The 255,290-nt window shown below is 34.3% G+C and overlaps 1 protein-coding gene and 2 long non-coding RNA genes across 9 annotated transcripts; 2 read left to right on the top strand and 1 right to left on the bottom strand.

Annotated features, from left to right (window-relative positions):
- Positions 1-11,970: 11,970 nt before the first annotated feature.
- On the top strand, positions 11,971-133,210 carry LOC142221720 (uncharacterized). 7 transcript variants are annotated; one of them, XM_075291507.1, is made up of 9 exons: positions 11,971-12,295; positions 22,521-22,788; positions 100,715-100,741; positions 127,829-128,369; positions 128,426-128,505; positions 128,688-129,243; positions 129,330-129,976; positions 130,042-130,188; positions 132,446-133,210. In XM_075291507.1, exons 4-9 carry the CDS (start codon positions 127,882-127,884, stop codon positions 132,562-132,564), a joined length of 2,037 nt encoding a protein of 678 aa, XP_075147622.1. In that variant the 5' UTR covers positions 11,971-12,295; positions 22,521-22,788; positions 100,715-100,741; positions 127,829-127,881; the 3' UTR covers positions 132,565-133,210. The 7 variants fall into 7 exon arrangements, with proteins under 7 accessions (XP_075147622.1, XP_075147617.1, XP_075147616.1 ...); XM_075291502.1 differs by having other exon boundaries at positions 11,972-12,295; positions 22,541-22,788; positions 128,426-128,634; positions 128,706-129,243; XM_075291501.1 differs by having other exon boundaries at positions 11,972-12,295; positions 128,426-128,634; positions 128,706-129,243.
- LOC142221721 (uncharacterized) lies at positions 116,356-117,271 on the bottom strand. Its single transcript, XR_012718198.1, has 2 exons — positions 116,906-117,271; positions 116,356-116,661 (listed from the first exon to the last, which is right to left on the bottom strand). It is a non-coding gene; the product is annotated as an uncharacterized LOC142221721 (long non-coding RNA).
- A 53,385-nt stretch (positions 133,211-186,595) lies between the features above and the next one.
- LOC142241623 (uncharacterized) lies at positions 186,596-187,749 on the top strand. The gene is made up of 5 exons (XR_012723734.1): positions 186,596-186,671; positions 186,843-186,906; positions 187,303-187,368; positions 187,498-187,573; positions 187,668-187,749. It is a non-coding gene; the product is annotated as an uncharacterized LOC142241623 (long non-coding RNA).
- The last annotated feature ends 67,541 nt before the right edge of the window (positions 187,750-255,290 follow it).

The raw sequence follows: 255,290 nt of genomic DNA, 5'->3' as shown, positions 1-255,290 counted from the left end.
ATGAAGTGGATGGGCCAAGACGGCATGCAGTGTTTATATTGAACACTCAGTCTTTGCCACATCTAGCAAAGTCCCAGGGCCGTGTATGTTATGGCTTTCATTATATCCAAATGAAGGTGTATAAAAACGATCAGCTAAAGGATTCAGAAATGGACAAGCCTCTGTCTGAATCAGAAGTAAGCGGATCCTCTTGCGAAGTCGAGGGGGATACCAAGACATTTGAAGACATGGATAGATACCGTATGCGTGAGGAGGCTTCTACTGCCTCAGAACTCACCAAAGTTGAACCTATGGTTATTGCGAGAGTCACCGATATCTCTGAAGAGGACATTCTTGATGACTCGATTGAAGCGGCTGATGTGACGGTTGTTGAAAATCTCGATGGTCCTACGGATCCTCCAGATAAATCTTCATCATTGTAAGGCTGCATGTGCTGCCTTAAAAGTTCTCCTGATGAAAGGGGACATAGATATAGTTCTTATTCAAGAACCATATGTTTATAAAAACAAAATATGTGAATTAAGTACTCCGGGGTTCAAACTATTGCAGTATACTGGTAATGATATAAATCGAGCCTGTATAATTGCTAAAAACGAGCTCAACTTGTTTCTGCTTCCTTCAATGTGCAATACAGACACTGTCGTTGCAAGTTTAGAAATAGCCAAATGCAAATATTGGGTATCTTCGGTCTACATGGGACATGACAGGGAGATGCCTCCATATGCCGTTAAGACCTTAGTGGAGGAGTCACTGAAAACAAAGACGAAACTCATTATGGGATGCGATGCGAATGCACATCATAGTATATGGGGAAGTAGTGATACTAATGCAAGGGGAGAGTCGCTAATAGAGTTTATTTTGCGTACTAATCTGGTAGTTTGCAACAAGGGAGATGTCCCAACCTTTGTCACTAAAAACAGGCAAGAGGTTTTGGACATCACCTTGGCCTCGCAAGAACTGAATGAAATGATATCTGAGTGGCAGGTTTTAAGTGAACACAGCTTCTCAAATCATCGCTACATCAGTTTCAAATTTGATGTTCATATCACCAAGATCATATTTCCGCCAAATGTTAGGAAAGCTGACTGGAATAGGTATAGGGAATCGTTCAATATGATGATACCGGAAATAACAGAGACAAATATGAGAAATGTGCAAGATATCGAACACGCAGTGGAGCGGATTACTAAGGCCTTCAACATCTCACTGAAAGCTGCATGCCCTAGAGGAAAGCCAAGGGGGAAACATCGACCACCATGGTGGTCTACGGAATTAAGTAATATGAGGAAATCCTGCAGGAAGCTCTTTAACAAGGCAAAGTACACCAGAGCCCCTGAGGACTGGGACGCTTACAAGAAGAATCTGAGAGGATACAAGCGAGAACTGAGAAAGGCTCAGCATAACTCTTGGAATGCTTACTGCAGCAGTATTGAGAATACGTCCGAGGCTTCCAGACTACGGAAGGTTCTAGCATCCACCAACTCCGCTCCAGGTTTCATTAAAACATCGGAGGGCAATTGGACAACGTCCAGTGAGGAGACGCTGGAGGTACTATTGGACACACATTTTCCTGGAAATCAGACGGTTGAACCATGTACTGGCGGTGCCACAGTTGCTCAGCGGTCGTTTCCTGTCGAGGAAATTGTATCGGAAACTAGAATAAGATGGGCGCTAAATAGCTTTGGACCATTCAAATCCCCTGGACCTGATGGAATTACTCCGGCGGAGTTACAAGCTGTAACTGACAAAATTATCCCCTGGTTGTCGGTGATATATAAAGGATGTATCAACTTATCATATATCCCAGGAAAGTGGAGGGAAACAAAAGTCGTTTTCATACCTAAAGCGGGAAAAGCCTCTCACTCGAGGGCGAAGGTTTTCCGACCAATCAGCTTATCCTCATTCCTACTTAAGACTCTGGAGAGGATGATAGATATTTATCTTAGAACTAGCATCGATTCAAGTTTGTTCTCGAAACGACAGCATGTATACTCGAAGGGCAGGTCTACTGAGACCGCACTACATGAACTAGTCAGCTTTATTGAAAGCTCACTATCTGTCAAAGAATACACAATCGTGGCGTTTCTAGACATCGAAGGGGCGTTCAATAATGTCCATCCGAGCTCGATATTAAATGGACTGACAACTCTGAATGTTGATCCATGTATACTCAGGCTGTTAGACGAACTGCTAATGAAGAGACGTATTTCAGCCACACTAGGACAAGAAAACATACAAAAGTATGTGAACAGAGGCACTCCTCAAGGAGGAGTTCTATCACCTCTTCTTTGGAATGTTGCTATAAACGACCTTATGGTTTCCCTAGAAAAAGAAAGGATACAAGTGGTGGCATACGCAGATGTGTGTCAGGGGAAAATTCCCATCAACAATTAGAGATATTATACAGAGAGCCCTCCGGATGACTGAGAAATGGGCGAAAGATAATGGTCTTGGGGTAAATCGTGCAAAGACAGAAATAGTCATGTACTGCAAAGATCGCAAAACTCCCACGGTTAGGCCCATTTCCTTAGGGGTATTGAAATTCCCTTCAGGGAGTGTGCAAAATACCTTGGCGTTATTTTGGACAGGAAGCTGAACTTTAAGCTTAATATTGAAGAAAGGGCGAGGAAAGCAACGGTAGCTTTATACTCGTGCAAAAAGGCAATAGGGAAAAAGTGGGGACTAAAACCAAAAATTGTACATTGGCTATACACGGCAGTGGTTAGACCTATAATGCTATATGGTGTTGTAGTCTGGTGGCCGGCACTTCACCAGCCGACAAGTTTAGACAAAGTTCAGCGTATGGCGTGCTTGTGTATCTCATGTGCATTCAGCAAGACAGGAACAAACTCCCTTAATGTCATACTGCATCTATTGCCTTTAGACATTTTGGCCAAACAGTCAGCTGCAACAACGGCTGTGCGGTTGCGCGAGCTATCGCTGTGGTCGGAAAAAAGTTACGGTCACAGTTCGGTCCTCAAAATAATGCCAGATGTGCCTAACGTAGTGGATTACACTTTGGCGAGTCCACTTTTCGACAAAAAGTTTGAGACTCTAATTCCCAACAGTGAGGCGTGGTGTACACGGACCCCGGGGAATAAAAGATATATAGATTTCTACACTGATGGCTCCAAATTGGATGGCCAAGTGGGTTTCGGAGTATATTCTAAAGATCTGGAACTTCGAATAGCGAAAAGATTACCTGATCACTGTAGTGCTTTTCAGGCTGAAATATTAGCAATAAGAGAGGTGGCGAATTGGCTGAGAAGTAATGTTCCAAAAAATGTGGGCATTAATATATACTCAGACAGTCAACCTGCAATAAAATCCTTGGACTCTGTGTTCCTCAACTCGAAAACGGCCATCGATTGCCGCAAATCTCTCAATGAGATGGCTGAGCAGTACAATATTCACCTAATATGGGTGCCTGGCCATAGGAACATACCGGGGAACTGCGAAGCGGATGAGTTGGCAAGGCTAGGGACTACCTTACATATTCCAGGAGAACTAGAATTTGTTGGTATGCCCCTAGCTACCTGCAAGCTCATGCTGCGTGAGAAGGCTGTTATGATGGCAAATGTTCGATGGGAGAATTGCAAGGGTTGTAACGACACCAAGCAAATATGGCCCCATTTCAACTTAAACCGCACACTAGATATGCTAATGTTCTCGAGACGTCAGATATCGCTCCTGATATCTGCTATAACGGGTCGCTGCCTGATAGGAGATTTTGCAAAAACTATTGGCGCGAAGTATAATGACTATTGTATGAGCTGTCATGATGCGGAGGAAAAAGAATCAATTAAACACCTCTTGTGTGAGTGTCCTGCATTTTGTGTAAAGCGCAAGCAACTTTTAGGAGCATATAGCTTCAGATTACTGGCGGATCTGGAAAACGTTAAATTAAGCAGTCTGCTAATATTTTTGGAACAATCTGGTTGGTTCAACAAAGAAAAATAATCAAGAAGGTTCAGCGGTTAAAACTAGAAGTGCCCATATGTAATAGGTACTTTTAGTTAATGTGGTATCACAATGGACTGAATAGTCTAAGTGAGCCTGAATCTTAATCGGGCTGCCACTTTAACCTAACCTAACCTAACATGGGCTTGTCATAGGACGGAAGTCCTTCATTTCAACAGCATTGAATATGCATCAATTCTTTAGGCGTGATCCGAATTCAATGTTTTGGATGTAAATTGAAAAATTCTGTGATATTTTGTCAAAAAAAAAAATAATTTTTATATTTTTTTATAATTTTTAATGGATTCTAACGCCTGTCGGAAACGTTTGACCTCAAATATTTTCATAAATTCACAATTTTTCAGATTGGATTTAGCATTTTTTTCGACAAAATTTAAATAATTTGTATCATTTTATGAATTCTTACTCTATTTTTAACATATTTGAAACAAAAAAAAATTAAAATTACCCATTAAAAGTATGAAAAAACCAAGTTATAAAAAATTGAATTAAAAGAACTTCATGGGTAGTTAAAATAAAGAACATCATTGGGAGTGCATCTTCTGGAAGTGCTTTTAAAGTTGTGCCTTTGGAAGAACTCCAAAATTTTTCTGCTGGGATGTTCACATTCCAAAAATAGCATTTTGTTCTTGAATCATGTTTGGGGTGATAGAATTTTCTTTCCAAATCTAACAATCCTATCGGATGGATATCAGAGCTCACAATTTAAATTGAGCTCTCAATTTAAATTTGAAAATTATCGACTTTAGGTGTAATTGCAACTATGGTGTATGAAGGAAACGTGAGCTCGTTTTGAGTGGCACATGCTGTAAGTACTATGGTTCACACTTTATCAACAAGTGTGAAAGTAAATTGTTTGCATTTTATTATTGTTGACAAATGAGAGCACAGCGACCAGCGTTGCCACTACGAAATTTTATTTTGGACCAAAATTTCTCCAAAATTGGACCAAAATTCCCCTCAGCGGACCAAATTTCCAATTTCGAAGAGAAATGCTTTATATTTTATTGTTGTACATATTGCTTTTATTAAAAAAGTAAAATACTTTTCAACTTTTTTATTTAAATTTGAAAAAAATGACTTTTTGAAAAGGTCAAATTTTAAAGTAAATTTTAGTTGACATCAACGCGAAATTTTCATTCGATTTCCTTTGATTGAAATGGTATCTAATCCCACACTGAAAAAAATCATTTACGCTCATATAGACTTTGGACAAGGAAAACAAAATATTTCAGAGAAATACGTCATCTATGCTAAGCAAAATTCGCATTCGTATTTTAAGCACATGAAATCTTTGGCTCACGGCAATATTTTTATATATATTATGGAATATGTGATAGATTTTTTAAATATAAAAATTATAAATTTGACCAAATTTATGAAAATGGACCAAAATGGGCCAAATTCCGGTTGGTCCGACCATCGGACCAAATTTAAAAATTAGAAACCTTTTGGACCAATTTTGGTCCGATCGGACCATAACGGCAACGCTGACAGCGACGTTTGTTTGAATATTAAAGCTCTCCTCTCAAGATATTAGGGTGACCAGGTGAGATATTGAAAACTTTTCTACTTAAGCTTCTCAGCAAAAAAAAAGCGTCGCCAAAAAAGTAGTGAACATATCCTTTTTGGATCCGGAAGTGTTGCCAAATTGACGCAGAAGCGATGAATTTAACATGAGCTTGTCATAGGACGGATGTCCAACATTTCAACAGCCGCTGCACACTTTTGCATCACTTCTTAATGTGTGAAGTGAATTTAGTGTTTTGGATGTGAATTAAGAAGAATTTTTGTGATATTTTGACAAATAAATGACTTCAATTTTTTTATTGATTTTTAATGCATTATAACACTTGTCTGGAACGTTTGTCATCAAATATTTTCAAAAAATCTCAATTTTTCTAGAAAGGATTTAATATTTTTTTCGACTAAATTTAAATAATTTGTACCATTTTATTAATTCTTAATAAACTATTTGAAACAAATAAATATAAATTTCCCATTAAAAATATGAAAAAGCGGGTTATAAAAAAAATTGACTCAAATGATCTTCCTGTGTATTTAAAATAAAGAACATCTTTGGGAGAGCATTGTTGGAAGTTCTTTTAAACTTGTGCCTTGAGAAGAACTTCCAATTCTTTTTTTGCTGGGTTCATGAAAGGAACCTCTGTGGCTTTAGCAAAACATAGGCCGATATAAGGTATGTTCGCGTACTTTTCCAGCAAAATTGTTGTTCATATGTTTGGGTGTAAAAATTATATGTTTGGAACTCAAATTTTTTAACACAATATTTTTAAATGCAAGCATACAATGTTCATAAACAAACATAACATGTTTGGGACATATATGTTAATATGTTAGAACATATTATGTTTGGGACATAAACTGTTTGTAAATATAATATGCTTGGATGCAAACATATATTAATTTAGAAATTTTTCTTTGGAAAAAATTAAATCCACATTTTTTGTCATTTATGATATTGCCCTTGAGCAAGGTGACCTATTTATAGTATACAATTATTGATGTTTTCTGTATGAGAGGAAGTGTTATTTAACTAAATGCATAGACCTAATAATACATAGATGTGCCATGGGTGTCAAACTATGTTTGACAGTTCCGAAGATTAAGAATAAACGAGAAAAATAAGAGCACGCTTACAATCTCTTTCGTTTTCCTCTTTGTAGTTTGCCAATTTTACACAAAATTAGACCGTTTATGATGCACCAGAGGATTTATAAATAAATGAATATATTAAAAGTTCATATTTGAACAAAAAATTGTGACCAAAACCGCGAAAATACGAAATTTAATTTTGAGCAGCATTGCTCTTTACGAACAACACAAAAGCATGCACGAAAATTACCCAGCAAAAACTCTCATTACCCGGTAATATTGTAGGTAAGCCTATTTAAAAATTAATAACCACTTATTAATTGGCATCGCTTCGGATTACATTTACATACGTATGTCCTAGAAGGAAAGTACTTCTCCCCAGGCATACTTTCGGTCATAAAATAAGTAGTGCATTTAAAGCATATAATCACCTAATATGTAATGACTTAATCGTAGATACGCCAAAGCTTGCAAAATAGCCACTTATTGTCTCAGACATCCAAATCTCGAAAATATTGATTTATATCGCCGATTACAATGGATCAAAATATGGCGAGTGATGCTGTAATAGGAGAACTACTTGAATAGACACGAATATTGTATAAATAAACAAAAAATCTAATAAATAATCTCAATAAGTTTACACGCAATTTAATTTCACACTTAAAATAGAAATAAATGTAGGTTGTTTAAGTGAGTTGGATTCGTGAATTACGTTATAATATATCCAATAGCCAATTCACATAAGGTTCGAAATCTACTAAAAGTGGATTTTAAGTCTCTTTTTTTATAAGGCTAATGGCATTTGAAATTTAGTTTAAGCGCATTTTGGAAGTGTAATGTGAATGACGTATAAGAAAGCATTTATTTAAAACATAATATGATAATGTCACTAAACACAATTATAATGAAATATTTGTGATAAAAATTTCTTAACGGAAAAATATAAGTGCTCGATTATGTGAATAATTATACCTAATGGTACCATCATTTATTCTATTTTATTAATTCGTTAACTACAACTGCCTAAAAATTTGAGAATAACAATTCGAAAATTACCGAGAAGTATTTATTTTTGTCATTACAAGTTAGTCATTATAACTCGCCGCAATGTAATGCAACGTGTAATGACAGCTTTACTCCTGGTAATGTAAATTGTAATGAGATGTGGTTACCTAGGTTAGGTTAGGTTAGGTTAGGTTAGGTGGCAGCCCGATGTATCAGGCTCACTTAGACTATTCAGTCCATTGTGATACCACATTGGTGAACTTCTCTCTTATCACTGAGTGCTGCCCGATTCCATGTTAAGCTCAATGACAAGGGACCTCCTTTTTATAGCCGAGTCCGAACGGCGTTCCACATTGCAGTGAAACCACTTAGAGAAGTTTTGAAACCCTCAGAAATGTCACCAGCATTACCGAGGTGGGATAATCCACCGTTGAAAAGTTTTTGGTGTTCGGTCGAAGCAGGAATCGAACCCACGACCTTGTGTATGCAAGGCGGGCATGCTAACCATTGCACCACGGTGGCTCCCTACCTAGGTTTTGCTGGGTTAATGTTTGGGACTGACTTTGAAACCCTCAGAAATGTCACCAGCATTACCGAGGTGGGATAATCCACCGCTGAAAAACTTTTTGGTGTTCGGTCGAAGCAGGAATCGAACCCACGACCTTGTGTATGCAAGGCGGGCATGCTAACCATTGCACCACGGTCATAAGGACCCGGATAAAAAAAGTTTTCAAAACTAAGCTTTCGATTATTCAGGAAACAAGCAATTGTATCGATGGTTACATATCAGATCGTGTATTATAATCACGCTTAAAGACATGGGGATCAAGTAAATTCCGAATAACATAGCACAAAACATAAAATGTTTATTAAAATGAAAATTTGGGAAAGAGGGATATATTTTAGAAGTCAGGCTATGAAATCAGCCTATAAGCTCCTATAAGTATTTTGAAAAATACTTCCAAAAATATTGTTTTTGACAATGATACTTATTTTCCAAATATAATCTACATACTATTATTATCCAAAATATATATCATACCAAAATTCCTGCAAAAATTTTTTTTAACAGAATTTTGTTTATGTATATTTAGGTGAATTGACTCCTTTGACTACCAGTGTCCACCTAGGAGGACATCTTACTACATCCATGTTTACATAATTGTACTTCCAAAATTTGTTGTTTTGTACTCTATATCACTAGAATACACTAGTTCTGAAGAAAAAAATAGTTTTGCAATGGCTACTTTTAATTCGGTAGTTAAAGGGTTAAGTTCATCGATGCACTGTTGTTGAGTTAATCCACGTCGATAATTACAAAAAATAATCGCACAAAAATGTTCACGATTAAATTCAAGTTTTTTAGGCGAGATGAATCTTTTAAGATTCAAAAACGTACTGTGTACGTATAACCTCAGAAATGTCAAGCTTTTCGATAATTGACAGACTGCAAAACTAGGATTGTCAACACCCGAAATATAAAACGCAACCCTTGTAAACCACGTGGAATTGAAATGCATCTAGCCAGAAAACAAACAAAAAAATTGAGTTAGTCTTTACTAATTGTTAGTACATTCGGAACTGTTAAACATCGTTTGACACGGATGAACCATCTATATAATATAGGATATATGCACAGGGCTGCCAATTTTGACGATATTTTACTCAAAAAATGAACAACTCAGATTTTTTCCTATTTTGACAATACAGTGCACTCGCGGTAACGTGAACTAATTAATACCAAGAGAGTTCATGTTAGCGAAAATCAGTGTTGCCAACTCACGAAGGGCAAAAAGCACCAAAAAACACTTTTCTTCAATGCTCTACTAAAAAAAAAACTTCCAACTTTTGTGTATTAATTTCACGCAGTTTTATTTTTTTCTCAACCTCTATTTTCTGAACCATCATGGTACATAATAGGAAAATTGTATAAATAGTTTTTATTGATAAGAAATTTAATTGGTACAAATTTCATGACTAAACCTGGAATGGGTCAAAAGTTATTGGAAATCCAAAAGTTTGCGTTTTTCGAATGTCTTTAAAATTTCACAATATTTTTTCCAAACGAGAAAAACATTTTTTCCGACATTAAATTTGGAAATATTAATATTTGGAGGAAGTCTATTCCTTATTTCAGTTATGAGTGCTTTGTGAATTTAATACAAACGTTTCAATGACATCTTTATTATTTTCAGAAATTCGTCACTCGTCCGATAGTTGAGTTTCTTAAGTTTTTGAAGGTGTTGTCTGAATTTTTGTATGAGAAGATATCGTCAATTAAACTTAATACTATTAGGTTAGGTGGCAGCCCGATGTATCAGGCTCACTTAGACTATTCAGTCCATTGTGATACCACCTTGGTGAACTTCTCTCTTATCACTGAGTGCTGCCCGATTCCATGTTAAGCTCAATGACAAGTGAACTCCTTTTTATAGCCGAGTCCGAACGGCGTTCCACCTTGCAGTGAAACCACTTAGAGAAGCTTTGAAACCCTCAGAAATGTCACCAGCATTACTGAGGTGGGATAATCCACCGCTGGAAAACTTTTTTGGTGTTCGGTCGAAACAGGAATCGAACCCACGACCTTGTGTATGCAAGGCGGGCATGGTAACCATTGCACCACGGTGGCTCCCGTGGTGCCCGTGGTGTTCAACTTGGACAAAAAGCACCAAAAGCACTAAATGCAAATGCCAGAAAGCACCAAGCTGGTGATTTTTTTGAAAAGGAACTAAAAAGGCAATTTGGTGCTTTTTTGAAATCAAAAAGCACTAAATTTGGTGCTAAAAGCACCAAATTGGCATCACTGTCGAAAATGTTCACGTTAGCGAACTTCAGCGAATTTCAGAACAACGCTATATTCGGGAGTTTTACACGTTGTAGCGTGATAGTCTTTATTTTTGTTATGAGTAATATTAAAACTTAATTTAATTTCATGAAAAAAAAAAATAAAAAAAGGAGAGATCTAAAAAATATCTATGGAATGAAAATATGGGTATGGAATTATAAAGCAATTTAAACTAAATATTAAAATTCACAAAAAAAGCCGAACTAGATCACTAAAAAATTCCGTAGGTGTATTTAAAATTGTATTTGGCATTGTGAATCTGTCTGTAACGTCAAATTTTATGTTTTTCAGCGTTACGGAGCAGGTAGTGTCAGAAAAAAAGTGTTCACGTTATCACGAGTGGACTGTATTAGCTTCGTTCTTTAGACATATAGTTTAAGAAGTTAAACTTTTTACATTTTAAAGAAATTTTTGAAAATATTAAAATAAATTTTAAAAATTTTGACAAAAAAAAAAAACGGAAATAAAACATGGACTACTTTGGCTTTGCGAGTTATGTCAAAATTCGTACAAATAATCATGATTCCTCCACACTCCACATCAAACGTAGAAATTGTTAATCAGGTAAACTAAAATTAGATGATATCTGCACGCAGAGAAGGAATATGATCACCTCAAACATGTTTCAAGAGCAAAAGGTTATTTTTGTATGGTGACCATGTAACATGTTTGTCACTAAAATTTTATTTTCTCGTCAAATATAACCTGCTTGCCGAAATCAGATACATGATTTCCGAGAAAATAGCATGGTTGCGAAAACCATGTTACATGGTCACCACCCAAAAATAGCATTTTGCTCTTAAAACATGTTTGAGGTGATCATATTCCTTCTCTGGGTGTGGAAAATAATTTATTGGAAGTAATATTCTGTTCAAAACATGACCTAAAATTAAATAACTCAAGTTGTTTTAATACCAAAATTGATATGTTAGTGATTTACTCAGTATGTGTAATAGAAACTTTTACTAATTATGATGAAATTCTAGTACAGTACAAAAAAAATAAATAAATAAATAACCACATATAGACAACATGGGCCTTTTTCTTGAGTTTCACAATATTTTGTTTTTAAATAAAAAATGTTACTGAATTAATAACAATATTTTAGAAAAAAAGTGTTTTTTTATACAAAAATTACGAAATATTTTGATTTGTTTGTTTTAGAAAATGAATTTTATGTTAATCTTATTGTTATACAAAACTGACTTCGTTATTTTTTTTTTATGGAAGTGCATTGTTGTGTACATTAATTTTCTTGTTTGTTTTGTTTACCCAAAAAAATGTTTGTTTTAATGTTATTTACATTTCCGATTTTTTGACGAGTTTTAAAATGCAAGTGCCGATTATGACGATTTTTATCGAAAAAAATGAGGATTTTTCTTGAAATTTTATTATGCACCTGGTCACCTTATTCTCATGAGAAACTATTAAACTTGAGCACACACAAAGAGGAAATAAAACAGAACGAACCAAGTGCTGCCGCCTGTTGGCTTTTATCGGCTATTAGTCGTGTGAACTTTTTTAGTTGTGCGTGAGAAATCAAACAAGTCGGTTGGTTGTTGGGCCATACGCTTCGTATTGTTGTCGCTCGTGTGTTTTGTAGCGCGCGCGTGTGTTTGTGTGTGCGGTGGTTGTTGGTGCTCGCGCCAAAGTTGCTTCTATCTTTCCGTTTCTTTTGGACCCCCACCCGGCACAAGCCAAATTGAATTTACGAATTTTATAGTAAATTAATCTACGCATCATATCAATGGATGCTCGATCATAGATACTCATACAACTACAGCTGCTTTTACTACTACTACTCTAATATCACACCATCATAGAAACACAACGCATCGCCAGACGGTAATACGCACGTTTTCTTTCGTATTGTGATTATTATCATAAGCACCAAAAAACAAAATGCAAAAAAAATTATTTTTGAAAAAAAAAACAACAAATCATATTTTTAATTAAAACTAAAAAATAAAAAAATATGAACAAACAAAAATACAAAGATAATGGAAACCAATAACCAGTCGGTTAGTTGTGGAGCATTGTGGGTGATAACACATGTGGATGGATGAGTTGGGTTGCTGACTGGATTAAGATTCGATTAAAAGAAACAGAACTCGATTTTTGCTCTATTATTGCGTCGTAGTTGTTGCTTTTGCTCATGTTGTTCTATTTGTATTTGCATAAATACATGTGCATACATACAAATCTATGTAATTCTACTCGTTCACACCACAAACTAGCTAGTCAGCAAGCATCATAGATGTATGCCCTTACATATTTTTTTCATATAAATATATGTGAGAATATTACACTGGGGAATATTTAAATAAGAATAGTGTCACTTTTTATGTAGAAACTGAGAACTATATTGAAATTTATTCGTTTTTTTTTAAGTCCGTTCGAAAGGGAGCCACCGTGGTACAATGGCTAGCTTGCCTGCCTTGCATACAAAGAATCATTGGTTCAATCCCAGTTTAAACCAAACATCAAAAAATCTTATATCGGTGGATTAATCCTCTCAGTAATGCTAGTGACATTTCTGAGTATTTCAAGAGCCTCTAAGTGATTTCACCGCGATATAAAACGCCGATCGGACAGGAGGTCCCGTGTCTTTGAGTTAAACATGGATTCAGGCAGAACTCTGCGATAAGAGAGAAGTTCGCGACTTGTGGTATCACAATGGATAAGTGAGCCTGAAATAGTTTTTTTTTATTGTATTGTTCAAAAACAAACAAATTTGGAATTAACCTTCAATTTTAGAATCGCACAGAAAAAACGCTTTGCGGCCATTTTCATCTAGCTCAGTTAGGCTTTAACTGCCAGTTAAGGGAAAATAAATTGCAAATATCTCTGGTTAACTTTAACTGATAAATTTTCAGTAGTTAAGTTCCTAACTGGTATATGGAATATATCTAAAGAAAATTCCAAGGATAATTATAACCGGAAAATTCATAAGATGGACACTCTTGTAAAATTAAAAGAAAATTGTATCTTCCAATGCAAAATAATTATTAATTTATAAACAATAATATGATATTGCCCGAACGGACACACGTACAGTCGGGCGTCTATAGATTTGTATCTGGCGTTTTCTTTTCAATGACTCTGTTGATCAAGTTCCTTAATCTTCTTTGTCCATAGAGCCCGATTAATAATTGTAAATTAAAATCATGCATTTGGACGTTAACATAAAAAGTAATAATATGATAAATAATTGATATCATCCATTAAAAAATTAATTGAATTTTTCAACAAAATCAATTAAAATTTTAATTGAACCGATTAAAAAAGAATTCAATAAATTTTTTAAGTTTTATAAGCCTTTTTATTTTCAATTCCTCAGCGCAAATTAAATTTTTATTTTTCTCTATCTAATACATATTTCAAAAGGATTCCTCTTCTTTTCTTTGTTCAATTCAAATTTGAATTCCTTAACTCATGGTACTACATCACAGTCAGCTGTTCACAGCTGAGTACATCCCAACTGTCAAAAACATGTCTTGTTACTATTGGTTACATTTTACATTCCACAGATTACTATTGTCAAAAATATGTATGGTTACTATTGGTTACGTAAATTCTATTGGTTACATTTTACATGCCACAGGTTATTATTGTCAAAAACATATCTGGTTACTACTGGTTATATAGGTAACTATTGGTTACATAGGTTACTATTAACTAACATTAAAATGTAAAAAAAACAAATTGAAAATATTTAATATATTTTGTTAACTAACATTAAATTTGTAAACAAAACTGACATCTGGGTGTACTTGAATTTTGTTCAAATAGAATTATAATTATGTATTTATAAACAACAATATGATTTTTCAATAATTGAATTTTTCAACCACATCAATTAAATTTGTAATTAAATAATTAATTGAACGCACCGGAAAAATTCAATTAATTTTGATAATAATGATAAATTAATAAACAATAATATAATAAATTATTGATATCCTCAATTAAAATACTAATTAAATTTTTCGATCACATCAATTGAATTTTTAATTGAGCCAATGAGAAAATTAATTGAAAGTGACGGAAGAATTCAATGAATTTTTTAATCAAGCATATTTTTTATTGAGATTATCAATTTCGTGATTGAAGATATTTTAATTAAATCAGTGATTTGTTTGTTTGCAACTTTGGCCCGAATTCTGGTCTTCAAAAGGTCGAAAAAGCCTGCTGCACGAAAGTGTCTCTGGGATAGTTTGACCCATTCTTGGCGATGCGCCTTCTTGATATGATCGACACATCGGTAGTGCCAAACTTACTCTTCAAAATTTTCTAGGAGCAAAAGTCCAACGGATTGCGATCCGGAAATTATGGTGGCTATTGTATGGTAGAAATAAAGTTAGGAACCTCATTTTAAGGCATTCTTGGTTGAGGCATGCTAAGTGCGATAGTGCTGTTGGAATATCAATGGTCTGCGGCCGAAATAGTTTTTACTTTCTTTGGGACAGTTTCCCGATAATATTCGGCATTTGTCAATGAATACGAGCGGGTAGTGACCATCGGTCGTTACGGTGGCCCACAGCACTAATTTCGGCGGCGCTTGAGTTCTGGTGACCAATTGAAGGGATCAAATTTCGGTTGACCTTCTTGGGACGAAGCCCCATTTGGTTTGTTCACAAACTACACTCAGAGAAGAAATATGTTCACCCCAAACATGTTTCTAGATAAAAATTTCATTTTTAGATCAGGAACATGTAACATGTTAGTAACAACCATATTATTTTTTCGAAAATTATTTATCGGCAACCATGTATGTGTTTGCCGAGAAAACGACATTTTTGCGTCAATAATGTTCCATGCTCACTGTCCTCAAATAACATTTTGCTTTTGAAAGATATTTGGGTGATACTATTTTTTTCTCTGTGTGTGCTCAATTCGGAGAAATCAAATTCGGTAACTGGTTCTTTCGTGCAACTGAAGAAATTCTTTGGCTCTATCCAGTCTAACTTTTTTTTTGTGCATCGGTGAGCTCTATTACTTTTTGGAACTTCAATGGCTTTAGTCCTAGCTAATTTTTTCGGTAACGAGCAGATATATTGACATTCAAATTCGCACAAAGCATTTCCAAGCTAATGATCACCTGTTTTTGGGAAAATCTAGACTTGTCGCAATCGTACCGTATGTTAACTTCTGATTATTTCTCAATTGTCTTCCCAGATATCAGGAATACCAACCGACGAAGGCGTGTCACTCTTCACCACGACAATGCGAGCTCTCGCACTTCGGCACACACAATTGCAGTTTTGAGTACTCAAAACGACGATTTCAAGGGTCATCCGCCGTATAGTTCTGACTTGGTACCGAATGACTTCTTTTTATGAGAGGTCAACCGGAAAAAGCGTTTGATGCGTTCAGACTGTTTTCATGATACCGCATTATTTTCGAAACCAATAAAGCTATTTTCGATGATTATTATTTATATTTATTTTCTCTAATCCCTATATATAAAAAGCAACCCTCGTAGTTTCAATTTAGACGATGGCTTCGGCTGAATATACATAAATGACAGCATTAAATAGCCACTTTATTCTTTCTTTTATTCAACAAAAGTAAATAAATTAAATTTTGAATTGCCAGACGATTATGTGGAAAAAAATCGCAACCACTAACTTACATAAAATAGTTTGCTAAATTTCAAAACACTATATTTGAATATGCGAATATTCAACGCACTAATTAATGCAATGAAAGCAAACCAAACGATATGGAATAATATTGTTCTTTGTTGAAAAACCAATACAAAGTGTTTTCTTAATTAGAAAAAAATTGGAATTCATTCTTAGACCATTTTGACCTCAACAATGAGGATAATATGCCTTGGACTAAATGCAAAAAGAAATGGGAATGAATATATACAGGAAAAAATATCACCAAAATATTAATTATATATCCTACATTATACACCGAAAGAATTCTTTTCGTTCCTGTTTACAAAACATACTTCAATAACTACACAGAAAAAAATTTCACGAAAAATTTTTCAATTAAAATTTTAATTGAGTTTTAAAAAATATTCAATTAAAAAATAAATTGATTCAACAAATTTTTTAATTGAAAAAATTTCACGAAAATTTTTTCAATTGAAATTTAATGGAAAAAAAAAATAAAAAAAAATATTCAATTAAAAATTTAATTGATTCAACAAATTTTTTAATAGTATCAATTAATTTTTTAATAGTATCAATTAATTTTTTAATAGACCTTCAATTAATTTTTTAATTGATACTGTCATTTCTGTGAAGACATTTCAATTTCGTGATTGAATCAGAAAAAAATGTGTATTCTTTGAAAATTCTTCATTAAAAACCCCAATTTTGATTCATGTTCGTAAATTTGATGACGATTTTTTTACGAATATACGAAATGCACATAATGAAAAAATGCTTTCCTCCGGAACGAAATTCTAGACAAACGAAGTTTCCATTTCTGACAAAAAAAAATCTTTAAGAGCAAAATAACCCGAATTTATAACAAGCGATTTAACGATTGTCGTTAATCTGTTTTAGTAGTTCTTAAGGAAAATTTCTTACGGACAAAAGAAAACTTTGTTTGTCTGATATGATCACCTCATACAAGTGTCAAGGTCATAATATTATTTGTGGCATAATATATATTTGTAATATGTTTGTCGCAACCATATTATTTTCTCGAAAATAATATTTTTTATATCTGTGTGACAAAACTATTCCAATTGCCCAGTCCAAATATAACATTATGCTCTTGAAACGTGTTTGTTCATATTCTCTGTGTGAAGTTGTATATTTTCCAGAAGCAAAACATGTCGGAAACAACATCATGTTATAGAATCATTTTAGATTTGTTCCAATTGGCTAAACTGAAAGAAGAGATTTCTTTTCTCAGGAACGAAGATTTCCTTTTCTCCATAAAATATATTTTTTAAAAGTAAATAAAACAGATTAAAGATTTTTAGATTATTTACTCTTTAAGAAAATTCTTTACAAAAGAAAGTTAAATTTCGTTTGTGTAAAATTTCGTTCCGGAAGAAAGTATTTATTTTTTGTGTGTACCTTTGGTATGAATTATGGTCTTCATGTAGCCGGCAAAGTCATCGCACACTGTCCTGAAATGGCTCTGCGGTATTTTCCCAGCGTAGCGCGTTCTTGAGATGATCAACACTTTGGTCATCTCACTTTGGAGATTTTAGCAGCCCTTGTGGGCAGAAATGGAATGAGGAACCTCTTTTATTTTTCTTGATTGATGTGTGCTGAATACTATGACTCTGAGTACTGTTGAAATGTCAATAGTCTACGACCGAAATCTTTGTCTGACCAGGGCCTCAATACTGTCTTTTTAGATCAAACTGAAGATGCTTGACAGTGAAAATAAATACGAAAAAAAATATAAATTAAAATTATAGCTAAAAAAATCATCAAATCAATCAATCAATCAAATACGAGGGTCGCCTTTTATATTTCGTGATTGGGAAACACTACACAGAAAAAAATATCTCCAAAATGTTTCCAATTAAAAAGTTGATTGGAGGTTAAAACTTTTGCAATTAAATTCAATTAACTTTTTATTTAATATAGAAATATTAAGTCAATTAAGTCAATGATTGAAATTTTTAATTAAAAAATTAATTGACACAATTAACATTTTAATCAAACTCGGAAGACGAAGTCAGTTAAAAAAATTATGGATTTTTTTAATTTTAAATTAAAAGTTTATTGTAATCAACTTTTAAAAAAATTTAATTGATAATTTTTAATTGAATCAGTTTAAACATTAGTTGAAATTTGCTCATGAAATCAATTTATTTTGTAATCAAGTATTTTTTATGTCCAACTAAAACTGTGTTTCAATAAAAAAATTAATTGGATCAATTTATTTCGTGATTGAGTCAGAATTTTTTTTTGTGTTTAGTGTTGCAATCTGTCAACTGACAGCTCTGCCGTAAAGCTTGACATTTTTGAAGTTATACGTACTCAGAACGATTTGACATACGAGCGTTATTTGTGTTGTTTACACAGAAAAAAATTTCAGTAGTTAAACTAACGCTAAATTTAACTTATTTTAATTGGAAACAATTTATTTGCTTGTACTTAAATTTTATTATTTTTTTCGAAATTTTCCACAGCTTAATGAAATCTTACTTTTTTGAAGAATGTCTCAAAAATTGTATGTACTAAACGTGAGTATAAAGTTCAATGACCGTACACATAAGTTCAATATGACCTAAAGCAAAAGAAGATTTTCGTACGATTCTCAAAAATAGTAAGAATGAACTACTGTGTGGTTAAAATGGTGATGATTTGGCGCCAATGATTTTCTTCTTTACTTTAAGTTCATTTTTTCTTCTATGAGATGATGTAATTTCGTGAACTGTAGTTAAAAAGTATAACAGGGCATTAAAATTTCCTGGTTTTAACAACGCTTTGTGGAAATCTCAAAATGTGGAGTAAAATTTAGTTCTTCATTTATGTGAATGACCTCCCTAATCAGCTATTAAATTCCAAAATCCATTTGTATGCAGACGATGTACAAATATATTTAAGTTGTAAACATGACTCCTTGGCGGATGGGGTGTCTCGTATTAATGAAGACTTGGAAAGAGTTTGCATCTGGGCTGCCAGTAATTCATTGACTCTCAACCCGCATAAATCGAAATGTATGATAATTACAAACAAACGTCGCAACATTACAAATTATAACCCAGTATTACTAAGGGGACAAGCAATTGAAGTAGTCAACCGTTCCAAAAACCTGGGTATAATCTTCAACAATAACCTCTCTTGGAGTGATCATATATCATCTGCTGCTGGAAAAGTATTTGGAATGCTGCGTACACTATACCATTCTCAATCATTTACGCCTATACACATTCGGATTTTACTTGCCAAATCATACTTGTTACCTATCCTTCTGTACGGCTGTGAGTTGTTCAGCAAATGTGATGCTAAAAGTAAACAGCGCTTGGAATCCGTATACAAAGCTATAATTCGCTACGTATTTGGCTTAAAAAGATACGACAGCTCTTCTTCTTTCATTAACTCCTTATATGGCTTCCCGTTATTGGACTTGTTAAAGGTACGAACCCTTCTTTTCCTTCACAAGATAATATACTTGAAACAACCTGAATACTTATATGACAAGATACGTTTCGGGCGGTCTAACAGAGGTGTACTGCTTATACCAGATCGACATTGACTTCAAGTGAGCGAGAGACAATTTATGCTACATTCTGTCTTTCTTTGGAACTCGTTACCAACAAACCTTCAATCACTTGGCAACGCAAACAAATTTAAGAAATCACTTTTCAATCATTTTAAGAATTTGCAATAATTTTCTTTTCTTAACTTTGTTCTATTTCAATACTTTTAACTTTTTTATATTTTGTTATATTCTATATTTTATTTTAGTAAAGTAATTTTTGTTATATGAAATCTTATTTTTATATGTTCATTAACCTACTTAAAATATTTCAATGCTAATACCAATTTTATATGTATTTAGTTTAATTGCTTTCGTTTTCTTACATTTTTTCTATAATATTTTAATATGTAATTATGATAAGAATTAACTTCATACCTTGCAATGATAGACACATACTTTAATTGAAAAAATTGTTAAAATTTTGTTGTATGTGTAATTCCCTAAATAAAATAAATAAAAAATAAAATAAAATTTTCGTGCGAGATAGTTCATTCTTCCTATAAAACAATTCACTTTTCTTCGGTGTACCGTAAACATTTTAGTGCGATTATTTTCTATAACTTTCGACGTGGATTAATTCAATAACAGTGCATCGATGAACTAATTTATTAAATTTTTTAGCGATGAGGCTCTGTCAAGAACCATAGTATAGTATGTATGGTGAATTAAACCGAGGTTCTGTTCACTGCAAGGGTCAAAAGAAGCTAGTGTCGTCATAAATTTATAATGGTCTCCACTATTTTATTATTTCTTTTTTTGGTCGGAAAATGTCGGCTTTGTCATAGCCCTACTTGTTTGTTTGTAACTCAAATTAGTTTTAAGAAGAATCATATAATGTTCATAAACTAGTATAAACTGTTTGGGACATATATAGGTATATGTTAGAACATATTATGTTTGGGACATTACATTCTGTTAAATATAATTTCTCTGGATGCAAATATATATATTAATTTAGAAATATCGTATAAAAATATATATGTTTAGAAACGTCAGAGAGAGAGAGCGAGAGAGAATGGACGGATAATGAAATACTTCATGAATGAGATAATCAAATCAGAGCAAATGGTTCTCTACTTGAGAGACATTTTTTCTGAATAATTGTGCTTGAATGAACGAAGCACCCCAAAAATTTTAAATGTTTCAGTATAAACATTATTGAATTCAATTGTGTATTCTTGTGGCATCAAAACAAATCGAGTCGGACTATGGGTAATTCGACAGAACATTAAAAATATATAAATAGGTTTATAAAAGAAGGAACTAACTATTTGGGGTCTTAAAAAAGATATGCGTGGGATGAGAAACAATATGTTTGCACAGTGCAAATAATTTTTTGTTTGATCAGATATTGGAAATATTAATGTTCGAAGCAGAATATGTATAGGAGTATATGTTACAGAGTCAATTTTATTGGGGGAAAAATGATGTCGATGTAGATAAAAACACACCCTCATTCAAATGCGGCTCTCAAAACAAACACCAATTTTCATTTTCTTCTATATATCTAGGTTAGGTTAAAGTGGCAGCCCGATTAAGTTTCAGGCTCACTTAGACTCTTCAGTCCATTGTTATTCCATATATCTAATCTCATTGTCGCTCTCTGTTCTTTTCTCCGAATACACAATTTTATAAATTGTAAACTGAATAAGGTTTAGACTTAAATATTTAAATTTTTGGGGTGCCTATTGCATGTGCCAGACGAATACCAAAATGAATGCAAGCACAAAAAATATTTCTCTCAAGCAGAGCACAATTTGCTCTTAATTGATTCTCCCACTATGTCATATTGATGTCTTTCGTTATCTATCATCTCCGTCACCATCTTTCTATTTATTAATATATGTATGGATCCAGAGACATTATATTTAAGAAATTGTAATGGCCTAAAAATAATATGTTTATAGGTCATTTCTAAATTAATTTATGTTTTCATACACACATATTATATTTACAAAAATTGTATGTCCCAAACATAATATGTTATAACATATTAACATATATAACCCAAACATATTATACTAGTTTATGGCCATTATGCGCTTGCACTTAAAAATAATGTTCTAAATATTTTAGTTTCAAGCATATAATTTTTGTTCAATTTAAATTGAACAGAAACGATGGTTACAGAAATGTTAAATAAATTATATGTGTAGCATATAATTTTTGCACCGAAACTTTGACTGTCACTTTTTCTTCCGAGCATATAGTGTCGCTAATCTTTTGTTCATCACTGTGGATTGTAATGTCTTTGTACTTTTGTTTGCGATTATTTCATAGTGGTTCGTGACAATCGGGTTAGTGAAAACAAAATGAATAAATACTTGTAAATTAATGACAATATAAAAACATAAATAAAGAAAAAAAAAAAAAAAAAACAAAACAAAACAAAAAATAAATAAATAAACAAAGGCAAAATACCAAAGACAATAAACTTGAGGAAGATAGGAAATTGGCTTGCGTCATACCAAATGTTGCATTTACCATGTTAGTTCCATACATGTTTGTATTTTTTTATTTGTTTTTCGTTTTTATTTTTTAAATGAAAAACTTAATTATCTTAATGAAACAATGTTAAATTTTAGACTACAACAAAAAAATTACATTTTCCCGTTTAAGGAAATTTATTTCGTGCACTTAATTTCTTTTTATTTGCATTTTAATGCTATATCAATACTTGTCGTATACGCGTTTGGTTCGAGTATGAAACTAACACGGTAAATGGTTCGATCTCCTCAGTAGCCAATTTCCTATCTTCCTAGAGTTTATTGTCTTTGCAAAATACTATATATATTTTTTTATTTTTTACAAATTGTGTTTTTGTATTAATAGATGTGTTGCCATTGTTGTTGATTTTCTTTATATATGCTTACAGTTTTCTTCGTTGATCTCTAGTGTTTGTGGCGAATTCAAATTCAGAAAAATTCTTGGCAATTGTTACCATGCGTTGTTGTTTCGCCGTTGTCGCCACCAGTGCTGCTCTGCTGCTTTATTGTTAACAATATAATTTAATTGTGATAAACAAAAAGCACAAGAAAAAAATATATATTTGCAAAACTATCTACAATCGAAATAGTTGGGCGCTGAAGTAATCAACATCATTATCATCATTATCAGTAGCCGTTTGACACATATAATATTGGGTAAGTAATTGAAAGATTCACTAAATTGTAAATCTTTGAAAAGATATGGGTCAGTTGGGAAAAACTTTTTACTTGCAAAAGATTGTATACAGTTTACACAGAGAAAAATATTGAAATATTATAAAATTCATATGCAAACTAAGATTTGAGACACAACAATAACAAGTATATACGGCTGTAAGTTCGGCCAGGACGAAGCTTATGTACCCTCCACCATGGATTGCGTAGAAACGTCTACTGAAGCCGATGGCAAGGTATCATAAAACTTCCTACACGCTCACAAAAAATCGCTTCTGTAACATATACTCCCAAACATATTTTGCTTCAAGCATATACATTTTTGGGTATTGCCCAAACATTTATATGTTTGATCTCTACCAATATATAATATGTTTGAAAGCATATTGGTCTAAACAATATATGTTTGGGTAGTCTAAGTTCCAAACATTTTGTATTTTTGCATCTAAATTCAATAATGTTGTCTTCCAAAAAACAATATGTTATTATGTGACCATATAATATGTTTGGAAGCATTTGAATGCTCAAAATTTTGTTTCTGCCCAATTGTATATTCCCCCACATCTTTCTCACTTCCACAAGATTTTTTAGTTCTTAGCACCTTTTTCTGTAATACAAACATTGTAGAAGAAATTATTCAATTGTATGATTTTTTTTTATTTTAATTTTACCTTTTGCCGGACGGGGATTCGAACAACGGACCACACAGTTTGTAAGGATCAAAGAAGTAGCAGATCAATTGCCCAAGGAAAAATAAAATGTAAATTTTGTAATAACAAGCAACAACCACCAACTTAATTCAATATCGCTCCCTGTTAAATAGCGCTCCAAGCTACTAAACACATATATGTTTATAGGCTATTTCTAAATTAATATATGTTTGCATCCAAGCATATTATATTTACAAACATTTTATGTCCCAAACATAATATGTTCTAACATATTAACATATATGTCCCAAACATGTTATGCTAGTTTATGAACATTATATGCTTGCACTCAAAAATATTGTGTTTAAAAATTTGTGTTCCAAACATATAATGTTTATAGCCAAACATATGAAAAACAGTCTTTTCCATCCGTGTAACAACGTAATACATACCATATAGTCCATACGTGGTACATATTAAACTACAAAAGGGCCGGCTAAATACGTATATAATTAAATTTAAAGTTTCTATAGAAATACAATTTTTACAAAATAAAATTTTGACAACATTTTCTATAGAAGTAAAATTTTGACAAAATTTTCTACAGAAATAAAATTTTGTCAAAATTTTCTATAGAAATAAAATTTTGACGACATTTTCTATAGAAGTAAAATTTTGACAAAATTTTCTATTGAAATAAAATTTGGAAAAAATTTTCTATAGAAATAAAATTTTGACAAAATTTTCTACAGAAATAAAATTTTGTCAAAATTTTCTATAGAAATAAAATTTTGACAAAATTTTCTACAGAAATAAAATTTTGTCAAAATTTTCTATAGAAATAAAATTTTGACAAAATTTTCTATAGAAATAAAATTTTGACAAAATTTTCTATAGAAATAAAATTTTGACAAAATTTTCTACAGAAATAAAATTTTGTCAAAATTTTCTATAGAAATAAAATTTTTTCAAAATTTTCTATAAAAATAAAATGTTGACAAAATTTTCTATAGAAATAAAATTTTGACAAAATTTTCTATAGAAATAACATTTTGACAATGTTTTCTATAAAAATAAAATTTTGGTAGATTATTTTTGGCTCGAGTGGCAACCGATATGGACCAATTTTTGTGTGATTAGGGATCGGCTATATATAACTATAGACCGATATGGACCAATTTTGGCATGGTTATTAGCGGCCTTATACTAACACCACGATGCAAATTTCAACCGGATCGGATGAATTTTGCTCCTCCAAGAGGCTCCGGAGATCAAATCTGGGGAACGGTTTATATGGGGGCTATATATAATTATGGACCGATATGGACCAATTCTTGCGTGTTTGTTAGAGACCACATTCTAACACCATGTTCCAAAATTCAACCGGATCGGATGAATTTTACTCCTCCAAGAGGCTCCGGAGGACAAATCTGGGGATCGATTTATATGGGGGCTATATATAATTATGGACCGATATGGACCAATTCTTGCATGGTTGTTAGAGACCATATACTAACACCACGTACCAAATTTCAACCGGATCGGATGAATTTTGCTCCTCTAAGAGGCTCCGGAGGTCAAATCTGGGGATCGGCTTATATGGGGGCTATATATAATTATGGGTCGATGTGGACCAATTTTTCCATGGTCATTAGAGCCGGATCGGATGAAATTTGCTTCTTTTAGAGCAATCGCAAGCCAAATTTGGGGGTCCGTTTATATGGGGGCTATACGTAAAAGTGGACCCATTTGCAATACCACCCGACCTACATCAATAACAACTACTTGTGCCAAGTTTCAAGTCGATAGCTTGTTTCGTTCGGAAGTTAGCGTGATTTCAACAGACGGACGGACGGACATGATTAGATCGACTCAGAATTTCACCACGATCCAGAATATATATACTTTATGGGGTCTTAGAGCAATATTTCGATGTGTTACAAACGGAATGACAAAGTTAATATACCCCCATCCTATGGTGGAGGGTATAAAAAGTACTTTCGCTTTCTTCCTCAGAAAGGAACAAATAAGGAAAGTCTAAAGTCGAGCGGTACAGACAGTTTGCTATATACTATACCTTTATAGTATATAACAAACTGTGTTCCCATATACATATTTCGATCTGAACCTATTTGGACAAACTTTTTAGACTTCTACCAAATCTCTAGACATACGATTTAGATCGGCTAATGCCCTGGAGCGGAGTAAGAAAATATGGGAAATATTTAAATCTAAAGCTTTTTTACGTAATTTCGCAAAAGTGTCCCAGCAAACAAATTTGGAAGTTCTTCTAAAGGCACAACTTTAAAAGCACTTCCAAAAATGTCCTCCCAAAGATGTTTTTTATATTAACTACACAGGAAGTTCTTTTAATTCAATTTTTTATAACATGCTTTTTACATATTTTTAATGGGTAATTTTAACTTTTTTGTTTCAACTTAATAAAATGCTACAAATTATTAAAATTTTGTTGAAAAAATGCTAAATATTTTTTTGAAAATAGTTGATGTCAAACGTTTCGGTAAAGCGTTAGAATGCATTAAAAATAATAAAAATATATAAAAATTATTTATTTGGCAAAATATTACAACATTTTTTTTATTCACATCCAAACCACTGAATTCGAATCATTCCTTATGAAGTGATGCAAATTCAGTGCAACGGCTCTTAAAATGGTGGACATCCGTCTTATGACAAGCCCATGTTAAATTCATCGCTTCTGCGCCAATTTTGCACCACTTCCGGGTCCAAAACGAACATTTTGACTACTTTTTTAGCGACGCTTTTGTTTTTGTTGGGTTATTTATGATTTAACCACTGCTCCACGGTGCCCAACTAAATGTATGTTTCTGTTAAAAAAAGTTTGTTTAATCGGTTCGTGGGTGCCACAAGCTATGCTATATAAATATAACTTATATGGATAATTATCTATTGATGACAATAACAGCTACGTAGCTCAGTGGATAGTATGGTGGCTTACAAAAAATACATGGTCCGCGGTTCGATTCTCCGTCCAGGCGAAAGGTAAAATTAAAAAAAAAAAATTATAAAATCGAATAATTTCTTCTACATTGTTTGTATTACGAAAAAAGGCGCTAAGAATGAAAAAACCTCGTGGAAGTGAGAAAGATGTGAGGAAAATGCAATTAACCAGAAAAGATTATTGTTTTGAGTTAGTCTTTATGAAATGTCACAAAAAGTATATACTTGTCTTCCAAATGAACTTTCTTATAGCGAAAAGCAAATGAGAAACGAACTTTGTTTGTCTAAAATTTCGTTTAGGAGGAAATAATTATTTTTTGCGTGTATAATGGGACTACTATGACTTTGACAAAACACTATTTTGTTATAATAAAACAAAAATAGATAAACAAGGTTTTTGTTTTAAACAAGGTTGATACTCGCATTAAGCGAATAGATAAGTTTAATATTTGCCACAAACGTAACTCCCCTTGGCATTCACAGATTTGTGATTAAAAATCTATGTAAGAATTCAATTATATTAGAATCCAAGAAATTTCAGTTTATTAATTCTTTTGTAAAAATACGAAAAGTACAGGTGGAAGTAAAAATTTTAAAAAAGAATCGAACGATGGTTGATGGTGCTTTAAACCGGCAACGTTAAAACAAAATCGATTAGAATACGCGACAGAGCAGAGCAACTTTAAACGACTTACTTCTCTTACAACTTTTTACGACTCAATCATCTTTTCTCATGGACATCAGAGGTTGGCGTAGAGAGACTGGCATCAGGGTTGCCGCCTAATTTATGTCGTTTGAAGAGGAACCCTTCTAGATTTGAGACAGAGAAAATCATTAATTACTTCAAATTCTTCACTTAATCTCTCTTGAAGCATTGTACTTCTCAATTCATTTTTAATTCTTTTTAGTTTGGAAAAGGAACGTTCCCCACTGCAGTTAGTAACCATCAAAAATAAGGGTTAAAAAGATTCTCATTGCGATTTCTACATTTGTAAATGTGTCTTCAATGTTGTTTTCTTTCAAAAGTTGATATATTTTTAACACAGAATTCCACTGTCTACAATTTTCAAGTATTCTGTTAAATACAAACATTCCATTTCCAACTCTTTCTCAATTTTTATCTTATATCTAAAGAATCTATATATCAACTTTGTCTGCAGGCAGATCAAGTTCGAAGATAGTTCTGGTCCAGGTCCAGGTTTCAATATAGCCCCCATAAAAACCGATCTCCTAATTCGAGGTTTTGAGCATCTACACTGAAAAAAATATTGTCGTGAGCTCAAAGATTTCATGTCTTTAAAATACGATTGCAAATTTTGCTTAGCATAGAAGACGCATTTCTCTAATATAAAGTTCTTCTTCCTTGTCCAAAAGTATTGTACTTATAATTAAGTGATTTGACTTAAAAATAGGTATCATAATATGAAAGAAAACATTTTTGGGCTAAGGTCAAGTTGACTTTAATAATTCAGAAAAATTCTTTAAAATTAATGAAATTGTGTTTAAATTTGTTGTCTTTTTGCATCTTGACTATAAAGCAAAAAATCATTCAAATATAGGATACCTTTTTCAACACGTTATTTTAAAGACTTTTTTTACTTGAAACATAGCATAATTTCTACTGGAAGTCGAGTCTGAATTTGGAAAATAACGTTGTCGTTAACTCGTTTTTAAAGGGCAACTAAAGTGAACAAGCTGAAAAAACGAAAAATAAAAATTTGCTTCCTAGAAGCAAGTACACAAAACCTAAATTTAAAAGAAAATTGTGTCTTAAAAGTATCCTTATTTGTATTCTCCGCTTCTTTGGCTCGGAATCAATACCAACATTTTTAAAGTAAAGACAACATCTTTAAAACCGATCATGCTTTTTTCAGTGTAGACACCGCAATGTTTATTCGATTTGCATGAAATTTAAAATGTAGATAAACTTTAGGACCAGAAATAGGAGTGCCAATTATGTCCGAAGATGGTGGAGCCTATACCGGTCCATGTTTCTGTATAGCCTCCAAATAGCCCGATTTCCTCACTTGACGTCTTGGACTTCGGGACACCGTAATTTTATCGTGAAATTCAAAATCTATTGTGCGTTACGGTCTACGTTTTGATATACACCCATTTAGTCTGATCTTTCGATTTGACTTTTTGAGCGTTCTAGATATACGAATTTTTATCCGATTTGCTTGAAATTCAAAATCTATAGGTACTTTGGGTTCATAGACAAGTGTGCGGAAGATGGTGTGCAGTTTTAAATATATGTCAATATAAACCTTTATATGGATCCCAATAAATTTGATGGATTTGAGATGGTATCGAAAATTTTGGTCTACACAGTGGTGAAGGCTTCGGCCGGCTTTAGACTGTCCTTACTTTTGTGTGTATAATTGTTTTTTTGTTTGTTTGTTAATTATTTCAACTGGCGTACCTCAACAAATATTAACGTGAAGGAAACCCTTTGTTGTTGGGGAAATTTTAACTATAACACAATACACGCAAAGAACACAAAACGTGTACCGAAAACGTACGGACAGACGGACATGGCTATATCGACTCAGGAGCCCACCCTGAGCATTTCTGCCAAAGACACCATGTGTCTATCTCGTCTCCTTCTGGATGTTGCAAACATATGCACTAACTTATAACACCCTGTTCCACAGTGTAGCGAAAGGGGAAAATTTAACTAAAGGGTGGTTAAAATTTCAAGGGCCGATGTTGATTTTGAATAAAACAAACTATTTTTTTATTATGATATATTGGTATTACTCAATTATGTATGGAATAAAATATCGGCCAAATGGGCGCCGCGACCTCGGTGGCACACCTTTTTCGATGACGCTGAGGCATAATGGAGGTTCTATGCCGTTAATGTGCCGAATTATCTCATCCTTTAGCTCTTGAATTGTTGCTGGCTTATCGACGTACACCTTTTCTTTCAAATAACCCAAAAGCAAAAAAGTCCAACGGTGTCAAATCACATGATCTTGGAGGCCAATTGACATCGCCATTACGTGAGATAACACGGCCATTGAATTTGTTGCGCAAAAGAGTCATTGTTTCGTTAGCTGTGTGGCAAGTGGCACCGTCCTGCTGAAACCACATATCGTCCACATCCATATCTTCCAATTCGGGCCATAAAAAGTTCGTTATCATCTCACGATAGCGAACACCATTCACAGTAACTGCCTGACCGGCCTCATTTTGGAAAAAATACGGCCCGATGATGCCGCCAGCCCATAAACCGCACCAAACAGTCACTCTTTGTGTGTGTATTGGTTTTTCGACAATCACTCTTGGATTCTCATTCGCCCTAATGCGGCAATTCTCTTTATTGAGGAATCCACTGAGGTGAAAATGTGCCTCATCACTGAAGATGATTTTCTTCGAAAATTGATCATCCACTGTTGCCATTTCTTGGAATCATTTAACACGTTGTTGGATTGTGTATCTCTCCATGGTTCAAATTGAGTAAGTCTGAAATAGAGAAATGTCAAATAAAATTCGGAAAAAACTTGGCGGTTAGGTGTGGTTCACATTCAACATCGGCCCTTACAATTTAACCACCCTTTATAACACAATACACGCAAAGAACCCAAAACGTTTTTTTTGTTAGATTTTTATGACTTTCTTCGAAAGTTTCAAACTTTTATCACCAACAAATTTTTGTTGTTACAATTTTTTTATTTTTACTATAAAAAAAAATTTTTTGATCAAAAAACACAGTCCATTTCGTTTATATCAAGCACTGCCTGGCTCTAAGTCTTCTATAAGAAAAATTTTGAAGTTTCATAATAAAAATTTAATATAGTTGTATGTTATGTCGACTTTTTTATGTGCGGTCGAAGCAGGGATTGAACCCACGAACCCTTAAAATTTTAAAAATCGATTAATTTCTTTTACATTGTTTGTATTACAGAAAAAAGTGATAATAGCTAAAAAACTCGTGAACGTGAGAAAGAAGTGAGGGAAGATATAATTAGCCATATTTTTTTTTGAGTTAGTCTTTATGAAATTGTTCTTACATCCTGTATAAGAATCAACGTTTATCACAAAAACTAAATATTTTTTTCCCAAGCAAACTTCCTTACAGCGAAAAGCAAATATATACATTTCAGACATTTTCATTTATTGTGGGTTCACTTTTTTCTGGGTATAAGTAGCTGCAAATCTACATTTTAAACAATGATCTGAATACATTTTTCCTCAGTGTCATTAATTTTATTATAATTATTTCTGCAGTTAAGATTATGACACATAAGCTTATTTAATAAATGTGTATTCTGTTTAGGACATTCCGCATCATCACATTTATTTTATTACGAGTATGTACAACAAGAACTGAACGTTCGTTAAAAAAGTTTGAAAATTCAGCAGAGATTTTGATGAAAAGGAAAAATAGTGAGAATTTCGCTTTGTTGGTTGGTGTTTTGAAAACAATTCAATTGCAATGCAATCACATAAAGACTTGCATGCTCATTGTCTTTGGTAGAGAGATACTAATTGATGTTTGGTTTCTTAATCAATTTCTATAGATTTCAACGCTCTGCACTCTGCTCATTAGCATTCGTATTCTTTTATAATATTTTAACATTTACAATGAATGAACGACATCTAACATCTCTGTATATACGTCCGGAAAAATATATAGTAGAGATGATTGAAACACGTGTATGTTTTTATATACGCCAAAGATCTCAGACGGTTTTTATATTTATTTTGAATGAACAGGGTGTTACAAAGAAATGTATTTGTTAATTGTTTAATTTTGTTTATCAATTACAAAATAATTCGAATAAATAATTCGTTGGGGCTTTATTACAGGGGTTGATTTATTGCTTGACCAATTCCTTGGATTGAAGCCCCTTGCATAGGGGTTTCCCCTATGAAATTACACCGGTTCCAAAAATTTTGTCTTTAATCTAATGGTTTTGATATTGATTTCGAGCCAAGGAAGCGGAGAATTGAAGTATCCTTACCCAGTAAAAAAATTTTGGAAGTTCTTCCAAAGGCACAACTTTAAAAGCACTTCCAGAAGATGTACTCCCAATGGTGTTCTATATTTTAACTACACAGGATGTTCTTTTCATTCAATTTTTTATAACATGCTTTTTCATATTTTTAATGGGTAATTTTAAATTTGTTTCAAATTGGTTAAAAACAGTTTAAGTATTCATAAAATGGTACAAATTATTTAAATTTTGTCGAAAAAACTGCTAAATCCAATCTGAAAAATTCACAATTTGAATTTTTGAAAATATTTGAGGTCGAACGTTTCAGACAAGCGTTAGAATCCATTAAAAATTACAAAAAAAATATAAAAATTATTTATTTGACAAAATATCACAGAATTTTTTAATTTACATCCAAAATATTGAATTCGGATCACACCTAAAGAAGTGATGCAAATTCAGTGCACCGGCTGTTGAAATGGAGAACTTCCGTCCTATGACAAGCCCATGTTAACATATGTTAAATTCATCGCTTCTGCGACAATTTTGCACCACTTCCGGATCCAAAAAGAAAAACATTTCCTATTTTTGAACGCTTTTTTGTTTTGTAGTCAAGATGAATCAACTAATTTTAAGACGACTTCATTAAATTTTAAGAATTTTTCAGAATTATTAAAGCCAAGTTCAGAATTATTAAAGCCAAGTTGGGAGCCACCGTGGTGCAATGGTTAGCATGCCCGCCTTGCATACACAAGGTCGTGGGTTCGATTCCTGCTACGACCGAACACCAAAAAGTTTTTCAGCGGTGGATTATCCCACCTCAGTAATGCTGGTGACATTTCTGAGGGTTACAAAGCTTCTCTAAGTGGTTTCACTGCAATGTGTAACGCCGTTCGGACTCGGCTATAAAAAGGAGGTCCCTTGTCATTGAGCTTAACATGGAATCGGGCAGCACTCAGTGATAAGAGAGAAGTTCACCACTGTGGTATCTCAATGGACTGAATAGTCTAAGTGAGCCTGATACATCGGGATTTATCGACTTTTGGGCAAATAAAGAGTAGTATCCTGTTGTTGTATTATTGTTAGTATATTAATGTTAGAAATAAGAGAATTGTTTTGAGTAGTATTTAAAATGTTGATTTAAGTAACTGTATAAGGCCTTTGTAAGGCTTAGTTACATATGAAAATAAAATAAATTAAATTAAAAAAATAAAGAAAAAAGAGAGAGAGAAAGGTATCTTCTATGTTAAGCTAATTTTGCATTCCTGTTTTAAGGACGTGAAATCTTTGGCCTCCCGACAATATGCACTAAAAAAATAAACAATAATAATAATAAAACCATAGTCTTTGCTTTAACTAGTTTGTTATCGATTGCGAGTTAAAGAAGTTAGTAAATACACTAAACATACATTTAATACCAACACAAAAAATTTATTATATTGTAGCAAACGATACCTTTTAATTAATATGATGATTTTCATTAAGATAATGAACAATTTCCTTAACCCTTAAAAAATATTTATTTATTACAAGATTTACAATCATACTAAATTATGAAAATAAATATAAAAAAACAATTAGGTGCTAACAACAAAGGTTTTTGACCTCCGAAAAAAAATATAAAATGCAAAATGGTAAATAAAGAACAAAAAATGTGTTTTTTTTTTGTAAAGTTGTATTTTAAAAAATACGGTTGGAATTAAACTGAGTTTTTATTTACAAATAAACAATTTGATTTTCGTACAGAATAGAGAATTGAGATATGTTTACACTACACAGGTTTTTTACCAACATTACTTACATCTGTGGTAAATATTATTTAACTTCCAACAAATAACACACCACCTATGATGTATTAAAGACAACAGACTTAACTTTATAGAATTCGGTTAAAATTTTAAGACGTAAGAATTCTTTCTGGTTGTATCTTAAAAGATACAGTGCGCATATAAGGGTTCATAAACGTAAATTTTCGTTGATTTTCAGAAGCTTCGTTATAATAACCAATAGGACATGAAATCTTTGGCCTCACGACAATATTTTTTTTTCAAATGTTTCCAATTAAAGTCTTAATTGATTTTTAAAAATATTCAATTAAAAAATTAATTGATTCAACAAATTTTTTAACGGAAACAAAAATCAATCACAAAAATTAATAGTACCAATTAATTTTTTTATTTGGATCAATTAATTTTTTAGTTGATACTATCATTTCTGTGATAGAAGACATTTCAATTAAAAAATTAATTGGATCCATTAATTTCGTGATTGAATCAGAAAAAAAAATTTGTGTGTAAAAGGATGATATGGGTATTCCGTTTGTAACACATCGAAATATCCAGTTCCGACTATATAACGTATATAAATATATAACATATATGGTATAACCATTTCTGTCTGTCTGTTGTAATCGCCCTGTTCGCCGTCTGGAAGCAAGTCAAGTTCGAAGATGGGCTATATCGGTCCAGGCTTGACATAGCCCCCAAATAAATCGACCTCCTTATTTTGGATCGTGAGCATCCCAATTTTTATTCGATTTGGCTAAAATTGGAAATATAGACATATTTTAGATCCAAAAATAAGTGTGCCCAATATGTTGTTGACCGCTAAGTCCATATTTTGGTTGGTCCGATCTTCAGTTTTGACTTCTTTGGCGTTTAGACATACCAATTTTGATCCGAATTGTGGGCTTCTGAACATCCCAACTTTTATTTAATTTGCCTTTTATAAAATTTGAGGTATTTTGAGGTTCAAAAATAGGTGTTCCGAATTTGATGTGCATCGGTCCGATCTCCCGATTTGACTTCTTGGACTCCTATATCCGCAATGATTTACCTAAAATAGGAAATCTAGGCATAAATAAGAGTGTATATATACCCATCCCTCACTTTGAATTCTTCGAAATCTAAAGGTATCTTAGGTCCATAAACAGGTGTGTCAAATGTGAAGTGTATTAGTTCATGTTTTAGTATAGGCCCCATATAGACCGATCTCTCGATTTGACTTCTGGGGCTTCTGACATCACAATTTTTATCCAATTTACCTAAATGGCAAATATTAGAGATATTTTGTCGAATATTATGTGCATCGGTCCGATCTCTCGATTTGACTTATTGGGCTTCCATATCCGCAATTTTTATACGATTTCCCTAAAGTTGGAAATCTGCATGTATTTTAGGTGCATAAATGGGTACTATACCATATTTTGGTATAGACCCCATATAGACCGATCATTGGATTTGACTTTGTTGTTTTGGTTTTTATTGGTCCATGCTATCAAATAGATCGATATACTGATTCGACTTCTGGGGCTTCTGGGGCTTCTAGGTACCATAGCAATTGAAACGATATGCTTGGGATAGTATCTCCCAAGTAACTCGTTATAAAGAGGGGTGTTCAAAGGAAGCTAGTATACTTGATCCATTCGGACCGCCAGAATTATTTCAACCTCAATTGAATGAAATTTTCTTCTAAGTAAAGATACACATTTTTGTTGCTACGATATTATTTGATCGGTGTGGGTGAAATAAAACAAATAGTAGTGTTTTTTATATTTTTGATATGTTATTAAATTCTATTTAATGATTAATATTGTTGTGTAGTGTAACTAGTTCATTTGCTTATCTTACGAATGCATCTATTATTGATGCTTTGATTAGGTGATTGCGATTGTTGGCAACTATTTTCAGCTTCTCTGGCAGCAATCAGTAATTGTCTGCCGACATAAATAATAATATGAAGAGTGTATTTGCAATTATTTGTTGTTTGACAATAAAACACAAGCCTACGCCGAAAGTATTCATTTGCGATACATTCATCATTAACTATTCTTTGTAACATATATTCTTCATTAAAGCAATGATATTTTCATTGGATTTTGTAAAATTTATGAATAATTTTTAACATATATACACAGTAAAAACAAAATTTAGGTCGTAATTTATAACAAGTTTTGAAGTGCAGTATGGATCATCACAGTTACAACTACATAGTTCACTTTTACAGAAAATTTGAAAATTTCGTAATATGTTATTTGTTATTTTGAAATCTATTGCAGTTCATGTAACTAATTAAATTTAGTTAAAAATTTTACTAAAAATTGCAAAAATTTGGTTTGTTTTTCGTTCAAGTAAAGAAAGTTTTAACTCCATATATTACAAAATGTTTTTATACCATTCAGTTTATTTTTATATAAATTAATTAATTGGCCCTTAAAGGGTGATACGGTCAAAATTTGGTCAAGGGTAAACGCGTGTAAATCGGTGAAATCGTTTATTTAAAAAATCAAATTAAATTTCTTTTTCAAGTTCAATTAGTATAAAATTCAGGAAAAATAGTCAGTTAGGCTTTCGCTTTTCCAAATCCGAATTGCCGGGCCTGACGCTTGACACCTGCCATCAGATTTTGTACAGCCACCTTGTTCACCTTCTTCGCCGCAGAAAGCCGCAAAGTTTGCCTTGAACTGCTGCTCGTCCTTAGCAGTTTTTTGGTCTTCTTTAGGTTCCGCTTGACAATAGCTCAGTATTTCTCAATTGGGCGGAGCTCTGGCGTGTTGGGAGGGTTCTTGTCCTTGGGAACAACCTGCACGTTGTTGGCGGCGTACCACTCCATGGCCTTTTTACCGTAATGGCAAGATGCCAAATCCGGCCGAAACAGTACGGAACAACCGCGTTTCTTCAGGAAAGGCAGCAGACGTTTATTCAAACACTCTTTCACGTAAATTTCTTGGTTGACAGCAGCTTATTTGCGGCATCTCGGAGAGAGAGGTTAGGATTTCGCTTGAAACTACCGGCAACTCTCTTTGTCGTCTCAGCGGCTTCCGGTTTTCGATTTCCTCCCGATCCAGACTTCCTGGCTGTCGACAAACGTTCCCCAAACACTTTAATTACATTTGTAACGGTTGATTTGGCAACTTTTAGCGATTTTGCCAGCTTTGCGTGCGAGTAGCTCGGATTTTCGCGATGCGCGAGCAAAATTTTGATACGCTGCTCTTCTTGCTTGGACTCCATTTTGATAACTGCAGAGTGAATTCCAAAATCAAAATAGGAGCAACATTCTACACACACACCTTCAAAATGAGGGGTGTTCAGGTTTTTTAAATGCAAAATTGAAAAAAATACGTCAAGTTTATATTGACCAAATTTTGACCGTATCACCCTTTATAACAGTTTCAACCCTAATAGGTTAATTTTTTTTACTATGGTACACGAATTTTCTACCAATTTATGTCATGAATATAGTTTCAGCTTTGTCTAATGCCTATATCCCGAACTACGACACCTGATGACAATCCTGTAACTTCTATTTTGCGATCCAAATATTTTTTATTGTTGTCCTCAACTAACATTTGTATTGATATGCTTTAAAAGTTTTATATACGATTGTCTCGTTAAACCCTAATATGTATCGATAATATTCATGTGTAATCGATGAAATATACAAAACCAACAAAAAAAAAGCGAAAAATGTTTGGTAAGCTTATAACAGGGTTGCCTTGAATTCATTTCATATCGTGTGGAACCACTACCATTTTTGCCAAAAGTCTTTGGGGGGTAATAACATGAAATTAAGCATGTGCCTATCTATCTATGGTTGCATATATTACGCCAAATCAGTGGCGTATTTCGAATATTATATTCGTGAGGGGGAGAGAGTCTTATATTATATTTTTTTTATCGAAATCTGTTCTTATACCAATATTGAGAATACTGTAACGGAACGAAATACATTTTTGAATTATCAATAGTGTAAAACAAAATGTATTCGTCCTTACATACATTTATTTAATTGTGCCTCATATTGTTTAGTGTGTGTGTGTACTTTGTGTGGCCACTATACATATACCCACTGATCTACTCTCCACATGCCCACTGTCGTTCAATGCAGTCTGGGTGGGTATGGGAACAATGACTCATAAGGCATTCTGACATTCAACGACATTTATTTCTGCGTGCTATGAGTATAATTCTCATCTACGTCGTGGCTGTGGGAGAATATAAACTCGGGGTTTTTGGGCAACGAGATGAGTCTCGACAGCCGAAGGGTATTGAACACGACGAGTGGCACGACCGCAGTCAGTTCACACTACCACCGCACTAAGTGTTTCGGCATTTAGCTTGCTTCCTCACTAATAGCTTCGGCTATTAGCTTCCTTCCGCACTAATCGTTCTTCGGCGATTAGCTTGCTTCCGCTCTAATCGTTTCCCGATGATTTGCTTGCTTGCGCACTAATCGTTTCCCGACGATTAGCTTGCTTCCGCATTAATTGTTTCGGCAATTAGCTTGCTTCCGCACTAATAGCTTCGTCTATTAGCTTGCTTCCGCACTAATTGTTTCGGCAATTAGCTTGATTCCGCACTAATCGTTCTTCGGCGATTAGCTTGCTTCCGCACTAATCTTTCCCGACGATTAGCTTGCTTCCGGACTAATCGTTTCCCGACGATTAGCTTGCTTCCGCACTAATAGCTCCGGTTATTAGCTTGATTCCACTAATAGTTTCGGCACGTAGTTTGTAGATTTTGTTACTAACCTAACAACGAATCAACTATCAACACCGAATCTCCGCATCACCAGAATTATCAACATATAACAGTCACTACTGAATCGCCGCATCACCCGAATCATCAACATTGGTCAACCACCGACAGCCAAGACAACACAACCGATTCATCACACCGGACAGCCACCGACGGCTGACCAGCAAACCACCATTACCACCACCGAATCATCAACCGAATCATTAACCGAATCATCAATCGAATAGTCAACGACGCCGAATCGTCAAGGACAACCCCGGACCTTCATTGTCGAAGAACCCATCAACGGGGTCCGAACCGAACAATCGCCGAAACCGTACTAACGACTCGACTCAATAAAATCGAAGCCTTATTCTCCTGAATAGTTTCGCCTTAGCCAAATCAAATCGTCAACAACCGATTCAACGACATCTTTACTAAGAGGCTACATAATAAATCACCGACTCCCCAGCATACATTGCAAACATAAGCATTACACGTATATAAGGTCAAATAAATAAAGCTCGTATTACTATTATATAAATACCACCAAATCGTGTGTTCTTAATTTAAGGTTCGTGGGTCCTTAAAGTGGATCCTGGACGACCACTGGTCTACCTCTGCCGACGACAAAACCACGTTACAATACTCATTTTCATAGATTAAATTGAAATTTAAATAAATGTATAAATCTATATAATCGTATAATCATTGGAATGTATTGAATTCGTTTTTGAAGTGCCCCCCCAAACTACGTCACTGGAATCAATCAATGACCACAGTGTAAGTGTAGATATACATACATACGCGTATAGCTATAACTATCTATGGATACATATGTATATATTTCCATAGATATTCAGTGTCAGGGTTTGAATTTCAAATACATACCGAAGATATTGTGCACATTGGCGACAAGCAAAATTGTAGGCGTTAACTAGTAGCGGAAAAAGTCTTATACGGTTTTTTATGATACAACAGAGCTTAATAGATTTTAGTTTATAGCAAAGCGAAAAAATTAATTGGTAAAAAACATTATCTTTTTTATAGGTAATAGACAATTTCGATTGTGCCCACTTGACTACAGTCACTTTATAATTTCAATTGTTAAAAATATCATACTTCAAGAAACAATGAAAATTTATAGAGTTAACTTATCGCCAGATGTTTTATTTGAAATAATTACACGTGTACTGCATGTTATACCTTCGTAATTGACATTTGATAGTAAAGGATTTGTAGGGTTTACAGCTGATAATATTTGTTTTGTAACCATCCCTTTTTGTTCCTACTTAAGATGGTGGTTATAAAGGGTGATTCTTTTGAGGTTAGGATTTTCATGCATTAGTATTTGACAGATCACGTGGGATTTCAGACATGGTGTCAAAGAGAAAGATGCTCAGTATGCTTTGACATTTCATCATGAATAGCCGAACGATCTGCCACAACGTCGAATTTTCAGTGAATGGGCCCTAGAAAAGTTGGCAGAAAATCCGCTTTTTTATCGACAAATTTTGTTCAGCGATGAGGCTCATTTCTGGTTGAATGGCTACGTAAATAAGCAAAATTGCCGCATTTGGAGTGAAGAGCAACCAGAAGCCGTTCAAGAACTGCCCATGCATCCCGAAAAATGCACTGTTTGGTGTGGTTTGTACGCTGGTGGAATCATTGGACCGTATTTTTTCAAAGATGCTGTTGGACGCAACGTTACGGTGAATGGCGATCGCTATCGTTCGATGCTAACAAACTTTTTGTTGCCAAAAATGGAAGAACTGAACTTGGTTGACATGTGGTTTCAACAAGATGGCGCTACATGCCACACAGCTCGCGATTCTATGGCCATTTTGAGGGAAAACTTCGGAGAACAATTCATCTCAAGAAATGGACCGGTAAGTTGGCCACCAAGATCATGCGATTTGACGCCTTTAGACTATTTTTTGTGGGGCTACGCCAAGTCTAAAGTCCACAGAAATAAGCCAGCAACTATTCCAGCTTTGGAAGACAACATTTCCGAAGAAATTCGGGCTATTCCGGCCGAAATGCTCGAAAAAGTTGCCCAAAATTGGACTTTCCGAATGGACCACCTAAGACGCAGCCGCGGTCAACATTTAAATGAAATTATCTTCAAAAAGTAAATGTCATGGGCCAATCTAACGTTTCAAATAAAGAACCGATGAGATTTTGCAAATTTTATGCGTTTTTTTTTTTTTAAAAAGTTATCAAGCTCTTAACAAATCACCCTTTACAAAGTTTGAAATGCCGTTTGCAATATATCAAAATAACGATGTCTCATCAAACCTATGATTTTATTCTTGATCTGGATGACGTTCTAAAACGATCTAGAGGTAAGCATTGGGAGAATCAAAAAATTTAACTTGAAAATTGTTTATGAGAAAAATGTTAAGACTCTACGCATAGTGCTTAGATTCCATAGGAGTACGAAATTTGGTTGCGTTTTTTTAGAAAATTTTAACTAAACAGCATTGCAAACGCTGACGTCCCGCTGATATCACAAAAATAATTAAATATATTTCGACAAATTCAAGAAAATTTATTAGACATATTAACTCTTTTCACTTGTTAATGTTTTGTAAAAAATTTTGGGAATAATTGGAGTTAAAAATTGCAAGAATGTCTTTAGTGCCATACGGAGTTCAAGGGGGCATTTTTAGTAAAATTTACAAATTTAAAGAAATAATGAACTACTGTGAGAGAAGTACGAATTTAGTAAATCTTTAGCTTTATTTGTATATAACCTTTTTCCCGCTTTTTTAGTTAATTTATCTAACGTATGCAAAAAATTATTTGAGTAAAGAAAACTTTCTCCTAACATAATAATTCCATGAACTAAAATAAAGTTAAATTGGCTTTAGTGAAATAGAGGGTTCATTTTTTTTTTTTTTTGACTGTATTACAGTTAGAATACCAACATTTTCAAAACATAAAATTTAAATAAAAATTTGAATTTTATATAAAAATGTGAACAAAGATAAAATATTAAATCGGTTCACATTTAGCCCCCGTATAAACGTCCATTTGCAGAAATGCACGATTGTACCAGAGTTAGTGAGGTTTAGTGCAAATTACGGTATCGTTAATGATTTTTTATTGAGTTTGCAGGGAATGGGTATGGCTGCGTTGAATAAAAGTTTATCATCCTTCCAGATGACGTTGGTTTTGCATACCAATTTGTCATGAAAGAGTTTCCTTCCTTATTATCGTCATATCCAAAAATGGTAATTCGCCGTTGTTTTCCTTTTCGATAGTAAATTTTATTTTGTTGTGATATGCATTTAGTAATTTCATTATGGTGTCTTCATCTTCCCTCTTGATAACCGCAAACAAATCATCTACGAATTTTGTTATGAATTTTACTTTTACATTCATGTCTTTTAGTTCGTTTAATACGTCGTCCAGAAGTGTGTCAAGTACGATATCTGCGATCGTAGGTGATAATGGGTTGCCCATTGGCATTCCATAAGTTTGTTGGTATGCTTTTCCAGAGTACATAAAATAGTTATTGTCCTTTAAACAAAAATTGAGAATCTTCAGAAATGTTAGTTTCGGAATCGTTGTGTTTTTCTTCAGTATTTCCCATTTGTCCATAATATTCTTAATAGCTAGGTGTGTCGGTATATTTGTGTAATTTGCATATTTCTCAGTTGTTTAGCTAGAGGAAGCTATAGTTAGACTGGAAAGTTGTTTCTCTTGCACGACAGTGGACAGTTACAGAACTCAAGCGCCTCCTACAGTAATGGTGTGGACTAGAGGTGTGCCCGTGACACGAAATTGTCGTGACTCACGAAAATGTTCGCGATTCGAGCGTGAGTCGTGAGTCACGCTCTTGACAACAACGTGAGTGTGCGTGAGCGTGATTAACAAACCAAAATGTCGTGCGCGAGCGTGAGTCACGAAAGTAATATCTTCGTGAGAGTGCGTGAGTAACGAATTACACTCACGAAAATATTCCTGATCACCAACATAAAACGCTTAAGAGTTAAATTCAATTAACATACAATTTTAGTGACACCTGAGATGTTAAGAGTTTAATAACACTCTCGATTTTAATAATGCTCATGTGTTCAGACTAGAGGTGTGCACGTGACACGAAATTGTCGTGACTCACGAAAATTTTCGAGATTCGTGCGTGAGACGTGAGTCACGCTCATGACAACAACGTGAGTGTTATTAACAAACCAAAATGTCGTGCGTGAGCGTGAGTCAGGGAAATAATATCTTCGTGAGTGTGCGTGCGTGCGGAACGTATTACACTCACGAAAATATTCCTGATCACCAACATAAAACGCTGAAGAGTTAAATACAATTACAATTTGAGTGACACCTGGGATGTTAAGAGTTTAATAACACTCTCGATTTTAATAATGCTCATGTTTTCAGACACTTCGGTAAGGTAAATTAATCATAAAATTATTCGTGAGTCACAATATTTTTCGTGAGTCACGACGTTTCCGTGCGTGAGTGTGCGCGAGTACAAATTTTCTTTTCGTGAGTGTGCGTGAGTCCTACCAAAAAACATCGTGCGTGAGTGTGCGCGAGCATGATTTTTCAGTCGTGAGTGTGCGTGAGCGTGAGTAAACTATTACTCACGTGCACACCTCTAGTGTGGACCGCCGTAACGGCCTATTGTCGCTCCCCGCTCAATTGTGCACCCAGAAAAAGAATATGATCACTCAAGTCTGATTCAAGAACAAAATGTTTTTGTGGACGGAGAATATGTAACATTCTTGGCGCCAATATGTTATTTTCTCGGAAATTATGCATGTGATTTCGGTGAGAAATCGACATTTTTGCCGAGAAAATGTTCCGTAAAAAAAACAAAATTTTTCTCTTGAATCATGCTTGAGGGGATCATACACCTTCTGTGAGTGTGGGGTCAAAATAATTGGCAAATATTTTCGCGGAAATGTCCTAAAGACAGTACTGAAGCCCTGGACAGGCAAATATTTCGGCCGCAGACCAGAAACATTGCAACAGGAAACAGCACACGTCTCCAAAGAATGGATGCGGATCTCAATACGCTGGACTTTTGCGCCAGGGACATTTTGAAGAGTAAGGTTGGCACTATGAAATGTTGATAATCTCAAAAGGGGGCTTCGCCGAAAATGGACCAATATATCGCTGAGCCAATTTCGTGCAGCATGTGATGGCTTTGTCGACCTCACAGACGTAAAAGACATATGAAAATATGTTTCGGTTTAAAAATTGTATGTTTGGACTTCAAATTTTTAGCACATTATTTTTAAGTGCAATCATATAGTGTTCATAGACTAGAATAACATGTTTGGGACACATATGCTATTATGTTAGAACATATTATTTTTGGGACATTACATTATCTTAAATATAATATCTTTGGATGCAAATATGTATTATTTTGGAAATTTCGTATAAACATATATATGCTCAAAAACGTCATAGAGAGCGAGAGGGAATAGAGGGAAAAAAAGAAAGATGGCGATGGGTGCAGATATCGAAAGACATGTATAGATATTTATGTAAAACTGTAAGTTTAATTACAACAAATAAAAATGTATGTTTCTGAGTACACGTTCATGATTGCTTATCGGCTTATATATTTTGTATATCACTTAATAGTTGGGGTGTAAATTGAAATAAATTACAAACATATGTATTCCAACACAATTATTAAAAAAAAATTTGATGCAAGCAAACACCTGTTTAGTAAAATTAGATTTCTCTCTCTTTTAGCTGTGTTTCTCAAAATGACACATTTAAATCAATAATTGCTATAAAATCTTCCTCTAAGGGTATAGATGGTGTTGATCCTCGTGAGGATCATTTTGCCACTTATTCTACCATACATTACCCATATATTTAATCATATTCTGACTACTTCTACGTATCCCAAGAGCTGGAAAAGGGCCAAAATAATTCCTATTCCGAAAACTAAAGGTGAATATAGGCCAATATCCCTCTTACCATTCTTCTCGAAGGCATTGGAAAATATTGTGTTTCAACAAATGAATGAGTTCATTGCGAAACATGACCTTTTAACGGATAGGCAATCTGGATTTCGTAAAGGCCGCAGCTGTACGACAGTTCTGGTTGATATGGTAGAGACTATACGGAGGGACATTGACAGAAATATGTTCTGTTTTTTATTACTTTTAGATCATTCTAAAACGTTTGATACTGTGTGTCACCAAATACTAAATATTGTCAAAATTGAGACGATTCTTCAAATTTGACCCATCAGCCTGCTCACTTCTGTCGTCCTATCTGACTGGAAGATCACAAGTAGTTCTGGCCAGGGATAGATATTCGCAACCCATGAACCTCATTAGAGGAGTTCCACAGGGGTCTGTATTGGGCCCCTTGCTCTTCTCCATATACATTAATGATATAGTGAATGTTTGTGAGAGTTGCGATGTAAATATTTATGCAGACGATGTCCAATTGTGTTTTTCGAGTGATAACTCGAACATCCTGAGCTGTGTAGACAGCATAAATAATAGTTTGAGACGGGTCAATCAATGGGCGATAGACAATGGATTGAGGCTTAACCCTGGGAAGACAAAGTGTTTAGTTTTGTCGCGTAGGACTTTTGACCCGAGCGCATTACCAATGATCTCCATTGACGGTTGTCAAATTGAATATGCCACATACGCGAAGAATTTGGGTGTGACATTTGATACGGGACTATCTTGGAACCGACATATAGACATCACCATAGGAACTGTGTATGGTATGCTTCGAAATCTCCGGAACATACAATATTTTATTCCTACGCACATTCGTTTACTGATTGCCAAGTCATACTTACTTTCGAGACTCACATATTGCTGTGAAATTTTTGCAAATTGTGATTATATCCATAAGAGGAAACTGCAAATTTTGTTTAACGATATAACCCGATTTTTATATGGTTTTGGGCGTTATGAAAGTATTTCTAGATACAGTTCTCAAATCTGTCAAATGACTTTTATGAACCTGCTGAATTTCAGATGCCTAATATTTTTTCACAAAATAATTTATTCGGGTGAACCGAAATATCTGCTTCAAAGATTACATTTTTCACGATTGTCTAGGATAAAATCAATCATTCCAATTAGGTCTCGTTATATGGTATCGGATAGACAATTTCTCATATTTACTTCTCGGCTGTGGAACAATCTACCTTCACATTTGAAAAGCACAAGTAATCACCAACAATTTAAGAATAGACTGCAAAATCATTTTGCTTTGACGACATAAGTTAATATTTTAAGCATTTATGTACACTGAAAAAAAGCATACTCGGTTCCAAAGATTTTGTCTTTACTTTAAAAAATTTGGTATTGATTCCGAGCCAAAGAAGCGGAGAATACAAGTAAGGATACTTTTAAGACACAATTCTCTTTTAAATTTAGGGTTTTTGTACTTGCTTCTACGAAGCAAATTTTAATTTTTCGCTTCTTCAGCTTTTTTCTTCATATGCTATCAAAGTCCTTTAAAAATGAGTTAACGGCAACTTTATTTTCCAAATTAGGACTAGACATCCAGTAGAAATTATACTATGTTTGAAGTAAAAAACTTCTTTAAAATAAAGTTTTGAAAAACATGTCCTATATTTGAACGGTTTTTTGCTTTGTAGTCAAGATGCAAAAAGACAACAAATTTAAAGACAATTTCATTAAATTTAAAGAATTTTTCTGAATTATTAAAGTCAAGTTGACCTTAGCCATGTTAAGTCTTTCATGTTAAGATACCCATTTTTAAGTCAAATCACTTAATTATAAAGACAATACGACTTCATTGAAAAGTTTATCGACTTTTGGACAAGGAAAACAACTTTATTTTAGAGAAATGCGTCTTCTATGCTAAGCAAAATTTGTATTCGTATTTTAAAGACATGAAATCTTTGACCTCACGACAATATTTTTTTCAGTGTATGCATAATATTTATTTAATTTGGAATTAGATTAAATATAAATGTTATTTGTTTATTATTGTTATTCAATTAAAAAAAATATGTTTATTTTTTATTTTTATAATTATTATTTTTTTATTATTATTATTATTATTTCTATTATTTTAAATATTTACACTGTTGTGACACATTTATTATAATAGCTTTTGCATACAGTACTAATTATAAGTTCATACTTCTTGTACTGATATGGGTCAATAAAGAAAGATAGAAAGATTTTATTTCCAACATACTTTGCTTTTAAACAGTAAAACATGACGCGTCATCTAAGAATGAGTTAAAAATGAGGAACCTTGCTTCATTTCTGCCGCACAATGGTGAAGGCTGCGTCTTGGCATTTTGGAGAGTAAGGTTGGTACTAAGAAATGTCGATAATCTCAAGAGGGTGCTTCGCCGAGAATGTGCCAAAATTCGTGCTGCATGTGATGCCTTTTTCGTACGTTTAAAGGCCATAATTCGTACACCCCAGAAACAATCGCTTCTATTACATATATACTCCCAAACACAATGTGCTTCATGCATATATATTTCCAGGATATGGCCCAAGCAAAATATTGTTTGCATTGTTCAAACTTGCAGTATACTCTCTCGGTCTCTCTTTCTAAACACATATATGTTTAAAGGAAATTTCTAAATTAATATACATATGTTTGCATCCACACATATTATATTTAAAAGTATATTATGTCTCAATTATAATATATTGTAACATATATGACGCAAACATGTTATGTTTCAAACATATAACTTTCAGCAGTCTTTTTCGTCCGTGTGTCAATTCGAAAAAAAAATTTTGAACTACATCTAAAATTCGATGTAATTTTTGTCATTTGCTTTTGGACAATTAAATTTAAAAAAATGCTTCAATTTGTTGCATTACATATCAGCCACTTTGTATATTGCAATCTTTTTACATCCCAGAATTAAATGATTTTATTTATGTATTTCATATTTGTGTCACATGTTTGGTTGACCATATATGAATGGAAGTTTATATTCAATATTGCGTTTGCTTGGACGTGACTTTTAAAGCCGCTTTAAATTTTCTAGCTTGATTTCATCATACATGAGCAAAACAAATTTTTAAAGAGTACATACGGAAAACTGATAAAACAGTGATGATACTAGATCACCGTGCAATTGCGAATGGATTTAAAGGGTGATTTGTTAAGAGCTTGATAACTTTTTTTAAAAAAAAAACGCATAAAATTTGCAAAATCTCATCGGTTCTTTATTTGAAACGTTAGATTGGTCCATGACATTTACTTTTTGAAGATAATTTCATTTAAATGTTGACCGCGGCTGCGTCTTAGGTGGTCCATTCGGAAAGTCCAATTTTGGGCAACTTTTTCGAGCATTTCGGCCGGAATAGCCCGAATTTCTTCGGAAATGTTGTCTTCCAAAGCTGGAATAGTTGCTGGCTTATTTCTGTAGACTTTAGACTTGACGTAGCCCCACAAAAAATAGTCTAAAGGCGTCAAATCGCATGATCTTGGTGGCCAACTTACCGGTCCATTTCTTGAGATGAATTGTTCTCCGAAGTTTTCCCTCAAAATGGCCATAGAATCGCGAGCTGTGTGGCATGTAGCGCCATCTTGTTGAAACCACATGTCAACCAAGTTCAGTTCTTCCATTTTTGGCAACAAAAAGTTTGTTAGCATCGAACGATAGCGATCGCCATTCACCGTAACGTTGCGTCCAACAGCATCTTTGAAAAAATACGGTCCAATGATTCCACCAGCGTACAAACCACACCAAACAGTGCATTTTTCGGGATGCATGGGCAGTTCTTGAACGGCTTCTGGTTGCTCTTCACTCCAAATGCGGCAATTTTGCTTATTTACGTAGCCATTCAACCAGAAATGAGCCTCATCGCTGAACAAAATTTGTCGATAAAAAAGCGGATTTTCTGCCAACTTTTCTAGGGCCCATTCACTGAAAATTCGACGTTGTGGCTCGTTAGTAAGTCTATTCATGATGAAATGTCAAAGCATACTGAGCATCTTTCTCTTTGACACCATGTCTGAAATCCCACGTGATCTGTCAAATACTAATGCATGAAAATCCTAACCTCAAAAGAATCACCCTTTATAATATGGACAAAATATTGGAAGAACATTGAACCTTATCAGGGATAAATACGTCAACGTTGATGAAAGAACAAATGGGCTACCTAGACTTAGAGACACCTGGAAGCGCCTAATTGACAATGACCAGTTACCATTGAAGGAATTTTAAAATGCAATTGCGATGACGTTATAGATTTGTCGCTGAACATGAAAAGCCGCGATTATCACCACTGACTGATTAAACAGAAACATGGTGATCATATAGTTGCGATTATACTTAACACCCCTTACTTATCATTTGTTCGCCATATGCATGATTTGCAGAGATAAGCCGTTTATTAGACCAATTAATTTAATGGACACTAAGGTTTCCCATCTCTGATGTTTTGTCGTTTTTTTAAAAAGAGTTTTTTTTGGCAAGTTCTTCGGTGGTTATCACTTTTAATTGCAAACATAGTTGCTTATATTATTTAGTATGATATAGTTTCAATGTCAAACCTTAGGTGGCAGTATCAAGGATTTTATATGCCCCTCATTTGTTATCAGTACTTCATTGTTATTTCCCAAAAAATGCGTCTCTAAATTTTGCTTTTAAATCTATTTTTTAACAAACTATTCTACGGGAGTAGTTTTCAAAGTGGAAGTGATAAAAAATGTGGCTACACTCAAAAAAAGTGAACCCTCTATTGTACTAAAGCCTATTTAACTTTATTGCAGATCGTTGAATTATTATATTTAGAGAAAGTTTCATTAAGTTTTATATTTTTTTGCGTTTGTTAGTTAAATGGAATGGTATGTTACTGAATTCATACTTCTCACAAAATAGTTAATTTTTTCTTTAAATTTACACATTTTACTACAAATGCGTTCATCTTGAACTTCGTATGACACTAAAGATATTCTTGCAATTTAGAAATCCAATTTTTTCCTTCAAGCTACAAAATTTTCTTTAAGAAGTGAAAAAAATTAATTATGTTTAAATTTTTTTCTTGAATTTGTCGAAAATTATTTACTTATTTTTGTGATATCGGCGTGACGTCAACGTTTGTAATTTTAAATGATAATTTCGAAAGAAGAAGTTATCGATCGCGTGCTAAAATAATGCGAACCAGTACAGTCACGGTTGAAACTTGAGACAAAAATGATTTATCAACATTTGGAGAAAATCTTGCCAAAAACTATCAAAAAATATTATTCTGCAAAAATGTATTTCTTCAGAAAGTTTTGCCAAAATTATTTTATTTTTTTTTTTCAACATTTTATTTCTATAGAGAATTTTGTCAAAATTTTTTATCTATAGAACATTTTTTCAAAATTTTATTTCGGTAGAAAATTTTGTCAACATTTTATTTCGATGGAAAATTTTTTTCAAAATTTTATTTCTATAGAATAACAGGATGGCTGATAAGTCCCCGGTCTGACACATAGATGGCGTCGCTAGTATTAAATGCATATTACGTTTATATAGTACCAACCTTCAAATGATTCGTGTCAAAATTTGACGTCTGTAAGTCAATTAGTTTGTGAGATAGAGCGTCTTTTGTGAAGCAACTTTTGTTATTGTGAAAAAAATTGAAAAAAAAAAAGGAATTTCGTGTTTTGATAAAATACTGTTTTCTGAAGGGGAAAAATACGGTGGAAGCAAAAACTTGGCTTGATAATGAGTTTCCGGACTCTGGCCCAGTGAAATCAACAATAATTGATTGGTATGCAAAATTCAAGCGTGGTGAAATAAGCACGGAGGACGGTGAACGCAGTGGACGCCCGAAAGAGGTGGTTACCGACGAAAACATAAAAAAATCCACAAAATAATTTGGAATGACCGTAAAATTAAGTTGATCGAGATTACAGAGGCATTAAAGACATCAAAGGAGCGTGTTGGTCATACCATTCATTAACATTTGGATATGCGGAAGCTCTGTGCAAAATGGGTGCCGCGCGAGCTCACATTTGACCAAAAACAACAACGTGTTGATGATTCTGAGCGGTGTTTGCAGCTGTTAACTCGTAATACACCCGAGTTTTTCCGTCGATATGTGACAATGGATGAAACATGGCTCCATCAATACACTCCTGAGTCCAATCGACAGTCGGCTGAGTGGACAGCGACCGGTGAACCGTCTCGGAAGCGTGGAAAGACTCAAAAGTCCGCTGGCAAAGTAATGGCCTCTGTTTTTTGGGATGCGCATGGAATGATTTTTATCGATTATCTTGAGAAGGGAAAATCCATCAACAGTGACTATTATATGGCGTTTTTGGAGCGTTTGAAGGTCGAAAACGCGGCAAAACGGCCCCATATGAAGAAGAAAAAAGTGTTGTTCCACCAAGACAACGCACCGTGCCACAAGTCATTGAGAACGATGGCAAAAATTCATGAATTGGGCTTCGAATTGCTTCCCCACCCACCGTATTCTCCAGATCTGGCCCCAGCGACTTTTTCTTGTTCTCAGACCTCAAAAGGATGCTCGCAGGGAAAAAATTTGGCTGCAATGAAGAGGTGATCGCCGAAACTGAGGCCTATTTTGAGGCAAAACCGAAGGAGTACTACCAAAATGGTATCAAAAAATTGGAAGGTCGTTATAATCGTTGTATCGCTCTTGAAGGGAACTATGTTGAATAATAAAAACGAATTTTGACAAAAAATGTGTTTTTCTATGTTAGATCGGGGACTTATCAGCCAACCTGTTATTTTGTCAAACTTTTATTTCTAAAGAAAATTCTGTCAGAATTTTATTTCTATAGAAAATTTTGTCAAAATTTTTTTTCTATAGAACATTTTGTCAACTTTTTATTTCTATAGAAAATTTTGTCAAAATTGTATTTTTATAGAAAATGTTGTCAAAATGTTAGTTCTATAGAAAATTTTGTCAAACATTTATTTTTATTTTTCTACAGAAAATTTATGAAGTACCAAGAAGTACAACTGTGGCAACCGTGATTACAATACAACAGTAGTTTTTGTAAGCGGATATAAAACTAAAAACATATCTAAAATTAAGGAGTGAGATTCGGACTGGCCCAACTTTCGGCCGTATACACATGTTTTAATAAAATTTCGTAAAGAATATTTAATGTTAGCAAACTCAAAAAGTGCAGTACAATTTAGTTCAATTTGCACACGATATAGTTCAGTAGTCACATAACACTGTTTACTTTTTATATATTCTATATATTATACCCCCGTTACTTACAGTCGAGTGGATTTTAAAATCTTTTATTGAAAATCAAAAATATAAAAAAACAACTAAGGAAAGTCTAAAGTCGGGCGGGGCCGACTATATTATACCCTGCATCACTTTGTAGATCTAAATTTTCGATACCATATCACATCCGTCAAATGTGTTGGAGGCTATATATAAAGGTTTGTCCCAAATACATACATTTAAATATCACTCGATCTGGACCGAATTTGATAGACTTCTACAAAATCTATAGACTCAAAATTTAAGTCGGTTAATGCACTAGGGTGGAACACAATGTTAGTAAAAAAAATATGGGAAAAATCTGAAGCAATTTAAAGAAACTTCTCAAAAGTTTATTTATGATTTATCGCTCGATATATATATATTAGAAGTTTAGGAAAATTAGAGTCATTTTTACAACTTTTCGACTAAGCAGTGTCGATTTTACAAGGAAAATGTTGGTATTTTGACCATTTTTGTCGAAATCAGAAAAACATATATATGGAAGCTATATCTAAATCTGAACCTATTTGAACCAAATTTGGCACGCATAGCTACAATGTTAATTCCACTCCCTGTGCAAAATTTCAACTAAATCGAAGATAAAAATTGGCCTCTGTGGTCATATGAGTGTAAATCGGGCGAAAGCTATATATGGGAGATATATCTAAATCTGAACCGATTTCAACCAATTTTGGCACCCATAGCTACAATGCTAGTTCTACTACCTTTGTAAAATGTCATTTAAATCGGAGTAAAAGATTGGCCACTGTGGTCATATGAGTGTAAATCGGGCGAACGATATATATGGGAGCAATATTTAAATCTGAACCGATTTCAATAAAATTTGGTACACTTGACTATAGTACCAATTGTTCTTCTTGTGCAAAATTTTAAGCAAATTAAGGTAAAACTCTGGCTTCTGAGGCCATATAAGTCCATATCGGGCGAAATATATATGGGAGCTATATCTAAATCTGAACCGAATAGGGTTCTATTCTGAGCCAAAACACACACTTGTGCCAAATTTGAAGTCGATTGGACTAAAACTGCGACCTAGACTTTGATTACAAAAATGTGTTCACGGACAGACGGACATGGCTATATCGACTCAGGAGCCCACCTGAGCATTTTTGCCAAAGACACCATGTGTCTACCTCGTCTCATTCTGGGTGTTGCAAACATATGCACTAACTTATAATACCCTGTCCCACAGTGTGACGCAGGGTATAAAAACAATCCCAATATATTGGAAAGATGTTTGTTTCTTTGAACTCGTACCACCCGCTTGTGGTGGCCGGTATGCTCTAAGTACTTAAGTTGCTAGATAAGCAAGTTAGTTTGTCTGTTAGTTTGACAGTTAGTTAACCAGCTACTCAGTTAGTTGGTTAGTTTTGATTGCCGCAAAAAACAAAAACCGGTATCAGTACATCTAAATAAACAACTTCGAAATAAAAAAAGAAATATAATTTTTTTATTAACACATGTGGTTGGTTAATGGCCACGGTGTTTTCATTTTCATTTTCGTTTTTTTTTGTTTGGTTTCATTTTCGTTAATTCACTTGTTTTGGGTTGTTGTAGTATTTTTAACATCAAAATTGTCGTATGTTCATGATCGTCAGATGGTAGACCATTTATTAGCATTATGATGGATATCAAATTAACTAAAAATAAAAAGTGTATTTACAATACGCTTAAATACGCTAATTATTAGCCCGTTACATTGCTTTCCTTTGGTTTAATGGTGGTAATAAGGTGTCGAATGAACATTTGATTAGCGTATTCTCTAAGTAATCAGAGTTCTTTGGAATGTTTGTATTTTGTTTTCTTTTTCCCAAGAGTATAAATTAAATTGAAATTAGGGGTTGTTCTTTTGGAACTCTTAACTGTATTTTTATACCCTGTACCACATTCTGTGGAAAAGGGTATTATAAGTTAGTGCATATGTTTGCAGCACCCTCAAAGAGACGACATAGACACAAGGTGTCTTTAGTAATATTTCTTAGGGGCGGACCCTGCATTGAAAAAAAAATTGTCCCAAAGCCAAAGATTTCATTATCCTAAAATGCGAATTTTTCTTAGCATAGAAGAAGCATTTCTCTGACACAAAGATGTTTTCCTTGTCCAGAAGTCGATAAACTTTTCAATGAAGTCATTGTGTCCTTATAGTTATGTGATTCGACTTATAATTGGGTATCTTTTTATCAAAGAAAAATTTTCAGTTTTTTACCCAATCGACTTAAAATTTGGTACAGATATGTATTTTTGGTCAGAACAGAACCTCATTTAGATTTTGGAAAAAATTGTTTCAGATTTAGATGTAGCTCCCATATCTATCTTTCGCCCTATATACATTTATATGGCAGCCAGAGATTTACGATAAGTACCCAGCAAAAACTAGGTAAGCACTAGTGATTCTTTTTCGGTAATACCGGTAATCAAAAAGTTATTACTTGTAGTATTACCTGGGATTTAAAAATAATAACTTACCTGTGTAGGCAAAAAGTGATTCTTTCTATTAATACCGGCAATCAAAATCATATCTTGAGGTCCGGGTTCGGCTCTACAGTGGACACCATTAATAGTAGAGATAAGTAATGCCAAATTACATTTCAGAAAAAAATGCCAATAAAATATACCTTTGTTTTCTAAAGTTGTATAGTACATAATTTATATTACAATATAACATCATTGAATAGGTCCATGTCATGGAGCGTGGTATAGTGTGTTGGATTACAAACCAACAGGGGTGAGTTCGCCAAATTTGGTCTATAAAGTGGTGCAGGGAATAATATAGTCGGCCCAGCCCGACGATAGTTTTTCTTACTTATTTTCAGTTTTTTTTTCAATACCCAATGGATTTATTTATGTCTTTTGACATTGAAAATAAGGAGCATTTAATTGGTGGGAGTTTTACGCATGTATTTAAGAATTTACTATGACTATGTTCAAGTTAGTACGCTGATAGAAAAAAATTCTTTAGGTTACTGCAATTAGTCAAGCAGAGTTGGCCATGTCCAATGAGGAAAGTACGCACAAAGAAAAAAAAAAACGTTTGGAAAACGTGTACCGAAAACGTTGTTCGTTTTTATATTTTTTGGATTACTTCGAAATTTTTTTTATCATCAAAACCAAACCCGTTTTGCAATCTTCTTCTATATATAAAATTCAAAGTATATTTGTTTGTTTGTTCCGGGTATGCTCGGAAACTGCTGAACCGATATAATTAAAATTTTCGGAGAACGTAGAGAGTGATCATTGGATAAAATAGGGCACTTCATTTTTTTTATATTTGGTGGGTGAGGGGGACCTCCCACTTGGCCGACTTTTTCAAAATTGAACCAAATTTGCCCGATTTCCAAGGAAGGTTAGGGGTGATGCTTAGACAAAGACCCACTACTTAATTTTTCGTTATACAAAAATTCTCTGATTTACTTGAGATTTAAAGAAAACATGCCATGATGTTATGACATTAATATGGGGTACCTAAATTTTTAATATTTAGGCAGGGGGAGGGGGATCTCCTCCTTGTCCGACTTTTTGACCCGGGGTGAGGTAATGAAATTTATATAAAGGGGATTATGAAATTAATATTGGATACCTGATTTTGTGATATTTGTTCGGGAAGGGAGCCTCCCATTGTCCTGCTTTTTGAAAATTGGGCTTACAATTTGATTGTCATTTCCTGGGACGTCTACACAACATACACCCAGAAAAAAGTGACCCCTTCTTTAAGTTAAAATGAACTCATTGTGAAGAAAGTTGACTTCGTATAGCGCCAAAGACATTTTTATTTGTTTGAACGATGTGATTTTCGTAGAAATTAGGAATAATGCATTCCATATATTAGTTAACATTTTCCTATATTTATATACCACTATACTACAGAATGAAAAAATTTAACTAATTTGAATTCATATATGGAATGATTTTATTGAAATTTTCTTATTCATTTCGACAAATCTTACACATTTGTGGTAAAACTTTTACTTCATAATTAGAACTGCTTACCTTCGTTTTTAAATACAATTTTATTTATTTCTATAAGCAATTTTATCTTCAATAAAAGACATGTTTTATTAATAAAGGGTGATTTGTTAAGAGCTTGATAACTTTAAAAAAAAAAAAAAACGCATAAAATTTGCAAAATCTCATCGGTTCTTTATTTGAAACGTTAGATTGGTCCATGACATTTACTTTTTGAAGATAATTTCATTTAAATGTTGACCGCGGCTGCGTCTTAGGTGGTCCATTCGGAAAGTCCAATTTTGGGCAACTTTTTCGAGCATTTCGGCCGGAATAGCCCGAATTTCTTCGGAAATGTTGTCTTCCAAAGCTGGAATAGTTGCTGGCTTATTTCTGTAGACTTTAGACTTGACGTAGCCCCACAAAAAATAGTCTAAAGGCGTCAAATCGCATGATCTTGGTGGCCAACTTACCGGTCCATTTCTTGAGATGAATTGTTCTCCGAAGTTTTCCCTCAAAATGGCTATAGATTCGCGAGCTGTGTGGCATGTAGGGCCATCTTGTTGAAACCACATGTCAACCAAGTTCAGTTCTTCCATTTTCCACATTTTGAAACTTGAAGAAAATTTGTAGATTTTCTTGAAATTTTTAGGTAAGGTTAAGGATGCGCTCCACTTCTATATTTGTCGATATTTTATCGGGGAATTTAATGTGGCTTTAAACCAATAGAACAAAATTTAACCTTCTTTGATTTACTTAAAACTTAGAGGCAACGTGGGAGAAGGTGATTAAATTAATACAGGGTGAATTATTTTTCGATATCTGGTTGAAGGGGAAGGGGAATAGTGAAATAAACTTTCGATTTACTTGGAATTTTTAGGGACCATTGGGTAGTTTGTTATTTTTCGATATCTGGTCGGGGTGAAGCGAAGGAGGGTAGAGGTTTCCCTTTTGCTCGATTTTTTGAAAATTGAAAGTAGAGGGTTGTCCATAAATGGGAACTCGGTACATAATTTTATTTTTGCACAGGCTTCTGCCAGACTTTTTGAAGTAAAAAACTTAAATTTCAATGTCATGGACAGGCAACGTAGAGGGTGTTTCATTTTCCGGCATATGTTCGGGAAAGGCATGTTCTCCGTGTCCAACAAATGTTAATATGGTCATTTTTTTAAGTACTTTCACTTTTTCCGATTTATTGGACGGAAAACATAGATTCTTTGTATGTTGTTCAAATATGATGCTTAGTTTTCCGGTATGATGAGGAGTAGGATACCTCCCCTTGACAACCATACGAAGTTCACGATGGGGTTATTTGTGGTATAATTTACTAATTTCAAGGGAAATACAAATTTTATGAGAAATAGGAATCTGGGACATCTTCACGCAAAAAAATAATTGTTTTAGACAAACAAAGTTCGTTTCTGATTTGCTTTTCGCTATAAGGAAGTTTCTTTGGGAGAAAAGAAAATACTTTTTGTGATAAACGTTTATTCTTTTCCAGGATTTAAAAACAATTTCATAAAGACTAACTCAAAAAACAATCTTTTCTGGTTAATTGCATTTTCCTCACATCTTCCTCACTTCCACGAGGTTTTTTAGTTCTTAGCACCTTTTTCTGTAATAGAAACAATGTAGAAGAAATTATTCGATTTTATAATTTTTTTTTAAATTGTACATTTCGTCTGCACGGAGAATCGAACCTCGGAGCTTGCAATTTGTAAGCCAGCACACTTATTCACTGAGCTACGTAGCTGTTATTGTCATCAATAGATAAATATCCATATAAATTATATTAATATAGCATAGCTTGCGTCCATTCCGTCCGTTTATATCAAACACTGTTCTTTTCTGACTTTAGGTCTTTAATAAGACACATTTTACAGTTCAAAATTTAATATACTACAATGTAATGTTGAACATTTTTTCGGAATTTTCCGAACATATCTGGAATATATGTAAAAAAAAAAAACAAAAAAAAAAACTTTGGTCGAAGCAGGGATCGAACCCGCGACCCTTGGCATGCTTTCTGTTTGTTTCTGTTAAATAAACTTTGTTTATTTGGTTCGTGGGCGCCGCAAGCTATGCTATATAAATATAACTTATATGGATATTTATCTATTGATGACCATAACGGGTACATAGCTCACTGGTTAGTGTGTTGGCTTACAAAGTGCATGGTCCGCGGTTCGATTCTCCGTCCAGGCGAAAGGTAAAAAAATTTTAAAAATTTATAAAATCGTATAATTTCTTCTACATTGTTGGTATTACAGGAAAAGGTCTTAAGAACTAAAAAACCTCGTGGAGGTGAGAAAGATGTGAGGGAAAATGCAATTAACAAGAAAACAATGTTTGTTTTCGAGTTTGTCTTTATGAAATTGTTTTTACATCCTGGAAAAGAATAAACGTTTATCACAAAAAGTATATACTTTTCTTCCAAATACACTTCCTTACAGCGATGACAAATGAGAAACGAACTTTGTTTGTCCAAAATTTCGTTTGGGAGGAAAGAATTATTTTTTTGCGTGTAGATTTCGGTAAGACTTTACAGGAATATGTTGGTTTTTTGATTATTTAAGGAAAAGTAATCGCGAAGACCGAACATAGTAACCAACTTAAAGCATAATAATGACCATGAATTAAAATAAAATAAGACTGTCTTTAAGACAAATTTTTTTTAATATACTTTCGAATACTTTTTAACTTTATAGTCAACTTACAAAAAATCATAAGAATTCTGTTTCTTTTCTTTTATTTAAAGATAACCTTTCTAAAGAAAAAGGATTAAAGATTAATATTAAATGTCTTCAGGAAGAAGTTCGTCGACTTTCGATCAAGTAAAACAACTCTTTTCTGAGAAATTTGTTTTCTATGCTAAGCATTCCTATAGAGATATGAAATCTTTGTGGAAATCTTCTTTTGTACAATATCTAATAGTCTATTCTAACGACATCTATTGACAAGAGTCCTAGTTCCCATTAAACCTAATGCATACATTTTTTTCCGGAATGTATTTTTCACATTAATAGCAAATTGTAAGTACAATAACATACGTGATATAACAGGTTGGCTGATAAGTCCCCGGTCTAACAAAGAAAAACACATTTTTTTGTCAAAATTCGTTTTTATTATCCAACATAGTTCCCTTCAAGGGCGATACAACGATTATAAGGACCTTCCAATTGTTTGATACCATTTTGGTAGTACTCCTTCGGTTTTGCCTCAAAATAGGCCTCAGTTTCGGCGATCACCTCTTCATTGCAGCCAATTTTTTTCCCTGCGAGCATCCTTTTGAGGTCTGAGCACAAGAAAAAGTCGCTGGGGGCCAGATCTGGAGAATACGGTGGGTGGGAAAGCAATTCGAAGCCCAATTCATGAATTTTTGCCATTGTTATCAATGACTTATAAGCGGATATAAAACTAAAAAAATATCTAAAATTGAGGAGTGAGATTCGGACTGGCCCAACTTTCGGCCGTATATACATGCTTTAATTACTTTCAGTAATTTTTGCTTTTATGAGAAAAAAATATAATTTCGTAAAGAATATTTAATGTTAGCAAACTCAAAAAGTGCAGTACAATTTAGTTCAATTTGCACACGATATAGTTCAGTAGTCACATAACACTGTTTTCTTTTTATATATTTTATATATTATACCCCCGTTACTTACAGTCGAGTGGACTCAGGAGTGTAGTGATGGAGCCGTGTTTCATCCATTGTCACATATCGACGGAAAAAGTCGGGTCTATTACGAGTTAACAGCTGCAAACACCGCTCAGAATCATCAACACGTTGTTGTTTTTGGTCAAATGTGAGCTCGCGCGGCATCCATTTTGCACAGAGCTTCCGCATATCCAAATATTGATGACCAACACGTTCCTTTGATATCTTTAAGGCCTCTGCTATCTCGATCAACTTCATTTTACGGTCATTCAAAATCATTTTGTGGATTTTTTTGATGTTTTCGTCGGTAACCACCTCTTTCGGGCGTCCACTGCGTTCACCGTCCTCCGTGCTCATTTCACCACGCTTGAATTTTGCATATCAATCAATTATTGTTGATTTCCCTGGGGCAGAGTCCGGAAACTCATTATCAAGCCAAGTTTTTGCTTCCACCGTATTTTTCCCCTTCAGAAAACAGTATTTTATCAAAACATGAAATTCCTTTTTTCCATTTTTTTCACAATAACAAACGTTGCTTCACAAAAGACGCTCTATCTCGCAAACTAATTGACTTACAGACGTCAAATTTTGACACGAATCAGTTGAAGGTTGGTACTATATAAAAATAATATGCATTTAATAGTAGCGACGCCATCTATGTGTCAGACGACTTATCAGCCAACCTGTTAATTATCTTTTCCTTCTCACAAACTATTCCTCATGGTAATGTACTTTCTCACAAAATGTACATAAAGATTTACGATGATATGAATTCTCATGATATCTTCAATTGGAATCATAGTTTTATTACATTAAAACAATTACACTTTTGCATTTGAAGTGTGCCCCCAATTTATGGCAACCCAGTAAGATAAGAAGACTTGATTCATAGATGAAGTGCCGTTTGCTGTCTTCATTTAATAGTTTTACATGGTCTTTGTTGGCCTTTGTTTGTTGTTACGATACTATACCCATGCAATCTTTTCCATAATGACACAGAGAATAATGAACGCTAGAGAAAAAAACTACGTTCTTATCAATTTCTCCAAGCTCTTTGATTTTAATTTTTCGTTTTTCAATTTCAGCCCTGCTGTTTTTGTTTTAGAAAAGATAGGGCAATTGGTTGTGCTTATGATTTGATTTACGTTCGCTCTGTATGTTGAATGGAGTCGATTATTTTATCGGCCATAGCCCCGATTCAATTTCAATACTCCTCTATTGAGGAATAAACTCTAGCGAAGTGGGTTGCGATAAGATATTTGTTTAGGTTTTCGAAAGAAACTACGCTGAAAAAAATATTGTTGTGAGGCCAAAGATTTTGTGTCCTTAAAATACGAATGGGTTTTTGGATTAGCATAGAAGATGCGTTTCTGTGATATAAAATTGAGTTTCCATGTCCAAAAGAGATCGAGTTTTAAATAAAGTCGTTTTGTCCTTATAATTAAGTGATTCGACTTTAAAATAGGTCTCTAAAAATAAAAGAAAAATTAATTTGACTAAGGCCAACTTGTTAGTAAAGGATAATTGTGACAAATTCTTCACAATTAACCAAATCGTCTTGACTTTTCGACTTTTTTCATCTTGACAACAAAGGAAAAAACGTGTATAAATAGGAGATGGTTTTCAACGCTTTATTTTAAAGACGATTTTTATTTCAATCATAGCATAATTTCTACTTGAATTCGAGTCTGAATTTGGAAATTGAAGATTTCGTTCAACCGTTTTTAAAGGACTTACATAGCACCTGAAGAAAAAAAGCTAAAAAAGTATTATATTCAAATTTGGATCCTAGTATCAGGTACGCAAAACTCAAATTTAAAAGAGAATTGTGTCTTTATGCTTACTTCAAATCTCCCCTTCTTTGGCTCGGAATTAATACCAACAAGTACATACGGCCGTAAGTTCGGCCAAGCCGAATCTTATGTACCCTCCACCATGGATTGCGTAGAAACTTCTACGAAAGACTGTCATCCACAATCGAATTAATTGTGTCTTAAAACTTCTTAACATCGTTTTCTAAATTGTGAGTTGTCCATACGTGGTATATATTAGACAAAAAAGTTACGTATAGGTAGGTCTACAAATAATTACGAATCGATATGGAATTTTGCTCGGTACGTAGAGAGCCACAATTGAAATATGGGGGTCGCTTATATGTGAGCTATATACAATTATGAACTTGATATGCACCAATTTGTGTGTGATTAGGGATCTATTTATCTGAGGGCTATATATAACTATAGACCGATATGGACCTAGTTAGGCATGGTTGTTAACGGCCATATACTAAATAGAACAATGTACCAAATTTCAACTGACTCGGATGAAATTTGCTCCTCCAAGTGGCTCCAAAACCAAATCTCGGGACCGGTTTATATGGGGGCTATATATGATTATGGACTGATATGGACCACTTTTGGCATGGTTGTTAAATATCATATACTACCACCACGTACCAAATTTCAACCAGATCGGTTGAAATTTGGATCGGTTTATATGGGGGCTATATATAATTATGGACCGATGTGGACGAATTTTTGCATGGTTGTTAGAGGCCAAATACTAATACCGTGTACAAAATTTCAGCCGGATCGGATGAAATATGCTTCTCTTAGAGGATCGGCAACCCAAATTTGGGGGTCCGTTTATATGGGGGCTATATGTAAAAGTGGACCGATATGGCCCATTTGCAATGCTATTCGACCTACATCAATAACAACTACTTGTGCCAAGTTTCAAGTCGATAGCTTGTTTCGTTCGGAAGTTAGCGTGATTTCAACAGACGGACGGACATGCTCAGATCGATTCAGAATTTCACCACGACCCAGAATATATATACTTTATGGGCTCTTAGAGCAATATTTCGATGTGTTACAAACGGAATGACAAAGTTAATATACTCCCATCCTATGGTGGAGGGTATAAAATCATTTGTTTAGAGAAAAAATCATTGGAACCGGGCATGGTTGTTTTTCAGTGTACCTAAATCAACGTTGTCATTCCGTTTGTAACAGATCGAAATATTGGTCTCAGACCCTATAAAGTATATATATTTTGGGTCATGGTGAAATTCTGAGTAGATCTAGAGATGTCCGTCCGTCTGTGGAAATCACGCTAACAAAGCTGTCGACTTGAAATTGTCCGGTTGGTATTGCAAATGGATCATATTGGACCACTTGTAGATACACAGATCCTATTGGACCACTTGTAGGTTAGGTTAGGTTAGGTTATGTGGCAGCCCGATGTATCGGGCTCACTTAGACTATTCAGTCCATTGTGATACCACAGTGGTGAACTTCTCTCTTATCACTGAGAGCTGCCCGATTCCATGTTAAACTCAATGACAAGGGACCTCCTTTTTATAGCCGAGTCCGAACGGCGTTCCACATTCCAGTGAAACCACTTAGAGAAGCTTTGAAACCCTCAGAAATGTCACCAGCATTACTGAGGTGGGATAATCCACCGCTGAAAAAACTTTTTGGTGTTCGGTCGTAGCAGGAATCGAACCCACGACCTTGTGTATGCAAGGCGGGCATGCTAACCATTGCACCACGGTGGCTCCCAACTTGTAGGTACACAGAAAAAATATCACCAAAATATTTCCAATTAAAAATTGATTGACACATTAATAAATTAATTGAAACAATGAACTTTCTAATAAAGAAACATTAACCCAGCAAAAAAGAAATAGGGAGTTCTTCTAAAAGCACAACTTTTGCTAATTTTTGAAAATATTTGAGAACAAACGTTCCAGACAAGCGCTAAACTGCATTAAAAATCAAAAAAAAATTTTAAAATTATTTATTTGTCAAAATATCACAAAATTCACATCCAAAACGCTGAATTCGCCTCACACCTTAAGAAGTGATGCAAATTCAGTGCAACGGCTATTGAAATGGTGGACATCCGTCCCATGATAAGCCCATGTAAAATTCATCGCTTCTGCGCCAATTTTGCACCACTTCCGGATCCAAATATAACATTTTCAATACTTTTTTGGCAACGCTTTTTTGCTGGGAAGTTAATTAAGTCAATGATTGAAAATTTGAAAATTTATAATTAAAAAAATAATTGATACAATTAACATTTTTAATCAAACTCGGAAGACTAAGTCAATTAAAACAAGGTGACCGAATTTTTTATATTTAACTAAAAAATTATTACAATCAATTTTTTAATCAAACTAAAAACACTAACCCCCCAATTTCAAAATCTGGCATCCTTTATATAGGGACAGGTGTTCAAGACGCATCCGCAATTTTTTTACAATGAAAAAGCTTTCATTATCTCCTTTCATCAGGAGAACTTTTAAGACAGCACAAGCGGCCTTACAATGGTGAAGATCCAAATTTTCAACCACCGTCACATCAGCCGCTTCAATTGAGTCATCAAGAGCTTCCTCTTCACAGATCTCGGTGACTCTCGCAACAACCCGCGGTTCAGCTTTGGTGAGGTTTGAGCCTGTAGGGACTTCCCGCATACGATGCTCGTCAATGTCTGCAGTTTTTATGTCTCTTTCGGCTTCGCAAGATTTTTCTTCTTCTGACTCTACCGGAGGCTTGCTCGTTTCGGAATCCTTTGGCTGGTCACTTTTGTATACCTTCATATGGATATCATGAAAGCCAAGGCCGTAACCAGGATTTTAATTCGGGGGGGGGTTCAACTTAAAAAAAAAAATATTCATATAATCTCATGTGTAGAAAATTTTATTTATGCACAGGTATGTATACAATATTTTTATAATATTAAATTGAGCCGACGGGCTTTTTGGGCAGCAAATAAATCAATTACTTCTTCAGTCGGCACATTAGTGCCAATCCATTGAATATACTCTCGCTAGTCGAATTTCTAAGATACGTCTTTAATCTCTTCATTGTTGAAAATGAAAGTTCGGATGAGTACGTAGTAACTGCAGGGATGGAAAATGCATTACTATAGTACTTTTTTCAATACTTTTTCACCCCGGTCAGTACCGTAGTGCCCCCGCGAATGATTTAGTACCTTTTGTGTAGACATTTTTGAGTCGATATCAGATTTATGGTACAATAGCATTGACAAAATATTTTAATATTTTGAGAAAGTCTTTATCAACATTATTTGCTAATAGTCTTTTACAAATATGGCAAAACAGACATGTTCATGTGGGAAGAAAATATCGATTTTGTAAAAGACATAGTCAAAAACAGGATTTTATTGAACTTCAAGAATGTTTTAGTCGAAAAAAGAATGCGATTCTATATTATCGATTTTTTATTTCGGTAGAAAATGTTGTCAAAATTTTATTTCTATATAGAATTTTTGCAAAATTTTATTTTTATAGAAAATTTTGTCAAAATTTTATTTCAATTGAAAATTTTGTAAAAATTTTATTTCTATAGGAAATTTTTGCAAAATTTTATTTCTATAGAAAAAGTTTTGCAAATTTTTTTTCTGTAGAATTTTTTTGCAAATTTTCATTTCTATAGAAAATGTTTGCAAAATTTTATTTATATAGAAAATTTTGTCAAAATTTTATTTTATTTAAAATTCAGTCTCTTGACAATAATCTTCCAGTGAAATTTTTGTTGAAATTTAGTAAAAAGTACCTTTCCGCTCAAAAAATACCTTTTTTGTACTTTCTTAAAAATTGTATTTTCCATCCCTGAGTAACTGGCAAAGTGACCAAAATTTTTAAAAGAATATGCACGTTTGGAAATATCTCTTTATTGTACTCTCCAAGTGCTTCCATCGCTGAATTAGGCAGGTTCTTTTCACAGGTTTTGCGCCATTTCATTTACACATGTGTGTTTGGCTGTTTCGTTGTTGTTGCTATGGCCAAACAAAGCGAGTCATGTTCACAAAAATAACAACAAACACAAATAAAAAGCAGAAAGACATTTTGCAAAAATGAAATTTGTGGTGCGAGAACAAAAACAATTTATTTTTTCGACCGTCGTTTGACGGACTTTCAACTAGTATTCTATGATTTCTGCAAGTTTTATAGGTAAGCGTTTTTCAAAATAAAACCTCCAGCTTTTCTTCAACATCTTCGATAAGATTTTTCTATGCAGCTAAAAATATATATTTATTTATATAAAAATATTCATTCATTTCGGGGGGGGTTTGATCCCCCTCATCCCCCCCCTGAATACGGCCTTGATGAAAGCCATAAATTACACGTCCTTGGGTCTGGGCTAGATGTGGCGGTGACTCAATGTTCAATATAAACACCGCATGTCGTCTTGGTCCATCCACCTCATCCAAACGACCAACCTTCCAATCCAATTTGTATGTGCTCTAGGTTTAGCCGGTATGTCTTTTCTATCGACTAACTCCAAAGCGGCTCCTTCCCAAACTTCTCCAATTAACATCAACTAGCTTTAAAACAATCCATAGACCTCTGGTCCGCAAATGCTATTAACTTATATCGTCCTTGATACCATCCAGCATCTTGCCGTCGAGGACTTGGTCCAGGAAACTTTTTTTTCGCACTTCTGAGTAGACACCAGACATCGCGTTCTCAATTTCCCCCCATTTTTGCTTTGGAACCATACCGTCCAATGTTCCTTTATTAATGATAGCCATCACAAGACTGTCTTTAGCAACTGAGGCAAACGATCTTTGACCCCGTTTAGAGGATGGCAGTCCATCCGGTGATCGCCGTCGAACTGAAGGGACGTGTTTTATAATAGCAATAGATTGTTTCATCGTAATAGGTACCTATTACGAATTTCACGTGTGGTGGAAAATTAAACCACCATGCAGCGAAATTCAAAGTCATCCACTGGGTTGCTAACTTCAGGCCCAGTGGATGACTTTGAATTTCGCTGCATGGTGGTTTAATTTTCCACCACACGTGAAATTCGTAGAAGGTACCTATTACGATGAAATAATCCGCTATTATATATTAAGTTCGACGGTTGAAATAAGTATTTGTCTTGCGGAACCTCTTGGAGGAGCAAAATGTTAGTATATGCCCTCTAACAAAAAAAAAACAATTTTGAAATTAACCTGAAAAAATGTTGAGCTATAAAACGATTTGCTATGATTAATATTTGTGTCTATTTTCTAATCCCGAAATATAAAAGACAACCCTCGCATTTATTATATTGTTTTTACATCCTGTAAGAGACATCAACATATATTAAAAAAAATATCTTCTAAACTACCAAAAAAATTTTTACAGCGAAAAAAATTTACCAACTATGTTTGTTGGTATGAAATTTCGTTTTGTTTTTGCGTAGACAACATACTGGTAAAAAATTACAACACTTTTAATAAGATTTATGAGCGTATAATCTGTGGATAATTATGGTTTACGATTTTTTATACATTATGTGACATATACTGTTTTTCAACTTTATCACAGTTACGTCTAAAAGTGCTCACAAACAAATAATTCTTTCCTCCGGAACGAAATTTTAGACCAATGAAGTTTTCTTTTATTGGTAAATTTGTCTCTGCAAAGGTTTAACCTGGAAGAAGGAACTTTAATAACAAAAGAAAACTTCGTTGGTCTAAAATTTCGTTTCTCAGAAAAGAAATTAATTTTTTTGTAGCTATTTCTCACTTGTTACCAATTGAATTATCGTTAGCTCTGTTTAGTTTTGAAATATTCAAATTTAATAATTAATACAATTCATTATGAACTAATGTATAGCGAGTATACAATATTGTTTAATTCAAAAGCTATAATTTGGACGCATCACCGCTATCATGTTAGCAAAATATTTTTAAAATTAAATACCGGAAGCCGTTTTTATTAGCTCGTCTCTGCGGCATAACATGCGAAACTGTATGATAAACAAATAAACAAATTGTGTAAATGATATTGTAGTATTTAAATGGGAGTTTTTGCATATATAATAGTGGTTTGTTGAATTTTGTTTCAATAAAACTGAACAAATTCGAACCTCGAATTTAATGATTGGTTTTATAACGGAAAAAACAAGTCAAGCGTATGGAATAAATTATATATATTATAGGAGCAATTTTCTAACAAATATATACTAGGTAGCAATTATGTTTTATTAAAGTGTTGATATGAAATTGACATATTTCATTAAGAAATGTTTTTTAAGATTATATATTTTTTTAATAGTTTCACTAAATATTTTAATCAATAAACTAATTATTTTGTTTACAATAAATATTCTCATTCCAATATTTTCAAATTTCATTTTTTAAATTGAAATAATAAAATAAAATAATTATTGACGAATACTCGGTTAACTTTGATGTTTAATTTGTGTGCCCCAAAAGTAATTTATATATTTTAGTAGTATTTTAATTGATCACATTGGCAGCCTTTTGTAGTTTTTTAGTTGAAACATAGCATAATTTCCAATTGAAGTCGTGTCGGAATTTGGAAATCTACATCGGAAGAAAAATACTTTCCTCCGGAACGAAATTTTAGGCAACCGAAATTTTCTTTTATTATAAATTATTTTGTTTTATGATAAACGATTCAACGATTTATTCTAAACATTTGTATTTTTTGTTTCTATAAAATTTTTTAGGGTCAAAAGAAATCTTTGTTGGTCTAAAGTTTTGTTCCACAGAAAAAAAAAACTCTTCTTTCAGTGTATGATGTCGTTAAAAGGATCTGATAGCATATGAAGAAAAAACATTTAAAACTAAAAAAATCACATTTTTCTCCTACACTCAAAAAAAGTTTACTGTATGGTCGAAACTGGGTGTATGGTCGATAGCATATGAAGAAAAAATATTTAAAACTAAAAAAATCACATTTTTCTCCTACACTCAAAAAAGTTTACTTGGATCCAGGGATCCGGAGCCCTTTTTTAGCCGGAGCGGGAGCGGCATTTCTAAAATCCGGAGCGGAGCGGGAGCGGAGCGGTTTCCAAATGAAAAACCGCTCCGCTCCGAATAAAATATTACTTGAATGAAATGTGTAACTTTGAAATTACACTGTGTAGGTAATTTCAAATTTAGCTAGTACTTAGCGTAGTGTGAGCAAACGTTTAAAATGTACGATATGTATTTTTGTACGTACGTACATTGGGGAAAACACAACGTGGTTTTTAGTAATTGTTTTCAAAAACGGCAAATGTCAAAATATATCTCTAGTATGTGTTGTAAAAGTAACAACAGTACTTTCGATCAATTTCATCCCGTATTACTACAAAGATGGTTGTAATGAACGTCAAATAAATGCAATTAAACGATCTTATTTATATTTAATTTTTTAGTTTTCTACACTGAAACAAATATTGTTGTGAAGTCAAAGATTCCATGTCCTTAGAATAAGAATGTAAATTTTGCTTAACATGGAAGACGCATTTCTCTAAAATAAATTTTTTTCTTGTCCAAAAGGCAATAAACTTTTGAATGAAGTTGTACTGTCCTTATAATTAAGTGATTTTACTTCAAAATGTGTATCATAACATGAAAGATAAAATTTTTGAGGTAAGGTCAATTTTTGAGGTAAGGTCTCGAAAATTTAATTAAAATTATGGATAGTTTCAATTTTGGATGAAAAATGTGCGCATACATTTATTATACAATAAAGGGGAAAAAAGCGAAATTAGGTAACACTAGATCTGAGTAAGAATATTCGTAGGTATACCACGGACTGATGTCGATGGAGGTTGTTGCAAACATAAACATACACACACACATTACAAATAAAGGGTGATTCTTTTGAGGTTAGGATTTTCATGCATTAGTATTTGACAGATCACGTGGGATTTCAGACATGGTGTCAAAGAGAAAGATGCTCAGTATGCTTTGACATTTCATCATGAATAGCCGAACGATCTGCCACAACGTCGAATTTTCAGTGAATGGGCCCTAGAAAAGTTGGCAGAAAATCCGCTTTTTTATCGACAAATTTTGTTCAGCGATGAGGCTCATTTCTGGTTGAATGGCTACGTAAATAAGCAAAATTGCCGCATTTGGAGTGAAGAGCAACCAGAAGCCGTTCAAGAACTGCCCATGCATCCCGAAAAATGCACTGTTTGGTGTGGTTTGTACGCTGGTGGAATCATTGGACCGTATTTTTTCAAAGATGCTGTTGGACGCAACGTTACGGTGAATGGCGATCGCTATCGTTCGATGCTAACAAACTTTTTGTTGCCAAAAATGGAAGAACTGAACTTGGTTGACATGTGGTTTCAACAAGATGGCGCTACATGCCACACAGCTCGCGATTCTATGGCCATTTTGAGGGAAAACTTCGGAGAACAATTCATCTCAAGAAATGGACCGGTAAGTTGGCCACCAAGATCATGCGATTTGACGCCTTTAGACTATTTTTTGTGGGGCTACGTCAAGTCTAAAGTCTACAGAAATAAGCCAGCAACTATTCCAGCTTTGGAAGACAACATTTCCGAAGAAATTCGGGCTATTCCGGCCGAAATGCTCGAAAAAGTTGCCCAAAATTGGACTTTCCGAATGGACCACCTAAGACGCAGCCGCGGTCAACATTTAAATGAAATTATCTTCAAATAGTAAATGTCATGGACCAATCTAACGTTTCAAATAAAGAACCGATGAGATTTTGCAAATTTTATGCGTTTTTTTTTAAAAAAAAGTTATCAAGCTCTTAACAAATCACCCTTTATAACAAAACCTCTTCTCTACGTCTGTTGCAAAACAAAAAAAAAACTTTCGGAGAGTAGTTACTTATACTCTGTGTATAGACTTTCAATTCCAATCAGCGTTGCCGTTTTGGTCCGATCGGACCAAAATTGGTCCAAAAGATTTCTAATTTTTAAATTTAGTCCGATGGTCAGACCAAACAGAATTTGGTCCATTTTCATAAATTTGGTTTCTATCACATATTAAATAGTAGATGGTGCACCGCAAAGAATATTGTCGGGAGGCCAAATACTTCACATGCTTCAAATACGAATTTTGCTTAGAATAGAAGACGTATTTCTCTGAAAAAAAGTTTTTCCTTGTCTAAAAGTCTCTAAACTTTTCAATGAAGTCTGTTTATCCTTATAGCTAAATGATTCGACATAAAAATGTGTATCCTAACATGAATGCAAATTTCGTTTTAATGAAGTCAAAATGGATTTAATATTTCTGAAAAAATCTTCAAAATTAATAAAATGTTTCAACACATTGTTTTAAAGTCATTATACCCTAAACCACATAGTGGTTAGGGTATCATAAGTTTGATCTGCCAAAAAATGTGCCTACAAGAAATATTGATTTTAGACCCCATAAAATATATACCGATCGACTAAGAATCACCTCCTGAGTCGATCTAGCGCTTGGTGTCCGTTTGTCCATCCCTCCGTCTGTCCATGTATTTGTTGTTCACAGGATTTCGGTCGCAATTATTAACCGATTTTGATGAAATTTGGTACAGGGAGTTTTTTTGGGCACAAGGACGAATATTATTGAATTTGGAAGAAATCGGATCAAATTTAGATATAGCTCCCATATATATGTATTGTCCGATTTCGACAAATGGGGTCACGTTGCACTTTTTTACTAACCGATCGTCGTCAAATTTAGCACAAAATAATCTTCTGTATCACCCTTTAAATCTGAAAATTTCATCGAAATCGGTTAAGATTTAGATATAGGTCCCATATATATGTATCGCCCGATTTTGCCAAATTAGGTAATAAAACCCTTATTTATCAACCGATCTTACTCAAAGTTGGCGAAATGTAATCTTCTATAGCACTAACTATATGTGCAAAAAATCATCGAAATCGGTTCAGATTTAGCTATAGCTCCCATATATGTACCGCCCGATTTTTCTAAATAAAATAAAACTCAATTGAACAAATAATACAATGTTTGTACTATAATTTTCTCGAAGAGGAGCGGAGCGGAGCGTGGAGCGGAGCGGAGCGATTTTTTTTTCTCGGAGCGGAGCGTGGAGCGGAGCGGTTTTTTTTTCTCCGGAGCGGGAGCGGAGCGGAGCGAAAAAATGGACCGCTCCGGATCCCTGCTTGGATCCAACGATTTTGACTTTCTCTTAAGGATTTTGGTATTGATTCCGAGCCAAAGATGCGGCTTCTTTAAAATAAAGAAATTTTTTAGCGACCTATCTGGCTTTAAATCTAGGACCAATAAAATTAAAATTAGGATAGAGATCTCATTTATCAAATTTTCATTCTCTTTTCGCGGTTTATTAATAAAGGTACTCACGTACAAACAAATTACAGTTTAAAAATCCAAATTATAACGGATACTTCAGTAAAAAAACGTTTTCTTAATTCCAAAAAAACTTTAAACCAAAGGCGGTAAATCCTCAAAATAAGTTTTTGTCTATATTTGAAGCGTTTTTATCTTAAATCTAAAGATTCAATATTTTTTTAAATCAAAAATGTGTTTTTTTCTTTAAGGAAAATTAGCCTTTCTTCAAAGACATGTTACTTTAACGGAGGGACGCAAATTAACAGAATTTGTGTGCTAAATTTAATGAAAAAATATTTTGAAGCAAATATTATAAACTTTATTTTAATTAAAATTTCATTATTTTAAAGAATTTTTTTCTTAATATTTTGTAAATTTCGCGTAATCATTAATATCACGTAAATATTTTTCAGTGTACTATCAAGTATTCAAAACTGAAATTTAAAAGATAATTTATTTGTTATTTATTTATGTATTATTTGTCAAGACAAAATCTTTGGAACAAGGCAATCCTTTTTCAGGGCCTTCGTCAAATTACTAGTAGCTCCTTGCGACCTTAAAATACTTCTATAAATAAAAATTGAGGATTTCTTGCGATCTTCTTCTTGTGGTGTTATATCAAAACACGAACAGAATAACCCATCTTCGAGCTAAACGTGTCTGAAGACAAAAACGAATTGTACAAAATGTCAGCACGATAGCTTCATTATTGAAGGCTGTAGTGTGATTAAAAAAGATAGAGGGACGGACATCGTTAGATTGTCTTAGAATATCAACCTGACCAAGAATCTACATACAAAAAACTAATTTACAGGATGTGAAAAAAATTAAACAAGTAACTTTTTTGGAAAATTCTGGCTCATGTCTTTATCACTTCGACGAGATTTATTTAGTCCTTAGCACCTATTTCTGCAATACAAACAATGTAGAAGAGATTATTCGAGTTTGTACGCCAACACACTACCCACTGGGCCACGTAACTGTTCTTGTCGTCAACAGATAATTATCGCTATAGCCGTCAAAGCACAAGCAAACTGTCAAGCAGTTATATTTATACACTACATTATTGGGCACACAAAACTTAACTTTATTTAAAGAAAACAAACCACTTTAGTCTTTACCTTTCTTACAAATATTTTCGCAAGATTTCGAATGGATGTTCGGCATTACGTACTAAAGAAATTTTAAAGTCAGAAAAGTGCTTAGGTTAGTTATAGTGGCAGCCAGATATTTCTGGTTCACTTAGGCTATTCAGCCCAGTGGAGGAATTCTATCTCTTATCACTGAGAGCTTCCCGATTAAAAGTTTAGCTAAATGACAAGGGACGACCTCTTTTTTATAGACGAGTCCAAATGGCGTTCCACGTTTCGGTGAAACCTCTTCGAGAAGCTTTGAAACACTCAGAAATGTCACTGAGAGGTGATGGTCCACCGCTGAAAAACTTTTGGTGTATAGTCGAAATTGGGATTGAACCCGGGACCCTTTATATACAAAATGGGGTGTATCGGTCCATGTTTTGGTATAGACTCATATAGACCGATCTCCCGATTTACCTGAAATTTAGAAAATAGTTGTGTCGAAAATGGGGTGCATGGGTTCATGCCCCCACATAGCCAGATCTCACAATTTTACTTCTTGGGCTTCTAGAAAACTCATTTTCAATCCGATTCGCCTGATATTAGAAATCTAGAGGTATTTTGGGACCACAAATAGGTATGGCGAGAATGGTGAATGGTCAGTAAATTGTTATGAATATAGGCGTTAAAATTTAAGTCGGCTAATGCCTTGCGGTGGAACACAATTTTAGTAAAAAACAAGAAGGAAAGTCTAAAGTCGGGCTGGGCCGACTATATTATACCCTGCACCACTTTGTAGATCTAAATTTTCGATACCATATCACATCCGTCAAATGTGTTGGGTGCTATATATAAAGGTTTGTCCCAAATACATACATTTAAATATCACTCGATTTGGACAGAATTTAATAGACTTTTACAAAATCTATAGACTCAAAAAATTTAAGTTGCCCAATGCACTAGGGTGGAACACAATTTTAGTAAAAAAATATGGGAAACATTTAAATCTGAAGCAATTTTAAGGAAACTTCGCAAAAGTTTATTTATGATTTATCGCTCGATATATTTGTATTAGAAGTTTAGGAAAATTAGAGTCATTTTTACAATGAAAATGTTGGTATTTTGACCATTTTTGTCGAAATCAGAAACACATATATATGGGAGCTATATCTAAATCTGAACCGATTTCAATCAAATTTGGCACACATGACTATACTACTAATTGTACTCCTAGTGCAAAATTTCAACCAAATTGGGCCAAAACTCTGGCTTCTGGGGCCATATAAGTCCATATCGGGCGAAAAATATATATGGAAGCTATATCTAAATCTGAACCGATTTCAACCAAATTTAGCACGCATAGCAACAATGCTAATTCTACTCCCTGTGCAAAATTTCAACTAAATCGGAGTTAAAAATTGGCCTCTGTGGTCATATGAGTGTAAATCGGCCGAAAGCTATATATTGGAGCTATATCTAAATCTGAACCGATTTCAACCAAATTTGGCACGCATAGCAACAATGCTAATTCTACTCCCTGTGCAAAATTTCAACTAAATCGGAGCAAAAAATTGGCCTCTGTGGTCATATGAGTGTAAATCGGGCGAAAGCTATATATGGGAGCTATATCTAAATCTGAACCGATTTCTACCAAATTTGGCACGCTTAGCTACAATGATAATTCTACTCCCTGTGCAAAATTTCAACTAAATCGGAGCAAAAAATTGGCCTCTATGGTCATATGAGTGGAAATCGGCCGAAAGCTATATATTGGAGCTATATCTAAATCTGAACCGATTTCAACCAAATTTGGCACGCATAGCAACAATGCTAATTCTACTCCCTGTGCAAAATTTCAACTAAATCGGAGCAAAAAATTGGCCTCTGTGGTCATATGAGTGTAAATCGGGCGAAAGCTATATATGGGAGCTATATCTAAATCTGAACCGATTTCTACCAAATTTGGCACGCTTAGCTACAATGATAATTCTACTCCCTGTGCAAAATTTCAACGAAATTGGGGTAAAACTCTGGCTTCTGGGACCGTATTAGTCCATATCGGGCGAAAGATATATATGGGAGCTATATCTAAATCTGAACCGATTTCAATAAAATTTGGCACACTTGACTATAGTACTAATTGTTCTTCTTGTGCAAAATTTTAAGCAAATTAGGTTAAAACTCTGGCTTCTGGGGCCATATAAGTCCATATCGGGCGAAAAATATATATGGAAGCTATATCTAAATCTAAACCGATTTCTTCCAAAATCAATAGGGATCTATTCTGAGCCAAAACACATACTTGTGCCAAGTTTGAAGTCGATTGGACTAAAACTGCGACCTAGACTTTGATTACAAAAATGTGTTCACGGACAGACGGACAGACGGACATCGCTATATCGACTCAGGAACCCACCCTGAGCATTTTTGCCAAAGACACCATGTGTCTATCTCGTCTCCTTCTGGGTGTTGCAAACATATGCACTAACTTATAATACCCTGTTCCACAGTGTGGAGCAGGGTATAAAAATATGGGAAATCTAAAGCAATTTTTAGGCAACTTCGCAAAAGCGTATTTATGATTTCTCGGTCGATAGATATGTATTAGAAGAATATGAGTATTATCATTCAGTCATTCTTACAAGTTTTCGACTTGTATATATTTGGCGAAATCAGAAAGACATATATATGAGAGCTAAATCGTATTACAAATTTGACCTCTGTTGTCGTATGAGGGTAAATCGGTCGAAAGATATATATGAGAGCTATATCTAAATCTGAACAGATTCAACCAAATTTGGCATGTATATCAAGAACGTTAATTCTGCTCCCTCTACAAAATTTAAAGCAAATCAGGACAAAACACTGACTTCTGGAGCCATATAAGTGCATATCGGGCGAGAGATATATATGGGATCTATATCTAAATCTGAACCGATTTCAACAAAATTCGGCATACTTTACGATACTATCAATTGCACTCCTTGTGCAAAATTTAGAGTAAATAAGTTGAAAGTTCTGGCTTCTGGGGTCATATTAGTAGATATCGGGCAAAATATATATAACAGGTTGGCTGATAAGTCCCCGGTCTGACACATAGATGGCGTCGCTATCCTTCAAATGATTCGAGTCAAAATTTGACGTCTGTAAGTCAATTAGTTTGTGCGATAGAGTGTCTTTTGTGAAGCAACTTTTGTTATTGTGAAAAAAATGGAAAAAAGGAATTTCGTGTTTTGATAAAATGCTGTTTTCTGAAGGGAAAAAATACCGTGGAAACAAAAACTTGGCTTGATAATGAGTTCGCGGACTCTGTCCCAGGGAAATCAACAATAATTGATTGGTATGCAAAATTCAAGCGTGGTGAAATGAGCACGGAGGACGGTGAACGCAGTGGACGCCCGAAAGAGGTGGTTACCGACGAAAGCATCAAAAAAATGTACATAATGATTTTGAATGACCGTAAAATGAAGTTGATCGAGATAGTAGAGGCCTTAGAGATATCAAAGGAACGTGTTGGTCATATCATTCATCAATATTTGGATATGCGGAAGCTCTGTGCAAAATGGATGCCGCGCGAGCTCACATTTGACCAAAAACAACAACGTGTTGATGATTCTGAGCGGTGTTTGCAGCTGTTAACTCGTAATACATCCGAGATTTTCCGTCGATATGTGACAATGGACGAAACATGGCTCCATCACTACACTCCTGAGTCCAATCGACAGTCGGCTGAGTGGACAGCGACCGGTGAACCGTCTCCGAAGCTTGGAAAGATTCAAAAGTCCGCTGGCAAAGTAATGGCCTCTGTTTTTTGGGATGCGCATGGAATAATTTCTATCGATTATCTTGAGAAGGGAAAAACCATCAACAGTGACTATTATATGGCGTTATTGGAGTGTTTGAAGGTCGAAATCGCGGCAAAACGGCCCCATATGAAGATGAAAAAAGTGTTGTTCCACCAAGACAACGCACCATGCCACAAGTCATTGAGAACGATGGCAAAAATTCATGAATTGGGCTTCGAATTGCTTCCCCACCCACCGTATTCTCCAGATATGGCCCCCAGCGACTTTTTCTTGTTCTCAGACCTCAAAAGGATGCACGCAGAGAAAAAATTTGGTTGCAATGAAGAGGCCTATTTTGAGGCAAAATCGAAGGAGTACTACCAAAATGGTATCAAAAAAATTGGAAGGTCGTTATAATCGTTGTATCGCTTTTAAAGGGAACTATGTTGAATAATAAAAACGAATTTTGACAAAAAAATGTGTTTTTCTTTATTAGACCGGGGACTTATCAGCCAACCTGTTATGGGAGCTATATCTAAAACTGAACCGATTTTGTCCAACATCAATAGGGTTCTATTCTGACCCAAAACACATACTTGTGCCAAATTGGAAGTCGAGTGGTTTTTGTTTTCTCCGGAGCGGAGCGAAAAAATGGACCACATCTTGAGGGTATTGAAGGTGTACTAATCATGCAAATTGCTAGAAATTGAATGTAAAATTTCCAGATTATACTTCTCGCAATCAAATCAAGAAGTTCATTTTTCCTCTGATTCCTCTAAAACTCAAAAAACAAAAATGGTTTTTATAAATCCATAATCTGATCTAGTTTCCGTGACGCCCCTGGAATGTACTTTTGTTTTGAACGATTTTATAGAGAAACCAGTTTTTATGAAAAATATTTTCTGTTGGAGAAAATGATTCTGAAAGGTTTTCTTTAAAAAAGATTTTTTTTTGTTTTGAAATCAAAAATCTTCGATTGTTTACCATTTCGTTCCCGAGAAAAGAAAACTGTTATTTCATTTTTAAACCTCCGATCTGCTATCCATATCATCTTCCATGGTATCGATTTATGTATGGGAGGATTTTTTTATTTTAATTCTGGTTGTTTCGTTTACGCCGCCACAGAAAAGCCTCCAGGTATTACGATTAACCATTTTAGTAATTTTATTCGATCGTATTCCCCTTTTTTGTTATGATCTTAAAAATACAAACTTTGCGAGTTTATTTTTACAATGCAACCAGTTTTCGATTACATGCAATCTACGCTGCGGATAGTTCGCGTTTATCATGGTAAATTGCAAGCCTCAATTAAATATCTGTTCTATTATTAATTTTATTATGCTCCAGTCGCTTGGAAACACATGGTCTAATAGTGATTGGTTTTTCCTCTCAATAGCACACACACACACTGTGTGGTCACGTCAGTTTCCATCATGGTTCATTGGTGCGGTGGGGGCCACGTGTGGACGACACGCGATATTTCAATCAATGAAGGTAAATGCCAACATATGAATAGGATGGCATGGTGGCTGGATGGAATGCAAGTAACTTGAATATCTATCACTTTTATTTATAGTGACAGATACATCGTTTTAGAATATGAGGGTATTTCTTTGCATATATGGGAGAAGTACAAAGGGTTCTGTAGTTGGGACATTACAAGGATACTACCTTCACACTAGACATGAAACGTTTATTATCAAAATCTCTTTCTCTCAAATCTCGAGTGTTCGTTCATACTGGTAGAAAATGATATTTCGTTTATATTTGTTATATCCTTCGGATGGAAGGTATCTCTGAGTCGGTTTAGTGATGTTCGCCCGTCCGTCTGTCTGTTTAAATCACGCTAACTTCCGAACGAAACTAGATTTAAAACATGACACAAGTAGTTTTTATGATATTGATGTATGTCGGGTGATATTCCATATGGCCCATATCGGACCACCATTTAGGTATAGCTGCCATATAAATCGACCCGTAGATTTGACTTCCGGAGCCTCTTGAAGGAACACAATTAACCCGGTCCTTAATAATATGTAGCCTCTATATAAAGCGATTTCCAAATTTGACCTCCGGACCCTCTTGGAGAAGTAAATTTCATCCGATCCGGTTGGATCGCGAAATTGGTACGATATGCTCGCAAACGATCTCTAACCACCATGCAAAAATTGGTCGATATCGGTCCATAATTACAGCGGTTGCCTTTTATATTTCGGGATTGGCAACCAAAGCTTGACATGTTTGATGATATACGTACTCAGAATGTTCTGACGTACGAGCGCTGTTTGTGTTGTTTACAGCAGATTAAATGGAGTTAAATCGTCAACGTGGATTAACTCAACAACAGTACATCGATTAACTAATTCAATTTTTGGCGATGAAGCTCCGTCAAGAATCAGTGCTTGTGAATTCAACCAATATTGCAGTTCACTCCAAGACGAATTTCGTGAAGGTCGTTCAAAATTTGTTAACGTTGGATCCCTCACAATTTGTCACTTTTTGTGAGAAAAGTTTGAACTTTTCGGAGAGATGCTAAAACCTGTAACAAAAGAACAATGTTTGCTACACCCATGTATTTTTGTTTGCGTTTAGTCGTTTAAAAAAATCTTTATAACCTTATTGGAATACCCTTTTCATTTGATGCACTTGGAATATGAATATTTTATTTATGAAATCGGATATCTTAAAAACAGGTTAAGGGGAGCAGTCGTTTCGATTTTATGCAAATTATAAATTAGCGATTGTAAATCATTTATGCCAAGCAATGCAATTTTCATTCGTCTGTATTTTGTGTGGATATAGTAGTTACACAGATTTTCATATGTCCATAGAAAAAACATATAATTTCAATGTGTAGCACTGAAAAAAAAAAAATAATTAGCTAATTATAGAGGAGTGAGAAGGAGATTTCAACAGCGCCCCCATGTATTGTCGTCCAATAAGTACTTAACCTACAAAAATTTAATATAGGTTTTGTGAAAAATGGTATTCTTCATATAAACGTGCTTCTTCTTCACCTATTTGCTTGTAAAAGGGAGTCAAGAGTTGAATGATTGAATTGATTCAAAGGAACTAAATGGAACAAAGGAACGATATAAAGACTCTATTTCCTCTGATGGTAGTAGACGACAGTGATGGCAAATATTAAACCCGGTACGAATTATTAGAACGGTGTGGAACGAAGGAGCGATTTGAAGGAACTAGTTCCTTTCAAAAAAAAGGAACGATAAGTCCGAATCACTACGGTGAACGTAGATAGATATCTCATTTTGATCAAGAGTTAGCGTGATTTCAACAGTAGTTTGCAATAAGGGAGATGCCCCAACCTTCGTCACTAAAAACAGCCAAGAGGTTTTGGACATAACCTTGGTCTCGCAAGAACTGAATGAAATGATATCTGAGTGGCAGGGGGAAGGGGGAAGAATCGACCGCAATGGTGGTCTAAGGAGGGCAATGGGACAACGTCCAGTGAGGAGACGCTGGATGTACTATTGGACACACATTTTCCTGGAAATCAGACGGTTGAACCATGTTCTGGTGGTGCCACAGCGGCTCAGTGGTCATTTCCTATTGAGGAAATTGTATTGGAATCTAGAATAAAATGGGCGTTAAATAGTTTTGGACCATTCAAATCCCCCGGACCTGATGGAATTACTCCGGAGGAGTTGCAAGCAGTGACAGACAGGATGTACAAACTTAGCATATATTCCCGAAAAGTGGAGGGAAACAAAAGTCGTTTTCATACCTAAAGCGGGAAAAGCCTCTCACTCGAGTTCGAAGGATTTCCGACCAATCAGCTTATTCTCATTCCTACTTAAGACTCTGGAGAGGATGATAGATATTTATCTTAGAACTAGCGTCGATTCAAGTTTTCTCTCGAAACGACAGCATGCATACTCTAGTCAGCTTTATTTATTGAAAGCTCACTATCTGTCCGAGCTCGATATTAAATGGACTGACAACTTCGAATGTTGTTCCAGGTATACTTAGGCTGTTAGACGAACTTCTAATGAGGAGACGTATTTCAGCCACACTAGGACAAACAAACATACAAAGGTATGTGAACAGAGGCACTCCCCAAGGAGTAGTTCTATCACCTCTTCTTTGGAATGTTGCTATAAACAACCTTCTGGTTTCCCTAGAAAAAGAAAGGATAAAAGTGGTGGCGTACGCAGAATATGTAGCTCTAGCACACCCAGAGAAGGAATATGATCACCTCAACCATGTTTTAAGAGCAACATGTTATTTTTGGTACACGCTCACAAAAAATCGCTTCTGTAACATATACTCCCAAACATATTTTGCTTCAAGCATATACATTTTTGGCTATTGCCCAAACATTTATATGTTTGATCTCTTCCAATATATAATATGTTTGAAAGCATATTGGTCTAAACAATATATGTTTGGGTAGTCTAAGTTCCAAACATTTTGTATTTTTGCATCCAAATTCAATAATGTTGTCTTCCAAAAAACAATATGTTATTATGTGAACATATAATATGTTTGGAAGCATTTTGCACCCAAAAATATTATATGCTTAAAAAAAATTCTCCCAAACAATATTGTGCTCAAAATTTTATTTATTTATTTATATATTTACAATCATAATGAATTATGAAAATAAACAGGTAATATAGGTGCTAACAACATAGGTTTTCGACCTGAATGCTCAAACTTTTGTTTCTGCCCAATTGTATATTCCCCCACATCTTTCTCACTTCCACGAGATTTTTTAGTTCTTAACACCTTTTTCTGTAATACAAACATTGTAGAAGAAATTATTCAATTGTATGATTTTTTTTTATTTTAATTTTACCTTTTGCCGGACGGGGATTCGAACAGCGGACCACACAGTTTGTAAGGATCAAAGAAGTAGCTGATCAATTGCCCAAGGAAAAATAAAATGTTAATTTTGTAATAACAAGCAACAACCACCAACTTAATTCAATATCGCTCCCTGTTAAATAACGCTCCAAGCTACTAAACACATATATGTTTATAGGCTATTTCTAAATTAATATATGTTTGCATCCAAGCATATTATATTTACAAACATTTTATGTCCCAAACATAATATGTTCTAACATATTAACATATATGTCCCAAACATGTTATGCTAGTTTATGAACATTATATGCTTGCACTCAAAAATATTGTGTTTAAAAATTTGTGTTCCAAACATATAATGTTTATAGCCAAACATATGAAAAACAGTCTTTTTCATCCGTGTAGGTGACCATGTAACATGGTTTTCGCAACCATGCTATTTTCTCGGAAATCATGTATCTGATTTCGGCAACCAGGTTATATTTGACGAGAAAATAACATTTTAGTGACAAACATGTTACATGGTCACCAAACAAAAATAACATTTTGCTCTTAAAATATGTTTGAGGTGATCATATTCCTTCTCTGCGTGCAGCCAGGTTTAAATTCCCATCCACAATCAGAGATATTATAAAGATAGCCCTCCGGATAACTGAGAAATGGGCGAAAGAGAATGGTATTGGGGTAAATGCTGCAAAGACAGAATTAGTGCCATATCCTTAGGGGGTATTGAAATTCCCTTTGGTGAGTGTGCAAAATACTTTACTTTTGGACTGGAAGCTGAACTTTAAGCTTAATATTGAAGAAAGGGCAAGAAAAGCCATGGTACTCGTGCAAAAAGGCAATAGGAAAAAAGTGGGGACTAAAACCGAAAATTGTGCATTGGCTAAACACAGCAGTGGTTAGACCTATAATGCTATGTTATATGGTGTTGTAGTCTGGTGGCCGGCACTTCAGCAACCGACAGGTTTAGATAAAGTTCAGCGTATGGCGTGCTTGTGTATCTCAGGCGCATTCAGTAAGACAGGAGCAGATTCTTTTAATGTCATGCTGCATCTATTGCCTTTAAACATTTTGGCCAAACAGTCAGCTGCAACAACGGCTGTGCGGTTGCGCGAGCTATCGCTGTGGTCGGAAAAAAGGTATGGTCAGATGTGCGAAACCACTTTTCGACAAAAAATTTGAAATTGGCTGAGAAGTAATATTCCAAAAAATGTTGGCATTAATACTCTGTGTTCCTTAACTCGAAAGCGGCCAACGTCTGACGCAAATCTCTCAACGAGATAGCTGAGCAGTACAATAATCACCTAATATGGGTGCTCGGCCATTGGAACATACCAGGGAACTGTGAAGCAGATGAGTTAGCAAGGCTAGGAACTACCTTACATATTCCAGGGGAACTAGAATCTGTTGGTATGTCTTTGGCTACCAGCAAGCTCTTACTGCGTGAGAAGGCTGTCATGATGGCAAATGTTCGATGGGAGAATTGCAAGGGTTGTAACGACACCAAGCAAAAATTTTAACTTGAACCGCACACTAGATATGCTAGTGTTCTCAAGAAGTCAGATATCACTTCTGATATCTGCGATAACGGGTCGCTGCCTGATAGGCGAATTTGCAAAAACTATTGGCGCGAAGTATAATGACTACTGTATGAGCTGTCATGATGCGGAGGAAAAATGAACACCTCTTGTATGAGTGTCCTGCATTTTATGTAAGACGTAACCGAATTTTAGGGGAATATAGCTTTAGATTGCTGGCGGACCTAGAAAACGTTAACTTAAGCAGTCTGCTAATGTTTTTGGAACAATCTGCTTGGTTCAACAGAAGGTAATAATCGAGAAGGTTCGGCGGTTAAAACTAGAAGTGCCTATATTTAATAGGTACGTTTAGATCTGTGCCCAGCAAAAAAAAAAAACAAAAATTTAACAAATTGTCGCTCAGTTTTAAAAGATCAGGAAGACGCTGGGAAGCGGGCCTGTTTCGGCTAGTACTTTATATAGACGGAAATCGATATTTTGATATGTTATACAAGAAATGGTAAATATCTCATAACCGCCATCATCATTCGGTGGTGGTGGGTATAATGAAACATAATGTGACAAACCAGTTCTCATTTCATTTTATCTATTTCGCTCTTAATGGAATACAAATTATTTTTTGTTTAGTACATTTTAAACATTAAGTTAAAAGACATTGTTCATTATACAAGTTTAGCATATTCATTATCTAACAAATATTTTGGAATGCGCTCCAACCCATACGGCCCGTATTTAAACTACAACAATGGGTGTGCAAATTTAAAAATTCCTTTCCTATAGAAATTTATACAGTCTTTGAATTGGACATAAGCTTAGTGCCATTCTATGACGATAGCTATGAGGCGCTACAAACACTTGTGTACCATCAGTGGTTATAAGAGAAACATTTCTTTGTTATTTAATTGAAATACATTTAATTTATTTTCTTCAGAAAGTGGTACGGAGAATATTGGCAAGGTTGAATGAACGAAGACAGAATTTGTTAATTGGCTAACTGCCGTTTGGATAAACGCTTCTGATTATAGATTAATTGGAATTGTCCGATTTGGAATATGGTATCCAAAACCGGTTAACCGGATTCCGTTACAAAAACTAAACCTGGATAATGGTAAAATGGGCATTTTCGGTTAATTCGAAAAACCAGGTTTTGTGTATCGGTTAACCGGTTTAACTATATATCAATGAAAATTTTACTTTACTTTTTCATATCTTTCCATGGGAAATTGAGCTTGGTGTAGAGACGTTATGAAGAAGTAAAAAAAGGTGACTAATTACAACATGTTTTCACTAGTTTATGTTATCTTAAACTATTCAGTCCACCACAGTTTTGAACTTCCCCCGTATCACTGATTGCTGCTCGATTTCATGTTTTTGTTTTTTTTTTTACAACAAAATAAGTTTTTATAAAAATAAGTCGGGTTTTTCTTCCTGACGCAATAACTCCAGAACGCACGAAGCGATTTCCATGGTTTTGCATTCGTTGGAAAAAGGAAAGGTCTCGGGCTCCGTAAGGTTTGTAGCAAAGAAAACTCAAGAAAGGTTTCAACGGAAAACCGGGAAAATCATTTTTTACATACAGCGCACATTACAAAAATTTATTTATTTGAATTCATCGCAGTTGCTTTTGTTCTAAAATAATTTTATGTTTTCACACGAAAAATATTCGGAGTACGTAGAGGGTAATCATGTGGTGAAAATAAGATACCTCATTTTCTGATATCTGCTGGGGCAGGGGGAAATGCCAGACTTTTTCAAAATTGTGCCAAAGTTTTCCAATTTGGGTGAAATTTCCAAGGAAGGTTAGGGGTGATATCTAGGCAAAGACCCGCTACTTCATTTTTCGATATTTGGTCGCGGAGGTGGACCACCCCTTTATACGACTTTTGTTTAAAGTACTGTAAAAAGTAAAAATTCTCTGATTTACTTAAGATTTACAGAGAACACGCCGTGAGGTTATGAATTTATTATGGGGTACCTGATTTTTTAATATTTGGACGGGAAGGGGGGCCTCCCCCTTGCCCGACTTTTTGAAATTGGAACAAAATTATCCGATTTCCTTGACATTTTCAGGGAAGGTTGAAGGGTTTAGGCAAAGAACAGCTACTTTATTTTTCGATATTTGGTCGAGGAGGGGGCCTCCCCTTTGTCCAACTTTTTTTGTTTAAGTATAGTGAAAAAACTAAAATTTGTCGACTAAACCAAATTTTACAAAAAATCTTGGGGGGAGATTTTGAAATTTATATGAGGTATATGAGTTTTTAATATTTGGTCGAAATCGGTTCAGATTTAGATATAGCTTCCACATATATTTTTTTCGCCCGATATAGACTTATATGGCCCCAGAAGCCAGAGTTTTGGCCCAATTTGGTTGAAATTTTGCACTAGGAGTACAATTAGTAATATAGTCATGTGTGCCAAATTTGATTGAAATCGGTTCAGATTTAGATATAGCTCCCATATATATGTTTTTCTGATTTCGACAAAAATAGTCAAAATACCAACATTTTCCTTGTTAAATCGCCACTGCTTAGTCGAAAAGTTGTAAAAATGACTCTAATTTTCCCAAACTTCTAATACATATATATCGAACGATAAATCATAAATAAACTTTTGCGAAGTTTCCTTAAAATTGCTTCAGATTTAAATGTTTCCCATATTTTTTACTAAAATTGTGTTCCACCCTAGTGCATTAGCCAACTTAAATTTTGAGTCTATAGATTTTGTAAAATTCTATCAAATTCTGTCCAAATCGAGTGATATTTAAATGTATGTATTTGGGACAAACCTTTATATATAGCCCCAACACATTTGACGGATGTGATATGGTATCGAAAATTTAGATCTACAAAGTGGTGCAGGGTATAATATAGTCGGCCCCGCTCGACTTTAAACTTTCCTTACTTGTTTTTTATTATGATTGTGTTCCACCCCAGGGGATTAGCTGACTGAAATTTTAAGTCTACAGTTTTTTAGAAATCTAACAAATTTTGTCTAGATCGAGTCAGATTTAAAATTATGTATAGGGGAACAAAGATTTCATGGCCTTAAAATAAGAATGCGATTTACTCCCATATATAATGCTGTTTTCCTTGTTCAGAAGTCGATAAACTTTTCATTGAAGTTGTTTTGTCCTTATGGTTAAATGATTCGACTTTAAAATGGGTTTATTCAAAATTCCGTTTGACTAAAGTCAACTTGGCTTTAATAATTTTAAATTTGTTGACCTTTTGTAACTTCACTACAAAGCAAAATTGCGTACAAAATTAGGAGATGTTTTTCAACACTTTATTTTAAAGACATTTTTCACTTGAAACCTTTCTACTTAAAGTCGAGTCTGAATTTGGAAATTTAAGTTGTCCGTAACACTTTTTTAAAGAATTTTAATAGCACATGAAGAAAAAATTTAAATTTGTTTTCGAGAATCAAGTATGGAAAACTCAAACAGAATTGTTTCTTAAATGCAGCCTTACTTTAATACTCCGCTTCATGGGCACGGAATCAATACCAAAATCATTATCATTAGTGTGAAGACAAAATTTTTGGAACCAGACATGCTTTTTTTCAGTGTCTATTCAAATCTCTATTATCTAGTACAGTCCACTCAAAGCACAGGAGGAGATTTCAGAGGAACTCGAAAGTGTACAATATACCTCGCTCAACCCTTAAAATTCCGATTCTCCAAAAAATATATATAATATGCAAGATGGTAAAAAGAACATCTGCATAGCACATTTTTTTCTAAATTTTCTTTCTGTTTCGTTTTTTGCAAAAATTGTGGGTGTATCTTAAAAGATACAGTGCACATTAAACTAATTTTTTGTTTACAAATAAACAAATTGATTATAGTAGAGCATAGAAACTGAGATATGTTCACGCTATACAACTTTTTTTACCAACATTCCTTTTATTTCTGAAAAAAATTAATTATTCTCCAATTTGTAGGCTTTTCAATATTAAGGCAAAATTTAATTTCATTTTTCTTTCAATTTTGGTTTCAGTTTGCACAGAAGTTCTATAGCTTTTCTGGAGCAACATTATTTTGAAAACTGGGTTTTAAACGCAACAAGCTTAATTTCGTTGAATTCCGTCAAAATTCCAAGACGTAAGAATTTTTTCTGGTTGTATCTTAAAAGATACAGTGTGCATTTAAGGGTTAATCTATTACCGCAGCTCCACATCTCTTATTCTCTAATTTGCTCAAGACCAATGAAGTTTCCTTTTTTAACTTGTTTTTTCAGTTTCAATTCGTTGGGCACACACGCTCACAAAAAATCGCTTCTGTAACATATACTCCCAAACATATTTTGCTTCAAGCATATACATTTTTGGATATTGCCCAAACATTTATATGTTTGATCTCTTCCAATATATAATATGTTTGAAAGCATATTGGTCTAAACAATATATGTTTGGGTAGTCTAAGTTCCAAACATTTTGTATTTTTGCATCCAAATTCAATAATGTTGTCTTCCAAAAAACAATATGTTATTATGTGAACATATAATATGTTTGGAAGCATTTTGCACCCAAAAATATTATATGCTTAAAAAAATTCTCCCAAACAATATTGTGCTCAAAATTTTATTTATTTATTTATATATTTACAATCATAACGAATTATGAAAATAAACAGGTAATAAAGGTGCTAACAACATAGGTTTTCGACCTGAATGCTCAAAATTTTGTTTCTGCCCAATTGTATATTCCCCCACATCTTTCTCACTTCCACGAGATTTTTTAGTTCTTAGCACCTTTTTCTGTAATACAAACATTGTAGAAGAAATTATTCAATTGTATGATTTTTTTTATTTTAATTTTACCTTTTGCCGGACGGGGATTCGAACAGCGGACCACACAGTTTGTAAGGATCAAAGAAGTAGCTGATCAATTGCCCAAGGAAAAATAAAATGTTAATTTTGTAATAACAAGCAACAACCACCAACTTAATTCAATATCGCTCCCTGTTAAATAGCGCTCCAAGCTACTAAACACATATATGTTTATAGGCTATTTCTAAATTAATATATGTTTGCATCCAAGCATATTATATTTACAAACATTTTATGTCCCAAACATAATATGTTCTAACATATTAACATATATGTCCCAAACATGTTATGCTAGTTTATGAACATTATATGCTTGCACTCAAAAATATTGTGTTTAAAAATTTGTGTTCCAAACATATAATGTTTATAGCCAAACATATGAAAAACAGTCTTTTTCATCCGTGCAAGCGTGGCCTCGGAGCCTTTAAAGTGATAACGTTACCATAAAGGAAACTTCGATGCTCTAAAATTTCGTTTCGAAATAATGATTGTTAGTGTGAAAATTTCTTCCATGGTCACAAGTGTGTCTCAATTTATTTTCGTATATACAAAGATAGAAAAGTATGTTGTTCATATGTTCCGATGTAAACAAAATGTGTTTCGGGCTGAATTTTTTAAACACGATATTTTTAAGTGCAAAAATATAATGTTCCTGAATTAGCATAACATGTTTGAGAAACATATTTTAATATTTTAGAATATATTATGTTTGGAACAGTAACACTTCATAAAAATAATATGAGTGGATTTAAAAATAATATGCGTGGAGTTCACTAAAGATAGCAGTATAACCACGGCTGCTAATAAAATTTCAAGTAAAATCGTCACTTTTTTCTCGGAAAAAACGTCGTCATAATCGGCACTTGCATTTTAAGAATCGTCAAAAAATCGGGAATTTAGATAATATTAAAACACATATGTTTTGGTTAAAAAATAAAACAAAACTATTCATTTTATATATTAAAAAAAAAAACAGAAAATTAACCCGCCCAACTATACAATTCCTTTTTGTTATTAACCAATTTTGGTTCAACTCCTTTTCTTTTTTGGCACAAGGACGAACAAAAACAAGTAAGGAAAGTCTAAAGTCGGGCGGGGCCGACTATATTATACCCTGCACCACTTTGTAGATCTAAATTTTCGATACCATATCACATCCGTCAAAAAATTAGAGTCATTTTTACAACTTTTCGACTAAGCAGTGGCGATTTAATAAGGAAAATGTTGTATTTTGACCAATTTTTTTCGAAATCAGAAAAACATATACATGGGAGCACACATGACTATATTAATCATTGTACTCCTATTGCAAAATTTGAACCAAATTGGGCCAAAACTCTGGCTTCTGGGGCCACATAAGTCCATATCGGGCGAAAAATATATATGTAAGCTATATCTAAATCTGAACCGATTTCAATCAAATTTGGCACACATGACTATACTACCAATTGTACTCCTGTGCAAAATTTCAAGCTAATCGGGATAAAACTCTGGCTTCTGGGTCCATATAAGTGCATATCGGGTGAAAGATATATATGGGAGCTATATCTAAATCTGAATCGATTTCAACCAAATTTGGCACGCATAGCTACAATGCTAAATCTATTCCCTGTGCAAAATTTCTACCAAATTGGGCCAAAACTGTGGCTTTTAGGACCATATTAGTCCATATCGGGTGAAAGATATATATGGGAGCTATATCTAAATCTGAACCGATTTCAATCAAATTTTGCACACATGACTATACGACTAAGTGTTATGTTTGTACAAATTTCAAGTAAATCGGTATAAAACTCTGGCTGCTGGGTCCATATTAGTGCATATCGGGCGAAAGATATATATGGGAGCTATATCTAAATCTGAACCGATTTCTTCCAAAATCAATAGGGTTCTATTCTGACCCAAATTAGGAACATGTTCTAAATTTGTGGGCGATTGGACTTAAATTGCGACCTAGACTTTGATCACAAAAATGTGTTCACAGACAGACGGACGGACGGACATACGGACATGGTTATATCGACTCAGGGACCCACCCTGAGCATTATTGCCAAAGACACCATGTGTCTATCTCGTCTCCTTCTGGGTGTTACAAACATATGCACTAACTTATAATACCCTGTTCCACAGTGTGGCGCAGGGTATAATTAGATAAAATTTAGATATATAGTCCCTATATATTTGTATTGTCCGATTTCAAACTAACCTATCGTCTTCAAATTTAATACAAGGTAATTAAGCACTCTTGAAGTACGTAAAATTTCACCGAAATCAGTTCAGATCTTGGCCATAAAGACCTTATTTATTTAACGATCTTTCTCAAAGTTGGTACAATGTAAGCTTCTACTGTGCAAACTACAAAGGGCACTCTACTCTTTTTAGAGGTTTCTATAATAGTGAATAGTAATACATTCTAATGTTCATTCTTATTTTATGTGTACGCAAAAGACGAAATAGACACATGGTGTCTTTGGAAAAAATGCTCAGGGTGGGCTCCTGAGGCGATATAGCGATGTCCGTCTGTCCGTGAACACATTTTTGTAATCAAAGTCTAGGTCGCCGTTTCAGTCCAATCGACTTCAAATTTGGCACAAGTATGTGTTTTGGCTCGGAATAGAACCCTACTGATTTTGGAAGAATTCGGTTCAGATTTAGATATAGCTCCCATATATATATTTCGCCCGATATGGACTTATATGGCCCCAGAAGCCAGAGTTTTACCCTAATTTGCTTAAAATTTTGCACAAGAAGAACAATTAGTACTATAGTCAAGTGTGCCAAATTTTATTGAAATCGGTTCAGATTTAGATATAGCTCCCATATATATCGTTCGCTCCCATATATATCGACACAGGGAGTAGAATCAGCATTGTAGCAATGCGTGCCAAATTTGGTTGAAATCGGTTCAGATTTAGATATATCTCCCATATATAGCTTTCGCCCGATTTACACTCATATGACCACAGAGGCTAATTTTTTGCTCCAATTTGGTAGAAATTTTGCACAGGGAGTAGAATTAGCATTGTTGCTATGTGTGCCAAATTTGGCTGAAATCGGTTCAGATTTAGATATAGCTCCCATATATATGTTTTTCTGATTTGGACAAAAAGGGTCAAAATACCAACATTTTCCTTGTTAAATCGCCACTGCTTAGTCGAAAAGTTGTAAGAATGACTCTAATTTTCCTAAACTTCTAATACATATATATCGGGCAATAAATCATAAATAAACTTTTGCGAAGTTTCCTTAAAATTGCTTCAGAGTTAAATGTTTCCCATATTTTTATACCCTTCACCACTACTGTGGTACAGGGTATAATAAGTTTGTGCATTTGTATGTAATGCGCTTTACAGACTTTCAGTTATTCCGGACAACAGTGCTCGTGTCGAACATATCCCATATATTGTGCACATTATCAGTTAAGCCCGAAGGCATAATCGATACTGCTGCATGTTTATGGGATCGATAACACATTTACCGATTATTTAGTGATCGCCGACAAGTCGTATCAATCCGACACACTGTAAGATTCTTTACAAACACCGACATTCCGTCCGGAATAACTGATAGTCTGTAAAGCGCATAACGCCAAGAAGGAAAAGTCTGAGACCCATCGTTTAGTATACCGATCGTCTTAGAATTAAATTCTGAGTCGATTTAGCGATGTCCGTCTGTCTGTCTGGCTGTCTGTCTGTTCATGTATTTTTGTGCACAAAGTGCAGGTCGCAGTTTAAGTCCGATCGTCCTCAAATTTGGCATAGGATCGTTTTTTGGGACAAAGACAATCGCTATTGATTTTGGAAAAAATCGGTTCAGATTTAGATATAGCTGCCATATATATTTATCCCCGATCTGGTCATAATTTGCGTGTTTATCAAATGATGTTCTTCAAATTCAGTACATCCGAATATTTTATGAGTATCGAAAAACTTGCAAAATATCAGCTAAATCGGTTCAGATTTAGATATAGCTCCCATATATCTTTTGTCCGATTTAGACTCATATGGCAACAGAGGCAAAAGTTTACTACCGATTTTCGTGAAATTTTGCACAGAGAGTAGAATTGACATTCTACCAATGCTTGGTAAATTTGATTGAAATCGGTTCAGATTTAGATATAGCTCCCATATATATCTTTCGCCCGATTTACACTCAAATAACCACGGGGGTCAGAGTTATACTCCCATTTACGTGAAATTTAGCAGAGTTAGCATGTCATATTTAGTCAAAATCGGTTCAGATTATATATCTGTACACCAGAGTTTAGAAAATATGGTAGACTATATATTTTAGACCCATTTTCAATGGGATTTTCCTCCAATTGACTGGATAGTTCGCCCGACTTGACCAAATAATATATCACAGCCCACACTGGACCACATATCTTGGCAAGATCTAACCAATATCCTTGTAAAATCGTCATTGCTGAGTAGCAAAAATTGTAAATGTTACTCAAATTGTCCTATATCCCGAATACATAAGTATCGCCTGGTAAATCATAAATGCTCTTTTCTACAAATGCATTAAAATTTCTCTCGCTTCATATTTCGCATATCTTTTTATTTTATATTAACATTGTGTTTCATTCCAGGGCATTAGCCGATTTCAATTTTAATTCTAGAGATTTTGTAGAAATACAAAAAATTGTCTCTGTTATAAGTATTTGTATCTGGAAATGCAAACCTTTATATAGCCCCCAGCAAATTTGAAGTAGTTGAGATGGTAACACAAATGTTGGTCTACATAGTGGTGAAGGGTATAATATATTCGGCCCCGCCCGACTTTAGACTTTACGTACTTGTTTGTTACTAACATTGTGTTCCACTCTAGTGCATTTGCCGACTTAAATTTTGAGTCTATAGATTTTGTAGAAGTCTATCAAATTCTGTCCAGATCGAGTGATATTTAAATATATGTATTTGGAACAAACCTTTATATAGCCCCCCAACACATTTGACGGATGTGATATGGTATCGAAAATTTAGATCTACAAAGTGGTGCAGGGTATAATATAGTCGGCCCCGCCAGACTTTAGACTTTCCTTACTTGTTTTTTTCTTTGCGTGTGAGTGTTTCTAGTCGAGAGAGTAAAACGGCGAAAAATTAAACAGTGGTATGTATAAAAACAAATTTGAATTTCTCTTTATTAAAAGGACTACCAAGAGAAATGGATTGATGGAAAAATATTATGTTTTATGAAACAAACATAATCATGTTTCGGCAATATTTAAAAATATATGTTTTTCCAGCAAAATATGATTGTGACATATGTTAGAGAAGTGATTTGTTTGATGGTGTACTTGCAATGTGAACTCGGTTCAAGCTTGTTGCTCTTGGTCTTTTTAAATGGTGTTAAATAATCTATCGTTTTAGGAGCGTATCGTATAATTGTTTAATTGTATATTCTAATTGTTATTATTGTTTAATTGCATATAAATATAAATTATTTTCAAGAGCGCAACCTATATTTCCATATAATTACATGCGATATTACGTATATGTATAGGGTAGTCGAAAAAATGTTTTCGTATATTGGTATTGATTCCGAGCCAATAAATCTACACTGAAATATTGTCGTGAGGCCACACTAAAAGAAATATTTACGTAATATAAAAGATTACGCAACCTAAATTTTAGGATGCAATATTTACAAAATGTTAAGGACAAATTTCTTTAAAATAATGAAATTTTAACTAAAGTAAATTTTGTAATCATTGCTTCACAAATTTCTTTCATTGGATTTAAAAAAAAATTCTTTATTTTAAAGAAGCCGCATCTTTGGCTCGGAATCCATACCAAAATCCTTAAGGGAACGTCAAAATCTTTGGATCCAAGTATTTTTATACCCTCCACCATAGGATGGGGGGTATATTAACTTTGTCATTCCGTTTGGAACACATCGAAATATTGCTCTAAGACCCCATAAAGTATATATATTCTGGATCGTGATGAAATTCTGAGTCGATCTGAGCATGTCCGTCCGTCCGCCCGTCTGTTGAAATCACGCTAACTTCCGAACGAAACAAGCTATCGACTTGAAACTTGGCACAAGTAGTTGTTATTTATGTAGGTCGGATGGTATTGCAAATGGGCCATATCGGTCCACTTTTACGTATAGCCCCCATATAAACGGACCCCCAAATTTGGCTTGCGAAGCCTCTAAGAGAAGCAAATTTCATCCGATCCGGCTGAAATTTGGTACATGGTGTTAGTATATGGTCTCTAATAGAGCATTGCATGAGAACATTCATTCATAGCGCACACAACTGAACTCATGAAACGGTTCGAGAAGACTGAATAATCTTTATTGATCGAATGAATAGAATGAGAACACTGGCTTGACCGAATCGGTTCGAATGAATGTAAATATATGAATGAGACATGGTTTGAATCACACCCAATAATTCAGTATCGAGTGAATGTTGTTGTGACGTCACATCATTGAAGTTGTGCATTTGTTTCCATTCTCGGTCGCAAGCAAGCATTCGATTGCATTTGGTGAAACGGGATAATCGAGAATACTCGAACATTTAGCGGGAGTTTCGGGAATTTGCAAAGTTCTCGAGAATGTTATGACAAAAAATGGAATCATGCTTAATGAGAAAAGAAGTCATACAGTTTGTGTTTCTTTAGATATAAGTGTGTAATTAATAGTTAAGCTTATTAACGATAAAATGAGTAATTCTAACAAGGCAAATGTTTAAATTTGTTATGTTTTTATATGTAACTAGCAAAAGTAAATTTATTTTTGTATTTTTTGTCTGTTTTTTATACCATCCACCATAGGAAGGGGGTATATTAAGTTTGTCATTCCGTTTGTAATACAACGAAATATTGCTCTAAGACCCCATAAAGTATACATATTCTGGGTCGCGGTGAAATTCTGTGTCGATCTACGCATGTCCGTCCGACCGTCTGTTGAAATCACGCTAACTTCCGAACGAAACAAGCTATCGACTTGAAACTTGGCATAAGTAGTTGTCATTAATGTAGGTCGGATGGTATTGCAAACGGGCCATATTTTATCAAAATTTTATTTGTATAGAAAATTTTATCAACATTGTATTTCTATAGAAAATTTTATCAAAATTTTATTTCTTAGAAAACTTTGTGAAAATTTTATTTCTATAAAATTTTTTATCAACATTTTATTTCTATAGAAAATTTTATCAAAATTTTATTTCTATAAAAAATGTTGTCATAATTTTATTTCTATAGAAAATTTTGTCAAAATTTTATTTCAATAGAAAATGTTGTTAACATCTATAAAAAAATTATCTAAATTCTATTTCTATAGAAAATTCTATCAAAATTGTATTTCTATAGAAAATTTTGTCAAAATTTTATTTCTATAGAAAATTTTGTCAAAATTTTATTTTTATAGAAAATTTTATCAACATTGTATTTGTATAGTTCGGCTTGAGGTCATATGAATAAAAACAGATGTTGTTGTGTTTTTGAGTTGTATTTTTATTTAATATTATCCAATATTTCGAAACATCTCCGATGTTCGTCTTCAGGGAAATTTTTTTAGAAGTAAAGAACAATGAACTTATTCGCAAACGAGTAAATCTATAAAAAAAGTTTTATTTATATAGAAAATTATTAACATTTTATTTCTATAGAAAATTTTCTCAAAATTTTATTTCTATAGAAAATTTTGTCAACATCGTATTTCTATAAAAAATGTAATCAAAATTTTATTTCTATAGAAAATTTTATCAAAAATTTTATTTCTATAAAAAATTTGGTCAACATTTTATTTCTCTAGAAAATTTTATCATCATTTTATTTCTATAAAAAATTTTGTGAAAATTTTGTTTCAATAGAAAATTTTGTCGACATTTTATTTCTATGGAAAATTTTGTCAAAATGTTATTTCTATAGAAAAAGGAAAAATGTTTTATTTCCTTTAAATACGAATGCCCCTTATTTTTTATACGAACAAGTGAATTGCATTTTTAACGATTACTTACTATAATGCCCAAAAATATCATCCCAAATGTTTCTCCTAAAAACTAGAGCAATATTTTGTTTTGCTGTTAATACCTTTTTACATAGAAATGCAGAAGGTTTTGTCCACTTTATGTTATTTTTTTTTACTTCATACACAAGCGCCTTTCAATCAACTTACGACTAAACAAACGTACAATACATATAAAAGTTGTTGTTATTGTTACTACGTGAGGGCAAAAAAAGATTCGAAATCATCGATTCCTTCACTTTGTTTTCGAAAACATTTTGACTCGTTGTGTTTGATCCCGAAGACTGAAGTTGTTTGATTGACCGTTTCATACAACACAAACGAGAACGAGTTATGGTTGTATTCGAACTTACAAACATCGGTCAAAACGGGAACAACTACAAATCTCTACCTTACTTGTTGGGCTTCGAGATGTTCTCGAACACAAAAATATATGACCGATGCAATGCTCTAGTCTCTAACAACCATGCAAAAATTGGTCCACATCGGTCCATAATTATATATAGCCCCCATATAAACCGATCCCCCGATTTGGCTTGTGGAGCCTCTAAGAGAAGCAAATTTCATCCGATCCGGCTGAAATTTGGTACATGGTGTTGGCATATGGTCTCTAATAACCATGCAAAAATTGGTCCATATCGGTCCATGATTATATATAGCCCCCATATAAACCGTTCTCCAGATTTGACCTCCGGAGCCTCTTGGAGGAGCAAAATTCATCCAATCCGGTTCAAATGTGGAACGTGGTGTTAGTATATGGTCTCTAACATCCATGCAAAAATTGGTCCACATCGGTTCACAATTATATATAGCCCCCATATAAACCTATCCCCAGATTTGGCTTGCGGAGCCTCTAAGAGAAGCATATTTCATCCGATCCGGTTGAAATTTGGAACATGATGTTAGTATATTGTCTCTTACAACCGTGCCAGAATTGGTCCATATCGGTGCATAATTATATATAGCCCCCATATAAATCATTCCCCAGATTTGACCTCCGGAGCCTCTTGGATGAGCAAAATACATTCGATCCGGTTCAATTCGATTGTGGATGGCAGTGTTTAGAAGATGTTTCTACGCAACCCATGGTGGAGGGTACATAAGCTTCGGCCTGGCCGAACTTACGGCCGTATATACTTGTTTTGTATCAAAAGATACATTTTTGATTGAAATTTAGCAAACTTAAAGGCTTTATTTCACATTAAATGCATATTATTTTAATTGTATTCATTTTTTATACCCTTCACCACTACTGTGGTACAGGGTATAATAAGTTTGTGCATTTGTATGTAACGCCAAGAAGGAGTAATCATAGACCAACCTTTTAGTATACGGATCGGCTTAGAATTAAATTCTGAGTCGATTTAGCGATGTCCGTCTGTCTGTCTGTCTGTCTGTCTGTTGATGTATTTTTGTGTGCAAAGTACAGCTCGCAGTTTTAGTCCGATTGTCCTAAAATTTTTAGCCCGATTTACACTCATTTGCCCACAGAGGCCAATTTTTTGCTCCGATTTAGTTGAAATTTTGCATAGGGAGTAGAATTAGCGTTGTAACTATGCGTGCCAAATTTGCTTGAAATCGGTTCAGATTTGGTTATATCTCCCATATAAAGCTTTCGCCCGATTTACACTCATATGACCACAGAGGCCAATTTTTAACTCCGATTTAGTTGAAATTTTGCACAGGGTGTAGAATTAGCATTGTAGCTATGCGTGCCAAATTTGGTTGAAATCGGTTCAGATTTAGATATAGCTCCCATATATATGTTTTTCTGATTTCGACAAAAATGGTCAAAATACCAACATTTTCCTTGTAAAATCGCCACTGCTTAGTCGAAAAGTTGTAAAAATGACTCTAATTTTCCTAAACTTCTAATACATATATATCGAGCGATAAATCATAAATAAACTTTTTCGAAGCTTCCTTAAAATTGCTTCAGATTTAAACGTTTCCCATATTTTTTTAATAACATTGTGTTCCACCCTAGTGCATTAGCCGACTTAAATTTTGAGTCTATAGATTTTGTAGAAGTCCAGATCGAGTGATATTTAAATGTATGTATTTGGGAAAAACCTTTATATATAGCCCCCAACACATTTGACGGATGTGGTGCAGGGTATAATATAGTCGGCCCCGCCCGACTTTAGACTTTCCTTACTGGTTTTAATTTTACTTCTGTGAGATTATAACAATATTTAAATCATATTAGCTCTGTTTGCGTTCTCGATACATTTTGATTACTATCACAAATTTTTACTGGTAGTCCTTCGTTTACATTTCACAGTAAAAACATTTTTCCCAGTAAAAGCTTGCAATTATCAGCTGGTTAATCATCAACAAATCCAATTGCACTAGAATTAGAAAATATAAATATCTTTCGTTTTTATTGGTTTAAAACCGCTGAATTAATGATAAATTCGTGAACATGTACACTTCTACTACTTTTACCCAAGAGAATAAAACCCATTCTTACTATTACCTAAATAAACCTATTGTTGTCCAATTTTCGTAAAAGTAAATCCATTCCATTAACTCTCTAATGCCCCAAATTTTTCTGACATACACTGAAAAAAAGCATGTCCGGTTCCATAGATTTTGTACACTAATGATTACCAAAATCATTGATTCCGAATTGGAATTTAATCGTGAGCTATCAAAGAGCTTTAAAAACGCGCTAACGACAATTTAAATTTCTAAATTTCCAAATTTAGACTCGACTTCAAGTAGAAATTATTCTATGTATACGTTTTTAAAATAAAGTGTTGAAAAACATCTTCTATGTTTGACCGCTTTATTAGTTTGTCGTCAAGATACAAAAACTCCACATAAAGACTTTTTCTTTAATTTTAAGAATTTATTAGAATTGACCCTAGCCTCCTTTCATGTAAAGATACCCATTTTTAAGTTGAATCACTTAACTATAAGGACAAAACGACTTTATCGGCTTTTGGACAAGGTAAAAAGTTTATATAAGAGAAATTCACAAATGCTATTATAACCAAAATTCGCGTTCGTATTTTAAGGACATGAACTCTTTGGCCTCACGACAATATTTTTTCAGCGTACTAAGCAATTCACATCTACTATTTTAATTTAGTTATATCATAATAAATTTAGAATATTATAATAACATAAAAAGGATAAACGAGTCAAATGCTAATATTCTAAATGTAATGTTTCAATTGAGCTTTGAAATATGTGGAAAACTTTATCCTGGCAACAAGGCTTAGATAGAAAACGCCGTTTTGTCCATATTTCAATAGAAACATGTCGAAAATAAAGAAGCCAAAAATAGCCAAAACGGTCATGAAAAAAAGCCAGAAAGAAGCTAAAAGCTATATTCATTTTTTCCCGCTAAACGACTTCAAAAAACCCAAATCTACACCCTCACAAAAAATCGCTTCTGTAACATATACTCCCAAACATATTTTGCTTCAAGCATATACATTTTTGGGTATTGCCCAAACATTTATATGTTTGATCTCTACCAATATATAATATGTTTGAAAGCATATTGGTCTAAACAATATATGTTTGGGTAGTCTAAGTTCCAAACATTTGGTATTTTTGCATCCAAATTCAATAATGTTATCTTCCAAAAAACAATATGTTATTATGTGACCATTGGAAGCATTTTGCACCCAAAAATATTATATGCTTAAAAAAAATTCTCCCAAACAATATTGTGCTCAAAATTTTATTTATTTATTTATATATTTACAATCATAATGAATTATGAAAATAAACAGGTAATATAAATAATATATAATAGGTGCTAACAACATAGGTTTTCGACCTGAATGCTCAAAACTTTGTTTCTGCCCAATTGTATATTCCCCCACATCTTTCTAACTTCCACGAGATTTTTTAGTTCTTAGCACCTTTTTTTGTAATACAAACATTGTAGAAGAAATTATTCAATTGTATGATTTTTTTTATTTTAATTTTACCTTTTGCCGGACGGGGATTCGAACAGCGGACCACACAGTTTGTAAGGATCAAAGAAGTAGCTGATTAATTGCCCAAGGAAAAATAAAATGTTAATTTTGTAATAACAAGCAACAACCACCAACTTAATTCAATATCGCTCCCTGTTAAATAGCGCTCCAAGCTACTAAACACATATATGTTTATAGGCTATTTCTAAATTAATATATGTTTGCATCCAAGCATATTATATTTACAAACATTTTATGTCCCAAACATAATATGTTCTAACATATTAACATATATGTCCCAAACATGTTATGCTAGTTTATGAACATTATATGCTTGCACTCAAAAATATTGTGTTTAAAAATTTGTGTTCCAAACATATAATGTTTATAGCCAAACATATGAAAAACAGTATTTTTCAACCGTGTAGCGGGAAAATAGCTAAATTGGCAACGCTGTCCATATTTCAATAAATACGATTTAATTATATTTTAGTTCATTGAATTAGTACGTACGCAAATATAGAATAAAGATTAACTAAATTCGTGGTTCCCACAAAATTGTTCACAATTTCTTAAAATTTTTATGTTTTATCAACAATGCACCCATCTTGAAACTTCGTATGGCACTAAAACATTTTTGCAATTTTGAACTGCAATTTTTTCTTTCAAACTACGAAATTTTCTTTAATACCTATTTAATACCAATTAATACCTATTTTTGTGAAATCAGAGTGACATCTGCATTTCTAATACAGTTTAGTTAAAATTTTCTAAAATTAACAATTTTTTTTTCTAAAATTAACTAAAAATGTTTCTCCTAGTGGGTTCACTGTGTTTTCAGTGCATATTTAAATAATACCCTGTTTCTGTATGTCGAACAATAGTATTTCAAATGAAAAAAAAAAATATTTGGGTTTCTCTATGTCGACAGGCAAGTCACTTCATATTTTGTTGACGAGTAGCAAAGGAACATATACAATAAATGTCAAGAAAAAAAGTAAAACAGTTTCGGAATTTGAATCAATTCTCAGGCCAAAAATTTGAAAATACTCATTGTTGATAATCAATGTACTCTCATACAAACGATACGAACTTTCAAAACTACAGAAACCCAAATTGATTCGAATTCGAGTGACTGCTTTTCCATCGACAGGCTTCTCGTTCGACATACAGAAACAGGGTATAAATTATTAATTGGGGATATATATCAGTCGATATGAATCGACATAATCGGTGGTAGAATTGACTGGTCAAATATAGTTAACAAACGCTAAAACTTTTGGCTTCATTCTCTTATTGAAATTCGATTAGAAATATGGAAAAGCTTTTTCGACTACCCAATATTTTTTCTAAATTATGCATAATGTTTATAGTTTTTAATTGTAGACAATTAAGTTTTTATTTTTTTTATTGATTTTACTTCAGACACAATTTTTCGCTATGGACAGCAATTCATCTTCTCACATTTTCATATACAGAATACAATCCATTACGAATGAACTTTTATTCCATTGAATTGAATTGGATTGAATCAGATTGTTTCCTTCCGTCCTCCTTCCGTTATGCCCCAAACAGCTATTTTCATTGCAGTCTGTGCATTAGGAAAAAAAAAATCAAGTGTAAAAAATAAATAAAAGAAAACAAGTCAATGGTAGGTAATACTTAAGTGAATAAATTAGAATAATGCAAATAATGGGTGCGACTTGTCGCAAATTTAAACGAACAATAAACAAAATTTCTTTAGGAGAATTATTTTTAGTTTTCTCTCTCTTTGTAAATTTAAATCTAAATTTGTTTACTTGTATCTTCTTTTCAAAACGTGCATTCAAAGAATATTTATTATGAATATTTCTATTTAAATAGATTTATTGAAAATGTCATAAATTTTTCTTCATATTCTTACAGATGGTTTTCATAGTCAACAGAAATATGGTGAGTATTGCTGGATTTTTCTTTGAATAGATAATGAAACACAGTTGGAAGCTTTTAAGAATTAAAAATTGATATTACCTATTTTGTATTTGTTAGATTTGAGTTGAGTTTATATAAATAGATTTTAATTAATCTGAACTCACATTTGCCTTACTGATTTGAATTTAATATATTTAAATGAAAACAAGTAAGGAACATATAGTCGGCCAGGCCGGGCCGACTATATGTTATTATACCCTGCACCACTGTGTAGATCGACATTTTCGATAATGATTTTTGTTCCCATACACATACATTCAAATCTGAAACGGCTAGACAATATTTTTTAGACTTCTATAAAAATCTCTAGACTCAAAAATTTAAATCGGCTAATGACCGGGAAGGAGCACAATTTTATTAAAAAATATGGAAAATATTCAAATCTAAAGCCATAACATAAAATTTCACAAATCTGCATTTATGATTTATCGGTCGATGCATACAATTTAGAGTATAGGTAAATGTGAATTATTTGTACAAGTTTTAAATTTGTCATGGGCGATTTTTAAGGAAAATGTGGATATTTTGGTCATATTTAGCCAAATCGGAAGAATATATACACCCTCACAAAAAATCGCTTCTGTAACATATACTCCCAAACATATTTTGCTTCAAGCATATACATTTTTGGGTATTGCCCAAACATTTATATGTTCGATCTCTTCCAATATATAATATGTTTGAAAGCATATTGGTCTAAACAATATATGTTTGGGTAGTCTAAGTTCCAAACATTTTGTATTTTTGCATCCAAATTCAATAATGTTGTCTTCCAAAAAACAATATGTTATTATGTGAACATATAATATGTTTGGAAGCATTTTGCACCCAAAAATATTATATGCTTAAAAAAAATTCTCCCAAACAATATTGTGCTCAAAATTTTATTTATTTATTTATATATTTACAATCATAATGAATTATGAAAATAAACAGGTAATATAGGTGCTAACAACATAGGTTTTCGACCTGAATGCTCAAAATTTTGTTTCTGCCTAATTGTATATTCCCCCACATCTTTCTCACTTCCACGACATTTTTTAGTTCTTAGCACCTTTTTCTGTAATACAAACATTGTAGAAGAAATTATTCAATTTTTTTTATTTTAATTTTACCTTTTGCCGGACGGGGATTCGAACAGCGGACCACACAGTTTGTAAGGATCAAAGAAGTAGCTGATCAATTGCCCAAGGAAAAATAAAATGTTAATTTTGTAATAACAAGCAACAACCACCAACTTAATTCAATATCGCTCCCTGTTAAATAGCGCTCCAAGCTACTAAACACATATATGTTTATAAGCTATTTCTAAATTAATATATGTTTGCATCCAAGCATATTATATTTACAAACATTTTATGTCCCAAACATAATATGTTCTAACATATTAACATATATGTCCCAAACATGTTATGCTAGTTTATGAACATTATATGCTTGCACTCAAAAATATTGTGTTTAAAAATTTGTGTTCCAAACATATAATGTTTATAGCCAAACATATGAAAAACAGTCTTTTTCATCCGTCTATAGAGGCTTTTTGTAAATCTGAGCTGATTTTGACCAAATTGTTTAATTTTGTATAAAAACAATGGAAAATCGAAAATAGGTTTTCAAATTCGGAGGGGGGCGGTTTTGTGTGTGCTAAAATTTTTCTGAGGGGTCTAAGCCCCTCCCCAGAGGCCTTCCTACGCTGATGATGGTAGCTATATATAAATATGAACCGACTTCAACCAAAATTGACACGCATTGCTAAAATACTCATTCCATCCTCATTTCCATAATTATAAATAGCCCCCATATAAATCGATCCCCAGATTTGTCCTCCGGAGCCTCTTGGAGGAGTAAAATTCATCCGATTCGGTTGAATTTTGGAACATGGTGTTAGAATGTGGTCTCTAACAAACACGCAAGAATTGGTCCATATCGGTCCATAATTATATATAGCCCCCATATAAACCGTTCCCCAGATTTGATCTCCGGAGCCTCTTGGAGGAGCAAAATTCATCCGCTCCGGTTGAAATTTGCAACGTGGTGTTAGTATAAGGCCGCTAATAACCATGCCAAAATTGGTCCATATCGGTCTATAGTTATATATAGCCGATCCCTAATCACACACAAATTGGTCCATATCGGTTCATAATCATGGTTGCCACTCGAGCCAAAAATAATCTACCAAAATTTTATTTTTATAGGAAAAATTGTCAAAATGTTATTTCTATAGAAAATTTTGTCAAAATTTTATTTCAATAGTAAATTTTGTCAAAATTTTATTTCTATAGAAAATTTTGACAAAATTTTATTTCTATAGAAAATGTTGTCAAAATTTTATTTCTATAGAAAATTTTTTCCAAATATTATTTCTATAGAAAATTTTTCCAAATTTTATTTCTATAAAAAATTTTGTCAAAATTTTACTTCTATAGAAAATGTTGTCAAAATTTTATTTTGTTTTATTTTTGTTTTATTTATTTATTTTTACTCTAAGCACAATAAACGTATAATAATCAATAACGCGACAAATTTCATATGAAGGATATTTAATATTAGTGATCCAGAATTTCATTCTGAAAATGAATCAAAACACGATATTCCTTCTTTCCTATTTTTTTTTCACAATAACAAAAGTAGCTTCACAAAAGACGCTTTATCTCACAAACTGATTGACTTACAGACGTCAAATTTTGACACGAATCATCTGAAGGTTGGTACTATATAAAAATAATATGCATTTAATACTAGCGACGCCATCTATGTGTCAGACCGGGGACTTATCAGCCAACCTGTTATGATAGCTATTTAAAATTGAAGCGGTGAAACCACTTAGAGAAGTTTTGAAACACTCAGAAATATCACCATCATTACTAAGAGGGGACTTAAAAAATTGTTGGTGTTCGGTTTAAAGTGGGATTGAACCCATTACCCTGTGTGTGCAAGCCGCGCATGCTAACCATCGCACCACGGTAAAGGGTGATACGGTCAAAATTTGGTTAATATAAACTTGACGTATTTCTTTCAATTTTGCATTTAAAAAAAACTGAACACCCCTCATTTTGAAGGTGTGTGTGTTGCTCCTGTTTTGATTTTGGAATTCACTCTTCAGTTGTCAAAATGCCGTCCAAGCAAGAAGAGCAGCGTATCAAAATTTTGCTCGCGCATCGCGAAAATCCGAGCTACTCGCTCGCAAAGCTGGCAAAATCGCTAAAAGTTGCCAAATCAACCGTTACAAATGTAATTAAAGTATTTGGGGAACGTTTGTCGACAGCCAGGAAGTCTGGATCGGGTGGATATCGAAAACCGGAAGCCGCTGAGACGACAAAGAGAGTTGCCGGTAGTTTCAAGCGAAACACTAACCTCTCTCTCCGAGATGCCGCAAATAAGCTGGGTGTATCGTCTACAACCGTGCATCGTCTACAACCGTGCCAAAAAACGAGCCGGACTATCGACTTACAAGAAGGTAGTGACTCCAAATCCCGATGATAAACAAAATACGACGGCCAAAGCGCGATCCCGGAGGCTGTACACGACGATGCTGACGAAGTTTGACTGCGTGGTAATGGACGACGAAACCTACGTCAAAGCCGACTACAAGCAGCTTCCGGGACAGGAGTTTTATACGGCAAAAGGAAGGGGAAAGGTAGCAGATATTTTCAAGCACATAAAACTGTCAAAGTTCGTTTGTTTGGCAAGCCATCTGTACCTGTGGCTTGAAAAGCAGCATTTTCATAGCTTCCGGGACTGTCAACCAAGAAATTACGTGAAAGAGTATTTGAATAAACGTCTGCTGTCTTTCCTGAAGAAACACGGCTGTTCCGTACTGTTTTGGCCGGATTTGGCATCTTGCCATTACGGTAAAAAGGCCATGGAGTGGTACGCCGCCAACAACGTGCAGGTGGTTCCCAAGGACAAGAACCCTCCCAACATGCCAGAGCTCTGCCCAATTGAGAAATACTGGGCTATTGTCAAGCGGAACCTAAAGAAGACCAAAAAAAACTGCTAAGGACAAGCAGCAGTTCAAGGCAAACTGGCTTTCTGCGGCGAAGAAGGTGGACAAGGTGGCTGTACAAAATCTGATGGCAGGTGTCAAGCGTGAGGCCCGGCAATTCGGATTTGGAAAAGCGAAAGCCTAACTGAATATTTTTCCTGAATTTTATACTAATTAAACTTGAAAAAGAAATTTAATTTGATTTTTTAAATAAACGATTTCACCGATTTACACGCGTTTTCCCTTGACCAAATTTTGACCGTATCACCCTTTAGCTGCCATATAAAGGGTTGCTAAGGGTTATGACACAATTATCAATATTAAATATGAAGTTGAACCTTTTTCCGCATTCTAGATGGCAACTGGTAACCGAAATGTCTGTATGGCATTGTCTTTCGTCTCTACATTGTTCTGAAATATGCTCTTCCATATTGATATCATCATAGCAATGTCCTATCTTCTATAAAGTGTAGTGACTAGACAGACTACTTAAAATGATAAGGAATCTATATTTGAGCAATTTAACTCCTTGTCATTATCGTTATTGTCACTTAGTACCCAAATCATAGGCAAAACAATTGAAAGTATTTTTGTATGAAAACTAGTTGCTATAAGCCCTTCAACAAAAACTTAACTGCCACTGCAGGCTAATAAAGGGTGATTCTTTTGAGGTTAGGATTTTCATGCATTAGTATTTGACAGATCACGTGGGATTTCAGACATGGTGTCAAAGAGAAAGATGCTCAGTATGTTTTGACATTTCATCATGAATAGACTTACGATCTGCCACAACGTCGAATTTTCAGTGAATGGGCCCTAGAAAAGTTGGCAGAAAATCCGCTTTTTTATCGACAAATTTTGTTCAGCGATGAGGCTCATTTCTGGTTGAATGGCTACGTAAATAAGCAAAATTGCCGCATTTGGAGTGAAGAGCAACCAGAAGCCGTTCAAGAACTGCCCATGCATCCCGAAAAATGCACTGTTTGGTGTGGTTTGTACGCTGGTGGAATCATTGGACCGTATTTTTTCAAAGATGCTGTTGGACGCAACGTTACGGTGAATGGCGATCGCTATCGTTCGATGCTAACAAACTTTTTGTTGCCAAAAATGGAAGAACTGAACTTGGTTGACATGTGGTTTCAACAAGATGGCGCTACATGCCACACAGCTCGCGATTCTATGGCCATTTTGAGGGAAAACTTCGGAGAACAATTCATCTCAAGAAATGGACCGGTAAGTTGGCCACCAAGATCATGCGATTTGACGCCTTTAGACTATTTTTTGTGGGGCTACGTCAAGTCTAAAGTCTACAGAAATAAGCCAGCAACTATTCCAGCTTTGGAAGACAACATTTCCGAAGAAATTCGGGCTATTCCGGCCGAAATGCTCGAAAAAGTTGCCCAAAATTGGACTTTCCGAATGGACCACCTAAGACGCAGCCGCGGTCAACATTTAAATGAAATTATCTTCAAAAAGTAAATGTCATGGACCAATCTAACGTTTCAAATAAAGAACCGATGAGATTTTGCAAATTTTATGTTTTTTTTTAAAAAAAAGTTATCAAGCTCTTAACAAATCACCCTTTATCATAAAAGAACTTTTATAGATCGTTAAAAATCCCCACTTGTGATATTTTTGATTATGTATGGGACTATTGTCACGTTCACAAAATGGACAATAATATTAAATTGTTTGCTTATTATTTTAGACAAATGGCAAACGCCATTGTGTGGCTTACATAAAAGTCAAGAGATTAATATAGGAGATAACAGGCTTATTTAAGCAAATATCCACATTAAAAAAAATTATTTCAATTCAATATTGAATCCGAGCCAAAGACCCCGCTTCTTTAACATAAAGAAATATTTAAGGAAACCTACAAAAAAAAATATTTACGTGATATTAAAGATTTCGAAACCTAAATTTTAGGATGCGAAATTTACAAAATATTGAAGACAAATATCTTTAAAATAATGATATTTTAATTAAAATGAAATTTATAATCTTTGCCTTAAAAATGTTTTCATTAAATTTAGGACACAATTTTTTTTTTAAATTCGCGTCCCTCCGTTAAAGTCGCATGTCTTTGAACTAAGGCTAATTTTCCTTAAAGTAAAGAAACACATTTTTTATTTAAAGAAATTGTCCTTAAATTAACTGAAATATTGAAAAAATAAAAAAAAAAAATATTGAAAGATAAAAAAGCTTCAAATATAGGCTAAGACTTATTTTGAGGATTTAGCGTCTGTGGTTTAAATTGTTTGGAATTAAGAAAACGTTTTTGTTACTTTAAAGAATCCGTTATAATTTAGATTTTTAAACTGACATTTGTTTGTACGTGAGTACCTTTATTAATAAACCGCGAAAAAAGAATGTAAGTTTCATAAATGAGATATGTACCTAATTTTAATTTTATTGGTCCCAGATTTAAAACCAGATAGGTCGCTAAAAATGTCTTTATTTTAAAGAAGCCGCATCTTTGGCTCGGAATCAATACCAAAATTCTTAAAGGAAGGTCAGAATCTTTGGATCTAAGTAAACCTTTTTTTGAGTGTAGGCTCTATAACATTGGAATATCGACTATCCCATATTATTTTTGGGACATACACCCTCACTTTATATATATTGGGATATACACCCTCAAACAAAAAAAAAAATACCTTTGTAACATATACTCCCCAAACATATTCTGCTTCAAGCATATATATTTTCAGCATTTGTTGAAAAAAATTGTTTGTACTGTGCAAACATATTATGTTTCACACTAAGTATATTTTTGTTTATGGCCCAAATAGTTACTTCCAATTTCTAAACATTTGTTTCATTTCATTTATTGAATGGTATTTCCAGTACAACAAGATCGCATTTTATAAATTATAGTACTGGAGTTTGGTTAGGTTAGGTTAGGTAAGGTTAAAGTGGCGGCCCGATTAAGATTCAGGCTCACTTAGATTATTCAGTCCATTGTGATACCACATTAACTAAAAGTACCTATTACATATGGGCACTTCTAGTTTTAACCGCTGAACCATCTCGATTATTTTCTTCTGTTGAACCAACCAGATTGTTCCAAAAACATTAGCAGACTGATTAAGTTAACGTTCCGCCAGTAATCTAAAGCTATATGCCCCTAAAATTTGCTTACGCCTTACACAAAATGTAGGACACTCACACAAGAGGTGTTTAATTGATTCCTTTTCCTCCGCATCATGACAGCTCATACAATAGTCATTATACTTCGCGCCAATAGTTTTTTGCAAAATCGCCTATCAGGCAGCCACCCGTTATAGCAGATATCAGAAGTGATATCTGACGTCTTGATAACACTAGCATATCTAGTGTGCAGTTCAAGTTTAAATGGGGCCATATTTGCTTGGTGTCATTACAACCCTTGCAATTCTCCCATCGAACATTTGCCATCATGACGGCCTTCTCACGCAGTAAGAGCTTGCAGGTGGCCAGAGGCATACCAACAGATTCTAGTTCCCCTGGAATATGAAAGGTAGTTCCTAGCCTTGCCAACTCATCTGCTTCGCAGTTCCCCGGTATGTTCCTATGGCCAGGCACCCATATTAGGTGAATATTGTGCTGCTCAGCCGTCTCATTGAGAGATTTGCGGCAGTCGATGGCCGTTTTCGAGTTAAGGAACACAGAGTCCAAGGATTTTATTGCAGGTTGACTGTCTGAGTATATATTTATGCCAACATTTTTTGGAACATTACTTCTCAGCCAATTTGGCACCTCTCTTATTGCTAATATTTCAGCCTGAAAAACACTACAGTGATTAGGTAATCTTTTCGCTATTCGAAGTTCCAGAATATACTCCGAAACCCACTTGTCCATCCAATTTGGAGTCATCAGTGTAGAAATCTATATATCGTTTATTCCCCGGGGCCTGTGTTCACCACGCCTCACTGTTGGGAATTAGAGTTTCAAACTTTTTGTCGAAAAGTGGTGTCGCCAAAGTACAATCCACTACGTTAGGCACATCTGGCATTATTTTGAGGACCGAACTGTGACCGCAACTTTTTTCAAACCACAGCGATAGCTCGCGCAACCGCACAGCCGTTGTTGCAGCTGACTGTTTGGCCAAAATGTCTAAAGGCAATAGATGCAGCATGACATTAAGGGAATTTGTTCCTATCTTGCTGAATGCGCCTGAGATACACAAGCACGCCATACGCTGAACTTTGTCTAAATTTGTCGGCTGGTGAAGTGCCGGCCACCAGACTACAACACCATAAAGCATTATAGGTCTAACCTCTGCTGTGTATAGCCAATGCACAATTTTTGGTTTTAGGCCCCACTTTTTTCCTATTGCCTTTTTGCACGGGTACAAAGCTACCGTTGCTTTCCTCGCCCTTTCTTCAATATTAAGCTTAAATTTCAGCTTCCTGTCCAAAATAACTCCAAGGTATTTTGCACACTCGGCAAAGGGAATTTCAATACCCCCTAAGGAAATGGGCCTAACCGTGGGAGTTTTGCGATCTTTGCAGTACATGACTAGTTCTGTCTTTGCAGGATTTACCCCAAGACCATAACCTTTCGCCAATTTCTCAGTCATCCGGAGGGCTCTCTGTATAATATCTCTGATTGTGGATGGGAATTTTCCCCTTACTGCTAGCGCCACATCAATTCCCAAAAATCAGAATTTTTGAAAATAAAAATTGTTCCTTGCCCCAAAAATTTCAAATTTTCGTAATATTTTTTTTCAATTGCATAAGAATAAAGTTCACTCAAATATCTTTCCAACGATGTATTATATTTAGACCGGTGCTTAGCAAAATGCGCCAAAAACTTGCACTAAATCAACTAACTCGGGTAAAATATTGCATTTCTGCAATATGGTGCCTATACCTACATCTGAACCGATTTAAATCAAACTTGGCGCACTTGACGATACTATCAAATATACTCCTTGTGCAAAATTTTAAGCAAATCAGAGAAAATGTCTGACTTCTGGAACCCTATAAGAGTATATCGGCCGTAAGATATATATGGGGGCTATATCTAAATCTAACCGATTTCAAGATGCATGCTAGAATGTTAATTTTGCTACCTGTGCAAAATTTCAAGTCAATCCGAGAGAAACTGTTGGCTCGGAGTGAAAATTAAGTATCCGGTGGCCATGTAAGTGTAAATCGGACAATAGCTGTATATGCTATCTAAATCGGAACCGATTTCCACCAAATTTTGCACACTTGACTGTACTACAATTTAGACTCCTCGAGCAAAATTTCAAGAATTCTGGGACCATACTGTAGTAACAACGGATTTTGTCAGTATTTTATATTGCACTGAAAAAAAAGCATACTCGGTTCCAAAAATTTGGTCTTTTCTTTAAAAAATTTGGTATTGATTCCGAGCCAAAGAAGCGGAGAATACAAGTAAGGATAGTTTTAAGACACAATTCTCTTTTAAATTTTTAAATTTGGGTAGAAACAAATTTTATTTCTTCGTTTATTCAGCTTTGTTTTTTCTTCATATGCTATCAAAGTCCTTTAAAAACGAGTTAACGACAACTTTATTTTCCAAATTCAGACTCGACTTCCAGTAGAAATTATGCTATGTTTCAAGTAAAAAACTTCTTTCAAATAAAGTTTTGAAAAACATGTCCTATATTTGAACGATTTTTTGCTTTGTAGTCAAGATGCAAACAGACAAAATATTTAAAGACAATTTCATTCAATTTAAGGAATTTTCCTGAATTATTAAAGTCAAGTTGACCTTAGCCCAAACATTTTTTCTTTCATGTTATGATACCCATTTTTAAGTCAAATCACTTAATTATAAGGACAATACGACTTCATTGAAAAGTTTGTCGACTTTTGGACAAGGAAAAAAACTTTGTATTAGAGAAATGCGTCTTCTATGCTAAACAAAATTTGCATTCGTATTTTAAAGATATGAAATCTTTGACCTCACGACAATATTTTTTTTCAGTGTGTAGAGATTTACGATAACCAGCAAAGAAAAAATCATCGAAATCGAGGTGTCGAACTTCCAACGCCTACAGGTCAGCCCGTGGACCCAAAAATTTGCAAACTTAGAGAAAAACTATGCTGATATCTTTGTCCGTTTAAAAGTTGCAGAATTATTTAAAAACAAGTAAGGAAAGTCTAACGTCGGGCTGGGCCGACTATATTATACCCTGCACCACTTTGTAGATCTAAATTTTCGATACCATATCACATCCGTCAAATGTGTTGGGTGCTATATATAAAGGTTTGTCCCAAATACATACATTTATGTTAAATATCACTCGATCTGGACAGAATTTGATAGACTTCTACAAAATCTATAGACTCAAAATTTAAGTTGGCTAATGCACTAGGGTGGAACACAATTTTAGTAAAAAAATATGGGAAACATTTAAATCTGCAGCAATTTTAATGAAACTTCGCAAAAGTTTATTTATGATTTATCGCTCGATATATATGTATTAGAAGTTTAGGAAAATTAGAGTTATTTTTACTACTTTTCGACTAAGCAGTGGCGATTTAACAAGGAAAATGTTGGTATTTTGACCATTTTTGTCGAAATCAGAAAAACATATATATGGGAGCTATATCTAAATCTGAACCGATGGGAGATATATCCAAATCTGAACCGATTTCAACCAAATTTGGCGCGCTTAGTTACAATGCTAATTCTACTCCCTGTGCAAAATTTCAACTAAATCGGAGCAAAAAATTGGCCTCTGTGGTCATATGAGTGTAAATCGGGCGAAAGCTATATATGGGAGCTATATCTAAATCTGAACCGATTTCAACCAAATTTGGCACACATAGCTACAATGTTAATTCTACTCCCTGTGCAAAATTTCAACTAAATCGGATCAAAAAATTGGCCTCTGTGGTCATTTGAGTGTAAATCGGGCGAAAGCTATATATGGGAGCTATATCTAAATCTGAACCGATTTCAACCAAATTTGACATGCATAGCTATAATGCTAATTCTACTCCCTGTGCAAAATTTCAACTAAATCAGAGCAAAAAATTGGCCTCTGTGGTCATTTGAGTGTAAATCGTGCGAAAGATATATATGGGAGCTATATCTAAATCTGAACCGATTTCACATAGCTACAATGCTAATTCTACTCCCTGTGCAAAATTTCAACTAAATCGGAGTAAAAAATTGGTCTCTGTGGGCAAATGAGTGTAAATCGGGCGAAAGCTAAAGGGTGATTCTTTTGAGGTTAGGATTTTCATGCATTAGTATTTGACAGATCACGTGGGATTTCAGACATGGTGTCAAAGAGAAAGATGCTCAGTATGCTTTGACATTTCATCATGAATAGCCGAACGATCTGCCACAACGTCGAATTTTCAGTGAATGGGCCCTAGAAAAGTTGGCAGAAAATCCGCTTTTTTATCGACAAATTTTGTTCAGCGATGAGGCTCATTTCTGGTTGAATGGCTACTTAAATAAGCAAAATTGCCGCATTTGGAGTGAAGAGCAACCAGAAGCCGTTCAAGAACTGCCCATGCATCCCGAAAAATGCACTGTTTGGTGTGGTTTGTACGCTGGTGGAATCATTGGACCGTATTTTTTCAAAGATGCTGTTGGACGCAACGTTACGGTGAATGGCGATCGCTATCGTTCGATGCTAACAAACTTTTTGTTGCCAAAAATGGAAGAACTGAACTTGGTTGATATGTGGTTTCAACAAGATGGCGCTACATGCCACACAGCTCGCGATTCTATGGCCATTTTGAGGGAAAACTTCGGAGAACAATTCATCTCAAGAAATGGACCGGTAAGTTGGCCACCAAGATCATGCGATTTGACGCCTTTAGACTATTTTTTGTGGGGCTACGTCAAGTCTAAAGTCTACAGAAATAAGCCAGCAACTATTCCAGCTTTGGAAGACAACATTTCCGAAGAAATTCGGGCTATTCCGGCCGAAATGCTCGAAAAAGTTGCCCAAAATTGGACTTTCCGAATGGACCACCTAAGACGCAGCCGCGGTCAACATTTAAATGAAATTATCTTCAAAAAGTAAATGTCATGGACCAATCTAACGTTTCAAATAAAGAACCGATGAGATTTTGCAAATTTTATGCGTTTTTTTTTTAAAAAAAGTTATCAAGCTCTTAACAAATCACCCTTATATATGGGAGCTATATCTGAATCTGAACCGATTTGGCTGATATTCTGCAGACAGACAGACGGACATCGCTAAATCGACTCAGAATTTAATTCTAAGACGATCGGTATACTAAACGATGGGTCTCAGACACTTCCTTCTTGGCGTTACATACAAATGCACAAACTTATTATACCCTATACCACAGTAGTGGTGAAGGGTATAAAAAAAAAAATTGCAACCACTGTGTGATACGGTAAATCTTTGGCATCTGTGCTTGCACGAGTATAAGTCGGACCATATATACATATATGGGATCTATATCTACATCTGAACCGATTTCCAATTTTGGCATGCATAGTTCTAATTGTACTCTCTGTGCAAAATTTTACGTAAACCGGAGTAAAAGTTTGGCGTCAGTGGTCATTGTGAGTAAATCGGGCGAAATATAGTTACGGGAGCAACCAATTGAATTAATTTTTTTCAAAATAAGCTCATACACGCAGAGAAGGAATATGATGACCTCAAACATGTTTCAAGAGCAAAATGTTATTTTTGTAGGGTGACCATGTAACATGTTTGTCACTAAAATGTTATTTTATTTTATATAAACTGCTTGCCGAAATCAGATACATGATTTCCGAGAAAATAACATGGTTGCCAACCCATGTTACATGGTCACCACCCAAAAATAACATTTTGCTCTTAAAATATGTTTGAGGTGATCATATTCCTTCTCAGGGTGTAAAATTCATAAAAATCATGAAGATTGAAGATAATTCATCCTCTAAGTCCAAGATTGGCATACTCTTCCTAAAATTTCAGCTGTAATGCTCAATATACACAGTTACGTTACGAATCGTATAATATTTGAAGAAGTACGGTCCAATGATGCCACCTGCCCATTACCTTTTCTGGATGAATTGATAGCTTTTGCAATATTTCTGGCTGATCTTCACTCCAAATTGGACAATTAAACACAAACACAAATGTTCGATAACAGAGCTCGCATTTCGATAATAAAATTCAATAATTTGCAATTGGTGTTCGTTTGTAATACGATTCAGGGTTAAATTATAGATTACACTGACTTTTAAACCAAACACGAAACGTGCGTCGGTTGTTAAAGCCAGCGTTGCCAAAAAATACAGCTAAAAAATCACCCTTTATATGGGAGCTATATCCAAATCTGAATAGATTTCTTCCTTTTGTTCCTTATTTTTACGTCCTTATTATTTTCTCAACATTATATCATTTCAAAAGAAATAACATTATCTTATATCTTCCATGTTAAGAAATTATTGTTACGTTAGGTTCGCCATTTATTGATTCACCAGATAATTCGTTATTAAGTCATAGCCAAGGAAATAGTAGTATGGGAAATTACGTAAGAGAAATTCATTTATATTTCTTCTAGGCATTGCAATTCATTTCCATTATTCGTAAAATTTTCTCTTATATTTATTTAATATTCATTGGATCTACTACAGTCTACAGTCAGTTGTACTTTAGTTCTGAATTCTTTGTGACTAATTTTAATTTCTTTTCATTTAGTTTTTGTTTTGTAATTTGTAAGATGTACTAGAGAACGAATTGGTTACGAGACAAATAAAACCAATCAATATCTTAGCCTAAGCACTATAACTATTTATTAGGGTTCGCCTCTTATACAAACTGCGCCGAGTGTAAAAAATGCATGCCAGAAAGTGAACGAACTGTGTGTTTTTCATTTTTAAACAACCACATCCTAAATGGATTAAAGGCATGTGTATACGTTAAGTCTCCGAATGTACACATTTCGTTATAGTAATTGACGCTATACATAAAATATTCAAAATGCATATGTTGCACATTTTCCCAGTGTAGTGTAGGGGAATTGAATTGAAAATGTGGCCCATGTCATGAAAATAATAGTATGGTATTCATTATTTCCAATATATGCTTAAGAAAGCATTTAGGCGAGCATATACAATCATTTGTTAAAATCTCTATGGGTCAATCATAAGTCAATCGTTCGAGATATATCACTCTCACTTAATAATACCTCGAAAATCTCGAGGTGGTACTTCGCAGTGAATGGACCGTTTGAAGGACATAATTCGAGCCAATGGTAGCCAATTGGACCAAATCTAAAAGTAACCTGATGCTCATGGAACATGATTGGGGTGATCATATTCGTTCTCTGGGTGTATTCACGATCAGAAGAAGGTAATAACGCACAGAAATATCATGACTCTCGGAGACCCACATACATTCTAATGACTCACGAACATCGTGACTCATCTTTATCTTCTTTTCTCTCGCTCACTATTAGAAAAAAATACGTTTCAAAATCGTGAATGAACGGAAACGTTTACGAAAATTCAAAACTGAATGTTTACGGATTCGTCCACGGGCGTTCACGATTTCATTGCTTTCGTTGGCTTTCTTTGGCCTTAAAATCTTCAAATATTAGTTAGACGTTCTTACAACGCATGGTGTCATTTAATCGTTGTCAGATTGACACCGTCTGTTCTCCGTTTAACATCACATGTGTGTTGATTCACTTTCATGAACGGATCGTTCTGAAACGTGCACGCTGTTCATGATTTTTTCTATGGGTGCTTACTCTGATGATTCTAAACGAATATATGTTTATGCCATATTTCCAAATTAATATATGTTTGCATCCAGAGATATAATATATGTTAAATATAATATCTCTGGATGCAAACATAATATGTTCTAACATATTAACATGTATGTCCCAAACATGTTATACTAGTTTATGAACATTATATGCTTGCTCTTAAAATAATGTTCTTCAAATTTGCGTTCCATTATAGTATATATAATTTTTACGCCGAAACAGTATTTTTCGTTGGTGTATAGGTTCCATTCTTCTTTCCATCGTAGACTTACTTTATTCCAGAAACTCTGTGTCCTTATCTAATTTGTTTTCAGTCCGTCTTTCAAAGCTGGACCTGGTCCCGAATCGCCTCTTCACCGACATGGTTATCTTTTTGCCTACACACCAAACATTTTCAATCACGAAATTAATTAATCCAATTATTTTTTTTATTGAAATGTCTTCAATCACGAAAATGCTAGTGTTAATCACAGTTTTAATTGGTTATGCCAAAAAAGAACTTGATTAAAAAATTAAATGAACTCATCAGCAAATTTCAAATAATTTTTTAATTGATTCAATTAAAAATTTGATTGATATTGATTGCAAAATTCAATTAATTTTTAATTAAAAAATGTAACTATTTTTAATTACTTCTTGAATTGACAGTATTTTAGTGCAACGTTAGCTAACGAACTTTTAAGCCGTACTGTGGAGATATCAGTCATTTTGCCTATTTATTCCATACGTCAGTTAGGATCTTAACTGTTGAAAGTTAACCGGAGAGAAGATATTTGCAGATTATTTTCTGTTAACTGACAGTTAAAGCCTAACGGAACTACATGAAAATGGCCGTTAGTCTTCCGAGTTTGATTAAAAAGTTAATTTATAAATTGTTTTTTAATTAAAAATTTTAAAATGTTCAATAATTGACAAAATTCACTTAATGTTTCTATCTTGATTAAAAGTTATTTGCATAAAAAATGTTCAGCTTCAATCAACTTTTTAATTGGAAATATTTTGGTGATATTTTTTTTCTGTGTAGTAGAGGCAGGACAAATGTAGTATTCCTAGGTCTCATCATCCTCAAAATGCACCATCATCTGCTGCTCCTATTCGGCATAGACGTTTTGTCAGTTATAGGTGCCCGGTCATATATTAAAATTTTGTTTAAAAAGTTTATCTAATTAGAACTGTAACTAAAAAAGTAAAAATGTTAATTTCATTTTCTTAATTGAAATTTAATTAAAAATTTAAAATACTAAAAACTTGTTTAAAAAGTTGATTCTATTTGTTAATTGATTGCGTTTTTTAATGGAAAAAATTTTGGTGATGTTTTTAGTTTGCGCAGATTCCTCTCATTTGTGAAGGTGGTGCGAATGCAGCTAAATGTGACATATGCTTTAAGAAGGCCTTACAATTCTAATCCTTAGAAATATGCACCTTTCGTTCATGTGTATTCATGTTCGGGAATCGATTGTTTGCCTATGGGTCTATATAAATAGGCCACCAATGGTTATGGGATTAAGACGTAAACTTGTTTACACGCGAATGCAAGCACTTTCGATTTGCTTTTGCCGCCTCTGACTGCCATTGTTGTTGTCACTCTTCGTCATTTTGTTTATGTTGCTCTTATTTTCTTCGATGACTACTTAACGGTTTGGCTTTCATTGATGGCTGCTCAAGTTCAAGAACTTTTGGGTTCTCGTTTGGCCCTCTATCGTGTCATGGCACAAAACAGATGTCTGTCGAACTTGTCTACGGTTGGTCAGTGAGAATACCACTGCAATAATGGCTTTTCTCGTCTCATTTCAGAGACAATCGGAAGTCTAGTGACGAGAAACTGTGGTGAGAAAAGTGCATTGTGTGTGGGTTGTTTTTTTTTTTGTTTTAATCGCATTAATATAGAAAATTATTTTTATTCATTTGTTGTTGGGTTCCCTTATCATCCCCCCCCACACCTCTTCACCCATACCACTTTAGCTCTCTTAATGGGAAAGAGTATATGGGATATTTAGATTAACAGCCATAGCTAAATAGTCCAGTTACTTAACGGGGGAAGACGAGAATACATATGGCAAGGTGGCTATAGAAGAGAATCGTATCTTTTGTTTTACAAAATTATGGAATTGACAATAAAATTTACGTCCATAATGGAAACAAGAACTTGCCTATCTATTTTTGTATGCCATCGAGAATAGAGACAGGAAAATATCAAGGGTTGGAAATCAGTTTGAAACATACGGTCTTTTGAAATAGTCGGTTGAATTGCGGATCGCGGACGGACAAATGTTGAATGTATGCAATAGCATCGCCAACTGGGATTTCTTCATATCTGTTGAGTTTTCTAGTGGCAATAAAACTGAAATGCAAACTAAAAACATGATTCTGTAGTGAACTTTGATCGAGATTGTATCACAAATATACGCAATGCCGCTGCGTTTAATTTCATAAGTGGACTGTTTAGTTTGATAAAGAAGTCTTTGATTGCACAGTGATTTAACAACAATCGAAAGTGAATCAGTGTAATACGAATTACATTTGATAGTAATTGAACATAAGAGTGGAGAATATAGTTTTCAAGAAATTAAATTTTCAAAGGATTTTCCAATGCCGCTGAATACCTATGTGGAATTCATTTTTATTATGAACGTTTTAGGAAGCGAAAATTCATCGCAATATAAATGATTGCCATTAATTTATACTGTGGTAGGTGAGAGACAATTTTCATTTCATTTCACTTTATTTATAATCATAATCAGAAGCTTTTGTGCTATAAACAATTTTTAAGTAGCATTGAAGCAATATTTACCACGAAAAAAAATTGAAAGTTGTTCCACAAACATTTCTTTTTAAGCGCATCCAGGAATTAGAGATGATCTGTATCAAAATTTTTTAGATTTTCGACTGTCGCAAAGTTATAAATGCCGTAAACGTCGCATAAGCGTCGTAAATACACCCTCAAAAAAAATCGCTTCTTTAACATATGTTCCAAACATATTTTGCAGGAAGCACATATATTATTGCATACTGCCGAAACATTAATATGTTTGTTTTATGTGAACATATTATATTTTTGGAAGCATTTTGAGCCAAAAATATTATATGCTTGGAAGAATTTTTCCCAAACACGATTGTGCTCATTCCCTAACATACTCGTAATTTTCACTTCCACGAAATTTTTTAGTTATTGGCACCTTTTTCTGTAATACAAATAATGTTGAAGAAATTATTCACTTTTATAAATTTTTTAAATTTTACCTTTCGCCTGCACGGAGAATCGAACCGAGGACCATACAGTTTGTAAGCCAACACACTATCCACTGGGCTACGTAGCTGTTATAGTCACCAGTAGATAATTATCGTTTTAAGTTACATTTATATAGCATAGTTTGCAGCGCCCACGAGCCCATGCAAACATAACATTATTTAACAGAAACATACATTTGTTTGCCACGTGGAGCAGTGGTTAGCATGTCTGCCTTGCATACAAAGGGTCGTGGGTTCAATCCCTGCTCCGACCGAAAATTTTTTTTGTTTTTTTTTTTTTTTTTAATTTACACATTTATATTTATACTATATTAAATTTTTTTAAACGAAACTTCGAAATGTGTATTATTAAATATTTATAGTCAGTAACAGTGCTTGATATATACGAAATTGACTGATTTTTGGATAAAATATTATTTTTTATTGCAAAAATAAAATTTTTTTAATAAAAAACTGTTTTTGTACAAAACTTTAAAATTTGGAAGGAATTCAAAAACTAACAAAAGAAGAACGTGGAGTCGAGTATAAACATACATACATAATTTTATAACATAAACATAAATTTATTTAGGAGTGAACAGTTTTTTACTAGCATTTAACACTATCGCTCTAAAATTCCTTTTATTTTTCTTTAATAATTCATTTTAAAGAAAATAAACTTTTTAAATTGTTTTAGCTGTAAAACTCGAACTTAATGCCCGCTTTTATATTTGATGGTGTTCGTCAACTCCTCGTGGACTACTTTTTAATAAAGAGGAACTAAAGTTTGTTTTTTTTACATTTTACTGTGTAATTTTTCACTATTTCCTCCTTATTTCATTTTACTGTCCCAACTCTAAAAAGAGTATAGTGCCCTTTCGTTATTTTTATGAAGACCCCTGATTTATTTTAACGAAAAATTGTGCCCATAATGCCAAAATGATAAACAAAACACATGTTCACACATGCATAAAATGCTGCTCTCAAGGCGAAAACATATGCAGTTTGTTTTTCAAATGTCTATTCTCTTGGTTCCGAATGTCTATTCTCTTTATTCAAATTAAATAATATTTAGAGTTAAGCATATCAAATTTTTAGCCTTATCATAAAACAGTTTTCCGAAACAACATACAAGCGGTTTCACAGAAATTGTTCTCTTTTCATTCTCTCGCTTTGTTATGTTGATATCTTTCGTCAACCCTCCCGGTTTCCATCTCTATTTATTTCTCTATACTCTCTTTTTGCCGCTCTCTGAATAAAATATCACAACATATATATGTTTACTCGAAATTTGTTAATTTATATATGTTTACATTCACACATATTATTTTTATGAAACATTCATGCCCCAAACATAATATATTCTAACATATTAACATAGATGTCCCAAACATTTAGTGTTAGTTTAGGAACATTACATGTTCGCACTTAAATATATTGTGGTTTAAAATCGTGCCCGAAACACATTTTGTTTATATCGGAACATATGAAAAACATATTTTTCTAACAGTGTATAGAAAGAGTAAACAACGTCACTCAAAATATTTATTATTATGCAGCGAACGGAAAGTATAATTTTTCAGGAATGTTAATAAATTAATAAAAGTAAATCTGGAAAATACGCGTATTTCAATGGAACGCTCCAAATTACCACCTGCTACTCGATGGTGAAGTGACAAACTTAAATTTGACTTATTAGAGTCAGCTGCCATATTAAATGAAAATTGTCAAAACTTCAGCTATTCCATCGATTATTCAACGAAAGTTTGGAGGAATATTTTCGACCAAGAAACCCCAGAAAAGCAATTTCAATCAATACAAAGCAAATACGAAGTCAAACTAAACTAATCAGCATGCGTACACTAAAAAAAATATTGACCTAATATGGAAGATTATGCAACTTAAATTTTAGGACTCGAAATTTACGCAATGCTAAGGACAAAATTCTTTAAAATAATGACATTTTAATTAAAATAAAGTTTTTAATCCTTGCTTCAAAAATTTTTTTCATTAAATTTTGGACACAAATCTTGAAATTTTGCGTCCCTCTGTTGAAGTTGTAGTTCTTTCAAGTAAGGCAAATGTTCCTTAAAATAAAGAAAAACATTTTTAATTTAAAGAAATCGTCTTTAACTCAACTGACATATTGAATTTTTAAATTTAAGATAAAAATGCTTCAAATATAGGCTAAGACTTATTTTAAGGATTTGCATCTTTGGTTTAAAGTTTTTTTAGCTTTAAGAAAACAGTTTTTACTTTGAAGTACTTGGCATAATTTGGATTTCGAAACTGGAATTTGTTTGTACATTAATACCTTTATTAATATATCGCAAACAGAGAATAAAAGTTCGATTAATGAGAACTGTATCCAATTTTAATTTTATCAATCCTAGATTTAAAGCCAGGGAGGTCACTAAAAAATGTCTTTATTTTAAAGAAGCCGCATCTTTGGCTCGGAATCAATACCAAAATCCTTAAAGGAAGGTCAAAATCTTTGGATCCAAGTACACTTTTTTTTGAGTGTAGGATTTTGTTTTGCAAAAAGTCGATGAAGCGGATTTAACATCTTTTTTCGGATTAAAAATAAATGTATATATGTTGTTTAAAAGACAACAATTCCCTATGTTTTAGTTGCTGAAGGTCGTCATAAGTCTTTATCTGTGTTTATACAAACGTTATTGATGATTCCAGCTTCAACGGCGTAATTAAAAGAGATTATCTAGAATTGGTCGCATGTACTTAGCGATATACAGAACACATTAGGTCCTGGCAGTTATTTTAAAACAAAAATGGAGATTTTTGTTAATAAAATGACAAAAATTCCTAGGACGAGGATGAAATTATATTCATTATAAAAGTATTATTTTGAAGTTTATAAATCCTGCCAACCTTAACAAAAACCATCAAATTCTTATAAGAAGAAAATGAGACCAGAAAATTAAAAAAAAATCATAATTTATTCAAATGTAGGTTTTCTATATTAGATTTTCGACTTTTGCGACATATGTATTATACCGTCGTAAATGTATGTCGTAAACGATACAGTTTGCGACAACCAACCCAGCCCGGGATTCAATACCAATTTTTTCCATATCCGATGAAGATCTTGTCTTGAAAGTCTTATAAAATACGCTATGTGGCCGTTTAAAGTGAACATTTTGGAATATTAATGGCCATTTTATCACAATGGAATAAATATTTTAGGTGAGCCTTAAAAGTGGTTTAACTTAACCTAACCTAACGGCCATTTTCATGTAACTTCGTTAGATTATAACAGTCAGTTAACAGAAAGTAAAATGCTTTGGTGTCACATTACTATCATATCACAATCAGTTTAATTGTCGTTTCGATGCTTTATATTCAATGGTTGGTCGGAGCGAAAAAAGTTTCAAATTGAAAAATTTAGATAATAAGAAAATAGAAGTGTAATACAAAATATTGATAAAAATAAAAAAGTGAAACTCTTGAAAGACACTTTGTCGTTGCTTCTTAAATTGCTTTATTCAAATGAACTTCCAAAGCTCAACTTCTAAAGCCATGCAAAGGATTCATAAACGGAGTAATTCCGATCTATGACAAGCTCGTGTAAAATTCATTGGAGATGAAACAAACTTGCACTACTTCCGGATCACAAGTTGGGGATCCAATATACTTTTTTAGAAGATTTTTTTTTTGCTGAGATATATCAATTTTTTATATCATTGGTATATCTGCGACAAACGAAATGGGGCCTTCACCGATTTGTTTGAATATAATATATGTTATGTAGTTTGTGCTGATTCCAAGAAGGTAAAACTTTTGTCCCGGAAATATCCGCGTCTTGAGATATAGTCCTCCAAAAGGCCAAAAAACAACTTGTTATATCTCCTTTATTTAGTGTCGAATCTGGACAATCTTGGTGTCGTGTTAAAGCTTGTTTAATGTGATTTTAATAGTTTTTAAAAAATTCTTTAAATTTTACCTTATTTTTTTATATTCTTGTTGTATCTCGAAAAGTCGATCTTTTCTAATTTGAAAGCCTACCTTGGCTTTGGTTGGGGAAGGAAGTGAGTAGGAAAATTATCTTATTACTGAAATCTGTACTGTCGATTAACGTTAGCTCACTTTGTAGTCTGTCCCTAGGAGAAAGTCTCTAAGCCCGGTCGAAGGCCGGTCACATTTTCCCCTTTGTGCTTGCGTTAGCCCACCTTGGACTCTGTCCATAGAAGAAAGTCTTAAACCAAGAACGAAGGCTGCCCACCTTTTTCCCTTTGCGGCTCACTCATAGGAGAAAGTTTTAAACGCCGCCTTTCCCCTTTGTGTTAGCCCATTTTTGATTCTGTTCATAGGAGGAAATCTGTGTCAGTCCTCATTCATTCAAAGCATCAAGTTGAACAAGTTATGCCTGTTTTTTTTTGATACACAATATTTATTCATGTTTTTTTATTAATTACAGTACTAAATACAAAATAACAATTACTAAAATACCGAAAATGAAATAGCGCAAATTTAAAATAAAGTTATAAAGAAGTGTCAGATATAAAAAAGTAAATTAAACTATAATTATATACATTGTAATTTTTTTATACGACACAGACGTTTCGTCACTATCACTTTCGTCTTCACTTTCGTCTGAAATAGTGATAGCTTATTTTTCATTTTCTATCCTGAATTAGGCTATGTCAGTTTCTAAATATTCTTTTCTGGGGTCGTACATGACCAGTTAATTTTAGAAATTCAATATATACGGCTATATACTGACAATGAACATTTGAATTGTCTTCATAATCTTTCAATGGTATTAAAGGGTGATTCTTTTGAGGTTAGGATTTTCATGCATTAGTATTTGACAGATCACGTGGGATTTCAGACATGGTGTCAAAGAGAAAGATGCTCAGTATGCTTTGACATTTCATCATGAATAGACTTACGATCTGCCACAACGTCGAATTTTCAGTGAATGGGCCCTAGAAAAGTTGGCAGAAAATCCGCTTTTTTATCGACAAATTTTGTTCAGCGATGAGGCTCATTTCTGGTTGAATGGCTACGTAAATAAGCAAAATTGCCGCATTTGGAGTGAAGAGCAACCAGAAGCCGTTCAAGAACTGCCCATGCATCCCGAAAAATGCACTGTTTGGTGTGGTTTGTACGCTGGTGGAATCATTGGACCGTATTTTTTCAAAGATGCTGTTGGACGCAACGTTACGGTGAATGGCGATCGCTATCGTTCGATGCTAACAAACTTTTTGTTGCCAAAAATGGAAGAACTGAACTTGGTTGACATGTGGTTTCAACAAGATGGCGCTACATGCCACACAGCTCGCGATTCTATGGCCATTTTGAGGGAAAACTTCGGAGAACAATTCATCTCAAGAAATGGACCGGTAAGTTGGCCACCAAGATCATGCGATTTGACGCCTTTAGACTATTTTTTGTGGGGCTACGTCAAGTCTAAAGTCTACAAAAATAAGCCAGCAACTATTCCAGCTTTGGAAGACAACATTTCCGAAGAAATTCGGGCTATTCCGGCCGAAATGCTCGAAAAAGTTGCCCAAAATTGGACTTTCCGAATGGACCACCTAAGACGCAGCCGCGGTCAACATTTAAATGAAATTATCTTCAAAAAGTAAATGTCATGGACCAATCTAACGTTTCAAATAAAGAACCGATGAGATTTTGCAAATTTTATGCGTTTTTTTTTAAAAAAAGTTATCAAGCTCTTAACAAATCACCCTTTACTATGCTGGTCAGTGTCTGGATTCTTGAAATTCTTGGAATGGTTAATACTATAATGTATATAACCCTCCTCATGCACTGTGGCGTAGGTCTGTAATGGAATTAGTTATAAATTTTTATTTAATTAAAATAATTAAATTTATCTTCCAATAGTCACAGGTCGAAAACCTATGTTGTTAGCACCTATATTACCTGTTTATTTTCATAATTCATTATGATTGTAAATATATAAATAAATAAAATAAATAAATTCCAATAATCAGACATTATTGTAGCGCTAGGTTTTATATATTTTTTTAATTATTGGCAAGAGTTTGGTTTTTGATCGGTTTGGAACGGGAACAATAAAACATTTATTGTATCCCCATTCCACTCCTCCAAAAACCCATGACCTTTAGGTACTTCCTTTTACCAATTTTCGACTCGTCGATTTCTGCGATTTTGCCTTCCCCACCTATTTTATTTGCGGTTTGGAAGGCACTGAAGATAACAACTTTCCGACAGAAGTTGTTCCAATCCACTCCAGTATGGTCTACACTTATATTAGCTTCTGCCATTATGTACAGTGAAACCTCTGCAAGATGGACGGAAAGATGGTCGCCTAAATTTGGGAGGTGTACACTTATGAGAAGTTAATTTAAAGGTGTTAATATTAGAAACGTCCTCAGACAACTGTCCACAGGTGTCCGATATTCAGAGTGTCCAAGTTTGAGAGGTTTCACTGTACTCCATTGGAATATTGTGGCACTACATAAAAGCAAAAGCTAATATTTGATACACCAACAAGTGCGAGTTTTTGAAAAAGGTTCCTATTCTAATGAAACATTTGGCTTGGGAATGGGGTTTTCCTATTTTGCGACCTGCATCTAACATTAATAATGTTAATTAATGTTATCGAAATTAAGTTTTGTACTCACCTAAACATCCACCCATATATATTGTTATACGGACATGATAGAATATTATGTCCATTGGGACGGACATTTATATATCCCTTCTTTTAGGATTATGCGCCAATTAATTAATTGACGAATTGAATTAATTGCTTGTTGAGGCACTTTGCCAGTTATTTGGTTTTCAAATAAGTTATATTCATCCAACCTATTTTTAATATCCATGTTCAAAATTTTAGGTATATTTGATGTCAAACCCACAATTGCGAATGAAAACGATTTGGATATAAATATTATTAAATAATATGTAGTTGATTTAAAACAATAATATGTAATGTAGTTCATATAAAATAAGAAGTTTATAAGTTGAATGCATACAGAAACGTAATTTATAAATGTGATAATATAAAATATAATAATAATAACTTTGCTAAAACTGGAACTCTAGAAAGATTTCTTGCGATTGAGCATTTTTTCGTCTTCCTCGGGAAGAGGAGTCTACAAGTATTTATGAAAAAATATGAACCAATTTTCACATGGTAATTAGAGAGCCAAATTTCAACCTTATCGGGGAAAAATATTCCTCCGAAGTCGAATCTTGGGGGTCAGCTATATATAATTATGGATCGATAAGGACCAATTTTCGTAAGGTTGTTAGAGGGCATATAATGACATCACGTACAGAGAATGAAGCCGTCGAGTCGCGCCGCCGATTTTAGCCGCCGTCGACCAGTTTTTAGCAGTCGACGCCGTTGCCGAATATGTGAAATTTAGCCGCCAATTAAGCAAAAATATTGCATTATACCAGATTTTTTTTTGCCAAAATGTTGCTCCTTCCACCCAAATTAAATAAGTATCAAGTTGCTATAATAGTTTTACAAAAATTTAGCTTAGAAAATTTGAATGAAATGTAAATTTGATTGTAAGATTGGTTGTGCAACTAATCTCATTACAATTCGGAAAACTTCAAATTGATTTTATAATGGACAATTGTGCACCGTCGAATAGACAATTTTATAGCGGCTTAGCCGTGAAGCCGCCGCCGACATCGGAGGCAACTAAGCAAAAATATTGCATTATACCAGAATTTTTTTTGCCAAAATGTTGCTCGTTCCACCCAAATTAAATAAGTATCAAGTTGCTATCATAGTTTTACAAAAATTTAGCTCAGAAAATTTGAATGAAATGTAAATTTGATTGTATGATTGGTTGTACAACTAATCTCATTACAATTCAGAAAACTTCAAATTGGTTTTATAATGGACAATTGTGCGCCGTCGAATAGGCAATTTTATAGCAGCTTAGCCGTGAAGCCGCCACCGCCGGAGCAAAAATTTATTGTCAGCCGCCGCCGACAAAAATGGGTTGGCTTCATTCTCTGATCACGTACCAAATTTCATCCGATCTGGTTGATTGCTCTTTCAAGAGGCTCCGGTAGACAAATCTGAGCTGCATATATTTATGAACTGCGAGATACCATCTTTAGCGTGATTATTCGACAGCATATATTGCCGAAATTCCAACGGGATCGAATGAAATTTGCTGTTTTCTGTGAAAATGTTAACGTTTTGTGGTTTCGTGTTAGTTCCGAGCCATTTCACATATTCCATTATGACATGCACTTTTGCCTACCGAATTGTACGTTGGTATGCGGGATAGGATCTATGGTTCTTCACATATAATCCCAGTCCCGTCCTCTCTCCCATAGATATTTCCCTCTCGTGTCTGTTCTAGGGTCCCAAACTCCCTGAATCATGCTACTGGAGCTAAAAAACTGAACAGCCTTTTTTTAATGTACTGAGCCGGAGCTTCGGAGCCATTTCGAACACTGAATTTTAGTCCTTCCAGTGAATACACCCATAGCAAAAATCATGAACAGTGTGCACCGTTCATAAAAGTGAACGGAGGACAGACGGTGTCCATCTGACAACGATAAAATGACACAATGCGTTGTCAAAACAACAACCAGCGTTCATGATCTGAAAACGTAATGGCTACGAATTTATAAAAAAAACGCAACCCTGGCTTGAACCTGGATAGTCTGCTCCATACGTGTAAACAGTCGCCTTAGCATATTGTACTACCGACGGAGTTGCCGTAAGAACGTCTAGCTATTATCTTAAGCTATTATCTTAAAAAGGAAACGTTTCGAGAACGTTTCCTTTTGATTTTGTTACCGTCCGTTCATGATTTTGGAACGTAATTTTTTCTATTAGTGTAGGGATAATTATGTCTGCTCCGGATGGCACATGACTTGCCAAGATCTAGGACTCTATGAGTTCCTTCAGAATCTGTTAGGATTCGTTCTCTGCAGAAGTATTATAACAAATCTCTCTTTAGATAGAAACCTTAGTAGGCCGTGTATAGGTGTTACTTACAGTAGTAGTTGTTCCCAGCTCCCTATACATTTGTGTGTGGTTTATAACTTAGAATTATATAACAAAGTTATCTGTAATTGCTCTATTGCTAGAATCCTATTCAAAATTGTTGCTATTCCCCATTTTTTCAGAAAATATGAACTATCCAAAGGACCCGTAGTATCATCTAAGAAGAAGAAGAAAAATGTTGAATACTGACAAAACGTTTAGTGGTGGCACTTGCAATAGTGTTTCCACAACTCCCATGGACATCAGTGATGAGAATACCAACAACAATGCAACCGACTCCACGAGAGCAACAAAACAGCACATAAGCGACAACAATAATGACAACCTAAAAGACCTCTTTCAGCATGAAAATGCTACGATACATAAATGTGATAACTCCTTGATATGTAATTATCCCACAAAGAAGACAATTTCGGATGATGACGATTGTGATGAATCTGAAGATACCCTAACTCCCCGGCAAGTGGAAGAAGGCGAAGATGATGGTAGCAGTGAGGATGACGATGAAGATGATGTGTTTATAGATTCCGAAGATAAAATGGTGCAGCCTGATTGTTCCCTTACCAAAATGTACCTGAAGGAAGTGGAAATTGATAGACAAGAGGAAGAAGAAACTATTACGGATTTGGTAAAGGCAACCGATGAGGATAAACTAATGAGAGTGTAAGTACGGAATATTGTAGCTTTCGATAATGTCCCCTAATCCCATTTCGATTTAGTGAGGAGAACAAAAGTATGCGTGTGGCTTTTGGCGTTATCCTAAGGTTGATATTCCCCCTGGCCAATGGTGTTGTACGAGGTATTAAAGGCATCAGAGATGTGCGTTTTTTAAGAGTTTTACGTAGTATAGCTTCTAGCCGCCAGTCATTATCAAATTTATTTGCTTTTGCTGCTAATACCATTTCCATGAATTTGTCCTCGGTCCAAGGTGAGTTTCCCCCCAATGGCTAGTCAATCTAATGGGGTTCTTTGTTTCTCAAGTTCTTGCTACATTTCCAGTCTCCCATCGTTTGGAGCCAATTCTAAAGCTTTTGAAAATTCGTAAGTCAGGTGATGGTATTGAAAGTTTGCCTGATATATCCAATTCCCTGCCAAGTAGTCCGGATATATCTCTTGCACCCACAACACCGGGTGGTACACCTATGTCACCATTTTTCCGGGAACCCAAGACTTCGTTACCAAATTTCCAAAGCAAAGGCAAACGAATACCCTTTGAAGAGCAATTGGCCCCAAAATGTTGTACTATAAACATTTTGGCGGAACCTCCACCAGGTACCCCCATAAGGGCTGATATTGTTTTTATACATGGCCTACATGGATCTTTGGTAAACACATGGAAGCAGGGTTTGTGGGAGAATGAACGTAAGCCGGTGGAATTTGATCGACCTCCTAAGCCACCGGTGCGACCTCCAAAGAGACCAAGGCATTCACGTACCGCTTTAGTTCAACCACCACATAAACAGAAGAGGGCTCGTTTTATTCATCCAGAACAGAAACAGCATTCCCTGGAGGATGTTGATGAATTTGAAGATACAGAGTAAGTAAACAGAAAACCTCTCAATTCTAAGAGAAAAATTAAATTCCTCTCTCTCTCTCTCTCTCTTTCTCCATCTTCCTTACCAGATATTCGTTCATTTGTGGAGAACCCAAAGAGGTCCAAGTTTGTGATGACATTGAATACAGTTTTCCCACTTTCCGTTTGCGCATGAATGACAATGGCCGCCTCATGCAGGCCGAAATTAATTCCATACTCAATGAGACCCAAAAGTCCCAAAACTATACTGAGGATAAAGAGAACTCGGCTAATAACAATGATCCACCAAAGAAGGGCACCAAGTCTACAAAACCCTCACCCAATGATCCGGGCTATTCGAAATGTTGGCCTGGAGATTGGCTACCCATCGATTGTCCTGGCGTCCGTGTGATAGCTGTCAACTATACCACCGATCAGTACCTATGGCGTCCATTATGGAAAAAGAAAGAGACACGTTCCAGTCTCACCCAGCGGGCCAGAGAAATGGCTGAACTTCTGATAGCACAACGTGTTGGCTATGGTCATCCCATAGTTTGGGTTGGTCACTCCAAGGGCGGACTCTTTATCAAGCAAATTATTGTGGATGCTTGGGAAAGTGGCCGCCCAGCAGCAGCTCCCTTCTGGCGTGCAGCAAGAGGAGTTTTCTTTTATTCCGTGCCACATCGGGGCTCCCATTTGGCCTCAATAAAGGCTCCCTTTCTAGCACGTTCTGTGGAGTTGATAGATATTGAGAAAAGTAGGTTTCCATTGAGGATCTGAATTTGTAAAGGATTGGAATTATATTTTTATCTTTCATTTCAGATAGCAAATATCTTTTGGATTTACATCGCCGTTTTGTAGGCCTTTATCATTTGGGCCATTTAAAGATTGAAGTTTTTAGTTTTGTGGAAACGGCTCTGACTTTAATGTCAGTTTTATATTTGCGAATTGTGGGAGTGGATTCTGCGGGTAAGTTTTAATTTTCTTATTTTATTGAAAGTTGGAAAAGTTGCAATTCAAGTTAAATACTACTGTGGGTAAAAAATAGTACACAAATAAAAAAAAAACAATACGTTCCAAAATCTTGAACAGACGGTATCAAAATGAAAAGAAAAGGTTCACGAAAAATAAAAACGGAATGTTCACGGTTTCGTCCACGGGCGTTCACGATTACAGGAACGGCTTTCGTTTCTCTTTGGCCATGAAAAGTCTTAAAATATTCGTTAGACGTTCTTATGTCAACTCCGTCGGTGGTGCAATTTGCTTAGGCGACTGTTAACGCATATAGAGCAGACAATCCAGGTTTGAGTCACGGTAACCACTACGTTTTCAGATCATGAACGCTGGTTGTTGTTTTGGCAACGCATGGTGTCATGTTATCGTTGTCACATTGACACGTCTGTTCTCCGTTTGACACCACATGTGTGTTGATTCACCTTAATGAACGAATCATTTTGAAACTTACACGCCGTATATAATTTTCCATAGGTGTAAGACTCTGTCCATAATTTTAAAATTCTGTATGGATTCCAATATTGATGTTGCTCTATTGGTTTCGTATTCAGATCAAGCAACTCTGGGTCTATGGTGAGATGTGTCCAATGTAATCTGTCGGTGAGTCGGGGAGATTTGGTGGGGCTAACGAACAAATTACGATGGAACCCACGTCGGCTACGCTGATATCAATTGCTCTATTGGTTTCGTATTCAGATCAAGCAACTCTGGGTCTATGATGAGATGTGTCCAATGGAATCTGTCGGTGAGTCGGGGAGATTTGGTGGGGCTAACGAACAAATTTCGATGGAACCCAGGTCGGCTACGCTGCTATCAATTCCGGCTAAAAAGGAATTAACGCGGCTACACTTGGCTGATCTTAGTTGGACTGCCCCTTCCCCCAGTGCTGTGGACGACGGTCGGACTTCGACAACAGAATTTACCTTGTACATTCTCACCGATTCAGCTACAGTATCATAATCAGTTCTGTTTGGCAAGCTGCCTCATTTCGAGAGGGCTCTCATTTGTAGTTCTGAATCTCGCTCTATAGAAAATGAATACCGATCCTAACATTCCTGGGAAGAGTTTGCCTATCCACTATATGGGTGACTACTACGATCATATTCCAAATGAGGTTCTGCTCATGGCTGCGCATGGGAGGGATCTTGGAGTACACATAAATATGTTCTAGGAGAGTGATGCGGAGACACCCAGTCATAGTTGTTGTGAGGTCCACGCTGGCGCCGCGTAGTTCACCACAGATCCAACAGTCGACTGCTGTTTACTTTCGGGCTCATAGCATAAATCCATTATTCGTCAACAGTCACTATATCATGGATCGTATTTTTGCAGCATTTCTTTCGACCAATCGCCACAAGCCTTTTTCGAGCGATTGACAAACTGTGTGGAACCCAACGCGAACAATTTTTTTTGACCATCAAATTTTCATGTAATATTGAATGTATGCTGGTCCCACTAATGCCCAAGGTTGTCTCCATCTGACAATAGGTCACAGGGCGATCTTGCAATATCAGTTGGCGCACAGCATCAATGATTTCCGGAATAACAACTGATTTCGGACAATCTTCACGAAATTCGTATTGGACCTCCTCATTTGAATTCACCATACAATTCAAAATTGTATTGAGTTCATCTATGTATTGCTGTTGAGTTAATCCACGTAGAAAGTTGTAAATAATATCGAACGAGAATGTTCACAATTTAATTCCATTTTGTGGGAGAGACGAATCTTTTAAGTTTCTGTAAACATCACAAATAGCGTTCGTATGTCAAAACGTTCTGAGTACGTATAACTTCAAAAATCTCATGGTTTATGCACTCTATGATAAACCATGAGATTTTTGAGGTTATACGTACTCAGAACGTTTTGACATACGAGCGCTATTTGTTATGTTTGGCAGACTGCAACACTAGGGTTATCTAATTCCACCAACACAAGGGGTGTCAAATCCCACCCTTTAATTGATTGATATAAATCATTTTACTTATTTTTTTTATATTCGGAACCTGTCCCAGTTTGGAGACAGGGACTTGAAACAAATTAGGGAATTCGTTAAGGACACAGAGTTCCTGGAATATTGACTGTGGTGTATGTCAGCCTACATGGGACAGGGCAACCTGAATCCACTTTTCAACCAAGCCTAACCAATTTTTTAATAATTATTATTTAAAATGTATTCAATTTTACATTACCTTGTTTTTGTTTTTGCAGATCCCGGTATTGGTGATGTTTGCGGCATACGTTTGGATCATCGTGAAATTTGTAAACCTCGTAATCGTGATTGTATTTTGTACAAGCAGTTGGTTAATATGATTAACAAAGTTTGTTAAAAACATTTGTACATTATTGTACAATTCTACGTTTTTTTTTTTTTGATACTTTAAAGAAGCCATTTGAATTTATTTAGTTTTAGACCTTAGAAATCATAAGAGACCAAAACCCCAATTTTTTATACAGCAAAAGAGAAAAAAACAAAAATAATTTAGTTTATGCAACGACGTTGATGATGATGATGATGACGATGCACGTTTTATTTTTAGTAGATATACACATACATATATAAAAAATATACATTAAGCATGAATTGTGATCAGTGTTAACGCAATGTACCTATGTGATCGATCCATTGATATTCAATTAGAAAACAAACAAAAAACACAAGAAAAAAGGATAAGTTTTGATCTTATAATTATTATTAAATATATTAGGATGTTCTGAACTATTATTGTATACATGATTGTAAATATTGATATTATGTAAATTGTATGTGCTTTTTTTTTCAATATACTATATTTTTGTATACGATTTTCAGATTGTCTGTGGAGTTCGACTCATTTTATAACATTTTGAAAAGCCTTCATAATTTTTGCATCTATAAAAAAATTGAATTTCTTTGATGAGAAAATAAAATTAAAATATAGAATAGAATATTGTTTAAATAAACAAATAATACAGTATAAGACGTTTATTGTCTAATAGTTCTTGGTTTTATTTGTTTTTATGATGTTAGTTTCTAATATACTTAAAACTATACTATAATGTTTAATATTAAATATAAACATGATTTTATTTCCAAATAAAAAAAATAAGATATTTTTTTTAACCTCATAGTGGTTAGGGTCAAAAAAAAAAAATGTGCCTACCAGAAATGTTGATGTTGGTTAGACCCCATAAAATCTATGTCGATCGACTCACAATCATCTCCTGAGTTGATCTAGCCCTTGGTGTCCGTCCATCTGTCCATGTAACATATTTGTTGTTCGCAGGATTCCAGTCACAATTATTAACAATTTTTGATACAGGGCTTTTTTTATCACAATAACGCTATTTAATGTGGAAAAAATGGATCAAATTTCGATATAGCTCCCATATATATTTATGTAGAATCCAATTTCGATAAATTACATCGCTCCTCTTTACTAACCGACCGACCTCAAATCTGGCACAGCGTAAATTTTCCTCCAAATATGAAATTTTGTTAAAGGGCAGAAAAATATTATTTTTAATAAATTTTCTTCAACTTGATAAAAATTATTAAACTATTTGTATCATGTTGCAATTAGTAAAATATTTTAGTTAACCTTTAACTGTTGAGGTGAATTTTTTTGCGTACTTTGGAAAGTGGGGTAAATTTGATTCCCTCGTTTACATAAATAGTTTTTCTATAAAAAATAGTGTTTTTGTATCATTTTTACCCTTGTTGATTAGAACACATTGCATTTAACGAAAATAAAAAAAAATATTTCGAAATATTATATGTACTTTCAACCAGTAAGTAAAGTCTAAAGTCGGGAGGGGCCGACTATATTATACCCTTCACCACTATGTACACAAACATTTGTGTTACCATCTCAATTACTTTAAATTTGCTAGGAGCAATATAAAGGTTTGTATTTCCAAATACAAATACTTTTAATGGAGACAATTTTTTGTATTTCTACAAAATCTCTAGAATTAAAATTTAAATCGGATAACGCCATGGGATGAAACACAATGTTAGTAAAAAACATGTAAGGAAAGTCTAAAGTCGGGCGGGGTCGACTATATTATACCCTGCACCACTTTGTAGATCTAAATTTTCGATACCATATCACATCCGTCAAATGTGTTGGGTGCTATATATAAAGGTTTGTCCCAAATACATACATTTAAATATCACTTGATTTGGACAGAATTTGATAGACTTCTACAAAATCTATAGACTCAAAATTTAAGTTGGCTAATGCACTAGGGTGGAACACAATTTTAGTAAACAAATATGGGAAACTTTTAAATCTGAAGCAATTTTAAAGAAACTTCGCAAAAGTTTATTTATGATTTATCGATCGATATATATGTATTAGAAGTTTTGGAAACTTAGAGTCATTTTTACAACTTTTCGACTAAGCAGTGACGATTTTACAAGGAAAATGTTGGTATTTTGACCATTTTTGTCGAAATCAGAAAAACATATATATGGGAGCTATATCTAAATCTGAACCGATGTCAACCAAATTTCGCACGCATACACGGATGAAAAAGACTGTTTTTCATATGTTTGGCTAGAAACATTATATGTTTGGAACACAAATTTTTAAACACAATATTTTTGAGTGCAAGCATATAATGTTCATAAACTAGCATAACATGTTTGGGACATATATGTTAATATGTTAGAACATATTATGTTTGGGACATAAAATGTTTGTAAATATAATATGCTTGGATGCAAACATATATTAATTTAGAAATAGCCTATAAACATATATGTGTTTAGTACCTTGGAGCGCTATTTAACAGGGAGCGATATTGAATTAAGTTGGTGGTTGTTGCTTGTTATTACAAAATTAACATTTTATTTTTCCTTGGGCAATTGATCAGCTACTTCTTTGATCCTTACAAACTGTGTGGTCCGCTGTTCGAATCCCCGTCCGGCAAAAGGTAAAATTAAAATAAAAATAATCATAAAATTGAATAATTTCTTCTACAATGTTTGTATTACAGAAAAAGGAGCTAAGAACTAAAAAATCTCGTGGAAGTGAGAAAGATGATTGTTTGGGAGAACTTTTTTTAAGGATATAATATTTTTGGGTGCAAAATGCTTCCAAACATATTATATGGTCACATAATAACATATTGTGTTTTGGAAGACAACATTATTGAATTTGGATACAAAAATACAAAATGTTTGGAACTTAGACTACCCAAACATATATTGTTTAGACCAATATGCTTTCAAACATATTATATATTGGTAGAGATCAAATATATAAATGTTTGGGCAATAGCCAAAAATGTATATGCTTGAAGCAAAATATGTTTGGGAGTATATGTTACAGAAGCGATTTTTTGTGAGCGTGCAGTCACAATTATTAACCATTTTTGATACAGGGTTTTTTTTATAACAATAACGCTATTTAATGTGGAAAAAATGGATCAAATTTCGATATAGCTCCCATATATATTTATGTAGAATCCAATTTCGATAAACTGGATTACATCGCTCCTCTTTACTAACCGACCGACCTCAAATCTGGCACAGCGTAAATTTTCCTCCAAATATGAAATTTTGTTAAAGGGCAGAAAAATATTATTTTTAATAATTTTTCTTCAACTTGATAAAAATTATTAAACTATTTGTATCATGTTGCAATTAGTAAAATATTTTAGTTAACCTTTAACTGTTGAGGTGAATTTTTTTTGCGTACTTTGGAAAGTGGGGTAAATTTGATTCCCTCGTTTACATAAATAGTTTTTCTATAAAAAATAGTGTTTTTGTATCATTTTTACACTTGTTGATTAGAACACATTGCATTTAACGAAAATAAAAAAAAATATTTCGAAATATTATATGTACTTTCAACAAGTAAGTAAAGTCTAAAGTCGGGAGGGGCCGACTATATTATACCCTTCACCACTATGTACACAAACATTTGAGTTACCATCTCAACTACTTTAAATTTGCTGGGATCAATATAAAGGTTTGTATTTCCAAATACAAATACTTTTAATGGAGACAATTTTTTGTATTTCTACAAAATTTCTAGAATTAAAATTTAAATCGGATAGCGCCCTGGGATGAAACACTGTTAGTAAAAAAATATGGGACCTATGAAGCGAGAGAAATTTTAATGCAATTGTACAAAAGAGCTTTTATGATTTATCAGGCGATACATATGTATTCGAGATATAGGACAATTTTAGTAATATTTATAATTTTTCCAACTCATCAGTGGCGATTTTACAAGGATATTGGCTATGTTAGATATGTGTGTTGGGTTGTGATATATTATTTGGTCAAGTCGGACGACTTGGAGCCTTATTTAAAACTCAACCGTTCTGTGGAAATTCTGGTATAGAATTTTGTATAAAGTCAGGGAATTTTGGCCATATTTGTATAAACCGAAAAAACGAATATATGGAGGCTTTATCTAAATCTGAACCAAATTATATCAAACTTGACAAACCTAAATATCATATTAAATATATTCTCTGTGGAAACTATCCAGTCAATTGGAGGAAAATCCCATTGAAAATAGGTCTAAAATATGAAAAAGTCTACCACATTTCCCCAACTCTGGTGTACGTATATATGGGAGCTATACTCGTATATAATCTGAACCGATTTTGACTAAATTTGAACTGCATAGTTAGAATAATAATTCTGTAATCTCAGCAAAATTTCACGTAAATGGGAGTATAACTTTGGCCCCCGTGGTCATATGAGTGTAAATCGGGCGATAGATATATATGGGAGCTATATCTAAATCTGAACCGATTTCAACCAAATTTGGCACACTTACCGATACTATTAAACGTACTCCTTGTGCAAAATATGAAGCAAATCAAGGCAAAACTCTGGCTTTTGAGGCCATATAAGTCCAAATCGGACGAAAGATATATATGGGAGCTATATCTAAATATGAACCGATTTCAATCAAATTTACCAAGCATTGGTAAAATGCCAACTCTACTCTCTGTGCAAAATTTCACGAAAATCGGTATTAAACTTTGGCCTCTGTTGTCATATGAGTCTAAATCGGACGAAATATATATATGGGAGCTATATCTAAATCTGAACCGATTTGGATAATATTCTGAACCGATTTTTTCCAAAATCAATAGCGATCGTCTTTGTTCCCCAAAACGACCCTGTGTCAAATTTGAGGACGATCAGACTTAAACTGCGACCTGTACTTTGCGCACAAAAATACATGAACAGACAGACAGACAGACGGACGAACATCGCTAAATCGACTCAGAATTTAATTCTAAGACGATCGGTATACTAAACGATAGGTCTCAGACTTTTTCTTCTTGGCGTTACATACAAATGCACAAACTTATTATACCCTGTACCACAGTAGTGGTGAAGGGTATAAAAATTAACGTGCACTTTATTTCACACGTCTTATTTATAATACATGTAGTCAAGTGTGCGAGGTGGTAAATTTTACAACAGTTAAAGGTTAAAATTGTTTAAAATAAACCTACTTTTTCTTTCGTGGTGGATTCAATTTCTATTCAACTCTGTCAATGCAAAGTAAACTTATTTATTTATTGATTAATTACATTTACAATTAAATTATGAATACAATTGTAAGATTTGTCTGAGAAGATACAAAATAAAATTATAAAATTATATACTTTATACCGACCTTTACACAAAAGCTCGAAAATTTAGGTAATAATGTGTTTGAATGTATAACAGATTTTATCCATTGCAATCGCAGTTGCTTTAGTGCCATCTGGCGGTGGCTAGTATAGTAGAGGCAAAGTAGATGTGTGAACTGATGTCAAATTCAAATAATATTCAACCATTATACTTGCAGGTGCTTGAAGTATAGACAAAAACCTTATAATTTATTATTTTCAATACGCCCTGTTTTGCGCCTCTACAATTATTATATGAAGTACAGAAGATACCGTAGTATTATTTGTGGCGTAAAGCATTAAGGTAGTACACACCAAAAATACCACTGGAAAAATTTTGACGCCAGTGATGCCAAATTGGTGCTTTTAGCACTAAATTTAGTACTTTTTGATTTTCATAAAGCACCAAATTGCCTTTTTAATGCCTTTTCAAAAAAGTGTCAAGTTGGTGCTTTCTGACGTATTCATTTAGTGCTTTTTTCATTTTTTTCAAAAGCTTAGGAAACTCAACTATATTGCAAAATATAGTATTTGATTGTTATGAAGGAACTGGTATGTTAGAATTTATAATATATTTTTGGTGCTTTTTGCCCTTCGGGAGTTGGCATCACTGTATGGCGCTTATTTTGGTAAACACATCTCAAAAGACTGGGAGCAGTGTTACCGTTGTGCGACTTTAGTCGCATATTGCAACCTTTCTGACGTCATGCGACTTTTTTAAAATATACAAAATGTGCGACTTTAGTCGCACGCATGCACGAAAGGGAAGTGCAATTTTTATAAATAGGAATTAATCTCCGCGCGCCTTATGTGGGAGCCACTGTTGTGCAATGGCCCTCCGTGGTCATGGACACCAGTTTCGACCAATAAACAAAATGTGTTTCAGCTGTGGATGCTGAGTGTTTCAAAGCTTCTCTAAATACTTCACCGCAATGTGAAACGCCGTTTGAACTCGGCTATAAAAAGGAATTCACTTATCATATCATAACATACACGGTGTTCTGGTTTGTTCAGACCTTGTTTTATTCAACAACTAGATCCGTTCTAGTAGCGGATCCTCTTGCGAAGTCGAGGGAGATACCAAAGTTGAAGACATGGATAGATACCGTATGCGTGAGGAGGTTTCTACTGCCTCAGAACTCACCAAAGTTGAACCTATGGTTATTGCAAGTTGAACATATGTCTATGTCTATTGACATAGACATAGTTCTTATTCAAGAACCATACGTTTATAGAAACAAAATATGTGAATTAAGTACTCCGGGGTTCAAACTATTGCAGTATACTGGCAATGATGTAAATCGAGCCGGTATAATTGCTAAAAACGAGCTTAACTTGTTTCTGCTTCCTTCAATGTGCAATGTAGACACTGTCGTTGCCAATTTAGAAATAGCCAAATGCAAATATTGGGTATCTTCAGTCTACATGGGACATGACAGGGAGATGCCTCCATGTGCCGTTAAGACCTTAGTTGAGGAGTCACTGAAAACAAAGACGAAATTCATTATGGGATGCGATGCGAATGCGCATCATAGTATATGGGGAAGTAGTGATACTAATGCAAGAGGAGAGCCGCTAATAGAGTTTATTTTGCGTACTATTCTGGTAGTCTGCTACAAGGGAGATGCCCCAACCTTTGTCACTGAAAACAGGCAAAAGGTTTTGGACATCACCTTGGCCTCGCAAGAACTAAATGAATGAATTCTGAGTGACAGGTTTTGAGTGAACATAGCTTCTCAGATCATCGCTACATCAGTTTCAAATTTGATGTTCATACCACCAAGACCATATTTCCGCCAAATGTTAGGAAAGCTGATTGGAATAGGTATAGGAAATCGTTCAATATGATGATACCGGAAATACCAGAGACAAATATGAACACTGTGCAAGATATCGAACACGCAGTGTAGAGGATTACTAAGGCCTTCAACATTTCACTGAAAGCTGCATGCCCTTGAGGGAAGCCAAGGGGGAAAAATCGACCACCATGGTGGTCTACGGAATTAAGTAATATGAGGAAATCCTGCAGGAAGCTCTTTAACAAGGCAAAGTCCACTAGAGCCCCTGAGGATTGGGACGCTTACAAGAAGAGTCTGAGAGGATACAAGCGAGAACTGAGAAATGCTCAGCATAACTCTTGGAATGATTACTGCAGCAGTATTGAGAATACGTCTGAGGCTTCTAGACTACGGAAGGTTCTAGCATCCACCAACTCCGCTCCAGGTTTCATTAAAACATCGGAGGGCAATTGGACAACGTCCAGTGAGGAGACGCTGGAGGTACTATTGGACACACATTTACAATGGATCTTTCCGCCAGAAAAGTATAAACCATTAAAAAAATATTTAATAGTTATATATTTTTCTCATCTTAATACCTTTTATTAATATACCAACAAGGATATAATCGGTCATTTCTTACTAGAGATATAATTTGTTTATGGAAAAAAGAGCTAAAACCTAAAAATAACGGGATATCTCAAAAACTGTTCCATAAAAATTTTTTTCGAATTCAGCAGATCAAAAAGTTGCCTTTCATCAAGTGTACAGGAAAAAAATTTTTTTGTAAACTACACCCAGAAAAAAGTGCCTTCGAAACTAAAGGAAAAATTTTTCATCAATATAGTTTATCCATTTTATTTCCATTAAGGTAAATTTTTGTGAGAAATAATAAAATTTACTCGTTTTAGGAAAAATATCCTATACTGTAAGCAGTTAGGAATAGTTCATTAACTAGAATAAGGCATGGAATTTTACTCATACTATTTTCTTCGCTGGGTATAAGAATTTACTACTGAACAAGAAAATTTTATTCACCGATAACAAAGCATTCGTAAAAATAAACAAAACCCGAACTAAAACCAAGTTTCCTCAAAATTAGTAAAATTTCCTATAAAATGATAATTGCGACTTCCTTTATAATAGAAAGTTTTTCATACATACGAACAACACTTGGCATAGAAAAATATTTTAGTTCATTCGTACTAAGAAGTATGCAATCCAATCAAAACTTAAGGAAACACACTTGTTAGAATATAGGAAATTTTCCTATATTTCTATTGTCTACCTGTAATCGATACCTGTCATCGCAATCGATGTGTTTACGCGTGGGTGTAATCGATATGTTTGCGCGTGGGTTGTTTTTTTAGTTGGAATCGCGTTGTTGTGGTATACGGAAAGATTGTTAAAAAATAATATTGCAAAATAATATAATAAATAACAAATAAAATATATAAAATATGTATTATTTTAAATTAGTGAGAAAATTTTTCGTTTTTTGAAAATAAATCTATCAATGTTCGTGATGGTATATAAAGAAAGAAAACACCAGCAGAATAACAACCCTTTCATTTGTCTTCATTTTGGAATCTTCAATTATCAGGTAATATTCAGTGACGCTAACCTTTTGTAACAAAAATGGTTTATGATTTTTTATATTTGTAGGTATTGAAATTGTAAAAGGAGGACAAAATCGTTAGGCAGCAACTTATTAAAAGTGAAAAGTACAAGAAGAAGAAAAAGTGCATTTTACAGTTGATAATATCACATGGAAATTGGAAACAGCGGAATAATAAACTAATATTTCAAGGAGATTCTATGCTGTTGATTCTTAATAAATATATTCAATATATTAACCCTTTCGACCCCAAAGTTGCCTGTGGGCAACTTTTTGTGTTTTGAGACTCACTGTCAGCGTTGTTTTTGTTTTTGTTCATAAAACTGTAACGGTATCGAAAGCTACAAGTGTTTTCTTCAAGTTGAATGAAAAATCAGCTAATTTGGTTGTCAATTAGCAAAAATTTGTTCATTAATACGCACGTACCCCAAGAAAAAAATATTTGCGAATTTAAAAAGAGGTTTTTATACATGTGACTTTTTTCAAAAATTACAACTAAAATGTTGAAAGTTTTTATTAAATCTATTGTAGTACATGTCAAATAAAATATTTCTCGAAGTCAAATCTTAGAATTGCAAAAAAACAACAGATGGGAAATTTTTAAAATTGAAAAGTTGCCTGTGGGCAACTTTGGGCAATTGTGGTAGTAAAATTACATATTTTTTAACGTAAGACCTGGAGAAAAAAGGTTTGAAAAACAATGATTTTGAAAAAAGTTTGAACTTCAATTGGGATGTCCCAGTGACGAGAAATGCGGAGATGATGTGGAAAACATATCTGCAGTGCAGTGGGGAATTTGGAAGGAATCGTAAAAAGGGAGGAAGCCACTTCTTGGCAACATATTTTAGTGGATTAGCACGAATATTGACGCTTTATAATACTTTGGTTTTTTACACCGCCAGTTAAATTGACATGTGTTAAAAACAAAAAAAAGAAACAAAACATTTTCGTGAGTCACGCGTGATTCACGCGAAGCCGTGAATGAAATTTAAACGAAATCTCGTGAATGAAATTTAAACGAAACCTCGTGAATGGTCGTGAACGGGATTAAAGAAAAATGGGTGGCGCGTGAGCGTGAGTAAAAATCAAATTGTGTTCGTGATTGTGAGTGAGTAAACTTTCTCCGAAATCACGCTCCCGATAAGAATTTACTTTCACGATCCAACCCACGCTCACGATGCAAATCACGCTCAAGATAAAATTCACGTTAACAATAAAATTCATATTCACGATAAAATTCGCACTCACGGTAAAACAGACACAAAAAGTCACAATCACGAACAAATTCACGTTCACGATTAAATTCAAGCTCGCCGATTTTAAACACCTTTACATATTTAATCACGCTTAAGATTTCAATAGCGTGAGTCACGAGAAATTTCGTTAATTACCAGAATTTTATTGAGCCACGAAAATTGTCGTGTTCCGAAAATATTCGTGACTTACGAGTCGTGAATTACGAAAATTGTCGTAAACATTGTTCATGTGTGAGCGTGTGCGAGTATGACTTTTCATTTCGTGACCGTGAATTCCTACCTACATGGCATGCGTGAGTACAAATATTTCTACGTGAATGTGTTTGAGCGTGATTGAAATTCCACTCACGCGCGCATCTAAGTATATATTTACTGTAAAATAACAAAAAACTAAACAAAAATCCCATAAAACGTAATACGTCTATCATTACAAAACAAAATAGTTTGTAGTCACAATTGCCCAAAGTTGCCCACAGGCAACATTCTCTACCGCCTAAACGAATGGGCGTGGCGACCCGAAATTTTGGCTAGACGCTTCTTAAACGACTTCAACATGATTAAAAGTAAAAAAAAAATTAGCGATACCTATAAAAATTCGGGGTCGAAAGGGTTAATAAAACATGTCTTTTATTGAAGATAAAATTGCTCATATAAATAAATAAAATTGTATTTAAAAACGAAGGTAAGCAGTTCTAATTATGAAGTAAAATTTTACCACAAATGTGTAAGATTTGTCCAAATGAATGAAAAAATTTCAATAAAATCAATCCATATATGAATTCAAATCAGTTAAATTTTTTCATTCTGTTGTATAGTGGTACATAAATATAGGAAAATGTTAACTAATATATGGAATGCATTATACCTAATTTCTACGAAAATCACATCGTTCAAACAAATAAAAATGTCTTTGGCGCTATACGAAGTTCAACTTTCTTCACAATGAGTTCATTTTAACTTAAAGAAGGGGTCACTTTTTTCTGGGTGTAGAGTAATTATCGCTATAGCCATCAGCGCACAAGCAACACAAACAGTCAAGCAGTTAAATGTATAAAGCATAGTTTCGGCGCCCACGAGCCGAAGTACAAAGTTTGAAATTTTCGAAGAAATTCAAAAAATTCTAACAATAGAAAAAACGTTTTCCAAACGTATTTTTTCTTTGCGTATGGGATTATTTTCCACGCAGTCTCGAAGAGATTATTTTCGCGATTTACGCTCACGCACGATATTTGGTTAGTTAATCACGCTCACGTACACTCACGCCGTTGCCACCATCGTTACTCACAGCTCACGTGTGAGCTGTGAGTAACGATGAGGTCAAAGATTTCATGTCTTTAAAATACGAATGCAAATTTTGCTTAGCATAGAAGGCGCATTTCTCTAATATAAAGATTTTTTCCTTGTCCAAAAGTCGAAAAACTTTTCAATGAAGTCGTATTGTCCTTATAATTAAGTGATTTCACAATTCTTTAAATTTAATGAAATTGTCTTTACATTTGTTGTCGTTTTGCATCTTGACTACAAAGCAAAAAATCGTTCAAATATAGGACATGTTTTTCAACACTTTATTTTAAAGACGTTTTTTACTTGAAACCTAGCATAATTTCTACTGGAAGTCGAGTCTTAATTTGGAAATTAAAGTTGTCGTTAACTCGTTTTTAAAGGACTTTGATAGCATATGAAAAAAAAGGTGAATAAGGGAAAAATTAAAAATTTCTTCCTAGAAGCAAGTACACAAACCCTAAATTTAAAAGAGAATTGTGTCTTAAAAGTATCCTTACTTGTATACTCCGCTTCTTTGGCTCGGAATCAATACCAAAATTTTTAAAGTAAAGACAAAATCTTTGGAACTGGGCATGCTTTTTTTTCAGTGCATATAATCCGAACATCGATTTCACTCCACGAGCATCCTAAATTTTTTTTATCGGATTTGCTTTAAATTGCTTGGTTGCACAAACTGCACTAATTTAATTAGATTTGATACAATAATGGTCACTTTTTATTGTTCAAAAGCAAATTATTCGAATTGGCTAGCTTTGACACGTATTATGGCCTTCAAACGGCAGACAAAGCCATCACAAACTGCACGAAATTGGATCTCCTGTATTTTGACCCATTCCCGACGAAGCGTCGTCATGAGATGATCGACACTGTGATATTTTTTGGTGCCCACCTTGCACTCCAAAATGTTCTACGCTCAAAAATCCAAAGAATTGTGATGCAAAGAAAGGAAGCGAGGAGCCTCCCTTTTAAGTTATTCTTGGTTGATGAGTCCGATGGTGCCTTGGGCCCTGTTGGAAATGTCCGTATGGGCTCCGGTACTGTCATTAGGATATTCTCCACTTAATATTCTACATTTAGTTTGACCCCGCGGTCGATGAATACTAGCTGAGAACGACCCAAACCATTACCATCGACGGCGCTTGAATTTTGGTGGCCAATCGAGGTGTAAATTTTCAGCTTTCTCTTTGGTAAGTAAATCCATTAATTTTGTTTGTTCACCAAATGCTCAATTTGGAATGACTTCCCGTCGGAGAAAACTAAATTTGGTAACTGGCCGGATTCGTACAAGCTCTTGCACTTTTTGTAACTTAAGTGGATTTAATCCAAGTTAATTTTTCAAAATGTGTTGCATCCGTTCTCGCGATATTTCCATAATTTCGGGTGGTTGAAACGAAAAAGGTCATACTTGGCGAAAATGTTAGATATGACTTCCGTCTTGCTATGGTCAAATTGGTCGAAATGGTTGGTTCCTCACTTGACTTCATACTCACTCAAATGTAAACAAGTAAGGAAAGTCTAAATTGGGGAGGGGCCGACTATATTATACCCTGCACCACTTTGTAGATCCACATTTTCGATACCACATCAAATCCGTCAAATGTGTTGGGTGCTATATATAAAGGTTTATGTTCCCATATACATATATTTAAATCTGACACGATCTGGACAAAATTTGTTAGACTTCTAAAAAAACTGTAGAATTAAAATTTCAGTCGGGAAATATTTAAATCTGAAGCAATTTTTAGGCGACTTCGCAAAAGTGTATTTAGTGTGTTTATCGATCGATAGCAATGTATTGGAAGTATAGGAAAATTGAAGTCATTCTCACAAGTTTTCGACTTAAGCCTAGTACTAAGATCACATTTTCGCACGAAAAACTGTTATACTCCATACAAAAAACGTTTGCGCGGAATAAATGCGAAATATTTGTTTTGAACATTTTCAAACACATATTTATACAACCCTGGATTTTTCGCACGAAAAAATAGGCAGGCATATTATTTCGCATAAATAAGTTAACATCCCTGGGTTTGAGACCCTATTTACGGAGATAGATGAAGATATTCGTTTTTCGCAGAAACTAACTTAGTACTAAGCATTAGCAGTGACGGTTTTACAAGGAAAATGTTGGTATATTGACCATTTTTGCCGAAATAAGAAAAACATATGTATGGGAGCTATATCTAAAACAGAACCGATTTGAACCAAACTTCTGGCTTCTGGGGCCATATAAGTGTTCGTGGGTCGAAAGATATATGGAAGCTATATCTAAATCTGAACCGATTTCAATCAAATTTGGCACACATGATTATACTACCAATTGTACTCCTGTGCAAAATTTCAAGCTAATCGGGATAAAACTCTGGCTTCTGGGTCCATATAAGTGCATATCGGGCGAAAGATGTATATGGGAGCTATATCTAAATCTGAACCGATTTCAACCAAATTCGGCGCACTTTACGACACTATCAATTGCCCTCTTTGTGCAAAATTTAAAGTAAATCATGCTGAAATACTGGCTTCTGGGGCCATATTAGTAAATATCGGGGGAAAGATATATAAGAGAGCTACACTGAAAAAACAGTGAACCCACCAGGAAGAAAACTTTTGATTATTTTCAGAAAATTTTGAATAGTTTTAGAAATTTTTAACTAAACAGTATTACAAGCGCTGGCATCACGCCGATATCACAAAAATAAGTAAATATTTTTCGACAAATTCAAGAAAATTTATTAGACATAAATAATTTTTTTCACTTTTTAAAGAAAATTTTGCAGTTTGAAGGAAAAAATTGGAGTTCAAAATTGCAAGAATGTCTTTAGTGACATACGAAGTTCATGATGGACGCTGTTGTAGTAAAATTTACAAATTTAAAGAAATAATGAACTATTTTGTGAGAAGTGCGAATTTAGTAAAACTTTTTACTTCATTTGTGTATAATTTTTTCCCGTCTTTTAGTTCATTTAACTAACGTACGCAAAAAATTATTAGAGTAAATGAAACTTTCTCCAAATATAATAATTTCATGAACTAAAATATAGTTAAATTGGCTTTAGTGAAATAGTGAGTTCACTTTTTTTTGAGTGTATATCTAAAACTGAACCGATTTCTTCCAAAATCAATATTCAATTCTATTCTGATCCAAAATACATACTTTTGCCAAATTTGAAGTCGATTGGACTAAAATTGCGACCTAGACTTTGATTACAAAAATGTGTTCACAGACAGACGGACATGGCTAGATCGATTCAGGGGTCGGCCTTGAGCAATATTGCCAAACCCACCATATGTCTATCTCGTCTCCTTCTGGGTGTTGCAACTAACTTATAATACCCTGTTCCACAGTGTGGCGCAGCGTATAAAAAGTATTTATTTATTAAAATCTTTACACTAATAGAAAAAATTGCGTTCCACAATCGTGAACGGAGGTTGACAAAATGAAACGGAAACGTTCACAAAAAATGAAAACGTAATGTTCACGATTTCGTCCACGGGCGTTCACGACTTCATTAACGGCATTCTTTTTTCTTTCGCCATGAAAAGACTTAAAATAATCGCTAGACGTTGTAATGGTATGGTGCAGACAACACAGGTTCGAGTCACGGTAGCGGAAATCTTTTTTATTTTGTTTATAAATTCGTAACCAAGGCTGTGGAGTCGGAGTCGGAGTCTTGGAGTCGGAGTCTGAAGATTTTGCTGGAGTCGGAGCCGGAGTCGTAGAAATTTTGCTCGACTCCGACTCCGGCGAAACAAACTTTGAAAAACACTTCCTATCCTATCCTATCGAACAACGAAAAACGATTTAATGGATTCCAGGCCATTCAAAGTGTATTTATATGGGTGAAATTTCACGGTGATAAAAGTAGGTTGTACTAGAAAATGGGCTGAATTTATCAATTGTATTGTCAATTTTATCAATTGTATTTATCAATTGAATTGATCAATTGTATTTATTAAAATATCGATTTTTGGCCATATATGTACTCTTGATAAAGGTACAATTTTATATATAGCAGTAGAATCAAACGTTCTAAATTTTTTGGCAGGCATGTCAAGTTCGAAGTTGGTCATACCTACATATAAACCCATCTTCCGATTTGTTTTAGGAAGTTTTTCCCAATCTAAAATATTCATAAGATTTGTCAAAATTTTGAATTTAGAGTTATATGAGATCCATAAATAAATGCGGAAATTTACCGTCGGCCCAGATTTTGTATATGGAGATAATTTCTTGAGAAATCTCCATATACACCCGATGTCCTTGGAAGCTGTAATTTTAAATTGAACCTCGGCCAACGTGTCATCTGAGCCGGTCTTTTGGAATAATGTTTGTTTCATCATCAAATTCTTTACATTAATGTCCATAACTGATAGACCATTTATAAATCGATGTTTGCTTAACGCATTTCTGTAATATAACGTTTTGTTCCTTGTCCAAAAATCGGTAAACTTTTCAATGAAGTCGTGTTGTCCTTATAATTAAGTGATTTGACTTAACAATGGGTATCATAACATGAAAGAAAAATTTTTTGGGATAAGGTCAACTTGACATTAATAATTCAGAAAAATTCTTTAAATGAAATTGTCTTTAAATTTGTTGCCTTTTTGCATCTTGACTACAAAGCAAAAAATCGTTCAAATATAGGACATGTTTTCCAACACTTTATTTTAAAGACGTCTTTGACTTGAAACATAGCATAACTTCTAATGGAAGTCGAGTCTGAATTTGTTAAATAAAGTTGTCGTTAACCTGTTTTTAAAGGACTTTGATAGCATATGATGGATATATGATGAAATGCTGAAAAAAAACGAAAAATTAAAATATGCTTCCTAGAACCAAGTACACAAAACCTAAATATAAAAGAGAATTGTGTCTTAAAAGTATCCTTACGTTAATTCTCCGCTTCTTTGGTTCGGAATCAATACCAAAATTGTTAACGTAAAAATTGAAACCGGGCATGCTTTTTTTCAGTGTACATATTCTGGAGATTGTTGTTGGCTGGTTGGTTGGGTTAGGTGGCAGCCCGATGTATCAGGCTCACTTAGACTATTCAGTCCATTGTGATACCACAGTGGTGAACTTCTCTCTTATCAATGAGTGCTGCCCGATTCCATGTTAAGCTCAATGACAAGGGACCTCCTTTTTATAGCCGAGTCCGAACGGCGTTCCACATTGCAGTGAAACCACTTAGAGAAGCTTTTAAAACCCTCAGAAATGTCACCAGCATTACCGAGGTGGGATAATCCACCGCTGAAAAACTTTTTGGTGTTCGGTCGAAGTATGCAAGGCGGGCATGCTAACCATTGCACCACGGTGGCTCCTGGAGATTGTTGTTATCTACCCATATTTTGATGAGGTCTCTATATAGTCTTGCGTCGTATTTTAATTTATTGGCATGACATTAAAATGTAGAGTTCTTTACATCCCTAAAATGCTGAGATTTGTCATCGAGTCGTATCAAAATTTAAAATTAGGGTTCTTTAGGACATATAAACACAAATTACAATTGGAATACCGTTAAAATGAGATTTAGGTACACCACATGGAGTCGACGCCGGGGTCGGAGTCGAGGTTAATAAGAAATGCTGGAGTCGGAGTCGGAGCCGGAGTCGAGCAAAATTAACTCGACTCCACAGCCCTGTTCGTAACCATTACGTTTTCAGATCATGAACGCTGGTTGTTGTTTTGACAACGCATGTTGTAATTTTTACGATGTCAGATTGACCCCGCCCCTTCTCAGTTTGACAACACATGTGTGTTGATTCACTTTCATGAACGGATCATTTTGAAATAATTCACGATTTTTTCTATGAGTGTATTATCATTACAAATTATAATAAATGTATAACTAAAACAGCAACTAGTAACTTGGACAATCGGCTAGCATCCCCTCATCTAAATATCAGACAAATGAGAAGGCCGAGTCATCAAATTCGATCATTTACAAATCAAACATCCACTAAATGAAGGCTTTTTTTGTTAGTGTCAATCAATGGATGATAAGCAGATTGCACTTTCTTGATGAATAAATCCATCGAACATGAAGTACATCTTCCTGCATTGTCGTCATACAGTTCACACAGACACACATAAATACATTGCACATCCAAAACAAAAGTGATCCTTGGTAGTGGACCCATAGGAAGATGCCAATTGGAATTGAAAATGGCGACATGACATTAGTGTCAAATGTACATAAATCATTTGTTCTGTTTTTTTCTTTTGTTTAGGTTGGAAACACCAACGCACATGCCAAATAACATCAATGTTGATGTTACTTGGGCGAAAATCATCCGGAGATGATCTACCTGCCAAGTCTTATGAAAATATGTTCATATGCCCATAATGGATACTAGGAGGGATGCTGGTCTCTTTATATTCCAATGCAGCAAGAGCAACAAATAAGCTCTCTTAATATTAATCCCAATTTAATCCAGGCCACGTTAGATGGTGTTTGGTTTTTTGTTGCCTTAACATTAAGGAAAGATGTAAGGCCATCCAAATTTTGTATGGGCGATGTTTCGTCTATCACTCATATTTGTGCACATCTTCCCAACCAAAGTGGAAATAAAGCTCTTTCCAAATAGAACAATTGCCAGGGCACGTTTTCCTGTTTGCCTTTCGTTTTCAAATGAAATGAAGGAAATCTACAAAGAACCAAGAAAACGAAATTCCATTTTGAGAGAATACGAAACAAACAGCGAATGCAGAAAGTAAACGGACCAGCACTGATAGTACCTATACTGCCGAAGCCACAAGGAATTTGTATTAAGACTTCACCGAGGCACTGCAACTGGAATCTAATGCAGCCAATACCACCATCATCAATGTCACAGAGTGGCACACAGTGGGGGAAAATCTGAGTATTGATGCATGGGAAAAGAACAGGGTAGCTGATATGTAAAGCAAAATATTGAAGTTCTACAGATTTAGAATCATGTTCCTGTATCGAACGATGGCTTTCTTTCGTACTTCAATCGAAAAAAAAATTGATTTTGAAAAAACTGAACATATTGTTAGAATTTTAATGAATTCTAAGGCCAACATTTTGAAAATACTCATTTTTGATAATCAATGTATTCTCATACAAACGATACGAACTTTCAAAAATACAGAAACCCAAATTGAGTGACTACTTTTCTATCGACTGGGGTTTCGTTTGTTATACAAAAACAGGGTATCAGTTTAGATTTGTTCGAATTATGGTCTTCAAACGGCCGACAAACCCATCACACGCTGCATGAAAAATCTTGGTCCGTGCCCGCCAAATGCCGTCTTGAGACGATCGATACTTTGGTATTTTTTAGTGCCAACCCCAAAATGCCCCAGACGGAAAGGCTAACAGATTGATTTCCGAAGATTTTGGTGGACATTGTGCGATAGAAACCTCCTTATTAAGCCATTCTTGGTTGACGCATTCTGAGTGCGATGAGTCTGAGTATTATTGTAATGTCTATTATCTACGGCCGAAATGCTTGTCCAGGGGTTCAATACTATCTTTAGCGCATTTTCTCTATAGTATTCGGCATTTATTTTGACGCCACGGTCAATGAATACGAGCGGAGAACGACCATCGGCCATTACGGTGGCCAACCCCATTAGCATCGGTGTCGCTTGAGTTATGGTGGCCAATTGAAGGTGTAAATTTTCAGATGATCTCTTTGGCAAGGAAACCCATCATTTTGTTTGTTCACAAACTGCTAAATTTTGAATGGCTTCGCATTGGAAAAAAACCAAATTCGAACTGGTCCCTCTCGTGCGAGCAAAGCAACTCCTTGACTCTTTCCAGTTTAACATTTTTGTACATCGGTATGCTCTTTTACTTATTGGGAATTCAATGGCTTAATTCCCATTTCACAAGAAGTTCTTTTGAACTCATAAAGGAACAACTTTACCAGGTATACCGGTATGAAGTGAGCGTCAAGATATAAATGCCTCGATAGGGAACATTTGTTGTGAACAAGCCCTTTTTTTGTTTGCTTGCCATGACATCTGTGAAAACAATTTAGAATACATCAAGTGATTGAACAGACAACATCATATTTTTTCATCGTGTTAAAAATGTCGAATTTTGTACTAGAAAGTTATGTTTAGCGGAAAGCATTAATTTTTTGTTTCCATTTGAAGAAAAGTATATTGTAAGTATATATAAAGGCATATGGTGATCATGTTCTATCAGAAGAAACATGCAAAAGATGGTTTCAACGGTTCAGAAATAATGATTTTGATGTGAGAAATGAAGAACGGTGAAGACCACTAAAATAGTTTGATGAATTGGATGGAGATGACACTTTGAGTCAAAAGCAAATGGCAGCAATGATGCACAATAAACAATTTTTGGCCGTTTAAAAGCTATGGGAAAGATGCAAAAGTGTGGAAAACAGGTGCCACATGAAAAACGATTATTTCATACCGGTATACCTTCCAAAAATGCCCTCCCAAAGATGTTATTTATTTTAACTACACAGGAAGTTCTTTTTATTAATTTTTTTTATAACTCTCGTTTTTCATATTTTAGTGGGTAATTTTAACTTTCTTGTTTCAAATATGTACAGAGTAAAAATTAATAAAATCGTACAAATTATTTAAATTTTGTCGAAAAAATGCTAAATCCTAGACAAAATTGCGATTTTTCAAACCAATTATAGAATGCATTAAAAAGCATACAAAATTATAGAAATGATTTATTTGACAAAATATAACAAACTTTTTTTAATTCATATCCAAAACACTGAATTCAGATCACACCTAAAGAAGTGATGCAAATTGAGTGCAACGGCTATTGAAATGGTGGACATCCGTCTTTTGACCAGCCCATGTTAAATTCATAGCTTCTGCCCCAATTTTGCACCACGTTTTTACTGTGCATAAAACACAGCAAGAACAAACAAGTATATACGGCCGTAAGTTCGGCCAGGCCGAAGCTTATGTACCCTCCATCATGGATTGCGTAGAAACTTCTTCTAAACACTGCCATCCACAATCGAATTACTTAAGTTGCGGTAACGCTTGCCGATGGCAAGGTATCTTAAAACCTCCTAACACCATCTTCTAAATTGTATGTAAGTCCATACGTGGTATATATTAAATCAAAAAAGATCGATCCAATACCTACATAATTCAGTTTGACAAAGTAGACATAAAATTTTCTACAGAAATAAAATTTTAACAAAATTTTCTATAGAAATAAAATATTCACAAAATTTTCTATAGAAATAAAAATTTTGACAAAATATTCTATAGAAATAAAATTTTGACAAGAATTTCTACAGAAATAAATTTTTAACAAAATTTTCTATAGAAATAAAATCTTGGTAGATTATTTGTGGCTCGAGTGGCAACCATGATTATGAACCGAATAAAATTTGAACAAAATTTTCTATAGAAATAAAATTTTGACAAAATTTTCTATAGAAATAAAATTTTGAAAATGATGAAAATTTTATTATGAACCGAATAAAATTATAACAAAATTTTCTCTAGAAATAAAATTTTTACAAAATTTTCTATAGAAATAAAATGTTGACAAAATTTTCTATAGAAATAAAATTTTGGTAGATTATTTTTGGCTCTAGTGGCAACCATGATTATGAACCGATATGGACCAATTTTTGTGTGATTGGACCAATTTTGGTATGGTTGTTAGCGACCCTATACTAACACCACGTTCCTAATTTGAACCAGATCGGATGAATTTTGCTCCTCCAAGAGGCTCCGGAGGTCAAATCTGGAGAACGTTTTATATGGGGGCTATATATAATTATGGACCGATATGGACCAATTCTGGCACGATTGTTAAAGATCATATACTAACACCATGTTCCAAATAACAACCGGCTTGGATGAAATTTGCTTCTCTTGGAGACTTCGCAAGCCAAATCTGGGGATCGGTTTATATGGGGGCTATATATAATTATGAACCTATGTGGACCAATTTTTGCACGGTTGTTAGAGACCATATACCAACATCATGTACCAAATTTCAGCCGGATCGGATGAAATATGCTTCTCTTAGAGGCTCCACAAGCCAAATCTGGGGATCGGTTTATATGGGGGCTATATATAATTAAGGACCGATATGGACCAATTTTTGCATGGTTGTTAGAGACCATATACCAACATCATGTACCAAATTTCAGCCGGATCGGATGAAATTTTCTTCTCTTTGAGGCTCCGCAAGCCAAATCTGGGGATCGGTTTATATGGGGACTATATATAATTATGGACCGATGTGGACCAATTTTTGCATGGTTGTTAGAGACCATATACCAACACCATGTACCAAATTTCAGCCGGATCGGATGAAATTTGCTTCTCTTTTAGGCTCTGCAAGCCAAATCTGGGGATCGGTTTATATGGGGGCTATATATAATTATGGACCGATGTGGACCAATTTTTGCATGCTTGTTAGAGACCATATACCAACACCATGTACCAAATTTCAGCCGGATCGGATGAAATTTGCTTCTGTTTTAGGCTCCACAAGCCAAATCTGAGGGTCCCTTTATATGGGGGCTATACGTAAAAGTGGACGGATATGGCCCATTTTCAATACCATCCGACCTACATCGATAACAACTACTTGTGCCAAGTTTCAAGTCGATAGCTTGTTTCGTTCAGAAGTTAGCGTGATTTCAACAGACGGATGGACGGACGGACGGACGGACATGCTTAGATCGACTCAGAATTTCACCACGACCCAGAATATATATACTTTATGGGGTCTTAGAGCAATATTTCGATGTGTTACAAACGGAATGACAAAGTTAATATACCCCCATCCTATGATGGAGGGTATAAAAATAATATAAATTTCCAACAAATATTTGAAAAGTATACTGATCAATTTCTTCGCAGACTGATAAGTCCGCGGTCTGACACATAGATTGCGTTGCTAGTATTAAATGCATTTTATTTTTATATAGTACCAACCTTCAAATGATTCGTGTCAAAATTTGACGTCTGTAATTCAATTAGTTTGTGAGATAGAGCGTCTTTTGTGAAGCAACTTTTGTTATTGTGAAAAAAAATGGAAAAAAAAGGAATTTCGTGTTTTGATAAAATACTGTTTTCTGAAGGGGAAAAATACGTTGGAAGCAAAAACTTGGATTGATAATGAGTTTCCGGACTCTGCCCCAGAGAAATCAACAATAATTGATTGGTATGAAAAATTCCAGCGTGGTGAAATGAGCACGGAGGACGGTGAACGCAGTGGACGCCCGAAAGAGGTGGTTACCGACGAAAACATCAAAAAAATCCACAAAATGATTTTGAATGACCCTAAAATGAAGTTGATCGAGATAGCAGAGGCCTTAAAAATATCAAAGGAATGTGTTGGTCATATCATTCATCAATATTTGGATATGCGGAAGCTCTGTGCAAAATGGGTGCCGCGCGAGCTCACATTTGACCAAAAACAACAACGTGAAACATGGCTCCATCACTACACTCCTGAGTCCAATCGACAGTCGGCTGAGTGGACAGCGACCGGTGAACCGTCTCCGAAGCGTGGAAAGACTCAAAAGTCCGCTGGCAAAGTAATTTTTATCGATTATCTTGAGAAGGGAAAAACCATCAACAGTGACTATTATATGGCGTTATTGGAGCGTTTGAACGTCAAAATCTCGGCAAAATGGCCCCATATGAAGAAGAAAGAAGTGTTGTTCCACCAAGACAGCGCACCGTGCCACAAGTCATTGAGAACGATGGCAAAAATTCATGAAATGGGCTTCGAATTGCTTCCCCACCCACCGTATTCTCCAGATCTGGCCCCCAGCGACTTTTTTTGTTTTCAAACCTCAAGAGGACGCTCGCAGGGAAAAAATTTGGCTGCAATGAAGAGGTGATCGCCGAAACTGAGGCATATTTTGAGGCAAAACCGAAGGAGTACTACCAAAATGGTATCAAAAAATTGGAAGGTCGTTATAATCGTTGTATCGCTCTTGAAGGGAAGTATGTTGAATAATAAAAACGAATTTTGACAAAAATGTGGTTTTTCTTTGTTAGACCGGGGACTGTTAGGACCTGTTAGGATTGGCTAGTATTCAAAAAATTCAAAAAATCTTTACGTAGAGATAAAAATCAAAAAAGGTAAGAACAATTTTATTTTTGTAAGTTTTTTTTAATGAAATCCAAAATTCTGAAATAACATCACATCTGAAGAACTTATGTGAAATGTATGTAGCGGATGCTTAAAAAGATGACTTCCATCTTATGGCAAGCCCATGTAAAATTTATTGCTTCTGAGTCAATTTTGCACCACTTCCGGATCCAAAAAGAAATATAAACATTGTTTTTTATGGTGGGATGTATGATTCTACCACTTCGGTGTGGATTTCGATCAAACCTCATCTTCACTTTTCGGATCATTTCTAGTGTTGTCGACGTGATTTTGTCTATTATCTGGACGCGATGTAACATTGCCAGTATCACGGTATCACGCTTGAATTCCATTACGAATAACTGTATTTCTGAATGCAATAGATCAAAATGCTTTTGTCACTGGATTAACTCTTGCAGCTACTTGATGTTGGGTACAATAAATATCAGCCACACTGTATATTCTTTTTGTAATTCTAAGACGATGTAACGATACACAGTGGTTCCAAATCATTTTTATACCCTCCACCATAGGATGGGGGGTATATTAACTTTGTCATTCCGTTTGTAACACATCGAAATATTGCTCTAAGACCCCATAAAGTATATATATTCTGGGTCGTGGTGAAATTCTGAGTCGATTTGAGCATGTCCGTCCGTCCGTCTGTTGAAATCACGCTAACTTCCGAACGAAACAAGCTATCGACTTGAAACTTGGCATAAGTAGTTGTTATTGATGTAGGTCGGATGGTATTGCAAATGGGCCATATCGGTCCACTTTTACGTATAGCCCCCATATAAACGGACCCCCAAATTTGGCTTGCAGACCCTCTAAGAGAAGCAAATTTCATCCGATCCGGCTGCAATTTGGTACAGGGTGTTAGTATATGGTCTCTAACAACCATGCAAAAATTGGTCCACATCGGTCTATAGTTGTATATAGCCCCCATATAAACCGATCCCCCGATTTGGCTTTCGGAGCCTCTAGGAGAGACAAATTTCATCCGATCCGGCTGAAATTTGGTACATTGTGTTAGTATATGGTCTTTAACAACCATGCAAAATTGGTCCATATCGGTCCATAATTATATATAGCCCCCATAAAAACCGATCCCCAGATTTGGCTTGCGGAGCCTCTAAGGGAAGCAAATTTCATCCTATCCGGCTGAAATTTGGTACATGGTGTTAGTATATGGTCTGTAATGACCATGCAAAAATTGGTCCACATCGGTGCATAATTATATATAGCTCCATATAAACCGATCGCCAGATTTGAGCCCCTTGGAAGACCAAAATTCATAGGATTCGGTTGAAATTTGGTACGTGATGTTAGTATAGGGTATCCAACAACCATGCATGAATTGGTTCATATCAGTCCATAATTATATATAGCCCCCATATAAACCGATCCCCAGATTTAACCTCCGGTGCCTTGTGGGGAAGCAAAATTCATCCGATCTGGTTGAAATTTGTTACGTGGTGGTAGTATATGATACTTAACAACCATGCCAAAAGTGGTCCATATCAGTCCATAATCATATATAGCCCCCATATAAACCGATCCCAAGATTTGGTTTTGGAGCCTCTTCTAGGAGCAAATTTCATCCGAATCAATGGAAATTTGGTATATTGTGCTAGTATATGGGCGTTAACAACCATGGCTAACTAGGTCCATATCGGTCTATAGTTATATATAGCCCTCATATAAATCGATCCCCAATCACACAAAAATTGGTCCATATCAAGTTCATAGTCCCCATAAAAGCGACCCCCATATTTAAATTCTGACTCCCTACGTACCGTGCAAAAGTCCATATCGATTCGTAATTATTTGTAGACTTACATACCTTTTTGTCTAATATATACCACGTGTGGACTAACTCACAATTTAGAAAACGATTTAAGATACCACAACCCAAGTAATTCGATTGTGTATAACAGTCTTTCGTAGAAGTTTCTACGCAATCCATGGTGGAGGGTACATAAGATTCGGCCTGGCCGAACTTACGACCGTTTATACTTGTTTTTTTTTTTTTTTTAATACTTCTGCAACTTTTGAACGGATAAAGTTTGTGGATCCCTTGTGGGTCCACGAATTGAACTGTAGGCGTTGAAAGTTGGTCACCTTGAGGGTATGGAATTTTTGCGAATATATTTTTATAGTTTACGAGATATGGGCTCAACAATTTATGTTTTTTTTTGGAAAATTTGAATAAAGTGGGGTCAGTATTTTATACCTAGAAGGTTTAAGGCGGATCCTTGATTTATTTTGTTGACTACATTCCCTACAAAATGCTACTCTTTTTACAAGAAAAAAATCGTGTACCTATGTGCTTTAGATACAACTTTTTATACTCACAATTTGGAAAAAGAGAACGAATGTTTACCAATTTTTTCGGAAAATGCACATACAATCTTTGATTTTTGAGCATATAGACGCCGCTATTTTTATACGGTTTTCCTGAATTAAGATATTCTAAATTCATAATGAGATATGGCAAATGGCGCTATTGTTTGTCCGATTTCCCTGAATTTAAAAATCTAGAGATATTTAAGGTTCATAAAAAGATATACAAAATTTGATTTTAGTTAGTGGACACATAGGGCTTTTTGGAAAACAGATCGGCTTAGCAATCGGTGCTTTGCCAATGAGAATTTTTGAAAACAATTTTTTTTTTCGTTTTGAAAAATTGCAGATTTTGGGAGAGAAGAACCCTTATTTGGTGTTCTATAAGAAACAAGTAAAAAAAGATTGGGAGAAATCTGAATGTATGACAGAAAGAATGTATGTGCCTTTTTCCACAAAAATGGTCAAAATTCGATATTTTCTGAAATTCTAATTTTTGAACTTTACAATTTTTAATCTAAAGCACATGGGTACACATTTTTTATACCCTTCACCACTACTGTGGTACAGGGTATAATAAGTTTGTGCATTTGTATGTAACGCGAAGAATTATTGGTCATAGCCATATAGACCACAAAAGCCAGAGTTTTGCCGTGATTTGCTTCAAATTTTGTTTAATAGTATAGTTAAGTGTGTCAAATTTTGTTAAAATCGGTTCAGATTTAGATATAGCTCACACATATATCTTTCGCCCGATTTTGACTTATATGGTCTCAAAAGCCAGAGTTTTGCCCTGACTTACTTCAAATTTTGCACAAGCGGTACTTTTAACGATACTATTGTATGTGCTAAATATGGTCAAAATCGATTAAGATTTAGATATAACTCCCTTACATATCTTTCGTCCGATTTGAACTTATATGGCCTCAAAATCCAGGGTTTTGCCGTGATTTGCTTCAAATTTCGCACAAGGAGTACGTTTAGTAGTATTGGTAATTGTGCCAAATTTGGTTGAAATCGGTTAGATATATATATATATCTTCCGTCCGATTTAAATTTTAATTCTAGAGATTTTGTAGAAGTAAAAAAATTGTCTCCTTTATATAGCTTCCAACAAATGTGAAGTAGTTGAGATGGTAACACAAATTTTGGCCTACATAGGGGTGAAGGGTATAATACAGTCGGCCCCGCCCGACTTTAGACTTTACCTACTTGTTTTCTTCTAGAATTCGTAGAATATTGTAGGGAATGCAGTTTAGAAAAAATGGAACTACTAGGTTCAAAATACTGACCCCACTTTGTCAAAATTTTACAAAAAATAAATTGTGGGGCCGATATCTTGCGCACGGGAAAAGATAATTGCACACACATGCGAACTTTTTTGTAGAGCTTTACAAGTTCTACCCAGCAAAAAACATCGAAATCGAATCAAAATTGCGGAGTTGACAGCTAAAACAAAATTTCCAATTTTCAACGCCTACAGGTCAGCCCGTGAACCCACTAGGGACCAATAAATCGGCAAACTTAGAGGAAAACACCTCAGCTTGATATCTTTATCCTTTCAAAAGTTGCAGAATTATTTCCAAAAAAAGCGTCAGTGGTTCCACTATGCGATGGAGGGGTATTTCTTTCATACTCACATGAATTCTTTATAGTAAACTAGCCAAGCCCGACCCGCTTTGCTGATCCTTCCTGATTTTTTTTAACTGAGAGACTGCTAAAAATAACGAATTTTTCAGGAACATTTTGATTAATTAAGTCAATCATATTCTTGACAGAATATTTCGCAGGAGAAGATAATTTAAGATAAACCTTCTGAAAAATCGCAAAGAATTTAAAGTTTTTTTTCGAAATTCATATGAATACGGGATTCAATTTATTGGGGGTTTATTATTTCGTCCACTGTGTTTCTAAAAACAAACTATAAACAGATCAAATCATCTAACACGATGAAGTGTTCGCTCCAATCGGTGGTGTAGGATAATGTTCTGTGAACTGAATGTCCAACCATGCGCATGTGGGATATGTGAATGAGTTGGCATTGGATGACTTTGGCCCTTGCACTCATGTGTATCTTGCATGAAATGCGAGGGATGGTCGGATAATACAACTTAATCCACCTAAGAAATACAAACTAAAAGTGACTCCTTAAAAATGAACAAACATCACAAGATGATGATGAAGAAATTGTACAAGCATTTCCAACAAAACAAGTGAAATTTATAACAAAAGCACATTGCATGAAGTCCAAAATAAGAACAATTACAATACTGTGAACTGTTGACGAACGCTGTCGATTTCTCCCATTGAATTCGAATAGTGGATATAATAATCAAATAATTACGAATTTGTAAGAGAACTCTGGATGGTATTTTAAGAAAAATTACAAAAATTTTAATACATAATTTCATTTCATTTATTTTATTTATACTTACACGCAGAGAAGGAATATGATCACCTCAAACATGTTTCAAGAGCAAAATGTTATTTTTGTATGGTGACCATGTAACATGTTTGTTACTAAAATGTTATTTTCTCGTCAAATATAACCTGCTTGCCGAAATCACATACATGATTTCCGATAAAATAAAATGGTTGCGAAAACCATGTTAGATTAACATTTTGCTCTTGAAACATGTTTGAGGTGATCATATTCCTTCTCTGTGTGTATAATCAGAACTTCAAAAAATAGTCTAATTTTAACATTTCGATTTTAATTTCAATCCCCATGATCTGTTCGTGTCAGCATCGATATTGTCATACATGGGTGGACATATTATTCTTAGATCTAATATCTATTTGACTTATGAGTTCAGCTCATGGTCGACGATTCGGAATCCTAAAATGAAATATAGCATTTGCAAATTTCTTTGCGGACAATCTCCTAAAGATGTTATCCGTGTGTTGAAAGTCTTTTAGAAATAATTTATCGTGGATCCCCAAACTGCAGATAGTAAAAGCAGTAATTGGCCCAGGTGATCTGACTACGAGGATGATGAAACATGATCCTTGTACTTAATCTAGCAAATTAGGTGGACCTTGGATACTTGTATGGGTCAGTTTCACAATTAAGACTTTCGCTGCTCATATAATGTTGGCTGAATATTAGAATGATAGACATAGTAGAGGGATCAAATAGGCATCATAGACATAAAGTTCTAGACTGTTATAGTTGAAGGATATGATTTTCTGCCACGGATTCAAGACTTAATCGTGGGCAAGAATGGCACATAACGACGTTTCTGAAGACCACAAATAGGACGCATATGTATCGTTTCTTTGCTATTTGCGTCATCTTTTCTTTATAATTAGCTAAATGTGAATAACATTATAAGTTTAATATTCAATACGATACGATGGTAGTGTTTTACATCCACACCCAAAAAAAGTGACCACTTCTCTAAATTAAAATGAACTCATTGTGAAGGAAGGTGAACTTCGTGTAGCGCCAAAGACATTTTTATTTGTTTGAACGATGTGATTTTCGTAGAAATTAGGAAGAATGCATTCCATATATTAGTTAACATTTTCCTATATTTATGTACCACTATACTACAGAATGAAAAAATTTAACTGAATTGAATTCATATATGGAATGATTTTATTGAACTTTTTTCATTCATAGGGACAAAACTTACATATTTGTGGTAAACCTTTTACTTCAAAATTAGAACTGCTTTCCTTCGTTTTCAAATACAGTTTTATTTATTTATATAGGCATTTTTTCTTCAATAAAAAACATGTTTTATTAATATATTAAATATATTTATTAAGAATTAACACCATCGACTAGCCTTGAAATATTAGTTTATTAATCCACTATTTCCAATTTCCATGTAAAGTTACCAACTGTAATACGTAATGCTTTTCTTCTTCTTGTTCCTTTCACTTTTAATAAGATGCTGCGTAACGATTTTGTCCTCCTTTTACAATTTCAATACCTACAAATATAAAAAATCATAAACCAATTTTTTCATAAAAGGTTAGCGTCACTGTATGAATGTGAAAAAAAACGAAAACTTTTCTCACTAATTTAAAATAACAAATATTTTATTTGTTATTTATTATATTATTTTACTATATAATTTTTTAACAATCTCTCTGTATCTCTCTTTTTTTGGTGCCGTATTTTTATGTCTAACAGTGCTCTTTATGTACTCTATTTAAAAAAATCCTGGATTGATGGAATTTTATTTATTTAGTAGGAATTCGCCACAATTGTTCCCCACTAATTGTTTACTGTGTTAAATCTGTTGACAAATTAAAGGCCGGAACACAATTGCGACGTTTCGACGTACGGCGTTAAAATTAGAAATAGATGTAATTGAACGTACGACGTAAATACGCCAATACGTTGTCGTCGTCAATTGTGGGCGAGATCATAGGAACATGTGTGTTTTATTTTTGACAGGGTATTTTTGAATTTATTTTGTTTATTTTTTAAGAAAATGTGATTCTTTTTGTTTTTTTTATTGTTTTATTATATATTTATTTCGTTGTTTCCATCATTAGAAACTATTATTATTTTAATTTTAACATCAATAAAATTATTAATTATTTAATAAAGAATTTTTTTATTGTAAACTCTTTTTTAGTTAAAATTTTCTCTTTTTTTAAAGGGAAATTCTTTTTTGAAAATTATCCATATGGAAACCCTAATACCATAACAACGCGATTCAAACTAAAAAAACCCACGCGCAAAGATATCGATTACATTGATGACAGGTATCGATTACAGGTAGATAAAAAATATAGGAAAAATTCCTATATTCCAACAAGTGTGTCTCCTTAAGTTTTCAAAGGATTGAATACTTCTTAGTACGAATGAACTAAAATATTTTTCTATGCCAAGTGTTATTCGTATGTATGATAAGCTTTGTATAATAAAGGAAGTCAGTAGTATCGTTTTATAAGAAGTTTTACTAAATTTGAGGAAACTTGGTTTTAGTTCGGTTTTTGTTTATTTTTACGAATGCTTTGTTATCAGTGAATTTTCTTGTTCAGTAGTAAATTCTTATACCCTGAGAAGAAAACCGTATTAGTAAAATTCCATGCCTTATTCTAGTTAATGAACTATTCCTAACTGCTTTCAGCTTAGGATTTTTTTTACTGAAACAAGTAAATTTTATTATTTCACACAAAAATTTAACTTACACAGAAAAAATATCACCAAAATATTTCCAATTAAAAAGTTAATTGAAGTTGAAAATTTTTTCAATTAATAAATTAATTGATACAATTCACTTTTTAATCATGATAGAAACATTAAGTTAATTAAGTCAATGATCGAAAAATTTTAAAATTTTTAATTAAAAAATTAATTGATACAATTTACTTTTTAATCAAGTTCGGAAGACTAAGTCAGTTAAAACATTTTTTTAAATTTTTAATTACAATTTTTTTCAAACAATCAATTGTTAATCCATATAAAAATTCTACGCAAATTCAAAATGTAATTGAAAATAGTTACCTTTTTTAATTAATAAATTAATTGAGTTTTGCAATCAACACCAATTAAATTTTTAATTGAATCAATTAAAAAATTAATTGAAATTTGGTAATGAAATCAATTAATTTTTTAATCAATTTTTTCTATGCCCAATTAAAACTCTGATTGATACTATCATTTTCGTGATTGAGGACATTTCAATTAAAAAATTAATTGGATCAATTAATTTCGTGATTGAATCAGAAAAATTTTTTTTGTGTGTAATGGAAATAAAATGGCTAAACTAAATTGATAAACATTTTTATACCCTTCACCATAGGATGGGGGGTATATTAACTTTGTCATTCCGTTTGTAACACATCGAAATATTGCTCTAAGACCCCATAAAGTATATATATTCTGGGTCGTGGTGAAATTCTGAGTCGATTTGAGCATGTCCGTCCGTCCGTCTGTTGAAATCACGCTAACTTCCGAACGAAACAAGCTATCGACTTGAAACTTGGCATAAGTAGTTGTTATTGATGTAGGTCGGATGGTATTGCAAATGGGCCATATCGGTCCACTTTTACGTATAGCCCCCATATAAACGGACCCCCAAATTTCTAAGAGAAGCAAATTTCATCCGATCCGGCTGAAATTTGGTACATGGTGTTAGTATATGGTCTCTAACAACCATGCAAAAATTGGTCCACATCGGCCCATAATTATATATAGCCCCCATATAAACCGATCCGATTATACACGCAGAGAAGGAATATGATCACCTCAAACATGTTTCAAGAGCAAAATGTTATTTTTGTATGGTGACCATGTAACATGTTTGTCACTAAAATGTTATTTTCTCGTCAAATATAACCTGCTTGCCGAAATCAGATACATGATTTCCGAGAAAATAACATGGTTGCGAAAACCATGTTACATGGTCACCACCCAAAAATAACATTTTGCTCTTAAAACATGTTTGAGGTGATCATATTGGTCCATATCAAGTTCATAATTGTATATAGCCCCCATAAAAGCGACCCCCATATTTCAATTCTGACTCCCTACGTACCGTGCAAAAGTCCATATCGATTCGTAATTATTTGTAGACTTACATACCTTTTTGTCTAATATATACCACGTGTGTACTAACTCACAATTTAGAAAACGATTTAAGATACCACAACCCAAGTAATTCGATTGTGTATAACAGTCTGGGTGCATATTCAAAAAAGTTAAATTAAACTTTAAACATAATATTCCGATACATACTTTCTATAAACTGCTAATAAATTATTGTGAATATGGAATTTTAAAGAGGAATTCTTTATTATGGATGCTATAAAATATTATGAAGATTTGCATCCCAAATTATCTTAGGATATGGTTAGGTTAGGTACAGAGTGGCCGTCTGTTATTTCATACCATACTATTCCGACTATTGTAATACCATAATTTTTAACTTCTCTCTTGTCACTGAGTGCTGCCCAATTCCATATTTAGCTCAATCCTATTACCACATTAAACCACTTAGAGAAGTTCTCGAAGAAGTTCTGAACTCTCTGAAACCATTGCACCACGGTGGCTCCCAAGCATATATTGCCCAACCATCTCCTGTGTTGAATTCCAAGGCAATGGACTGAATAGTCTAAGTGAGCCTGAATCTTAATCGGGCTGCCACTTTAACCTAAGGCAAAACATCTTCGGAAGAATAAACAAAGCATACTTCACGGTGGAGTACTGTTCTCTTTGTACCCTCATATCATAGTGGATATACACAGAAAAAAAATTTCGTAGTTAACTTATTTTTATTGGAAAAAAATTATTTGCTTGTTTAAGTTGTATTATTTTTATCGAAATTTTCCATAGCTTAATGAAATCTTACGTTTTTTACATATGTCTCAAAAATTTTATGAACTAAACGTGAGTTTAAAATTCAATGACCGTACACATAAGATCAAATGAAAATTTTCGTACGATTCCCAAAAATAGTAAGAATGAACTACCGTTAAAATGGTCATGATTTAGCGCCAATGATTTTCTTCTTTACTTTTAGTTAATGTTTTCTCTATGAGATGATGTAATGTCGTGAACTGCGGTTAAAAAGTACAACAGGGCATTAAAATTTCCTGATTTTAACCACGCTTTGTGGAAATCTCAAAATGTGGAGTAAAATTTAGTTCAATCTTCGTGCGTGGTAGTTCATTCTTCCAAGAAAACAGTTCACCTTTTTTTCGGTGTACTAACTTAGTCATTCCGTTTATAAAACATCGAAGTATTGGACCCATAAAATATAAACCATAGATTCTTGGTCGTGTTGAAATTCTGAATTCCAGATTTGACCTCCGGAGGAGCAAATTTCATCCCATGAAATCCTATACGAGATGTCAGTATTTTCATTTTAATATTCATGTAAAAATTGGTCCATAACGGTTCATATCATATCGGGCCTCATGGAGGAACTAATTTCTTCAGTTCAGTTGCGTTGAATTTGATCTTCTAGATATCAAGATAATTGGTTAATATATGTTCATAATTATAGATATCTATACCGGTATTTAACCTTCCTGTTTTAGCAAAAACTTGATATCGACTGACCCCCATTTTCATGAAGCTCTGTTAGTGCTACGTTAGCTAACGAACTTTTAAACCGTGATTACTTTTCATGTACACTCAAAAAAGCTCTTCTAGAAACGGACTTAAGTTTCACTTCACAAAAATTTCTTTTGGGGTGATATATAAAAATTCTTTAATTTTTACAGTCTCTGATTTTCTGAATTTTTAATTCACACAAAAATATTTAAAAATTTACCAATTCATTCCTCGGCTGACGTTAAATTTGTTATAAAAATGTGGGCTAATTTTGTTCGAAACTTCTTTATATAGAGGTAGAAACCGAAAAGTAAAAAACTGTATTATTATTTTTTATACCCTGCACCACACTGTGGAACAGGGTATTATAAGTTAGTGCATATGTTTGCAACACCCAGAAGGAGACGAGACAGACACATGGTGTATCTGGCAAAAATGCTCAGAGTGGGCTCCTGAGTCGATCTGTCCGTCTGTCCGTGAACACATTTTTGTAGTCAAAGTCTAGGTCGCAGTTTTAGTCCAATCGACTCAAATTTGGCACAAGTATTTGTTTTGGCTCAAAATAGAACCTTATTGATTTTGGAAGAAATCGGTTCAGATTCAGATATAGCTCCCATATATATCTTTCGCCCGATATGGACTTATATGGCCCCAGAATCCAGAGTTTTACCCTAATTTGCTTAAAATTTTGCACAAGAAGAACAATTAGTACTATAGTCAAGTGTGCCAAATTTTATTGAAATCGGTTCAGATTTAGATATAGCTCCCATAAATATCTTTCGCCCGATATGGACTAATACGGTCCCAGGAGTACAATTAGTAGTATAGTTAAGTGTGCCAAATTTTATTGAAATCGGTTCAAATTAGGTGAATATTGTGCTGCTCAGCCATCTCATTGAGAGATTTGCGGCAGTCGATGGCCGTTTTCGAGTTGAGGAACACAGAGTCCAAGGATTGCTAATATTTCAGCGTGAAAAACACTACAGTGATCAGGTAATCTTTTCGCTATTCGAAGTTCCAGATCTTTAGAAATCTATATATCTTTTATTCCCCGGGGTCCGTGTACACCACGCCTCACTGTTGGGAATTAGAGTCTCAAACTTTTTGTCGAAAAGTGGACTCGCCAAAGTGTAATCCACTACGTTAGGCACATCTGGCATTATTTTGAGGACCGAACTGTGACCGTAACTTTTTTCCGACCACAGCGATAGCTCGCGCAACCGCACAGCCGTTGTTGCAGCTTACTGTTTGGCCAAAATGTCTAAAGGCAATAGATGCAGTATGACATTAAGGGAGTTTGTTCCTGTCTTGCTGAATGCACCTGAGATACACAAGCACGCCATACGCTGAACTTTGTCTTAACTTGTCGGCTGGTGAAGTGCCGGCCACCAGACTACAACACCATATAGCATTATAGGTCTAACCACTGCCGTGTATAGCCAATGTAAAATTTTTGGTTTTAGTCCCCACTTTTTCCATATTGCCTTTTTTCACGAGTATAAAGCTACCGTTGCGTTCCTCACCCTTTCTTCAATATTAAGCTTAAAGTTCAGCTTCCTGTCCAAAATAACGCCAAGGTATTTTGCACACTCTCTAAAGGGAATTTCAATACCCCCTAAGGAAATGGGCCTAACCGTGGGAGTTTTGCGATCTTTGCAGTACATGACTAGTTCTGTCTTTGCAGGATTTACCCCAATACCATTATCTTTCGCCCATTTCTCAGTCATCCGGAGGGCTCTCTGTATAATATCTCAAACTGTTGATGGGAATTTTCGCTTGACTGCTACCGCCACATCATCTGCGTATGATACCACTTGTATCCTTTCTTTTTCTAGGGAAACCAGAAGGTCGTTTATAGCAACATTCCAAAGAAGAGGTGATAGAACTCCTCCTTGAGGAGGAGTAGGAATGATGATAAGCTGATTGGTCGGAAATCCTTCGCATTCGAGTGAGGCTTTTCCCGCTTTAGGTATGAAAACGACTTTTGATTCCCTCCACTTTCGTGGAGTATATGCTAAGTTGATACATCCTATATATATCGCCGACAACCAGGGGATAATTCTGTCAGCCACCGCTTGTAACTCCGCCGGAGTAATTCCATCAGGTCCGGGGGATTTGAATGATCCAAAGCTATTTAACGCCCATTTTATTCTAGATTCTGATACAATTTCCTCGATAGGAAACGACCGCTGAGCCACTGTGGCACCGCCAGTGCATGGTTCAACCGTCTGATTTCCGGGAAAATGTGTGTCTAATAGTACCTCCAGCGTCTCCTCACCGGACGTTGTCCAATTGCCCTCCGATGTTTTAGTGAAACCTGGAGCGGAGATCGTGGATGCTAGCACCTTCCGTAGTCTGGAAGCCTCGGACGTATTCTAAATGCTGCTGCAGTAATCATTCCAAGACTTATGCTGAGCCTTTCTCAGTTCTCGCTTGTATCCTCTCAGATTCTTCTTGTAAGCGTCCCAATCCACAGGAGCTCTGGTGGACTGTGCTTTGTTAAAGAGCTTCCTGCACGATTTCCTCATATTACCTAACTCCGTAGACCAGCATGGTGGTCGATTTTTCCACCTTGGCTTCCCTTTAGGGCATGCAGCTTTCAGTGAAATGTTGAAGGCCTTAGTAATCCTCTCCACTGCGTGTTCGATAACTTGCACAGTGCTCATATTTGTCTCTGGTATTTCCGGTATCATCATATTGAACGATTCCCTATACCTATTCCAGTCAGCTTTCCTAACATTTGGCGGAAATATGGTCTTGGTGGTATGGACATCAAATTTGAAACAGATGTAGCGATGATCTGAGAAGCTGTGTTCACTTAAAACCTGCCATTCAGATATCATTTCATTCAGTTCTTGCGAGGCCAAGGTGATGTCCAAAACATCTTACCTGTTTTTAGTGACAAAGGTTGGGGCATCTCCCTTGTTGCAAACTACCAGATTAGTACGCAAAATAAACTCTATTAGCGACTCTCCCCTTGCATTAGTATCACTACTTCCTCATATAATATGATGCGCATTCGCATCGCATCCCATAATGAGTTTCGTCTTTGTTTTCTGTGACTCCTGAACTAAGGTCTTAACGGCACATGGAGGCATCTCCCTGTCATGTCCCATATAGACCGAAGATACCCAATATTTGCATTTGGCTATTTCTAAATTAGCAACGACAGTGTCTGCATTGCATATTGAAGGAAGCAGAACCAAGTTAAGCTCGTTTTTAGCAATTATGCAGGCTCGAATTACATCAATACCAGTATACTGCAATAGTTTGAACCCCGGAGTACATAATTCACATATTTTGTTTCTATAAACATATGGTTCTTGAGTAAGAACTATATCTATGTCCCCTTTCATCAGGAGAACTTTTAAGGCAGCACATGCAGCCTTACAATGATGAAGATTTATCCAGAGATCTCGGTGACTCTCGCAATAACCATAGGTTCAACTTTGGTGAGTTCTGAGGCAGTAGAAGCCTCCTCACGCATACGATATCTATCCATGTCTTCAACTTTAGTATCTCCCTCGACTTCGCAAGAGGATCCGCTTACTTCTGATTCAGACAGAGGCTTGACCATTTCTGAATCCTTTAGCTGATGGTTTTTATACACCTTCATTTGGATATAATGAAAACCATAACATACACGGCCCTGAGACTTTGCTAGATGTGGCAAAGACTGAGTGTTCAATATAAACACTGCATGCCGTCTTGGTCCATCCACTTCATCCAAACGGCCAACCTTCCAATCAGCTGTTGGAAGATCTGGATTGCATTGTTTCAGTCTATTTAAAATAGATTCAGGGTCAGGAGGGTTTGCAGGTATTCACGCATGTGCTCTAGGTCCAGCCGGTATGTCTTTCTTCTCGACTAACTCTAGAGCAGCTCCTTCCCAAACTTCACCAATTAGTATCAGAGTAGCTTTAAAACATTCCATAGACCTCTGGTCCTCAAATGCGAGTAGCTTAAATCGACCTTGATACCAACCAGCCTCTTGGTGTCGAGGATCTGGGCCGGGAAACTTTTCCAGCACTTGTGAGTAGACGCCAGACAAAGCATTCTCAATTTTCCCCCATTTTTGCTTTGCAACCATACCGTCCAATGCTCCTTTATTTATGATAGCCATCACAAGGCTGTCTTTAGCAACTGAGGCAAACGATCGTTGATCCCTTTTGGAGGATGGCAGCTCATCCGGTGATCGTTCCATTTTTCCAGCCTCAAGAATTCCTTGAGCCCATTTTAAGGAATCGGTTCGCTTAGCTTGGGTCGACTGATCTTAATTTCTTTAGGATAAACAAAGCATTTCTGCGTTCCTTGAATCTCTTTCGTGAGGGATTACCTCCTTTTGATGCCGTTACCTTGGAAAAGGTTCGACTTGTCAAATTGTCGCCACCTGTCGACCCGTCTACAGGTCGACTAATTGGGCCTAACTCTTGGTCATTGCCCAAATTTATAACTCCAGTCGATACCCGTCCACTGGGCCCTGAAGTTAGCAACCCAGTGGATGTCTTTGAATTTCTCTGCATGGTGGCCTAATATCCCACCACACTTAAAATTCGTAGTAGGTACTTATTACGATGATTTTATCCACTATTAAAAAACACGTCCGTTCCGTTCGACGGTTGAATATATATATATCCTTTATATATAGACCTCAACACATTTGACGGATGTGATATGGTATAGACAATTTAGATCTACAAAGTGGTGCAGGGTATAATATAGTCGGCCCCGCCCGACTTTAGACTTTCCTTACTTGTTTTCAAATGAAATTAAAAAAACTGAAACAGCAGCATCTGAAGAATTAATGCGAAATCAATGAAGCGGAGCTTAAAAATATCACTTCTGACCTATGTAAAATTCATTGCTCCTGATCGTATTTTGTATAACTTTAGGACATATTTTTTTTTGCTCGTATAGTTATCATAAATTAACCCTCTAATGCCCAATCCCGCCTTTAGGCGTGCTTCATAAAATCAGGAAGTTTTTAGAAAAACACACCTTAAAACCACAAAAATGAGTAAAATAAAAGAAAACTTAGTTAAAACTGTTCAAGAGGCTTCGCAGCTTTTACCGTATAAATTTGTCTTCTTTAGTTTTCTTGCTTTTGTGTCGATAACATTGGATATTTAATCAGCTGGGAAAAAATTGAGGCATTAGAGGGTTAAAATCATATAATTTGTTTACCTCAATTCATATTACATTCAAAAAAAGTGAACCCTCTATTTCGCTAAAGCCAATTTAACTTTCTTTTAGTTCATGCAATTATTATGTTTGGAGAAAGTTTCCTTTACTCTAATAATTTTTTGAGTACGTTAGTTAAATGGACAAAAAAAAAACAGGAAAAAATACACAAATGAAGCGTAAAGATATGCTAAATTCGTACTTCTTACAGAATGGTTCATTATTTCCTTAAATTTATAAATTTTACTACAAATGCGCTCATCTTAAACTTCGTATGACATTCTTGCAATTTTGAACTCCAAGTTTTTCCTTCGAACTACCAAATTTTCTTTAACAAGTGAAATAAATTAATTATGTCTAATAAATTTTCTTGTATTTGTCGAAAAATATTTACTTATTTTTGTGATATCAGCGTGATGTCAGCGCTTGTAATACTGTTTAATTAAAATTTTCTAAAAATAATTTAACTTTTCTCAAATTAACCAAAACTGTTTTTTCAGTGTACAGAAGGAAAACCACAATAGTGAAGTGTGCTCAAAAAATATAACCGCTTCAAGCATTGTAGCTGTAGAGTAAATCTACCATTATCGATAACGTGCTGCATGAAAACATGATGACTTTACCTAATCATCTCGCTAATTATTCCAATTTCATGCTAAATGCGCTGTACTGATTTTCCATTTCTGCATTACTCGTCCTGCACACCACACTATTTTTGTTTGAAAAACGAAGCGGATATGTTTCAATCCTAATAGGAACACAAAACGGTTACGCTCAATTATCTTCTATGAGTTATGGTGACAATGGCAGCATAAAAGAAATCGAAAAGGAAGCACTTCGTTGTTCCTTCTAAACAAATTGTCTTACTTCCTTTAGCTATGCAAAGAAACCAAAAGGAGGGTCACTTTAGAATATCGAGGAGGCAGCGAAAATTTAAATATCAATTTTCATAAAAACGAAGCGTGAAACAAAAGAACATCAAATAACAGCGATGCTCCATTACTTCTGTGATTTGTGTGCTGCCAAAGGCATAGTGACATTGTCCTCACAAAGAGGGGTGAATAAACGATTTTTTTTTTAGTTTTTTTTTGCATCGGGCAAAAATTTGATCATTATTAAATTTTAAGATTGTCTAGTAATGACGGTATATATTGATCCATTTTCTGATGTATATATATAATTTGTATTATTGCGTTTCATGTTGGGTTATATTGGATTCCATATCAAGGTTACCAGAGTTGGTAGAATTCTACCAAAATGGTCCATTTTTTACTATTTGGTAGAATTCCTGATGTTTTCATAGATTTTCCAAAACATTCCTCTCCAACTAGGAGATACTTCAATTTTCTATAGAAATAAAATTTTAAGAAAATTTTCTATAGAAATAACATTTTAAGAAAATTTTCTATTGAAATAAAATAATTATAAAATTTTCTATGAACATAAAATCTTGAAAAAATGTTCTATAGAAATCAAATTTTAAGAAAATTTCCTATAGAAATCAAATTTTGACAAAATTTTCTATGAGAATAAAATCTTGAGCAAATTTTTCTATAGAAATAAGATTTTGAGAAAATTTTCAATAGAAATAAAATCTTGAGAAAATTTTTCTATAGAAATACAATTTTGAGAAAATTTTCTATAGAAATAAATTTTTGACAAAATTTTGCTATAGAAATAAAATTTAAAGAAAATTTTCTATAGAAATAACATTTTCAGAAAATTTTCTATAGAAATAAAATATATAGAAAATTTTCTATGAACATAAAATCTTGAAAAAATGTTCTATAGAAATAAAATTTAAAGAAAATTTTCTATAGAAATCAAATTTTGACACAAATTTCTATGAGAATAAAATCTTGAGCAAATTTTTCTATGGAAATAAAATTTTGAGAAAATTTTCAATAGAAATAAAATCTTGAGAAAATTTTTCTATAGAAATACAATTTTGAGACAATTTTCTATAGAAATCAATTTTTGACAAAATTTTCTATAGAAATAAAATTTAAAGAAAATTTTCTATAGAAATAACATTTTAAGAAAATTTTCTATAGAAATAAAATATATAGAAAATTTTCTATGAACATAAAATCTTGAAAAAATGTTCTATAGAAATAAAATTTAAAGAAAATTTTCTATAGAAATCAATTTTTAAGAAAATTTTCCATAGAAATCAAATTTTAAGAAAATTTTCTATAGAAATCAAATTTTGACAAAATTTTCTATGAGATTAAAATCTTGAGCAAATTTTTCTATAGAAATAAAATTTTGAGAAAATTTTTAATAGATATAAAATCTAGAGAAAATTTTTCTATAGGAATACAATTTTGAGAAAATTTTCTATAGAAATAATATTTTAAGAAGATTTTCTATAGAAATAAAATATTTAGAAAATTTTCTATGAACATAAAATCTTGAAAAAACGTTCTATAGAAATAAAATTTAAAGGAAATTTTCTATACAAATCAAATTTTTAGAAATTTTTCTATAGAAATCAAATTGTTACAAAATTTTCTATGAGAATAAAATCTTGAGCAAATTTTTCTATAGAAAGAAATTTAGAGAAAATTTTTAATAGAAATAAAATCTTGAGAAAATTTTTCTATAGAAATACAATTTTGACACAATTTTCTATAGAAATCAATTTTTGACAAAATTTTCTATAGAAATAAAATTTAAAGAAAATTTTCTATTGAAATAAAATAATTAGAAAATTTTCTATGAACATCAAATCTTGAAAAAATGTTCTATAGAAATAAAATTTAAAGAAAATTTTCTATAGAAATCAAATTTTAAGAAAATTTCCTATAGAAATCAAATTTTGACAAAATTTTCTATGAGAATAAAATCTTGAGCAAATTTTTCTATAGAAATAAAATTTTGAGAAAATTTTCAATAGAAATAAAATCTTGAGAAAATTTTTCTATAGAAATACAATTTTGAGAAAATTTTCTACAGAAATAAATTTTTGACAAAATTTTCTATAGAAATAAAATTTAAAGAAAATTTTCTATAGAAATAAAATATTTAGAAAATTTTCTATAGAAATAAAATATTTAGAAAATTTTCTATGAACATAACATCTTGAAAAAATGTTCCATAGAAATAAAATTTAAAGGAAATTTTCTATAGAAATCAAATTTTAGGAAAATTTTCTATAGAAATCAAATTTTAAGAAAATTTTCTATAGAAATCAAATTTTGACAAAATTTTCTATGAGAATAAAATCTTGAGCAAATTTTTCTATAGAAATAAAATTTTGAGAAAATTTTCAGTAGAAATAAAATCTTGAGAAAATTTTTCTATGGAAATACAATTTTGAGAAAATTTTCTATAGAAATAAATTTTTGACAAAATTTTCTATAGAAATAAAATTTAAAGAAAATTTTCTATAGAAATAACATTTTAAGAAAATTTTCTATTAAAATAAAATATTTAGAAAATTTTGTATGAACATAAAATCTTGAAAAAATGTTCTATAGAAATAAAATTTAAAGAAATTTTTCTATAGAAATCAAATTTTAAGAAAATTTTTTATATAAGTAAAATTTTGAGAAAATGTTCTATAGAAAAAAATTTTGAGAAAATTTTTATAGAAATAAATTTTTGACAAAATTTTCTGTAGACATAAAATTTGAAAAAATTTTCTATAATTCAATTTCTGTATAAAAAAAATGTTTCGTAGTATTTCGTATTGCCAATATCCATTGGAGTAAGTTTTCCGGTTTTGTAGAAGTAGTTCCTTATTAATGCGAGCTAAAATCATTAAATCATTTTACAATTCGACACATTGGAAGAAAAGGCTTGTTTTAATACTAACAACAAAAATTTGATCGAAAGCTTCAAAATAAATTTTTTTAAATTTGATAGATTTGTGGTAAACTTTTTTTCAAATTTTGGTATATTATTTATGGCATCAGTGACAACCGTGTCCCATATATTTACGTACAGTCCATACATAAGAACCACATTGTTTTTTGTCCGGTGCATCGACGCTCAGCTTCCTCAAATGAACGACAATAGTTATATCCCATTTTCTTATTTAAATTTGGAATATACAAAATTTTCAAACGCTTCATTTGTTGTCACGAGACAAATATGAAAAAAAATCTATGGCGGTTCATTGAAAATTATATTGTGTTCATGCCAGAAGTTCCTTAGAAATACGAAAATAAAAAACAAAACGAAATTATTTGTTATTCTAAATAATAAAAATCTTACAAAAGTCACGAACCCCAAGCCGGTACAGCACGGAAATAGTACAACAGCATAAAATCACTTCTGTTATTTGAAATCGACAGGATTAGAAGGACGGCATATCGTCAACGCTCACACGCATACAGTCGATGCCACTAAAAGTGTCCAATCAAGGGTAAATGTTGTGAAACAAATTTGATTTCGAAATAACATGAAAATCAAACGAAAAGGAATCGCTTAGATTATGAAGAAGCTGCTACACTGAAAAAAATTATGTCGTGAGGCCAAAGATTTCATGTCCTGAAAATACGAATGCAAATTTTGCTTAGCGTAGAAGACGCATTTTTCTAATATAAAGTTTTTTTTCCTTGTCCAAAAGTCGATAAACTTTTCAATGAAATAATTAAGTGATTGGATTTAAAAATGAGTATCATAACATAAAAGAAATTTTTTTTTGACTGCGATCAACTTGACTTTAATAATTCAGAAAAATTCTTTAATATTAATGAAATTGCCTTTAAATTTGTTATCTTTTTGCATCTAGACTACAAAGCAAAAAATCGTTCAAAAATAGGACATATTTCTTAGCACTTTATTTTAAAGACTTTTTTACTTGAAACATAGCATAATTTCTACTGGAAGTCGAGTTTGAATTTTGGTAATAAGGTTGTCGTTAACTTGTTTTTAAAAGACTTTAATAGCATATGAAGCAAAAAAGCTGATAAAAAGAAAAATTAAAATTTGCTTCCTACAGTCAAGTACACAAAACCCAAATTTAAAAGAAAATTGTGCCTTAAAAGTATCCTTACTTGAATTCTCCGCTTCTTTGGCTCGGAATCAATACCAAAATTGTTAAAGTAAAGACAAAATCTTTGGAATCGGGCAAGCTTTTTTTTCAGTGTACAAGGGTGCTCAAATCATTATGCACTCCTCCATACACACAAAAAAATTTTTTTCTGATTCAATCACGAAATTAATTGATCCAATTAATTTTTTAATTGAAATGTCTTCAATCACAGAATTGATAGTATCAATTAAAAAATTAATTGACAGTCAATTAAAAAATTAATTGATCCAATTAAATATTTAATTGATACTATTAATTTGTGTGATTGATTTTTATTTCAATTAAAAAATTTGTTGAATCAATTAAATTTTTAATTGAATATTTTTTAAAACTCAATTAAGATTTTAATTGGAAAAATGTTCGTGAAATTTTTTTCTGTGTAGGGTGGGGTATATTAACTTTCTCATTCCGTTTGTGACACATCGAAATATTGCTCTAAGACCACATAAAGTATATATATTCTGGGTCGTCGGTCGGACATTCTGAGTCGATCTAAGCATGTCCATCCGCCTATTCAAATCACGCTAAGTTCCGAACGAAACAAGCTCTCGACTTGAAACTTGGTATAAGTAGTTGTTATTGATGTAGGCCGGATGGTATTACAAATGGGCCATATTGGACAATTTTACGTATAGCCCCTATATAAACTAGAGGTGTGCACGTGAGTAATAGTTTACTCATGCTCACGCACACTCACGACAAGAAAATTTGTACTCACGCACACTCACGCACACTCACGCACACTCACGCACACTCACGCACGAAAACGTCGTGACTCACGAAAAATACCGTGACTCACGAAAAATACCGTGACTCACGAAAAATATCGTGACTCAAGATTAATTCTATGATTAATTTACCTTACCGAAGTGTCTGAAAACATGAGCATTATTAAAATCGAGACTGTTATTAAACTATTAACATCCCAGGTGTCACTAGAATTGTAATTGAATTTAACTCTTAAGCATTTTATGTTGGTGAGCAGGAATATTTTCGTGAGTGTAATTCGTTACTCACGCACACTCACGCAGGACATTTTGGTTTGTTAATCACGCTCACGCATACTCACGCTGTTGTCATGAGCGTGACTCACGACGAGCCTCTTGAAGGAGCAAAATTCAATCGATCCGGTTGAAATTTGGTACGTGGTGTAATTATATAGTATCTAACAACCATGCAAAGTTGTTCCATATCGGTCCATACGTATATATAGCCCCCATATAACCCAACCACCTGATTTCGCTTGCGTAGCCTCTTGGAGGAGCAAATTCCATAAGCTTCAATTGAAATTTTGTATTTTGTGTTAGTATATGGACACTAACAACCATGCAAAAATTAGTCAATATCAGTCTATAATTATATATAGTCCCCATATAAACCGATCCCCCGTTTGATCTCCGGAGCCTCTTGGAGGAGCAAAATTCATCCGTTTCGGTTGAAATTTGGTACATTGTGCTAGTAACAGGTTGGCTGACAAGTCCCCGGTCTGACACACAGATGGCGTCGCTAGTATTAAAACGTAAAAAAATCCACAAAATGATTTTGAATGACCGTAAAATGAAGTTGATCGAGATTGCAGAGGCCTTAAAGATATCAAAGGAAGTGTTGGTCATATCATTCATCAATATTTGATATGCGGAAGCTCTGTGCAAAATGGGTGCCGCGCGAGCTCACATTTGACCAAAAACAATAACGTGTTGATGATTCTGAGCGGTATTTGCAGCTGTTAACTCGTAATACACCCGAGTTTTTCCGTCGATATGTGACAATGGATGAAATATGGCTCCATCACTACACTCCTGAGTCCAATCGACAGTCGGCTGAGTGGACAGCGACCGGTGAACCGTCTCCGAAGCGTGGAAAGACTCAAAAGTCCGCTGGCAAAGTAATGGCCTCTGTTTTTTGGGATGCGCATGGAATAATTTTTATCGATTATCTTGAGAAGGGAAAAACCATCAACAGTGACTATTATATGGCGTTATTGGAGCGTTTGAAAGTCAAAATCGCGGCAAAACGGCCCCATATGAAGAAGAAAAAAGTGTTGTTCCACCAAGACAACGCACCGTGCCACAAGTCATTGAGAACGATGGCAAAAATTCATGAATTGAGCTTCGAATTGCTTCCCCACCCACCGTATTCTCCAGATCTGGCCCCCAGCGACTTTTTCTTGTCCTCAGACCTCAAAAGGATGCTCGCAGGGAAAAAATTTGGCTGCAATGAAGATGTGATCGCCGAAACTGAGGCCTATTTTGAGGCAAAACCGAAGGATTACTACCAAAATGGTATCAAAAAATTGGAAGGTCGTTATAATCGTTGTATCGCTCTTGTAGGGAACTATGTTGAATAGTAAAAACGAATTTTGACAAAAAAATGTGTTTCTTTGTTAGACCAGGGACTTATCAGCCAACCTTTTATATGCCGCTAACAACCATGCCAAACCTGGTCCATATCGGTCTATCGTTATATATAGCCCCCAGATAAACTGAACTCCAATCACACAAAAATTGGTTCATATCGGTTCATAATTGTATATAGCCCCCATATACAGCGATCCCCATATTTCAATTCTTGCACTCTAATTACCACGCAAAAGTTAATATAGGTTCTTAATTATTTTTAGACTTCCCAATATATATATCTCTAAAGAACTGAATTATATACGTATTTAGTCTACTTTTTATCTAATATATACCACATATAGACTAACTTTAGAATACGATGTTAAGAAGTGTTAAGATACCTTGCCATCGGTGTGTATTACCACACCCCAAGTAATTCAATTGTGGATGACAGTCTTTAGTAGAAGTTTCTACGCAATCCATGGTGAAGGGTACATAAGATTCGGCCTGGTCGAACTTACGGTCGTATATACTTGTTTTTTTTTTTTTTTTTATAAGTTCTTACATTATATTCAGTATAATAATTCGAAATTAAATGAAGAGAAAAAGCAGAAAAACTCTTTAAGATTATTTTCTATATTTGTAAATATGAAATCTTTATTAGTTCCAAAATGTATCCTTTTAGTTATAGGAGCTAGAAACTGCAATACTAACACGCTATCGGTAACTATTAATTAAAATCAGAATTATCGGGTATTTGCATACATTGGTTGGATGCTTTGTGTCCAATAAACACGCAGGATTGTAGATATACTATGTTAGAACATAATTATTAATTATATCCGTTTCCGTTTATCACCATGGTTTTGTCGGTGTGTGCTAATGCAATGTACACACAATACTCATACAGAGGCTGGTGATGCATGTGTATGTGTAGAAAAGTGTGGAATATGTGTTTTGGTCACACTGAAAAAACAGTGAACCCTTTTCCATTGCAAAATGAACTAAACTGTAGTAATATTGACCATGATTTAGCCCTTAAGATTTTTCTCAACTTGTCTAGTTTATAATTTTCTTAAATTTTAGTTCATCTATAACATTGTATTTTAGATCATTTTTACAACACCATAAGATTTATATACCCCTACCAAGTTAAAAAGTCAGTATTATTTTGGTTTACTTGCTTATTTTGTGGGAAACCCGATAATAAAAATTGGTTAACAGTCTCTTTAAAATGTCGACGACTAAACTATTTTTAAATCAATCATTCCACAGTACAGAGAAATTAAATAATTAAAGAAACAACAAACCGTTTTACTATTATGAAAATTTTCGTACATTAAAATTAAACTTTCTTTAAGCAAAAGTACTTTATTATAAAAACTTATGATGAAAGTTCTTAATACAATGTTTTTTTGTGAATAAAAAACATGACCACGTGGAACAGAGTGTAGTTCATTTGAACCCGCTGTTTGGACATTTTGACTTATCCTTTTTTTATTCATCGTAGGTAATTTTTTCACATATCTTGCTGAAAAAAATGGAAACAATAATGAAAATTGTTAAAAATTAACACCATGTAATGAGATATAATTTTTACTTCTTCATTTTAGCTTGTAACTTACCATATTTGGGGGCATTTTTTCAAATTGTGTAAGGAATTCAACATTTCTTTGGAAAACGTATCTCATAAAATTTGTACCTGAAACAATTAGAGAAATAATGAAGTATTCTAAATAACTTATAAAACTGTGTTGTTATCGATGTGAAGGATATAATAAAATAAATATTCTAGTTGAAAGAAAGCCAAAGTTTTAATATAAAACTTACCAATTCTCTATTAAATTGTACGCTGAGGGGAAATATAAAAAGTTGTCCAAATTTATTTGGGTTACTCTGAAATTAAATATTTATTTTTTACATTAAATAAAATTATTAAATAATTTTTCAAAAAATCTAATGAAAAAAATAATAATAAGCATAAAAAACCAAATATTCTTGATAACCCTAGATAGTCATCATTCGTCAAAATGACGACACGTGATTTCATTTTCGATTTAAAATGCATTTTAGTTTATTGGGAAATGGTAAATTTAAGTTATACTAATTCGACCGTTTTATGAATTTTTGTTTTATACTACTTAAAACTAAATTGAATAAGAAAATAAATTCAAGTTTGGTTCACTTTTTCGCTCACGATGAAAATTATAACGTCTTGAAATCAGCCGTAGTCAAAATGACGAAGGATGACGTTAATGTACAAAAAATAAGGATGACTGTCCAAGGTTAAAAGAAAGTTAAAGAATCCTTACCAATTCACTATTAAATTACAGGCAAAGGAGTACTAAAAAATTCTCCAAATTTATAAGGGGTTATTCTGAAATTAAATATTTGTTTTTACAGGTCACAAAAACTTAAATATTCTAGTTGAAATAAAGCCAATTTTTAAAAGAAAACTTACCAATTCTCTATTTTTTAAATTTGTTCGAATCCATCTGGAGTTGCTCTGAAATTAAATACTGTTTTTACAACAAAGAAAAACATTAAACTGGTTTTCAAAAAAATTAATTAACAAATAATAATATACATAAAAATATTCTTTTTAAAAGAAAGTCATATTAAAAAAATACTTACCAATTTATGAATAAACTATACGCTGAGATATAACAAAAATTTTCCAAATTTATTGAATATTAATTTTTTACATAGAATAATAAACATTTCAATACACTTTCAATTTCAACATATCTTCCTAAATATTCGTAATAACTTTTTTCTAAACTACCCAAAAAATATTACTAACCTTCATTTAAAAGGTTTAATAAACAAACACCAATATATGTCTCAAAAATCCAAAATATTCCATGCCTTTATATTCCCTTGTTGCATACCTACTTAAAAGATGCAACAGCCCACGCCAACGCCAACTATACAACTGAAGCATGCCAAACAAAACCAAGCAAAGCCAAAACATTCCTACAACAACAAAAACACACGTGCCTTTATTGAAAACAACACCTCATCCAACCAAATAAACCATCCACGAATAACAAACACACACACAAACCACAAAATGAACAAAAATAAAAACAACCCCACGCTCATGTATACACAACAAAACTCAAGTAACATCATCTTTACATTAATCACATTCCACTATTCCGATAAAGATCTCTGTACTATGCATTAGTTCATCGCATCTGCTGACAATTTACTCTAAGAATAATATTCGTAAAGGCACACCAGTTTATGAACGATGAAACGTTTAACTTAAAATTTGCAAAATTTTCATGAAATGTTATCTACCATTTTTGACGAAAATGTCTATAAATTTAATTACATGTGAACTAAAAATATTTCATTGAGTAATTTTTTACCAACAATTATTAACTATAGGAATTGTCAGTAAGAAATTGCTATCCACTTTTAAGTTCATTTTTCGTAAAAAAATATTTTCTCATACAAAAAAATCTTATAGTAAATTGCACTTATTATTTAGAAAATACTTTACATTTCACAAGTAGTTTTATAGCATGACAAACGAATTTTTAACTACCAGTTAAGAAATTTTTTAAGGAAATTTCCATCGTATTTTGTAGGCCATGAACTAAACGATTGCTACTTAGAATTTGTAAAATTTCCTTTGGAGTAGTTAATTTTCGTTGAAGATACGAAAAATGAACTAAAATTCTGGAAAATTCTTGTAATAAATTATTGTAAAAATCTTCTTAAATTTACGAGACACTTTTTTTTCTGTGCAGGATACCAAATTAAAGCCTGTATTTACGATTGTGTCTGTGGATATGTAATTGGCCATCTGCTAATATCGGTGTTAACGAAATAAATCTGTGTTTACACACACCAAACAATTTCCTTAACACACACATAGATAAGAACAAACAAATCCTTCTACGAATTTGGTTTATAGAATGTAGATTTTATTGTGGTATGGAAAATTGCTGGTGTCTATTATACTCAAATATCATCAATTCTTTAAAATAAAATTAATTTAACTAAAGACAAACAAGTAAAAGCTATATTATACCCTTCAAGACTTTGTAGACCAAATTGTTATCAAGTCCTTTGAATTAGTTAAGAGCTATATAAAGTTCTAGACATCCATATATTTAAGTATGAACCGATTTCGACAAAAGTTTTTATACTTCTACAAAATTTTTGGACATAAAATTTAAATCAGCTAACGCCGATTTGATTGAAGCGTGTGCCATAACAGGTTGTAGGATATAGCTACAATATGGCCAAATCATCTACTATGGCTATTCTGTCCATACTGTGTATAAATCGGAAGAACATATATATGGCTTTATTTAAATCGGAATCATTTTGGATTAAATTCGATGCACTTAAATAAAAAGATAAATACCGTTGAAAATGGTTGTAAGATATGAAATTTCCTACCTTATTTTTTATAGATTTTATGTTTAGTTTTTTTGGTCATGTATTTATTTTTTTTTATTATATTTCTTTTATTTATGTTTTTTTTGTTATAAAATCCTTTGTTATCTTTAAATTACTCTTTTTTATATTTATTTATTTCGTTTAATTATTTTAAATTATATATTTTGTTTTGTATAAAAATTCTGTAACTTAGTACAGTATATAAGTTCACCCTTTTTGTACTATTATGCCAATAAATATAAAAAATAATAAAAAAACATAAAATTCCCCCAAATCAGGTACATACATATGTGAGGTATATTTACATTTTAAGCGATTTGAAACAAATTTGGCACATTGTTAATTATAATTTGGCTGAATTGTTAAATCTGCTTTCAGTACAAAATTTCATATTTTGGCTTTCGATGGTCATATGAATCTAAGTCGTGCGAATGAGTATATGAGAGAGATATTTAGATCTGGACCAATTTCAGTTATAGTTGGCATGCTTGTCGATACACTTTGTGCAAAATTTGAAGATGAAACTCTGGCATCTGTGGCCAAATTAATCCATATCAGGCGAATGATATATGTAAGGGAGCTATATCAAAATCTGAACCGATTTCACGTATAAAATGTAAATCGGACGAAAGATATATATGGGAGCTGTATCTAAATCTGAACCGATTTCAACTAAATATCGTACCGTTGGCTGCTCTATCATATGTAGTTTTGGTGCAAAATTTAAAGAACATCAGGGTTAAACTCTGCACTCAAAAAAAGTGGACCCTCTATTTCACCAAAGCCAATTTATTTTAGTTCATGGAAAAAGTTTCGTTTAATGTAATAATTTTTTGCGTACGTTAGTTAAATGAATCAAAAAACGGAAAAAAATTATACACTAATGAAGCATAAAGATTTACTAAGTGTGTACCAAATATCAGAATAAATTCAGACAGTTCACTAAACCCAAAAGTGAACCACGCTCAAAATAAACCCGGCCAACTGCACTCAAATTATGATTTGACGGTGGAAAAGGAAAAGAGTTTGGGTTTAGTGAACTGCCTGAATTGATTGTGATAATTGGTTTTGCTGCAAGTAGAGGATGCTGATGAGGAATGTGGTAATTCCGAAACGTGCGTCCATCCAACCATCTTGCAGTCTTTAGGGCTTTGCCCAAATAAATTTGACAAACATTATTTTCCTCTGTTGGTTAAGCTACACTTGTAGTTTAGTCAATGCATGGTTTTAAGCTGAAATCAAAAACGACAACAATGATTAAAGAAAAAAAAAAAAAACAACAATAACAAAACAAAACGAGTAAACTTTTACATAATTTAACTTTACTATTTTTGTTTTGGATTTTCCTTTCGTCCTAATTCTTAACCATCCGATGAGTGAGAAGGTCCCCCGATGAGTGGGAAGGACCTTTTTCCTTTTCAAACTGAAATTACTCCTACTTCGGCCACTACAACCCACCCCCAAAGTTACTCTCATTTTGTTGCGCATCTTTTGGAAAAAAAATCAAGCCGATCGGATCATTACTTTAGGAGTTATTAAGGTTTTAGTGAGAATAGTACGCGTGTGAATAGGTCCGTATGGACCTTGTACTAAATTTCGCTAATAAATGCATGTTTTTGGGCATCATTATTATAATTTTTTTTCAACACATAATTTACTTGTTCTGAACACAAAGACCTAAACTCAAAGACATTAGGGATGATGATAAAAACAAACAATTCTAAAAAAATTCTAAGAACAAAAATACACATTCCAAATTCGAAGAACAAAAATACACACATATGTTTTTTAGTCGTCATTGAGAGAGCCATAGATAAGATATGTAATAGATGACCCATCGCTCTCCGGCCTGAAAATGTTGAAGGAAACCAAATGAATTCTCTGACAATTCGTTTTGTGTTTTTCGTAAAGAGAAAATTTGCTCAAAATTAAATATTGTATTTTCGCGGTTTTGGTCGGAATTTTTTGTGCAAATTTAAACTTTTGAATATTTAATTTAATTATAAATCAGCTGGTGTACCAAAAATGTTCAAATTGTGGATCAAATAGGAAAATTGTAAAAACGTATCTCAAAGAGAATTTGGAATTCCCCCTATTTTATTCGTTCTTCATTTTGGGAACTGTCAAACCGCGTTTGACACCGATGGGTCATCTATTACTTGGTTATCTACACAGAAAAAAAAGTGTCTCGTAAAATTAAGAAGATTTTTACAATAATTTATTACAAGAATTTTCCAGAATTTTAGTTCATTTTTCGTATCTTGAACGAAAATTAACTACTCGAAAGGAAATTTTACAAATTCTAAGTAGCAATCGTTTAGTTCATAGCCTACAAAATACGATGGAAATTTCCTTAAAAAATTTCTTAACTGGTAGTTAAAAATTCGTTTGTCATGCTATAAAACTACTTGTGAAATGTAAAGTATTTTCTAAATAATAAGTACAATTTACTATAAGATTTTTTTGTATGAGAAAATATTTTTTTTACGAAAAATGAACTTGAAAGTGGATAGCAATTTCTTACTGACTATTCCTATAGTTAATAATTGTTGGTAAAAAATTACACAATGAAATATTTTTAGTTCACATGTAATTAAATTTATAGACATTTTCGTCAAAAATGGTAGATAACATTTCATGACAATTTTGCAAATTTTAAGTTAAACGTGGTGTGCCTTTACGAATATTATTCTTAGAGTAAATTGTCAGCAGATGCGATGAACTAATGCATAGTACAGAAATCTTTATCGGAATAGTGGAATGTGATTAATGTAAAGATGATGTTACTTGAGTTTTGTTGTGTATACATGAGCGTGGGGTTGTTTTTATTTTGTTCATTTAGTGGCTTGTGTGTGTGTTTGTTATTCGTTGATGGTTTTTGGCTGGATGAGGTGTTGTTTTCAATAAAGGCACATGTGTTTTTGTTGTTGTAGGAATGTTTTGGCTTTGCTTGGTTTTGTTTGGCATGCTTCAGTTGTATAGTTGGCGTTGGCGTGGGTTGTTGCATCTTTTGCAGGTATGCAACAAGGGAATATAAAGGCATGGAATATTTTGGATTTTTGAGTCATATATTGGTGTTTGTTTATTAAACCTTTTAAATGAAAGTTATTAATATTTTGTCGGTAGTTTAGAAAAAAGTTATTAAGAATATTTAGTAAAATATGTTGAAATTGAAAGTGTATTGAAATTTTCATTATTCAATGTAAAAAATTAATATTCAATTCCAGATGAATTTGGAAATTTTTTGTAATATCTCAGCGTATAGTTTATTCATAAATTGGTAAGTATTTTTTTAATATGGCTTTCTTTTTTTTTTTTTTGACACCAGTTTAATGTTTTTCTTTGTTGTAAAAGCGATATTTAATTTCAGAGCAACTCCAGACGGATTAAAACAAATTTAAAAAGGTAGAGAATTGGTAAGTTTTCTTTTAAAAGTTGGCTTTCTTTCAACTAGAATATTTACGTTTTTATGACCTTTTTATCATCAAAATTACAAGTTTTTAATACCTTATTTTAGTATTTCTTTAATTAATTTTTTTGGAAACTAATGTAATATTTTTAATGTAAAAATAAATATTTAATTTCAGAATAACCCCTTAAAATTTTGACAAATTTTTAGTACTCCTTTGCCTGTAATTTAATAGTGAATTGGTAAGTTTTCTTTAACTTTCTTTTAACCCTGGACAGCCATCCTTATTTTTTGTACATTAACGTCATCCTTCGTCATTTTGACTACGGCTGATTTCAAGACGATATAATTTTCATCGTGAGCGAAAAAGTGAACCAAACTTGAATTTATTTTCTTATTCAATTTGGTTTTAAGTAGTATAAAACAAAAATTCATAAAACGGTCGAATTAGTATAACTTAAATTTACCATTTCCCAATAGACTAAAATGCATTTTAAATCGAAAATGAACTTACGTGTCGTCATTTTGATGACTGTCTAGGAATATCAAGAATATTTGGTTTTTCATGCATATTATTATTTTTTTCATTAGATTTTTTGAAAAGTTATTTAATAATTTTATTTAATATTTAATTTCAGAGTAACCCAAATAAATTTGGACAACTTTTTATATTTCCACTCAGCGTACAATTTAATAGAGAATTGGTAAGTTTTATATTAAAACTTTGGCTTTCTTTCAACTAGAATATTTATTTTATTATATCTTTCACATCGATAACAACACAGTTTTATGAGTTTATTTAGAATACTTCATTATTTCTCTAATTGTTTCAGGTACAAATTTTATGAGATACGTTTTCCAAAGAAAAGTTGAATTCCTTACACCATTTGATAAAATGCCCCAAATATGGTAAGTTACAAGCTAAAATGAAGAATTAAAAATTATATTTCATTACATGGTATTAATTTTTAACAATTTTCATTATTGTTTCCATTTTTTCCAGCAAGATATGTGAAAAAATTACCTACGATGAATAAAAAAAGGATAAGTCAAAATGTCCAAACAGCGGGTTCAAATGAACTACTCTGTTTTCCAAGTGGTCATAATTTTTATTCACAAAAAACATTGTATTAAGAACTTTCATCATAAGTTTTTGTAATAAAGTACTTTTGCTTAAAGATAGTTTAATTTTAATGTATGAAAATTCTCATAATAGTAAAACGGTTTGTTGTTCCTTTAATTATTTAATTTCTCTATACTGTGGAATGATTGATTTAAAAATAGTCTAGTCGTCGACATTTTAAAGAGACTGTTAACCAATTTTTATTATCGGGTTTCCCACAAAATAAGCAAGTAAACCAAAATAATACTGACTTTTTAACTTGGTAGGTGTATATAAATCTTATGGTGTTGTAAAAATGAACTAAACTACAATGTTATAGATGAACTAAAATTTAAGAAAATTATAAACTAGACAAGTTGAAAAAAATCTTAAGGGCTAAATCATGGTCAATATTACTACAGTTTAGTTCATTTTGCAATGGAAAAGGGTTCACTGTTTTTTCAGTGTATGGAGAGAGCAACAAAAGTACATGTGCGCCGAATGTATGTGTTTGTTGTTTTTTTATGATTATTTTTTCTCACACATACATTCTCAACTTTATTTCTGCGCATCAGTGAAGTAATCCCTAAATGTCTTTGAGTAGACGTACGAAAGAGTATAAAATAAGTTGTAGTTTCGTAAACCAAATCAGTCAAAGTTTAGACAGCGAAGAGTAAAATCGTGTGTGAAAAGTCAGATGCCGCGTTGAAGAGTCAGATGCCGAAACTGAAGGATACGTCGAGCTAAATGAAGATACTGATGAAGAGGAAGAAAATGATGGACAAGAATAAAATATATATTTATTTGTTTTTTATTTTTCTTTTCATTTCAGGTATTACCAAAGACCGATGGAAGGCAATGCACCGTCGTTGGGTGTTTATGGGTGTCTTGTCACAATCTGAGCAGAAATGTCTAATATTAGGAGCTATAGTTTATTTTGCACCAAAAGAGTTAGTATGGCACTAATATTGAGTTCATTATTAAAAAAGTCTAAATACGATCAGCTAGTACATCAAATTTTTAAATTTTAATAACATAGGTTAATAAATAAGAGTATTATGGCCAAATATGACAAAATCGAGCGATGCATATATATGGGACCTCTATCTAAATCTGAACCAATTTGTATAATGTTTTGCAGGTATGATTGACACCACAGAAGGTCACTTTGTATTTGAGTACGATCAGTTAATAAATGAGGCCAAAAATAAGGTTATTGGGGCAAATTTTTTAAATTCGGCCGATACATATATATGGGAGCTAATCTGAACCGATTTCGATGAAATTTCGCACATACAGTTAGAGCTGTAGAAGATTACATTTAGCCAACTTTGAGCACTATCGGTTGATAAATAAGGGTTTTACGGCCAAATTTGGCAAAATCGGACGATACATACATATGGGAGCTATATCTAAATCTGAACCGATTTCGATTATTTTTGGCACATATTGTCAGTACCATAAAAGATTAGAGTAAGCCAAGTTTGAGTAAGATCGCTTAATAAATAAGGTTTTTATGGCCAAATTTGGGAAAATCGGGCGATACATATATATGGGAGCTATATCTAAATCTGAACCGATTTCGAAGAAATTTTGCAGACTTAAAGGGCGATGAAAAAGTTTACTATGTGCAAAATTTGATGATGATCGGTTTTTAAAAAAGCGCAACGTGACTCCATTTGTCGAAATCGGGCGATACATATATATGGGAGCTATATCTAAATTTGATCCGATTTCTTCCAAATTCAATAGCGTTCGTCCTTGTGCCCAAAAAACACCCTGTACCAAATTTCATCCAAATCGGTTAATAAGTGCGACCGGAATCCTGTGAACAACAAATACATGGACAGACGGACGGACGGACACCAAGCGCTAGATCGACTCAGGAGGTGATTCTGAGTCGATCGGTATATATTTTATGGGGTCTAAAATCAATATTTCTGGTAGGCACATTTTTTGGCCGATCAAACTTATTATACCCTGACCACTATGTGGTTTAGGGTATAAAAATTAAAAAATTGAAATAATTTTTTTTGTATGTAGAATTTAGTTATAAACAATAAAAACAAAACAAAAAATCATAAAAAAAATTCCGTAGGGACCTTTTCACACGGCCGTGAAGTTCAGAACTGTCACTCATCGGAGGGTAAATTGTGCATACACAAAACGTCAATACTTCTAAGTCCACTTATTAAAAAAAAACTCATTAAAGTCGAACCTGCAACGAGTATAATTTTATAAAATTTTATTTTACATACAAATTTATAAACATGACCAATTAAAGCGAAGTTAATATAGTTTTATTCCATCAACTTTTTCAATAATCTTCCGATAACCAAGGCGACTCAAACTTAACTAAGAAAACAAAATGCAGTAAAGATACACGTTACCTTGAAAATTTATGAAACAATTTTATTAAAAAAATAATTAATAATTAAAAAAGTATTTATGAAAAATACATTATCCAAACGTATCTATTTTATGGAAGAGTCCATAATATTTAAAAAAAAGGTAAACATTTATGTACAAATACATATTTTATTTTTTGTGTACATGGGCTTTAACTGCCAGTTGACAGAAACTGCCAGTTGCAAAGTAAATTGCAAATACCTTCTCTCCGTAATATTTGAACTGAAAAGAAGTTCTTAAAAGTTTGTTCGCTAACGGAGCTTCATGAAAATAGGGGCTATACGTAGATAATTGACGGAGTCTTCAAGAAACAAATGTAGAAATGAAACCAAGTTTATTTAAGTTTTCTGACGATGTAATTAAAACAAATTAGATGACTCAACTAAATTTTTAATTAAAACAACAATAAATTGTAAAAACTATTTTTTTATTGAATGAATTAAGTTTTAATTGACGTTGGTGATTGATACTATTATTGTTGTGATTAAGGTAATTTCAATTAAAAATTAATTGGATCAACTAATTTTGTAATTTAAAACAAAAAAACTATCATCTTAAAGTGATGCATGGTGGTTAGGTTAGGTTAGGTGGCAGCCCGATATATCAGGCTGACTTAGACTATTCAGTCAATTGTGATACCACATTGGTGAACTTCTCTCTTATCACTGAGTGCTGCCCGATTCCATGTTAAGGTCAATGACAAGGGACCTCCTTTTTATAGCCGAGTCCGAACGGCGTTCCACATAGTAGTGAAACCACTTAGAGATGCTTTGAAACCCTCAGAAATGTCACCAGCATTACTGAGGTGGGATAATCCACCGCTGAAAAACTTTTTGGTGTTGGGTCGAAGGGTTGGCCTGTCACAAACTGTGACTTTTGCGACATACATTTGAGACGTTATAATACGTATGTCGCAAAAGTCGTAAACCTACTGTAGAAAACCTAATTTTGAATAGAAGAAATTCTGCACATTTTTTTAATTTAGTTTGACAGCATTCGCTATGAGTTTCTGCAGAAATTCGTCAAAGTTTTCCCACTTTCCCACGGTCAAGCCTATTTTGTTAGGTGGTATCGAAATTCCCGTTGGTCAGTGTGCAAAATTACTTGGGGTTATATTGGACTTAAAGAGACTTAACTTAAAGCTAAGAAAGGACCAGAAAAGCCACGATTAGCATGTACTCGTGTAAAAGGCAATAGGAAAAATGTGCGGACTAAAACCGAAAATTGTGAACATTTCTAAGAATTGAAACTTCTTCGCACATACCATCGTCTTAGATATCATCGAATTCGCTGCCTAGCTGACTTGACTAAAGTATTTTGAGTTTGCCACTTTTGTTACTTTTTCTACATTTGCGACCCGAATTTGACGTTTACGACGTTTACAACTTTGCGACAGTCGCAAACCTAAAAAAGTTTGATACAGACCATCTCTGACCAGGGTGGTGCAATGGTTAGCATGCCCGGTTGTTAAGAGCATACATTAATAAAGCTCATGTATTAATAAAACACATTTATTTATTGTTTGTTATATACTTTTTGAGAATTTTGTGTGCTGATAAATTACAATGTCCAGCCTAAATCACATTTCTTTGAATTAGTTACTTCTCACCAAATTTATAATTATAAATTTGCCACAAACTTTGAAGATGCAATACTTCATTGTAATATTGACATAATTTATTTGTTATTGCATAAATCTCTCTTAAATCCATCTACGATTTATGTTTCTCACAATATTCAAAGCTGCAAACGAAATGCAATGCCATCATAGCCCTCATTGCTATCCATGTGTGCAAATGATTACAGTGCAGTACAGTCGCTCTATTCAAATTTGTCTTGTGGTGTAAGCCAATCATCATTGTTGCGTTTGCTTAATGCATTTGCATTAAGCCAACAATAATAATAAGAGATTTTCTTTAATTATCTTTTGGCTAACAATGTGGGTGGAGTATTAACTATTTAGTTATCACCATCTGATGTTGAAGTCTTGCTGCGTGTTGTACGACCAACATGAAATGGACTAAATATGTATTGATCAATAAGTTATTATCGTAATCATAGGGCTACAATACACGCAAACAAATAAATCTTTCCTCACACGCAAAATTGCAGACCAAGGTATTACACTGTTTGTAAGAAATCTATATTGTTTTTATGATGACATCTATTATAGGATGCAACAATGAGAGCAAATATCAGATAATATTTTTTTACTGTAACATTTGCCCGGACGGAAAATCGAACTACAGACTAACGGTTTTATAAGCTAACACACTATCCTGTGGGTCAAGAAGCTATTATGAGCCTTTTTTTATTACTGGATGCAACATTTGTATTAACATTATTGCACTATATGTAATTATGGACTGATATGGACCAATTATTGCATGGTTGTTAAAGGGCATATATACAGAAGAAAATATCCCCAAAATATTTCCAATTAAAAAGTTAATTGAAGTTGAAAATTTTTTCAATTAATAAATTAATTGATACAATCAACTTTTTAATCAAATTCGGAAGACTAATTCAGTTAAAAAAAGTGCTGATTTTTTTTTTAATTAAAAATGTATTTCAAACAATCATTTGTTAATCCAAATAAAAACTCTAAGCCAATTCAGAAAGTAATAAAAATAGTTACCTTTTTTAATTAATAAATTAATTGAGTTTTGCAATCAATATCAATTAAATTTTTAATTGAATCAATTAAAAAATTAATTGAAATTTGATGAAAAAAATCAATTAATTTTTTAATCAAGAATTTTTTCTATGCCCAATTAAAACAAAAAATTGATACTATCATTATCGTGATTGAAGACATTTCAATTAAAAAATTAATTGGATCACTTAATTTGGTGATTGAATCAGAAAAAAAAATTTGTGTGTACAAACACTACGTACTAAATTTCGATAAGATCGGATAAAATTTGCTTGTCCAGGAGGATCACGAAGTAAAATCTGGGGATCGGTTTGTATGGGTCCTATATATAATTATGGACGGACGGTCATACATTAACGTCATGTACACAATTTCAACCACACTGTTAGAAAAATACGTTTTTCATATGTTCCGATATAAACAAAAAGTGTTTCGGGCACAATTTTTAAACACAATATATTTAAGTGCAAACTTGTAATGTCCCTAAACTAACACTAAATGTTTGCGACACATATGTTAGAATATATTATGTTTGGGGCATGAATGTTTCATAAAAATAATATGTGTGAATGTAAACATATATAAATTTACAAATTTCGAGCTTGTGATAATTTATTCAAAGAAAGAGAGAGAGAGAGAGTATAGTGAAAGGAATAGAGATGGAAACCGGGAGGGTTGACGAAAGATATCAACATAACACAGCGAGAAAATCAAACAAGAGCAATTTCTGTGAAACCGCTTGTATGTTGTTTCGGAAAATTTGATATGATTAAGTCTAAATATTATTTAATTTGAATATTAGAATGAGTATTCGGAGTAAAGAGAATAGACATTCGGGACCAAGAGAATAGACATTTGAAAAAAAAACATGTGTTTTCGCCTTGAGAGCAGCATTTTATGTATGTGTGGACATGTGTTTTGTTTATCATTTTCGCATTATGGGCACAATTTTTTTCTTGATTCGTTAAAAGAAATCGGAACGTATGAGGAGTAAGTCAAAATATTCAGGCAAAGGAAATTAAAACAAGTATATACAGTACTAAGTTCGGCCGGGACGAATTTTAAATACCCACTACCATGAACCAAATATTAGGGTTTCCTTTGAAATTTCAGGAGGGCTTGAGGACTTGAGGACACTTCCCGAAGATAAAATTAAATATTTCACCTATGAGGACTATATCAGATTCTGGATTTATAAGAACCATTTTTGTTTGAGTTTTGGAGGAATCATTAACATCTCTAGTAAGTGTGCAAGAAAATTATAAAATAACGTCTTGATTTGAAATCTTAAATCTGTAGAAGTAAAATCTGGAAATTTTACATTGAGTTTCAAGCAATTTTCATGATCAGTGCGCCTTCTACACTCTCAAGAAGTGAAGTCGGTCTATATGGAGGCATTACCAAATGGACCGATAAAAACTTAATCCGATACACGTTTTTGTGAGCCTAAAATACCAGAATATTTACAATTTCAGGCAAATCAGATAAAAACTACGGTTTCTAGAAACCCAAGGAGTTTAATCGGGAGATCGTTCTTATGGGGGCTATACTAAAATATGGACCGATACTCACCGTTTTCGGCACACCTCTTTATGACCCGAAAATACCTCTAGATTTCCAACTTCAGGCAAATAGGATAAAAACATCGGATTCTTGAAACCCAAGAAGTGAAATCGGGAAATCGGTCTATATGGGGGCTATACCAAAATATGGACCGATACTCACCATTTTCAGCACACCTCTTTATGGTCCTAAAATTCATCTAGATTTGCAATTTCAGGCAAATTGGATGAAAACTACGGTTTCTATAAGCCCAAGACCCCAAATCGGGAGGTCGTTTTATATGGGGACCATACCAAAACATGGAACGATACTCACAATTTTTGGCACACGTATTTGTGGTCCTACAATACCTCTAGATTTCCAATTTCAGGTAAATTGAATAAAAACTGCGGTTTCTATAAGCCCAAGAAGTAAAATCGGGATATCGGTCTATATGGGGGCTATACCAAAATATGGACCGATATTCACAATTTTTGGCACACGTATTTGTGGTCTTACAATACCTCTAGATTTCCCATTTCAGGTAAATTGAATAAAAACTGCGGTTTCTATAAGCCCAAGAAGTAAAATCGGGAGATCGGTCTATATGGGGGCTATACCAAACCATGGACCTATACTCACCATTTTTGGCACACCACTTTATGGTCATAAAATAGCTCTAGATTTCAAATTTCAGGCAAATTGGATAAAAACTACGATTTCTATAAGCCCAAGACCCCAAATCGGGAGGTCGGTTTATATGGGGACTATGTCAAAACCTGGACCGATATATCCCATCTTTGAACTTGGCCTGCCTGCAGACAAAAGACGAGTTTGTGCAAAATTTCAGCACGATTGCTTCATTATTGAAGACTGTAGCGTGATTACAACAGACAGACAGACAGACGGACATCGTTATATCGCCTTAGAATTTCTCCCTGATCAAGAATATATATACTTTATATATATACTTTATAAACGGTGGTAAACATACAAAAATTACAAAGGGATCTTCATAAAAATAACGAAAGGGCACTGTACTCTTTTTAGAGTTGGGACAGTAAAATGAAAAAAGGAGGAAATAGTGAAAAATTAAACAGTAAAATGTATAAAAACAAAGTTTAGTTCGTCTTTATTAATAAGTAGTCCAAGAGGAGTTGACGGACTCCTTCAAATAAAAAACGTGCATGAAGTTTGAGTTTTGCAGCTAAAACAAAAGTTTATCTTTTTAAACCTTTCGATCCTAAAGTTGCCTGTGGGCAACTTCTTGTGTTTTGAGACTCACTGTCAGCGTTGTTTTTGTTGTTGTTCATAAAACTGTAACGGTACCGAAAGCTGCAAATGTTTTCTTCAAGTTGAATGAAAAATCAGCTAATTTGGTTGTCAAAAAGGGAGGAAGTCATAGATATCGACCTTCTTGGCAACATACTAATGGATTAGCAGGAATATTGGTGCTTTATAATACTTTGGTTTTTTACACCTCCAGTTAAATTGACATGGGTTCAAAACAAAACATTTTCGTGAGTCACGCGTGATTCACGCGAACGAAATCTCGTGAGTGAACGGGACTAAACAAAAAATGCGTGAGTAAAAATCAAATTGTATTCGTGATTGTGAGTGAGTAAAATTTCTCCGAAATCACGCTCCCGATAAAAATACACTTTCACGATCCAGCTCACGCTCACGATCAAACTCAGCTCAAGATAAAATTCACGTTCACGATAAAATTCATGTTCACTATAAAATTCACACTCACGGTAAAACAGAGACACAAAAAGTCTCAATCGCGAACAAATTCACGTTCACGATTAAATTCAAGCTCACCGATTTATTTAATCACGCTTAAGTTTTCAATAGCGTGAGTCCCGAGAAATTTCGAAAATTACGAGAATTTTATTGAGCCACGAAAATTGTCGTGTTCCGAAAAAATTCGTGAATCACGAGATTTGTCGTGAATTACGCAAATTGTGGTGAATCGTGCGAAAGCGTGAGGCATAAACGTTCTTCATGTGTGAGCGTGCGCGAGTATGACTTTTCATTTCGTGAATTGGCGTGAGCGTGAATTCCTGCCCACATGGCGTGCGTGAGTACAAATATTTCTTCGTGAATGTGTTTGAGCGTGAGTGAAATTCCACTCAGGCGCGCATCTAAGTATATATTTAATGTAAAATAACAAAAAACTTTAAAAAAATCCAACAAAACGTAATACGTCTATCATTACAAAACAAACTATTTTGTAGTCACAACTGCCCAAAGTTCCCACAGGCAACATTCTCTACCGCCTAAACGAATGGGCGTGGCGACCCGATATTTTGGCTAGACGCTTTTTAAATGACTTCAACATGATTAAAAGTAAGAAAAAAATTTTAGCGATACCTATAAAAATTCGGGGTCGAAAGGGTTAAAATGAATTATTGAAGAACAGTAGAAGGCACAACAGGGTCATTTTAGAGTGATAATGCCAACTTAACACAGGCCTTAAAGGTAAAAATGAAATTAAGTACAAAACACGATAAGTTTTAAATGCATTTAAAATGGTGTTAAATGCTAGTAAAAACTGTTCACGCCTAAATAAATTTATGCACCCTCAAAAAAAATCGCTTCTTTAACATATGTTCCAAACATATTTTGCAGGAAGCACATATATTATTGCATACTGCCGAAACATTAATATGTTTGTTTTATGTGAACATATTATATGTTTGGAAGCATTTTGAGCCAAAAATATTATATGCTTGGAATAATTTTTCCCAAACACGATTGTGCTCATTCCCTAACATACTCGTAATTTTCACTTCCACGAAATGTTGAAGAAATTATTCACTTTTATAAATTTTTTAAATTTTACCTTTCGCCTGCACGGAGAATCGAACCGAGGACCATACAGTTTGTAAGCCAACACACTATCCACTGGGCTACGTAGCTGTTATAGTCACCAGTAGATAATTATCGTTTTAAGTTACATTTATATAGCATAGTTTGCAGCGCCCAGGAGCCCATGCAAACATAACATTATTTAACAGAAACATACATTTGTTTGCCACGTGGAGCAGTGGTTAGCATGTCTGCCTTGCATGCAAAGGGTCGTGGGTTCAACCCCTGCTCCGACCGAACATTTTTTTTGTTTTTTTTTTAATTTACCCATTTGTATTTATACTATATTAATTTTTTAAATGAAACATCGAAATGTGCGTTATTAAAGATTTATAGTCAGTAACAGTGCTTCATATAAACGAAATTGAATGATTTTTGGATAAAATATTATTTTTTTATTGCAAAAATAACAATCTTGTAATAAAAAAACTGTTTTTGTACAAAACTTTAAAATTTTGAAGGAATTCAAAAACTAACAAAAGAAGAACGTGGAGTCGAGTATAAACATACATACATAATTTTATAATATAAACATAAATTTATTTAGGAGTGAACAGTTTTTTACTAGCATTTAACACCATCGCTCTAAAATTCCTTTTATTTTTCTTTAATAATTCATTTTAAAGAAAATAAACTTTTTAAATTGTTTTAGCTGTAAAAGTCGAACTTAATGCCCGCTTTTATATTTTTAATAAAGAGGAACTAAAGTTTGTTTTTACACATTTTACTGTGCAATTTTTCACTATTTCCTCCTTATTTCATTTTACCGTCCCAACTCTAAAAAGAGTATAGTGCCCTTTCGTTATTTTTATGAAGACCCCTGATTTCTTTTAACGAACCAAGAAAAAAATAATGCCAAAATGATAAACAAAACACATGTCCACACATACATAAAATGCTGCTCTCAAGGCGAAAACTTAAGCTGTTTGTTTTTTAAATGTCTATTCTCTTAGTTCAGAATGTATATTCTCTTTATTCAAATTAAATAATATTTAGACTTAAACATACCAAATTTTTGGCCTTATCATAAAACAGTTTTCCGAAACAACATACAAGCGGTTTCACAGAAATTGTTCTCTTTTGACTCTTTTGCTGTATTATATTGATATCTTTCGTCAACTCTCCCATCTCTATTTCTCTCTATACTCTCTCTGTCGCTATGAATAAAATATCACAACATATGTATGTTTAGTTGAAATTTGTAAATTTATATATGTTTGTATTCACACATATGATTTTTATGAAACATTCATGCCCCAAACATAATATATTCTAACATATTAACATAGATGTCCCAAACATTTAGTGTTAGTTTAGGAAAATTACATGTTCGCACTTAAATATATTGTGGTTTAAAATCGTGCCCGAAACACATTTTGTTTATATCGGAACATATGAAAAACATATTTTTCTAACAGTGTGTGTATATTATACAATTATTTATGTATGTTTATATTCGACTCCACGTTCTTCTTTCGTTAGAGTTTTTGAATCCCAATCCAAAATTTCAAACTTTTATACCAAAAACAGTTTTTTGTAACAAAATTGTTATTTTTGCAATAAAAAAATATTATTTTATCCAAAAGCTCAGTCCATTTTGTTTATATCAAGAAGCTCTGTTTCTGACCGTAAATTTTTAATAACCCACACTTCGAAGTTTCATTATAAAAATTTAATATTGGTTCAATTTCAAGGGCCGATGTTGATTTTGAATAAAACACAAACTATTTAGGAAATTATTGTAATTTTATTTTATTATGATATATTGGTATTACTCAATTATGTATGGAATAAAATATCGGCCAAAATCCATCCGATGGTCCAAATTTTCGATGACGCGGAGGCATATTGGAGGTTCTATGCCGTTAATGTGCCGAATTATCTCATCCTTTAGCTCTTGAATTGTTGCTGGCTTATCGACGTACACCTTTTCTTTCAAATAACCCCAAAGAAAAAAGTCCAACGGTCAAATCACATGATCTTGGCGGTCAATTGACGTCGCCATTGCGTCAGATAACACGGCCATTGAATTTATTGCGCAAAAGAGCCATTGTTTCGTTAGCTGCACTGTTAGAAAAATATGTTTTTCATATGTTCCGATATAAACAAAATATGTTTCGGGCACAATTTTTAAACACAATATATTTAAGTGCCAACATGTAATGTTCCTAAACTAACACTAAATGTTTGGGACACATATGTTAATATGTTAAAATATATTATATTTGGGGCATGAATGTTTCATAAAAATAATATGTGTGAATGTAATCATATATAAATTTACAAATTTCGAGTAAACATATATAGTTTTACAATTTCTGTGAAACGGTTTTATGTTGTTTCGGAAAACTGCTTTATGATAAGGCCAAAAATTTGATATGCTTAAATCGAAATATTATTTAATTTGAATATTAGAATGAGAATAGACATTCGGAACCAAGAGAATAGAGATTTGAAAAAAACAGCATGTGTTTTCGCCTTGATAGGAGAATGTGTGGACAAGTGTTTTGTTTATCATTTTGGCATTATGGACACACATTTTTTAACGGCCTTAGAAATGAAATTAAGTACAAAACACGATAAGTTTTAAAGGCATTTAAAATGGTGTTAAATACTAGTAAAAAACGGTTAATGCCTAAATAAATTTATGTGTACATTATAAAATTATTCATGTATGCTTACACTCTTCTTTTGTTAGAGTTTTTGATTCTTCCAAAATTTCAAACTTTTGTACCAAAAACAGTTTTTTGTTATAAAATTTTTATTTTTGCAATAAAAAAATAATATTTTATCCAAAAGCCATTTCGTTTATATCAAGCACTGTTTCTGACTGTAAATCTTTATTAACCCACATTTCGAAGTTTCATTATAAAAATTTAATATAGTATAAATGTCTAAATTAAAAACAAAAAAAATGGTTCGGTCAGAGCAGGGATTGAACCCACGACCCTTTGCATGCAAGGCAGACTTGCTAACCACTGCTCCACGTGGCCAACAAATGTATGTTTTTGTTAAATAATGTTATGTTTGCATGGGCTCGTGGGCGCTGCAAACTATGCTATATAAATGTAACTTATAACGATAATTGTCTACTGGTGACTATAACAGCTACGTAGCCCAGTGGATAGTGTGTTGGCTTAAAAACTGTATGGTCCTCGGTTCGATTCTCCGTCCAGGCGAAAGGTAAAATTTAAAAAATTTATAAAATTGAATAATTTCCTCAACATTATTTGTATTACAGAAAAAGGTGCCAAGAACTAAAAATTTCGTGGAAGTGAAAATTATGTTAGGGAATGAGCACAATCTTTTTTGGGGAAAATTCTTCCAAGCTATAATATTTTTGGGCTCAAAATGCTTCCAAACATATAATATATTCATATAAAACAAACATATTAATGTTTCGGCAGTATCCAATAATATATGTGCTTCCTGCAAAATATGTTTGGAACATATGTTAGAGAAGCGATTTTTTTGAGGATGTGTGTGGCAAGTGGCACCGTCCTGCTGAAATCACATATCGTCCACATCCATATCTTCCAATTCGGGCCATAAAAAGTTCGTTATCATGTCACGATAGCGAACACCATTCACAGTAACTGCCTGACCGAACTCATTTTGGAAAAAATACGGCCCGATGATGCCGTCAGCCCATAAACCGCACCAAACACATTTAGATCAATACTTGCCATAAAATCTTCCTCTAAGGGTATAGATGGTATTGACCCTCGTTTCGTAAGGATAATTCTGCCACTTATTCTACCATACATTACCCACATCTTTAACCATGTTCTAAATATTTCCACTTATCCCAGAACCTGGAAACGGGCGAAAATAATTCCTATTCCGAAGACTAAGGGCGAGTATAGGCCTATAGCCCTTTTACCATTCTTTTCGAAGGCACTTGAGAATATTGTATTTCGACAAATGAATGAGTTTATTGTGGATCATGACCTTTTAACGGATAGGCAATCAGGATTTCGTAGAGGCCGGAGCTGTACGACGGTTCTAATTGACATGGTAGAGACTATAAGGGGGGATATTGACAGAAATAGGTTATGTTTTTTGTTACTCTTGGATCATTCTAAGGCATTTGACACTGTGTGTCACCAGATGCTATTAGCAAAACTGAGACGATTCTTCAGATTTGACCCATCAGCCTGCTCACTTCTGTTGTCCTATCTGACAGGAAGATCACAAGTGGTTCTGGCCAGTGATAGATATTCGCGGCCCATGAGTTTAGACAGAGGAGTTCCACAGGGATCTGTATTAGGTCCCTTGCTCTTCTCCATTTACATTAATGATATAGTGGATGTTTGTGAGGGTTGCGACGTACATATTTATGCGGACGATGTTCAATTGTGTTTTTCGAGTGATACTTCGAACATCCTGAGCTGTGTAGACAGAATAAATGACAATTTGAGGAAGGTTAGTCGATGGGCTATAGACAATGGATTAAGGCTTAACCCCGGGAAGACGAAGTGCTTAGTTTTGTCGCGTAGAACTTTTGACCCAGGTACATTACCTGTGATCTCTATTGACGGCTGTCAAATTGAATATGCCACAAACGCAAAGAACTTGGGAGTGACATTTGATACGAAACTGTCCTGGAATCGCCATATAGACATAACCATAGGAACTGTGTATGGTATGCTTCGGAATCTCTGGAACTTACAATACTTTATTCCTACGCACATTCGTCTACTGATTGCTAAATCATATTTACTCTCTAGGCTTACATATTGCTGCGAAATTTTTGCGAGATGTGATTATATCCATATGAGGAAAATGCAAATTTTGTTTAACGATATAACCAGATTTGTTTATGGTGTAAGGCGTTATGAAAGTATTTCTAATCATTCTACTCTACTCTGCAAAATGACTTTTATGAATCTACTGAATTTTAGATGCCTAATATTTCTACACAAAATAATTTATTCGGGTGAACCGAAATATCTTTTTCAAAGATTATGTTTTTCACGATCGTCTAGGATAAGATCAATCATTCCAATTAGGTCTCACTATTTGGTATCTGATAGACAATTTCTGATATCTACTACTCGGCTGTGGAACAATCTACCATCGCATTTGAGAACTATAAATAATCATCAACAATTTAAGAATAGACTGCAAAATCATTTTTCTTTGATGACATAAGTTAATATATTATATTTACGTATGTATACAATTAATTTGACTCGCCAAATATATACATGTTTTGAGGGAATTAGATTAAGATTTAATAGATTAATATTTAATTTTAATTTTATATGTTTACTATTATTATTAATATTTTTGTTAAAAATTCTTATTATTTCAACTATTGTTATTTTTAATATTTTCATTATTGTGACACATTTTATTTTTAACTAACTTTTGTATACAGTACTATTTATAAGTTCATACTTTTTGTACTGATATGGATCAATAAAGAAAGAAAGAAAGAAAGAAAGAAAGAAAGAAACAGTCACTCTTTGTGGGTGCATTGGTTTTTCGACAATCACTCTTGGATTCTCATTCGCCCAAATGCGGCAATTCTGTTTATTGACGAATCCACTGAGGTGAAAATGTGCCTCATCACTGAAGATGATTTTCTTCGAAAATTGATCATCCACTGTTGCCATTTCTTGGAACCATTCTGCCCATTCACGACGTTTGGAATGGTCAAGAGGCTTTAGTTCTTGAGCCAATTGCACCTTGTAAGCGTGTAAATTCAAGTCTTTATGCATAATGTTCATCAACGACGAGCGTGAGAAGTGCAATTGTTGGGCACGACGACGAGTTGAGGTGGACGGCTCTTCAGCCACACTATCGCGAACAGCAGCAATATTTTCTGCAGTACGAGCTGTACGAGCATGCACTGTAGTCTTGGGCAAAATCGTTCACCATAGTGATTCGGACTAATCGTTCCTCTTGTACAAAGGAACTAGTTCCTTCAAATCGTTCCATCGTTCCTTTTCGTTCCGGATTTGTATATTTGTCATCACTGTCATCTACTAAAGACAAACATTACATTGTTTGTTTACTTTGTGTAACGAAGTTCGTGGTCAATTGAAAGATAGAAAAATATGGAAAATTGAGTGAAATTACTTCAAAAAAATTAAAGGAATGGAAAATTTAAGGAAGTAACTAAACTCAGGAAGCCAAACTCTTTGGATGGATTTTTGGATTGAATAATTCTACACTCTGTGCAAAATTATTCATTACAAGAAATTACTATTTTTTTTGTCGTTGTGAAGAGCCTGAGATGGAATTAATGATTCTATTAAATAGCAGCATATCAATCAATGATTTAAATACATACGCGCCAAATTGGCAAATAGCTCAAACAGAAGTAAAAAAATCAAACTGCGATCCGAGGAACGATGGAGCGTAAATTGAAAATAAAACCAAATGACAAAAGGAACGATGAGAACAAAAGAGATGGAACTAGTGACAGTCGTTCCTTTTAGTGAACCGTTCATTGGAACTAGTTCGTTCCGGAACGACACAAGACTAATGCACTGGTGTTCTCACATCTTCTACGACCCGGTTTGTTCGATTTTTGCGATTGTACGCACATTTGGATGATCAAATTGACCAAAAAAATCACGAAGTGCACGATATGCATTTTGATAATAAGTCTGGATAACTTTAACACGTTGTTGGATTGTGTATGTGATTTGACACCGTTGGACTTTTTTCTTTGGGGTTATTTGAAAGAAAAGGTGTACGTCGATAAGCCAGCAACAATTCAAGAGCTAAAGGATGAGATAATTCGGCACATTAACGGCATAAACCTCCATTATGCCTCAACGTCATCGAAAATTTGGACCATCGGATGAAGGTGTGCCACCGAGGTCGCGGCGCCCATTTGGCCGATATTTTGTTCCATAAATAATTGAGTAATACCAATATATCATAATAAAATAAAATTACAATAATTTCCTAAATAGTTTGTGTTTTATTCAAAATCAATATCGGCCCTTGAAATTTTTAACCACCCTTTATGTTAGAGAAGCGATTTTTTTTTTGGGGTGCAGATCGGATGAAATACGCACCCCCAAAAAGCTCCGCAATCCAAATGTGGGTATCGGTTTATATGGGGGTTATATAACATATATTAATGGACTGATTTGCACAGTTGTTAGTCGTCATATACTAACGCCATGTACCAATTTTAAAGCGGATCGGATGAAGTTCGCTCCTCCAAGAGGACCACAAGACAAATCTAGGGGTCGGTTTATTAGGGGACTAACATATACCTAAACTATACCTGGTCCGATATGGCCCATTTGCAATACCTCCCGACCTACATCAATAGCAAATACTTGTGCAAATTTTCACGTCGATAGCTTATTTCGTTCGGAAGTTAGCAAGATTTCACTAGACGGGCGTACTGACGGACACCGCTAGATCGACTCAAAATGTCACCACGACCCTGAATATATGTAATTTATGGGACACAAATATTTCAATATGTTACAAACGGATGACAAAGTTAATATACCCCCATCCTATAGTGGAGGTTATATAAAAATAAGTGAAATAAAAAGCCATGTTTCGAATTTTTTAATAAAATTTCATGGAGGTATTTTAATACCCATGGATCGATTCAGTCTATCTTCTAGAAAACATAATCTCCACCAATGGAAGTTGCAGTTATACCGTTTATTAATCGATAGAAAAACTCAATAGAATCAAATTTCCGTAAATATTTATTTAGTTACAAACATATGAAGTGTTTTTAAAATTTTGGTTTAGCTGGAGTCGAACAAAATTTTTACGACTCCGACTCCAGCAAAATCATCCGACTGCGACTCCACAACCCTGGTAGTCTTCTCATGCATCAGGAGGCACAGGAGGTAATTTTAAGGCGATCAGTTCATAAAATTTGGTATAAAATACGACTATTTTTTTGTAGGAATATTTTTATACAGATCACAGATTTTGTTTACTGAAAACAAATTCGTTTAGGATATTTATGTTAAATGTGAAATTTGTATTGCCATATTTCCCATCGAATATGTTATGGACCATATCACATAAACACTCCTATACACACACACACACACACACACACGCACTGCAAAACCTCAAAATGAAGTTTATACTGTAATTCTAAGGAAATGCCCATAATTATTATTTCATTACAAATGGTCTCTCGTATATCCAATCACAAGTGATGTGCTTAGATTGCATTTGTTTGCTTAGGACACACATATGCAAATTTACACATACATACATATGTACATAAATGTATGTGCGTACATGTGCTGTGCTTGGTGCTGTATGCAATTGTATTATTTTAAGGCCTCTAAATTTTCATTAGATTCATTAATACCACCATTCCAGATATGTGTTTCGCGCCCAAACTTTCCTACCGAAATCATTCATATGAGGCTTAACAAAATTGTAGGCATATTTGAAGAAGGGCGGCGGTGGTAGTGGTGTGTTACTGGCGACACATTTGGCACGAATTTACCCATTGACCACATCGCAAATTCAATGATAATAATTGATTGTTTATCGCAGTTATGAAAGCAAATATGAATTCACTGGTGCGAGCTTAATTACAAACCTCACAATTGCCATTTACATGTGGTCTCATGTATTGTACGTAGATTGGATGCCAAATTATGATAGAGGAATATATAAAAGACGAGTCGAACTCGTCCAGCTTAGCTGCGCATTTCTGATATTTTGAAACTCGGATTTCCTTTTAAGGAATAGGGCCAGTGATTCTTTTCTTTTTCATTCCATGATTTCCACGCAGGTTTCCTTTATATTTCAAACAACTCGAAAACTTGTTAGAAATATATTTATGTTCACAGGCATATGGTGAATATGTAGGTGTAAAATGGTTCCTTTTGTCCACATTTAAATCGGTTCAGATTTAGATATAGCTCCCATACATATCTTTCGCCCGATGTGGACTTATATGACCCCAGAAGTCAGAGTTTTACCCCGATTTGTTTGAAATTTTGCACAATGAGTACAATTAAAGGGTGATACGGTCAAAATTTGGTCAATATAAACTTGACGTATTTCTTTCAATTTTGCATTAAAAAAACCTGAACACCCCTCATTTTGAAGGTGTGTGTGTGTAGAATGTTGCTCCTATTTTGATTTTGGAATTCACTCTTCAGTTGTCAAAATGCCGTCCAAGCAAGAAGAGCAGCGTATCAAAATTTTGCTCGCGCATCGCGAAAATCCGAGCTACTCGCACGCAAAGCTGGCAAAATCGCTAAAAGTTGCCAAATCAACAGTTACAAATGTAATTATAGTGTTTGGGGAACGTTTGTCGACAGCCAGGAAGTCTGGATCGGGGGGAAATCGAAAACCGGAAGCCGCTGAAACGACAAAGAGAGTTGCCGGTAGTTTCAAGCGAAACCCTAACCTCTCTCTCCGAGATGCCGCAAATAAGCTGGGTGTATCGTCTACAACCGTGCATCGAGCCAAAAAACGAGCCGGACTATCGACTTACAAGAAGGTAGTGACTCCAAATCGCGATGATAAACAAAATACGACGGCCAAAGCGCGATCCTGGAGGCTGTACACGACGATGCTGACGAAGTTTGACTGCGTGGTAATGGACGACGAAACCTACGTCAAAGCCGACTACAAGCAGCTTCCGGGACAGGAATTTTATACGGCAAAAAGAAGGGGAGAGGTAGAATATATTTTCAAGCACATAAAACTGTCAAAGTTCGCAATAGGGATGCCAGACGTGCTCTTTTAAAGAGCACATGTGCTCTTTTTTACAAAACGTGCTCTTAAAACAAGACAGGCCAAAAGAGCACGTAAAAGTGCTCTATTTTTAGTTAAGTGCGCTTTTTTTCTGTGATGCATATCACAGAAAATATTAATCAAACGCGATTCAATAAATGGTAAAAGTAAACTGAATATACATAAATGTCGCACAAAGAGATTTTCCTAGCCATTATTTTCTAATTAAATAGTGTTTTACTTTATATATAAGGGTCGTAGAAGAGCACGCCTTCTTCACTTTGTACTCTGTTCTAAATGTAAACAAACTTCTTCAATAACGTTTTTCACAAAAACACCAAAAATGACTTACAAAGTATCGTATGAAAATTAGCTGGAGTTGAATGTAGGTTAGTTTATGTTTATGATATGAACCTTTTTGTTTTGTTTAAATGAATTATATTTATAAATAAATTGGAATTAAATGTTTTTTTTTATTTTAAAAAGTGTGCTCTATTTTTTTCGTATGTGCTCTTTTTATAAGCTGAATGTACGCTTTTTGCCTCTTCAAAATCTGGCATCCCTACACACAAAAATTTTTTTTTCTGATTCAATCACGAAATTAATTGATCCAATTAATTTTTTAATTGAAATGTCTTCAATCACGGAAATGATAGTATCAATCACAGTTTTAATTGGGCATAGAAATAAATCTTGATTAAAAAATTAATTGATTTCATTACCAAATTTCAATTAATTTTTTAATTGATTCAATTAAAAATTTAATTGATGTTGATTGCAAAACTCTATTAATTTATTAATTAAAAAAAGGTAACTATTTTCAATTACCTTTTGAATTGGCTTAGAATTTTTATTTGGATTAACAATTGATTGTTTGAAAAAAAATTTTAATTAAAAATTTAAAAAAAAAATGTTAATCACTTTTTTAACTGACTTAGTCTTCCGAATATGATTAAAAGTTTATTTTAATTAAAAATTTTAAAAAAAAATGTTAATCACTTTTTTAACTGACTTAGTCTTCCGAATATGATTAAAAGTTTATTGTATCAATTAACTTTTTAATTAAAAATTTTAAAATTTTCAATCATTGACTTAATTAACTTAATGTTTCTATCTTGATTAAAAAGTTAATTGTACCAATTAATTTATTAATTGAAAAAAATTTCAACTTCAATTAACATTTTAATTGGAAATATTTTGGTGATATTTTTTTCTGTGTAGTTCGCAAAGAAATATCTGGTTTGGCAAGCCATCTGTACCCGTGGCTTGAAAAGCAGCATTTTCATAGCTTTCGGGACTGTCAACCAAGAAATTTACGTGAAAGGGTGTTTGAATAAACGTGTGCTGCCTTTCCTGAAGAAACACGGTTGTTCCGTACTGTTTTGGCCGGATTTGGCATCTTGCCATTACGGTAAAAAGGCCATGGAGTGGTACGCCGCCAACAACGTGCAGGTGGTTCCCAAGGACAAGAACCCTCCCAACACGCCAGAGCTCCGCCCAATTGAGAAATACTGGGCTATTGTCAAGCGGAACCTAAAGAAGACAATTCGGCAATTCGGATTTGGAAAAGCGAAAGCCTAACTGAATATTTTTCCTGAATTTTATACTAATTGAACTTGAAAAAGAAATTTAAATTTTAAATAAACGATTTCACCGATACCCCCATTTTCCTTGTAAAATGGACACAGCTAATGTGAAAACGAATCAACATCAATTTTTGTATGCCTTTAATCTATGGATCGATAAATCATAAATGCACTTTTGCGAAGTTGCATAAAAATGGCTGTACACTCAAAAAAAGGTTAAAGAGCCAAAGTTGCGGAAATATATTTTTAGCGACCTATCTGGCTTTAAATCTAGGATCAATAAAATTATAATTATAGGATACAGTTCTGATTTAAAGAATATTCATTCTCTTTTAGCGGTATATTAATAAAGCTATTCACGTACAAACAAATTCCAGTTTAAAAATACAATTTTTTTTTAAATTATGTACTGTATTCAAGTCGCATTTCCAGTGAGTTTCAAGCATGGTTTGTCAAGAAAAGGCATCCTTCTTCCCAATGTACCGGAAAATTAAGTATTCTTTTTCAAGAAGGATCACCTTAAAAAACGCTTGGCATTTCCTACAAATTTCAAGACAAAAAGAAACGGACAAGAAGTAGGTGCCACTCACTGACCAGAAGTCAAAAAATAACGTATCCTATATTCACTTCAGGTCGGAGGAGGTACCCCCATCCCCTGGTAAATGTCGCCTCACAAAATTTAAAAATTTAAATTAAATGTATAGTGAAAAGGCTAAACTTCTCCGATTTATTTGTACAAAGGGAATTGGAAAGGTTATGAGACAAATATGGGGTATCTGATGATGATATCCTTGCCCGACATATTGAAACTTGGTGAGAAGTTCTGCTAGTTTCGTACAATTTTCAGGGGTGTTGAGGGCGGTGTCTAGACAAAAATCTTTTACTCCTTGGATATTTGATCGCCAAAGGGACACCCTTTTTTAAAAGAATAGAGAAATTTCTAGACTTCTCCGATTTACTTGCAATTTATAGGGACATTGGAAAAAGATGAATGAATTAATACAGTGTACACGATTTTCCTATTGTGGTCTGACAAAGGAAACTCCTCTTTGGAAGTGGAAAAATCGAAACTTCTTCGATTTACTAGGAATTAGCACACAGAAAAAAATATCACCAAAATATTTCCAATTAAAAAGTTGATTGAATTTGAAAACGTAATTAAATTAATTAATTGATATAATTAAATCTTTAATCAAATTAAAAAACAAAGTCAATTAAGAAAATGATTGAAATTTTGTACACTTTAAATTAAAATATTAATTATCCCAATTTAATTAAAAAACAAGTATATAAAGCAGTAAGTTCGGCCGGGCCGAATCTTAAATAGCCACCACCATGAATCAAATATTATAGTTTCCTGTAAAAATTTCAGGGGGATTTGTTGACAAGCAGATCAGTTCAACCAGTACACTTCCCGAAGATAAATTCAAAGATTTTACCTATGAAGACTAGATCAGATTCTGGATTTATAAGAACCATATTTGTTTGAGTTTTAGAGGAATCATAAACATCGTGTGCAAGTGTGCAAGAAAACGATGAAATAACGCCTTGATTTAAAATCTAACATATGTAGATTTTTACCCCCATTATTTAAATGATTACCAGAAGTAAAATTCAGTTTCAAGCAATTTTCATTATCAGTGCACATGGACCGATATTCACCATTTTCGGCACACCTCTTTATGTTCCTACAATTCTTCTAGATTTTAAATTTCATGCAAATTTGAAAAAACGATGGTTTCTAAAAGCCCAAGAAGTCAAATCGGGAGATCGGTCTATTTACGAGATAAAAATTACACGCCCTTTTCGGCTTTCATATTTAAGGTCCTAAAATACCTCTAGATTTCTCATTTCAGGCAAATTAGATAAAAACTACGGATTCTAGAAGCCTAAAAAATAAAATCATTTCTTGCACACCTATTTATATTCCTAAAAATCTCCAGATTTTCGATTTCAGGCAAAGTGGACAACAATTACGGTTTCTAGAAGCCCAAAAAGTAATATCGGGAGATCGGTCTATCTGATGGCTATATCAAAACATGGACCTATACTCACCATTTTCGGCATACCTTTTTATGGCCCTAAAATACCTCTAGATTTCCAATTTGAGGCAAGTTGGATAAAAACTACGGATTCTAGAAGCCCAAGAAGTAAAATCGGGAAATCGGTCTATATGGGGGCTATACCTAAACATCAACCGATAGTCACCATTTTTGGCACACCTCTTTATGGTGCTAAAATACCTCCAGATTTCCAATTTCATGCGAATTGGATAGAAACTATCGATTCTAGAAGCCCTAGAAATATAATCGGGAGATCGGTCTATATGGGGGCTATACCAAAACATGGACCGATACTCACCATTTTTGGCACACCTCTTTGTGGTCATAAAATACCTCTAGATTTCCAATTTCGGGCAAATTGGATAGAAACTAAGGTTTTTATAAGCCCAAGACCCCAAATCGGGAGGTCGGTTTATATGGGGGCTATATCAAAACTTGGACCGATATAGCCCATCTTCGAACTTGACCTGACTGCAGACAAAAGACGAGTTTGTGCAAAATTTCAGCACGATTGCTTCATTATTGAAGACTGTAGCGTGATTACAACAGACAGACAGACAGACAGACAGACGGACATCGTTATATCGTCTTAGTATTTCTCCCTGATCAAGAATATATATACTTTATATAGTCGGAAATCGATATTTCGATGTGTTACAAACGGAATGACAAACTTATTATACCCCCGTCACCATTCTATGGTGGTGGGTATAACAAGTATATAAAGCAGTAAGTTCGGCCGGGCCGAAACTTAAATACCCACCATCATGAATCGAAAATGGGAGCCACCATGGTGCAATGGTTAGCATGCCCGCCTTGCATACACAAGGTCGTTGGTTCGATTCCTGCTACGACCGAACACCAAAAAGTTTTTCAGCGGTTGATTATCCCACCTCAGCAATGCTGGTGACATTTCTGAGGGTTTCAAAGCTTCTCTAAGTGGTTTCACTGGAAAAGGAGGTCCCTTGTCATTGAGCTTAACATGGAATCGGGCAGCACTATCACTGAGAGAAGTTCACCACTGTGGTATCACAATGGACTGAATAGTCTAAGTGAGCCTGATACATCGGGCTGTCACATAACCTAACCTAACCTATGAATCAAATATTATAGTTTCCTTTGAAAATTTCAGGTATTCAGATATTCTCCCAAACAGGGCAGTTCAACCAGTACACTTCCCGAATATAAATTTAAAGATTTTACCTATGAAGACTATATCAGATTCTGGATTTATAAGAACCATTTTTGTCTGAGTTTTAGAGGAATCATTAACATCTGTTGTAAGTGTGCAAGAAAATGTTGAAATAACGCCTTGATTTAAAATCTAAAATCTGTAGATTACGAGAAGTAAAATCTGGAAATTTTACATTCAGTTTCAGACACTTTTCATGATATGTGCGCCTTCTATACCGTCAAGAAGTGAAATCGGTCTACATAAAGGTCTTACCAAATGGAGCGATAAAAACTAAATATAAAAACTAAATATTTCCAATTTCAGGCAAATCGAATAAAAAGTACGGTTATAGAAACCCAAGGAGTTAAAATCCCAAACAATAAAATTATTGCTTGCACACCTATTTATAGTCTTAAAAAACCTCCAGATTTCAAATTTCGTACAAATTGGATAAAACCCGTAGCCTAAGAAATAAAATCGGGAGATCGGTCTACATGGACCACTACACGTCATTTTAGGCACACGTATTTGTGGTCCTAAAATAGCTCAAGATTTCCAATTTCAGGCAAATTTGATAAAAACTATGGTTTTTATAAGCCCAAGACCCCCTTGACCGATATATCCTATCTTCGAACTTGACCTGCCTGCAGGCAAACGACGAGTTTCAGCACGATTGCTTCATTATTGAAGACTGTAGCGTGATTACAACAGACAGACAGACGGACATGGCTATATCGTCTTAGAATTTCTCCCTTTATATAATCGGAAATCGATATTTCGATCGATATTTCCATGTGTTTCATGTCCATAAAATACAAATGCGAATTTTTCTTAGCCTAGAAGATGCATCTCTCTGATAGAGGTTTTTTGCTTGTCCGAAAGTTGATAAACTTTCAAAAACTTTTCAATAAATTCGTTTAGTCCCAGTGTTAAGTCGAATCACTTAACTATGATTCGACTTAAAACTGGAAATGAAAGAAATATTTGTTCGAATAAGATTAATTTAGTTTTAATAATTCAGAAAACATAGAATAATTTCTACTTGAAGTCGAGTCTGAATGTGGAAACATAAGTTCCCGCTAACACGCTTCTAAAGGACTCTGATAGCACATGAAGAAAAAAGCTAAAAGAGAATTATGTCATTCTTCGCTTCTTTGGTTTGAAATCAATGCCAAAATCATTAGTGTAATGACAAAATCTTTGGATCCGGACATGTTTTTTTCAGTGATACATAAAACTCTTCCATAGGTGAATTCTCTCTTAATGATAAGTGCTGTTTTAAGTTAAAATTTAAAATAAAATAATTAAAAAATAAAAAAAAAAAAATCCGCTGGGATTTGGACATGTATGACTCGTTTGACTTTTCCGCTTCCATGGAAGTTCTTTTGAGAAGGGTTTGCAAATAACGATAATTTTAAATTTGTTGTTGATTTTTGATGGAAAAATAAATTTATACAAAAATATATGCGGAAAAAACCAAATAAAAACGATGTATAACATAAAAAATATATTTTGTAGAAAAATATTTAATACAAAAAATTGCCGCTGGGGAGATTTGAACCTGCGTTCTTAAGTTTTTCATTCATAATAATAAAGAAGTACACGCAGAGAAAGAATATGATCATATCAAACATGTTTCAAGAGCAAAATGTTATTTTTGTAGGGTGACCATGTAACATGTTTGTCACTAAAATGTTATTTTCTCGTCAAATATAACCTGCTTGCCGAAATAAGATACATGATTTGCAAGAAAATAACATGGCTGCGAAAACCATGTTACATGATCACCACCCAAAAATAACATTTTGCTCTTAAAACATGTTTGAGGTGATCATATTCCTTCTCTGGGTGCAGTTAGAATTTCATGCCGTGGTGTCATATTAGGTTCATAACATATCATAAACATTTGAATAGCTGTTTTGATGCGTCGTGTTCAATGACGTTTGTGACCCAGTGTGCTAAGGTGTTCTGTTATGGTGCCAACAGACCCAGGTTCAACCCCCGGTGGAAGGGAAGAAGTTTTTCAATTTGTAAAAATAAGATAATAAGAAAATAAAAGTATAACAAACAAGTATATACGTACAGCAGTAAGTTCGGCCGAGCCGAATCTTAAATGCCCACCACCATGAATCAAATATAATAGTTTGCATTGAAAACTCTTCGTCGTAGCGGGTTACTTGATAATATATAGCATTTTAGGGGGGTTTGATGACAAATCTTCTCCCAAGAAAATCAGTTCAACCAGTACGCTTCCCGAAGAAAAAATTTAAAGATTCAACCTATAAAGACTAGATCAGATTCTAGATTTATGAGAACCAATTTTGTTTGAGTTTTAGAGAAATCATAAAAATATCGTGTATATTTATGATGAAATAACGCCTTGATTTGAAATCTTAAATCTGTAGATTTTTTCCGCCATTATTTAAATGAATACGATGAGTAAAATCTGGAAATTTTACTTTCAGTTTCAAGCAATTTTCATGATCAGTGCGCCTGCTATATCCTGAATGAATGGGGAACGAAAATTTAGACAAGCAAAGATTTCTTTAGACATAAATTTTAGAGACAATCTAAACGAAAATACTTTATACGAAAGGGGAATTTCGTTTGTCTAAAATTTCATTCCGGAGGAAAATATTTTTTTTTGGTGTATCCTCAAGAAGTTAAATCGGTCTATATCGATGCCTTGCCAAATGGACCGATAAAAATAAATGCGATACAGATTTTTGAGGGTCTAAAATTCGAGTATGTTTACATTTTTGTGCAAATCGGATAAAAACTACGGTTTCTAGAAGCCCAAGGAGTTAAATCTGGAGATCGGTCTTTGTGGAGCCTATACTAAAACATGGGTCGACACACACCATATTCGGCTAACCTATTTGTGGTCAGCCGGATTCCAGCAGTCCTAGAAATAAATTCGGGAGTTAGGTCTATAAGGGGGGCTATACCAAAACATGGACCAATACTCACCACTTATTAATGTTCCTCAAATACCTCTAGAATTCCACTTTCAGATGAATTGGGTGAAAACTACGAATTCTAGAAGCCCAAGAAGTAAATCGGGAGATCAGTCTATATAGGGGCTATATCGAAACATGGACCGATACGGACCATTTTCGACACACCTCTTTATGGTCCTAAGATAAGTCTATTTTTCTAATTTCCGGTAAATTGAATAAAAACTACGGTTCTAGAAGCCCAAGAAATAAAGTCGGGAAATCGGTCTATATGGGGGCTATACCAAAATATGCCAGAAAATATAGTCTCTAGACGCCCAAGAAATAAAATCGAGAGATAGGTCTATATGGGGGTTAACAAAAAACTGGACCGACACACTTCAATTTCGGCACACATATTTGTGGTCCAAAATACCAATTCCAATTTCAGGCAAATCAGGTAATAAATACAGTTTATAGAAGCCCAAGAATAAAAATCGGGAGATCGGTGTATATGGCGACTATACCAAAACATTGACCAATACGGACAATTTTCGACACACCTCTTTATGGTCCTAAAATACCTCTAGATTTTCAATTTCAAAATCGGAAGTAAATACAGTTTCTAGAGGCCCAAGAAGCAAAATCGGGAGATCGGTATATATAAAGTGAAATTGAAATTCTTCATCCAAATGAACTTCCCAGGCACAACTTCTAAAACAATGCAAAGGATCCAAAAATGGAGTATTTCCGTCCTATGACAAGTCCATGTAAAATTCATTTGAGATGACCCAAGTTTGCGCTAATTCCGGATCACAAATTGGGGAAGCTCTTTTTTTTTGCTGGGTAGTAATTTACTTCGAAGTAAATTTGACATTATTTTACAACTTGTCTCTCAGTTTTTAAAAGATCAGGAAGACGAAGCGAAACGTGTCGGGTTCGGCTAGTTTTAGTATACAAATAAAAGATATTTCCCCTAATATTCTAACCCATTAAATAACAACTTTTCACTGCAACCACGCACAGCAAAATGTATGCTAATTTCAATCATTTATGCCGTCCGCAATAGAATCCAATCTTTTGTCCTGGTAAACGTATTTAAAAGCTAAATCATAATACCTGTAAAGCATGTGGATTCATCGAACGCATATGTATTCGCATTTCCATATGTGTATGTACTCGTATTACTCAATTCAAATGTCTAATATATATTTGTGAGTCCATGTGTAAAGTGTTTGCAAATAAATGGAAGGACTCTCGCATAATAACTGAAGTCGAATATTAAACTGGGATGATTTTATTGTAACATGCTCCATGAATTTTTAGCTGCTGAAATTTTGAAGTTTCTTCCTCATAGGAAGCCTGATAGGCAAACTCTTCATGAAGAGATGTATTTTAGCCACTCTAGGGCAAGCAAACTTTCAAATAACATATATGCGAACATGGGCCCTCCTTAAATGAGATGTGGCTGGACTCTGACTACATGTCTTTTCTAATAAACATTTGTTGGTCTACAATTTAAATGTATTCCATTCCATTAAATATTCAAATTTTAATTTTTATTTAGTTCACTCATTAATAAATAATGTAATGTAGTAACCAAGGGAAACGTAAAAATAACAAATATAATTTTAAAAATTAGCTACACAAAATGTTTATTAGAAACATATGGATGCAATTTTCTATATGAGTAGCTCTGAGTGATGAGCATTTCACGAATGAATTAAATAATATCAACTCAATATGGCTTATAATTTATTAATGAAGGAATCAATGGTTATACCTGGGTTGATGATGGAAATTATCCGACGATTGACCACATTTCTTTAATTATTCGACAATATTGTTAATACATCGAAATGAAAGCAATAAGTGACCGAAAAACTAATACTAAGTCTTCATGCCTCAACAGGCTACACGATAACAAGTATCCGGCAAAAAAAATAAACGTCGCAAAAAAAGTAGTGAAAATGTTCTCTTGGATCCGGAAGTGGATGGCGCAGAAGCGATGAATTTAACATGGAATTTTCATAGGGCTGATACCCACCATTTCAAAAATCGTTGCACTGAATTTGCATCAGTGTTTTGGGTGTGAATTAAAAATATTTGCAATATTTTGCCAAATAAAAATTTTTTATAATTATACCCTGCGCCACACTGTGGAACAGGGTATTATAAGTTAGTGCATATGTTTGTAACACCCAGAAGGAGACGAGATAGACACATGGTGTCTTTGGCAATAATGCTCAGGGTGGGTCCCTGAGTCGATATAACTACGTCCGTCTGTCCGTCCGTCCGTCCGTCTGTCTGTGAACACATTTTTTTGATCAAAGTATAGGTCGCAATTTAAGTCCAATCGCCTTCAAATTTGGCACATGTTCCTAATTTGGGTCAGAATAGAACCCTATTGATTTTGGAAGAAATCGGTTCAGATTTAGATATAGCTCCCATATATATCTTTCGCCCGATATGGACTAATATGGATCCAGAAGCCAGATTTTTGGCCGCATTTGGTTGAAATTTTGCACTAGGAGTACAATTAGTAGTATAGTCATGTGTGCAAAATTTAATTGAAATCGGTTCAGATTTAGATATAGCTCCCATATATATCTTTCGCCCGATATGGACTAATATGGTCCTAAAAGCCAGAGTTTTGGCCCAATTTGGTTTAAATTTTGCACAGGGAGTAGATTTAGCATTGTAGCTATGCGTGCCAAATTTGGTTGAAATCGATTCAGATATAGATATAGCTCCCATATATATCTTTCGCCCGATATGGACTAATATGGTCCTAGAAGCCAGAGTTTTGACCCAATTTGTTTGAAATTTTGCACTAGGAGTACAATTAGTAGTGCAGTTAAGTGTACAAAATTTGATTGAAATCGGTTCAGATTTAGATATAGCTCCCATATATATCTTTCGCCCGATGTGGAATAATATGGTTCTAATAGCCAGAGTTTTGGCCCAATTTGGTTGAAATTTTACACAGGGAGTAGATGTAGCATTGTAGCTATGCGTGCCAAATTTGGTTGAAATCGGTTCAGATTTAGATATAGCTCCCATATATATGTTGTTCTGATTTCGACAAAAATGGTCAAAATACCAACATTTTCCTTGTAAAATCGCCACTGCTTCGTCGAAAAGTTGTAAAAATGACTCTAATTTTCCTAAACTTCGAATACATGTATATCGAGCGATAAATCATAAATAAACTTTTGCGAATTTTCCTTAAAATTGCTTCAGATTTAAATGTTTCCCATATTTTTTTTTTTACTAACATTGTGTTCCACCCTAGTGCATTAGCCGACTTAAAATTTGAGTCTATAGATTTTGTAGAAGTTTATCAAATTCTATCCAGATCGAGTGATATTTAAATGTATGTATTTGGGACAAACCTTTATATATAGCCCCCAACACATTTGACAAAGTGGTGCAGGGTATAATATAGTCGGCTCCACCCGACTTTAGACTTTCCTTACTTGTTTTTTTATGCATTCTAACGCTTGTGACCTCAAATCTTTTATAAACTTCGAAATCTTCCTAGTATGGATTTAACATTCTTTTTGATAAAATTAAAAAAAAAATGTAAGATTGTATTAATTCGTAGTCTGTTTCTAAACTATTTCAAACAAAAAAGTTTGAAAATATGAAAAGAATTATTGAATTGAATTAAAAAAACTTCCCGTGTACGTAAAATAAAGAACATCTCTGGGATGACATTTTTGGAAGTGCTTTAAAGTGCTTTGGAAGTGCTTTAAAGCGAGCTAAGCAAATCCAAAGGCATATAGACCTATAAGTATAACATCATTCCTGCTGAAGACAATGGATCGCGTGGTTGACACTATGGTAAAAAGCGGAATATAGGGGCGAAAAGCAGAACGCATATGTAAATTGGTGGAGACTAATAGAAAAAATTACGTTTCACAATCGTGAAGGGGCGGTGACAAAATGAAACAGAAACGTTCAAAAAAATCAAAACGGAATTTTCATGATTTCGTCTACGGGCGTTCACGTTTTCTTGTACGGCATTCGATTTTCTTTGGCCATGAAGAGTCTTAAAATAATCGTTAGACGTCGTTATGGCAACTCCGGTGCAATTTAGGTGCAATGTCCTAAAACGACTCTTAACACGTATGGTGCAGACAACACAGGTTCGAGTCACAGTAGTGGAAGTTTCTTTTTTTAATTTTATTTATAAATTCGTACCATTACGTTTTTAGATCATGCACACTGGTTGTTGTCTTGACAACTCATGATGTCATTTAATCGTTGTCAGATTGACACCTCTTATTCTCCGTTTGACACCACATGTGTTTGGATTCACTTTCGTGAACGGCAAATGTAAATATTGGGTATCTTGGGTCTACATGGGACATGACAGGGAGATGCCTCCATGTGCCGTTAAGACCTTAGTTGAGGAGTCACTGAAAAAAAAGACGAAACTCATTATGGGATGCGATGCGAATGCGCATCATAGTATATGGAGAAGTAGTGATATTAATGCAAGAGGAGAGTCGCTAATAGAGTTTATTTTGCGTGCTAATCTGGTAGTTTGCAACAAGGGAGATGCCCCAACCTTTGTCACTAAAAACAGGCAAAAGGTTTTGGACATCACCTTGGCCTCGCAAGAACTGAATGAAATGATATCTGAGTGGCAGGTTTTAAGTGAACACAGCTTCTCAGATCATCGCTACATCAGTTTCAAATTTGATGTTCATACCACCAAGACCATATTTCCGCCAAAAGTTAGGAAAACTGACTGGAATAGGTATAGGGAATCGTTCAATATGATGATACCGGAAATAACAGAGACAAATATGAGAAATGTGCAAGATATCGAACACGCAGTGGACCGGATTACTAAGGCCTTCTACATCTCACTGAAAGCTGCATGTCCTAGAGGGAAGCCAAGGGGGGGAAATCGACCACCATGGTGGTCTACGGAATTAGGTTAGGTTAGGTTAGGTATAGTGGCAGCCCGATGCATCAGGTTCACTTAGACTATTCAGTCCATTGTGGTACCACATTGGTGAACTTCTCTCTTATCACTGAGTGCTGCCCGATTCCATGTTAAGCTCAATGACAAGGGACCTCCTTTTTATAGCCGAATCCGAACGGCGTTCCACATTGCAGTGAAACCACTTAGAGAAGCTTTGAAACGCTCAGAAATGTCACCAGCATTACTGAGGTGGGATAATCCACCGCTGAAAAACTTTTTGGTGCTCGGTCGAAGCAGGAATCGAACCCACGACCTTGTGTATGCAAGGCGGGCATGCTAACCATTGCACCACGGTGGCTCCCTACGGAATTAAGTAATAGGAGGAAATCCTGCAGGAAGCTCTTTAACAAGGCAAAGTCCACTAGAGCCCCCGAGGATTGGGACGCTTACAAGAAGAGTCTGAGAGGATACAAGCGAGAACTGAGAAATGCTCAGCATAACTCTTGGAATGATTATTGCAGCAGTATTGAGAATACTTCCGAGGCTTCCAGACTACGGAAGATTCTAGCATCCACCAACTCCGCTCCAGGTTTCATTAAAACATCGGAGGGCAATTGGACAACGTCCAGTGGGGAGACGCTGGTGGTACTATTGGACACACATTTTCCTGGAAATCAGACGGTTGAACCAGGTTCTGGCGGTGCCACAGTGGCTCAGCGGTCGTTTCCTATCGAGGAAATTGTATCGGAATCTAGAATAAAATGGGCGTTAAATAGCTTTGGAACATGCAAATCCACCGGAACTGATGGAATTACTCCGGCGGAATTACAAGCAGTGGTTGTAAGAATTATCCCCTTGTTGACGGTGAAATATAAACTATGTGTAAACTAAGCATATATTCCAGAAAATTGGAGGGAAACAAAAGTCGTCTTCATACCTAAAGCAAAAGCCTCTCACTCGAGTGCGAAGGATTTCCGACCAATCAGCTTATCCTCATTCCTACTTAAGACCCTGGAGAGGATGATAGATATTTATCTTAGAACTAGCGTCGATTCAAGTTTGCTTTCGAAACGACAACATGCATACTCGAAGGGCAGGTCTACTGAGACCGCATTACATGAACTAGTCAGCTTTATTGAAAGCTCACTATCTGTCAAAGAATACACAATCGTGGCGATTCTAGACATCGAAGGGGCGTTCAATAACGTCCATCCGAGCTCGATATTAAATGGACTGACAACTCTGAATGTTGATCCAGGTATACTAAGGCTGTTAGACGAACTTCTAAGGAAGAGACGCATTTCAGCCACATTAGGACAAGCAAACATACAAAGGTATGTGAACAGAGGCACTCCCCAAGGAGGAGTTCTATCACCTCTTCTTTGGAATGTTGCTATAAACAACCTTCTGGTTTCCCATCCACAATCAGAGATATTATACAGAGAGCTCTCCGGATGACTGAGAAATGGGCGAAAGATAATGGTCTTTGTGTAAATCCAGCAAAGACAGAACTAGTCATGTACTGCAAGGATCGCAAAACTCCCACGGTTAGGCCCATTTCCTTAGGGGGTACTGAAATTCCCTTTGGTGAGTGTGCAAAATACCTTGGCGTTATTTTGGACAGGAAGCTGAATTTTATGCTTAATATTGAAGAGAGGGCGAGAAAAGCCACGGTAGCTTTGTACTCGTGCAAAAAGGCAATAAGGAAAAAGTGGGGACTTAAACCAAAAATTGTGCATTGGCTATACACGGCAGTAGTTAGACCTATAATGCTATATGGTGTTGTAGTCTGGTGGCCGGCACTCCAGAAACTGACTTGTTTAGATAAAGTTCAGCGTATGGCGAGCTTATGTATCTCAGGCGCATTTAGTAAGACAGGAACAGACTCCCTTAATGTCATGCTACATCTATTGCCTTTAGACATTTTGGGCAAACAGTCAGCTGCAAAACGGCTGTGCGGTTGCGCGAGCTATCGCTGTGGTCGGAAAAAATGTACGGTCATAGTTCGGTCCTCAAAGTAATGTCAGATGTGCCTAACGTAGTCGATTACACCCTGGCAAAACCACTTTTCGACAAAAAGTTTGAAACTCTAATTCCCAACAGTGAGACGTGGTGTACACAGACCCCGGGGAATAAAAGATATATAAATTTCTATACTGATGGCTCCAAATTGAATGGACAAGTGGGGTTCGGAGTATATTCTAAAGATCTGGAAATTCGAATAGCGAAAAGATTACCTAATCACTGTAGTGTTTTTCAGGCTGAAATATTGGCAATAAGAGGTGGTGAATTGGCTGAGAAGGAATGTTCCATCAGATATTGGCTTTAATATATACTCAGGCAGTCAACCTGCAATAAAATCCTTGGACTCTGTGTTCCTTAACTCGAAAACGACCATAGACTGCCGCAAATCTCTCAACGAGATGGCTGAGCAGTACAATATTCACCTAATATGGGTGCCTGGCCATAAGAACATACCGGGGAACTGCGAAGCAGATGTGTTAGCAAGGCTACCTTACATATTCCAGGGGAACTAGAATATGATGGAATGCCTCTGGCCACCTGCAAGCTCTTACTGCGTGAGAAGGCTGTTATGATGGCCAATATTCGATGGGAAAATTGCAAGGGTTGTAACGACACCAAGCAAATATGGCCCCATTTAAATTTAAGCCGCACACTAGATATATATCGAGACATCAGATATCACTCCTGATATCTGCTATAACGGGTCGCTGCCTGATAGGCGATTTTGCAAAATCAATAGGCGCGAAGTATAATGACTATTGTATGAGCTGTCATGTCCTGTATTTTGTGTAAAGCGCAAGCAACTTTTAGGAGCATATAGCTTCAGATTACTGGCGGATCTGGAAAAAGTTAACTTAAGCAGTCTGCTAATGTTTTTGGAACAGTCTGGTTGGTTCAACAAAGAAAAATAATCAAAAAGGTTCAGCGGTTAAAACTAGAAGTGCCCATATGTAATAGGTACTTTTAGTTAATGTGGTATCACAATGGACTGAATAGTCTAAGTGAGCCTGAATCTTAATCGGGCTGCCACTTTAACCTAACCTAACCTATCGCCAATAAGATGGTTCTGGGAGAATGGAATCCCAGAACAAATACCAGAGGGAAATAACTTCTACACCGGTGGATCGAAGATGGGTGATAGGATGAGATTGTGCGTATATGTGGAGGATCGAAACACAATCCTACAGGCAGCAGCGTGCTTTAACGGAATGCGTTAAATGGCTCGAGGGCACAAAAATATATTTCACAGATTGCTGGAGAGCAATGATGGCATTACGATTCGACCGGAATGGCAGGATCCACATCATATGGGTGCCGGAATAAGAGGAAATGTAAAGTAATTGAACTGGCAATAAGATCTAGGACCCATAGGGAAGTGAACTTAGAGAACGCAAAGCCAATAGAGTTAACGTGGGCCGCGTCGGATGAATGGGCGCGGTGGACACATGAAGCTATGTAAACCAATACGACGGTCGGAAGGGCAATGGCAATACTATGGGTAACCCAAAAATAAATAATACAAAATATGTAATAGTAAGTAAGTAATACAAAAATGTTTGTTGACAAAACTTTGAACTTTTCTGTAAGATACAAAAATTTTTAACATTATAACTCGCGTAGATATAAGACAAATTTTTTAGGTCCAGTTTGTATGACCTATAACTACGGAATAGCTCTTACCGCCAGATAATCCATGCAGCTACTTCTATACACTCAAAAAAAAGTGAACTCTCTATTTCACTAAAGGCAATTTAACTTTATTTTAGTTCATGGAATTATTATATATGGAGAAAGTTTTCTTTACTCTAATAATTTTTTGCGTACGTTAGTTAAATGATCTAAAAAATGGGGAAAATTATACACAAATGAAGTAAAAAGTTTTACTAAATTCGTACTTCTCAAAAAATAGTTTATTATTCCTTTAAATTTGTAAATTTTATTACAAATGTGCCCATTATGAACTTCGTAAATGTCCCTAAAGACATTCTTGCAATTTTGAACTCCAAGTTTTTCTTATAAACTACAAAATTTTCTTTAACAAGTGAAAAAAATTAATTATGTCTAATAAATTTTCTTGAATTTGTCGAAAAATATTTACTTATTTTTGTGATATCAGCGTGATGTCAGCGCTTGTAATACTGTTTAGTTAAAATTTTCTAAAAATATTAAAAAAATTCTAAAAATAACTAAATATTTTCTTCCTGGTGGGTTCACTGTTTTTTCAGTGTATACACGGATGAAAAAGATTGTTTTTCATATGTTTGGCTATAAACATTATATGTTTGGAACACAAATTTTTAAACACAATATTTTTGAGTGCAAGCATATAATGTTCATAAACATATTATGTTTGGGACATAAAATGTTTGTAAATATAATATGCTTGGATGCAAACATATATTAATTTAGAAATAGCCTATAAACATATATGTGTTTAGTAGCTTGGATCGCTATTTAACAGGGAGCGATATTGAATTAAGTTGGTGGTTGTTGCTTGTTATTACAAAATTAACATTTTATTTTTCCTTGGTCAATTGATCAGCTACTTCTTTGATCCTTACAAACTGTGTGGTCCGCTGTTCGAATCCCCGACCGGCAAAAGGTAAAATTAAAATAAAAAAAATCATACAATTGAATAATTTCTTCTACAATGTTTGTATTACAGAAAAAGGTGCTAAGAACTAAAAAATCTCGTGGAAGTGAGAAAGATGTGGGGGAATATACAATTGGGCAGAAACAAAATTTTGAGCATTCAGGTCGAAAACCTATGTTGTTAGCATCTATATAATTCATTATGATTGTAAATATATAAATAAATAAATAAAATTTTGAGCACAATATTGTTTGGGAGAATTTTTTTTAAGCATATAATATTTTTGGGTGCAAAATGCTTCCAAATATATTATATGTTCACATAATAACATATTTTTTTTGGAAGACAACATTATTGAATTTGGATGCAAAAATACAAAATGTGTGGAACTTAGACTACCCAAACATATATTGTTTAGACCAATATGCTTTCAAACATATTATATATTGGAAGAGATCAAACATATAAATGTTTGGGCAATACCCAAAAATATATATGCTTGAAGCAAAATATGTTTGGGAGTATATGTTACAGAAGCGATTTTTTGTGAGCGTGTAGATAGAATTATTTCAATTATTTCCACATATATCTATAGATATATGTGGAAATAATTGTTAATGTAGGTTTTTAATAAATGTACAATAAAAGTTCTACTTCCATATTTTCCTCTTGAACAACTCGGAAGGCATTGTGTTTGCATAATGATGACCCCTTATTAACATCATAGGTGCTTCTCAAAGCCATAAAAATGATTTTCTCAATACTTCAGAATTTATTTTACAAAACAAAAAAAAAAAAAACTCAACAAACCAACCGAAAATAGTCTCATGCAAAATATGACCAAAAAATCCCAACATGTAGAAGCAAAATAAATTTATATTATGTCCATAAATTCACTAAGGACACGTACGTTGAAATTTACCCATACCCATAGGTTAGCATCCCTCAAGAATTTTCGAACCCATAGTAATTGTTATGGATACTGAATAAAGTATGAACCGATTGGCACTAATGAATATGTTACCTCTTCCTCAAGATGGGAATGATGACAACAATGGCATGAACGTGTTGTGGTTAGTGAACGAGTAAAATGGTGACAACGATATCCTTTCCCTGTATCTGATTGGGAGTGTAAGACTTGGGTCCTTGCTTTTATATTTTGATGTTTTTTCTGAAATGCAAATTCCAGTGAACACTACCAAAATACCAAGAGCAATGAGCCTATCGGTAGTAGTCACGCATTGTTCCCCTGATACGAAGAGGTACAAGTGCAACTGGTTTGGTTTTTCATTCCATTGCATGAACACACTACATGGACATATGGATCCATAAGAACCAATAATGTTGGCCTGTGTTTACCATAGGCTTTGGAGAAACAGAAATGTCCTCTACTACCTCCGATGGGTGCCAAATTTAAAAACGTTATTTATTTAATGTTTGCCTGCATAGGAAAACTGGTCTTGCAATTAAAGGATTCACATTATAAAAAATTTTTTTTACCATAATGGAAACACCAAGCTATGTTTCCTTATAGATAGTGATTCGAATATAGCCATTAAGAAACAAGTAAATAGAGACTAAAGTCGGGAGGGGCTGACTATATTATATCCTTCAACACTATGTATTCCAAAATTTTAGATATCATCTTAAATGCTTCAAATTTGTTGGGAGCTATATAAACGTTTATATTTTCATATACAAATACTAGCGTAACCCGGCCCGCTTCGCTGCGCCTCCTGAAGCATATTTTCGTTAACTTAGTCAACCGTATCCTTCGATCTGAAAACAAATTCGAAAAGATTTGACCTCTTTTAAAGAGTAGGGTCAGGGGAAGTTTGGCACATAAACTAAAGTACTGATTAATCACTCAATGGTTTCCATACAAGTGTCCCGTACATTTCAAAAAAAACTGACTACTTGCTTTTTCGTTTATATACAGAAATAGGGCTGTTATGTAGATGTAAAACGGACCGGCTTAACAAACGTCGGGTAGGGAGTGTTCCCTTTCAACTATTTTTTTGTTTCTTAATTGTTCTGTATTTAAATCGTTGGACAATCTTCTACATTTCCTGTGAATTTCAAGCGTGGTTTGTCAAGGGGAGGTATACTTCTCCTCAACATACCGTCCATAAATCGGAAAAAGTAAAATTACTTAAAAATGTACCAAATTAACATTTTTTAAAGTGTTGGACACGGACAACATGCTCTTCCCAAACATATACTGGAAAATGAAGCACACTCTACACACAAAACAATAATACATTTATTTTATGAATAGTGTTCACAAAAATTTTCCAAACACGGTATTCATAAATTATATGAAAATAATTCATAAAATAAAAAATACAGGTTTTCATTGGCTACGAATGTATACATAATATGAATGGAGTTTTTATACCCTCCATCATAGGATGGGGGTATATTAACTTTGTCATTCCGTTTGTAACACATCGAAATATTGCTCTAAGACCCCATAAAGTATATATATTCTGGGTCGTGGTGAAATTCTGAGTCGATCTAAGCATGTCCGTCCGTCCGTCCGTCCGTCTGTTCGTCCGTCCGTCCGTCTGTTGAAATCACGCTAACTTCCGAACGAAACAAGCTATCGACTTGAAACTTGGCACAAGTAGTTGTTATCGATGTAGGTCGGATGGTATTGAAAATGGGCCATATCGGTCCACTTTTACGTATAGCCCCCATATAAAGGGACCCTCAGATTTGGCTTGTGGAGCCTCTAACAGAAGCATATTTCATTCGATCCGGCTGAAATTTGGTATATGGTGTTGGTATATGGTCTCTAACAACCATGCAAAAATTGGTCCACATCGGTCCATAATTATATATAGCCCCCATATAAACCGATCCGCAGATTTGGCTTGTGGAGCCTAAAAGAGAAGCAAATTTCATCCGATCCGGCTGAAATTTGGTACATGGTGTTGGTAGATGGTCTCTAACAATCATGCAAAAATTGGTCCACATCGGTCCATTATTATATATAGCCCCCATATAAACCGATCCCCAGATTTGGCTTGTGGAGCCTCTAAGAGAAGCATATTTCATCCAATCCGCCTGAAATTTGGTACATGGTGTTGGTAGATGGTCTCTAACAATCATGCAAAAATTGGTCCACATCGGTCCATAATTATATATAGCCCCCTTATAAACCGATCCCCAGATTTGGCTTGTGGAGCCTCTAAGAGAAGCATATTTCATCCGATCCGCCTGAAATTTGGTACATGGCGTTGGTAGATGGTCTCTAATAATCACGCAAAAATTGGTCCACATCGGTCCATAATTATATATAGCCCCCATATAAACCGATCCCCAGATTTGGCTTGCGAAGTCTCCAAGAGAAGCAAATTTCATCCAATCCGGTTGTAATTTTGAACATGGTGTTAGTCTTTAACAATCGTGCCAGAATTGGTCCATATCGGTCCATAATTATATATAGCCCCCATATAAAACGTTCTCCCGATTTGACCTCCGGAGACTCTTGGAGGAGCAAAATTCATCCGATCCGGTTCAAATTAGGAACGTGGTGTTAGTATATGGTCGCTAACAACCATACAACAATTCGTCCAATCACACAAAAATTGTTCCATATCGGTTCATAATCATGGTTGCCACTAGAGCCAAAAATAATCTACCAAAATTTTATTTATATAGAAAATTTTGTCAAAATTTTATTTCTATAGAAAATTTTGTCAAAATTTTATTTCTAGAGAAAATTTTGTTAAAATTTTATGCGGTTCATAATAAAATTTTCATCATTGTCAAAATTTTATTTCTATAGAAAATTTTGTTCAAATTTTATTCGGTTCATAATCATGGTTGCCACTCGAGCCAAAAATAATCTACCAAGATTTTATTTCTATAGAATATTTTGTCGAAAGTCTATTTCTATAGAAAATTTTGTTAAAATTATATTTCTGTAGAAATTTTTGTCAAAATTTTCTTTCTATAGAAAATTTTGTCAAAATTTTTATTTCTATAGAAAATTTTATTTCTATAGAAAATTTTGTTAAAATTTTATTTCTGTAGAAAATTTTGTCAAAATTTTATGTCTACTTTGTCAAACTGAATTATATACGTATTGGATTGATCTTTTTTGATTTAATATATACCACGTATGGACTTACATACAATGTAGAAGATGGTGTTAGGAGGTTTTAAGATACCTTGCCAGTGTTGCAGTGTTTAGAAGAAGTTTCTACGCAATCCATGATGGAGGGTACATAAGCTTCGGCCTGGCCGAACTTACGGCCGTATATACTTGTTTATATTATAAATGAAGTATACATATTTTTCGTCATTGAAAAATATGTATTTTTCCATAATATATAAGAAAAACGTTATGCAATACATGTAACTTTTCCTTTAGATTTTTCCCCTGATTCCAACCAGTAAAAAACATAATTTTGTAATATTTTATATTATTTATGAGCACCAACGCTTCCACTTAAAATTGTTTTTTGTCAATTTTTTACAGCAATAAAATTTCTTCGAATCGCGACGGCTACTCCAACTTTATTGAAAAACACAAACACACGTGTTGCCTTCAAAACGTTATGTTTCGTTTTTTTTTGTCTCGTATTATATGCTTGTATTGTTACATATGAGAGTAACTCTATGGTGTGGTTCTCTCACGCTAAGAGAAAACCAGTATTTTTTGATATATTAAGTAAGGTTTCATAGATTTTATATTATTAAAAAATTCATAATTTCACAACAAGTATTTACGAAAACAATATATTATGTAAGTGTACATATTTTTTATGGAAAAGTCCATAAATTTATAAAAATGTACAAATTCATATTTTATTTTTTTTTTGTGTATACGTTGTCTGTGAACTTCATATAAATTTAAGTTTTTTACTTAAAAAGGTCTGGCAGAAGCATTTATGGACAATCCCGTACTTTCTATTTAAAACAAGTAAGGAAAGTCTAAAATCGGGCGGGGCCGACTATATTATACCCTCCACCACTTTGTAAGTCCACATTTTCGATACCATATCAAATCTGTCCAATGTGTTGGATGCTATATGAATCCATACACATATATTCTGTATATGTGAGCAGATCTGTACAGAGTTCTCCATACTTACAGATTTTACATTTAAGTCGGCTAATGCGTTGAGGTGGAACACAATGTTAGTGAACAAATATGGGAAACATTGAACAAATCTGAATCGATTTCAACCAAAATAAACACGCATATCCAGAACCTTAATTCTACTCCCTGTGCAAAGTTTCAAGTTCAATTCCACTCCCTCTGCAAAATTTCACGTAAATCAGGGTAGCACTTTTGCCTCTGTGGGCATATTAGTCCAAATCGGGCGAATGATATATATGGGAGCTATATCTAAATCTGAACCGACTTCAACTAGGTTAGGTGGCAGCCCGATGTAAATATCAGGCTCACTTAGACTATTCAGTCCATTTTGATACCACATTGGTGAACTTCAATCTTATCACTGAGTGCTGCCAGATTCCATGTTAAGCTCAATGACAAGGGACCTCCTTTTTATAGCCGAGTCCGAACGGCGTTCCACATTGCAGTGAAACCACTGAGAGAAGCTTTGAAACCCTCAGAAATGTCACCAGCATTACTGAGGTGGGATAATCCACCGCTGAAAAACTTTTTGGTGTTCGGTCGTAGCAGGAATCGAATCCACGACCTTGTGTATGCAAGGCGGGCATGCTAACCATTGCACCACGGTGGCTCCAACTAAATTTTGCACAATTAACGATACTATAAAACGTACTCCTTGTGCAAAATTTCAAGAAACTCAGGGCAAAACTCTGGCTTTTGAGGCCATATAAATCCAAATCGGACGAAAGATATATATATATATATATATATATATATATATATATATATATATATATATATATATATATATATATATATATATATATATATATATATATATATATATATATATATATATATATATATATATATATATATATATATATATATATATATATATATATATATATATATATATATATATATATATATATATATATATATATATATATATATATATATATATATATATATATATATATATGGGAGCTATATCTAAATCTGAACCGATTTCAACTAAATTTGGCACAATTAACGATACTATTAAACGTACTCCTTGTACAAAATTTTAATCAAATCAGGGCAAAACTCAGTCTTTTGGGGCCATATAAGTCCAAATCGGACGAAAGATATATATGGGAGCTACATCTAAATCTGAACCGATTTCAACTAAATTTTGCACAATTAACGATACTATTAAACGTACTCCTTGTGCAAAATTCCAATCAAATCAGGGCAAAACTCTGGCCTTTGAAGCCATATAAGTCAAAATCGAACGAAAGATATATAGGGGAGCTATATCCAAATCTGAACCGATTTCAACTAAATTTGGCACAATTACGAAACTATTAAACGTACTCGTTGTGCAAAATTTGAAGCAAATCAGGGCAAAACTCTCGCTTTTGGGGCCATATAAGTCCAAATCGGACGAAAGATATATATGGGAGCTATGTATAAATCTGAACCGATTTAGCAGATATTTGGCAGTTTTTACGGGACTGACAAAACATTCAGATGTACAAAATTTGAAGAACGTCGGTTCATAAATACGTGAATTATGATCAAATCGGTGATTTTTTCCAAAATCAATAGCGATTGTCTTCGACCCGAAGAAAGACGTTATTTCAAATTTGAGGACGATCGGACGTAAACTGCAACCTGCACTTTGTGCACAAAATTACATATACAGACAGACGGACGGACAGACAGACAGACGGACATCGCTAAATTGACTCAGAATTTAATTCTAAGCCGATCGGTATACAAAAAATATGGGTCTATGACAATTATTTCTTGGCGTTACATACAAATTCACAAAATTATTATACCCTGTACCACAGTAGTGGTGAAAGGTTATTTATGACTCTAATGTGGTTGAAATTTCGACAGTAGTCGAATTCCATATTAAATTATCCTTCGCGATAGTCCTGTATCAGGAGTATGGCCGACTTTAGGATTGATCAAATTTAATGCGACCAAAACTGTAGCCACAAATCATCTTTCCTTTGACAACCCAACCACGACTAAACGATGACATATTTTAAAATAATATAAATCAGGATCAGTTCACATTTGACACTATTGGCCCATTATGTCGAAGATTCTGGCGAATAAATTTACCTCAGTTCCGCTGCTACAACCCAGACACTTCTTGTGAACAGAAGATTTAGCGCAACAGGCTCTATCGCGGTGGTAAAAGATGCAAGCATTGGTAGATACAAAATAGAATGGTTAAAAATCTTTGGTTCTGGGCTGACAAGGAAGAAAAGTTCCAGTTTTCATGAATATTTTCCTTGCTGCGATTTAGCAGACAATTCAGATTTTTGCACAGCCCTGCTTTATGTGGTGTAAACATTCAAATTTCCACATCAATGATACGATTGTGTTCTATTCGTATTCATTCGAATTTGCATGAGGTTCTGTTACAATTCTCTCCACATTTCCATATTACTCGCCTGCTAGCCATATGGGAGTAATGGGTTTCCGCTAACGATAGCCCTAAAAACAAGGAAAAGCGACATTTGATATTCATATTTATGTTTTAACTTTGTCGTATTTTTCTGCCATTTTTTGTTTTTGGATACCCAATGACTTGTAATGGTACTCTCCTCTATCACGTCTTAGGCAGATGTGGAGCCGGATGTTGTCGATGTCTCCATATTGTTCCTGTGGCCTTGTCTCTTGTGTACTTGGTCACCACACTATATTCAGTTGGTTGTTTGTTTTTGTGCTCCTGGAAAATGTGGCAAGGCAAGCGAAAGGATTGTGGACATTTATAAATTATGCCGGACATGTTAAAATGCCATTTTGAATATGAAATTTGATGCCTCTAAAGCCAGCTTACGTTTTTACATTCGAACGAATGGCCGTTTTCTCTTTGCATAAACGATATAAATATTGGGGGTAAGTTACTTACCAATGGATTGTACCATTTAAACTGTTTTGAAGTGGACGTCATGGAAACGGCTATGGTCAGACCTTAGTTTTCGCGTTACTTAAGTAAACTAATTAATTGTAAACCATATAATTTTACTGAATGGATGAGAAAATAAAGTGATTTTCCACGGAAAAAATGAACACAGTTCTCTTAGCCTTAAGATTGTTAGGCCAGGCATCAGCTGGAGTATTAAACAATGCATTTAATCTTTCAGCTGAGCAGAGAAAAAAAAAACAAGTAAGGAAAGTCTAAAGTCGGGCGGGGCCGACTATATTATACCCTGCACCATATCACATCCGTCAAATGTGTTGGGGGCTATATATAAAGGTTTGTCCCAAATACATACATTTAAATATCACTCGATCTGGACAGAATTTGATAGACTTCTACAAAATCTATAGACTCAAAATTAAAGTCGGCTAATGCACTAGGGTGGAACACAATGTTAGTTCGGCCAGGCCGAATCTTATGTACCCTCCACCATGGATTGCGTAGAAACTTCTACGAAACACTGTCATCCACAATCGAATTACTTGGGTTGTGGTATCTTAAAACTTCTTAACACCGTTTTCTAAATTGTGAGTTAGTCCATACGTGGTTTATGCTAGACGAAAAAGGTATGTATAGGTAAGTTTACAAATAATTACGAATCGATATGGACTTTTGCACGGTATGTAGAGACCCAGAATTGAAATATGGGGATCGCTTATATGGGGGCTATTTACAATTATGAACTTGATATGGACCAATTTTTATGTGATTGGGGATCGATTTATCTGAGGGCTATATACAACTATAGACGGATATGGACCTAGTTAGGCATGGTTGTTAACGGCCATAAACTAGCACAATGTATCAAATTTAAACTGACTTGGATGAAATTTGCTCCTCCAAGAGGCTTCAAAACCAAATCTAGGGATCGTGGCTATATATGATTATGGACTTAAATGGACCACTTTTGGCATGGTTGTTAATTATCATATACTACCACTACGTACCAAATTTCAACCAGATCGGATGAATTTTGCTTCCAAAATGCACCGGAGGTCAAATCTGGTGATCGGTTTATATGGCGCTATATATAATTATGGACCGATTTCGACCAATTTTTGCATGGGTGTTTGAGGCCATATATTAACACCACGTACCAAATTTCAACTGAATGAGATGAATTTTGGTCTTCCAAGAGGCTTCGGAGGTCAAATCTGGTGATCGGTTTATATGGGTGCTATATATAATTATGGACCGATGTGGACCAATTTTTGCGCGGTTGTTAGAGATCATATGCTGACACCATGTAACAAATTTTAGTCGGATCGGATGAAATTTGCTTCTCTTAGAGGATCCGCAAACCATATTTGGAGGTCTGTTTATATGGGGGCTATACGTAAAAGTGGACCGATATGGCCCTTTTGCCATACCATCCGACTTAAATCAATAACAACTACTTGTGCCAAGTTTCAAGTCGATAGCTTGTTTCGTTCGGAAGTTAGCGTGATTTCAATAGACGGACGGACGGACATGCTCAGATCGACTCAGAATTTCACCACGACCCAGAATATATATACTTTATGGGGTTTTAGAGCAATATTTCGATCTGTTACAAAACGGAATGACAAAGATAATATACCCCATCCTATGGTGGAGGGTATAAAAATATGGGAAACATTTAAATCTGAAGCAAAGGAAACTTCGCAAAAGTTTATTTATGATTTATCGCTCGATATATGTATTAGGAAAATTAGAGTCATTTTTACAACTTTTCGACTAAGCAGCATATATATGGGAGATGTATCTAAATCTGAACCGATTTCAACCAATTTTGGCACGCATAGCTATAATGCTAATTCTATTCCCTGTGCAAAATTTCAACTAAATCGGAGCAAAAAAATTGGCCTGTGTGGTCATATGAGTGTAAATCGGGCGAAAGCTATATATGGGAGCTATATCTAAATCTGAACCGATTTCAATAAAATTCGGCACACTTGACTACACTACTAATTGTACCCCTAGTGCAAAATTTCAACCAAATTGGGATAAAACTCTGGCTTCTGGGACCGTATTAGTCCATATCGGGCGAAAGATATATATGGGAGCTATATCTAAATCTGAACCGATTCAATAAAATTTGGCATACTTGACTATAGTACTAATTGTTCTTCTTGTGCGAAATTTTAAGCAAATTAGGGTAAAACTCTGGCTTCTGGGGCCATATAAGTCCATATCGGGCGAAATATATATATGGGAGCTATATCTAAATCTGAACCGATTTTTCCAAAATCAATAGGGTTCTATTCTGAGACAAAACACATACTTGTGCCAAATTTGAAGTCGATTGGACTAAAACTGCGACCTAGACTTTGATTACAAAAATGTGTTCACGGACAGACGGACATAGCTATATCGACTCAGGAGCCCACCCTGAGCATTTTTGCCAAAGACACCATGTGTCTATCTCGTCTACTTCTGGGTGTTGCAAACATATGCACTAACTTATAATACCGTGTTCCATAGTGTGGAGCAGGGTATAATTATGCTTTTGAAATATATTTAAAGTGATCATATTTCTTCTGCACTAACTTTGTCATTCCGTTTGTAACACATCGAAATATTGCTCTAAGACCCCATAAAGTATATATATTCTGGGTCGTGGTGAAATTCTGAGTCGATCTGAGCATGTCCGTCCGTCCGTCTGTTGAAATCACGCCAACTTCCGAACGAAACAAGTCGGACGGTATTGTAAATGGGCCATATCGGGCCACTTTTACGTATAGCCCCCATATAAACGGACCCCCAAATTTGGCTTGCGAGGCCTCTAAGAGAAGCAAATTTCATCCAATCCGAAATTTGGTACATTGTGTGGTCTCTAACAACCATGCAAAAATTGGTCCACATCGGTCCATAATTATATATAGCCCCATATAAACCGATCCCCCGATTTGGCTTGCGGAGCCTCTTGGAACACCAAAATTCACCTGATTCAGTTGAAATTTGGTGCGTGATGTTAATATATGGCCTCAAACACCCATGCAAAAATTGGTCGATATCGGTCCATAATTATAATTAGTCCCCATATAAACCGATCCCCAGATTTGACCTCCGGACCACCTTGGAAGAGCAAAATTCTTCCCATTCGGTTGAAATTTGGTACGTGATCTCAGTATAGGGTATCCAACAACCATGCAGGAATTGGTTCCTATCAGTCCATAATAATATATAGCTCCCATATAAACCGATCCCCAGATTAGACTTCCGGTGCCTTTTGGAGAAGCCAAGTTCATCCGATCTGGTTGAAATTTGGTACGTGGTGGAAGTATATGATATTTAACAACCATGTGAGTTAAAATTTGTGGATGATAGTCTTTCGTAGAAGTTTCTACACAATCCATGGTGGAGGGTACATAAGATTCGGCCTGGCCGAACTTACGGCCCTATATACTTGTTGTATATAATTCCGCAACATTTGAATTTAAAAAGTTATCTTTGTGAGAAAGCTGATATCCTCTAAACTTGTCCTAGTGGGTCCATTGGGTAGCCTATAGGCGTTGAAAATTGGTGAAATTTTGTTTCAGCTACCAAATCCGTAATTAGGAACCAATATACAATTTTTTGTGCTGGTGAGAACTTGAACAGCGGTGGATTATCCCCTCCAGTAATGCTGGTAACGTTTCTGAGTATTTCAAAGCTTCTCTAAGTGATTTCACCGTAATGTGAAACGCCGTTCGAACTCGGATATAAGAAGGATGCCTCTTGTCAATGAGCTTAACATAGAATCGGACAGCACTCATTAATAAGAGAGAATAGTCGAAGTGAGCCTAACATATCGGGCTTCCACTATACCTAACCTAACCTTACGATAGCCACTTGTGGTTTTCCAGACAAATATAAAACAATGAAACTTTCACGTTTGAATTCCTTCACGAATTACATTATAATCTTGTTAAGATTGAAATTAACTGTCGCTGGAATGTGAACTGTCAGAAGAGAGGTTTAGAAGTTGTAGCAACCTTAATATGGTCGTAATATATATCAGCCACATTGCAAAGCAATTCCAAGATTTAAATTATTGGTTCTCTACTTCAGTATAAGTCCTCAAACTATCAAGTAAAAATTGGTACATATCAACTAGGCATTATAATGCCAATCGAAAGTCCTTGCGAACCAATGGAAGTAATGTACACGGACGCAACTTTTCTGGTGGGCCTTTACGAGTTGTACCCAGAAAAGCCCGTGGAAATCGTTTTAAACATCCGGTTTTTGCAATTAAAATAAAATTTCATAACCCAAGATGACCAATTGGCGACCAATTAACATCGCCACAAAGTAAGGTATCCAGGAATTTAATGCGTTGCTCTTTCATTTGAATTTACAAAAATTGATCTTCTATGGGCTTATTTTTCAAAATAATAATATTTAGCGGAATGGTGATGCGGTTTACAATTTCAATTGATAGTATTAATATTGAATTGATTCGTTTACGAGAAAAAATAACAAATGGATACCCCTAATATCCAAAATTTATATGAACGGAATCTTTTTGTCTATTCATATTATGATGATGTTTGTCGTGGACAAACATTTTGGTGAAGAAACACATACACACTTGCCAACCACAAATTTTCTTAGAGACTGTTTTTGTTGTCGTCTTCTTAAATATAAATTTTTCACTTAGGCTTATTGTGAAAATGTTATGGAAAGCTTGTGGACAATTATGACTATCAGCATTTGGAGATACCTGGCGGACAACAAGGAGTTTCTAAAGGTAAATATGTCTGTCCTTCATGATGGTACTTTATTTCAATATAGCGCTTGTAATTTCCATGTATATTTTTAAGATGCTAAAAAGAATGTGTAGTAATAAATATTTGGACCGTTATTTTTAAGTTAAATTTTCTGATTTTGCATTTCAGTAGCTATAAATATTTATATCATGGAGAATATATTTAGAATATAATCAAAAACAATAGAAGAGGAATATGAGAAATTGTTGCCAAATGTTGCATTTACTGCTGTGAAAATAATTTTTAAACAACCCTTATCGGAAATTTTCCAAAGAAAATTTTGTTTATTAAAAAAAAAAAATCTCAAGTGGGACATTTTTCCTAAAAAGTCTTACATGTACACTAATTAATTCTAAAAGGTTTCAATATTCTAAACGGAAAACAGATATTTTAAAAGCAATGTTGGGAATAATGTATACAGCAATATTTCTTTAAACAATTTTTCCTGCAAAACTGAATAAAAATCATAATGATATTAGTTCAAAGTTAGAAAGTTCCAATACATAGTTTTAATTCCTAAAATAATTTATTTAGCCCCTGAAACAAGTAAGGAATGTCTAAAGTCGGGCGGGGCCGACTATAATTCCATATACGTATATTCAAATCTTGTCCAATTTGGAAAAATTGTTAGAATTCTACAAAATCTATAGACTTTAAATTATGTCGGCTTACGCTTTGGAATGGAACACAATGTTACAAAATATGGGAAATATTTAAATCTAAAGTAATTTCTAAGCAACGTCGCAATAGTGAATTTATGATTTAACAGTCGATATATATGTATTAGAGGTATAGGAAAATTTGAGTAATTTTTACAAGACTTAGCAGTGGCGATTGGGGCTTTGTCTAAATCTGAGCCGATTTTGACCAAATTTGGCACACATTGCTTAAATGTTAATTGTAGTCTCTGTGCACAATTTCAATTAAAACGGAGTGAATTTTTGAACGGCGATGATAGTATGAGTCTAAATCGGGCGAATGCTATATATGGAAGCTACATCTAAATCTGAACAGATTTCAACCAAATTCGTCATACACCCAAAAAAAAGTTTACTTGGATCCAAAGATTTTGACCTTCCCTTAAGGATTTTGGTATTGATTCCGAGTCAAAGATGCGACTTCTTTAAAATAAAGAAATTTTTTACGGACCTCCCTGGCTTTAAATCTAGGATCAATAAAATTAAAATTGGATACAGATCTCATTCATCGATTTTTTTCCTTTAGCGATATATTAATAAAGATATTTATGTACAAATTCCAATTTCAAAATCCAAATTATGCCAGGTACTTCAAAGCAAAAACAGTTTTCTTAATGCTTAAAAACTCTAAACCAATCATGCAAATCCTTAAAATAAGTCTTAACCTATATTTGAAGCGTTTTTATCTTAAATTTAAAAATTCAATATGTCAGTTGAGTTAAAGACGATTTCTTTAAATTAAAAATGTTTTTCTTTATTTTAAAGAAAATTTGCCTTATTTCAAAGATCTACAACTTTAGCAGAAAGACGCAAAATTCCAAGATTTGTGTCCTAAGCTTAATAACAAAAATTTTTGAAGCAAGTATTAAAAACTTTCTTTTAATTAAAATTTCATTGTTTTAAAGAATTTTGTCCTTAGCATTGCGTAAATTTGGAGTCCTAAAATTTAAGTTGCATAATGTTCCATATTAGGTCAATATTTTTTTCAGTGTACATAGCGAGAATGTTAATTCTATTCCCTGTACAAAATTTCGCGTAACTCCTCTGTTGGAGCTATATCTAAATATGTACCGATTTCAAAATATGCATGCATATTCAGAATATTAACTCTACTCCTTGCACTGGAAAAAATATTTACGTGGTATCAAATATTACACTACCTAAGTTTTAGGATGCGAAATTTAAAGAATATTAAGGACATTTTTTTAATAATGAAATTTTATTAAAATAAAGTTTATAATCTTTGCTTCATTTTTTAGGACACCAATTTTGGAAATTTGCGTCCCTTCGATAAAGTCGTATGTCTTTGAATTAACGCAAATTTTCCTTAAAGTAAAGAAAAACATTTGTGATTTAAAGAAATCGTCATTAATTTAACTGAAATATTTAATCTTTGGATTTAATATAAAACCCTTCAAATATAGGCTAAGACTTATTTTGAGGTTTTTGTATCTTTGATTTGGATTTTAAAACTGGCATTTGTTTGTGCGTGAATACTTTAGTAATATACCGCAAAAAGTGAATAAGAATTCCATAAATGAGATCGGTGTCCTAATTTTAAAATTATTAATCGTAGATTTAAAGCTCAATATGCCCTAAAAAATATTTTTTTTTTTTTTTTGAAGAAGACACATGTGTGGCTCGGAATCAACACCAAAATCCTTTACCTTCCCTTTTGAACCAAGTAAAGTTTGAGTGTGTGCAAAGTTTTACAGCCGCTGTAGTTATATGAGTGTAAATAAAGGGTGATACGGTCAAAATTTGGTCAATATAAACTTGACGTATTTCTTTCAATTTTGCATTTAAAAAAACCTGAACACCCCTCATTTTAAAGGTGTGTGTAGAATATTGCTCCTATTTTGATTTTGGAATTCACTCTTCATGTGTCAAAATACCGTCCAAGCAAGAAGAGCAGCGTAGCAAAATTTTGCTCGCGCATCGCGAAAATCCGAGCTACTCGCACGCAAAGCTGGCAAAATCGCTAAAAATTGCCAAATCAGCCGTTACAAATGTAATTAAAGTTTTTGGGGAACGTTTGTCGACAGCCAGGAAGTCTGGATCGGAGGGAAATCGAAAACCGGAAGCCGCTGAGACGACAAAGAGAGTTGCCGGTAGTTTCAAGCGAAACCCTAACCTCTCTCTCCGAGATGCCGCAAATAAGCTGGGTGTATCGTCTACAACCGTGCATCGAGCCAAACAAACAAGCCGGACTATCGACTTACAAGAAGGTAGTGACTCCAAATCGCGATGATAAACAAAATACGACGGCCAAAGCGCGATGCCGGAGGAAGTTTGACTGCGTGGTAATGGACGACGAAACCTACGTCAAAGCCGACTACAAGCAGCTTCCGGGACAGGAGTTTTATACGGCAAAAGGAAGGGGAAATGTAGCAGATATTTTCAAGCACATAAAACTGTCAAAGTTCGCAAAGAAATATCTGGTTTGGCAAGCCATCTGTACCTGTGGCTTGAAAAGCAGCATTTTCATAGCTTCCGGGACTGTCAACCAAGAAATTTACGCGAAAGAGTGTTTGAATAAACGTCTGCTGCCTTTCCTGAAGAAACACGGTTGTTCCGTACTGTTTAGGCCGGATTTGGCATCTTGCCATTACGGTAAAAAGGTCATGGAGTGGTACGCCGCCAACAACATGCAGGTGGTTCCCAAGGACAAGAACCCTCCCAACACGCCAGAGCTCCGCCCAATTGAGAAATACTGGGATATTGTCAAGCGGAACCTAAAAAAGACCAAAAAAACTGCTAAGGACGAGCAGCAGTTCAAGGAAAACTGGCTTTCTGCGGCGAAGATGGTGGACAAGGTGGCTGTACAAAATCTGATGGCAGGTGTCAAGCGTGAGGCCCGGCAATTCGGATTTGGAAAAGCGAAAGCCTAACTGAATATTTTTCCTGAATTTTAATTTGATTTTTTAAATAAACGATTTCGCCGATTTACACGCGTTTTCCCTTGACCAAATTTTGACCGTATCACCCTTTAGAGCGAAAGATATATATGGAAGCTATATCTAAATCTGAACTGATTTTTTTCTGCGACTTTGATTACGAAAATGTGTTCACAGACAGACAGACGGACGAACAGACAGACAGATAGACATAGCAAGATCGACTCGACAATTCCGACCCTGAGCATTAGTTCAAAATACACCATGTGTCTATTTCGATTCCTTCTGAGTGTTGCAAACACAGAAAAAAATATTATCAAATTATTTCCAATTAAAATTTTAATTGAATTTTAAAATATTGATTGATATTATTAATAATAAATATTAATAATATCAATTAATTTTTTAGTTGAATCAATTAATTTTTTAATTGACTTTGGTGTTTGACACTATCATTTCTGTGATTGAATACATTTCAATTAAAAATTAAGTGGATCAATTAATTTCATGATGTTTTGTTTTTTTGTGTGAACATTAGCGTATACCTTATTTCGCAGTGTGGCGTAGAGTATAAAAACACCTCTGAAATACTTTTCCAACGATATATTATATAGGAACCCACAAACTTTCAAATTTACTGGAAAACACCTATTTCTTTCACACAAAGAAGAATTTAAATTGATATATTTATCCGTTCAATTATTTCCAAAAAACACGATTCGGAACCACTGTCTGATGTGAAATATAGTTCTATAGATTTTATCCCTATTATTCGGATGAGCACTAGAGGTAAAATTTTAATTCTATTTTCGTGCAATTTAGATGATAAGTGTATCTTCTTTCACCTCAAGAAGTTAAAACGAGAGAGCGATGTACAGTGGCGTGCAGAAATGGGTACGTAATTATTTTTTTCCTTTCTAAACGAATAAATAAGCAGTAATAAAGAACCCAGCAAAAAAAGCGTCGCCAAAAAAGTAGTGAAAATGTTTTTTTGGATCCGGAAGTGGTGCAAAATTGGCGCAGAAGCGATGAATTTAACATGGGCTTGTCATAGGACGGATGTTCTCCATTTCCACAGCCGTTGCACTCAATATTCACCACTTCTTTAGATGTGATCCGAATTCAGTGTTTTGGATGCGAATTAAAAAATTTTGTGGTATTTTGACAAATAATTAATTTTTTTTTAATTTTTTATGATTTTTAATGCAATCTAACGCTTGTCTGAAACCCTTGACCTCAAATATTTTCAAAATTTCACAATTTTTCTAGAATGAATTTAGAAATTTTTTAGACAAAATTTCAATAATTTATAACATTTTATTAATCCTTACCCTGTTTTTAACATATTTGAAACAAAAAATGTTAAAATTGCCCTTTAAAAGTATGAAAACAGCGAGTTATAAAAAATTGAATTAAAAGAACTTCCTGAGTAGTTAAAATAAAGAACATCTGTGGAAGGACATTTTGGAAGTGCTTTTAAAGTTGTGCCTTCTTCCAATTTTTTTTGCTGGGAAACTCAAAATAATTTTATTTTTCCTTTATTCCTTCTTCAATTCTAAATAAAAAAAAAAAACAAAACACGCAAAACAAAAAGTAAAGAATTCAGAGTGATAAATAAACATAACAAAAAAACTCGCATGTACTCAATTTTGCACTATTCTATACCGGTGTCAGTTGGAATATTTGCTAGTACTTGGTCCACAACTCTTTATTTTTTAATACCATATTTATACGTTTTGGCATACTTTCAACCAATTCCTTTATAATTTCATCTGGTATATTCTCCCACTCAAGCTGTACTCGTTCCCACAGGTCTTCTAATTTTGATGGAGCTGATTTGTACAATCGCAGCCGTCTTCCCACGATTCACCATAATTCTCGATCGGGTTGAGGTCGGGGTTTTGAGTTGAGGTCGGGGTTTCATCACTTAACAAATTTTTGACCTGCTTAGAGACAAAAACCGAATCTGTGCCAAATTTCAATACGTATGAAGTATTGATACCACATTTGATACAGCTGGTATAATTCTACAAAATTTTTATTGTTTTATTGTTTGGTAGAATTCTTGATGTTTTGGTAGATTCCTGTCTATCTAGGAGGTACTTCAACTAAATTTTGACAACGTTTTCTCTAGAAATAAAATTTAGTCTTGTTTTCTATAGAAATAAAATTTATATTTTCTATAGAAATCAAATTTTGACGAAATTTTTTATAGAAATCAGATTTTGACAAAATTTTCTACAGAAATCAAATTTTACGAAATTCTCTCCAGAAATAAAATTTCGACAAAATTTTCTATAGAAATAAAATTTTGACAAAATTTTTTATAGAAATAAAATTTTGAAAAAATTTTCTATAGAAATAAAATTTGGGAAAATTTTTCTATAGAAATAGAATTTTAACAAAATTTTCTATAAAAATATAATTTTGGCAAAATCAAATTTCTTTAAAAATATTAATTTTTGTGTTATTTCATACGATCCATTGTGAGTAAGTTCTCCATTTTTGCAGTTTTAGCCCGTTGTTGGTGGAAGCTAAAATTGTGAGTACTCAGAAAAAAAAGTAAATTGTTTTATAGGAAGAATGAACTACCTCGTACGAAAATTGAACTAAATTATACTCCACATTTTGAGATTTTCACAAAACGTTGTTAAAACCTGTTGTACTTTTTAACAGCAATTCACGAAATCATGAAAAAAGTTTGGCAACCCTGGTCGAGTCAAGTTGTGTTTTTTCGTACAAGTGTAATCGGCTCGCAAAATAACAAATTTATATATATAAATAACGCACCGTTCGGTTTAAAACTTTACTTGGTGCTAGAACTAAGAGTACTTTGCATGAGGAAACTGAAATATGCCCGCCAAAAGAAGGAAAAGCATAAATAAAAGCAATTTAATATGTGCTCATTGTAAAACTTCAATATTGGAAAGTGATGATTCCATGCAGTGTGACATCTGTGAAAAAACTCTCCACAATCAATGTACGAAACTAAATAAAAAACAAATTGATGAATTTGACAGAGATCAAATTCTTGAGTACAAGTGTTTTTTCTGTACACCAAGTGATGCGGTGATGAGTAGCGAATTGAGTGCAATTAAAGCTCAGCTGACTCAGCTAAGAGAATTGAGTGAAATAAAAGAAACAATGAAGTTCATGGCATCACAGTATGATACCATTCTAAAAGGTGTGGTAAAGAATGAAAAGAATATTGACATTTTAATAAAAGAAAATAAACATTTGAGAGAAAGAGTAAATGATCTGGAGAACGCTGTTAAAGATTTGAATGTTGATAAGGTCAAAAAAGACTGTGTAATAAACGGAGTTAAAAGAGAAGAAAATGATAGTGCTGTAGACATTGTTATGAATATCGCTAAAAAAGTGGGAGCTAATATCGCTGCGAATGACATAGAAGATGCATATTTCGTAAATGAAAAGAAACAAACAAACGGCAAAACATCTGTTGTGGTTAAATTCACCAGTATTAAACCAAAGAGAAATCTTATGGTAGAGAAGTCCAAGCTTAAAAAGTTGAAAGAAATGGAAAATGTGTATATCAATGACTATCTTTGTAAGGAATCGCTGAAATTACTTAACTATTGTTGCACGCTCAGCATCCTGAAGGTACGGCGGCATGTAAGGTGTTCCAACGACCAGCTCAGAAGGTCGACACATTGGGTTCGGTACCCCTTTCGGATGCGTGCAAGCACAGAAAAATAAAAAAAACATGCCATAAAAAAAACTAGAGCAATCAAACCAATCTATTGAAAACGGAGAGTGGTGGTTTCTCTCGGGGTGCATTTGTTCCCTGCCCAAAACGCTTTTGATTTAGCACGCCTATGACGGATGTAACACCCTTTCTTCTCAACCGTCCCAAAAATATATATGTAGCACTATTTATTCATTCAATCGCCATTAACAACATTCCCTTTATTAATAAACTTTTAGCAATTCATAATTGGTCTTACTCTATTCGAAGTTATATCAAAATCTTAATTTTCTATGTTAATTATATGAATTATTTCAATTATAAATTCAATTCATTCAGTTATATATGTAGAAAATATTCAAACAAATTTAATCAAAAATATCACAAATTTAATCAAAAATACCACTAGTCGGACAAGTGCATAGAAAATACAAAGAATTTACCTGGGGTTTGTTTTATTCCTTGAAGTATTGATTTGTTTCTCGTTTTGTTTTTTTTTCCTTGATGACAATTGAAGATGATTGATTTGTTGTTGTAATAATAATTATGATGTGATCTCGTATTTATCCATGTAGATGAATGGCCATTCAGCTTGGTGTGGTACTTTAGTGAAATAATAACAATTATAAGAAAGAAATTCTATGCAACAAATAAATCACTAGTCACCTTTTTTTTACAAACTTTTTTTGATTATTCTTTGGTATTTTCTACTTACTGTCTACCCGAAATTATTCTTTAATACACAAAAATACTACGTGTAAAAATAAACGTGTCTATTGATTATGAATGAATTGAATATCTTCGCTGCTGCTGTCAATCGTCTGCGTTTTCAGTGATCTTGCTCTGTTTCTCTCCACCACAAAACAGAATTGTCAATGAATCTAGCTCCCCCCACCTCAGCTCCCTTCAGCTACACAATGACTGTGGAGACTTTTGTGCCTTTTATTCCTCCAAACTTCAATGAATGTACAAATGAATGGAATTTCTTTATGAATGAAAGGTAAGGGCAAGGCTTGAAATTGCGGGCGTAGATTGGCAATAATACCTATGTTAACTACAGGCCCTGTATGGATATGGGTATAAATGCAATGATTTAATTATGTCCAGTCATAATTAATATTATAAATTACCTGTTCCTTGTTATGAATATTATGAATAAATTTTCGGGGGTGAACAAAATTAATCCTATTAATTTGATGAGAGATAAGTCACGTTCTCTTCTCTGTTACTTTTGTCTTTTATTTTTCTTTTTTATAAGACGTCTAAGAAACGAAATACTTTTTCTCTAATAATACTGTGAAAATTTATGTTTGTGGTGTACCCGACTTATAAATTTCCAATTTCGCAGAATAGTAAGTCTTATCTCATTCACGTTACAGATGTAATAGACAGGAAATAAAGTATATCGTAAATCAGAAAAAAAAAATTCAACCACGATGTACTCAGCTGGTACAGGTGCTTGAAACTATACAGACTGTATGTGGGTTTACAATATAATACATGATGCTCAGTTCAAGCATATGTAAAAATCCGTTACCGTTTAAACCAAAAAAAAAATTTTGCTACAAAGCTGCTTTGTTTCGAAGATACTTTCGAGAAAACAAACAGAAATTCAAAATTTTCTTTTCTTCCTAAATCGAGGTTGGCCTTTAGTGTGGCTCGACCCACAAGCCGGGCAAACTATCGCTTCAAATCGGATGCATGGAAACGACCTATTAGGTTCCCTTTTTGGTCTTCAACATCATATAGACAATTCCCAATACGGTTCCTTATCTTGCATTTCACGAATTTCTTAAGAAATTTGGCATTTACACGTCTCGAAGAATTACTAAGTCCATGATTCCTAAGGAAGATCTTCTGGCCCACTTCGAAGTTTATGTTCCGGCTTCTTAAGTCATATCCCTTCTTAGCCCTCTCATGAGCCGCTCCTAGCCTTTGCCGTAATTTCTCGCGTGTATTATGGAGTTTATCAATGTGTGTCCCTAATTCAAAATGATCAAAATTAAGACCACCAAGTTTCTCCAATAATTTGTAATCCGAGCCATGCTGGCACATGTTCTGGCCGAAAACTGCGTAATAAGGTGAGCAAGTGATTGCTGAGTGATAATCGCTTCTTAATATAGATAAGATTTGTGGAATATTCTTATCCCAGTCCGAATGATCTTTTTCCTCTGCCATAAAATATCGAATTTTGGTTACTACTTCTCGATTCGCTCGCTCAACAGCATTTGACTGCGGTGAGTAGAATCCAGTTCGAATATGTTCAATGCCAAACAAGCGAAAGAATTCTTTCATTTCTTTAGAAATGAATTGTCGCCCATTGTCGCTGTGAACGAATTGGGGAACTCCGAATGTAGGAAAAAGTTCCGTTCTAAAAAAGGATATCACTTTCGACGAAGTCGCTGTTCTCAAAGGCTTGAGGAACAAAAATTTACTCAGATGATCCAGACATATAAAAATGTATGAGTTTTGCGCCTTCGAGAGAGGATATGGTCCCAAGAAGTCACAAAAAATCCTTTGAAATGGCCTGACAGTGTCGAAAGCATTACCCATTGGTGGTCTGGATATTTTGTTGTCGGATTTAATAGTTTTACAAATGTCGCAATCATTTATGTATTTCCGTACGTCCTTGGACATAGTCGGCCAAAAGAAGTGTCGTCTCGCCCGGTTGAGTGTTTTTGAAAAACCTCCGTGAACCGAAAAGTCCGAGTCGTGTGACAATTGCATCACACCATTCCTAAATGTGGAAGGCACCCATAAGCGCCAAAGATCATGTTCCTCATTTTCTACTCCCGTTCTAAAACGAACTTGTTTATAAACCATCCCGTCACGAACACACAAATCGGGTAATGATTCTTTACGTTGTAAAACAAAATCCCGGAGATCTGCATATTCCTTGTCCTCACTAGCCGTACTTACAATGCCATGACTCGATAGAAAATCCGCTAGGTTGAGCTCGTCTACGTCAAAGCGTGAAAGTGTGTCCGGGACCACATTCAGTGCACCCCTGCGATGTTCTATACCGAAATCATAACGTTGAAGTTGCAAACTCCATCTTGCCAACCGCCCCGACAAGTCCTTCTGACTCATTAACCAACGCAGGCTAGAATGGTCCGTTATGATTCGGAAGGGCAGGCCCTCTATATACGGACGGAACTTTCTAACTGAAATCACGGCAGCCAGACACTCGAGCTCTGTGACCGTATAGTTCCTTTGCGCTTTAGATAGCTTTTGCGATACGAAAGCTATAGGGTGCTCCGTACCATTATGGTCATATTGTAATAAAACGCCACCCACTCCAACTCTTGAAGCATCGCACTGAATTACGAATTCTCTTGAAAAATCAGGTTGGGCGAGCACTGGTGCAGAGGAAAGTGCATTTTTCAGTGCAATAAAAGAGTCCATAGCCTCATTTGACAGCTTAAATGGAGTATTAGTTTTTCGGAGGCAGTCGGTTAAAGGCCCACTCAAGTTTGCAAAGTTTTGAATAAAACCTCTGTACCAATTTGCCATGCCTATGAAGCGTCTTACCTGGCGGGGAGATTTTGGAAGAGGGAAGCTGGTGATACTATCCACCTTTGAGGGATCGACCATAAGAGTCCCGTGGCCCACAATGTATCCTAAGTACCTTATTTCCCTCTGACAAAACTTACTTTTCGTCACATTTATGGTAAGCTTTGCAAGTCGTAAGTATTGTGCCACCTCTTTGAGAACATCAATGTGGGACTGAAAATCGCTGCTGCAAATCAAAAGATCATCTAAATAGATGAAAACGTTTTCCCGTAGCCTGGATGGTATAACTTTATCCATAAGCCTACTCATGGTTTGTGGACCATTACATAGGCCAAATGGCATAAACTTATACTGATACAGAGGCTTTCCGGGAATAGCGAAAGCCGTTTTCTCTTTTGATGTCGCCGATAAGCGGATTTGCAGGAAAGCATCCTTCAAATCAATTCCTGTGATAAAATGCGTATCCTTTAGCCTACTCAGTAAGCCATTGATGTGTGGCAAAGGATACGAGTCCTTCTTCGTGACCGAATTGAGTTGCCGGCAGTCTATACAAAGCCTAACCTTGCCGGGTTTCCGAACCAGTACCGCTGGAGAACACCATGGAGAATTCGATTCTTCGATTACACCCAAAGCCAGTAATCGCTCAATCTCCTCGTATGCCTCAGCCTGTCTAGGTGGAGACATGGGATAGTGCCTCGTCTTTATGGGAACCGAGTCCCCCGTGTCAATGTGATGTTCCAATAAGTCTGTGCAGCCCAAACCCATTCTCTCGAAAGAGGGAAATTCTGAAATCACACTATCTAACAACACTTTTTGTTCCGGAGTAAGGTCGTGAAACTTCAAGTCCTCCTTTCCTTCTAGTGACTCAATTACAGAAATATTTGGTATTACTTCTGGTGCAATAGAAAACTCTTTCCAGAAGTTTACACCCAAATAAACCACCTGGGTGAGATTTGGAACCAAATAAAACACAATGTCCCTTGTGATTTGCCTAAATTTCACTGGTAAAGTGCAATAGCCAACAATGTCATGACTACCACCAGCAGCGGTACGTAATGAAGATTTAAAACTCCTGTATTTTATGTCATGTCGAGAAATAAATTCCATGCAATTTTTTCCCAATGCGGAAACATTGGCCCCGGAATCAAGTAAACCCAGTAACAACTCGTCGAAAATCATGATCCTAGCATATGGGCGATCGTCATCGCCCGCGACTATTGTTGACTCGATCATTCTACGGTAGAACCTTCTTTTTCGGTACCTTTCGCGACATTTCAAAATCCTTTTCGAAATTGGTCGGGAAACCTCATTTGAAACTGCGTTATTATTGTCACTAACTGGTAACAAATTCCATTCAGAATTAAAATATCTCACGAAATTCTCATCATTATTAATACTCAATTTCTTATCCCTAAATATCATATTGTTAAAAAAATCAGGCTTTCGAGAATCGCTCAATTCATATGTCCCGCCTTGGAATCCGGGCCTTGTTTGCCCGAACGATGTGTCTCGGAGCTCACATCGTTGGCTTTCGAGTTTCCCTGGTGTTGATTAGGGCAATTCGGTGTCACAACTCCTCTAAAGCCGCACTTATAACAGAATTTATTGCGTTTTTCGTCGGGGCAATAGATGTAGGAGTGTCCAAAGGCCGCACAATTCCAACATTGAATCTTTGTATAGTCAGTGCGTACAGTTCGGCCTGACAGTCGAAATGCTTCTAACTGAGGGTCAATTTCGTCCCCATCAGGACCACAGACATCGTCAGTAGATAACTCATAGATTTGTCGATTTGAAGAGAATAACGGAAGAGGTTTACCCTCTCGCAAAACCTCTTCTGCTCTGCGAGCTATATCGCGCAATTCGTCTAGTGTCTGTGGCCTCGTGCTAAACAGCATGAATCTTAAATTCGTGCTCACGTTCCTTTTTATTATGTCAATTAAAGATTCGTCGGGAATTGGGCTTTGAAGTCTATAATTCATCTCTAAGAGGGAAGAATGAAAATCGTCATAACTTTCTTTTGCGGATTGCTTTCGAGAAGAGATCCTAATTATTACATCGTAATCGCTTTCGAGGTGGCCAAATTCCTTAGTTAAGGCATATTTAAGGAGTTGGTAATCCGCATCCCTATTTTGTCTTGTAAATTGCCAGAAAAATTTCTCAGCCTTATCACACAACAGCACTTGAAAATTCGACATCAAGTGCGAAAATGAGCATCCAGAACGTTCCCTCAATGTCTCAACCTTAAAAAGAAAATCTGAAATCGATCCTGAGCCGTCGTATGAAATTTTCCACTCTTGCAATTTAACCGTGTAATCGTTGCAACCAGGCGGATCCCTACCTGAAGAGGTAGGGGGATGAGTGTTTCGCTGAGGAATCGTCGTGCCAGTGTTTTCGCGAATGGAGTTTCTATAAGAACGCATTTCTTGGCGAAACTCCTCCTGAGTATTTCGTAAGGTCTCCTGAAACATTCGTATCATCTCATTCATAACATTGCCATCACCAGTTCCCTGTAATTGTGGATAGCCATTCGAACGGTGCTGATCATGGGGATCGAGTCCAGCCGCCAGTGGTTGTGACCCCTCTGACTGGTTCCCGTTCATGTCAAGTTGTCTTACAAGTCCACCTCTATTACCGTCACTACCCATCGATATATTCGATGTGTTTAGCAAATTTGATGAATTAGACTTATTCAAATTTTGTCCCTGGGGAACAAATGGATCAACATTCACATTCAAGTTGTCGTGGGAAGACTTCTGATTGACAAATGGTGGTAGGGGAGAATGAACTACTCTAGGTGGAGGTGGAAGTAAAAATTCGTCATCGCCTATGATCGGTATATTGTTACTCAAGGAACTATTAGTATTACGGTGGGGCATTTTTCTCAAGGCTCCTCGCGAAGGCATTTTAACATAAATTGACATCCGTTAAATGTTAGTCCAATAACAGACAAAACAAATGAATAGAAAAATGTAGTGGTATAGTAAAACTAACAAATTCAAAATTCAGGGAATGTTGTTGTAGGATCAATTGTTTGGAAAAAAAACAGCGCTACATATATAAAAGAATGTGTCCGATTTCGTATCCTCCATGAACAGTTATCGGATCTACAATCCTTAAAATTACCGACATCTGAGCTTATTTTCCCCAGTATTCTTTTTATCAAGCGTATAACCGAAGCATAGGTGCTAACTAGACGGTCTGCTTGACGCGAATTTGTTTGTAGTTATAATCCTATGCAACAAGAAAAATAAGTTCACTTAAACTTCGTGGGACTAATAAAATTATAACTACCTCATATGGGGTAAAATACGATATAATCAAAATATTAATTGCTTCTAATTAAAGACGAGAACTGCTGTCTAAATAGGTCTAATCAATATGGTTTGATTATATGATGACAAAAAAATGGCTACGGAATATGTCGATAGAAACAACATCTTCTTAATACAGTGTTTTAATTGGCTTGGATTTATTCGTACAAAGACATATCTCATAAGAGCTGGTATAATTGTTAAAAATGTTGGCCTTTGTTTTCGTTGGGCGCCATCTATGTTGCACGCTCAGCATCCTGAAGGTACGGCGGCATGTAAGGTGTTCCAACGACCAGCTCAGAAGGTCGACACATTGGGTTCGGTACCCCTTTCGGATGCGTGCAAGCACAGAAAAATAAAAAAAACATGCCATAAAAAAAACTAGAGCAATCAAACCAATCTATTGAAAACGGAGAGTGGTGGTTTCTCTCGGGGTGCATTTGTTCCCTGCCCAAAACGCTTTTGATTTAGCACGCCTATGACGGATGTAACACCCTTTCTTCTCAACCGTCCCAAAAATATATATGTAGCACTATTTATTCATTCAATCGCCATTAACAACATTCCCTTTATTAATAAACTTTTAGCAATTCATAATTGGTCTTACTCTATTCGAAGTTATATCAAAATCTTAATTTTCTATGTTAATTATATGAATTATTTCAATTATAAATTCAATTCATTCAGTTATATATGTAGAAAATATTCAAACAAATTTAATCAAAAATATCACAAATTTAATCAAAAATACCACTAGTCGGACAAGTGCATAGAAAATACAAAGAATTTACCTGGGATTTGTTTTATTCCTTGAAGTATTGATTTGTTTCTCGTTTTGTTTTTTTTTTCCTTGATGACAATTGAAGATGATTGATTTGTTGTTGTAATAATAATTATGATGTGATCTCGTATTTATCCATGTAGATGAATGGCCATTCAGCTTGGTGTGGTACTTTAGTGAAATAATAACAATTATAAGAAAGAAATTCTATGCAACAAATAAATCACTAGTCACCTTTTTTTTACAAACTTTTTTTGATTATTCTTTGGTATTTTCTACTTACTGTCTACCCGAAATTATTCTTTAATACACAAAAATACTACGTGTAAAAATAAACGTGTCTATTGATTATGAATGAATTGAATATCTTCGCTGCTGCTGTCAATCGTCTGCGTTTTCAGTGATCTTGCTCTGTTTCTCTCCACCACAAAACAGAATTGTCAATGAATCTAGCTCCCCCCACCTCAGCTCCCTTCAGCTACACAATGACTGTGGAGACTTTTGTGCCTTTTATTCCTCCAAACTTCAATGAATGTACAAATGAATGGAATTTCTTTATGAATGAAAGGTAAGGGCAAGGCTTGAAATTGCGGGCGTAGATTGGCAATAATACCTATGTTAACTACAGGCCCTGTATGGATATGGGTATAAATGCAATGATTTAATTATGTCCAGTCATAATTAATATTATAAATTACCTGTTCCTTGTTATGAATATTATGAATAAATTTTCGGGGGTGAACAAAATTAATCCTATTAATTTGATGAGAGATAAGTCACGTTCTCTTCTCTGTTACTTTTGTCTTTTATTTTTCTTTTTTATAAGACGTCTAAGAAACGAAATACTTTTTCTCTAATAATACTGTGAAAATTTATGTTTGTGGTGTACCCGACTTATAAATTTCCAATTTCGCAGAATAGTAAGTCTTATCTCATTCACGTTACAGATGTAATAGACAGGAAATAAAGTATATCGTAAATCAGAAAAAAAAAATTCAACCACGATGTACTCAGCTGGTACAGGTGCTTGAAACTATACAGACTGTATGTGGGTTTACAATATAATACATGATGCTCAGTTCAAGCATATGTAAAAATCCGTTACCGTTTAAACGAAAAAAAAAATTTTGCTACACTATGCAAAATCGCTGAAAACTGCTGGTTTCAAGTACATATATGCGAGATATGGAGATGTTTTTGCAAAACGGGATGGTAATGTGAGGGCAATTTGTTTGCATTCGATGGACGATGTTGATAGCATATTGTGCAATCGTATTGGTGGAGTTCCCACAAGAACCCAACGAATGCGAATTTCTGATGAAAAGGTTTCAACACAAAGTCGGCGAGTACAAAATGCTGGAAGGAATAAATCGGCCACTGAAGACGGTGATGATGATGACGGAGATATTGGTGATGATGACACTAATGAAGATTGCGAATGATTTTCTTATTATTTTATTGTTGCTATAAATTACAAGTATTACACATAAATTTTCCCCATGATTACTAATTATTTTCATAATATTAACTCATATAATAAATTTTGTAATGAAATAAACTCGAATTGTCTGAATATTTTATCATTAAATGTAAGGAGTATTTCGTCTATTAATAAATTTTATAAATTTAAAAATGAAATATCGCAGTTATCTACTATTCCCGATATCGTTGCATCTCAAGAGACCTGGTTAGATGAGAGTGTAACAACTTTGTACACAATAGATGGATTCAAGTCGATTCATTGTTGTAGAAAAGATAAATTCGGTGGAACCAACTTATTCATTAGAGAAAGTATTGCGTACAAAGTTCTATTGAATCGTAGTGAGAATTTTTTGGATGTGCTTGTGGTATCATTGCCAACTATGGTTATAAAGGGTAAACCATTTCTCATTTGTTCAATATATAGATCACAAAAGTGTGCGTTGGGTGTTTTCTACTCACAATTAAATGGAATATTGGAACAAATTGCACAATATCCTTGCATTATAGTTGGGGACTTGAATGTTGACATTTTGAACAACTTACACTCTTGTAGATTAGTTAACATCTTTGCAGAATTCAACATGGAAATTGGGCATAATCTTGTGACGCGTCCAACTAGTGGATCTAGCATAGATTGTGTTGTTAGTAATTTATCGCATTTTGTGCACATTGCTTCTGTAGAGACCAAGATTTCTGATCATAATATGATAATATGTAAATTGGATAAATTTGAACACAGGTCAGAGTTAATGGATGAAGGGAGACGTATTATCGATTATGAGAGATTTGGGGAGTATCTTGATGATAATCTGATAGTTGACGCCGAAATGAATGCGACAGACTTATGTTGTCACCTTATTCATACCCTATCACAGGCAGAACAGCAATGTTCCATAACCACGGTAAAGCAGATCAGTTTGAGACGGAAAATGAACCCATGGGTTACAGATGCATTGGAGAGTTTATTGGCTTATAAAGATAGATTACTTAAGCAAAGAAGGAAAAATAGGTATGCGAAGGGTATTGATGAGAGACTTAAGAGAATAAGCAAAGTTATCAAGGTATGCAATAGGAATTTAATGAATAATTATTACCGCCACAATTTAGAGAAATGTAGGGGAAATCCGAGCAGGACTTGGAGATTTTAAATACACAACTTGGAAGGAATCAACGTATCTCAAACGGCATTTTGAATCTCGTTCAATAACTATTTTTGTAATGTAATAAGGAATTTACATGCCGATATACCGAGTTACCCGTCTGATGACATAAACGTATTTAACACTTTGGTACAACCTAATGGTAGCTTTGTATTAGAACCTGTGGATTCGGATCAAGTAGAGAATATATTAGACAATCTGCACATTAATAAGGCACCAGGTTTTTGACAAGGTGACTAAGAAGATGTTATTGACTAGGAAATATTCAGTCGTGCAGATAATAACGATGATTTTTAACATGATACTGCAGGATTCGGTTTATCCTGAAATTCTTAAGTTGCAGAAGATAACACCAATTCCTAAAGCTAAACTGCTTAGTTTAATTGAGAATTATCGTCCGATTACTACCTTGTCTCTTATTGATAAGATATTGGAAAAAATAATTGTTGGACAACTGTTGGATTATGTAGATGAGAAATGCATATTGTCTGAGAGTCAATATGGATTTATGAAGGGTACAGGAACAGAAGAGGCTGTTCTTAATGTAATTGACTCAATTTGCGATGGGTTTGACAATGGCTATAAAGGAGTAGCGGGAATGTTTTATGACCTTACAAAGGCATTTGACCTTGTCGATCATTCTATATTGATAACGAAATTAGG

This window comes from Haematobia irritans, chromosome 1 (genome assembly GCF_050003625.1).
Source record: "Haematobia irritans isolate KBUSLIRL chromosome 1, ASM5000362v1, whole genome shotgun sequence".
Classification (NCBI taxonomy): domain Eukaryota; kingdom Metazoa; phylum Arthropoda; class Insecta; order Diptera; family Muscidae; genus Haematobia; species Haematobia irritans.
Note: the sequence above shows the minus strand (reverse complement) of the source record. Positions and strands in the feature narration are given on the sequence as shown.

What these genes read in the sequence shown, in the direction of transcription:
- LOC142221720 (XM_075291505.1), top strand. Translation starts at nt 127,882, where the DNA reads ATGTTGAATACTGACAAAACGTTTAGTGGTGGCACTTGCAATAGTGTT. An exon ending in GATGAATTTGAAGATACAGA is followed by an intron (nt 129,244 to 129,329) that starts GTAAGTAAACAG and finishes CTTCCTTACCAG; the next exon opens with ATATTCGTTCATTTGTGGAG. An exon ending in TGTGGGAGTGGATTCTGCGG is followed by an intron (nt 130,189 to 132,445) that starts GTAAGTTTTAAT and finishes TTGTTTTTGCAG; the next exon opens with ATCCCGGTATTGGTGATGTT.